Below are 288,358 nucleotides of genomic sequence, written 5' to 3' on the forward strand. Positions count from 1 at the left end.
AGCAACTCCAGCTCGAATGTCGGGATCCAAACCAAATTGAAATCTTCTACACTTAGCATCCTCTGTACGAATTAAGTCTGGTGCAAACCGAGATAATTTGATGAACTTAGCATCATATTCAGCAACAGACATACTTCCTTGCCTCAAACTAGAAAACTCGTGCTCCATATCATATCGATACAACAGAGGAAAGTATTGCTCATTGAAGGCTGCGATAAATTCTTTCCACGTAACCTTTTTCGGCACTGGAGGCTCCGATTCCCCAATTGCTGGTGTAGTCAGCAATCCTTTAGTAGCTTCCCACCAAAATCGAGCTTGGTCTTTTAACATAAAAGGGGCTAGAGTAACTTTTTGATCATCAGAAACACTCATGACATCAAAAATAGACTCCATCCTCTTTAGCCATTCCTCTGCTTCCAATGGTTCCACACCACCAGAGAATGTTGGAGGTTGAAGTTTCATAAACTGTTCATGAACGGTACTACGTGGCTGATTTGATGAGCTTGCTTGTGCACCCGTTTGAAACTCAATAAACCGTGCAAGAGCCTGCAAAATATCTGATTGACTTTGAGCACTAGGTTCACCTTGACCCGCTTGACCCCCTGAATCTTTCTCCTGACCATCCATAACTTTATCTGCCATTGAACTCAAGATAAGCAATAAATATCATTGCAGTTCAATATTTATCATGCCAGCAAAAATAAGCTAACCACTAACTCAACTGACTCCCTATGGTCCACTGCAAGTTCTAGACTCAAAAATGTCTACAGAACCTAATAACCATAGGCTCTGATACCAAAAATTGTCACACCCCATCCCGAAAAATACCACACTAAATTTATTTTCCGAATGGGATGGACCCACGTCTTGGCCCTGCTCAAAAAGTAAATAAAAGCACCGGCTAGGTGTCCAGCTCATAAAAAAAAACTTAACTTGCATATATACGGAAATAACTGTCATACAAGACGTGCCCACATATATTTACAACATATACAACCACCAAAAATAGGCACATAATCAAAAGAGTCAAAAAGCTAGACTTCTATATACACAACTCCTGTCTAGACTCTGCAGTGGACCCACGTGCCGTCACGCACCTGAAAAGAAAATACTGTGGGGGTGTGAGCTATCAACTTGCTCAGTGAATGTACTTATCCATAATAAGAGAAGCAATAAAGACAAGGGCTATCCAACAATTTAAGCAAGAATATTTAGCCCACAATAACGTTCCATTACGTAATATTCATAACGCCACTAAGGCAATTTCATATCAACACCACTAAGGCAATTTCATATCAACGCCACTAAGGCAATACTCTTTACGCCACTAAGGCAATAGTCGTCACGCCACTAAGGCAATATTTATTCACGCCACTAAGGCAATATTCAATAACGCCACTAAGGCCATATTATAACGCCACTAAGGCTACGATTATATTCTCGCTTAGGAGCTCAAGCCAAATATTAACCATTTCAATACGAAAAATAACTTTACACCGTGTCTCATCTTCCGCTATTAAAAATAAGAACACCCACCTCGAGGTCCAGTCAAAAAGGTACCAACACGAGCTCACTCCCTACGTGGAGCCACGGTACTCGTTGCCGCTTCCGAACCTGGCGTGGAACACACAAATCCACACATGTGAATATGGAGTTCAAATCGAAAGGAAATAACAAACAATAACTCAAATACTCCTTCCCATAGTCAAGTGTCGCACATGATTTCAAGCTATAACAACCATAAATGAATATTTCAACACTTATAAGCTGTTTCAGCACTTTTACATTTAATTTTAGCATTCCGTCTCAAAGCTTGACAGTTTAACAGGAAATTCAGCAAGTATCAATTATCTACAGCAGTTACAGAGGTAATTTCCAGCGTCAAGCACACAATTCCTGCTCCTAAATAGCCGTTTTCAGCATTCTAACACAGTTTCAGCAATCTAAAATTCATTTTTCAGCACAGGACATGAATTTCCAGCAACTAATACAAAATTCCAACACCCAATTCTCACAGTTTTAGCACCCAAAACCATTCCCAGCCCTAATAACATGATAGGTACAATTTTTAACAAGAAAATTCATACATAGGATAACAGATTCAGTCAATTTCCTAAGCTAATCAACCTGTAACAAGGAATTCAGCCCTAATTACAACAAGCTTTATGACCTAAGGCCTAATTTTGTGCTTCCAGTCACCAATTCGAGCCATACATGGAGAAAATACTGAAATACAACTCCAATTTTGTTTCAAGGGTACCAACTTTAATCGAAATCCCAAGAACCACGAGATACCTTAACTGAACAACAAACAAAAGAGACGAAGAGTTACCCATCAAGATTAGAACTTCCGTTAACGCTAATCCTCCCTTCGTCGTTTCCCTTCCTCTGCGCCTTATTTCTTCCTCCTGATCTTTTTTTTTTTTTTTTTTTCCGTTTAGTTCTTCTTTCTTTTCTTTTTTTTTTTCTCTGCTCTCTCTATCTATAAGTTACATGCACCCTAGCAGCTCCATTATCAAACACGTGCACACCAGCACACCCATTTTGTTTTTTTTTTACAACTTAAACCCAATAGTTCTAGGAAATCACATTGGAAACCCACATAAATAAAATAAAACTCACTTTTAATAAGCCTACTTCATTTCTTTTCTTTCCTTTTCTTTTTAAAAAAAAATAATAATAAAATAAAATAAGAGTCGGATCTCACAACATCCATCCAAAAACTCATGAAGATTTGAATCCTATTATGTGAAAATAATACAATATGTAACCGAGCTAAAGTCCCAATTAATTGGGTCACTCAAACTCATAAGTTAACCCCATTAAAATAATGTTTGTACAGTTACATCACTACATCTAACTGATCTAAGTGGACGTCTAGATAACACCAACGAAGAACAAATCGTCCTTTTTGTTTCGAAGTGAATTTCTTTTAATTGGAAGAATTCCACGTGCAAAGCACGTGCACATCTACTAGTCTTTTATAAAAACATGAAGAGAAAGATTAAGTTTAAAGTCAGACTCTATCTTGCTTTATGTTTTGCTTTAAAAAAAATGATTGATTCAATTTTTTTATTAGATTTGTCCCACATCGCTCATCTAAGTCACTCGAGCTTGGTTAATAAAATCTAGAGGCTACTCCACCTATTGCCAATTGGTTTTAGGTTGAAACCCTCGAACATGGTATCAGAGCTCGGTCTTGGGTGGCCTCACCTTTCGTGGGAAAGTCTCTGTCATCTCCGTCGCCCGAGTCAATTGCTCAGCTCTTGGTCTATCACCTCCATGTGCATCCGGGCTGCACGTAAGGGGGGGTGTTAGACTTGTCCCACATCACTCATCTAAAGCCACTCGAGCTTGGTTAATAAAATCTAGAAGTTGCTCCACTTATTGCCAATTGATTTTAGGTTGGAATACTCTAACACTTTTAGTCTTCCAATAAAATCCATTCTGATAATGTTTTTATGCTCCGAATCATTCATCTTTTAAATTACTACTGCCTTTTCAGCATTTGTGTGAAAAAATCAAGTTGTTGAGAATCTTGAGATGCCAGTAAGTGCCTAATTTATTAGTGTAAAAATAAAACTTTTTCTGAAACTGAAGGTGACATGTGCAACTCCCCCCTCCATAAAGCTTCGCCCTCGTGTTTACCCCGCATATTCAAGAAAGTCTGAGCAATACTTGAGAGAGGGCATGATGGAGAGATAAATAATAAAGTTATCCGTCTCCCTAATGTTTCACCACAAGGGTTTTGTCAATGTGTGGTTGCTACCATGGATCCTCCTATTAAAAACCTCTGCAAACACAAGGTCAACATCCTTCACAAAAGATATAGTTTCCTTTAAATGTCAACTATAGTATCTTTCATGTGCAGAGAACCAGATGATGGATATGTTTAACCTGTTGCGTCAGATCTCTTTCTACTATGTAACTGCAATAGCAAGTCATCATAAGATACAGAGAGCCAGGGAAATGTAATCCTTAGATAGAGGAGTTTTTTCGACCAACATCATCATTCCATATATATCGAAACAAGAACGTACAAATACAATCAAACAAAAACAAAAGGAAAAACAAAAGGAAAGACTACAATACACATCTTTATTTGGGCGTGTATTATATACACCTTTAAAATGTTATAAATTGCGGAGAAAATGTTACTAACCGTATTGCTAAAAAGTTATGAATCGTATAAAGGTTACGAGATACACCAAAATTTTATGAATCATAATGAAAATGTTACGAATCGTACTGCTGAAATGTTATAAATTCTAGAACAAAAGTTACGAAACATACTACAATGTTATGAATGAACCATAAAATAGGTGCATATGGTACATCCTTTTAAGAGGTGTATTTTAAACTTTCCCAAAACAAAATACACAGAAACAACAAAAACAAAAGGAAAAGCAGCTCAGCTTTGATGTCAATTCCAACTCTCTGCTCGTGGAGGTGGATGGAGGATCACCACCGGATATAGTTCCCGCCACAGTATCTTCACTAGATCTGCATCTTAATGCCTTCACCGATAGAGAAGTTGTCCACGAGAGATTATTCACTAACTCACATGGCGGCCTAAATTCCTCCACCACCACACATTAATGGTGTGGAAGCTATACATTTAGTCTTGTGCCATATAAAAATGTCTAATGGAGGAGGAGCTTAGGGCACCATGTGCCGGTGCTCTAGTTCCCTCCACCATCATACATTGTTCTAGGACTCATACACTGATCTTCGGCCCCATAGGAATGTGTGGTGGCCAATACAGTGATACAGGGCACCCCGTAATGCCAAAGGGACACTGAATAATTTTTCGCCCCACCTAATGAGCACCCCAAAGTTGCTAAATGAAAATAATGGCACAGTGGTTGTCTGGTTGAAGCCATCATATGCGATTTTCCCACTAATGCTTTTTACATTGACCTAGAGGAGCCCAAGATGTTACCATTTCAACTCACTTCTAACTTCCACTTATTCTTTTGCCTAAAAAGGTTATTAACCAAACAGGCCATACATGACTTTAGCTTCACTCCTACTCAAAACCCACAAACAAAATAAGTTCTTCATGCATCAATTCTGTTGCCAAAATTCCCTCGACTTCTCCCTTTAATTTCTCTCAGCTGTGTTAAGCTTCTCCTCACTTGCCTTCCCATGGGCAGTTTAATGAAATCTCCCAGGGTTAGGCTACCTCTCTCCATTGTTACCGTTTTAATCTGCGTTTTTGCCCTCGTTGCTCTCTTGTACACTGAGAGAATCAGCTCCTCATCTTCCAGCTCCATATTCAGGTTCAAATCCTGCTCCAAACAGGGCACTACAAGAGGTACATATATTAGCTATGCCAAATTGCCAATGCATTTTCTGCTTTTTTCCTAGCCATTGATAAAGATATATAAACCAAACCAAACCAAACTGAGCCTTATGTCCTAATCATTTGGGGTCGGCTACATAAATCCTTTTCATCTATTGAGCTATGTCAAGGAGCCACTGATAAAGATATATATTTAAAAAAAATCATTACAACATGAAAAGAAATGCTTTGAGAGAGCTTCGAAGAGTACTTGACATACTCCTCACCTCTCATTTTTTTTTGTTTGAAACGAAAAACGAAGTAAGCAAAACATAACATTGTTTGAGAACTCTATAGACTATAAACCCAAAAGATTTTACATAATAAAATTTGAGGAAAATGTGCTGATAGCACCGAATTCTTTCCGATTAAGGGCTCACAGTACTATACTGTATTCTGGACACTTCAATACTGTAAAGTTTCTAGGTATATAGTAACACCGTTGACATTGATGATCCTGATTTTATGTCTTTATTAGATGAGGAAACTATGGTGGATGCTCCAGTTAAAACCGAAGTGGATGACAGGTTCGAGTTTGACCCAAATGAGTGTAGTGTTGCCCATGGGAAGTGGGTGTTTAATAGTTCACTTAAGCCTCTGTACACAGACAGGACATGCCCGTACATTGACAGGCAATTTGCCTGTGCCAAAAACGGACGGCCTGATTCTGACTACCGGCACTGGGAGTGGCAGCCCGATGACTGTATGCTGCCCAAGTTCAATCCTAGAGTTGCGCTTCAGAAGCTTCGCGGAAAGAGGCTGATGTTTGTTGGCGATTCCTTGCACAGGAATCAATGGGAATCGTTCGTGTGTCTTGTGGAATTCGTCGTACCAAAAGATCAGAAGTCCATGAGACCTGGCAAATCTCATTCAGTCTTCCAACTGAAGGTACTACCTTGATATTGAAGCATACTCCAATATAAGCTAGGAGTTTAACCCATGTCTATTGTGATTATACATAGTAGCACAACTCTGCCTCTCCAAATCCATTCTACTTCAAAAGTTGCCTCTTTTCTCACCATTATATCCCAAAGTTGCAAAGTTTTTTTCCTCACGGGATTCGCTTAAAGGCTAGTTGGCTCTCGAATTATTGATGAATTTGCCGGGGGAACAGAAAGATAACGGATTCAACTTCACCTCATTGGAAAAGATGATACGGTCAACTGCACACGTACCCTTTGTTTTGTTTTTTTTTTGGGCGTCCCTTTACAAATCCCTTCAACTCGTTCGAGATACAAACAGTCTAAAAAGTCCCAAGGTATTTACCACTTCTAAGGTAGCTTCTTCTTTTTTTTTCCATGTATTTTCCAGGAATACAATGCTACAATTGAGTTCTACTGGGCTCCATTTCTAGTCGAGTCAAATTCGGATAATCCTATCATAGGAGATCCAAGGAAAAGGATACTTAGAGTGGATTCAGTTTCAAAGCATGCCAAATACTGGGAAGGTGTGGATATATTAGCATTCAACACTTACGTTTGGTGGATGAGTGGTCCGAAGATGAAGTCACTGTGAGTTCCATCTTTCTTGACTCCAACTAGTACTTCATTAGCACACACATTTTTCCTTGCGATCTATCAGTACCGGCCCTGAACTCAGGCAAACAAGATCCCGAGTATTTCCTAAAAAGTGGGTTCCAAAATTTTTTTGAAAATTTGAAAATTTATTATGTTGCCTCATTTTCTAGATATGTTCTGGCCCCGAAAAGTCAGGACCGGAACTGTAATGTATAGACATGAATTATATAGCATTAGTTTTTCTAATTTGATTGAGCACAGATGGGGTTCATTTGCAAATGGTGAAGAAGGATTAGAAGAGTTGGAGACACCAGTTGCTTACAGATTAGGATTGAAGACCTGGGCTAATTGGATTGACTCAACTATTGATCCAAACAAAACCAGGGTGTTTTTCACTACTATGTCCCCTACCCACACAAGGTCTCTCTCTCTCTCTCTCTCTCTCTCTCTCTCTCTCTCTCTCTCTCTCTCTCTCTCTCTCTCTCACTCTCTCTCTCTCTCTCTCTCTCTCTCTCTCTCTCTCTCTCTCTCTGTGTCTGTTTTAAATATCACCGCCACGTAGCGGTATTTTGATCCTCCGATGCCACTACATCTCAATATACTGCTGCGACAAAAAATTCATGCCCGTATTTGCCTGATTCCTGATACTAATGGCTTTGTATCTGCTTTCTTGCCTGCTTCACGGCTGCTTCAGGTGCTTTGGCACCAAGAATAATTTTAAAAACTTCATGATTGCTATACCCGATTCCCACCATGTATCATCCGATATTCCCCTGCACTGCTACCGCTATGCAATCCACTAACGCTATTTAAAACCCTGCTCGTAGATTTAGCATTGGATTAGTCTTACAAGCCATCTCGTACTAAATGAGACGACTTTCACTTTCCATGACCAAAATGAAAGAAAGTCAATCTATTCCTGCAATTGCGGTCAGTGCTAACTCTTTCATTCGCAATTACTACCACAAGAAAGTAGCCCCTCTCTCGTCAGGGGACTTTTCTCTGATATAAAGGGCTCTGCCCTTTGCTGCTACTACATGAGCTTGTGCAAAAACTGATGAATTACACCTCTTCATGTTCAGAAGCGAAGATTGGAACCGCAAGGACGGAATCAGATGCTACAACGAAACGAAGCCGGTGATGAAGAAAGGCCACTGGGGAACCGGTTCGAACAAGCGGATGATGAGCGTGGTGGCGAGCGTTGTGGAGAAGATGAAAGTCCCGGTCACCGTCATCAACATCACGCAGATATCAGAGTACAGGATAGACGGACACGCTTCGGTTTACAGCGAGTTGGGTGGCAAGTTGCTGACCGAAGAGCAAAGGGCTGATCCCTCACACTATGCAGATTGTATACATTGGTGTTTGCCTGGCATTCCTGATACTTGGAATCAAATATTTTTAGCTCACTTGTAGCCAACGAATGCACACAAATCTGTGATTTTAGGCACTGGGATTGCTCTAGTGGTTCAGACGGATGCCCAAAGAGTACTCATCAAGGTTTGGGGTTTGATTTACCACCGTGTGAGTACACTGAATTAGGTGGGGGCCTATGATTGGTGTGGCCATGCTAGCTCTCTCGGAGGTTTGGGTTGACAGTTAATGGACCAGCTGTAAGGCTGTGCCTCCATTTAAAAGAAAGAAAAAAGAAGTCAATTGGCAATTTGTATGTTGTGTCTATTTTTTTTTTCTAAATTCAACTGAGGCAAGTATTTTTTTTCATGTGTATTTTCTTGCAATTTGGCAATTTTTTGGATAAGCTGGTGCTATTCAATAGTACATCAAACTTTGATAGTTGAAGTATCCATGTAAGGAAAAGAGAAGCTTAATTTGCTCTCTCCTTGTTAGCTAGCTAGCTAACACGTTTGCTCATGTCCTAATGGACTAGCTAAAAATAATTCAATAACTCTTGTCGGGCTCATTCAAATGGACCAACAAATTTAAGTTGATGGAATACCTAAAATTACTTCATGTGAAAAAAAAATTCCAGTAAAAACAAGTCAATTGTCTTGTATTGGAGTATTTTATACCACATGTATTCAAGTTCTTTGCCACACACACAAAAAAAAAAGTATTCAGGCCTAAAATTAAGAGTGTCGTTTAACTTAGGAGTATTAAAAATAGCTCATTTGGATATAGGAAAATTTCAAATCAATTTATTCAGTTTTTTTTCCATTTAAATTAAGCGATAAAAATCGATCAAACTCTTACGAATATCCGACCGAGCTAATATTTTACCTGTGCATCTTTTTTGGGTTGTTCTCCCAATAATTCCTTAGGAAGTCCAATAAGCTGGGTAATTAGTTCAGGGTGCAAAGTGTCACCAAGCGTAAAACGCAGGGGTGTAAAGTGCACTTTAAACATGTATAAGCTGAGGGTTCATTTTCGGCTCGAAATTCGATCAGCAAGTCAGCAACAAAATCCTAGGGTTTCTCCACCATCGTTTCTCATCGCCTCAGGTAACACTTCTCGAACTAGAATCTGTCCTATTGTTTTCGTCGTCGAAAATCCTCGTAATGTTCCCATAATCATTGGGGAATCTGAGGATCATTAATTTCATCTTATCTAGTGTCCCGGGGGGCACTTGTTAGCTGGACCCTTCAATAATTTCTGCAAGTCAAAAATCGTGAAATTTATTTGTCTTGTTTTGGATTGTTCTTTTTTCCGTTTAGCCCGGAGAAGAAGGAGTGCGCTTGGGTGCGATCATGGCGGGAGGGAATTTCATGCACAGAGTTATGTCGTACGTCGTTAATGAGCTCGTCGTTAACGGTCTCGCAAACAGGTTCTTATTTTGCTCATCTCCCTCCCTCTGTGCACAAGTTTTCTTCTTTTTTTCATTTTCAGCTTCTGGATGTGATAATTTTCTTGTTCGATTGAAGTTTTTGTTTGTTTATTTGCTTGTTGCTGTTGGACTCGGCTGCTTAGCTTGCTCCTTGCGACTGGCCAGTGGCGTAGCCAGGACTTTAGCTCGGTGGGGGCACCATTAGTTAACATGGTCTTAGAATTTTCTATCTTTTACGATAAACAACCGTAATATAAAGAAATGAACTTAGAAGAAAAATTTGCTACAATACACAAATGGATAACAGGTCTTTATGGAAAACAAATACGTAAACGAAATTTTTTTTGGGAACTTGACAAAGATACTAGGGGATGTAAGTGCCACAACAGGGAAAATGTGAACAACTTTTAGATAGAAATTGTTATGGCCTTTATGATTTTGCGGGTAAAACTGATATTATTAGAAATTGCAGTGGGGCCTGTGCCCCCACCGGTCTCTATATGGCTCCACCACGGGCAACTGCTTGGATATCATAGGTGTGTTGGAAGTCTGACAAATGTCCCTTTACATGCTATTCATGTTAGAACATTGGATATTTAAGCAAAACAGATATTTTCCTTCGTATCAGAATATCAGTTGGTTTAAATATCTGTCCACCAGTGAAGATGAGTGCAACACTTGAGCACGTAGGGTTATGAGGTGAACCTTGAAAGTTGAAACTTTCACGCTTGAACTTAGAAAGACGGACACTTAAGAAATTGTTGTGTTGTGTCGAACGCTGACCGGAACTGACACTCATAGGCCACTTCTTCACCCATGTGCGACATGTGTCTGAGCACATCCTACACTGTTACAAAAGTCTCTAAACTCGGATATGCGTTGGGCACTTGGTAAATGTTTGTCTATCTCTTCCACATGCATGAAACACATTATAAGTTCCAATAAAATAAGTTCGAGTTCGACTTTAATTGAGAATAGTTAATTTGTACGTGTTCCCCACTTCAGAACTTAGTGTTACATTATGATGTGTTACTATCTATGAGTACATATTCATATATTTTTATACGTGACGTATAGTAGTCGTTTATCCTTATAAATGATGTAGAAAGAAGGTAGAGAATTTTATCTTTTGCATTGTGCCGTTTCCTATGTTTTTGTAGATTTATTTTATCCATGCTACTTAGTGCATGAATGTGTAAGGTGAAGCATCTTCTACAGTTCTCTGTAGATCTGGTTCCATAGATGACAACCACCTATTTCCCTCCTAGTGCAGATGTTGTGTCATTGATGTGAAATTTTTATGATATTGGCTCAGCATAATGACCACAAAATCTGAGGGTGTGAAGAGTTTACTCTCTCTCTCTCTCTCTCTCTCTCTCTCTCTCTCTCTCTCTCTCTCTCTCTCTCTCTACATATATATATACACACACACACACACACACACGTTTCTTGTTTGGATTATTATGTATGAGGTTGATTCTAAAGGAGTAATGCTTGATGGTTGTAATCTATAGAGTCTAGACATTATGACCTCATTGATTGGTTCAAGAATAGTCATGCTGTTATAAGTGAGGCAAAAGCAATGGCCCCCTCGCTACCTACAAATTTGATAATTTGCCCCTAACCCAACACCCTGGATAGGAATATTGGTAACAAGTGAATTTCATTTGGTAATTGAAGAGAAAAAGGTTATTGACAAGAGACTGATACCATTATTGCATCTTGGCAAGTCCGTTATGCTCTGATGCTCTCGTCATAGGTTGAAAGGCTATGCATGGTCTGTACGATTTCCTTTTTTTGTGTCTTTTCCTCTCTCTAATGAAGCTACAGGGGACAGAGAACTCTTTCACAGAATTTAGCGATCACGGAAAACAACTAAACAGCAGTTCGCTAATTTTATCGTGTTATATTTCTTCCTTAGCCCTGCTTTCCAGAGATTCGCGGTGAGGACGTCAAAGAGGCTCGAGGATATCTCGAATAAGGGTATCTAGTTTGTATTTTGTTTATCATTTCTGTTCAATAATGGGCTATAGTTCTCTGTTGTATTCTACACATTTGACGGTTTGCCGGGCTAATGTTCGTGTTGGTAATTTTGTTGCAGCTGCCCAAACGAGGGAGGAACTTGCTAAACAGCTGAAGGAAGCATCAAAAAATTTCGAGGTAAATGCTAGCAGTGGCTTCGGAGTATTTAAGTCCCATCATTTGTCATTTAGTATATCTTTACTGTATTTCTTGCATTGCTGCAGGATTTCAAAAATCAGCAATGACTGTCGGAAGTAGCAACCATGTCCTGCCCCTCTGATGATGACGATTTGATCTACTGATGAGTGCCGGTATTGTAATATTGGGAGGTGGGTGTGATTTGGTGTTAGTGGGTTAATTATAGTTTTGAAGATTATGACTCTTTGGTTAATGTTCTGTTGTGCGTAAATGTTCATATGAAGTTGCCTCGGGTGCATCCTTGTTTATCTGGTAGTAGTAAAAAGCCTGTTAAAACTCTGGTTTAACAGGATGATCATTGTTTGAATAGTGTGGCCAATGTTAGCTATAGAGTTGGTCCGAAAAACACTCTGCATACTGTGCAGAGCTGTTTTCCAATTTCATTTCATGGATTGGATTGCAATAAATCGAATAAAAAACACTGTGCATCATGTAATTTTTTTATGATTTTTTTTCTTTTTTATCAGAGTTTTGTTCATCGGTTTCTTACGTTCGTTTGCCCCTTATCGTGTTTTGCGGTCAGACAAGGATAATCTTTGAACCTTCGCTGACATCTCACCTTCTCAATTATTTCATAGACGTCTTCGATTGGAGTTATAACCAGACTAGGAAAATCTGTGAACCTTCGCTGACATCTCACCTTCTCAATTATTTCATAGACGTCTTCGATTGGAGTTATAAGCATAGGAATCAGATTAGACAGTAGTGGGAAAAATAGTGCTCCTTGGTGTCGTACTTTTAGTTTAAAATAGAGGGGCTCTAATCGAAGGCAAGCGCGACTATCTATTTCTTATTCTTCCTGTCAGGTCCGCGACAAAGCCTACCGGCCAGAAGATCCTCAAGAAAGAGAAAGCCGACCGAAAGACCATTCAATAATCTACTGTTGTTGATGATTTAAGGGGTGGGAAGGAACTGTTAAATATATCCTACCATTGTTACATCCTCTCATTGTCTCTGTAGCAGAGCACATACCACAGTCGATTTGGAAGAGGGGATATGAGGAGGGAATTTCAGATGAGGAAAGCACCGCAGGGTTTAGACAACCAAAGAATGTTGATACTCTTGCTGATGTCTTAAATTGCAATTAGGAAAATGGATGGGTTAAATTGCAATTAGGAAAATGTAAACTCCTGGAACCTGGGGATGGTGAACCATCCGAACCGTTAATCTCGGCAATCAACAGTCGGGATTGCATGATACTATGCGTAATCTCAACTGTCCTTCCGTGTTAAAAAACTGTTCGTAACTCCTGACCTGAAAAAAAAATTACCATCATGCCGATCGAGGAATCGTTCTATTTTGTTTTTGGAAGAACCATAATGGTGCTTCTGCTGATGGCACTATTACAGTTGCGATGAAGCCTACTTATTCCCCCTCTTACTATGGAAAAGAGTTCACCAACACAGCCAAAACAACTGCAAACCACTTGCTCTCAACACAAAACGCCTACCACAGATTACTACAATAGACAGCTACTGCACAGCGACTCTAAGATGCAAGAACATGATGGTCTGCTGCTACCGATTCCTGGTCCGAAACTTGGACTCGTCAATCTCGATCCCTTCCTCTTCCGCCCGCTCTCCTCCGGACTTGTCCGTTGTGCTGAGCCCGCCTTTTCGGCCCATTTCCTTGTACCTTTCTGTTCCAATCTGCTCTCTTCTGGTCTCTCCCCCGTGGTGGCCCATCTCCTGATACCCTTCTGTCCCCAGTTGGTCCCTTCTGGTTTGCCCTCCTCTGCTTCTCCCTTCATTAAACATCATCAAATCCAAGTTTTGACCACAAAAAGATAAAAAAGAAAGCCCCAAGTCTGCAACTCAATAGATGTGAAATCCAAGTCTGCTTGGATTTTGCTCCTTGTTGAGTTTTTAGGTGTGAAATCTCTCGAGTGTTATCAAATCTTCCTTCGGAGCCAGTCAAAACAAAGCTTTGTACTGATTTTAATTGAACCTCCTTAAGTGGGTGGTGGAATAGGTCACAGGATTAGCCGAGATTAGTTGAGGTGTGCGAAAGCTGGCCCTGGCCCAGCCAAAATGAACAAGCCCCTTGGGCAATATCGACTAATCCTATATGGCCATATATTGAGCAATATCAGACTATCGACCGATTCAGTGATAAATGACACTATCAGAGGTTTAAAGTTTTGGTGCATACGTAACGATTGGCACTATACGTAATGACCTATATTTAAAACCGCGAGAGAGATGTGTGTAGGACCTTCAGCAAGATGCTCCTGAGCTTCAAGGCTCTTGCCACCACTGCCATCTGGGAAAACAGTTTCTCCTTGCCTTGCCCTGGCGTCAAGTTCTTCTCTGTTCTGTCCAGATGCCATTTACTACTATTACTCCTCTCTATGGCGCCTACCGCCCTCTTGTTTTCTCTCACAACAAAACTAGACTCTATTGAGAGAAAGCTAAACGCAAAGATAAAAAGCAGCTTCTGAATTCTCTCAAAGTACCAATTGTAACACTTGGCTAATGTCAAATGAAGGAATATCTATACATATATGTAGTGTACGGAGCCGCATAATTGGCGTTGCGAGTGGAGGCGCGAGCGTGAAAGCGTCTTTGAACTCATCCTAAACAATGCTAAAATTCACAAGCGAGATTGAAAGCGCGAGCGCAGTGCGAGAATTGATAGCGGGACGCAGGGCATTTGAAGGATTATGTGTCTTACAGAAGATGCGCATCACGAGCACACGACATGTGGGGGGTAGACGGGGCAGGTAGGGAGCAAAGGAAGAATTAGTTTGATGATAGAGAGGTGCTTAATCCAGTTAGGAACACAGTGCTCTTGAGGCAGGAAGTATGCCTTTACTTTGCATGTATGGTTCCTTGAACAACTATTCAGTGGTTTTAGGACACAGTCCACCAATGGTCGCTATCGTCCTACATTCATAGGGAACTCATATATTTAGCTGTCAAGGGGTTGGCACTTTCGGGTTATCTTGGCTTGGGACTTAGGGTTTGTTCTCTCATAAGGTCTTAAATTTGATTTTCTTTGCCGGTAACTTTTGAGGCCACCTCACCACAATATGTAATCGTGTGAAACGACAGTGGATGAGATTGTAGGAATTAGTCCGAAAGTTTTGCAAGCTAATCTGGGACAACCTGCATTATATGTATATATCCCTGAATAAATGTAACATTAAAGGGAATTAAAACTTCAGCAAGATGCACCTAAGCTTCAAGGCTTGCCACCAGTGCCACCTGGGAAAACAGGCTCACCTTGCCTTGGCGTAGCGTCAATTTCTTCTCTGTTCTGCCCTCCTGTTGCCATTTTACTATTGTGGAAATTTTATATCTTTACAAAAATCAATGCGGTGAGTGGAGAGATCTCTATGTTTTTAGCGATCTCCCATTTCATTCTCAAATAATGTGAGACTGTTGTCTGATGCCCCTGCTCACATGCAGTCATATTTAGATGTCACACTAGTCACTTTTCTGAATTTATTTTCGTGCAACCTTTTTTGGGGTCTGTAATTGTGGAGTGTCGACTTTCTCAATTTTTGATTTAAGATGAAATGACTTTGTTCTAACATTATGTGAAAACTTTATATCTAGGCCAACCCAAAATGGATCGGTTAAAAGTTTTTTTTTGTTGGAAATTTTACGAAATTTCAGATGAATGAAATCGGAGCTACCGGAGGGTCTTACGAGGCAACCGAGCATGTACCGGGTTCGTTGTATCTGGACGCCCCATAATCAATAGACGTATTGATTAGTGGGATTTCGTAACCCCTGCCCATGATGGTTATTCATTCCCGTAACCTCCCTCCTTGATGGCAGAAATCAAATTCTGAATTCATTGTGCAGAATTCAATTGTGTGGAGTTATTCAGCCCTCATCTCCCTATAAATTGAAGCATCACGTTTTGGAGAAAGCAAGCAATTCCACAATCCTCCTACATATTCTGAAATTCGTTTATTGAGAGAGAAAGGCAGACGGTAGTCAGTTCGCTAAGGCGGTCGACGGCGGTGTTCCGACGGCTTGCGGTTTAGCCGAGCCAACCCTGGGAGGAAGACGCCGAACACGAACCTACAACACCGACGGTAGGCGGCGAATCTTTCTTAAGGAGACTGTGGTATCACACAGGACTCGGTTTGTTTTTCCTGGAAAATCGTTTCGTATATCTACTGTTCCATTCTGTTTAGTAATTGTATTATGCCTCGATTATGTAATTCTTATAGTATCAATGAAATTGTTCTCTGGAATTTCTGTTATTGCCGAAATCTTCCCAACATTTTTTTCCCAAGTCAAACTTCTCACATATAAATAATATTTCGTTGAACTTGATAAAATACAATATCCTGGTGCAAGTCTTTTATTAATAGCCTAAGGCCCCGTTCCAGAACGCGTTTTAAGTCCTTATTTTTTAAGAAGGCAATTTCAAGCTCAAAAATTATAGACTTATTAAAATCTAAAAATATGCAATATGGATCTTGTTTGATAGATCTCATTGAGATCTTTAATACAATGCAAAAATAATTGAAAAATTATTTTTCATTTACATTATTTTTTAGTTTGAAAATGTGAAATAAGTACTTATTTTTTAAGAAGGTGTTCTGGAACGGGGCCTAAGTCTTTTTGGGTAAGTTTAGCTTCTGACAATTACGTTTTTTTTTCCCGATAACTCACTTTGAAATAAGAAAAAAAAGAATAACCAAATATAAAGCCTACAAGGACATACCCTAAGAGAAAAAGAAAAGAAAATCTACGCTATAGAGCTAGAAGGTAGAATTAGTGCCGAAACTAACAATTACGTTTTGTTGTTGACTCTTTTGACTGCGTCACCGTATATCCTTCCCTCAATGGAAACAAACAAGGGTGAAATCTTTGTTGATCGGAAAAGATAGGAATTGTGCTTATGCTAAACGACCGAAACATTTCAAAATGAAAGGAAAGCATTTGTATTTTTGTGGGCATCAAATGGGTATATAGAAGCCACAATAAACTTCTTCCTAAATGTTAGATGATGGATCTATTTGTATCTAGTGTAATTATATGTCTTATCATGTAATTAGTTTAAGTATCTAGGACCGTAGTGCAATTATTATACAGCTTGTATATATATTTTTTACGTTGAATGAAATTAACTCTAATGGGTTTTCTCCCTATTATGATTACCCTAAAACTGAACATGGTATCAAAGCGATAGAACCTGGCGACCTACGACGTTCTTCTCGTCGCTGCGTGAACAGTACTTTCGGGTGAACAGTGATCGTGAACAGTGCCGCGTGAACAGTGCGTGAACAGTGATCGTGAACAGTTACGCGTGAACAGTGGTCGCGTGAACAGTGCTTTGTGAACAGTTCTTCGATCAGTCGGGGTTTGCCGTCCCCGTCGATCAGATCTGTTCTCGCCGATCAAATCTATTTTTTTTTTCTTTTTCAATACTGTTTCAGTCAGATCCGAAGGTATTCAGTTGATTTTTTTTTGAGGTTCTAGGGTTTTTGGAACCTTTATTTATTATTTTTGGAGTTCTAAAGTTGCTGGGAACATTGTTTATTGTTTATTTGGCATTATTGTTCTGCTTTCAAGATGTCAGAAGAGAAAAAACAGGCTTCCGCTAGTGGCAAGGATGAGTTGAGTCGTGTAGGGACTCTGGATAACTCTCCACTAGATATTTGTCCCATCAAACTGGATGGCACAAATTATTTACTTTGGTCTCGTACTTTTATATTAGCCATTGAAGCTAAAGGGATGTCTGAGTTCATTGAAGGCCATGTTACTGAGCCTACTACTGATGTTGAACTCAAGACGTTTAAGTCTCGTCGATCTTTAGCCATGACTTGGTTGTTTAATTCTATGAAGGCTGATATTCGTAGTCCTTTCTTGCTTCTTAACACTCCATATCAGATTTGGACTATTGCCACACAGACTTATTCTCAGCAGGGCAATGATGCTCAGTGTTTTGAGTTGCGAAAGCGACTTCGTACTATGGATCAACACAATCGATCTGTTGCTGTTTACTTTGCTGATCTTAGTGGGGCCTGGCAAGAATTTGATTATTATCAGGGGTTTCAAGCAGTCTGTTCCGTTGATGCTGGTGCTTGGTTAAAAAGAATAGAGAAAGAGCATGTGTATGACTTTCTTGCTGGTCTTGATGTGGAGTATGATCCAATTAGAGTGCAGGTGTTGGGTCGTGTTCCGTTTCCATCTTTGGGCGAGGCCTATGCCATTGTTCAACAGGAGGAGAGCAGAAGGGGTGCTATGTTACAAGCTCCTACTTCTGATCGTTCTTCATTGGTTGCTATTCCGCAGGGACAGTTTGGGTCTGGCAGTGGAAAGTCTCAGTCTGGTACTACCAGTGGGATCATAGACCGTATGTCACTCCAGTGTGATTATTGCCACAACACTGGACATACCAAGGATTTCTGTTGGAAGTTACATGGTCGTCCTTCTCGTGGGCGAGGCAGTGGACGTGGAGGTCGAGGTCGTGGTCCTGGGCGTTCTCAGGCTCAGGCACATGTTTCAGAGTTTGCTACCTTGTCTGATTCTGGGTTCAGTACAGGAGTTCAGTCACCTTCTGATTCTGTTGGCGGTTTCTCTCAGAGGGAGATGCAAGCTCTCAGGCGTCTTATGGCTCAGGCTGATTCTTCCTCTACTATAGCTCCTACTTCCACAGCAGCTCCTACTGCATCCTATTTTGCTCATTCAGGTATTCCAGCTAGTGCATTTACTGCCTCCTCTGGTATTCCTTGGATTATCGATTCTGGTGCTTCAGATCATATGACAGGTTGTTCTTCTGTTTTTGATTCTTATTCCACTTGTTCTGGTAAGCATAAGGTTCGAATTGCCGATGGATCGTTCTCTGCTATTTCAGGGAAAGGTTCCGTTCGCTATTCTCCCTCTATCTCTCTCTCTTCAGTCCGCCATATTCCAAACTTTGCCACTAACCTTCTTTCAGTTAGTAGTTTTACACATTCTGCAAACTGTTCTGTGACATTTTTTCCTACTCATTGTATCTTTCAGGAACTGGAAACGGGGAAGGTGATTGGCAGTGGTAAAGCACATGGTGGTATCTATTATCTGGAGCATGCACCTCATCCATCTCAGCCATCTTTATCATGTGGACAAGCTCTACGGGCAGATATGAGTTCCACTCTTTCTTTGTTACATCGGTGGCACCGTAGATTGGGTCATCCCTCTTTTGGGATATTAGAGAAACTTTTTCCTACTTTAGTTAAACATTGTCCTAGGGATCAGTTTTTTTGTAAAGCCTGTGAGTTTGGAAAACATAAACGCTCTTTTTATGCACCTATTAATAAACGAAGTGATTCTCCATTTATGGTTATCCATTCTGATGTTTGGGGTCCTTCTCCTGTTACTTCTTTAAAGGGCTATCGATGATTTGTTACTTTTATTGATTGTTATTCTCGTGCCACATGGGTGTACTTACTCCAGTCAAAAAATGAAGTATTTTCCTGCTTCAAATCTTTTCATAAGATGGTGTGCACTCAATTTGATACACATATTAAAATTCTTCGGAGTGATAATGGGACTGAGTATATTGATAAGATTTTTCGGACATATCTAGATGATAATGGTATTATTTTTCAGACGACTTGCGTTGACACTCCACAACAAAATGGAGTCGCTGAGCGTAAAAATCGTCATCTTGCTGAGGTCGCTCGATCTCTTTTGTTCACTATGAATGTTCCCAAATATTTATGGGGAGAAGCTATTTTAACTGCTACATATCTTATCAACCGTATGCCATCAAGTGTCCTTAATTTTAAAACACCTATTGAGTGCCTGCCAAGCAGTTGTCGAGTTACGACTCTTCCACCTAGGGTGTTTGGTTGTGTGTGTTTTGTTCATACCCCAAAACCTTCTGGGGGCAAGCTAGGACATAAAGCCCATAAGTGTATTTTTGTTGGGTACTCTCCTACCCAAAAAGGCTATAAGTGTTACGATCCTTATTCAAGGAAGATGTTTGTCTCTATGGATGTTACCTTTTGGGAAACAGAGGTTTTTTATTCTCCCTCTAAACCATCTCTTCAGGGGGAGTATCAATAGGAGGAAGAGATGTTTACCTTTTATAATCATAGTGAGGGGGAGAAATTTTTCTATGATCATAGTGAAGGGGAGAAGGAAAACACTGGAGAGGAACCAGTATTTGTTGAAAGGGAAACACATGATATTGGTGGTGACATTGAGGAACAACTACCTGCACGACAACGACTGCAGGGAGCTGGCTTATAGAGGTATGCTAGACGGAAAAATGGAAAGTCTTCATGTACGTTACCACTTTGTCAATCACAATCACCCAATCCAGTTCCAAATTCCTCAACTGACTCTTCTGGTAATGATTCTTCTCTTATTGAACCTCCTCCTATGGATCCTGACAATCTTCCTATTGCTATTCGAAAAGGTGTTAGATCTTGTACTCAACATCCTATTTCACAGTTTGTTTCTTATGACCGTTTGTCTCCTTCGTACCATGCATTTGTCTCTTCTCTTTCTTCTATATCTATTCCACAGAATTGGCAGGATGCATTCAAGATACCTAAGTGGAAATGAGCTATGGTAGAAGAGATGACGGCTTTGAAAAAGAATGGCACCTGGGATCTAGTGTCACTTCCAGGAGGGAAGAAACCAGTGGGCTGCAAGTGGGTGTTCACTATTAAGAAAAGGCTGATGGTACAGTTGAGAGATACAAGGCAAGGCTTGTTGCCCGAGGTTTTACTCAAACTTATGGTATTGACTATGAGGAGACGTTTGCTCCGGTAGCGAAGATGAATTCTGTGCGAGCTCTTCTCTCGTGTGCTGCCCATTTGAATTGGCCTCTTCAACAGTTTGATGTGAAAAATGCATTTCTCCATGGTGATTTAGAGGAGGAAGTTTATATGGATATTCCACCAGGTTTCTCTTTTCTTGCAAGTGAAGGAAAGGTGTGTAGATTAAAGAAGGCACTTTATGGGCTGAAGCAGTCACCTAGAGCCTGGTTTGGCAGATTTTCTAAGGCTATGCTGAGTTTTGGTTACAAGCAGAGCCATGCAGATCATACGATGTTTATTCGGCGAAGTAATGGTAAGATTGATGTCCTTATTGTTTATGTTGATGACATAATAATGACAGGCAACGATGTGAGTGAGATTCATAACCTTAAGTCTCGTCTAGCTCAAGAGTTCGAGATTAAGGACTTGGGATCATTGAGATACTTCCTTGGAATGGAAGTAGCGAGGTCTGATAGAGGTATCTTTATTTCCCAACGCAAGTATATACTTGATTTTTTGGAAGAGACAGGCATGTTGGGCTGTAGACCTGCAGATTCTCCTATTGAGGCGAATCATCATCTTAGTGGAGATGTGGGGGAGCGTACTGATAAAGAGAGGTATCAGCGACTTGTGGGTCGACTAATATACTTGGCCCACACTCGACCAGATATTACTTATGCAGTAGGTGTTTTTAGTCAGTTTATGCATGATCCTCGTACTTCACATCTAGATGCAGTTTATCGTATTTTGAGGTATCTAAAATCAGCTCCAGGAAAAGGAATTTTGTTCTCTAATCATGGCCATTTGCGATTGGAGGCATTCACTGATGCTGACTGGGCTGGTTCTGTGGATGATAGGCGCTCTACTTCTGGTTATTGCACTTTCCTTGGGGGTAATCTGATTACCTGGCGAAGTAAGAAGCAATCGGTAGTCGCTAGGTCTAGCGCAGAAGCTGAATATAGAGCTATGGCTAATGGTGTTTGTGAGCTCTTGTGGCTCCAAACTTTGTTACTTGATTTGGGATTTGCTGATAGTGTTCCGATGAAACTTTATTGCGACAATAAAGCTGCCATTAACATTTCTCATAATCCCGTTCAGCATGACAGAACGAAGCACATAGAGATTGATCGACACTTCATCAAGGAAAAATTGAACGAGGGTTTGATATGTATGCCGTTTGTGAGATCTGAAGATCAGTTAGCTGATATATTCACAAAAGGGCTGGGTAGCAAGAGTTTTCATCATATTGTGTTCAAGTTGGGCTTGATTGATATGTTCGCACCAACTTGAGGGGGAGTGTTAGATGATGGATCTATTTGTATCTAGTGTAATTATATGGATCTTATCATGTAATTAGTTTAAGTATCTAGGACCGTAGTGCAATTATTATACAGCTTGTATATATATTTTTTACGTTGAATGAAATTAACTCTAATGGGTTTTCTCCCTATTATGATTACCCTAAAACTGAACACTAAACTATTGTGGCCGGTCTTGATCCGTCAGTCTAGTGATACTTCTTCGTCAAGTCTCCAACGGAAATTCGACAGAAAAATCGGTGACAGACAGATATCTTCAACGACATACCTTTATTGCAGAAAAAATCTAACCATTTTAATTCGTGGTATGATTTTTGCACTTTCATAATGCGCCGGTCATTATATGTTGATATTGTTTGGCTTTCCTTTTTGGTTTTTGTATTCTGATCTCATGCAATTGTCTGCGCATTGGTTTTCTTAGGTGTATGAACTGTATAGTCCAGGACACAAAACTTGATCCAGACACTTGACTTATACTTCCACCTGCCAAATACTTCTAGCTTCAGTTTCATCACCAACAACAATAATTGAGAATCATTGAGGTCAATAAAACCCTAATCAAGCGCAAGCTGTTGGAGTGGACCTTTCCAAACAACTAAGAAAATTGGGTGGTAATCATACACTAATTATATGCCGAAGACCTCCTCAAAAGACATTTTTATGAGAGGTCAGACCCCTAAAGTCATTTTATACTGTTACAATTGGTTGGTGACTGGGCAAAAATATAAATTTTCGGAAAATAAATACGGAGTAAATAATTTCACCACTGGCGTGCCTCTCTTTCCGCATGTTCCTAACTAGGGGTGGGAATTTCGGACACTACACGAACTCAACCCGAAATTAGCAGATTTGGGTCAGTTATTTTTAACACGGAACACGAATATGACACAACACGATAACACAAAAAGCTAAACAGGTCGGGTTAAGATTGAGAGAATTTTGACACGAACACGAGATGACATGACACGGCACGACGCAGGGTGAGAATTTACGAAAGGACACAATAACACAACATGAAGTTAGCGGATTAATGTCGGCTATTTCTGACACACAACACGAATACGACACGGCATGCTAACACGAAAAATTAAACAGATTGGGAGAGAATTCTGTCACGAATACGAAATGACAAGACACGAACACGACAAAACACGGCATCGCGATGCCCACCCCTATTCCTAACAAAGTCTTTTGAATTGCATTAAGAGAACTGCAAAAGTCTGCATTATTTTGTACAATAAGATGTTCCGAAGTTTCGCTTGTATAGCATCACCGGCCTCTTTCCTAACATGGAAGAAATGCAGCACCTGGTACACGAGTAAACCTGTGGCGATTGATTGGCGAGAGTCGATGATGGCTGTTTGTATGTGTGTGCGCGCGCCAAGTATCCAGCCATTGTCATTTTTTGCCTCTCTTTTTTTTTTTTCCCCTGGGTTAGCGGTGGAGTGGAGTTTTAAGGGGGTGTTCACTTCACGCTAATATTTTTGGTGAATAAATTGTGTCAATTTTGGTTTGTTGTTCATGCTAATGAATAACTTATTCACTAGTGTAAATAGCTTGTGATCGATTATGGATGAATAAGTTGTGTTTGTGGTGTTTTCAATAATGTTTTTGGTTCACAAATTGAGCCAATTTTGCATGTAATTCATGCTAATGAATAACTTGTGTTGCAGAAGTGAACCACTAACGTAAATGGGGCTCAGTGAATTTGTCCACGGAATTTCAGAAGTAGCCCAGAACCCCAAACACCTTGGCCGAGGCTCATGGGTCTCTACTGAGGCTCGAACCACGGTCTTCCTTGTTAGAGGACCAGGAGGTAACTCCTCAGCTACAAGCCCTTCGATAGTTATTTTTTGGCTTGAACATCGAAATAATCTCCACCAATAGATCTGGAAATTTAAGCTCATTCATCCAAGTTTTTGCTGGTTTTTGTTTTTGGTTTTTTTTTTTTGTGTGTGTCAAATCTCTATGTAATGATTTAATTGATCCAAGTTTTTGTTTTTTAATTGATCCAAGTTGATCAAAAAGAGAAAAAAAAAGATTTACTTTGTTGAGCAACGTCACAACGGCTACTTTATGGATTAGCCACCTTATGGTTTATACTTTATATCGATAGAAGATAGGGAAAAAAATGTGGCTATTTTTCCTATTAAGTTGTTTTCACAAGATAGGAAAAAAATTGTGGCATCCTCCGGGGGACCTCCTCCTAATCCTAAAATCAAATACACATCATATCGATGAAAGTTTGATCTAAAAGTTTTATTTCACTTTCTAAAATTATTGACTCCATAATTGGATTTTTACACTTAGTTCTTGCCGAGATCCGATCGAGTAGAATTTCCGTACATTCTCTTAATGGATATATTTTGATACAGTACTATATATTCAATCGAGACTCAAATGAACCAGCAAGGGCAAGGACGAACCCATCCTAATTCCTACAGTGTTTTCGCTAATAATATAGTTTATCTATTAGACTATTGGCACCTCCCATACAAGACCCACACGAAATTTAATTTTTAATTAAAACTTATATAGGGCTTTGATTTGAGTCTCTAACCAATAAGTTGTGTTTTTCTTTGAATTCTGACCAAATTAATTTGGACTTTTCATTTCATTAAGGTTCCGTTACGCTAAGGGAAACAAGTACTCATTTTTCAAACAAGTACTTATTTTTTAAATTAAAAGTGATATATTGTTAGAGAATAATCTATCTTGTAAAATAAAAAATAAATACTTAAAAATAATAACTTTAGTAGAATGGGACCAAATTTGTACAATAAGATGAAAATCGTCTCGAATTTCAGCGCAAACGCAACAATATAATATGAATTTCGTGGCTTGAAAAACACCCATTTGTATTTCTATTGTGGTTGTTGAATTGTCGGAGTATATTACTAGAAATTTCTACTTTGTCGTCAACCTTTTTTGAAAATTTCCAATGATTTGAGTATTAAATTTAGCAACCCGACTGCTTGCACAGAGATTGTGAACAGATCGCGTTATGAGATTGACTCTAGTCCTACACAAGCGATTCAAGTCATTCGTTAGACGTAAAATATTTTTTCAAAGGCTCCTCCAAAAAAATCAGCACAATTCGATATTTACAAGTGTTAGATTTAATCATCTAACTTTTCATATAGTTTTCAAGATCTTGAAAAGTTAAATGTTCGGATTGAGTACCTATACGTATTGGATTGAGTTGATTGTTCACGAGAGCCTTAAAAAAACATTTTACAACGGATAAATGGCTCGAATTATTCACACGCCAAAAGTACTACAGGAACATCACTTAGAGCCACACCTCAACCACATTAGCTGAGGTGGCAGCTCATTTAAAAAGAAAAGAAAGAAGAGAAATCAAATTCAAAATCGACTTCCTCTTCATCTTCTTCCGCGCCCAAAACATAACGAAGAGAGCAAGAGAGAGGACGGTGACCTGAGCCCAGACCAACCAGCCAACACCACGACCATCGGTGACCTCCGCCTCCATCGCCACCATCGGCGACCTCCGCTACCATTGCGCCTCCCCAGCACCGACGTTGGCCACCACTAGCGGCAATTTTCATCAAAGAAAGGGTCCACTGACGCGACCACGCACCACCAGTGTCTCCATACACGAGAGAGAGAGAGAGAGAGAGAGAGAGAGAGAGAGAGAGAGAGACGCTAGTGGTGCGTGGTCGGACACTAGGGACGGAATCAAACTTTTGTAAGCGGGTGCCAAACTATAACAATAAGGTTTTGAAATTTCAAAAATTGTTTGGTTTAGATTATGAGGGAGGTTATTTTGGGGTAGGAGAGATAGAAAGAGAAACAAGATTAATAATTGAAAAAAAAACTTATGGGAGACCATGAGCAAAGTGCGGAATTGGGTTTTGAGACCCAAAACAAACACATTCTTAAAGCATTTAAATCTTTTAAATAACACTCAATATAAAATATAATTCTTAACAAAAAAAAAAGACTAAAAATAATATTAAAATTTTAAAAAAAAACCCAAAACAACACGGGGCCGTAGCCCCCATAAACCCTTATGGTGGCTCCGTCTTTATCGGACACTAGACCCTTTCTCCAGCAAAAATTGCCACTGGTGGTGGTCAATGTCGGTGCTGGGAGGCGCGATGGTTGCGGAGGTTGCCGGTGGTGGTGGTGTTGGCCGGTTGGTCTGGGTTGAGGTCGCCGTCGTCTCTCTTGCTCTCTCTTCGTTATGTTATGGGTGCGGAAGAAAATGAAGACGAAGAGAAGTCGATTTTGATTTCTCTTTCTCTTTCTTTTTTTTTCTTTTTATAAATAGGCTGCCACCTCAGCTGATGTGGTTAAGTTGTGGTTCTAAGTAGGGCTGCATGCGAGCCGAGTTTTACTGTGTTCAAACTTGTTTATTAACTTTTTACCGAACACGAGCTTGAGCTCGAGTTCAGTGAAAACTTAATGAGTCGAGTTCGAGCCGAGCGGGCCTTGGCTTGACTCGAGCTCGAGATTGTTCACGAATCTCAACGGACCAACGAAAAATGTATATATATCCTTGCATAGGCCTAATACAACCAAAAATATTTTGAAGGTATATATCTTTCATTTTCCTATGGAGCGGGGGTGTACATGTGTGCGTGTGCTCTCGCCTCTCTTGGTTGACTGAAAATTGAAAACGAAAAGAACAAATTATGAAATAACAATAAAAATCCTAAACTTACGTGTATATACCTTGGCTCGCGAGCCGACTCGAGCCGAACTTATCGTAGCTTGAGCTCGGCTCGTTTACAAAACAAGCCGAAAAAATCGGCTTGAGCTTATTCGTTTAACTTCTGAATTAAGCTTGAACGAGCCACTAATGAATCGAACTGCGAACTGCTCGCGAGCGGCTTGTTTCGTTTGCGGCCCTCGCTCTAAGTGATGTGCCTATAGTATTTTCGCGCGGAAGAAGACGAAGACGAAGACGAAGATGAAGAGGAAGTCGATTTTGATTTTAATTTTGATTTCGCACTTTCGATTGGCGTAGAATCCGTAGTAGACCCCACACTACAGTCAATGTGTGCACGATTCTGTGTGCAAGTAGACTTTCTATAAAATACCAAGAAAATCGCTGTTCTGCTGCTGGCTGGCTCCATTTCTGAGATCCAGAGCGCCATCTCCGTAGAAATGTACTCATAGAAAAATCCCAACTGAGCAGGAGGAGGAGAGAACAAGAACCCACTTTCTCCTTCTTCTTCTTCATCCCAACAAAACCCTAAATTCCTCTCAATTGGGCCCCTCAATGGCCGACCAAAAAGACCAGAAGAAACCCAACCAGTCCATCCCTCCCTACATGAAGGCTATATCGGGCTCGATCGGAGGAACCGTGGAGGCCTGCTGCCTGCAGCCCATCGACGTCATCAAGACCCGGCTGCAGCTGGACCGGTCCGGCGCGTACAAGGGGATCGTCCACTGCGGCACCACCGTGGCCCGCACGGAGGGCGTGCGGGCGCTGTGGAAGGGGCTGACACCGTTCGCGACGCACCTGACGCTGAAGTACGCGCTGAGGATGGGGTCCAATGCGATGTTTCAGACGGCGTTGAAGGATTCGGAAACGGGGAAGCTCAGTAACGCGGGGAGGGTTTTTTCTGGGTTTGGCGCTGGCGTGCTTGAAGCTCTCGTGATTGTTACGCCATTTGAGGTTAGTCATTTGGCATTTGCGTTAGGGCTACAAACGAACCGAGCTGCTCGCGTTGCTCGTGGCTCGGCTCCTTAAGGCTCGGCCTGCTCGGTTCGTTTCGTTTGGTCATTGAGCTCGAGCTCGAGTTTTAGACTCGTTTACTAAGCCAAGCTCAATACTCAAAATCTCGGTCGGATCCCAAAGTCTCGGCTCGCTTTATAGGGTCGTTTCGTTTAAAGAGGCTGGGGTCGGTTCATTTAGGGCTCGGCTCATTTAAAAACGAGCCGAGCTTGAGCTCGAATTTTTTGCTCCTTTAGTAAATGAGCCAAGCTCGAAGAATAGTGGACGGTGGGTTTATGGCGTTGAGGAGCGCATAAAAGCTGGCCCGGACACTTGGTTATAAAATGAAAAATTGTTCAAATTATGTGGTTGGATTAGTTTGGTTCCCAATATCTGAAAATTGCATGTGTTTGGTTAGGCACTGTTGTAGGATTTGGTGCTGCTATGGGCACAAAGCTTTCCCCGCGTGTCCCTTTGCTATCTGATATCTTGTTTTCATAGGTCCAGATGATACATGAGCCGAATTAATTGTCCAAAGTGTGGTTTACGAAGTTCAAAAATACTTCTTGTTTGTGAGGGAGTCAATCTCAAACGGGTTTTAATCGAACCGATGTCAAGTAGAATTGTTAAAGCTTATAAACTGGACAAGTTTGTTGAGTATTAGCTTGTACAAGTAAAAAGCCACTCTTGAACGGGCTTTAAACAAACGAACAAGAGCTCGAGTTCATCAGCCCTAGGTCCTGGTGTGGAATCTGCAGAAGAAATAAGCGTGATCTGACAACTATAGCAACATGACTGAATAGCATTTTTCTAGAAAAAATTGAGTTAAATCATTTGGCTAGGAAGGTACGTGTTCAAGCTGATTTTTATTCAAATTCTCAATTTCACACAATGCAGTGATGAATTGCAAAGTTTTGTGACTCAATTGGATTGGGTTCTGAAATGCGGCGATGATTGTGTTTGGTTTTAGAATGTAGAACTGCCTGTTATTGCTGTAAAAGATGACCATTCATCTTAGAATAATTAAGATTTGGATGAATCAGATTCTAAGTTGGGCTATGTTACTATGTCAACTTGGCCTTGTGCTAACTGCTTTGTTTATAAGGTAAATAAAAAAGACGTTCTTTTGAATAATCAAGTAGGCATGTCCAGCGCTATCATGTTTTATGTTGGGCAGGGGATGGGTGTCATAAAAACACCGCGTTGTGTGTCGAAACATTGTCATTTTGATGCACAACATGTGTTTTAATGCATGGAAACTGCATCAAGACGATGTCGTTTTGATGTACCCCACAATGCTGTCAGAGCGCCAATCTCAAACTGTCATTCGGTCCTTTAGTTGGCACTGGTTGATGGTTATTTGTGATAATTATGTCCAAGTTCTTCAATGCCGACCTAGTGAGGTTGTTCTATTTATTTGACAAATTCGTAGAAGCTGACCTAGTGTGGGTTTTCTACTTATTTGTCTAATCACTGGAAGCTTACGATAGTTGTGTTTTACTTGAGTTGTTAGAACTGGTTCTTATTGCTATGATAGTTGTGAATAATTCATACCTGAACCATTACTACAGATTATTGTACCCCACTGAGGTTTCAGAAAAAACATTGTCTATTTTTAGTATTTAATCTGTTCTAATTTATTAATCTCTTTGGTTTTGGTTAAATTTGTAGCTTATCGAGTTAGTTTTGTATCTTTGGCCAGATATATAGTGTTTCTTTCGGTTTCTCGCAAATCTGATGAAATGAACGATTTTGTCTGTAGAAACAGTCGGTTTCTGGTTCTCCTTTTTCTTATTTCAGATTTGCATCCAAAAGATGCTATGAGACTGAAAACATTAACCAAAGAGCAGGAATGCATGCCTTTGTTGTTTTACTTTAAAAAATGAAACCGCCTATTTATATACATTTGCCCATTGACTTTCTGGTGGACCTAAGCAAAACGACCTATCATAAGAATGAGATACTGAGCTCCCGTCTTTCCAAGTAACGGAAGCACAAAAGCCCTGCCCAACCTAACCAAGAGGGTAGGTAAGAGAAAGTCATAAGAGAAGCAAGGTCCACACAAGGTTTGGAAGTTGGCCTTTCTTATACTGTTCCACTTTCTAAAATGTAGAGCAGCAAATCGAGGGTATCTATGGTACATCTTAACACTTCGAACTTTCTCAATATGGAACTGCTTAACTTTCATGACAACCTAGAACATCTATCCTTCTCAATATAAGACGGCGTAAATTTTGATCAATTTCAATGTGTCCAGGTGGTTAAAATAAGATTGCAGCAACAGAAAGGATTGAGCCCTGAGCTGCTAAAGTATAAGGGCCCTATACACTGCGCTCGTATGATCATTCGTGAAGAAGGCCTCCTTGGTCTCTGGGCGGGGGCTGCTCCAACCGTCATGCGCAATGGGACTAACCAAGCTGCCATGTTTACAGCTAAGAATGCCTTTGATGGGCTCTTATGGAAGAAACAAGAAGGTGATGGGAAAGTCCTCCAACCGTGGCAGTCTATGATATCAGGATTCCTTGCTGGTACTGCTGGTCCGGTGTGCACTGGCCCTTTCGATGTTGTCAAAACAAGATTGATGGCCCAGAGCCGATCACCCAGTGGTGAATTGAAGTACAAAGGCATGATCCATGCTATCAGGACTATATACAGCGAGGAAGGGTTGCGTGCCTTGTGGAAGGGACTTCTGCCTCGGCTTATGCGGATCCCACCAGGCCAGGCCATCATGTGGGCTGTGTCCGACCAAATAACTGGATTTTATGAGAGGAGATATATGCGTAATACACCGTTATAGGTACCATCCATGGACTTCTGCTTTTGGTAGATTTCAGTTCAATTCAACGTAACTCTTATAGGTTGGAAGAGGTAAACCAAATCAAACTAAGATAAATGTGGGTTTACTCCAAGAATCATCTTCTCCATTCTTCTCCTTCAAGGGCAGAGGAGGTGACAGGACAAAATTCCCTCAATCTAGCTTATTCCATTTTTCGTGTTAAGTAATTCGTGGACCCGACTGAGGTTGTGGGAGGTGGAGATCGAGCTTTGTTAAACGAAATTATCATTTGCTATGCGCACGAGGATCAAGGACGGAAATCTTGAGCTGGCATCCGTGGATTACTACTCCGAAGCCATTCCTCTAAAGGGGAGGTTGATCCATTCTTACCAGTCAGTCGGTCCTTTTTTTTTTGACCGGCAATTGTACCAGTCAGTCTTGCCCATTGTAGTTTTGGTAAAGATTTCACTTCTCAGTTGCTGTTTTGTATTTTGATTGTTTCGGTATTTGCGATAGCCTAAACCTTCCCATTGATTGATTTTATAACTGCAAATACCTCCTTGTTGGAGCATTCTTACTTTCAAGTGGGTAGAACCAAACTGCGATTCCTGGTGGTCTTCTGTGTCTTACATAGTAGCCAATTCTGCAACTGCCTTGGATCGTAACTTTCGCAATTTGAGTTGTTGGTATGTACAAATTATGTACGGCATATGGTCTCCTGCTTCTGTATTGCAGTCTCTCACTTTGTGAGATGGGAGGGTAACAATTTTGATCACCCACATGGGTTGACCTTAGAGGTGTCAAACAGGCCGGGCTGACACAAGCACAAACACGAAAGTGGGCCTTCCGGGCATGGCACAGGCATGGCGCACCAAATACTAATTTTAATACCAAAAAAAAATTAATTTCTTTTTTTATATTGTAACATAATATTTTACACTTTTTGTGTTGATAAATATTTTACACTTTTCGGAATTTTTTTCTTTCGGACGAAACTTGGTTGGAGATGTGCCGACATGGGCACGGCACGATACAATTAAAAAAACGCCACGATTAAGTAAATAGCACAGCATGGCACAAAGAACGGTTGTTTGACACCTCTAGTTGACGTTAGCCGCTTGACTTGGGGTTCGCACTAAACCTCACCCGAAACTCGTTTATTTTCTGCGATTTGAATTTTTAGCAAATCTCTGTGTTTGCATCCATGTTCGTGTTAGTGCCGTCGCTTCTGCATGCCGCAAAATGACAACCCAATCCAGTTTGCTTAGTGAAAGGTGGAATTGGTTCCAAGGTTAGTCGAGGTGCCGGCACCTAAAAATGGAATATTAATCCCCACAGTAAAACACCCCAAATACGGTTTTATTTTATTTATTTTATTAAGGTAATCTCACAAGTGCCACAAATTTACTCCAGTTTATTAAGAATCTGAGAGATACAGTAACGTGTCTTCTGATAATAGTAATCTCTTGGGTGCTCGCATTTTGTTACTCTAATCTCATGGGTCGACGTTAGTTCACCTTTAGGCCCATTTTGATGTTGATGAAATGGTCACACACTAAAATACTAATATTCACACACGAAAATAATTTTAATCAAACATGAGTAATTAACTAATTATGGTTCTTTTACATTTTTCTTATTGAAGTAGACGATTTATATGACATTAAAAACACACCATAAAAATACGCGATCGATTGTTATGAATGAATGAGTCATCATGATGTACTTACATATGTCGATAAATATTTTTTTTATAAATAGATTAATACAAAACAATTTCCGATCACTGGAATTCACATTCACCTTTGCGAAAAAGCTCAGAAGAAGACGTGCACAGTTTATCGGACATTGATAACTTTGCATTGGTTTTACTAAACAAACGAATAACATGACAAAACAAATAAATCATTCATGTTTTTTTTTTGAACAAATGAGTCATCATAGATTCGTGATATTACTATAAAACCGATCATGTTATCAACATCTACAATCTTGTACACAAATTCTATAAAAATGAATGACTTCGATCACTAAAATGGGTTCAAATTTTGTTCGCATCTTTTTTTTTTTTGCTTCAATCGGAATTTCATTAAGTTCACGTCTAACCTTCATTCAAAACTGAACAAATGAGTCATCATGGATTCATGATATGACTATAAACCGATTACGTTATTGACATCTACGATCTCCTGCACAAATTCTACGAATTGAACGACTCTGATCGCTGAAATGGGTTCAAATTAAGGTCACGTCTACCCCTAGTTCAAAACCCTAGCTAAAATGCTTTATATAAAAATACTAAAATAAACCAAAACCCTAAAACAGACGCTCTGTAACGCGAAGCCTCCGTCTATAAATACAAAACACAGCGTAACCCTCAAACCCTTACTCACACTGGAGCGAGTCGAGCAACCACTCATCCGCCGCTTCCCAACACCACTATTCGAGAAAACCCTAAAACTGTTGTAACCCTAGCTCGCCGATTTCGAACCACTGGTGAGGGTTTTTTTCGATTTCGTCGAATCAATTATATATATCGCGTGAGCTAAGTGTTCTCTTGATTTTTCCATTTCGTTGATGGATTTGTCAGATTGTATCGCGTATTCGTGTGTGGGGAACGGTTTGAGCTGATGGGTATTTCTTTTTGTTTTTCTGTTATTTCTTGATTTTTATTTTCGTTTTCGTTTAGATTATCGCAGTTGTGTGAATTTATCCTGAAACGATGTCGGACGAGGAAAGGGAGGAGAAGGAGTTGGATCTCTCGTCTCCTGAAGTCGTCACCAAATACAAGAGCGCTGCTGAGATCGTTAACAGTTAGCTCTCTCTCTCTCTCTCTCTCTCTCTCTCTCTCTGTAGATGTTTATGATTATATATGTATTTGTGTATATATTCATGTGTACATGAAAGAAATTGTGTGTGCATGTTGGTATTCATGTAGGTTATAACTAACATCAGCAGTTCTCCGAAAGAAAGAGGACAAATGAAAATGTAATGCCTAGATATTACTCCATCGGTCCCAAAAAGACTGTCCAGTCTGCAAAAAGAAGGCATTTTTTGAAAAAGATATTCAAACATTTTCCCATATAAGTAAAAAACTCAATATCTTGTAACTTGCGGGAAAAAGTTTGTATTTTTTTTTGACAGAAAATACTTCATTTTGAGTTCTCGTTTTATATACCTCAGTGTCCTAAGGGAATAATGGAATGAGATTGGATTGGATGGAAAGGTAGATAGCTAGATATTCACAGAATGGTGTTTAGATTCTTGTGGTAGGTCTGTTTGTTTCATTGTCCTTGATGGTAAATGGAAATCTGTTGTTTTTATGTGGGGTAGCATAATATATATGTTGTATATTGTTGCATATGTATCTGCAAGTGTATTTTTTTTCCGCTGCTAATATTTACAAGTGTATATGAATGCATATAATAAGTATAGATGCAGCTTAAAACTAACCTCACGACAAATATGAATTGATACGTCTATAGATGATGAATTGATGATAGCCAGTATGGGTCATGTTGATTTTGTGGTTGTATGTGCTTTTTTCGTTCTGAATGTAAGTGTTTTTATGGGGGTAGGCAGCTTGTTTTTGATGACCAAGTTGAGCAAATTTGTGAAACTTTTATACATGCAGAGGCTTTGCAATTGGTACTGTCAGAATGTAAACCAAAGGCTAAGATTGTTGACATCTGCGAAAAAAGCGATTCCTTTATCCGAGAGTATGTTCTGCCTTTATATGATGAGTAGAGGAAGTTTATATTTTACAACAGTTGGTCCTTTTTTTTTTATTATCTTAAATAATGTTGCATATCTGATGAATACAGGCAATCTGGCAATATGTATAAAAACGTCAAGAAGAAGATTGAAAGAGGGGTTGCATTCCCCACATGTATTTCTGTAAACAACACTGTTTGCCATTTCTCTCCGCTTGCCAGTGACGAGACAGTGTTGGAAGAAGGTGATATGTTGAAGATGTAAGTTCCCTTGAAAGTATCATATGTATTATGTGTGTGTATTGTGAGTGGAGAGATGGTGCTACTGCAAGAGGATAATGATGTACTTTCATTTGACTGCAGTGATATGGGGTGTCACATAGATGGTTTCATTGCTGTTGTTGCGCATACTCATGTCCTTAAGGACGGACCAGTGACTGGTAGGCAAGCTGATGTTATTGCTGCGGCAAATACTGCAGCTGAAGTTGCATTGAGGCTTGTCAGGCCGGGAAGAAAGGTAAATATTCTTCAGACGAGGAATTTTATGTTGTGCTGACCTGATATGCCCTTATTTGATACGAGTACTCTCAAATGGATTAATTTCATTCCACTGTTTAATTGCATACAAGGATAATTCTGCTGAAGCATGTACATAATCAATTATAGTTTAGGAAATTGTTTGTCTGAAATTTGATAATAATCAAGTAAGATGTATGTGCAATGATTTGTGTTGTACGCCGCTAATTGTCAAATAAAAGTGCATTAAAGTTTACTTGCGTCTTATGAAGACTCTGGTTAAATCTCAGAGTTATGTGCATTTGGGTAACTTTACTGACAACAACGCGCTCTCCACAATGCACTATTGGTTTATGCTTTGAAAGCTCATTTCAAATGGGCTTTTGACTTACCAAACACGAGTTGAGTTTGAGTAGATTGGTTCATTTTGTAAGCTACAGGGATGTACGGATCAGTTGCATTCTGTAGGTTTGATTAGATAGTTTTTGTGGGTTTCCTTCTTTTCATGCTGCAAGACTTGCTTTCTTCAATACGAGAAGTACCCAACATCTGTTATTGATCTTTAAATGAAACTTCGGCTGTAGCTAGATCAATGGGGTACCAACTAGTACTGAAATTTTGTTGATTGTCTTTGTGTGTCTTATTATGCTCTTGTAAGTCCTTTCAGCTTCCCCTATATGATGAATATTGCCAATTAGCTATGGATTATCTTCCATATGATGCTGTTGTCATAGTTACTCTGATAGGGGAACACCATTTGCATGAGAATGAATGGAAATGGGTAACATGTCGTGTACAATAGTCTAAATAATAAAACGGCACATGCAATTTGCATGGAGGCAACTTTGCCGAGGTGATCAATTACTTCTTGATTTCCTCTTTTTCCCTGTTGCCTATATTGTACTTGGCCATACTTGGGATGATTTGGGTTGATGTTGTTCTTTAATACTGATACCAACATTCCCACATGTGCCGAAATCCTTTTAGTAAACGAAAGAAAACTTTGTTGAGTGGTTGAAGCTTTATCCTTCCCACTTCAGTGCACAATTATTGATCAGATTTATGTACTAGGCATTTGTCACACGTGAAGCATTTTTTTCCTATTCTTACTACCACTTATGTCGAAGCTGACATGTCCTAAGCTCTTCAAATGATTTGGTTGCCTCAGTGTTGGGAAATCTAATCATATGACCATGAGTGAGGTGGATGTCACTGAGAATTTCATGAAGCTTCTGCTCACGCGTCTACATGGGAGTGGAAATTATAGTGCCTCTATATGATGAATACTTGTCAGAAGCTATGGAAGGACATTCCAAATGAGGCTTTTTGTCATAGTTACTCTGATAGGGCAATAATTTCTTTATTGATGTTACCTGACTAACATCTAAATACAGACACTGGGAATGGAACACTATTCTTACCTAGTTAGGAGCTTCATTTGTTTTCTGAACTTTATCAACTGCAAGCTTGTTCTACTGTTGCCCATTTTGATTATTGTTGGTGTTAATTTAGATGATGGGTAGATTTTTTACGTACCCTTTAATTCAGTCGCCTAATCTCTTTGTTCATTGCACAGAATAAAGATGTAACAGATGCAATTCAGAAGGTTGCTGCTGCCTATGACTGCAAAATTGTCGAAGGTGTCCTCAGTCACCAGTTAAAACAGTTTGTGATTGATGGAAACAAGGTTGTTCTGAGTATTTCAAATCCTGAGACCAGAGTTGATGATGCAGAGTTTGAGGAGAATGAAGTTTACGCGATTGACATAGTCACGAGCACAGGTGAAGGCAAGGTAATCATGCCTTTTATATGTAGGCAACAAGATCAGTCTTATCTTCTCTTGTTTTGCTCCTCATCTTTTGGTATCGAATCTGCAGCCCAAGCTATTAGATGAGAAACAGACAACTATATACAAAAGAGCTGTTGACAAGAACTATCACTTGAAGATGAAAGCATCTAGGTTCATATTCAGTGAGATCAGCCAGAAATTTCCTATCATGCCGTTTACAGCAAGGTTTGTTTGATGTTCACATGTTGCCTATCAGTTCACATGTTGCCTTCATGTCCTTTATCTTTTGCCCTAACTGCACTGGAATATCGAAAAATGACAGGGCTTTGGAAGAGAAACGTGCTCGGTTGGGATTGTTAGAATGTGTCAACCATGATTTGTTGCAACCATATCCTGTTCTTCACGAGAAGCCTGGTAAGAAATTTCTGGCTGGTTCAAACTCTGGAAGTGAACTTCTGGATGCTACTGCTATGCCAGTTGGATTATGTCTGTTGATTACAACATTTTGGTTATATTCAAAAAAAAAAAAAAAAATTGGTTTAATAGTTTAAAATTTGTTTTTGTTTTGCAGGTGATTGTGTTGCCCATATCAAATTCACTGTTTTGCTAATGCCAAATGGATCGGATCGCATTACGTCCCATCCTCTACAGGATCTCCAACCTAGTAAAACAATAGATGACCCAGAAATCAAAGCTTGGTTAGCATTGGGAACAAAAACAAAGAAAAAAGGCGGAGGGAAGAAGAAGAAAGGTATGCTGGGATTCTGGAACAACCCATTTAAGCATGCATTCAAAATCTTGTCTACAGTTTTACAAGTCTTGGTCGTTTATGTTGCCAGGTAAGAAGGGTGATAAAGCTGAGGAGTCAACGGAAGCTGAACCTATGGATGAGTCGAGAGAATGATAATCCAAGTTTTCGACATGTAGTTCCTTTTTATGTTAATCAATTTTGATGACTTCTTTGTACCTGTTTACTCATGAGTTCATTTTGTTGGTCGTTAGATGTTGATCAGGTTCCCCACTATTTATCAGTTGCATGTACACAAGGTTGAGCCTTTTTGTATCTTTGTGTTTTTCAAATAGAAGATTGTTTTGAAAGGCAGTCAAAAACTAGAAGCCCTTGATCGATATGTGGGATTAATCTATGTATGTTCAGATGGCATTACTCTTTGTTAAGATCAACACAAGTGGTACCGTTTGGTATGTAATCAATTATCTAGTTGTCCAATTTCTGTTTGACTGAAAAAAAATTATCCAGTCATTTCCCTAGAGGTTTGGTGAAATGCGAAATGGTTGGGTTCTATAGAATCTATTATTTCATCCATATGTGAGATTAAGGTATACTGCCACATTAAGGTAGTGGTGTATGAAGCGCTCAACTTCCACAAAAGCCTGTTTATTATGTTACTACCAAATTGTCTGTATCTATCTATCAATATTATAGAAATGTGTGAGTTCCGCAAGCTTTTAAAGTCTCATTTTTAATTTCATGGATTTTTCAATATATATACGGAGAGAGAGAGAGAGAGAGAGAGAGAGAGAGAGAGAATTATTCTATGCCACTGGACACCGTTATGGAGTATTTCAAATTTATTTTTCATCATACGTCTTTTATTGTATAGAATGAGTGAGACCAATGCGAGTGTACATCGAACATGAGACTGGATAAAATATTAAATTATCTTTTTAATCAATTATGCGTTTTTGTCCATTTGATGCACGAGACTAAAAACAAACCAATAGAAATTTTTTTATCCCGTGTATTGAACGAGTACAAACGCTAGTAGTAAATGAAGATTTAAGGGGTGAATTTCAAGCTACACATCCTAAACTCACAGGAGTATGCTACTATCGAAAACAGCACTAATACTGTACGTATAGTTTCAAACCACAGTTAAAAGGCCACGGCCGCTACTTCGTAACCCCATTATAGATCTTCATGAATATGTGTAGGGATGGGAATTTCGAACATAACCTGTTAGCACAACACGAACCCAACATGAAATTAGATTAGAGTTTGGGTCGCCACTTTTTGACATGAATCCGACAGGACTTGCCTACACAAAAATTAAACAGGACAAACACAGATTGTACTTGTGTAACTCGATAATGACACGGATAAATGTACTCTTTAACTTGAAATGAATGGACTCAAAACGCTACATGAAATGAAAGGACTCGAACACTACATGACATGAATGTACTCTTTAACCTGAAATGAAAGAACTCGTACACTATATGACATGAGGCGCCACTGCGGCTTGTGGCGATGCAAGCATAACCCATACTTGTGTTTTCATAAAAGGCATTTTGTTTTTTTTTTTTTTTTGATCCGCAAGGCATTTTGTTGAGGATATGTTAAAATGTTTACACAATGCTTTTATTGTGAGGTCCAGGTATTTGTGACAAACAGCGACAGACTTCAAACCACGTTCCAAACACTAAACATATGCTTTTTTGCCATAGTTCGCAAACACCAACACCTTTAACAATAGCCATTATACTTTTTCTTAGGCCATCGACAATGATATAATAAAAAATCAATTGCTTTTAAAGTTAACAATATTGGTGCAAAAGATGACTCACAATGGTATAATCAAACTTAGCAACATCTTTAGAAATAATCAAATTTTGGACTTTGGATAACCAAAACTAGCAATCTTTTTGAATAATCAAAATTTGTAGACTCCACATCACATAAGTTAACAAGTTCCAAAATTTGTATACACGCTTTTTTCAATTGGTATTTTTTTCTTCTCTTCTTCGCCTACTCTATATCTTCTTTACTTCACCCACAAACTATTTCTTTTTCTTTCCATCAAAAAGTGAAGCTTATATCTCTCGTTCATCTACAATTCAACCAATCATCGCCGGATTAAGGTATTTCACTCTTTTTCCCCCCAAAAAAGTTCATACTAGGAGAAAAGAAAGTCACCGATTTTTTTTCAAAATTAAGAGAAGGAATCGATATATTTTTGCAAAAAAAAAAAATGTAAATTGAGAGAAGCGAATGACAGAAAACAAAGGGGGAGAGAGTAAAATTATAATAGACCCTTATTTTAGTTATGGACTAAAAGTGACCATTATAAAACTCAATATGATTAAGCTTAACAACCTCTTAAGTGAATAATCAAAAGCTGATGTATCAACTTTTAGTTATCCTTTTTTGATTATACCACTATGGATGGCCATATCGAATGCCCTTTTTTGTTTCTTAATCTATGCTTTAACTTTGACTTATTTGTAACATGACGTTCATATCGTTAAAAAAAGAAAACCCGCGTTAAGGGGTCACAAACAAGAACACAAGCACAAGCAAAATCTTTTCCATTGAGAAGGCCAGTTCTTGCACATTCTCTCTCTCTCTCTCTCTCTCTCTCTCTCTCTCTACAAATTTAATATATCCATCTCAGGAACAATCAAACCTGTGCTATCTACAGTCCAGGGGCGCTGAGGAAGCATTTACAACAGCCTAAAATTGGTGGAATGCAAAAACAAAAAAAAAAAGAGGAAAAGAAAAGAAAGAGGAAGAAGGCAGCCAACAAAATCAGGCCCAATATGTGAAGAAAATCAAAGAATGCAGATACCACCGGAGCACGGTCAAAAAACTTCAACATCACCTGAAAAAACAAATGTTCCAGGTTAGATATATCAAGCATGTGCAGCCAGAATAGCATGAGAGAGAGAGAGAGGTGATAATGGTTATGTGCAAGAGAGACGGTTAATTTTGATCAAGAAGTCGGGAAAAAAGCGCTACACTTTTGCCAAAAGAATATGTCTGCAATAGCCGGATTTGGTCCCCTGAACCGATCAGTGAACAGTGATAAAACTATCATGTCTCCAATGAAAAAAACAAACAAAAGAAGCAACTTTAAGGCTGTGTTTGGATCTTGAATTAGTGGACAAAATGAAGGGAAAGAAAAAGTTGTATGAAAGGTATAAAACACATCCACTTTTCTCTTTGCCCAAGGCTTTTCCCTCCACAAATACTTTTACAGATCACAATTTCCAAACACAACCTTTGTATATCTTTTTAGGCCGACGAAGTGCACAACTGCTGGACTGCAAACAACCTAATATCTACATGCCTCATATACTTCAAAACAACAAGATAAAGCTTAAAACCATAAAAGAAGTCATAAGGTTAAAAGAACTTACCCTATATCTTCTCTTTCTACCAAATAATGGAAAAAATGGAGCAGGAAGGGGCTGAGAATGCCATAACCACAAGATTCATACACCCCATCCAGCCTATGACATTTTCAATGCCTGCTTTAATTGGGCAAATGCTGCCGGATGCATTCTACCAATTGCCGAATTAAAAGATTCCCCATGAAGAGCTGCACAAGTTTGAAGATTGTCTCTCACCGAGTTCTCTAAAGACAACTGGTTTATAGGGTCTGAGAACTTGATCTAGACATAAGAGGAACAAATCCATCAGACTAAATTCAATACATCCATCAGAACATATTACAAGGCCATCCCATGTTGGTAAATCGATGTGGTGATTTGTGTTGTATGACCAAAAGTGCGACCAAGTTGTGTGTTAATGTACGGAGTTAGTGGTGCTCCAATTGTGGTTTAAGAGTGTTTTAACTTTTAAGTTTATAATCCGTCACCAAACTCCCATTGGCAGTTAAAGTATGTAAGCCTCCTGGCCCTCCTCAAATCAGTCAAGTCTTGAACTAAAAAAGGTTACCTAGCCATTGGAGAGTGGCCTAATAGCATGAATTCTTAAATTCCAAAAAATTTAACGGTATTTACCTGTCTTTTCCTGAACTCTTTACTTGGAACATGAGGCCTGCTGGGGCTCATATTAATGCTACTGTTAAATTATAAAGGGAAGATAAGAATCATCAGTTCTTTAGTAACAACTAGAGAACGCATAAAAAATGTAGTATTATGATTTGATCAGATTGGATCAAACCTGGACTCTTCCTCTGCGAAATCTTCACTTCCCCCTATTATTACACTGGTACAAACGCTGTGGCAAATCAAAATCTGTCAGCCATAGAGGTCATCTGGCAAATAGAATGACTTGGGTGTCAAATTTAAGTGGAAGGTGTACTTACCTTAGGATCTGATCAAGCTTATCAAGGACTTGAGGCAATCTTAATGTCAAAATTACAGAAAGGGCTAAACCAAATGCCTTTCTTTGGATAGAGGTTACATTATCAACCTGTGACCAAGCCGGAAAGAGAGATTTTAATACCAAGACAAGAACAGAAAACAAGAAGATTGAAGGGGATAATGCAACTACAAATTAAATTCAAATTGCATTATTTATCGTTCGTGTCACTATTACAACACAGCAACTAATAGGCCTGAGCACAGAATAATACTGCATTTTCTTCTTTTCTGAAGAATAATATTGCCATTTGTTTCTAAATATAGATCACATCCAATCTACTGGTCCCTGTGCAAAGGGAAAAGGATTTCATGCTCTTCTTCTCAGGAGAAGTTCATCAGGATTACATAAATCACAGTAATATAGCGTGGATATACCAGGTCCTTCATATGTAAGACCCCAAAGAAGAGAAACATTCTCCATATCAATACATGATAAACTTAATAACCACGGAATTTAAATAGACATCCTACACGTGCAACGAAAATCTAATCACGTTTAACACAGGCAAGAACTTTCAAATTGAACACTAAAGCAAACAGATAGGGCACAGCACTAAATTTAAGCATCAAAAGTATTCTTTTCACAGATTCATATTCCAATGACCTTATCGAGCCATGTGTCAATCAGACAAAGAAGTATATTCTCATCATTTGGGAATCCCGCCTTCTGGAGAAGTAGTAAAAGCGATTGTTCTGATGTTATTTGGGCAAGGTAATTGGTATTCATGACCAGAATCCTTGCCAGGATTGCTGCTGTTGATGCTTTCACAGCCGTCTTTGATGGATCACGGTCGTCTCCTCCAGTCAAGCATATAACAATCAATTTCTAGCAATATCAGCAAACAAACAAATTAAATTGCCTCTGATATTCCAGACAATGAGCACCTATAATGACTACTTCTAACAAACCAACACGAAAGAAGCAAAGAAGCCCAGTCACCTCAAGAGTGCTGCTAATCAATTGGGGAACCTCCACAGGAAAACACTGTAAAAGGCAAACACAAATGCATATTAGGTTTGTTTACTAGGGTCTGAGGCCCACTGCTACAACATCCATTCTTATAATCCCAAAAATCATTAAAAGCTCATTCGAATGTTTGAAAAACTACGAGTTCATTTCAGAATGAAGAAGCAAAGTGCAATCATGTTTCAGTTTTATTACAAGAAAAAATGGTCCTCTTGTTCAAGCTTCCACTGGCTGTTCAAATGTGCTGATGTGAAATTTCAGAAGTGTTTATCACAAATATAAAGATAATTACCTGAATTAGGATTTCGATGACTGGAAGAATTGAAAGCAACCCTCTATCATTGACATTTCCAACCACCAGATCAAGAAGTTTAGCAACACTAGAAGCATGCAAACTGAGAAAATCAGATCCGCCCAGAATAATGTAGCCTTCACTGATATTTGCTGCAACCTGTACTTCAAATCTAGTACCATTCAGGTACAGCAAAATGCAATGACAAAAATGCATAACTAAGTAGTATAATCTCAAAGACCTTCAAGTGATCAAAACTTCTTTCCAGGATTTCCAGAAGACAAGGGAAAAATCCTAATAGTTGAGGCGCCATTGAGGGGGCATGAGAAAGTGTGGCTTCCCATAACTGCATAAATATGTCACTATAATTAGGATTGAATTGTACAGCTATGGTAGTGACATTCCATAATACTCGAGGGGAAAAATGAACCAGGAAAAAGGATAAACGAAGACTGAATTACTGACCAACAAACTGTCTTCCAGAAGTTCGTCCGGGCTATTCACATCAATTCCACTTCTTAAGATAGGCAGAAGCATGTTGTAACAAATGGGAGACTGATAACCAAGTGCAATCACAAAGTTCTTCAGTGCTGCTAGTAGCTGAATCTGCAGAAGGCTTTCTCCAGAGGACTCCTCCCAGGCCTAGGACAAAAGTTAATTTTATTGAGTGCAAAGCAAGACCAATTGGTAAACTAATCACTGTCATTAAACTAATTCAAAGTTTCAAACTATATGATGTGTCCCAGTTGATGAAAATGCTTCTACACCCAGTTATAGCATTCAACACCTCTGCTAAGCAAGTTGGAAATCAAGTTGACTATCTTGAAACTGAGATACCAGAATTCTTATTTCCAAATCATTCTACTAAATGAATAAGTCATTGTCCATGTTTATCCAAAGACCAAGCTATGTTTATGACCATTTCATATAACTTGTTATATTGTATATTGTCATCTAGCCAGGATGTGTTATGCCTGATGACACGGTTTTTAACCTACATAGTTCTTGCTAACGAAGACATTCAAGGAAAGTATACAGAAAACAAGCTGAATTAACACAGCATGGTCTCCATGTCAGATAGTACCCAGCTCCCAATAGTTTGCAAACTTAGTGGCACCGTTCAATTGCATTGATTGGATAATGAAACTTGTATATCAAATCTTTGTTAAAAGGGAGAAAATGTAACTCATTCTCAGCGTACAGACATCAGAACATACAATAGTAACACAGAACATCTCGTTGTTTAGTCAACAAGCAAGGTTTAAAAAGTCTCCTGCTGTATTGTTTTGGCCACCAAAATTTGGTCCAGGCTTGGTACTAGTTGTGTAAAACAGGCACTAAGTCCAAGGTAATCCGAACCCATTACCATACATGCTCAGTCAAGGCCAATCCATGTGCGAAGTCAAACTGATTCTAATCTTCTTGAGGGAGCGACGCTGGTCCTTGAACACTACCCGTGTTTACCTCTAGATTACAATTTCGTTTGCATCAAGATGCACAAAACCGTTCAGGAATTCAGACAATACCTTCTGAAAGAATTGTACCAACTTGCTTGCATATGGAATGATTTCACCGCCATGTGTGAGAAGAACAGAAATTGAATTTAAAACTTGAACCTGTAAAGTAGAAGTGATAATAATGATTCATCAAAATTATCAAGTAATAGGATACATTTGGATCTTTGTCCTGTCCAACATGTAGGACACAATATTCTAGTTGGAAGAACTATATAGTCACTACTCGACATTAAGCCACCATTGTTCAGTCACTGACATCAGGATTTGCATCTCAGCAATAGAAAGTGCAAGTTACGAGAAAAAAGAGAGACAAATGTCTGCCTTCGTAGGATATTCTTTTAACCATTCATGAACATTTGCCCCTTTAAATAGTTTGGTATTGCATAGCGAAAAGACTAATCATACAGGATGCAACATCTCTTCAGCATTTCATCTTATAGTTTTGCCTTCAAATCACAATAGTACACCATAGATTTCTTAGTGAGAAATATTTGAGAAACATCACCAAATTTGCCACACAAACATTCTCTAAGATTGAGATAGCACATTTTTCCTTACTTTTTCTAATTGGATATACAAGAAGAGCAATTTGTAACCCAGCGACCAGCACAATCTGAAAGACTTACAGATAGATGGCTGATACAATATGCAACTTGCTCAAGTGGAAAATTAAAATTATAGTTTAAATTATGCAGTAGGCCTGGGAACCTTTCGCCAAGTTACCAAGAACACAAGTAATTATCTGGAGAACTGGGTTATTAAATACTCCCTCCGTCCCACTTTGTTGTGCCCTTATTACTTTTTGGGATGTCCCAAAATGGTGTGCCTGTTTCAAAACTTTCCAATTTTGGATGTCCATATTACCATTTTACCCCTAATTTCTCCCTCCCAAATTCAAATTTTGAAAGGAAAGTGGAGCAAATTAATGACATGAAAAGAAAGTTGACAAAAAGTCATAAGTTACAAAGGGGTAAAATGGTAAAATTGACACAAAGTCGATGTAATTATGATCTTTCCTTAAATTACGTGAAGGTCAAAATAGGCGCAACAAATTGGGACAGGGAGTATTAATTAACACGGCATACTAATAACATCGCAGAAGGGAAGAGACAGTAGGCACAGTACTAACATGTACTCATTCTATTAACTAATACACTGGAAAGGAAATATCAGCAATAAAAAACCTTTGAGTCAAACTCCTGGACTTCCTCCACCAACTTGAAACATAAATCCCAGCATATTGGAAGAAGATCAGAAAAATCTTTCTCCGAGAAGTTTGCATCTTCAATAAGAAAGCACAAAGAACGAGAAGCTGCCAGCTGCAACAGCAGCAACAAAACTTTAGTCATAAACAGGATTAGTCCAATGAAAATGTACATTGACAAAAGCTATATAAAATGCAAAGCAGGAATGGTAATCCATAAAATGACTGTACCCTGACGCACAGGTCCGGGTCCTGAAGCAGCTGGATCAAGGCACAGTATACTGGTCTTCTGGTGTCATCTTTAATCTGCAAAAAGTGTTTGTTAAACAAAGGAAATAAAGCCCGTGTACAGTAGAAAGTAAAACATGTGGGTTCATGGGTTGTTCAATTTAATTCCCACTATAGACGACAGTTCAATTTTTAGGAGTTCTCCAACTTTAGAGATCATTATCCTCATTTTAATGTCGGTGACAGTCTTGATTTTGGGGATTTTAGATACCATCACACACTTAGCATCTTTTATGTTGCATCTAGGGCTGCAAACAAAAGGAGACGATAAGACTTACAAGTGGAGTTTTAGCATGCTCGGGCTTGTTTATTAAATTTTTAGTGAGCTCACTAGAAGCCGAGCTAGATGAAAATTCACCGAGTTGAGCTTGAGCCGAGTTGGTCTAACATGGAGTCGAGCTCGAGCTTGTTCACAAACTGAGCCTTAACAAACTAAAAATTACATACATTTCTGCTAGTGTATGGGTCTAGGGCTGGAAATAAAAGCTTCATTACATAGACATAAATCTGTTGAGGTTTCTCAACTTAACACTACATCACTCTAATTTCAATTCTGGGTGACAAGGTAATCTGGGAGTTTTACATCTAAACTCGAAATCGTCCTCAATTCCAACAAGGTACGTGTTCCCTCTTCTGGCTTTTCTCAAACTTCATAGAGCATGACCATTATTCCAAGATTGGTAATAATTCCTCTGCATTCTTCTACACCATTACCCTTATATCCAATGGTCGGCGATAATTTGTTTTATGGGTTTTGTTTTATCTCAACGCTCCACCCTTATTTTCATTTTGTTTCCACACGAGGCGGCGGTATAGTTTTGGCAGGCTGGTTCTTTGGAGAGTTTTTAAAACTTTTAGGTCATCACTCTTATTTAAATTTCAACGTGCATGGTATATTGTCCGTATTGGGGTTTTGTTATATTAACACTCATTCCATTGGGAGTTTCCAACTTTCTAGAGCATTTCCATTTTATTTTTTCCCTAAACAATCATTTCATGTCCAGTTTGAGATCACCACCAGCATTGACAAGCGGAAAATACAGTCTTGCAGTCTTATTAAAACATGCATGGCACACAAAGAACACACGCACAAATAGTGCACGAGATACCAGCATGAAATTCAATTGCAAATGCAAACCCACAATGTACGTACCTCAGAAACCCATTGTCCAAGAATGAGTGCAACTTTCCGACGGATGATGCGCATATTCGGATGATCATTTGTTACTTCTAGTGATAACGCACCATTGAACCTACATGAGAGATTGAAACGCAATCAGCAGATCAATTATAGTACCAAGAGAAAGCAAACTACAAAGAAAAGGTGAGATTCATTGAGATTTGTAAGGAATTGAAATGCTATCACTGCCAACGCTGAGACACAAACCTCTGCAACAAATTCGTCATTTGCAACCACAAATATTATTGAGGTTTTATGAAAAGTAATGTACAGCATGTAAAGGTAGGATCAAATGGCCGATGTCAGCCCAAAGCAAGCACACTATATGTAGCCCATTGCCAACCCAATCTGGTCTGCCTTTGGGATCCTGTCCCAAACTCTATATGCAGATAGACTATCTCAAAGACTCAAACAAGATCACTACATTCATTTCTGCTTGAAAGGTACCTCTAGATCGAGGATTCACTTTACCCACAGCTTTCTTATTTTAAAGGGACACGAATGGTTTCCAGTCCTTAATTGCTTAATCAAGAAAGATAAACAAAAGTTCAAGCAAGTAAAGAGGGTCAATGGTACAGAACTGTTAAACCTTGTCTCATAGGGAGATGACAACTAGTGCAGTCAAAAATTTGAACCAAGCTAACTCCACAAGAAGAGCCTAGCAGATAGAGATACGGCTCAAATTCGCACAAGCTCAGAGGAATCATTGCTTAAACTTGATGAAGCTCAGCTGGTATTGCAACTAAGACAACCAAGATCAGCATGGTGTGCCTCAATTAACTCATAATCTGAATGCTAATGACTATTTATTCCGTTGCATGTAAAGTATGGACATAGCACAAAGGCCATTTTTTTGCCTCTGCACAGAAGAAGCTTGAGCAGTCACATCACATGAGAAATTCTCTTCACGCATGTGCATGATCCAATAGTCTTTTAACAAGTACATGTTTCTATAACAAAGTTAAGTTAGACATCAAGGTACTTGAAAATGGCCTAGACCTCGGAGTATGGCCACAAGGGAAATTGTTGCACGTATCCCCCCTACTTTGATCCCAAACATTGCTATTCCTGATTCGGTTAGGTGGAACTTCACTAAGGATGGCAAGTTTTCTGCCAATTCTGCTTGGCAGGCTTTGAGGGCTGCTCTTCCTAAGGTTCCATGGGCGAAAAGTGTTTGGTTTCCCCACCATGTTCCTCGTTGGGCCTTCATAGGGTGGATTGCTTTTATGGGTTGTCTTTCTACAAAGGACAGGTTACTTAGCTGGGGAATGGGGATTGATGCTAATTGTGTCCTCTGCCTTGGTGCCATGGAGTCCCATGAACACCTATTTTTTGAGTGTCCATTTTCTAAGGAGGTTTGGAAAATGGTATTACCCAAGAATCAAATTGCAAGAACTGTTTTGGGGCTGGCTGAGGAAATTGATTGGGTGTGTTCTTGGATGATTGGTGCCTTCATCCTAGCAGAATCTACAAACTCTCGTTGGCAGCTTCTATCTACTGGATTTGGCGCGAAAGGAATACCAGAATATACCAAGGTAAAGCTCTTCCTGCTCCTCTCTTGGGCTCTCACATTATTAATGAAGTTCGGGCATGCCTATGCTCTTGGAGAGGCCTCAAGCGGACTGATGGGACCATTTGCTGGCTGATATCTGGGGCTTAAATTCTAGGATTTTTAGTTCCTAGCTGGTTGTCGTTTTGTCTAGTTCTGTTGTTTTCTGTTAGCCGGTGTTTAGGCTTTGGTTCTCATTTATTTCCTTGTTAAGGCTCCTTGTTGGTAGCCATTTCAGAGTCTATATTGGAAAACTCTGTATATTCTGTTTGTTTGCTCTATAAAGTGGTTAATTTACCCAAAAAAAAGAAGTTAAGTTAGAGGTCTTGACCCAATTGACTCATTATACACCCTATTTACAACTTTACCACCAAATAGGTTAGTATGCATTTCAGATCTGCCAGACACCAATGCAAGTTAAACAGGCAAATTGATCCCACCCAATTCACTATCCAGCGGATAAAGCAAGGGCCAATCGTTTGACCAAGAAAATGGAAAATTCTGAATCAAGACCTAGGTAACTCGAACGCAGATTTGTTGGCACTCAACCATTGAACCTAATCATCAGATACAATCCAAGAAGATTAGACGGGATCTCATGTTCTCAACAAATAATAGGCTAAAACAATCTTGTATGCCAAGCATATGAAAATTCACTCAACACATATTGGGTCACCCCATCAGTTATTGATCAAAACATTAGTAACATTATCACGTTAATTGATAAATGGCCACTAGCAGAATCAGTATTGCCACCAGATTATACTCTGATCCAGATCAGAATCCTATCAGTAGACAGCCCTTCTTATCTCTGGGCATTTACCAAAAATGTTAAATGTTCAGCTCATTGAAGAGAAAAAAGAGCTATGTGATTCCTTGATGGGTTATTTTATTACCCACTTGATGTTTGTTTCATGTAAGTTAAGAAAACCCTGGCTCCATATGAACCTAACTGCATTTTAATGACCACACAAATTCGAGGGACTACAAACATGGTAATTGCATTCCGAAATGATGCAAGCGATGGCATTAATCTACGCTCAATTGAAAAGTAAGAGCAAGGTAGTATCTCTAATTTCAAGATGCTTGAGAGTTGTGGAAAAAAATGCAGCACAAAAACCCAAAGAAAAAAAAAGTTTACAAGTTCCCACATGTCAGCCATTTAAATACCCAAAAGCAAAATGTAATTGCAGAGGAGGGACATGAGACAAACCAAATGAGTAAATACTGCATATGGAAGCATAAAAAAGAACAAACCATTCTTTGAAGCTCAAATAATTTGAAAGCTCATAATAAACATATGCAGCAGCACCGTAAGCAGCATCCTTGAGAAGTAATCCTGAAGTGATTTCAGTGACTGAAGTTGGGCAACCATTCATTGCCTCTTGAAGAATGGAAACCACAACAGGACCTAGCAGCTGAAGAGCAAAATAAAAATCATGTTGGCATATTATGCTCCATCCTAAAAACTCCCTTCTATACGTCAACTTAATATGTCAGGGAAAAGTGCAAAGTGCAAAAGAGTTAATGGTAAGGCAGGGTTAAGTACCAGCACGCCTACCTGACTATGATTTTCGAACAAAACAATGTAGAGAGCTTCAGCGCAAGGCCTCAGTTTTTCTGACCATAGAACTGAGTCCTGCTCATGGTGAAAAGACTCGGGGTTCTGGTACCACGCGTCCAAATCAGTTGCTGTTAAAACAAAATACCTGTTTCAGCATAAATAATGCAGGCTTAGCAATTTGATGATACCACAAACTGAAAATAGGACTCCTCAACTATTGTTGAAATGATGACACCACACACATGCTGTCATAATTTTACATTCCAGTGAAAATTGAAGAGATTGCTTCGCCAAATTAGACATGAACTGGACAACGTGTGACATGCATTCTAGTTTCAGGTCCCCATGATTCAATTGTTACTTTGTTTGGATCGAATAGTGCAGGAAATTGTTTCTTTATCACCTTGTCAGATTACAATAACTTTCCAAACCAAGCAGGAATCCAATCCTCACACCCACAGTAATCTCAGACTCTAGCACATTACCTAAAAGCTATGTTACATGGACTCTTCTTAATGTATAAAGTACCCATGGCAAACCTCGACGCATAGGTTAAGATACAGGATATATGTTTGCATTTTTACATTACAGTATCCATTTTTGACACTAGAAAATAGAAGTATAACACTAACTATACATATTTTGTCGTGTCCGCACATCCAGGGGCTAGGATTAGATGAATCAGACCCACTGGGACTCGACACCTGAACCTGAGTCTAGGTGGAGTTGGGTTTTGTTCACCTTCCACTTAAGAGGGTGAACATTACCCTCCTCCTTATTGGTTGAAATGATGTGGACCTCACCACAAAGTGATGTCATGCTTATAAAAGTGTATTGCATGGTAAGCATGACATCACTTTGTGGTGGGATCCACACCATTTCAACCAATAAGAGAGGGTAAAGGAGGGTGAACAAAATTGCACTCGCCTAGGTGGCACATCATAAAAGAAAGAAGAGGTGGACCCGAACGAATTTCTTAATAATTGGTTTACGGATATAAGATATCTGAAATATCCAAACTCATAGATGGGATTAACTCAAGTATTAGATTACTAGATATTGTTTTCCTCATAATGAGATTCCGATTTCCCTTTTCTACCAAAACATAACCTAAATTCAGGTCAAATATCAGCATTGTTGGAACTCATGAATAAATGTGAAACTACTAAAAGCCTCATGGCAGTTCGGAATAATTTGATTCGCAAAACTACGGGTTAGTCTTAGTTGGAAGAAAGAAACACTGGACAAATCAGATTAGATGGAACATGCGCACCATCAGAAAATTACAACGGATAAATTAAGATCAATATAAAGCACTTCTAGAAGCCCAATCATTTTGCTCAACCATTAATTGACATTTTTATCACTACACAATGAACATTATTGGTACAGCAGTAGAGCAGCAGCAAACGCAAGGACAAAACATGCTCATAGTGAAACAAGAGTAAATGCCCATGCAGTACACACAAGGAAATGAGTTACAAAAGGTCGTCTAAAGACAAAGATATAAGTCACAATGGGCTGTTGCTTGGTGCAACAAAAAGAGCACGTCACCTGGGGCAAATAATCCAGAGATTTAAATCTAGGCCCAATCTAAACCTCCGAGGCTACCACCGCCCCGTCGAGGCAAGAGCAACACTGGGGATAAAGGCAGAACCATGTTTTGTTGCCCTACCTCACATGCATTTGGCATGCTTAATGCAGTTGATGATGCATCTTACTCATGCCTAAACTGATAAATGCAACAAGACAGGCCTTGAGCAAACAAATGAATTAAGAAAAGTGGGTTACCATTACCTTCTTATCAACACGTTACATAAGAGGACTACCCTGTCACTGGGCAAAAGAGAAGTGACAACACCAGCAACAACACTAGAAACATTCTTCTTCATCAACTCAAGGGTAACTCCACTTTCATCCATCACACGACCAGTCAAACTTGGCTTGTAATCTTTACATTCCAATACTGATTTCACCAACTTCATACATTGAATGAGGAATTGCTCGAATGAAATGATATCCGGTTTAGGATCTGTGATCTTATTCAGGCAGAAGTCCATAACAAGTGGAAGGACACTTTTATCGCCAAAGGAATAAGGATGTCTGCTCTGAACTGCAACCAATACCTTCATCAATTTAGTGCATGCCCTCTTTAAGAACTCCCATAATTTAGCATGATGTTCCTGGAAAGGTAAATCTGCAATAATTAAGATACAAGCAATTAGAATATTACAAACTTTAGCAAGACATTAAGTAGCAGATGTCGGGTTTTTTGGTCTTAAACAAGGTCTGGTCACTTTCAAATTACAGATGATCTGTAGCAAAGCCTTGTACCAACTATAATTGGCAATTGCATCAAGAATTCCTGACTATAGAATGGGAACCAATTTATGAAAATACCAAGTTTGTCACCGCAGATTGAATGACTGGAGACAAATCTAATCTTGCGATTACTCACGCAAGATAGTTGTCTCATACTCTAACCCACCTTATCCACAGAATAGAAAGGGTTTGTCACAGGAATTATGAGCCACCTCAGTAAGGTAAGGAATATGAAGGTGATTAATAAGGTTCAATCAGGTAAATTGTCTGGAATGACATTGCTAGTTGATTGCCAGGAATGTAATGGAAGGAAATCTAGCAAGTCCAGGGGCATAAAATGCTCTCTTGTCTCAGGAAAACCGACTAAGCATCTCTCCTGAGGTAGCTACTCTGTATTAATGCTTCTTAGATCAACGGCATTAAACGTACAAGTTATACCCAAAACCAAAAGTCTTAACAAGAATGCAAATGCCACAACCATCTCAAACACAGCACCATTCACTTCAAGCAACATTCGACAAAATTGTCAGATGTGGTCAGTGCCTTACTTTGATGGATGACCCCGGTACGACCACCCACTGGAAAATAGGAGAAAAGTTAAGGGGATGTAGCCATACAGTATAAGAAATACTTCAGCAAAAAAAGTGTTCCCTGTTTGTCGAATTACACAAATTAATAGAAATCCTGGCCCTACATAGTCGAGTAGCAATAATGTGCGCTGGGTGGTCATTTAAACAATGAGAAAGAGTATGCATGAAAGAAATCCAGAATCTAAAACAAAACAAGAAAGAAATCTCACAGTATGGAAGAATTGAGTGAATGGCATTCAAAAGAACAGGAGAGACCTCCTTAACAGGCCGTACCTCCTACAAACAAAACAAGTTACATCAAGAAGAGATTCGTCAAGCTCTAGGGGTACAAGAAACTCTACTCCCAAAAACACAGAAGACATAAATAATCCAAAGTACCTGAATTGATTTTGTATCACTCGGAAATCCAGAAATTATCAGTTGGCGTATTATCTTCGCACAGAGAAGCCATCTTTCACATGTAAGGTAGAGATCATCATGACACAGCTCTGAAGCATTTGGACTCGAGTTTTGAGTGAGCAGGGAGAAACCATGCAGTATGGTTTGCAGATCACTTTGCCAAAGGTGCCAACTATAATCGAAGAAATGAGATGATATCTGCCAAAAGAACATTAGTTAAAGACTTCCAGAAAGGATAATTATTAGATAGATGAGCATCTCTTGTTGGATAATCTGGCTCCAAAACACGTTGGGACACTACAAACCTCTTTAAGTAAGGATGTGGGGATGAAGTGTCCATAGCACCTGGGTTTGATACTTGAAGTAGCACAATAATCTAAAGGAGAAAGTTCCATGCATGAATAGCGTGTCAGGCATAATACTTCTCGGGCATCCATTATGATCCTCCTGAACATGATATGCTTATGTGACCATAACTTTAAGCTAAAAATTTTAGGATCGAACACGGTCAAAAAGAAGTTCTACCACCCTATAGATGCACCAAAGGAGCAAATCTTGAACCAGTAATAAAATTAGTCAGATGAAGTTCTAACCCTCCATACAGAATTCTAGGTCAGGACTAGCAGATGTTTTTGGAGAAAATCTCTATAGCTAACATATCAAAACATGTAAATGAAGAGAAATGAGCATAGAAAAACAAGTTAAGAAAATATGTCTAAGTAGCCTATACCTCTGCGAAACTCTTTTGGTCTGAAGTAAGACGTTTAGTAGACAGCTCCTTCAAGGTTCGAAAAAGAATCATAAAAATCCTGTGTGAAGTAAGAATATCTGCTGACTGAAGCTGTTGTGCTAAAACTGAAAAGAGTTCTGGCCTGGCAAGTGATCAAGCAGGCGGATCAATATGCATAGCCAGGAATAGGATAACTTCAGGAAAACTAAGCTCAGGAAATTACAAGTGTAAGAAACCAAAGAAAAAGTAGAACAACAAATATCCATATATCAAAAGAGGGACAAGACCCAAACAATCTTACGGAAGTAAAAGTTAAGTGTAAGTTCTCAAGCTGAATGCAAAGTTAGAAAATACAAGACAAACATCAGGCTGAATGGATTGTGAAAGCAGGTTATCAATTGTGCTTCTCTAAATGCTGTGGCCATAGTACCTTCTTAGGTGTCTTCTCGCTTTGAATAGTAACTTCCTCCATTTGGACAATAAGGTTTTTCTATTAAGAGCTGAAGTCTTTTTCATTGTCTCAGATCTTACGCTCCTTATTACTTCCTCACAATTTGAGCCGCATCAGAAACATTCTACTCTTAACAAATTAAAAACCCACAAGATCGTATCTAATCAATATCCGCTCAAATCTAATCCACTACATCCAAAGTTGGTTAATGATCCAAAATGCAGATATTTGTTTAACATAATAGGGAATGAGATCTTTTATTGGCCTTCTACAGGCAAGCGTGTCTCCTTTGCCCAATACATATGTCCCCACCTTGACTAGTCTTAGACAGCGAGAATTTAACACAAAAATGGGAAAAAAACCAGAAGCACAATGTATCATGTCATATTTATTGTTGAGCTATATAGGTATCACAAGGCTTAATGTATCAAGCACAACCACCCCCTATGATACACCTTCCTCACAACGAGCACCATGAAAAGTTGGGAAAACCTTTGGCTTGTCGAACCACCAAGGTAGTTATGCCACCTGTCCACGGCTGAGCTGACCCCGCATCTATCTCTCTCTCTCTCTCTCTCCAGCTGTCACTTTCCAGCTTTGTGCCTACCATCTCCCTTCACCTTGTCTTAGCTATGGGGCTTTCTCTCTACACAATCTTCAGTAGCATCTGAATTTAAACTCTTCCATGTGAACTATGTTGCTCCCTTTTACAAATGTGATTGCTAATACCAGCATCATGGTAATAAATCTTGCCCTGTCAAGTTCAACTAAACGGCTAATACCAAAAACGGCAGGGATGTTGATGATACGGGACCTTCAAACTCAAGCTTTCCTCGCAACAGAAGCATACCTCAGTAATTTGCAGCACATAACAACAATAAGTAAGGAGTGAAAAGTATACCAGTCTTTCGGATAATCAATTCGAGCAATTTTTGAGATGAGCACAGCCAAGGTAAGGGCAATCTGTATTTAAAGAGAAGAAAACAAACAGGAAATTAAATAATCTCCGCTAAAATCTTGTTGATGGATAACTTGTCCACCTTGAGTAAGAAAGAACAAATAAACAAACTAAAGATAGGCACCACCTGATAATTCTCCTCTCTCAAGTGTGACAACAGCTTTTGTCTCAAGTGTATTTTTTCCTCATTGCTAATTCCCCTGCACAGATGTTTTAACAGTAGAATGTGGCTCAGTAGCGTGGTGATGTATGGATGGCACAAATATAATCTAATACTCAAGGAGGAAGGACGTACAGAATAATATGGGGAATACCACAAGTAAAAGGGAAAAAAAGACCTCGTGCAACAAATTCCCAATGCAGTGAAAACGTTAGAAAGAAAAGCAATCACAAGCCAACTTTACGGAGTCTGAACTCTGAAGGGATCTATAAATATCAATTTGCAATGTGATTAAGGTGAAACTGAAAGCATACACACTGAGTAAGTTCACACAGGTGTTTTGATTTCATGTCATCATTTTCTTCTTTTTAACATCATCTTAATAGCATACTTGTAGACCATCTATTTGCTAAAAGAATAATTACGCATAAGAGTACCAGTTTCTTAGCCAATATTTTACTAACTTCCTGAAGTACATATTATGCGTTTTATTTCTATTTGTAATTCTACAATCAAAAGGTTGGTCATGCAGATGTGAACCTTGTGCAAACCTAACTTCCTGAAGGCTTCTTCGGTATATTTGAATTTATGTCAATTCAAGAGAAGACAAGTTATATCCAACTAGTGACCGAGTTGAGGCCAGTTACGTAATAGATAAGCATCGACACTTGGATACTTCTTCTTGAATAGTGCACCCAAATGCGAACCACGAATAATAGTTTTTGTTCGCAATTCAAATTGTTGGAAACTCAATGGTAATATATTTTTTCCACCAAACACTGACCCCCACTTCATTTCAATTCTTCCTAGTCTGCTAATACTGTGAGTGCAGTATGCAACAAAACCTAGGGGTTATAAGTAAACACATACCATAATAATAGCCATTGAACAATGTCCGTTTCCAATCAAATTATTCAATCCAATTTCATGTCATTCCTCTTAAGTCAACATCTCCTATGACCAGTTTGCACAAAAAGGAATACTCAAAACACGAAGGCCACGCCTTCCCCAGCCCTCGAGTTTATTCAACCATTCCTTAATTAAGCTTAAAGTCCATATGCAAAAAAAGGAAAGAAACAAACAATAGCATCTTCCCAGTCTCCGCAACGTGCCTGTCCTGAAGATAATTATAGAACATGCACGGAGTAAGTTTATTAACTCAACCTCACACTTCAAAAGGGTATCCTGTTCCCCGACATTAGCACTATGTCCTACACAACGCACACCCAAACTGAAATAAGTCTACATTCACAAAATGCTATATGCTTCAGCTATATTCATACGCACTGAAACTATAATCAGCAATAACAAATAGCTTAATCTGAAAGAACATCTTACGATGAATCGCGCCGGTTCCTCCAATACCGATTAATGGTGTTTTTGAAATAAACCGAAGCCAGTAGACGAACATCGACCTGTGCCGCCAAATCCCTCGAACTTATCACTTCCTGCATCATAAAAAATCCTTCATTACACAAACAAATTCATATTCGCATTTTCTTTAATAACTCAGGTGTATAGGCCAACCTAAGCACACCTCTACTCGACTAATCCCTGGGGACCCAATTCCACCGTCCACTACCGGAGAGTCCAATCAAAGCCAGACAAAACCATGCAGGGACTGGCCCCATAAGAGTTGATAGCACCCAGGACTTGTAAGGGAGCAAACCCTAAGACTTGAGGTTATATTCATCTCATCAAAAACCCTTCATTACATAAACATATTCATATTCACAGTTCCTTTTATATCTCATGGTGTCTGGGCCAGCTTGCGCACATCTTGACTAATCACTGTGACCCAGTCCCACAGTTCGCTAGTGGACGGTGGACAAAGCCCCGTATGGACTGGCCTGTAAGAGGTGATAGAACCTGGGAGTTACAAGGGAGTAAACCCTAAGCCTTGGGGTTATATCCACATCCACAGCTGAATACAACTGCACCCAGCATTGTACGCTAAAACCCTAGAAACGAAAAGGAGTCCGAAAAATATTACCATGAGGCAAGAGCAGAACCCCGGTCGGCTCTCCGACTGAGCGAGGGCGGACTCGGCCGGTTTGCGCACGCTCTGGTCGCCGCTCAGCGAGTTGGCGAGCAACGAGTACATCGTCGGTATATCAGAGGCCGAAAGCGCCATCGGAAGCAAAAACCAATCAAGCAAGCAATCAATCAATCAAACGAGGGATAGGTCAGCCGATGTATATGCAGCAGGAAGAGAGAGAGAGAGAGAGAATCGGAGGTAGATCGGGGAGTTGCGACGAGCGATTGAGTGTTTTTCTCTCTCCGGCGAAGCTTTTCAGTGGCGGTTGCTTGATGCTGCTACGTACACTGTTTGATGGAGGTGTGAAGGGGAAATGTACCATTGGGAGAGCTTGTGTTTTTGCTTTGAGGTTTTTATATATGCTTGTGTCAAGCAGAACTCAGCACCAGGCCATTTCATGTTTTTCAATTTTGTTTTGTTTATATTCCCTTTCTAAAAACCAGATTGGATCATTCTCAAAAGAGAAATGCTAAGTAAAAAAAAAATGAGCAAAGAAAATATTCTTAAAGTATACATGAACGGTCCAGATGCACTGTACAGTGAATTTGAGCCGTTTATGTACACTTTAAGGGTATTTTCTTTGTCTATTTTCTTTGTCCCTAGCACTCCTCTTCTCAAAAACAAGAAAAAAAACATTACCCTCCTCTCTGTTAGGAGCAATGCTATGGAACTGTGTATAAAATTGTTTGATGTAGCTGGGTCCTCCTCCATGAGTTGAGTTTTGTTCACCCTCCACTTAAGAGGGTGAATATTATCCTATTCTTTATTAGTTGAAATATGAATCACACCATAAAGTGATGTCATGCTTACCAAAAAGTGTATTGCATGGTAAGCATGATATTACTTTGTGGTGAGATCCACACCATTTTAACCAATAGGAAGGAGGGTAACGTTCACCCTTTTTTAAGGAGGGTGAAGGTAATTTTAAGCTTAAAATTCATGTGTTTAAGCAAATAATTTTTTTACCAATATGGATCTTGTTTGATAAATCTCATTGAGATCTTTTAAACGGTGCAAAAAAATTGAAAAATTATTTTTCATTTTCATTATATTTGAGTTTGAAATTACATTCTTTTTAAAAAAAAAGATTTAAAAAGAGTCTTTTCTGTGTACATAACATTTTTGTTTTATTCTCGCATGGAGGAATATAGTTATTCAGTGATCACACTAGATTGGCACCCATATATTTTGTAGATAAATATATTATGAAATTATATGAATTGGTATCCAATCAATTTAAGTTGTGATGTGGTCAATTTTTTTGACAAAGTCTGAAAGGTAAACGGGTTGGATAAGTCCGAAAAGAACCCAAATATAGACAACTTGAGCTATCCAGTTACTTGATTGTGAGGTTTATAGGCCGATCCAGAAAGGAAGTATTAATTCTCACAAACTCCATCACGATTTCAAACTGTACGAATAAGGATCATCCATATTTTATACCTGATGTACCCCTTGCTCAGTTACACCTCTCCTCCATTTATCTCGATTTCTCTCTATGGACACCTCAATTTGGCTAAATAAATTGACTCCGCCCCAGCTCATGCATTGTTGCAGTGGAAAGAAGTTAAGAACCCTCTGGATCTTAATTTACAAAGCCATGGCATCTATGTTTCCTGGCAACGACCTCATTCCAGGGAATGCGTCTTCTTGTGCGCATACCACATATTCATCGGGGATTCGATAACGTTATCTTTCTAGGCTTTTCTTCTGCCAAATATGGTGGTGTTACCATTCCAACTCGATCTAAAATCCCATTTTGATATATTTCCTTACGCTTTGACACCCAAACCTCTATTTGAATGTGAGAGGTATTTGTAGAGTTTGGGGTTGGGAGGACTTTTGATACGAAATTTCAAAGTTCCATTAAAAAACTTGAGCAACAATGCTACCGCCATATAAAAAACACAAACACTTTTTTTTTTGTTAACATTGTATACATTAGCGGGAGTTAGTGAGAGGCTTAGAGTTAGCGCAGGAGGATCCAGAGGCTATCCATAGCCCTGACCCCCATAGCCTTGACCCCCAAAGCTCCGCCCCCCTGTGGGGCTCGCACCTTGGTCACCACTGGGGCGAGAGAGATGAACAACCAACTTACACACGCTCAATCACAATAGGATATATTTCCTACTGAATGAGGCTCCATCACTCATCTCCCAACTGCAGTTAGTTTACCCCCTTGTCTCCCTAGTGGCCTATTGTTGTTTCTATAAAATGAAGTCTTAAATGACATTGGATTGACTTGAAGGAGAGAAAAAAAGGCAAAGCGAAAAGTACTCCCTTCTTTCTTAATTGTTAGTCCATTATTCTATTTTGGGCTATTATAAAATGTTAGTTCTTTTCCGAAAAGGGAAGTAGAAATTTGATGATTTTTCAAAAGTATCCCTAATAAATAAATATAAGTGTTGCAGTAAGAAGAACAAGAAGACTACCTAGTCTTTATGGGAAAATGGAAAAAAGACAGAGATGCCATTCCACCACCTTCATGAATCATGGCTTTTGGGCCCCGGAGTGTCCCTATGGATTTGGTTACACAATGTCACTCCCTGCAACCGCTTTAAAAACAGATTTGAGGGTGCAATGTCGAATGCCATAAAAGACTTAATTGAAACTCTTCCTACCATCAATTGATTTTAGGAGAGATGGTGGAAAAGCGATCCGACAAGTGGTATCAGAGCCAGGAAGTCATGGGTTCGAGTCGTGGGAGAGTTATCGTGAGGGAGGGATTATTGGTCCCGGAGTGCCCCGATGATTGAATGCCATAAAAGACTTAATTGAAACTCTTCCTATCACCATGCCAATTGGTTTTAGGAGAGATGGTGGAAAAGCAGTCCGACAATGGCAACTAAACCATCCACAATAAACCATATATATGGCTACATATTGATCTGAACTTCAATATGCATGAGCTAAGGTACCCCATCAAAACCTAAAGTTCGAAAAGATATAGTTACCATGCCTAGCAACCGAAATCATTCAAATCAATCTCATTGGCTAGTCCAAGATAGGTAATAGGTTAATCATAGAACAACACATATTTTGTTGTACATATAGGTAGCTAAACAGAGTTTTGAATCGGTACGCATGCAAACAGTAAACAGCTTACGTTGGATAGTGTAAACCCAACTCATTGCAGATGAAAACACAAATGAACAAGGGAAATTTATTTTGTTATTTACAGTCTAAAGAGAGACAGCATCACTACCACATGTTTCTTTTCGATGTCGGAGGCAATCCAGTGTACTAATCGAGACTCCAGCAACTTCAACTCAAATCACAACTGGGGAGCAAATTATTGTTGGTGTAAGTAAAACGAAAAAAACAACATTTCCACTCAAAATGCCAGAGGAATATTGAAGATCCATTGTGATCCACATGCAGAGAGTATCTTGAATTTAATCATTTAACAGAGCATTAATCAAGATGTCCATACTAAAGAATTTGTAGAGCGAAAATTAATTCACCTTGATGGATGGAAAAATCAAACTATGTTCAGGTCAAATATTTACGAGAAAATATCCCCAAAAAAGTCCGAAAAAAATGTTGATACTAAAGACTTTATAGAGCCAGAAATAACCTTGATGGATGGAAAAATCATAGCCATCTTCATTCTAGTAGTAGAAAATGTATGAGAAAATGTAAACATTAAAAGAAGAAGAAAATTCTAGGAAGTTGTATTAATATATATTTTTTTTGTGGTCTTCAAGAGAGTATTAGAGCATCTCCTTTTTGTAAGGACCTTAAGCGAGGTCCTTAAGTGCAAACCTCCCTTTCTTGATCAAATTTCGATGATCCGAACTGTTTAATGTGTTCCGAACGTGATTTTAAAGAGTCCTCGTGAGAAGTCAGCAAAAAATATGACCGAAAAGTGCTTGATCTGTGCAGTTTTTTATTGAACTACCGTTCAATGAAAAAACTTAAATACAATAAAGCAAATCTTAAATAAAATTATTCATAGCATGGATGACACTTGTACCTGGGTCCTTGTGACATAGCATAAAACGTGTCATATTTCAGGGTTGGAGCTGCATACCGCTACTACTTGCATCCGTTGTTGCACATTCCTAATGAAAGCAGAATATGAAAATCAGAGAAACAGAAAATATATAAGAAGCATGAGTTCAGTAGTTTGTTTTCAAAGATAAGAGTTTGGCCAAAAAACCCTAACATGGCTGAGAAATTTAGTACCTTTTTTTTAGATGTTGCTTCTCTTAAGATCTTCCTTGTATGCTCGTCAAGGTAAAAATCTAGAATAATCAACTTTGGAAATACAACCTGCAAAAATTCATTTTGTGATTTCATTTAGAGACTGATGATTAAAGAATCAAATTGTTTAAATATGGCATATTTTGAATGTTCTGTGCATTTAACGCACACAACAGAAAAGTATTTGTGACACGTCATGGGCGTGCAAAAAAATACTTCCCTCAAGAAAAAATATGCGGGAGTTTTTGTTCTGAATGGAATAGGAAAGGATGAGGAACCTCTAGGCTAGTTTTGAAACGCTCTTCCTTTTCTTAAACTAGTTTTCCTTTTGTATTTGTCAGTGGGACAGAAGAAAGTAAGTTGCCCATGGCCATCTGTATGCTTTTCAGGCTAGGATAGCTAGTCGAATTAGAAAATGAAGCAGCGGGCTAAGCTCGAAACAACGGTGACGTTGGAAGGGATTGAGTTGTTAGTGAAGTCTTGTACGGTATTTTTCTCGGACGATTTTTTAATTGGTCCTTGTTTTTTCCTGATTTTATTGCCCATTTGGCTGTTGTTTCTGAATCCATATATCAGATGAGTATGAAGCATCTATATGGTTTCATATATGGTTTTCTAAGACGTTTTATATTGTACAACTTCGAAATTTATATGCGTACGTTATCTTCTTTTTAATTAATGCAACCCAAAGGCCATGATCTACTAAATTAAAAAGGTAAGAAAATAAGTACCTGGACGTTGAAGCAGAGCCGGTCTTCAGATTTGTAGGCGCAAACACCTTTAAGGTTTTCCAATTCTTGAAGCATCAAATAACTTAGTTCAGGGAACACAATGATAGTATCATTATTGGCGGCTTCTTGTGTTTCTTCTTTCCTTTTCTCCAACACTACGATCACTTCCATCTCTGGACAGTTGAAAACATGGAGGATTTCTATATTCTTTAACAATGGGTGCATGTGTGACGGGACCACATTCATCAATTTGTTACAATTCCCGACTATCAAGGACCTTAGTTTCTCATAACCCCGGGCTCCCGAGGATCTCAGTAGACAGAAAGACTCAGGCTGAAGTAAGTTCTTGTCCCATATCTCTGTTATGTTTGGCATTTCACAAATGCATAATGCCTCCAAAGAAGGGAATGCAACCTGCAATGCTCGTAACACAAGTTATTAATTTTCAAAAGCATTTGACTACTCAGAAAATCTGTCTTTGAGAAAAAAAAATCAATTAATAACAAGGAAAATAGAATCAATCTAATTTAGAAAATCTAATATTCGAGGCAATTTATGCTAAATTTAAAAAAAGGTTCCCAATTAAGAAAACCTAATATTGGACAAATTGAAAATTAATAGAAGATTACATGGCCGGGCTCACTCATGTTTTAAATTAGAATTTCCATTTTCTTTTCTTTTTTCGATTTGGACGACGATCAACTTAGAGAGTTTCCATGGGAATGAGATCGAGCACTAGACTCACAACCATTTCTCCTCACATGATATACAGTTATTCGATTGCTAAAGTGCACTTCACTGTATACAAAACTTTTTACCTCAATCTGGACACTACAGGTGCTAATTATGAGGCATTTTAAAGCATGCCATATTAGTCACGATCGAGTCAAGGTGCTTTGAAAACACTATTGGCATTGAGTTTGAGACTAATTCTAATTGTAATATCAGGGTTTCAAATTTTTTTTATTTTGGCTATGATCGATCTACTAAATTAAAAAGGTAATTAAGAAAATAAGTACTTGGACATTGAAGCAGAGTCGGTCTTCGGATTTGTAGGCGCAAACACCTTTAAGGTTTTCCAATTTTCCAAGCTCCATTTTCCTTAGTTGAGGGAACACGATGATCATATCTTTATTGGCAGCTTCTTGTGTTTCTTCTTCCCTTTTCTCCAACACTACGATCACTTCCATCTCCGGACAATTCTTAACTTCGAGGACTTCTATTTTCTTTAACAGTGGGAGCATGTGTGACGGGACCACATTCATCAATTTCTTACAATCCATGACTTTTAAGGACCTCAGTTTCTCATAACCCCGGACTCCCAAGCATCTCAGTAGACAAAAAGACTCAGGCTGAAGTAAGTTCTTGTCCCATATCTCTGTTATGTTATGCATTGAATCAATGGATAATTCCTCCAAAGCAGGGAATGCAACCTGCAACACTCGTAACACAAGTTATTTTCAAAAACATTTGACTACTTAGAAAATCTCTGTCTTTGATGAGAACAAAAAACAATTAATAACAAGGAAAATAGAATCAATCTAATTCAAAAAATATAATATTCGAGGCAATTTATGCTAAATTTTAAAAAAGGTTCCTAATTAAGAAAATCTAATATTGGACAAATTGAAAATTAATAGAAGATTACATGGGCGGGCTCACTCATGTTTTAAATTAGACTTTCCATTTTCTTTTCTTTTTTCGATTTGGACGACGATCAACTTAGCAAGTTTCCATGAGGATGAGATCGAGCACTAAACTCACAACCATTTCTCCTCACATGATATACAGTTCTTCGATTGCTAAAGTGCACTTCACTGTAAACAAAACTTTTTACCTCAATCTGGACACTACAGGAAAAAAGGGGTTTACCGGTGCTAATTACGCGGCATTTTAAAGCATGCCATATTAGTCACGATCGAGTCAAGGCGCTTTGAAAACATTGTTGGCATTGAGTTTGAGAGTAATTGTAATTGTAATATCATCGATCAGGGATTAAGGTGGGTCATGCTTGGAAGACATTTGAATTTTTTGATCTGACGTTGTGTTTTGTTGCTAACATTGTAATTGGCATTTGGGAAGTGAAAAAGGAAAACGCATCATTTGGGTTGAAGAAGTTTGGTTTAAAATTTTTTTTTTTTTTGGTTCGAACATTTAGTTGAAGCTTTTAGAATGGGAATTGATGGTTAAATAATAATAATGGAGTTGTAATTTCAAATATTTAGAATTGGAATTGCTTGGGTAATAATTTACTGGGCTAATAATGGAGTTCTAACATTATTTGGGAGCATTTGGGGCTGTTTTATTGAAGTAGACAACAATACACTGAAGGAAGTGTCCTATGCTAAAGGCAGAGTGTTAATCGCTACGGAGACTTCCAACAAAATTGAGGGGGAGGTTCAATTAATTGTTAATGGAAGAAAGTATTGTGTTCAAGTGGTAGAGGAGGAAACTTTCAGAACAGTAAGCTCGACAGAACATTTTTCAAATCCTGAAGCAGAGGAAGAAGATGATGAGGTGGATAACACAAATGATGACAGGGATGCCAGCAATAAAAAGGAAGAAAATTTAGTGGATGACATGGAAAAACAAAAGAATGAGTTTTCGGGTGACAAGGTAGAGGAAGCTGAAAAGGGTGAGAATAGTGATAATGGCAGCCACCAATCTCGTTTGGGGAAGGAACCAATTTTTGAAGGGTAAATTTCACTTACCTCCCCTGAGGTTCTCGTTTATAAAATTGCACTTACCTCCTCTCTGGTTTAGTTGTTGGTTGCAAATTGCCCCATTCCGTTAGGAGATCGTTACCAATTAACGAAAATTGTTGACATCACCAACTAAACCTATTTCCCTCCCCATTTTACCCTTATAATGATGGTATGACATGAATGCCTTTTCCAACTCAATTTAAAAGATGTTAATGTCCCTAATCACAACTTCTTAAAAGAGACATATCCATATATACATTTGTATTTTAAATTAAACACATATCGACATTTCGTTTTAAACATGCATGTATAAATATTTTACTCTTTTTAAAGCTTAAAAAAATTCTGAATTTTTATTAAGCCACATACATACGAGGCATAAACACAAAGAAATTAGAGTCCCTTTCCTTTTTTATGATACTTCACATTTTTTTGGCAATGAATACAAAAATCTCAAATATATAGCTTCATATTAAAATAATTTTATTTTGCAGCCCTATACCGCCTTTTATTTTCTTGAACTTTTGAAATTTCTAAGCCACATATTCATTGAATAATGAACCTTCAAACACTTTACATTAACAATGATAAAAATAAACTTTATTACGAAAATGAACTAAAAAAAACTATGCTAAATTTTTTTTCTTTTGCATATTGGCTAAAAAATCTATGCTTTATAGATGAATGACTTTAACTATCAAGTTTTTGAAATCACACTTATCAATTAGGTTATGTATATTAGTTCAACGTATTTTTTAAAATTCAGAGTGTTTTGGGTTACTTTACGCACATCATGATTAATTTGTGGATGATTAATATTTCACGTTGATCAAATGTCATCACAATGTTTGATTAAGGCGACAATATTATGCACATGAAAAACCATCACTGAGCATAATTTTTCTTGGCCAAAAGGCCACTAAATCACATGCCAAAAGGCCACTAATTACATGGACACTAGCCAATGCATGCATTTTTAAACTTAAACTTCCTTTCCCTTGAATTTTCCAATCACATAATACAACCTACCCTAATAATTGCATCATACCACCCAGCAACCCACATCATGTCCCCCCTCAATATTATACTAAATTTCTATGTCTCACAGTCATTCTAAAATATTGTTATCTATTGCGCAAAATAAAAACAATTTTTCGGCTGAACTTATATAAGTTCTATGGAAAATATGGGGTGTTACAACATGTTAGTTCAATATTCAATCAACTTTCTTTGGCTTGTACTAGAAAGGAAAAAATAGAAGTCATAGCAATTACAAAAAAAAAAAACTATTTTTTTCGGGGGAGGTATCTAATATTATTATAAACCTTAGGGGAGGTAAATAATGGGGTAGAAATGGAAATTCACACTTTCTGTTAACAGAAGTAGCCGACAAGACTGACAGGGGAGGTGAGTACAATTTCACAAATGTGAGGGGTGGTGTTTGTCATTGTAAAAAACCTCAGGGTAGGTAATTGAAATTTACCCATTTCAAGAAAAGACAGTTGGGGATAAGTAATGATTCAGAAGGGAGGAATAATGAAGAGAGCATTAACTCAGTTCACAGGTTGGATTCTATTGTTCCGGACTCTCAAACCCCATTGAATGAAGATTGTCTAGAATCTGTCAATAACAGTAGCCAAGTCCAAAACATAAAAACCCAAGAAGGTATTGAGCAAGAGCAAGAGCAAGATAGGGAGAGAGTAAATGAAGAGGAAAATATTCCAGTTGTGTATGACGCTAATGCTAGTATAAGGACCTCTCAGGTGCAGAGCATAAACCTCCATGTGGATTTAAATCCAAGTGCCGTTAGAAAAAGCATCAGAAGCCAACAGTTTGAAACATCTTTGAGCACTGAAGGGGACGAAATTAACCATTACATTATTGCTTCGCAGGAGCAGGAACATAATTCAGTGGATAAGGATGGAGCTACAGAACACTAATAGCAGGTAACAATCTTGGTATTAAATTTGGGGATGTTGGGATACTAAGAATGAAAAAGATGATAGAAAATGAGGCAAAAGCTTTGAAAGCATCTCTGAATAATAAGAATTCTTTTGCCCCTCTTATGAGGAACCAATAATTATACAATAGTGTGAAACAAGTCAGAGGCTTCAATGAAGATCATTTCATGGAGTATAAGGGATATAGGTATTCCATTTTAAAAGAGGTTTGTCTCTAAAATTATCAGAGAAAGAAACCCTGGTGTTTTATTTTTGCAAGAAGCAAAAGTGAGAGTTTTGAAAGGCCTATTGTTCAAAGAATATGGGGTTCTTCTGAATTTGTATATGCTGAGTTTGGGGTTGTTGGTCTGTTTGGGGGAGTATTAACGATATGGAATCCATAAAATTTCAAACCAAGAGAAGTCACAATTCATAGGCATTTTGTTATGTTGACTGGATTTTGGTAGGGCTGGAATGTGTCATTGTCAATGATTAGAATAAGATCTTTGCACCGGTTCAAATGTAAAAAAAATTGGAGCACTTCATTTTTTACACTGTTTATATATATTAAAAAACATGATTAAAAAATTAAGAGCTCCAATTTTTAATCCGTTTGCACCATTGCGAAAATCTTATTTTTCTGATAATTTTATTTAAATGATCATAATAAATTTTTGGTTTTAGGGCTTTCAACAAGCGCCCTAAAAGAGCCCTATAACCAAAAATTAGAGGGCATAACTGGAAAAAAAATCTTTCTGGACCGAAAATGGGAAACAAGGCAAAAACTGAAAAAGCACCTCTGGATCTGATTCTCGGTTTTTGCTTGGATTGTCAAAATCAGGGAATGAGGTTTGGGAGAATGAGGTTTGAAAATGAAGAACCAAACACCCAAAATGGAAAAATGGAAATGTGAAAATACAAAGATTACCTTGCCAAACACCCCTGTAATCTTCTTTTCTATTTTGTTTTCCCTCAGGCCTATATAGTACCTCTTTCTCAGTGGTCTATATTTGGTCTCTTCTCGATGTACCCTTTGTCGAGTTTATAATAAAATTTTGTTGCCTATCAAAAAAAATAATTTGTTTTTGAGCATGACGTTGGGCCTAGATTTTGTGAGCTTTAAAAAATTAGATTCCGGCATTTTGTGAGAAAACTTTAGCAGAACATGTTATAATAACGTCATCGTAACAGGATGGACAGCAAAGATAAACAACTGAACCTTTAAATGGCGTTTTTAAAAGTGTCGGCAGAAGTTCTACCCTGACGTTTTTTAAGCGCCGAAAACATACGGCGACAGCCGCATCCCCGAAGCTTGGTATAAAATGCCGCAGAATATTTGGCAGCGTTTAACGGGCCTTTAACGCCATTGTTCAAGTGCTGGCAAACCTATTATTCCTTGTAGTGGGAGATGAGTTGAAATTGGAGCATTCGATGTTATAATGAAACTCAGAGTCTAATTTGCTAGCATTGAAGACAACAAATTAAGTTAGGTATTCAAACCGTTGGGAAAATTAATTGGTTGAATTGGAGTCGAATCTGGAAAATTCCACTTGCTTATGGGAAATGACATCACAACACTCTACTTTTAGCGTTTTTTTTTTTTGGGGCACAAAGTGCAAGTGTAGGTATGGTACCTTGTTGCCTCTACTGGCAAGGAAGTATTATTCCATCACGTAACTATCTATAAACTCCTTATCGTACTTACATCGGGGCCGAAGCTAATGTCCCACCACGCGTCGATAATGTTAGATATGGTACTTTTAGCCTTTTATGCCCCCTTGTGAGGAGCTAATTAAAGTCGTTAATTGGAGCGTGAATATTTTCTTATTTTACATCTCCAATAGCAAATTTTCCCACTCCAATTTTTTATTGTTCTTCCAATTGGTTTTAAAGCATGAATGCACGGATAAATATGCGTTGGGAGCACTTTTCAAATGCACCCCAAAGGCCACCATCTACTAAAATTAAAAGGTATTTAAGAAAATAAGTACCTGGACATTGAAGCAGAGTCGGTCTTCGGATTTGTAGGCGCAAACACCTTTAAGGTTTTCCAATTTTCGAAGCGTCAAACTCGTTAGTTCAGGGAACACGATGATATCTTTGTTGGTGGCTTCTTGTGTTTTTTCTTCCCTTTTCTCCATGACTACGGTCACTTCCATCTGTGGACAGTTGGAAACTTCGAGGATTTGTATGGTCTTTAACAGTTGGATCATATGTGACGGGATTACATTCATCAGTTTCTCACATTCCTTGACTTTCAAGGACCTTAGTTTCTCACAACCCCGTAATCTCAAGGACATCGGTAGACAAAAAGACTCCGGCTGACGTAAGTTTTTTTCCCATATCTCTGTTATGTTTGGCATTGAACCAATGTATAGTTCCTCCAAAACAAGGAATGCAACCTGCAACACTCGTAACATAATTTATTTTCTAAAACATTTGACTACTCGAAGGTCGTTAATCTCAAACAACATTAACCAAAAGAAAATGAAAATTTAGACCCCAAAATGTTAGAATGCGTGGTTTCCAAAAGTAAGCTTCAAGTTAACAATTCATGGTTGCCTCTGGCTTGATACTAATTTTCATCAGATGGCTATGTGGATGCAGATAAGCATGTTAAAAAAGAAGAACAGTACAAGGACAATCACAAACAAGACAATTATGAGAAAACTTTCAATTTTTCATTAATAAAAAACAATCCCACTTACCCTAGGACTTACAACTCAATTTATAAAAATCTAAAAATACTAAAAAGGTAACTAAACTAATGGAAAACTAAATCTATGTATCGGAGACCAAAAAAAAACAATGAGAAGAAAAATAGAACCAACCTAATTCAGAAAATCTAATATTCGAGGCAATTTTGCTAAAACAAAAAGGTTCCTAATTAAGAAAACCTCACTTTGTACAAAAAGGAAATTAAACTCTAGTGGTTACATGTTTTCTTTAGTTTCACAAGAAGATTACATGGGCATCACTCATCATGTTTTAAATTAGAATTTCCTTTTGTCTTTTCTTTTTTCTATTTGGATGACGATCAATTAAGAAAGTCTCCTCACATGATACTTATTCGATTGCTCAAGTGTACTTAACTGTAAAATACTAACTTTTTACCTCTAATCTGGAATGGAGTTGAAATTGGAGTGAGTATTCGACATTATAGTGAAAGTGAAACTCAGAGTCTAATTCGCTAGCATTGACGACAACATAGTTGGGTATTCAAACAGTAAGTAATTAATTAAATTGGAATCGACTCTCCTGGAAAAAACGGAAATTTAGGTAGGGACTTCACCGCATCTACGTTGGGGCCAAAACTAATTAAGGTCCCATCACGCGTGGGTGGTGTTATGAGTATGTTAGGCCCAACGAGGGGCTACAGGGACTTGAACGTGCAGTGGTACCACGCCCACCACTCTGTTTTACCGCTCAACATTCACCTCTCAATATCTCAACGTTCGTCTCAACGATCAATGTTCTGGGTTTAAAAAAAAAACCTCAGTAGTGACGTTTGAAGTGATTGAATTGTTAGTGAAGTCTTATAGGGTATTTTTGTCGGACGATTTTTTTGTCTTGATGTTATTGCCCATTTGGCTGTTGTTTCTGAATTCATATATTAGATGAATATGAATCATCTATATGGTTTTCTAAGACGTTTTATATTGTACAAATTCGAAATTAATATGCGTTCGTAGGTATCTTCTTTTTAAATGCACCCGGCCCAAAGGCCACAATGGATCTACTAAATTAAAAAGGTAAAAAAATAAGTACCTGGACGTTGAAGCAGAGTCGGTCTTCGGATTTGTAGGCGCAAACACCTTTAAGGTTTTCCAATTTTTGAAGCTCCAAACTCCTTAGTCCAGGGAACACAATGCTCGTATCTTTATTGGCAGCTTCATGTGTTTCTTCTTCCCTTTTCTCCAAGAGTACGATCACTTCCATCTCCGGACAACTCTCAACTTTGAGGATTTCTATATTCTTTAACAGTGGGAGCATGTATGACGGGACCACATTCATTAGTTTCTCACAATTCTTGACTGTCAACGATCTCAGTTTCTCAAAACCTCGGACTCCCAACGACCTCAATAGACAAAAAGACTCAGACTGAAGTAAGTTCTTGTCCCATATCTCTGTTATGTTCGACATTGAAATAATGGATAGTTCCTCCAAAGAAGGAAATTCAACCTGCAACGCTCATAACACAAGTTATTTTTTCTAAAACATTTTACCTTAATCTGGACACTACGGGAAAAAAGGGGGTTTACCGGTGCTAATTACGAGGCACGTGTCAAGGTGCTTTGAAAACATTGTTGGCATTGAGTTTGAGAGTAATTGTCATGCTTGGAAGACATTTGAGTTTTTCGATCTGACGTTGTGTTTTGTTGCTAACATTGTAATTGGTATTTGGGAAGTGAAAAGGAAAACACATCATTTCAGTTGAACAAGTTTGGTTTTTAAATTTTTATTTTGTTCGAACATTTAGTTGAAGCTTTTATAATGGGATTTGATGGTTAAATATAATGGAATTTCAAAATATTTAAAATTGGAATTGCTGGGTAATAATTTACTGGGCTAATAATGGAGTTCTAACATTGTGTGGGAGCATGACGTTAGGCCTAGATTTTGTGGGCTTTAAAAAACTAGATTCCGGCGTTTTGTCAGAAAAAGTTGGCAGAACATGTCATAATGACGTCATCGTAACGGGACGGACGGCAAAAAGAAACGGTTGAACCTTTAAATGGCATTTTTAAAAGCGCCGACAAAAGTACTACCCGGACCTTTTTTAAAAGCTTGGTATAAATTGTAGCTGAACATTTGACGGTGCTTAACGGCGTTTTTCAATTGCCGACAAACCTATTAATCCTTTTAGTGGGAGATGAGTTGAAATTGGAGCATTCGACATTATAATGAAACTCAGAGTCTAATTTGCTAGCATTGAAGACAACAAATTAAGTTAGGTATTCAAACAGTTGGGGAAATTAATTGATTGAATTGGAGTCGAATATGGAAAATTCCACTTGCTTGTGGGAAATGATATCACAACACTCTACTATTAGCATCTTTTTTTTTTCCCGGTTCAAAAAGTGGAAGTGCAAGTATAGTAGCCCGTCACCTCCGCCAGGAAGTATTACCCCATCACGCCACAAAGCTAATGTCCTACCACGTGTCGGTAGTATTAGATATGGTACTTTTAGCCTTTTATGCTCATTTGTCAGGAGCTAATTAAAGTTGTTGAAGCGTGAATATTTTCTTATTTTACATCTCCAATAGTTCCCACTCCAATTTTCTATTGTTTCTTCCATTGGTTTTAAAGCATGAATGCACGGATAAATATGCGTTGGGAGTACTAAAATTAAAAGGTAATTAAGAAAATAAGTACCTGGACATTGAAGCAGAGTTGGTCGTCTTTGGATTTGTAGGTGAAAACACCTTTAAGGTTTTCCAATCCACCAAGCGTCATTTTCCTAAGTTGAGGGAACACGATGATCATATTTTTATTGGTGGCTTCTTGTGTTTCTTCTTCCCTTTTCTCCAAGACTACTATCACTTCCATCTCCGGACACCCAGAAACTTCAAGGGTTTCTATACTCTTTAACTGTGGGAGCATGTGTGACGGGACCACATTCATCAGTTTCTCACAATTCTTGACATTCAAGGACCTTAGTAGACAAAAGGACTCAGCTGAAAGTAAGTTCTTGTCCCATATCTCTGTTATGTTTGGCATTCCATAAATGGATAATTCCTCCAAAGTAGGAAATGCAACCTGTATGCTCGTAAACTCCAAGGTCGGTAATATCAAACAACATTAACGAAAAGAAAATGAAAATTTAAACCCCTAGAATATATATTAGAATGAGTGGCTTCCAAGTGTTAGCTTCAAGTTAACAAATCATGATTGCTTGTATCTTGACACTAATTTTCATTAGATGTCCATGTGATATGCAAGTTAATCACACTGAGTAAAATATTGGTAATCAGAAGAGAAGAAGATCTAAGAGAAGAAAAAAAAGAGAAGATAAGAGTAGAGGATAAAGAAATAGGTTTTGGTAACATAATCTATTTTCTCTACAAAACATCGAAAACATCTTCCCTAGCTTTCAGGATGACCCGGGCCGAAAAAGTGGAGGTTGTTTGGCCAACAACAACCAAACGTTGGTCACCATCTTGCAACCGAACATTTTCCAAACATTCATTTCGGTTGCGAAAGATTGAAATTGTCAGACCGTTTTTCCATAATTTCTCCTAAGACCAATTTATTTTAGCGAGAGCTTCAATTAAGTCTTTTACAACATTCGACATCGCACCTGCAAGTCTGTTTTTAAAGCGGTCGCAGGGAGTAACATTGGGTAACTAAATCCATATTGGCGCTCCGAACCCAATAAAAATGAACATGGATGTGGGTTTCAAAATAGCGCAAAGGCGAGTTTCAGATGTTAATTTGTTGTTATTTCTGCTGTGGGTGAAGGCAAAAGGGAGTAGGGGTGGGTACTGAGAAATTAAGAGATACTTTTGGAATTCATAAAATTTAAATGTGTTTTCATACAGATTAATTATAAATTTCTCTCTTCACATCTTTATGTATTCACATTAAATCTAGCTACTGCTACAATAATACCCTTGGCAAGTTAGCATAGATATTAAACAGATGGATCAATAACATACAAAAACATGCTACAATATCGATCGAAAGGAAAATTGCTAAATCTGTTGTGAAGTGGTAAACAAATTGGATGATAAGCTTGATAAATGAGTGGGCCTTGGTGTTAGTTGGAGGGACAAGAGGTAGTGGAATTGATCAAAATGGATGGGGTCAAACCCAGTAGGCTGCCCTGCTGCATTTTGATGGGAGTAAGTGAGAGGAAGAGAGAGAGAGAGCGCCAATTATACATCTATGTATCTAGTGAATGTAATTTCTCTGGGAAATTGAGAGAGAGAGAGAGAGAGAGAGAGAGAGAGAGAGAGAGAGATTCCCACCAGTGAGTTGTGCATGTGGCATTTTTGGTTTTGGTTGTGCATGTGAGATTATGAGTCAGCGAGTTGTAATTTGTTGCTATAACGAGGGAGAGACAGAGTTGTAATTTTTTATGATTGATTCAATAAAAATATGGTTAGGCAAATATTAATGTTCGCTATTGGAAAATATAATAAAATACATTCCGACTAAGATTTAAACACAAATAATTGTCAGTATAAGGTTGTAATTTCCTTAAATACCGTTAACACATCCAGACAAAAATATTTGCATTCGATACAACTCTTATTAACGAATTTAGTTGAAGTGTAATATTCCTAATCTTCTTTTTCTTGTGTGCTCCATATATGGCCATAGTTAATTCACAGAATTGAAACATCCATACCTGGTGGTTGAACAAGGGTCGTGTTTCGGTTATTATAGAAGTGTCGTTGAAACTTGAAAGTCTTTCCAAACTCTCGAGTCTCAGTTTCCGTAGTTGAGGGAACTGGAGGACATAATTACGGTCGACAAAGTTAGGTATCCAAACATTAAGAATTACGAAAGTGAATTGGAATGATATCAAAAGCAACTCTCTACTTTTAGCCTTTCATGCTCCCTCTTGTGAAAGGCTAACAGTCGGATTGTGAGAAGCAAAAGTTGAAGCGTGAATATTTATTTATTTTATATCTCCATTAGCAAATTTTCCAACTCCATCGGTTTTAAAGCATGAATACACACTTTTTAAATGCACCCCAAAGGCCACTCCACGATCTACTAAAAAAAGTAGTTAAGAAAATAAGTACCTGCACGTTGAATTTGAGTTGGTCTTCGGATTTGTAGGTGCAAACACATTTAAGGTATTTCAAATCTCGAAGCGTCATTTCCCTTAGTTGAGGGAACATGATGATCATATCTTTATTGGTGGTGGCTTCTTGTGTTTCTTCTTCCATTTTCTCCAACACTACGATCACTTCCATCTCTAGACACTCGGAAACTTCAAGGGTTTTTATACTCTTTAACTGTGGGAGCATGTGTGACGGGACCACATTCATTAGTTCCTCACAATTCTTGACTTCCAAGGACCTCAGTAGACAAAAGGACTCAGTTGAAATTAAGTTTTTGTCCCATATCTCTGTTATGTTTGGTATTGAATTAATGTATAATTCCTCCAAAGCAGGGAATGCAACCTGCAACGCTCGTAACACAAGTTATTTTCCAAAACATTTGACTACTCTAAGGTCAGTAATATATATCAGACAACATTAACCAAAAGAAAATGAAAATTTATATGAGCGGCTTCCAAAAGTTAGCTTCAAGTTAACAAATCATGGTTGTGTGTGGCTTGACACTAGTTTTCATTAGATGTCCATGTGATGAGAAAAATTATTTCACGGAGCTTTTTGTGAATAGTGATTTACGGAGATAAATCGTGTTAGTCCAAAATGTATTCGACGGTTCAGATTTTAAAAAAACTGTTCGCACGAAGAGTTAAACTTTTCTAGTGAATAGTTTTTTTAGAATCCTGGATTGTCCAATACTGAAACGGACGGCTTAGAAAGTGCAGCTCCAGAAATTGCTTATTCACGGCTAAGCATACTTGCATAAATCGATGACGAATGGCAAACACACACATGCACATGCATAGAGAATAAAATTATATTGGTAACTAGAAGAGAAGAGACGAGTACAGGAGATACAAAGAAATAGGTTGTGGGAACATAATCTATTTCTTTACAGAACATCCAAACAACTCACCTAGCTATTCAGACAACCTGCAGGGCCGAAAAAGTGGAGGTTGTTTGGCCACCAACAACCAAACGTTGGTCACGAAAGATCGAACATTCTCCAAACGTTAAGTTCGGTCGTGAAAGATCGTAATGAAATATTGGAAGTTCACCTGTTCCTTCCTTGAGTAAACTTGAAAATAATTTAACCCCTCAGCCAAGGCTCTTAGCTTATCCCACCCCCCAATCTAGGTTTAGCTTATCCGGGTGGGGGAAATGACCTATTAACCCCTCAGACATTTTTTTTTATTCTCAATACACTGATTTAATAACGGTGATAAAGTAATTTTCACATTATTCACTTTTATACACCCACTCTTATCCACACATATCAACTACTACTCAAACCAAGTATAAGCTAATCCACCTCCTTAACCAATTCCCCTCATAACATATTTACATCTTATCTACCATTCTTCCGTACGTATCTACCCAAAATCTTATCCGTCCGACAAACGTGCCGTATGTTGCATACTATTTGCTTATTTTGCCTGCAACTTTAAATGCATGGGATTTTGTAGAAGGACAAAGGGTCAATAGAAGCAAGTATGTAGCCAAACAAACTTGCTTATTTATGTATTTGCTTACTACTGCTTTTATTTAAGCAACCATTTCGTTGAAGACACAATTCCCAGCAAAGGTCTAAATTCATTGTTTAAGCTCTTGTTTGCTTGCCTCTTGAACTTGTGAATTTCATTCTTTCTTAATTTGCTTAAAATCAGAAAATCGAAACTCGGGCAGCGAGGATACGCTAGAAATTACAGTAAAATAAAAATATCCAACATTGGACAGAAAATTTTAGCTGATTTCACTAATTTTGGACGAATACATATATATATATGATAAATAAATTTTATCTGCATATGAATTTCCAAATATTTTTGAGTTACTTATGATGCCACGGTTTGATACCTGTTGAACCAGTGACCCATCTACCTGGTCTCTTTTTCGGTTTGCTCAATTTTCAAAACATTGCCCCCAAGTCATCGTTTGTCAACCATTATACCAACCGGATCGCCAAGGTGAATTAATGCATGCTAGGAAACTAAAAGTCAAAAGCTACGTCTACGTTAATCTACCACACTCCAAGCCTCGAACTTGAAGCTTGGGAATCACCGGACAATATGAATTCATAATAGCATTGACTAACATAATACTATAATTTACTCAAAATGTCACTACTACAATAAACCATAAAGATCACAGCTATTGACTGTGATTGTAAGTTTTCCATCACGCTTTTGCTACCGTGATGGATTTGAGTGTGATTGTAAGTCATTATCTTTTATCACGGTTATAAACCATGATTGAAAGAGAGAAACAATCACGGCCAAAATGCGTGATCATTTCTCTTTTATCACGGTTATAAGCCGTGATTGTTTCTCTTTTTTGGGTGTGATTGTATGTCACTTTAGATCACGGTCTATAACTGTGATTGATTGAAAATTCAAAATTATCACACCATAAACTGATATGGAAAACCATTGCGCGTGATCTTTTCTTTGTATCTATTAGACCATCTTTTCTTGTCATTGCCAAGTTTCGAACCCACACACCCTAAGTTGATTTTCTAAGCCCTTACCACTAAGCTAGCTAAGAACTTCTGTTATGTTAGGAAAATAAAAATATTTATATTTACTTTCTAAAGTGTGAAAACTTTTTTTTCCTTAAAATTTGCTGAATTTTTTGAAATGCAATTAACATGATATTAAAATGTATAAATATATATATATATATCTAAGCATTGTTTAAAAAATTTTAAAAATATAACAACAAATCTTTTGCCAATCAAAATTAGTTGTTGGTCACCAAAGGATTTTCTTGGGGCAAAAAATTTAGTTTTACCTAGTAAATTTAGTAGACAATTGTGTTTTTTGTTGTAGTGTGCGCTTTATATTTTTATGAAAATTATCATAGCCTGCAAATTGTCACATTATTGACAAACTTTAGATTTTTTTTTTATAAACTAACAATTTCACATGGATTTTGTGTTTATATTGAAATTTCAATTTCAATGTTGGCTTTCCAATTGGATTTAAATCATTTTCAGACAAGGCTAAGCCATAATAATATAATTTTTTTTTATCTAATACGTCAAATGTATACTTGGAAGGCATCCGAAATAACTAAATTTCACTACTACAATGAACCATAAAGATCACAACTCGCCCACATAAAAATTCAGACTGCGAGTCTAAATGTGTAGGCTTTTTATCTCGTCGTAAGAGTGAGATCATTTATCTCACTTTTTTCTGTGCTAAAGTTTTTCATCACACTACAAAGGTGAGATCTTTTTTCTTTTATCTCGCCACAAGAGCGAGATCTTTTATCTCATTTTTTTCACCCTAAAATCTTTTATCACGCCACAAGGGTGAGATCTTTTCTTTTTTTTATCACTCCACAAAAGTGAGGTTTTTTCTCTTTTATCTCGCCATAAGAGCGAGATCTTTTATCTCATTTTTTTCCGCCCTAAAATCTTTTATCACGCCGCAAGGATGAGGTTGTTTTTCTTTTATCTCGCCACAAAAGCGAGATCTTTTATTTCGCGCTAAAACCCACTTTTTATCTCAGCTTTGGACTTAAACTGAGATAAAAAATTTTAAGCACAATTTTTTATCACGCTTTACTGAAAACCGTGATCTTTGTGAATCTCCTTAGTGTGACGCATATCTATTATTGTAGTAGTGTGTAGAATATAATTGTATCAAATTGCAATAATTTCCAAGCGGTGGTTTTAAGAGCCAAGGATATTCTCGATAATTAATTACATGATTAAGGCAAAAAAAAAGAGAGTGAAGAATATGATCTCTTTTTTCCTATTTACCAAAAAGAAACAAAGAATTTTTCTACCAATGCAATTATGACACATCACATAGTACCTAATTGTGGTTTTACCGTAACATTGCTTATAAATGTAATGTTGACGAAGCTTACCTTTGCATTAAAGAGAGACTGTGTAGGTGGAAAATAATGACTCTCGATTATTGTTGCCTTCTTTATCCGAGGATAGAAGCTTATGAGGCGTGGTAGTCCATGCAACTTCAAAGATTTCAATTTACTGAAGTTTATAACATTTGCGATTATTTCTTCATCCTTTTCTCCTTCATTTCCAATTACCGCTTCCATGATCTCACTTTCCCATATTTGTAGACTTTGGAGTTGCAGAAGTTCTCTTGCGCAGGAGGGGGAGAAGAGATATTTCAACCTGCAATCGTCAAGGTATAGTTGAGTTAAGTTATTGAAGGATCTTGATGGGTATAGTCCACCTCTTCCAGGTTTGCCAAGTAGGCGTTCCAAGATGTTGAAATCATCATCAATGTCAATGCCCCTAAGCACCACCTCTGAATAATCTTCGCTATCGTAGTATCGTGTGGCACCCACTGTAATATTAAATCTGATCAAATTCTGAAATTCAAGGTCTCTAGGCAACATCCTGGGATGTGGTATGTGAATATCTAATGTCGATAACAGAGTCAATGGCATTAGCTCGTCAAGGCTCACTTTGCTTATTTCCTCATTGCCTGTTGTGCCCTCCCAATTCTCGAAGCCACGTGGGAAACGTAGTACTTCAAGCCGGTATAATTTGGATATGACACCATTTGGAATCACATTGAGCTCTTTACAATGCCCCAGATCTAACAACCGAAGACGAGTTAACTCTCCTACCTCAGGTGGCAACGCCTTTATATCAGAACCTCGGAGTCGAAGTACTTCAAGCTTATTCTTGAGACACTTGAGTATAGCTATATCTCCCAACTTGCATTCATTTAGGCAAAACATTCGAAGTTCCGTCAATTGTCGAAGTGAAGATGGTAGTGGCAACATGCTTACATTGTCCAACTCCAAAACCATAAGTTTCTCTGTCCCTCTAAAAAACCTGTCCGGAATTTTAGTATCGCGCTCAAATTTATTGCTGCTACATCCCAGCATTAAAGTGTGGAGTTCCGGACATACCAACTCATCAGGAAGCTCGCTAATAGTTTCGGACCTTAATGAGATTGCCAAGTATTTCTTGCAAGTCCCCGTCTCTGGCCACTCTTCGACACCATGTTTGACTAGAAATGCTTTCTCTTCTTTTGCTATTAAAATAGCAACGTCTCGCACGATATCATGCATTTTCACAAAATCATCGTTTTTGCCATCTAAAAGCAAACAACTAGTTTTGAGGGTATTAACCACTGAACATACAATAACTCTTGCTTTTTCCAATGTGGTCGGTTCTTGACAAAGCAACCTCCTCGCCAAGCAGTGACTTGCCAACTCCTCAATTGGAACCTGGGCATCTTCTGGGAACAAACAGCAGAGCAAGAAGCACGATTTTGCATCCTTCGATTTTAAGTAATCATAGCTCAACTTTAAAGACTTAAACAAATTCGGGTCAATATCCTCTATGTCATTTAGCATGGACTTTTGAAGTTTATCTAGTGAACTTTTCCAGTCATCCATACTCTTGTCTTTCAATGCAGTTGCAACTGCAAGTATAGCAACTGGCAAGCCTTGACACTCTTTACAAACTGCATTTGCTATGTCATGAAGTTGATCATTGGACTCGCCACTATTTCCCATCTTCTTCTTAAATAGGTTCCACGCCTCTTCCTCCGACAACACTTCGATTGGAAAATCTTTATGAACGTCCATATCTTTGAAGACACGTTGGTTTCGTGATGTTAGAACAACTTTGCAACTTTCGTTTCCATCTGTGATAGGAAGACCTATTTCCTTCAAGTTCAATTTTTTCCAAGTATCATCCAATATTACAAGATTTCTCTTCCCATTGTTCAATCTATTCCAGAGTTCATATGCTTTCCCCACTTCAGTTTTCGCTTCCAGTTTTAGACCCAAACGGTCAGCGAGTACCTCTTGGATTTTGGTCACATTTACATCCTGAGAGACAACTGCCATCACGACTTCATCAAAAAGTCCATCTTTTTTCACTTGTTCGCCAACCCTTTCGACCATTGTCGTCTTACCCACCCCTCCTGTTCCATATACCCCAATCACATTAACCTTGGAATCTGTTAATGCCTCCATGATCCTCTTGAAAACCAATTCTCTTGAATCAAAACTGATGTATGCCCCGCTGGATGGAAATTGTAGTTCTGGAGGAGGTGGTGCACGGCGTGCGATATTTGTACCAAAGTTTCCTTCCTCATAGAGACTTCTCACATCGCCCATCTTCTTTTCGGCTTCTTTGCTTAGCTTGTACCATGAGATGAAGTTAGGACATGAAAATTTAAAGCACTGAACGTTTTCCTTGACAGTTTTTTCCTCCATAAACGTGTCAACTCCTTGTCTCAGCCTTTCTGCTCCATTTAGCCACTCTGAAACATTATCAAGAATAACATCACCGCTAGTCTTGGCTTCATCAATTTGTCCTTTAATGGTTGTTCTCCGCTTTTGAAGCTTATTCATCTCAACTTCAAGATCCTTCATATTCTGCTTGTAATGAAAAAGATAACTGAGACGACGCCCCACTGGTTCGAATACTTTGTCAACAATTTTCTCTACAATTTTATCCAGTACAATTGTTGGGCTACACATTTTCAATCCACTCTTTCTTCGTTTTCTCTGCACTGAGTCCCAACGCCAGTTGTCAAGGATTAGATTTAATTTAAAAGGTTAAAGCTATCAATTTAAAGCACGAAAGGACCTAAAAACAGTAACTAAGGAGAATATTAAAGGACATACAAAAAAGAGCAATGTAAGTACTGCATGATTCATATATACCAACTTTTAACATTCTAAAGAAAAAAGTTAGATGCGCAACCTAGAAACTAGTGTATGAGCGTCAATGGCCTCTTCTTCGGTCATTGCCAATTGTTTTCGTATTGGGTGCTGTAACATGGTATCAAAACTAGATTTTTTTGAGGCATTTGACAAGATTCTATTTTGTTATTGGCCGGTTAATTCCCATTCTTTTTATTATTAATGGTTCATTTGTGTTGTTGGTTTATGGGATTGTTGTGTCCCATGCTTTTGACTTAACCTTTTTGGATGGAGTTGTTTTGAATAAAAGGATTCTTGATTGCAGTAATTCAAAGCTTTGGTTTTAATTTTTTTTTTTTTGGTTGGGTGTCCTACAAATTTGGGCATTGTTGTTCATGGCCGGTCACTACCTTTTTAGGGTGTGACATTCATGGTGATCCATGTGTATTATGAATTTTGTATTTATTTCTTCACGTGCGAAGTAGAGGTTGAACGTGCAGGGAGTGACCAACCATAAATCAAAAGACCCAATTTTGTAGGACACGCAACCAAAAAAAACAATAAAAGGAGATTCAACTTAAGAAAGGAAAAAACCAAAAAAAGGAACAAAAGGAGATTCAACTTATGAAAAAAATAAAAAGTAACCTGGTTACTACCTTCAGTGAGTCCTTTTGGAGATGCTTCAACCCTTCAATCACGCTGCCGAACTCGTTTGACCAGAGTAACTCTGGAAATATCAAGGAAAACAAGTTTTGGTAACGTCGTTCATAATGACTTGATGATAGGTTATAATGATGATGTGCCACAGGAGAGCGGTCGAAACAAGAGAAAGCTATTTACTTTTCTAATTCCTATTATCGAGATGAATCAACGATCCACCAAAATTTGATGCAAAACTAATAAATACAAAAATAAAATTCAATGAAGTCAAAAAATAAGCTACATAGCCAAAATAGGCCTTATAGTTTGCAATATAGAGGGATCACAAAAGACTAATACTCCGTATCATTCTATATGAAAGTATTATACAAATAGATTTTGGTCATATATAATCATGAGATTGGCTTATTCATGGGAAGCCGTGAATAAGCAATTTGCGGAGCTGCACGATCTCAGCCATCCGTTTCAGTATTGGACTTTTCAGATTGTAAAAAAACTCTTAGCTGGAAGAGTTTAACTCTTCGAGCGAAGAGTTTTTTTAAATCCAAACCGTCCAATACATTTTGGACGGGCACAATTCAACTCCATAAACCACTATTCACGAAAAGCTCCATAAAATAGTTTTTCTCTATAATGACACCAGATACAGTTCTTCACAGATTGGATTATTTCATCGGCCGTTCATTCTTTAACCGTGTGATTTAATTACACGTTTCATGGAATCACACGATTTGCTCACGCTAATTAGTCATGGTTCACAATTGAAACACAAGTTTGATTGATTCTGAAGGAAATCCTTAATTATATAGCTACCAAAGCATTGGGAAGACAAACGCTACATCGATTAGTTTATCAGAAAAACTTTTTTACGGGGCAACTCGTAAATAAAGTTTACGGCGCTCAATCGCGCGCGTTCAAAAGTGTTATAGACGGTCCGAATTAAACTATTCTCGTGAATAATTTTTTAAAATCCGGACTATTAATTAGGGCAAAGTCCACTTTCATCCCTTGTGATTATCGTCATGTGCGGATACCCCCCTCATGATTCAAAACTGACCACATAACCTACATGTGGTTTTGAAAATGTGCAAATAGACCCCCCTGCCGTCATATTTTCCATCCATATTAACGGAGATGTATCTAATACGCCTCTAGAATGTAATCTGAGTCGTTCATAATGTAATAAATAAAGAATAGAGTATCTCTGTAAAAAAATCATCTCGATCAGGCATCAATAACCCAGTGATCTAATTTTTAGTAAATTTAAATTTGAAATTTTAATTTCATAACAAAATCGATTCGACCATAAGCTTTTCATTTTTTGATTGACTTGAATTTTGGCATAGATATAGTACTAGTCAAAATTTACAATATCAACGGTTTGGATTCAATTTTTGGTATAGGAGATGGTGTGGTTAGATTTAAAAAAGAAGAAGAATCAAGGGATATGATGAGGGTATATCGGTCTTTTAATGTTGTATCGGTTAATATAGATGGAAAACATGACGACAAGGGGTCTATCTGCACATTTTCAAAACCACGGGTAGGTTATGTGGTCAATTTTAAACCATAAGGGAGATATCCGCACATGGTGATAACCACAGGGGGTCAAAGTGGACTTTGCCCTATTAACTACTGTAACGGATGGTTGAGATTGCGCGGAGCGGTAATAAACATATTCACGGGGCAAAGTACAATTTTCATGCTTTCACCACCTTTTCCAACTTTATCCCAAGATTGCCAAATGGCTTTTTTTTCATTATTCTAATTTTTTTCGCATTTATTAATTTTTCGTCAATTTTTTGTAGATTATTGCTTCTTATGATTGAGAGGAATTTAAAAAGTAAAAAATTACAATCAAAACCTAAATTTTTTAAATAAAGACAAAAATAAGCTAATTTTTTAAATAAAGACAAAAATAAGCTAATTAGCCAATTTTTTTGTCTTTATTAAAAAAATTGGGTTTTGATCATAATTTTTTACAGCGGATGAAAAAAAAAATCTATTTTTTGGGTTCCTCTTGTCATAAAAAAGCAATAAACAACAAAAAGTTGACGAAAAATTAACAAATGCGAAATAAGAACAAAAAAATAAGTAATTTGACTTATTAGGCCGAACAACCCGACAAATACTTGGACATCGAATTTGTCAAGAAAAAACAAAAGCAACAAAAATACATACAAGTACACAACTTAAAAATGAAACGAATGAAATCGTTTAAGCCGCACATAATTCTTGACATTGACTTCACATGTGTGTTTGTGTTTGTGAGAGGTAAGGTTGATTTACACGCGAGAAACATGTTCAAGGATTTGGTAAAAATTTGGATCAGACCGAGAGATTTGTCAAAGATCGAATAGATATATTTGGTCTTGAAAGTCAAAATTGGAAATTGCAAGGCTGATTTCATGGGATTTGTCGTTCGATTTAGAGCTTGTATCACATATATATGTGTACGTGTACAAGTAAAAGTGTGGGAGGTAAGAAAAAGGGTAGAGCAGAAAGAGAGGAGAGAAACATGGATTCTATTGGGATTTGTCCCACATTGGTTAATTATCTCCTCCAATACTAGTATATGAGCGTGGGCGGCCTCTCCACTCTTTGCCGATTGGTTTGGAGTTGGATGCTTTAACATGGTATCAAAGCTAGACTTTCGGAGGCTTTTCCCCTTTGTCTGTGCCATAGTTGCACTTTCTTTCATTGTGATCCGTGTGTTCCGGATCCTTTGTTTACCTCTCCACGTGCGAGTCAGGGGTCGCACGTGCGGGGGAGTATTGGGATTTGTCCCACATTGGTTAATTATCTCCTCCAATACTAGTATATGAGCGTGGGCGGCCTCTCCACTCTTTGCCGATTGGTTTGGAGTTGGATGCTTTAACAGATTCCCCTTGGGGGATATCCCCCACCAGATTACTCGTGTGTTTGAAATTATGTTTGATTAATAAAAGTGAGTTTTTAATTTGTTTAGTGTATGGATTTATGCCGCTTCCGCTTTCTAACAGTGGTATCAGAGCATCGAAAGCGATTCTAGGCAAACCAGACGAGACGAATATAGATTTACCTTGACGAGACGAATTCAGCGATGAAATTCCGATGACGAGACAACCCCGACGACGTTGCCCACATGTGCCGGCCAAACAATCGGAGTTGAAGAGGAGAAGCTGCGGAAGAGAAAAGAGAGAAGACGAAGACGAAGAAGAAGAAAGTGAAGCAGAGGCTAAATGGAGTAATTTGCTCCACTATCAATTGTTGGTCTGCTGAGCAGACTTTGCAGTCAACAAAGGAATACAGCTGGCATCAATTATTATTACCACTCAGAGAGAAATTATCCAGTGTCTGTGGTAGCTAGCGTTGAACGTATGGTGCACTGTACATATGAACAGTGCTATGCGGAAGAATAGTACTGCCGTACAGGTAAAGAGTGCCAGATGATGAGTTGACGAGAACATCATTCTCCAACTGAGTTGTAGACGAAGTTTTGGCTACCAAGGGTCAAAAGTGACGAGAATTAGACGATCAAAAGACGTGATGGAGCAAAATAGACGCGACGGACCAAAATAGACGCGATTTTGCCAATACTTGATGAGAGGTTTCGGACATTCTACGCCTGAAATCAAAGAGGACCGACGAGACGTGACGCAAGTTTTGTTTTGGCCAAACAAAATGTGATGAGAAGACAAGATGTGATCGATCAGACAAGAAGCACCAAACCAAACGGCTTTATGTGCCATTTTACTTATTAAAGTTCCATCTAGCACTAGCATCCCTAATTCAAACATACTCCTTCATAACTCAAGAGGTTCACACTTTATCAAAGCATACGGAAAACATTTCATCATCGAGATTTACCTTAGGTGGAATCTATACATTTCTTAAGCCAAATTGAATGTCCACACAACCAACATTATCACTTGAATACTACAACTACCACACCACCACTATCAGTATTACCATTAAAAATGCATTTTATGAAAAACTGCTTAAATTAAGTACTTTTAGTCATATATTTTGTCGATTTTTTGCGAGTATTCACAAAAACACGTTTTAAACACATTGAACAATTCGGATCATTGAAATTCAATCGGAAACAATGAGATCCGAAATATAAAAAAAATCAGAAATCCTTGATTTGAAATTTTTTTCTATATATATTAATGCAACTTTTCTTTTCTTTTTTTCTTTTTTCATTACTTTTTATTTGCTTTCCCCTGCCAGCTCAAAAGCCACCGAAACCAATCAATGTCACTTTTTCATTTTTTCAATAATTTCTTCTTTTTCTTTTTCATTTCCTTTTTCTTTGCTTTTGCTTTTTCTTTTTTATTGGGTTTCACACATGGGCAAAGACCCAAGCAAAGCGTTGTTAAAAAAAAAAAAAAAGTACTCCGACGGAGGCATTCAAGGTTTTGCGAAGTTTTTGCGGATTAAAAAAAGAAGAAGAAGGTTTTGCGAAACAATCATTTTACAACTAAAAATATTTACAAAAACTCACTTATATTCATATTAGGCCCCCACATACTACATCTTAAGTGTGTGTAAAACCTACCAAAAGATGTAAATATGTGTGTAAAGTATTTGTGGTTCAATAACTATTGTTTGCAGAGTTACAATAAGAGGAAACGATGCATGTGCTTGTACAACAAAAATAGGTATAATATATGAAAACTCATACTTCCTCTGTCTGTGTTTGTTAGTTCATTTTTGAAATTCATATCATTATTTAAACTATCAATTATCTTTCAATTTATGACGGGTTCAAGATTTTCAAAATTTTGTATAATAGAATAAATTGATATCTACCAAATAAAATCTATATTGCATATTATAGATTTGTATTGAAAGATGCGTACAATTTTTTAGTGTGTGTGGAATAGTGAAAGTGAACAAATAAACACAGACAGAGATAGTACATAAGTAATAACTATGCACGGAATTTTCTTTTTTTTAAATTCAATTACAACTATCAGTAAAATATTTTCTATACAAACTCGTAACAAAATCAAATTACCTTGATCAATTATACAACACATAAAAGGCGAGTCACTAACCTAGGCATCTTTAATTGCACGATCAAAATATTAATTAATTACTAAAAATTGGGAACGAACGTCTGTAAAAAAAATAATAACTATTTTGAAGTCTTGTATACAACTATTTTGATATATCACTAAAAACTTCATTGTACACAATATTTTTGTAACATCGTATGGCATCGCCTTGCTTGTAACCAATCAAGATCTTTAAGCCCGATGGAGGAGGTAACACGCGGAACTAACTACACGTTAATTGTCCATAAGAGAAGACTGGATTTGGAAGATAAAGGACCGCATTCTTCAAAGTTTGGCCTTTGCTCTTATTTAATAAAATGTCTTTGCAAATGCTAGATTCACTGGAAATTGTCATCTTTTCATCGTAAATGGAGAATGGTTTCTATAAGGCGATAAAATAGTGTGGATTGTCATCTTTCCAAAAAATTTTGTTTGGATTGGAATTTGAAAAGTTTTTTGAAAAATAGTAGGGGTAATAAGTGGAGAGAGATAGAGAGAGAAATGTTGAAAGTAGGAAGAATCTAGGGGGAATTTTTTGAAAAATTCTTTTTAAGTTGCAAAGAGAACAAAGCAGCATCTTGAATGATGTTACGGTTGTGTTTGGATGATAACTTTGGAAAATTTGAAAAGAATTTTTGGGGTAATGATGAAGAGAGAAAGTAAGGTAATAATTGGAGATAAGGGTAATGAGTGGAGAGATATAAAGAGAGAAATAAAATTAATGATTGGAGATAATGAGAGTAATTATTAGAGTATGGGTAATGAGTATTTTTTGAATTGAATTTTTTTTTTCAAGTTATAATTCAAATAAGGACGGAATGATGTTTCCCAGAAACATTACTGGTAAATTTAGAGAATGCAACAGTTCAGGAGGATTCATGTCTTGAACATTACTGTCATGATCGGTTTGGCACAATGTATCAACATTGTTATAACTCCTCATGTCCTCCAGAAGCATATAGCAAGATAGAATTGATATCATCAACATCATTATTTTTAGGTGTTTACACTAGTAATTAACTTAAGTAGCATCATTTTTTGTTTTATCTTTATTCAACTTTTCTTTTTGCGTTTGTTAGTTTTACGACAAACTTTTTTATGTGATATAGATTCGTTTGGACGAGATGAATAGGAAAAGTAAAAAATAATGACTTTTACACAAGTATTTTGGAAATATCCAAAGAAAAGCTGAAAAAGTCAGTTTTTGGACTTTATTTTTTTTGGATATTTTTCAAAATACTTGTATAAAAGTCATAATTTTTTACTTTTTCGGTTCCTCTTGTCAAGACGAATCTATATCACATAAAGGAAGAGCATAAAACTAACACATAAAAGTTTAGCGTAAAACTATCAAACGCGAAAAAAAATTGAATAAGGACAAAATTAAAAAATTATAATGCATAAATTAATCACTAATGTGAACGGAATGTTGCGCTCTTTTTAGTGTAACAAATCCTGATACTTCGAATGAAAATCATGATATGTAGCTTCAGTAATATGCGTAATCCTCTTTTTCCCCTTTCTAATGAAATAACTTTTTGGAATCTTTATCCAATCGGACTCTTGGCCTTCCCCAAAGGAGGTCACCACAATTGTTCCTAGAGCCAACCACAAATGCTCCTCGGACCGTACTCCAATTAATACTTGCTTCATTCGCTCCGATATAAGGAATAACGCTCTAAGCATAGGGCTTAATATGTCAGTTGAAGAATAATAATCCGGAAGATCGGGATCGTACCCACGGGAATAATTAATACGGCTTTGCTTGATTGTAGATATAAGCACGGGTTTTCGGCTTTTAAGCAGCCAACTTTGTTTTACGTTTGCGGTGAAAAGTAAAAAAGGCTAAATTAAAAAACGAATAAACTAGGATAAAAGCAGGTTAGATTTAGAAATTACTAACACCCACGACTCGAGTTGAACTACATTTTTCATCCAATTACACGGTTTAAGATACTCAATTAAGGTTTCAAAACCGGAAAATAAGATGGTTCGATTATCAAGCTAACTCTAGAATTTATTTAGCAAATGCCTCGTGCGACAGAGCTCCAAGCATCATGTGTGGTAAGTAAGCGATGCTCTTACCTACACATGATCAAGGAAGTTAACACCTTAGTAATTTGACAAATAAATCCGAACCTCACATCGATTTTCGAACCAAAGATTCAAACTTTATTGGTGAAAAATGCAATTTTTACTCGAGTCATGAGGTGCTAATCACCCCATAACCTAACATTGAAAAACTACTCACATATATCTATGAAGATAAAAGCAAGCAAAAATCTACTTAGCATAATTGAAATAACAACACTAGAAGAAAATTAGATTAAACGATATAACGGAGTGGCGGCTACAACTTTAATGAAGATGAAAGAAGCAAAAACTAATTAACTAAGGCAGAAAATTAAATTTTAAAGTACTGAAAATGAAGAACAATTCAAAAATCTAGATCTAGGTCTAAAAAAATGATGCAATCAAATCTATTCTACTTGTTTGTACAATGACATCACGGGCTTTTATACTACAAGGTACGCGCACGAAATATTCTCCAAGATGCTCCAAAGACGCCCTCCTAAAGCCCTCGGCATCGATGGAGAAAGGCTTCAGGCTGCCGCTAAAGGTCTCGGTATCAATGTAACATTAAACTTTCCATCGATGCCGAGATAGGTAGGGAATTGGTGTGGTAAAGGGCTCGGCATCAATGTAACTTGTTTTCTTCCATCGATGCCGAGGTGCTTAACTCCAGCAATTGGTCTTGCTCGTTGCTTTGCCTTGCCTTCGGGTCACTTTGAACCTTTGTGCTTGAATCCGATGATACGTTCTTTGTCATCTTTAAACCTTGAACGTCTTAACGCGCTTTGGCTTTCAAAACCCCTTCTTTGAACGATTTCCTACAAAACGAAACTAGAATACCGTACGAGCAAAAGCAATTAAAAACCACTAAATTAACGAAAGAAATAACTAAAACTAGGCAACTAGCGCACACTTAATTGTATTATCGGGTGCTTATCAATACTCTATTTTGGGATATTGCAAAATGTTACTCCCTCCGTTCTAATTCACTTGTCCTTTTTGGAGAAACGAGTTTTTATAAGTACAATGATGGAGAATTTAATTGGTATTGACTTTTCTAATTTGCACCGCCTTTATGCTTTACTCCACAAAGAAATGATGAAAGAGTAATGTTGCACAATTTTTTAATGTTGACTATTCAAAATGGACAGTCATTTGGAATGGATGGAGTAGTTCTCTTCTAAAAGTGGGAGTAGAAATTTGGGGATTTTTCAAAAGTATTCCTCATAAGTGAATATAAGTGTGGAAAGTAGGTACACAAATTAGCCATAAGGACGGTAAAATAGTTTTCATTTAGAAGAAGGACGCAAGCAAAATAGATTTTAGTGGATATCCAACAACTTTTTGAGTTTTTCGCCATAAGACAAAAACATGTTTAAGCACTTTCATAAGGTTTTAGGAGGCATTTTCATAGGGTACCCTACAATTTTAAATACTTTCATTGGACACATTTAGAAATGAAACTAGATAGATCTCCAGAGGCGAAGCTACTCAAGTAAAGCGAAAAGTGGCTTTAGCTAAAAGATAAAATGTCCGTGTCTCGGCAAGAGAATGGAAGCTTGCCGTCCGTTTGTATGAAGATAGAACTAGGATACCGTTTTCTTGATAGGTGCATGCACTGAATTTCATAATAGGCCTCCGGTTCTTTCTTTTCTTCCAAGGTTACTTTTTGTTTTTATATTTGATTATAAAATGTGATTGTGCTCGAGTTCAAAAAAAATAAATATGAGAAATTTTTTGCTAAGTCTCCCTAGAATATAAGGGCAACAGTGGAAATGATTGTTTAGCCCGGAGTGCCCCTATAAATTAAGCTACATAATGCCACTCCCTGTGACCGCTCTAAAAAACAGACTTGCGAATGCGATGTCGAATGCCATAAAGGTCTTAATGGAAACCTTGCCTACCACCGATTGGTTTTAGGAGAGATGGTGAAAAAACGGTCCAATAAGTGATATCAGAGCCAAAAAGTCATGGGTTCGAGTCGCGGGAGCGTCATCGTGAGGGAAGGATTGTTGGGACCGGAGTACCCGCATGAATTTCGTTACACAATGCTAGTCCCTGCGATCGCTCTAAAAACAGACTTGCGGGTACGATGTCGCATGCCATAAAAAACTTAATTAAAACCTTTCTAGAAAATTAGAAGCCAGTCCTGGTTTTTAGGCTCGGTTTGATCCCCACCCTGAATATTATTTACAAGCCTGCATAGGCTTGGATATGTTATCTCATGACTTTTTTGCTCTTTTTAATCTGCATCATCAACTCCATCTCGTCATTCCTCCTCCTCCTCTCTCTCTCTCCAGACAATAAAATGAAAGTCCAATGAGTTTGGGGACATGGATACGGGCTCGACGACCCGGTGGACGAGGAGGTAGGCGATGGAGGAGCAGAAGGCCATGTGCATCATGGTGTGGGAGATCAGGAAGGGCCAGTTGAACATCTTGCGGTCGAGGATGTACTTGTTGAACATGATCACGGTGAAGCTGAGGAAGATCCATATGGCCACGTACGTGTAGGACACCACGATCTTTCTCGATACACTCGTTTTCATCTATTTTGGCGGCGGCGGCCGGAAGACAGCCTGTGCAGATTCTCATTTTTTGGTCGCGAGCCCATGACGGTGATTCGGCGAAAGTGGTGCTGTCGTCGCCGTCGCTGAACGTACATGCAGAGAAAGCTAATGAGGACAGAGCGAACGAAGCTGCCGCGCGTGGACGCTGAGGCCGTGGTTCTTGTTGGAGCATGAACACATGAAGAAGACGTACGAGACAGAGGCCCACTGGTATTTCTCCGATCTAATTCCAAAACATTTTTGTTTTGCGATTCAGATTTCAGAACATAAATTTTTTGAGATCCAGAGACCAATTGGTGTTCAAATTTGTGGCCGGATTCAAAACATCGCGGGTCGTCGTTGGTTTTCTTGTATGAAATACGAAAAATTGGGTGAACTTTTGTGCAAATGGGGACAAAAAAAGCAGAGGGCTGTTTGGTTGCTCATTTCAATGCTTCATTTGGTTAGTCTTTTGTTTTAGGAATTTTCAATTGACTAATGACTTTCTTCTTAATTGATTGAGGAATTTAGAATCATTTTTTATGCAAACTATACAAGTAAAATGTATATGGGATTATGTGAGCGGTGTGTTGGGGTTATATGAACTTTTTATTTATTTATGAGAATTGTGTATTTTTCTATGAGAACTGTGTATTTTTCTATGAGAACTGTGTATTGTTCATGAGAACTGTGTATTTTTCTATGAGAAATGTTTATAAGAACTGTATATTTTCTATGAGAACTGTGTATTGTCCATGAGAACGGTGTATTTTTCTATGAGAATTGTTTATGAGAACTATGTATTGAACTATTTCACTTTGTTTTTTCTATGAGAATTGTGTATTTCTCTATGAGAACAATCTCTTCTCATAGCCAATTCACATAGAACTGACTATGAGAACTTTCAAGTCTCATAGTCAGTTCTCTATGAGAACAGTCACTTCTTATAGTCAATTCTCATAGAACTGGCTATGAGAAGTGATTGTTCTCATAGAACTGACTGATTGATGAGCTGAGTGATGTCGGAGTGAAGTTTTTGCCCACCGCCAATTCCCTTCACCATTTCTCTCTTTCTAGAATTTTGCAAAAAAATAAAAAGTTAATGAGAAGAAGAAGAAGACGATGACGGCATAGGGAAAGAGAGAGTAATGATGTTTGGGTCCAAAGAAAACAATCAAAGAAAAAAAATAATAGTTCACATAGGAAATAAATTGATTTAGAATTGAATTTTTAACTGCCAAGTCTCAGTTAATTTTATGAGAACTGCTCAATTCTCATAGAGAACTGGCTATGTGAACTGCCAATTCTCATAATCAGTTCTATGAGAACTATCAGTTTTCATAGTCAATTATATGAAAATTGACTATGAGAACTGGACTATGTGAACTGACTATATGAAATAGTTCTCATAGACAATTCTCATAGAAAATACACAATTCTCATAGAAAATACACAATTCTCATAGAAAAAATCATAGTTCGGGTAGAAAATATATAGTTCGGGTAGAAAAAATAGAAAATATACAGTTCTTATAGTAAAAAATACACAAAAATATAGTCAGTTCACATAACTCCAATACACACTGTTCACATATGCCACCACACAATTCACATGGCCCAACACAGACTAAAAATGCATAGTTCACCTAAATTCACCTAAATTTACATTACTCCAATACTAAAATTGTGTATTTTTCTATGAGAATTGTGTGTTATTCATGAGAATTGTCTATGAGAATTGAGTATTTTTCTATGAGAACTGTGTATTTTTCTATAAGAACTGTGTATTATCTATGAGAACTGTCTATTAGAACCATATATTTTCTATGAGAACTATATATATTTTATGAAAACTGTATATTTTAGTGTGTGGTAAGACTATGTGAACTGTGTATTTTTCAGTTCACATAGTCCAATTCTCATAGCCAGTTCATAAAACTAGTTCTCTATGAGAACAGTCACTTCTCATAGCCAGTTCTCATAGAAGTGACTATGAAAACTGACAGTTCTCATAGAACTGATTATGAGAATTGACAGTTCTCATAGCCAGTTCATATAACTAAGGGTATTTTTGTCCGAAACAGTTTTCATAGGGACAGTTCTCATAGAAATAGTTCTCATAGACAATTCTCATAGAAACAGTTCTCATAGAATTTTCTCATAGCAAATGGTATTTTTTTAATCTTTCATAATTTCATATTCAATATGGATCTTGTTTAGTAGATATCGTCGAGTAGGTTCTAAAAATATAATTTTTAAAAAAAATGAATATCTACAACGAAAGATATGACTTTTTGAAATTTAAACAATGTTTTAATGGTGCACCAGTGCTCATGGAGCATTGGATAATTTTTTTATACTAGATGCTCTGTAGTTCTGTGCGCTGATGCGCGTGAAGGGACAAGGTTGGAATAAAAAATACTCCGTACAAATAACTGTACAGGACTAAATGAAGACCGAGCCTAAGTTTTTGGGCCGGCCTAAAAATTCCCCAAACCTTTTCTATTTTCAATTGATTTAAGGAGAAATGATGGACAAACGGTCAAATAATGACGTAGGGACCAACAATAACAGCGGGATTAAAACTCTTCCAAAAAGTCTCCCAAGGGAGATGACGAGTGGACAGTCCAAGAAGAACAAGAAGACTACCTAGCAAGTCTTTCTGGGAAAATGACAGAGATGCCATTCCACCACCTTCATCGCCAACGAAACTATCCACAATAAAACATATATATGGCTACAGATTTACCCAAAGTTTGAAAAGAGCGGATTATAAGAAAGGAATTCGTGATGGAAATGTAAAATGGGGCTAAAATAGTGGCTGCCGAAGGAAACGGAAAACAGGGGAGAAATGAAGGGCTGCTCTGTTTTGCTTCTTTTCTTTCCTTCTACATAAAAATAACATTAGCCCAAATACAAAACATGAACATTGGTCCAATTACAACATATGAAGTTCAAGGTATTAATTTCAACAATATACAGCTTTACGTTGGAAGCTGTAAACCTAACCCATTGTAGATGAAAACACAGATGAATTAAACGAAATTTTGAAACATTGTTTTGTTATTTACAGTCTGAAAAGAGACAACATTATGACCAAATGTCCGTTTTCGACTTATTAGAATGGCTGAATGCAAAGTTAGAAAATGCAAGACAAAAAGAAAAAAAAGAAATACTGTGATCTTTATGGTTTATTGTAGTAGTGAATGGTCATTCTGTACAGGACAACGAGAAATGAAATAGAATTCCAGATTCACTCTCTCTTTCTCTCTCTCTCTCTCTCTCTCTTCCTTGAATCATGTACTGTATCAACTAAGGTTTTCTCTTTACTCTCCTCCATTTATCTTGATTGCTCGTTATAGACACTCCAATCTGGCTAAATAAGTTCACTAGGCCCCACTTTGGGTGAGCCCGATGACGAACCTAGTCACTCTTTGCAAGACGATATTTTTGATAGAACTTAGGTATGACGAGAATGATCCTAGGTGTTAAGAAGTGAACCCAGAACCTTAGAAATCTTCGTAGGATATTGAAAATAGAGAGAACAAGCAACCACGCCTTCATTCCCATGTCCGCTTCTCATTTTTTAGCTCATGCACGGTTGCGGTGGAAAGAAGTTGAGAACTGCTCTGGATCTTTACAAAGCCATGGCCTTGACTATGTTTGCACGGCGACGACATCATTCCAGCAAACACGTCTTCTTGTGCACATACCAGATATTCATCAGATTCAATAACGTTGCCTTTCTAGGCTTTTCCATGGCCAAAAATGGTTGTGCGACCATTCCAACTCGATCTACTATCCCATTTTGATATATTTCCTCACTCTCTGATACCCAAACCTCTCTTTTAAATGTGAGAGGTATTTATAGACTTCGGGGTAGGGAGGACTTTTGGTACAAAATTCCATATTTGAGAGCAATTTATGACTACCGGGGTATCATGATAGCGAGATTCATAACTCGAGGAAACAAAGAGTGAAAGCAAGTATACCAGTCCCTTGTCTCCCTAATGGCCTATTGTTGTTTCTATAAAATGAAGTTGTTAGGACCATATGCTACGGTCTATATGTGTTGGCAAATTCCACGATAAAACACATATTTATTTATATCACCATTTATCGAGTTGTATTTTATTTTTGTTTATAGAGTGTTTGTTTAGGAAGTAGAAGGAAATCAATATTGTGTAATTGAGAGTGAGTGTTTCGTATAGGTAGAAAAGGAAAGATTTATTCTCGGGAGGAAAGGTTTTGCTGCACATGGAAAAGATCATTCAGTAATTGCAAGGCTTGACTTAACCGACCAATCGGAATTTAATCTAAGCAATCTGTTTAAGGCACGAGATTTACATTGCCTAAAAGGTGTAATTTATTTGAGGACGTGTGGTCTCCTAAGACTACAAAGAGGAATAGAGCAGCCAAAATATATTGCCTTGGGTTTGAAAAAAAAAACCGATAGAAAGCGGCAGCAACATGTATGCGAGGGTTTAAACCTCGATCAACCAAGTGGTTAATTTCTTTATCTTTGAATCTTGGAGTTCCTCTTCAATTGTTCATGCTACAATGAAACTCCAAGAGGTAATCACAATTCTATTTAAACAATCTTAGAGTTGTTCTTCGGTAGATTTTCGAAGGTTTGTGGAAGGCTTGTAGATTTAAGGCAGCGGCAGTCAAGTACTGGGTGTGGTGAACGACCGATTCGGCAAGTAGGTCTTAGGGCGATTGTGAGGATTCAAATTGTAGGTAAGATTACTTGTAACTACACATTGAATATAGTGGTTTGATTCCAATTCCCGTGGTTTTTACCCGTTTGGGGTTTTCCACTTATATCTTGGCGTTTTCTGTTTATTGCTTTCATTCATACGATTGATTTATTTATCGATTGGTGGATTGATTAATAAAAATAGCAAATATTTATATACCTAATTAAGCAAGCTAGGATTTTTTAGAAGTCTTAAATGACATTGGATTGATTTGAAGGAGAGGAAAAGGCAAAGCGAAATATACTCACTCCGTTCTTAATTGTTAGTCCATTATTCTATTTTGGGCTATTGCAAAATATACTTTTTTCGAAAGTGGAAGTAGAAATTTGATGATTTTTCAAAAGTATTCCTCATATAATTAAGTGAATATAAGTGTTGCTAAGTAAGAAGAACAAGAAGACTACCTAGTCTTTCAGGGAAGATGGAAAAAGACAGAGATGCCATTCCACCACCTTCGTGGCCAACTAAACCATCCACAGTAAAACATCTGGCTACAGATTGATCTAAATTTCAATATAGATGAGCTATTCCATCAAAACGTTTAAGTTTGAAAAGAGCAGATTATAAAGTGAAATGTACGTAAAGGAAATATATGATTTTTTTTCCTTTTCCAATCGATAACGATTATTATTATTGATTACTGCAACGTAGAAACATCTAAGAGAGCTTCTCTATGCCCATCATCAGAAAGCAAGTATACATTCCTTCCAGAATTATCATCGCAAAATACAGCAACAATTTCTTTCTAACAAAGTCACTTAAAATTACATCCGACAGGATCGTCAAATTATAGTTATTGGGTACTCCATTTAACATCAACCGCTGGAGATAATCCTCACAGAAAGCAAAACATTTCTCCATCAACCTTTCCATATCCATATAGCCGTTAGCATCAGAACCATAGTGCAGATATTCCAACATATTTTGACAATTTCATTGAACGAAGAATCAAATATTTGGTTCTGTGTTCACTTTGTGTCTAACACTATGAGTTTGTCATGGGTCTTATTTATTTATTTCTTTTGATTATCAAAACTTTACCCTGAAGGGTTACAGAGGAAAGGAAACATATCTAGCTAAAATTGAAAACATACAAGAAGAGCTTCTGACGCCACTGCATGAGCAAGCCCAGTTGCATCCCTATTGATCCAAGCACAACTGATCCCTTCCTCCTGACAGAGCTGCCTGATGTCCCAAACCACTGCCATTACTTCCCCAGGGGGAACAAGCTCAGAAACACTCAATTTGATGGCCGTTTGGTTGTCTGATTCAACGTGAACGCCACAAAGACCCATCATGGCCGTTTGGTTGTCTGATTCAACATGAACGCCACAAAGACCCATCGCTGTGACCATCCCACAAGCAAGACGGACAGCTAATAGTTCCCCGTGAAGCGTTGAAGCAATCTCTGCACCAGTGGCGTAGCCAAGAATATATATCAGTGGAGGCATTATATAAACAAAATCTCTAACGATAGCCAACTCCCGACGACATCCCACCGACCCATGACTTGATGGTTGTTGGTGATGCGGCGTAATTTTTCGTGTTGGTTGTTACATCATGTTACAAAGGAGAGTTTTTAAGTTTTGGAGTACTATTTTGTTCACTCCTGCACCTAAACACTAGGTGAACATGTGCATATTACTCATTAATCATACTGTGTGAAAATTACTCACTCTTCAATAAATTCACCGAATCTTTGCTTTGATATGATTGTAGACATTGATTTTGTGGATCTTATTTGTGTAACAATTCAAACAAGTCATTCATATTTTAACAAGTATTTAATCTAATAACATGTGCTTGCTTTAAATATTTGGTTAACTCAAACTACCAATTTCAAAAAAAAAAAAAAAAAAAAAAAGGTGCAATGGGGGCGGATGCCCCCAGTGGGAATAGAGTGGCTCCGCCACTGCTCTGCACTAACCACCCTGCCATCCTCTATCAACCCTCTTCTATCAGAAGCGCACTTCTCATCTCTACCATCCCTCTTAATAGCCACATCACAATTAATCTTGAAACCACCATGATCCGGAGCCCTCCAGTGGGAAGAAACGTCCACAGCTGTTGGGTTGTCCGCGTGGATTATTAACGGGATCCGAAGATCCGAGAATTCACGAACAGCCTCATGGGCTCTCCACATAGTCATCTCAGGATCTACAGGATTACTATTGAAAACGAAGTCATTTCTCGACTTCCAAATCTGCCACCCAATCATCGCTACTCTCCCCAAGAAGCCCATCAACTGGTCTCCCTTTAAAGCTTCTACTACCTGTGAGGTCGATCTAAGCACTGAAACAGGGTGTCATGGGTCTTATTCAGTACGTCAAATTGAACTTTTAAACTTCAGGTTTTACAACAGTTATTTCCCTAAACTGCATATGTACAAATTAAACGAGTATATTTGCTAAGGGTGGATGATTAGAGACGTATCAACGATTAAGAGATATAATTACCATATATGCCTAGCAACCGAAATCATTCACATCTATCTTATTGGCTAGTCCAAGATAGGTTAATTATAGAACACATTTTGTTGTACATAGGTAACACAGAGTTTTGAATCTGTACATATACAATATACAGCCCACGTTGGAAGTGTAAACCTCACTTATCGTAGATGAAAGCACAAATGAATAAGGGAAATTTGTTTTGTTATTTACAGTCTAAAGAGAGACAGCATCCACTACCAAATGTTCCTTTTCGATGTAGGAGGCAACCAGTGTAATTAGACTCCAGCAACTTCAACTCAAATCACCACTGTGGAGCAGATTATTCAGTGGCGGCTCCAGGAATTTTTCCAAGGGTGTTCAGAAATTGCACTATACTATCTCGAGAAACCACAACTATATATATAAACAAAAAGTCATACATAACATCTAAAATGCGACCCAAAAATAGCAAAGTATATATAAGCTATTACAATTGTCCTCCACGAGTTTTCATATTTTGAAATCGTTGCATGATATCCTCATTATCAACGGTATCAAATACATCACTCTCTATATAAGTAATTAAGCAATCATTCATCCATTCATCTCCCATTCGATTGCGCATATTGCTCTTTATGTACTTCATTGCTGAAAAACTTCTTTCAATTGTTGCAGTGGCGACAGGAAGAGTCAACACCAATCTCACAAGCAAATAGACCAATCTATATATGACATGCTTATCTGTCTCCACCAATTTTACAGCAAGATCATCAATCCCTTTAAGCTCTGAAAAATTTTCATCGGATTTAACATCAACAATGTAATTTTGAAGTTGAATATCCAATGCCATTAGGTCCACCTTAGAAAAATCACACGGATAAAGTTCCGCAAGACGAATCAACTTTTTCCTATCAAAAGTAGAAAATGAATTTCTAGGATGTAAGCAACTCATACAAAGTAGCAATTCCGTATTCGCCTCTGTGAAACGATTGTTTAGCTCCATAAGTTGCAAATCTATGATTGTATGAAACAACTCATTTCGATAATGATGGGAAATTGTAATTTGTGGGGCTTTCCGTTGTGGTCGATCACTAGATACAAACATTTCACTCATGTTTGGGAAAGGAATATTATGGTTGCTGCAAAACGAAGACACTTCAGCCAATAAGGAATCCCAACCATCATCTCTCATCATTTGCAATCTTTGCTTAGACATTTCAACAAGTGCCATAGCATTTACGATATCTTGTGTCTTCTTTTGCAATGCTATTGACAACTCATTTGTGATTCCCTTGACATTTTTGACCAAGTGTAAGCCAAAGGCAAATTCGAAAGATAGCATTGATTTCTTAATAGAACGAGCTTGAGCTTTGTGATCTGTTGATGGGTCATCCACTGCAATCATACCAAGTACCTCAATTGCGGACTTAAACATCACAATCAAGTTAAGAAGTGTGTTATAATAAGTACCCCAGCGTGCATCACCAGCGCGTTTAAGAGTAGTCACTTGATTGAGACCTCTTCCACTTTTAAGATCACCATTATCTAATGCTTTTTGGAGGTTAGCAACTTGTGCATTTTGAAGAGCATCATGTCTTTTGCAAGAGCCTCCAACAACAGTCACTATATTAGCAACTACTAAGAAAAAATCAGCAACATCTTCATGCTTCTTAGCAACAGCAACAAGAGTCAACTGAAGTTGATGAGTAAAGCAATGGACATAAAATGCAGATTCATTCTCCCTTAAAATTAAAGCTTTGAGACCATTGAACTCACCTCGCATATTACTTGCTCCGTCATACCCTTGCCCACGTACTCTTGATAAACTCAATCCATGTCGAGCAAATAAAGATTCAATTGCCTCTTTGAGTGATAAAGAAGTTGTACTGGAAACGTGTGCAATTGCAATGAATCGCTCTATAACAATGCCCTTCATGTTAACATAGCGCAAAACAAGGGCCATTTGTTCTTTGTTGGAGATGTCATGAGACTCATCAACTAAAATTGAAAAAAATGCTTCGCCCATTTCCTTGATGATAGCATTACTAGTCTCACACGCCGCCGCATTCACTACATCCTTTTGGATATCATGGTGGGTTAGTTTGTGATTTTTTGGAGTATTCTCCAACACAACTTTATTGATATCCTCATTATGATTGGCCAAAAATTGCAGAAGCTCAAGAAAATTCCCTCTATCACTCGAATCTTCGGATTCATCGTGACCACGAAAAGCTTGACCTCGTCGCAAAAGGAATCTTGCGACAACAACAGTTGCATATAAGCGAGTTCGATAGTCACGTTTTTCTTGAGTTGAGTGCTTTTCAAAAACACTTTGAATATGTTGGGGTTGCTTCATGAGATCTTCACAACACTTCACAGCTCGATTATGAGTACTATTAATGCCTCCTACATGCTCTCGCAACTTTTCTTTCCTATTCCAAAGTCTAAACCCCTCTACAACAAAAGCATTGTCTCCCTTGTGATTACCGCCATCAAGACCAAAAAGGTAACAACATAGACAAAATGCTGCATCCTTCTCTATACTGTATTCTAACCATTTTTGTACTCTTCGAACCAAGCAGGATTAAAACGACGCAACAATCCACTAATATCTCTTTGCGGAAAATTGTGTTGAATAGATTGACATGGGCCCTTTTGGAGATATGCTCTTCTTATATCATCTCTATCTTTAGGATGATATGACAAGATTTTTTGTCATAACCCAGGATCCGAGGGGAGATTATTCAAGTCAACACGGCTTCTTTTCAAAGAGTTTTGAGGGTTGCTATCATTAAAAGATTCAATAGGAGTTGACTCTTGCATCGTTCTTGGCTTCTTTATAAGAAATTTGTCCATGATTTCAACTAACCAAACAATATTTAAAAAGTGTCAGTATATATTACATAATAAATCCGTTCACTACCCTACCAATGTTGTAACCAATAAACAAATATGTAATCATCAATGTTAAATATTCTAATGGACCTAATCGGCTAATCCACTTCCTGATTTCCACCTTTTCAAATTAGCTTATAAAATAATAATCAATCTTTCACCAAATTTGATAAAGTGTACTTAGTAACTTATACAAACTTAGTAATCTATAATCTAATTGCACAAAACAATTGCAAAGATATTAGGAGAGATAGCGGTGGTCTTACTTTTTAGGGCAAAACTCGATGAATGTCAGAATGTGGAGAGACAAAGAAACACCCAATATTCAATCTTTATCCATATTCTTGAAGGTTGAAACTCAAAACCCTGAACAATTGGAAGAAAAATCAATTAAACCCAAATATAAATCAGAAATATACAACTTAGGGTTTACCTAATGCCCAAATCCAAAACCTATGAGTAATTCTGTAATTGAGGGAGAGAGATGAAAGAGAGAGAGAGAGAGAGAGAGAGAGAGAGAGAGGAATCACAACCTGTGTGATTGTGTGTACCGAAGTTCAAACAGAGAGCCAGAGAGGTAGGAAGTCGGAACAAGAGCCAGAGGAAGGTCTGACTTCTGCGTGTGTTTTTTTCTTCTATTTGTTCATTAATTTTTTTATTTCCTTTTTTCATTTTATTATTGCTGAAATTGGGTTAGTGGGCTGAAATTTGGGCTTTCAATTTCAAGTGGATTAATTTGTGGGCTATTTTTGGGGTGGGTGTTCAATAATATTTGGGTTGGGTGTTCAAACAATTTGATTGGGTGTTCATTGACAATTAGATTGGGTGTTCAAAGTAAGGCTAGTCCAAAATTTTTACATGTATTCTAAGCAAAAAAAAAAATTTTGGGTGGTCAGTTGACCATGGTTTCATGTGAGTGGAGCCGCCTCTGAGATTATTGCTGGTGTAAGTAAAACAAAAAACAACATTTCCGCTCAAAATGCCAGAGGAATGAAGATGCATTGTGATCCATATGCACAGAGTATCTTGAATTTAATCATTTAACAGAGCATTAATCAAGATGTCCATATATACAAAGAATTTGTAGAGCAAAAATTAATTCATCTTGATGGATGGAAAAATCAAACTATGTTCAGGTCAAATATTTACGAGAAAATGTCCCCAAAAAAGTCGGAAAATAATGTTGGTACTAAAGACTTTATAGAGCCAAAAATAACCTTGACGGATAGAAAAATCATAACCAACTTCATTCTAGTAAAAAATTTACGAGAAACTGTAAACATAAAAAGAAGAAAATTCTAGGAAGTTGTATTATACTTTCCATGGTTTTGAAGAGTTAGAGCATCTCCACTCATCATTTTTTCCCCCGAACCCTTTTTTTTTCTTTCCAGATAAAAACCTACAATATCCACCTCCTATTAAAGTACCCTTTACCCTACCCATTTTCGGTTTCACCGTTTTGCAAGCGAGCCCAAACTCTTTTCCTTTTTTGAACAAGCTAATACAGTCATTATTTATTCACTATTTTTCCTATTAAACAAGCCCTTAACATTTTTAACAAGGAATTATGAGACATTTATTCACTGGCATCTGGTTCTATCGATATTGGTTGTGGTTCCCCATTGTTATTGGAGATTGGTTTGTGATCACCATTGAGATTTATTGGTAAATGATTTATGGCCAAATTTGCTGGTTTGATGCACACCTTCGTATGCCAAAATATGTTATCGTGAAAATCTAATTTTAGCCATGTTTTAGAACTGTATCATTATACATGCTTTACTACTCACTGAGCTCGTCAGCTGACGGATTTATTCCAACTTCTTTTTCAGGCAAGTTGGGGAATTAGGCAAGGACTCTGGCGGTACCTTGGGGTGTTCTGTTGTTTGACCTCCTTAGGGTGTCTCATCATAATTTAGTATTTTATTTATCGCTTCCGCAATTGAAATATTTTGTCAGATGTTTGGATCTTTTTGAGATTGTTTGGTTCATGGGATGTTTGTGCCCCATGCTTATGATTGGGATTTATTTAATAACAAAAAATATTTATTGATCGACGACTTATTTTATTTTAGGCTGCGTGTTCCATGAGTTGACCTTGTGGTTCTCGGCCGGTCACTTCTCATTTTGGGGTGTGACACATAACAAGCTTGAATTTCTTCACCCACTTCATGGATTTGTAGAAAACACAGTAGTTTGAACCCTTCAAAGCCTCCGATGAAATCTAATTTGGAATTGGGAAAAAATATTTCAGTCAAGGCAAAGAGTAGTGGCCTTTTGGAGCTTGTTTAGAGACATATTCCCGGGTTCCGGTGGCGCCAATGTGGCGATCATCAATAGAGGAGCATCGGTATCACTTTAGGGGCAGCACCACGGGCAGGTTCCCCGGTTCCAGCGGTAGTTTTCATGTTGTTTCCTATTGGGTGGTGATTTTGATTTGGGGGGTTTTATTAGGTTTTTGTTGGTATTTGGCCAACGTTTGGGTCTCCAATAGCTTTAGAAATTAAGTTTCTTTAATTTTCAATTGCCCATGTGCATCTTTGTAATTAATTTTCGGATTCAAAGATTAATAAAATTCTTTTACTTAGAAATTATTTTTTCATTGGAAATGCACCAACCCACATTACAACTATATTTGACATCGAGATAAGCATGTTAGATACTTCTTCCTCTTAAATCCACATTACATGGACTCTTCCAAATATATAAAGAAAATCTTATCTAAAATTATTCACAATATATATGGATGACACTTAATTGTACCTCGGTCCTTGTGACAGCATAAAACGTACGTACGTATCGTGTTTCACGGTTGTAACTGCATACCACTACCACTTTCCTCCATTGTCGCGCATTCCTAATGAAAGCAGAATGAAAAAACAGAGGAAGAGAGAATATACTATAAGCATCAGTTCAGCATTTTGTTTTCAAAGATAAGAGTTCGGCCAACGAACCCTAACGTGGTTGAGAAAGAAAGCCCACACAAGTTAAAATTCACAACACCTCTAGCTCATTGATACCTTTTTGTTAGATGTTGCTTCTGCGAAGATCTCTCTTGAACTCCAGTCAAAAATTCTATATTTACGATTCGTCAACTTTGGGAATACAACCTGTAAAAAATCATTTTGTATTGAAGAATGAAATTGTTGAAAGATGGCATATTTTGGATGACGTTTTGTGCACTTAATACAACATATTAAGGAAATATACAACAAAAAGGTACTTGTGGCACTGCATGGGAATGGGAAAAAAAAAAATTGCTTCACTCTAGAAAAATACGCAAATGAGTTTTTGTTCTGAATGGAATTGGGAAGGATGATGAGGAACCGGCCTCTAGCCTAGTTTTGAATCTTTTGATACGCTCTTCCATTTCTCTTGAAATGATTTTTCATTTTTTTCTTTCCAGTGGGACAGAAGAAAGCAAGCTGCCCATGGCAATATGTATGCTAGTCGAAGTAGCAAATTAATGAAGCAGCGGGCTGAGCTGAAACAACGGTGACGTTGGATTGGAAGGGATTGAATTGTTATAAGTGAAGTCTTGTAGGGTATTTTTCTCGGACAATTTTCTCGGCAGTTGTTTCTGAATTCATATATTTCAGAAGTATGAAGCATCTATATGGTTTCATGGTTTTCTAAGACGTTTTAGTTATTCAACCTTGCTACTAACACAGACAATCTGTGCATAGATTGTGCACAGATTGTGTTGTGGGGCATATTTTATCGGTCACACATAAATGATTCAAACCGTTCATTATGTTTAAAAGATTTTTTCAAAGGCCGCTGCAAAAAAATCAGCTCAATCCGATACCTATAAGTACTTGATTTAATTGTCTAATTTTTCATTCAGGTTTTTGGATTATGAAAAGTTAGACAATTAGATCAAGTTCTTATAGGTATCGGATGGAGCCGATTTTTGCAAAGGGCCTTTGAAAAATTGTTTTAAACATAATGAACGGTTTGGATTATTTATGTGGGACCCGTAATGGGTCCCACAACATTTATAGATCCCACAACACAATATGTGCACAGATTTGTTGTGTCCATAGACTTTCCGTTAGTTTTTTTTTTTTTTCCCTTTTTGTCATTCATTAAATCTAATCTACTCTATCCTAAGGGACTTAGAGATGGAGAGGGGGAGGGGAGCTTACGGAAATTGAACTCTGCCCATATGCATAGGAGTATAAGGGAGGCACCAACTGCACTCCCTACACCTGTTCCTCTTAGTATTTTGGTTTTTTTTCCCCTTACTTTGTCCATATTCAAATTTTTTTCCATGTTTGTTAATGTTATGTCAAACTTTTATGGATTATTATTGATTCATCTCGACGACGAGATGAATCGGAAAAGTAATTTTTTAACCAAATATTTTTGTGAAAATATCCAAGATAAAACCCCAAAAGTTGGACTTTTTGGTATTTTTGAGTTTTATCTTGGATATTTTAAATAAAAATTGGGAAAAAAATCATACTCCCTCCGTCCCTTTTTAAGTGTCTAGCTTCGTGACTCCAACTTATTACTAATACATCATCATTACACCTTTCACATTAATTTTTACATCCACTTTTTCTATTTGCCCTCTATAAAGACATCATCATTATATTTTTATTTATTAACTTTTCAAAATATATAGAATCAACTTTTAGGGACAGAAAAAAAAATGTACCAACTTTTACTTTCTAACTTTACAAAATAGACACTTATTAAAGGACAGACCAAAATCAAATACTAGAATCTAATTTACTTTCTAACTTTACAAAATGGACACTTATTAAGGGACAAACCAAAATGGACACTTATTAAGGGACAACCCCAAATGAAATACTAGAATCTAATTTACTTTCTAACTTTACATAATGGACACTTATTAAGGGACAGTCCAAAATGAAATACTGAAATCTAAAAAAGAAAAATTTGACACAAAACTAACAAAGATAAAAAAGAGTTGAATAAAGACAAAATTTAAAAGCCCAAAGAGCTTCCAAAAAAGCTAAAGAGAACAACACGTACTTGATAACAAAGTTAGGTACTTTTCATGTAACGACCCTGATTTTCGGTAAATAAAAATTTCGTTAAATACTTGAATTTTATTTTTAATTATTTGGATTACTTTTAAAATTTCTTTTTAATTTCTATAATCCGTCATAATTAGATTTAAGCCCTTTAAAATTATATTTCTTGACTAGTTATTTCCAACCTTATTCAATATTATTATCCTTCTACCCATTGGATAATAAATGTTAGGAGAACTTTTATCCCTTGAACAAACCTAGACTTGTAGCCCTAAATCTAGATTTTTTCACCAAAGTCAATTCCTAGATTTTTGCAAGTACACATATATGATTATATATAGATAGATGTACCTTACTAGATTTTCTAGGTACACAAATAACCTTATATATAAGTACATGTACCTAATAAAGTTATTTTCCTAGATTTGCTAAGTACACCTATATATTTATATATAGGTATATGTACCTCAAAGCTATTATTATATTTCTAAGGAATCCTAGACCATACTCATAATCTTTACCCAATATTGGGTAATAAATGTTAGGAAATTTTTTACCCCATGGATAATAGAAAATCTAGACTTGCCATTGACCTCCAAAGATATTGTCCTAAGATTTTTAGGTACACATATATGTTTATATATAGATATAGGTACTTCTTAGCCTATTTGTTTATTCTAAGGGAATCTTGACTATATCTTCCTTAGTTGACACTTGAAAGCCTTACTAGATCTCATAGTACTTAAATATACTTATATATGCATAGTTATATATAGGTACCTTGTACTAGTGGAAGATGGAGAGCTATGGGAAAGATTTGAAGAGTATTTGGATATGATTTTCTTACATCCTTACAAACAAATCTTTGAACCATCCTTTCCTTCTCCATCAAATCTTTCAAAAATCTACCCAAAATACAAAATCTAGTCTTCCATTGATGGTTACTTGTACACTACTTTTCAACCTACCCACCAAGCCATGCTTTGACATGACAAAAGGGAGAAAAAAATCAAAGATAGGAGAGAGAGAGAGAGAGAGAGAGATTCGGGTGAGAGGGAGAGGGAGAGGGAGAGAACCCTTGGCCTATAAATAGCAAGCTCACTTCAAGCTATTCTCACACCTTCACACTTTGCTCTCACTCCTCTCTAGTATTTCTAAGTTTTTTTAGTTCCAAAGTTCAAGTTTCTTTAAGTTTCTTGAAGTTCTTGAGAGCTACCACCAAACCACCTCTAAAACCACCCCTAGATCTTTAAAGTAGTCTAGTTTTAGTACCAAAGTTGTTTCTAGGAAGAGAAAATCTATCTCTCTTCCTTTCGAAGCACTTCGGAGCCATTACGTCACCGATTCGCAAAACTGACAATTGATTCTCAAAACCGACCAACCGCCAAGAAGTAAGGTAGAATCTCTAGTCCACTAATTTAATTTGACGTATAGCGTAGAACTGTATGTTGAAAAGTAGAATGTCCTTAGTTCAAAGTGTAACTATCCTTAACCGTTTTCTCTAAGTAGATAAGGTTATCTATCGTTTGTAATGGTTGGAATGCATGATTGTCAACAAAGTTTATCCTTGCTAATGGAAGTATGAGCATGTTGAATAAACGACTTTTACTCTAATAAACATGTGTTGTTTTGAACTTCTCACAAAGTAAGAAAGAACGGATTTTGAAATATAAGAATTTAACGCTTGATTAGAAGTATTCGTATTTTGATCTTTATGATGGTTATGAGCATGTATGCATAAATTGTTTGTATTACTTGTTGTGTAATAAAGCATAAATGATTTTCACTCCAAAGGCGTCCGTACATGTGGCGTTATGCTTTAAGTAGTAATTGAGCATGATTAATAATATTGAGTGAGATGATCTTGTTAGTTTAGTTCCAAGATTACAATGAATGATTTATGATTACGTATGTGACAAATCCTGCCGCGAAGTCTTTGCATGAAAACGAGACACAGATATCAAGAATGTTAGAAACAAAACACCTAGGGTGTGGATAATAAAGAAATGTGTTTTGAAACTGCAATATGGCCGAACTTGGTAGCTCATTGTGTGTATAGAAACTTGTGATGAGGCCGGACTTGGTAGCCCATCGTGTGGATTGTGAAAACCGCAACGTGGCCGGACTTGGTAGCCCATTGTGTGAATGAAAACTCGTAATGTGGCCGGACTTGGTAGCCCATTGCGTGGATTGTGAAAACCACAATGTGACCGGACTTGGTAGTCTATTGTGAAGATTGCCAATGCGGCCGGATGTTGTAGCCTCATTGGTAATATGGCTTGGTTATCCGTAGAGAGGAACCAATGCAGATTTTGTGTGCCAATGGGAACCCTGCGCGGCGGAATCATTGTGAGGATACTTGGGAGACCGGCGCGGTAGAACCGAGGTTGGATGTGTTAAAAATATATTTTGAAAATGATTATTTGGTTTATGAAATGTGAAAAATGGAGACACAGATTACGAGATGTCGCGTAGGAGAAACTCAGAAATCTTGGACACCAACGTCAGTTTGGATAATGAATGCAGATGTGTCATTGTTAACTGTTTTGTCGAAATATATGAATTATGTGGAAATCATTGAATATATGATCTATTGTTTGCAAGTTAAGGGTTAGTGAGTACGGGTTATTCTATTGAGCTTTTGTAGCTCACGGTGTTACCATTTGGTGACCCTGACATATTATATTGGTGGCGACGCTGGTATAATGTGTCAGATCTTATAGATGAACATGGTGAACTTTACACCTTGGAAGTTTTTGGAGCTGAAGAGCTGGCTAGAATAGAGGAGCAGGCGGAGCTGTAGTTAGGAACTCTAGTTTCCCTCCCTTTTGTAATGAAAGTACTCTTATGGAGGTTGAGATGTAATAACGAGTCAGACTCTATTTTTAAGTTTTCAATAAAATTGTCTATTTAACGTACCCAAAATTCGGGACGTTACGGTTCAAACAGTAATAATTAATTGAATTGGAATGGAATCTTGAAAATTCCACTTGCTTATATACGTGGAAATGATATCAAAACACTCTACTTTTAGCCTTTCGATCATGCTCCCTTGTGAGAGGCAAAAGATGGACTGTGAGGAGCTAAAGCGAAAATGCTGGGGACACGCTTCTCTACCACTCCCCAAATTACACTTCTCTCTTACAAATAGTGAACTCCACACATCTGTGGGCTCCACTGTTTGTGAGAGATAAGTGTTTGGTGAGTGGCCAAGAGACGTGTCTGTAGCATTATCGTAAAGGCGCTAAAGTTGAAGCACGAATATTTACTTATTTTACTTCTCTGATAGCAAATTTTCCAACTCCAATTTTCTATTGCTTCTGGAAGTGAATACGCGGATACATCTGCCTAAGTATCTACTTTATGAACGCACCCAAGAGGCCACGATCTACTAATTAAAAAAGGTAGTAAGAAAATAAGTACCTGGATGTTGAAGCATAGTCGGTCTTCGGATTTAAAGGCGCAAATACCTTTAAGGTTATACAAATCTAGAAGCCTCAATAGGCTTAGTTCAGGGAACATGATGATATCCTTATTGGTGGCTTCTGGTGTTTGTTCTTCCCTTTTCTCCAAGACTACGATCACTTCCATCTTCGGACAGTGGCAAACTGTGAGGGCTTCTATGTTTCGTAATAGTGGTTGCATGTTTGACGGAACCACATTCATTAGTTTCTTACAATACCGGACTTCCAAGGATCTCAGTCGACAAAAGGACTGAGTTGGAAGTAAGTTCTTGTCCCATATCTCTGTTAGGTTTGACACGTCATAAATGCATAAAGACTCCAAAGTAGGGAATGCAACCTGCAACGCTCATAGCACAAGTTATTTTCTAAAACATTTGACTACTCCAAGGTCGGTAATATCAAACAACGTTAACCAAAAGAAAAAGAAAATTTAAACCCGGCACCCAGAATATTAGAATGAGTGGCCTCCAAAAGTAAGCTTCAAGTTAACAAATCATGCATGGTTGCATGTGGCTGTGGCTTGACACTGATTTAATTCATCAGATGTCCATGTGATATGAAAGTTAAGCAAACTTGCATACCAACGGTAAACACACAAATGCACAGAGAATAAAATCAGACATTGTTTAGAAATGGACATGAAAGATTTTTTTAGGATTTCGGAACATTACCTATTTCTTTACAGGGAACAACATCGAAAACATCTTCCTAGCAATTCGAACAACCCGGGCCAAAAAAGTGGAGGTTATTGGGCCACCAACCACCAAACGTTGGTCGTGGTCACCATTAATATATTAGCAACCGAACATTCGGCAGTTGGGTCATGAAATATTGAAATGAACATGGATTCGGGTTTCGAGACAGCGCAAAGGTGAGTATCTGATGTTAATTTGTTTTTATTCTTCTGTGGGTACAGGCAAAAGGGAGGTGGGTGGATGCTGAGAAATTTAGATATACTTTAGGTACTGAGAAATTACTGATTTCTCTCTTCATATCTTTATGTATGTATGTACATTAAATCAAGGTATTGTTACAAGAATACCCTTAGCATAGATATTGAACAGAATAACATACAAAAACAAAAGCAGGCACAATCGCGTATTAAGGAATGTCTTCTTGGTTGGGAATCTGAATACGCTACAATTACAATATCGGAAAGCAAATTGCTATATAACTACTTTTTTAAGCTGAAATTGCAAACGATTGGTATACCCAATTTTTAGGCTTAGAATCGACTCCAGATCAAGTTAGGCAAATATAAACGTTCGAGATTATTCAAAGAAAATACACTCAGAATAAGATTCATACCCAAATAGAAAAAGTATAGTGACATTGTATTTTTTACTCCATAAACGAGTGAGGTAGTTAATTTCCACACAGTTGTATATGTGGAACCCATTACATTTTGTCTATGGAGTAAAACATGTGGTGTCAAAATGCGGTGTTAGTAGCATTGCCCACTCAAATAACAAGTGGTAATTTTTAGTTTAAATTTGGTAAAAAAAATTAGGGTGGTAGTTTCATTAAATACCATCAACACATCCACATACCAATATTCGCATTCGATAAAACTCTTATTAAAAAAATTTAATTGAAGTGTAATATTCCTAATCTTTTTTCTCGTGTGCACTATGGCCACACACTGTCAATTCACACAATTGGAATATCCATACCTCGTGGTTGAACAAGGGTCGTGTTTCGGTTGTTATAGAAGTGTTGTTGAAACTTGAAAGTCTTTCCAAACAAATTAGTGTCAAACGCTGCAGTTGAGGGAACTGGAGGACATAATTATGGTTGACTTGTTTTTCTTTTTTTTCTTCCATGCCTCTCACTTCCATATTCGGAAAACCTTGTACCACATTCACCAGATTGGAACAATAGAGGACTCTCATGATCCTCAATTGGGAGAATGATGAATCTGCTGCTTTTTCACGGGCTGCGAATGTTTGCATGTCCCAAATCGTAGTTATTGTAGGCACACCTTTAATATCCAATTCCTGCAAGGCTGGGAAAGCAACCTGAAAATTGTGTACATGACACCTCGTAAATGGCACTTCCAAATAAAGAATAGTATACCCTGAAGCATTGTCTTAAAATCCAGACCTAAATGTTAATCATAAGTTGGTTCGACCGGCATTTTCCGGTTGGGTGTAACTCGAAAACAATTTTGATAAACGAACACCGGCCTAAATGTTATACACGGCCAGTTGAACCCGCGTACTTGGCAAACCGGCGGTGGGTACAATTGAACCACCAGGGCTGGCTATTACGCACGATGAAAAATCATGTTAATCATAATTATGTTTAGTTTGGTAACCTTGCTTGTTTGCTTAAACATATAACACTACAAGAAATTTGTTCTTTTGGAGACGAATGAAAATTGTCGCAAATTACATATTTTTTTGTTACAAATAGTATATGTGACGAAAAATTAGTATGGGTGACAAATTTTTTTTGTTGACTAAACATTGTCAAGGATTCCCACCTTCCTATAGTGCCTTTTGATGACCAAATATTTCATCGCTAAAAATGAATAATCCGTGACAAATTTTTTTTCCTCGCCTATTGTGCCTTTTGACGACCAAAAATTTCTTCACAAATTATTCCTGTTGATGATGAAAAAAGGTGACCCATCGGTGACAAATTTTTTTGCCAAAAAAGACATGGAAAAAAATACCACTTTCTAGCACCTGTTGGGTTTTGAAACTAGGACTCTTGGGTTTTGAGCGCAAGTTTCAACCAACTACACCACACACACTTTTTTGTAAATAGTTGAAATATCTAATATATAACATATACATTTAACATTAAAATATATTTCGAATGTCCTTTTGAACTTTTAAATATTAAAATTAGTGATTTTGGTAAACATGAAAGTTGTAGCCCTTTGTGTTCTTGTTCAAATCCAATTTGAATTATCTAAATCAGAGTTCTGAGCAAAGAGTTATGTCTGAAATAGATTTAGTGATGAAGCACAACTTTCATAAATTTCGTCACCAAAGCGTAAAAAAGTAGACGAAATTATTTTTCATCGCCGAAAACAACCATTTGGCGATGGGAAAAATATTTCGTCGCCATTTGGCAACAAAATATTTTTCCATCACCAAATGATTATCTTTGGCAATGAAAAATAATTGGAAAAGTGGAGGTTGTTCGGCCACCAACAACAAAACATTGATCACCATCTAGCAACCAAACATTCTCCAAACGTTCATTTCGGTCGTGAAAGATTGAAATGAACATGGATCTGGGTTTCAAGATACTGCAAAGGTGAGTATCAGATGTTAATTTGTTGTTATATATTCTGCTGTGGGTACGAAAAGGCAAAAGGGAGGAGGGTGGGTACTGAGAAATTAAGAGATACTTTTGGAATTCATAAAATTTACGAAAATCCTATGTGTACCGACCATTTTTGGACCGAAACCGTACCGACGGCCGCGCGCGGCCGTCTCCGGCCACCGGACGGCCGATCCGAGCCGTCCAAAAATTTAAAAAAAAAAAACCGAGGGGCCCAGCGCGGGAATCAACGTCATCCGATGTGTGTAGGGTGCTTGATCTAAACACCCTATTTTTCGTGTATATATGTATACACGAAAAATAGGGTGTTTAGATCAGGCACCCTACACACATCGGATGACGTTGATTCCCGCGTTGGGCCCCTCGGTTTTTTTTTTAAAAATTTTTGGACGGCTCGGATCGGCCGTCCGGTGGCCGGAGACGGCCGCGCGCGGCCGTCGGTACGGTTTCGGTCCAAAATGGTCGGTGTATATAGCAGTACTCTAAAATTTAATTGTGTTTTCGTACTAAGTAAGTACAAATTTCTCTCTTCACATCTTTATGCATGCACATTAAATCAAGGTACGTACTGCTACAATAATACCCTTAGCAAGTTAACATAGGTATTAAACAGAATAACATACAATAACATGCACTAACACCTATCATCATCGCTGTTCTTGGATGAAAACAAAAGCAACAATCGCGTCCCAAGGAATTTCTTCTTGGTTGTGGAATAGATGCTACAATATGGATCGAATTAAAGCAAATTGCTAACTATTAGTATACCCAATTTATAGGCTTAGAATCGAATATATCCAAATCTGTTGTGAATTTGCAAACATGATTGGGTGAGCTTGATAAACGAGTGCGCCTTGGTGTTAGTTGGAGAGACAAGAGGTAATGGAATTGATCAAAATGGGTGGGGACGTCAAAGGCAGTAGGATGCCTAGCTGCATTTCGGTGGGAGTAATTAGGTTGGGTGAGAGTAACCTTGTTAGGCTTATTTGTGTGGCTGAGCTTTGAGTGAGCCAATGTATCGTGATGCAGAGAACGTCGGAACCCCTTTGGGGGGTTTTCCCCCACCAGTGATGAGTTGTGTGTGTGAGATTATGAGTGAGAGAGTGTTGTAATTTTGTATGATTGATTCAATAAAAATATTGTGAGTTTGTGTGATAAATCTCTCTATTTCCCATCAAGGTTAGGCGAATATAAATGTTTGCAATAATTCAAGGAAGATAGTAAAATACATCCAGGTTAAGATTCAAACCCAAATAAGAAGTGGTAGTTTTAATTTAAATTCGGTGTAAAAATTGTCAGTATAAGGTTGTAATTTCTTTAAATACCATCAACATATCCACATAACAATTTTTGCATTCAATAAAACTCTTATTAACGAATTTAACTGAAGTGTAATATTCCTAATCTTCTTTTTCTCGTGTGTAGGGTTAATTCTCAGAATTGGAACATCCATACCTGGTGGTTGAACAAGGGTCGTGTTTCCGTTATTATAGAAGTGTTGTTGAAACTTGAAAGTCTTCCCGAATCACTGAGTGTTAGAATCCGCGGTTCAGGGAACTAGAGGACATAATTATGGTCGAAAAAGTTAGGTATTCAAACATTAATAATTAATTAAATTGGAATGGAATCTGAAATATTCCACTTGCTTATATGTGGAAATGATATAAAACTCTCTACTTTTAGCCTTTCATGCTCCCATGTGAAAGGCTAAAAGTTGGATAGTGAGGAGCTAAAGTATTATTATTATTATTTTTTTGATATGGTGAGGAGCTAAAGTTGAAGCATCAATATTTACTAATTTTACATCTCCAATTGCAAATTTTCCAACTCCAATTTTCTATTGTTTCTTCCATTGGTTTTAAAGCATGAATATCACGGATAAATATGCGTATATAGGTATCTAGCTACTTTTTTAAATGCACCCCAAAGACCACGATCTACCCAAAACGCCAGAGAATAAGTACCTGCACATTGAAGTTGAGTTGGTCTTCGGATTTATAGGCGCAAGCACCTTTAAGGTTTTTCAATCCGTCAAGCGTCATTCTCCTAAGTTCGGGGAACAGGATGATATCTTTATTGGTGGCATGTTGTGTTTCTTCTTTCCTTTTCTCCAAGACTACTATCACTTCCATCTCCGGACATATATAAACTTCGAGGGTTTCTATCCTCTTTAACACTGGGAGCATGTGTGACGGGACTAAATTCAATAGTTTCTCGCAACCCCGAACTTCCAAGGACCGCAGTAGACAAAAAGACTCAGTTGGAGGTAAGTTCTTGTCCCATATCGCTGTTACGTTTGGCCCTGCAATGTATAAATTCTCCAAAGCGGGAAATGCAACCTGAAACGCTCGTAGCACAAAGTTATTTTCTAGAACATTTGACAACTCCAAGGTTGGTAATATCAAACGACATTAGCCAAAAGAAATTAAATACTTATACCCAGAGAATATTAGAATGAGTGGCCTCCAAAAGTAAGCTTCAAGGTTGTAACAATCATTGGTTTTTTTTTTTATCCCCAGTAAAATTTATTAAGGAAAACTTGACAAAGGATTCTTCAAGTTGGGGGAGAGCGGAAAGGATCCAACCAATGGTTGGACCGAAAAAGAAAAACCCCCCGATGGGACAAAGCTCAAAAAATACCAAAGGGTCTTGTCCAAAAACACCTAAAAAAGCCAAGCCCATACAAAATAAGGGGCAAACCTAACCCAAGTGTCCCAAAACCTAACCCTATTGCTAAACATCTACCAACCCTTCAATCACTGCTGACCAGCAAGCAAAAAGCCAAGCCCATACAAAATATGGACCAAGCCCAACCCAAGTGTCCCAAAACCTAACCCTAATGGTAAACATCTACCAACCCTTCAATCACTGCCAACCAGCAAGCAAACCACCATACCACCACTGCCAACACGAGCTCCACCACCATCAGAAGTGATGAAGTTGCAAAAGAAGAAAAAACAGACGACGCCCCTCGCTGCCGCAAACTCCACAAGAGGTCGAACTCCAATAGAGACCGCTGACGAACCGCCATTTCCACTACTACACGAATAGCCTATTGCGAGGAAAAAATGTGAGGAAATTCCTTTTCCTCGCAAATAGTGCACATTAAACGAGGGGAAATAATTTCGTCGCCTTTAATAACAAAACTGGTGCTTCAACAAGGAAATATTTTCCTCGCAATAAGCTGTTTGTGTTGTAGCGTTCGGACCTCATAAATGGCCTGAGAAACTGACATTAAAGATTCCAAGACGTTGACGCAAGTCACCATTGTCACCCATCGAAACCGCACCAACGTCGCATCTGGTCACCCACGCCAAATGCCTCCACAAGGACTCTATCTTACTGTTAAGTTAGATCTGATTACACCGAAGAGAAGAAATCGATGGGAGACCTTGCAAAACACACCATTATCACCTGCCGCGTGGACTGTCCTTGCCATTAAGCCAACCGGTTAATAGAGAAGAGGTGAAGCCAAAACGACGACAGAGATGAAAAACCACCATAAAGGCACAAGGGGGGGGGGGGGGGGGGGGGGGGGGGAGAGAGGAGAAGAAAGAAGCGCCTCCCCCAAGCAAAAAACCCTAATTGGTTGGTTTTCTAGAGAGAAGGAGGAGGAGAAGTTCTAGAGAGAGAAGGGAATATCATGGTTGCTTGTGGCTTTGACACTAGTTTTCATTAGATGTCGATGTGTGCTATGCTGCCTATGCAAGTGTAGGATAGGTCCGAAATTTGATTGGACAAATATCCCTTAGGAATAGATGTGCCGAAGAGGTTAGAATAGTCAATGGAAAGGAATGAGAGAAATGATCTAGAAGGGTGAATAAGAGAGTAGGGGTGAACAGAGAGGGAATAAGCAGTGGAGACCTTTACTCAAGATAACAAGGAGGAAAGACAACAGAGCCCTGAAAGGAGGACAAGACCCCCTTTGGAATCAGTGCTCACTAACTTTCTCCCTCTAGGGAATGTTCATAATGAGCTTTATATCTGATTTGATGAAGAAACGTTTCATATTTATAAACCGTACGAGCTAATGCTCTGGCGCCAAGTGGCATGCTAATAAAATGACACGTGTCACTTCCGTACCCCTTTGACTGCCGAGGTGTCACTACCCTCACGATGACTGCAAGCATGACCGCGAGCGTATCCTCTTATTCGCGGAGATCCTCTTCTTCTTTTATAGCCACCAAGCCACTAGATCCTTTTCATTCCCGTTAGGGGAAGGTCATGACCTGTTTGGTTGCGCTAGTACTGCTGCCAAGCCTCAAGGGGCCCCTCTGGCCCTGCCTAAAGGCCAGAGCAGACATTAGAGTCTGGGCAAGCTGTTAGTGTATCTTGGTTAAACTACGTTATCATCTCTATTACATTGGGACTACGCCAAGTACTCACCTGTATAAATACAATTCTCTCATTAAAGGAGGAATATAGGATCGCGAACCTCATATGGTCGTAGCGTAGCGATGGGTAGCGCGTGGCTCCCATGCGCGGGGCCACGTGTTCGCGCGACTAAGGCGCCACATGGCGATTTAGGGTCTGTCGGTCAAACCGTCAGCCCTGTGAAGGATGAGTATACGTGTCGCATGCCCATTGGCTAGTCAAATGGTCAACAGTTGCATCCATTGACCCATCCTACAATTGCCCCCACGCGCAGGTGGCTCACTCGCTGTCACGCGCGTGTGTAACGGATGAGATGGTTCAAATCTGCTTAATCATCACACCCATTTATTACGTCCCTTTCTCAAGATACTGTACCCCTTTTGGATATAAATTGCCACAGATGGGTGGGAAACTTTTCACTTTCCAAAAGATCCCATCTTTCTCTGTTTTCTTTACCATAAAAGCTCTCAATTTTCTCCTTCTTCTCTTCTTTTCCAACTGCAACTCTCTTCCTTTTCTCTTCACAAACCCCTTTTTCGGTCAAGATGGTCAGAGACGACTTAGAGCCGGGTAGCAAGGCCATCATGAATACTTCCATTCGGGTGATCCTTGCCCATGAATGGCGTAGAGCGATGTACTTGGGTGGTTCAAACGACTCCTTTTTGTGAAACGTAGAGGCTTTTGTCCCGAAGGCAGAAACTTTGGCGGAACCTCTTTCTCTGGTCCCTGAGGTGCTCCTGGAAGAGGCCGATCTAATCCCTCCCTTCTCTATTCTGCGCTTCTAAGTGGAGAGAGGGGACGTTCCCTCTTGTTTCATCAACTATGAGGCCACTTCTCAGGCGCCCGTCCATTGGCGCAATTGGGTTGGGGCAGTTTTGGGCAATCCAGCCTCTGTGCAGATTGTCACGGCCTCCCATACCCTCGAACCTATTCGTTTGTCTTCAGAGCCAAGCATTTGAAAGAACAACACTAACATTGACCTTATGGTTTCTCGCTGGAGCAAGGACACACACACCTTTGTGTTCCCTTGGGGGAAAGGAGGACCCACTCTTTAGGACGCAGCTGTGCTAATGAGGTTGAGCATGAGAGGGGCCATGGCCTTCGATCCTTCAACCTCTTTACGACATACATGAGGTTGGTGGAGCGATTGAGGAGGGGTTACAGAGGCGCGGGCAAGTGCGGTTCCCATATCGACAGAGAAGGATAGGTTCAAGCCTTTTCGAAGTCAGGCAAAACATCCTGGGGTTACCGGTTGAGGTACTTCTTCAAGGACTTGCCCCTTCCGGGTACTGTGCCTCCGAAGGGACAACCGACAGAGTTCAATGGGAGGATGCTTCATTCTAATCTTCACCTTGCAGGTTTTCTTGTTTACTAGCTATCTTTCTTCATGATTCTGAATTTTCCTAATGAAGGGCCAAACCACACTGTCTTTCCCTTTGCGGTGAGTATTGCGAAGGGGAATTCGTACCGCTTGGACCCCTATTCTTGGGATCTCTGTTTTATCGTCTGGATCAGGTCCATGTTGACATGGAGAGTTCCATGGGTCGCTATGATATGGTATCAGTGGTGCACATGCAGTTCCTAATGGCCTTTTTTGAGCACTTTTTGAGCCTCGCGCCTTACCCCGTGGCTCTTAGCGGGGATGATGAGCCACGGCCCCGTATCATGCGATGGAGTGGAGTTAGTTTGACCAAGCCGTAGGGGAAACACATTGACGACATCGAAGGATAAACGTGTTATGGACTTCCGAATTGAGGGAGATGAAATCCCAACGACTGCCTTGTCTACCCTCGTTGCCGTTTGTCTGTGTTCCCTTATAGCATTATATGCGGAGGGGGCACATTCTGTGTTGTATCTCCCTGATAGAGTGGTGTGGCAATTTTGTTATGACTAAGGGCGTCGGGTCGGGCACCACCGCTGAAGGATTTTTTTGAAAATATCCACCATTTTATAAAGACTTGTGTGGAAGAGCTATCGGCGGTTCGCGAGGTCGTGACATTGCCAGAGAATAGGAGAGAGACTTTCTTTACTGCCGATAACCATTTACTCTGGCATCGAAACTTGGACTCATTTTGTCAACTTTGTGCGATGTAATCCCGTAATTCCCTCTATCTCTATCATTTACCATCGCAACGTTTCTTTGAGATTTCCAAAGGCATGAAAACCTGGGTGGTGCGGTAAAAGAAGTTACTGGGCTCTAATGGACCCCACCCCTGCGGCCACTCGGGGTATCACCGTCGCGAAACCGATTTCGACCATACTCCTCTCGAGGGTTACCAGTGCTAAAGCCAAACAGCAGGTTTCTTCGCAACAGGAAGGCCCTCAGCTGAAGCGATTGCGGAAGGTATGCTATTTACTAGATATTTCTTTGTTCATTTCTCTCACAGCTCTGGTCATTTTCGCTTATGTAACTGAGCCCACTTATTCCTTCAGGTGCCCCTACTAGAGCAGCGATGACTCCTCATTCCGAGGAGGCTCCTCTAAGCGTCACATCGACTGGTGAGATCCATTCCTTGTCTTCGCCTTTTACCTACCTTGCACCCTTGCTTTGTTGTCATGAGCTCTTTACATGCGTTCCTCTACTCTGTAGACACCTCGTTCAAGTACGAAAGAGGTGACCATACCCCCTTAAGCAAGCTTAAAAGGAAGAGGATGGCTGAGGAATCTCGCGTGCATGAGGAGAATTCTGATAGCAGTGTTGATGACAGTGTCCCAATAATTCAATCCCTCAAGCTGCCCTGGGCTGCTCAGCCTAGTCCCAATGGCAAGTCCATTGCCAAAGATAAAATGTCATCGAGTTAGATGAGGGCTGCTCTGAGGGGACTGGTAGCAATGCCAATGACAGTGATGACCATGGCGGTGAAAAGAGTAAAGATAGTGGTGTTAATGTTGGCAGCGAGAATTGCAACGGGGATGACAGTGATAATCTTGATGACAATAGCGAGGGTGGGAGCGATGACCTTGAACGCGGCAATAGTAGTGATGGTGATGATGACGGCGACAATGGTGGTGATGATCATGATGGTGATGGTGGTGGTGGCCACGAGTATTTGAGCGATGTTATGGAGGTGCAACAAGAGGTTGAGGAGGATGAGGAAAACAACGATGTCCCAAAATTAATGCACCGTCGTAGGGCTTTGATGGAGGAATTCCTTACAGTCCCTGATATCAACAAATCGGCGCTAGAGGTAGCTATTCAAGAGCAGACCCAGCGGGTGGCAGCGGTTAACACGAGCACATTGAACGGGTGCATCAACATGCTGCCTGCTGGGGACCTTTCTGCACACTTTCAAGCTCATGATGCGACAGTGGCACTTGCGAATTTGATCTCCACGGAGGTCTGTGCGAACATCCAAAATGACTCTCTGATATCTCTCGAGACCCCGCAGATGGATTATATTACAGGTGATTTTGGTGAAGCAAGTTTTTTTTTGGCTGAAGAGGCTGTCTTACAACACCCAGCCGATGTTGGCACAAGCCATGGGCCGAGAACGATCGGGGATGACTTTAAGGTGCCAAAGGTGGAGTCGCTTATCATCATCGGGGAAGTGGAACTTTCAAACGAGGCTTTCTTCGAGTACTTTCGCATCTCTCGTGAGGCAACCTCTTTCCTGTCATTCGTTCGGGACTGCGTTCCTCATACATTTTTCAAGGTTTGTAAGCTTTACGGCCAGACCATGGGGCGCCTGCAACTCCATTGTCTCTACACTTTCTTACAAAGCATCAAGGATATAAAGGTGGGTGATTAGGGTATCGACCGGATAGATGACATTGGCCTTACTGTGCAGAACTTTGACAAATTGGGCTTTGAGATATGGTGGGTATGTAAGGAGCTTGAGGCAGCCCTCGAGGAGGCTCGCGCGACCCTGGCCAAAGCGAGGAGCGTAGTGGTCACGGTCGAGGAGGTGGTGAAAGAACGTAGGCAAACGTACGAGCGCATGGCTGAAGCGGCTAGTCTCTGTGAGAGGCTTATTGACATGCCTCTTTGTGATACAGGCCTTTTTATGAAGGGTATATATCTTTGGCGCTTAGGCTTGTTCTCTTTGTTTTCGGTTACTCTTTAGGACATCAGCAGTAGTTGTTGTGTGATATGCCTATGTTTTAAGAACACAGTTGGATGATATTACAACTACTACTTCATTTTTCGCTGATTGCTCATTACATAGTTTGTCTGCCACCCTTTTACATGAAAACTATTCACAAATGAACTAAGGATAATAGAAAAAGATGCTATAAAAATTACTTTTACATCATGGGTAATACATCTTATTAAACTTAACATTGATGGAACTAGTTTTAAAAACATCACTGACCCTTGCTAACTCATAATGGCCACTACTACTGGCCTTGATTAATTCATACGGGCCTTCCCACCTTGGAGTGAACTTCGGCTGGTTTAGGTCCCTCATGACTGCGGTTATGGACTTCCATACCAAGTCTCCAACTTTGAATGCTCGCGGCACCACCCCTTTGTTGTAATACTTGGACGCCACTAATTCGCAGTACTTTTCCTAATTCCTCACAGCAGTGCGTCTTCTTTCTTCCATGGCCTCTAGATCTGCCCTTCTTTCTTCTTGTGTCACTTCGGCCTGGCCCTCGTAGAAGGCACGCTTAGTTTTGCGGGAAGTACAGTTTCTGTGTCACGCCCTCGATTTTCAACATAATTAAGTAATACATTTCAATAAAAGAGAAACCTCGCATATCATATACGTTACCCAAATGAGTTTCCCACCTGTTTAATTTACAAACAAGTCCTTAAGTTTAGATAATTACAACTTTAGTCAAAAGAAAATTCAGTAATAATTAGTTACAAAACCACCTTTAACAAAATGAGATCTTCACAAAGATGACGAAATAACCAGTGATGTCAGCTTCCAAAAGTCTTTTACTGTCAAGCACATAATGCATGCAATCTATTGCCCGGCATCAGAACCTGAAAAGAAAGATTTGGTTGAGCTACACTAGCCCAGTAGAAAATTCTAAACTCAAGCTATATGCAATTTGAATGAACCATGCACCGAGAATGAATGAGTACTGACAGATACGCCTATACCACAAATGACTACCAACAAGCTGCGAATTATCGCCTAAGAGTCCTAGACTTCACATCAATGTCACTAGCCGTTTACTTCTTTAACTAGTTACATTATTAAACTCACGTCATCTCACACTTGTCTATAATCAAATCAAAACATCTTATTATTCTCCGTATGATAGTACAATCTTTCTCGTGTCCACATTGATCTTCATTAAATCCCTTAATTGCAAAACCTTTCTTTTCCTTTAATCCGGTATTTCCCATCAAATAATCACTAGGGTCACCTCGGGTCTAGTTCCCTCGAGCGCAGGGTCACCCCGAGTCTTTTCCCTCAATAACAATAATCAGGTGGGGTCACCTTGGGTCTAGTTCCCTCGAGCGCAGGGTCACCCCAAGTCTTTTCCTCCAATAATATGAATCAGTTGGGTCACCTCGGGTCTAGTTCCCTCGAGCGCAGGGTCACCCCGAGTCTTTTCCCTCAATAACGACCACTTGGGTCACCTTTCACACTTTTCACAATCGACATCATTTCATAATCAATTTCATCATCCCTTTGACGGTTATACCACTGAAATTTAATTAATCATTACGTGATTCCACAATTGGACACATTTATGCCTCCTCTTTGTTTACATACCCGCATCTTACATGACGTACTAGGCCCATACATAAAATCCTACAATACTCTGTCCATTAGTTATTCACTTTCATTCTGCTTCCCATTTTCACAAACATCCATTCATTCAATTGAATCCAAAGACCATTTAATCAATCACATGGTAATATAAGACCAACAATCTACCATATCGCATATACTCAAATACACACGTCCTCACCGTACCCCTATGTACATTTCCCGTACCTTCGCACACCACATGTCAACCCACGACTAGACTCTACGATGCCCGATTATCTAGTTTCTATACTCGGAGTCCGTAAAAGAACGTACTAAAGGAATCTAAGAATTTTATGAGTCGAGAGAGAGAACGGATTGCACTACTACTCGTCGAATCCCTAGACATGTTCGCTCTAGTCCATTGAATGCCACTCTAAGTCAGAAACGAGTAATACTCGCCAAAACACTTGGAAGGATGCGTAAACAATCCCATTAAAGTCAATGAAAAGCTTCGACATGCGAGTTGAAAGATATATGGAAGCAGCTGAAAGATACTGCAGCAGCTCAAGAAAGCAGCTGAAAGCAGCTCAAACTCCTAATCTCCTACCGGTAGGCAGGCAAGTCCTACCGGTAGAACTTGAAAACAAAAGGGCCAACATCTGAACAAAGCCGCTTGACCTACCGGTAGGTAAAAAGTTCCTACCGGTAGAAGCACTTGACCTACCGGTAGGTGAGAAGTTCCTACCGGTAGAAATTGGGAACAGAAAGGTCAACAGTTGAACGAAATAATTTTTGTACTTGACCTACCGGTAGGTAATGAATTCCTACCGGTAGGAATCGAATTCGTTGAGCAGCTTTTGAGCTGCTGCTGTACGTTTGAGCTGGTTACGAAGGAATTTCTCAATCGTTCTACCGGTAGGTGAAGAGTTCCTACCGGTAGGGAATCGATTTTCTGGTAAATTAACAACGTTCTACCGGTAGAAAGGACGGGCCTACCGGTAGGAATCCAGGAAAAATAGACAATTCTGACAGCGACTACGAATTTTCAATCCAAACTTAAACACGACATTACAAGCACGATTCATGCACCAAATCACTCATAAAACATATAAAGAGAGGTAGAATTCCCTACCTCAAGTCGGGAAGCGAAACCCACGCAATTTGAGTAAGCCCTAGCTTCCGGAACCTCAAAATCAGTTGAATACTCCTCTCCGAGCTAGACCCAACTGAATACACGCTCAAGACCACGTACGGAGGGTGGAATGGAGGTCAATCTTCATGAGTTTTGAGAGTGGAGGTTGATTGGAGTTGATTTTGAGTGGGAGTGGAGGAGAGCCGAGAGAGAGATATGTGAGAGTTAGAGAGAGAGCCGAGAGATAGAAATGAGAAAGAGGAAAGCATTCCTCTGGGAATAATAGAGGTGGGGGAAATAATCCCATGCCCTCACACCACACACTCACACATGCACCTCTCATCTATTTACCTTTATATCCTTCCACAAATGCGTCAATCCATATATCCATACCGTTTATCTCGACAAGCCGTACAGTTATATAAAAAAAAAATATAGGCCTAAAATACGGGTCTCTACACCCTACCCTCCTTAAAAAAAATTTCGTCCTCGAAATTAGATAAGGCAAGCCTAATCATGCCAAGCATCACATCAACATACTCCAACTGTAACACTATCCATTATACAACAATTCAATTACCATCAAAGTCTATGTCTAGATTCACATCAAGCAAACCACAACAAACACGCGTATATCTTTCGAACTTCGTACCCCCATTTCCACGTAACCATGCACTAACAACATCGGCTTACCTTTCAACAATGGATTACACGAGTCTACGGTACGCATCGGTTTCTCATCATAGGGCACTTAAGCTCCTAATTCAATTTCGGACCTTTCTAACACATGCAAAGGATTTATTTCATACCTCCTCAATCTCCGTATACATAATGCGTCATATATTTTGAAAAAGTTAGGCGGCAACGTCAAACGGTTCACAGTTTCTAAACTTTTCTTTATTATACAAATCCCATACACAATCATCTATCTCACCATTGAGATCTTACCTCCTAAGTATAACCAGATAATCCAATTGACTTCCCGAGACTTCCATCTAGAATGGGCGGTGATCAAGCGCCTCTTCCAAGTGGATTTCACCGGTTGTCGCCTGGGTATCCCAAAACACGCACATAGTGTCCGACACTTAAACTATCTTTCTTACGGTGAACGCTTCTTTTCTGCCCAGAACGAGACAAACCCCAACGCAACTATGCTTTACGAAATTCATGACTTCCCTTCTTCAAATAACATTGGGTGACGTCGACGGTCAACATAATCCTTTGGTCAGCCCTCCGCAGTTAGCAATCTTTGACGATCTTTACCTTTCTCTTTTCGGTCATTCTCCCTCGAGCTTCCAACTATCGTTGGCGAATCGAATTAATTGTTTTAGCGGGTCCATAACACAAGCCAATCCTTCTAAAGGCCGCACCAAATTTTCACTCTAGGTTGGGTCATTCTATATTACGAGAAGGATTCGATTCGTCATCTCAAATGAAACGAATAAGCTACAAAACTCAAGCAGCATTAATCAAGAATTTGAAGAACAGCAATAGGGCATCTGAAATTTAGAGAGCACTTGGAATCTTTACGGCGGTTCGGCAACAAACTCGAAGTACCTATTTATGCCAACTCACGAAATTTGAAGTGACAGGTCATAACTCTCTTATTGCTTTACAAGTCAGAGGAGTCAACGGATAACATTTTTCAAACGAAAGATTTCGATATTATGAATAAGTTCCAGGTAATGAGACTGATCTCGCGCAAACCAATTGATCCAAAATAGGAAATTTTCCATACTAGAAATGAGTAGAACTTTCAACAATTTGAGACTAAGCATCACAAGATGAATCATGTGCCTCCAGAATCGAGGAACCACGACAGAGTAAAATACCATTGAAAGTAATTTCCACAATTGAATTTGTATTGAACGGTGTCAATGAATAGACATCAATAGATATGTCACCACAAGATTTGACTCCAACAATGGAAATTCGAACCAACCAAATAGGCAAGGGCAAACAAATAGATACAAAGAGGATATGAGTTCAAATCATATGACTTCTTAGTCATGGGACCACAATGAATGATGGCCCAAGCAGGCAATGATGGGTACAAGGTCTAAATTTTGATAGTGTTAACGAATTTGTATTTCATACGGTACATAGCTAAAGGTTGGGTTCAACAGATTGATGTTGCAAATTAAATACTCATATGGAATAACGGTTATAAGCAAACGACGAAAATGATAATCGCATCAAGGAAATCTAAACTGACCAATGAAAACTTATCTCAAGCAGGATGATGTCAAATAAGACCTCGAATAGGGAACGAGAAACACTTGTCAAATTTGATAGCAACAGTGTCATAAGATACTTCGCTATAAGAATTTAAATATGCCCAAGAAAAGTTAGGAAGGGATCGCATGACAATTGACTCAAATACTGAGAATTATAACGGGTCATCCACCCACTGGATTTCATGGAAGAATAAATTACGATACAATTCTGGCAATATTCAGCTCGGCCAATGAAAGATGGTAATAAAAGAAACAACTCTTCTAAACTCACATTTGAGATGTCACCAATCATCATGGATACAAACAATCCCTGTCCAAATCAGACCAAATCTCGATATAAGCAATTTAAAGAGGTCAAAGACAACACTTCAATACGGAATGATTAACCTCTAATCTCGGCAAATATGATCTATCGATATTTCTCAACACGCGTGGACTAAGATTTCTTATTTTCTATTCCAAACATGGACAAGAATAGGATTCTCAATGAGTGAAATGCTTCCAAATCAAAGGTATTGTAGAGAATGAGTAGCACAACTAGGAATAAATGATACCTCAAACAAGTGACGCTTCTAAGAGCTAGAGAATAAGGGGGGGTGGTAGTTTAGCGGCGGAACTGCATCTGTTGCTGTTTCGACGTATGTGTTTCCTGCTGCATCGAGCTCGACTCACCATGTACTCCCAATCCCCGAGGACAATTCCTTGCCATGTGGCCACGTTCACCGCAAGTATAACAAGATCCCCCACGCCGTGGACATTGAGAACGAATATGGCCAAACTGACGACATCGATAACACATAGTCTGACACTTGAGAAGAGCTCTTGGAGTCCCGATATAAAGAGGTGGCTTAAAGCCCTGCTGGTCCTGAGTAAAGTGATTTAATACTCTAGGTTTCTGCCTTCCTGAACTCTCAACACTCTTAGAAGATGATTTTGTGCTAACGACTCGATGCCTAATTTCTCCCACATTCACACCACCTTGCGCACCTTCCAGTGTCTCGACACCTTTTCCGCACTCAGCAATCTCAGGAAACATCGCTTCATCCCTGGTACATTGACTCACTTCATTCTCCCCGTTTGCACTACAGCCCTGGTGCTCACGATCCCCAGTCTCACCACACCTATCTCCACGTCTCGAAGACATCCTACTATGGAAGCATAAGAAATGAAATCATCAACATTAGCCACCTAATTATGTGCTACAGGTCTCCAACCTTTCCAACCGAAGTCAACAACTTTGTGCCACTCTATGTGATATATATATGCAATGTCACATCGACATACTGACTCTTCATGCAAGCACACATGTGATTTTTGTAAAAAGATGCATCGATTTTTTTTGAACCCATGAGACCAAAAGTCTCCCCACGGTCTCGAGGTGTTCTAAACTTATGCTCTGATACCAAGTTGTCACGCCCTCGATTTTCAACATAATTAAGTAATACATTTCAATAAAAGAGAAACCTCGCATATCATATACGTTACCCAAATGAGTTTCCCACCTGTTTAATTTACAAACAAGTCCTTAAGTTTAGATAATTACAACTTTAGTCAAAAGAAAATTCAGTAATAATTAGTTACAAAACCACCTTTAACAAAATGAGATCTTCACAAAGATGACGAAATAACCAGTGATGTCAGCTTCCAAAAGTCTTTTACTGTCAAGCACATAATGCATGCAATCTATTGCCCGGCATCAGAACCTGAAAAGAAAGATTTGGTTGAGCTACACTAGCCCAGTAGAAAATTCTAAACTCAAGCTATATGCAATTTGAATGAACCATGCACCGAGAATGAATGAGTACTGACAGATACGCCTATACCACAAATGACTACCAACAAGCTGCGAATTATCGCCTAAGAGTCCTAGACTTCACATCAATGTCACTAGCCGTTTACTTCTTTAACTAGTTACATTATTAAACTCACGTCATCTCACACTTGTCTATAATCAAATCAAAACATCTTATTATTCTCCGTATGATAGTACAATCTTTCTCGTGTCCACATTGATCTTCATTAAATCCCTTAATTGCAAAACCTTTCTTTTCCTTTAATCCGGTATTTCCCATCAAATAATCACTAGGGTCACCTCGGGTCTAGTTCCCTCGAGCGCAGGGTCACCCCGAGTCTTTTCCCTCAATAACAATAATCAGGTGGGGTCACCTTGGGTCTAGTTCCCTCGAGCGCAGGGTCACCCCAAGTCTTTTCCTCCAATAATATGAATCAGTTGGGTCACCTCGGGTCTAGTTCCCTCGAGCGCAGGGTCACCCCGAGTCTTTTCCCTCAATAACGACCACTTGGGTCACCTTTCACACTTTTCACAATCGACATCATTTCATAATCAATTTCATCATCCCTTTGACGGTTATACCACTGAAATTTAATTAATCATTACGTGATTCCACAATTGGACACATTTATGCCTCCTCTTTGTTTACATACCCGCATCTTACATGACGTACTAGGCCCATACATAAAATCCTACAATACTCTGTCCATTAGTTATTCACTTTCATTCTGCTTCCCATTTTCACAAACATCCATTCATTCAATTGAATCCAAAGACCATTTAATCAATCACATGGTAATATAAGACCAACAATCTACCATATCGCATATACTCAAATACACACGTCCTCACCGTACCCCTATGTACATTTCCCGTACCTTCGCACACCACATGTCAACCCACGACTAGACTCTACGATGCCCGATTATCTAGTTTCTATACTCGGAGTCCGTAAAAGAACGTACTAAAGGAATCTAAGAATTTTATGAGTCGAGAGAGAGAACGGATTGCACTACTACTCGTCGAATCCCTAGACATGTTCGCTCTAGTCCATTGAATGCCACTCTAAGTCAGAAACGAGTAATACTCGCCAAAACACTTGGAAGGATGCGTAAACAATCCCATTAAAGTCAATGAAAAGCTTCGACATGCGAGTTGAAAGATATATGGAAGCAGCTGAAAGATACTGCAGCAGCTCAAGAAAGCAGCTGAAAGCAGCTCAAACTCCTAATCTCCTACCGGTAGGCAGGCAAGTCCTACCGGTAGAACTTGAAAACAAAAGGGCCAACATCTGAACAAAGCCGCTTGACCTACCGGTAGGTAAAAAGTTCCTACCGGTAGAAGCACTTGACCTACCGGTAGGTGAGAAGTTCCTACCGGTAGAAATTGGGAACAGAAAGGTCAACAGTTGAACGAAATAATTTTTGTACTTGACCTACCGGTAGGTAATGAATTCCTACCGGTAGGAATCGAATTCGTTGAGCAGCTTTTGAGCTGCTGCTGTACGTTTGAGCTGGTTACGAAGGAATTTCTCAATCGTTCTACCGGTAGGTGAAGAGTTCCTACCGGTAGGGAATCGATTTTCTGGTAAATTAACAACGTTCTACCGGTAGAAAGGACGGGCCTACCGGTAGGAATCCAGGAAAAATAGACAATTCTGACAGCGACTACGAATTTTCAATCCAAACTTAAACACGACATTACAAGCACGATTCATGCACCAAATCACTCATAAAACATATAAAGAGAGGTAGAATTCCCTACCTCAAGTCGGGAAGCGAAACCCACGCAATTTGAGTAAGCCCTAGCTTCCGGAACCTCAAAATCAGTTGAATACTCCTCTCCGAGCTAGACCCAACTGAATACACGCTCAAGACCACGTACGGAGGGTGGAATGGAGGTCAATCTTCATGAGTTTTGAGAGTGGAGGTTGATTGGAGTTGATTTTGAGTGGGAGTGGAGGAGAGCCGAGAGAGAGATATGTGAGAGTTAGAGAGAGAGCCGAGAGATAGAAATGAGAAAGAGGAAAGCATTCCTCTGGGAATAATAGAGGTGGGGGAAATAATCCCATGCCCTCACACCACACACTCACACATGCACCTCTCATCTATTTACCTTTATATCCTTCCACAAATGCGTCAATCCATATATCTATACCGTTTATCTCGACAAGCCGTACAGTTATATAAAAAAAAAATATAGGCCTAAAATACGGGTCTCTACATTCTGCCCCGTAAACTAAAAGGGCTAGCGTGTGTGGCTTTACAATAGGAGGTCCTATATGCCCACAGAGGCACCGTAAGGTGATCTGCCCATGTTCCTCCTTTTTCGTCTAGCAGCTTACTGATGATGCGGATGAGGGTCTTGTTGGTCGCCTCGGTTTGGCAGTTACCTTGGGGATAGTACGGAGTTGATGTGAGGTGACTCACTGAGTAGGACTTTAAGTGCTTCTTCACGTTCTTATTGGTGAAGGGAGTGCCATTATTCGGAAGGATGACTTTGGGTATACCAAAGCGACAAATGATGTTTTCTGTAATGAAATTTGCAACCACTGCGCAAGTTGCTCTGCCCAAGCTAACAGCCTCTACCCACTTTGTGCTTATCTCAGTAGCGACCAAGATCCACTAGTTTCCCTGGATGCTGGGTGTATGGGCCCAATCAGATCCATTTGCACAAGTACGAAACGGATAAGGGGCGCGAATGGAGTGTAGCTCCATGGATGGCGCGTGAACCAAGTTCCCAAACTTTTGATAGGCCGCACACCTACGCACATGTCGCTTTGAATATGCTTCCATTGTAGGCCAAAAATACCCAAGATGGATCAACTGCTCATACAGTTTCCTCTAACCCTGATGCTCCACCTCGTGGACCTTCTGTAAATTTTCCTCAGCTTTCTCCCGAGACAAACGGCGGAAGGGAATCCCGTCTAAGGCGGTCGATATAGCTGCCCCCTTTCCAAGAAGTAGCATTGAGAGCAGCGCTGAACCCTTCGAGCATCTTTTGGGTCCAAAGGCAGCGCTCCTTCATGAAGGAAATCAATATACTCCTGCCTCCAGTCCAGCTCCTCCATAAGGCAACACTCCACTTTTACTGCGTACAACACGCAATTTTGACAAGAGTGGAAGACCTTTGCGACATCTTCCTTCATGCTGGGCCAATAATAGCCTTGTCTCTGGACTCTGCGGTATAGAGAGATCTCGTTATCGCTGCAAGTTTTGTCATGGATTTGACGCAATTTACTCTTCGCCTCGCCGGGGCATAGGCATCTCGCTAGACACCCCTGAGGCCCGCAATAGTACAGATCATCATGAAGGACGGTAAACTGGGCCACCTCTGTGATGGGCAAGGCTCCTTTTCTTTAAACCAGCTGCTTCAAGTTGGGGTCGCACTAGTCCTCCTCGCTGCGTGCCCCGAGCTTGTCTATGATCGATGGCTCTGTCCATTTTCTGATCTCGATCATCACATTTTCCTCATCGAATTTCGTCTTTGCCCCCAGCTTCGAGAGGGCACCGGGAATCTATTATTTGACCTTGGCCTATGGATTATGTCCATCGCCTCAAATCTTCCCATTAGCCTTTGGACTGTCGCAAGGGCTTCACAATCGTCCCCTGGCAACATCTCTTCCATTGGCTCGCACTGCCCACTTGGAAATTGTGCGATGAGATCTGCTAAGGCTTGGCATTTTATAGCTCGTGACGTGACGCATGTGATCTCAAACTCTGCCAAGGCTAAGAGCCATCTCACGATCCTCCCGGACAGGGGCAATCGCGATAGTAAGTACCACTTCTGGTAACAAGTTATATGGGAAATGACAGGAAGTAGTGCCTCAGTTTATGTGCTGTAAAGACAAGGGCCAAGCAATGTCGCTCTACTGGGGTGTACCTCTCTTCCGCTCTTCGAATTTTTTGGCTTATGTAGTACACTAGTCGCTCTACTCCCGCTATCTCTTGAATGAGGAGTGCCCCGATAGACTTTGATGTCGACGTTAAGTACAGGATAAGAAGTTTCCCTACTTACGGCGCAATCATAGTCTGAGGGGAGGCCAACACAGCCTTAACGTTGTTGAAGGCTTCCTGATACTCTTCATTCTAGTTGAACACCGCCTTCCCTTTCAGTAGATCTCTGAATGGTGCGGTTATCTCTGCTAGCGCTAGTATGAATCTCCATAAGTAAGAGACCTTTCAGAGAAAGCGTTTCAAGGCCCGCTACGAGTGCGGTGCAGGCATCTCTATGATGGACTTTATCTTTGTCTCATTCGCATCAATACCGTGCTTATGCACCAAGAATTTCCCTGCCGCGACACCAAAGGCGCACTTTAGCAGGTTCATTTTCATGTTAAACTTCCTGCACCACTTGAATACTTCGTCCAGGTGTTTCTAATGATCGTAGCTCTCCTTTGACTTGACCACCAAATCATCCACATTGTCCTTCACTATGTGATGCATTAGGTTGTGGAAAATTGTGGTCATGACGCAGTAGTAAGTGGCGCCTGCTTTTTTCAGACCAAAAGGCATCACCACATAGTAGAAATTTCCGAGCAGCGTGTGAAAAGCTGTCTTTTTCTGCATCCTCGGGGGCCATTTTTATCTGGCTGTACCCACTGAAACCATCCATAAACAAGAACATTTGGTGACCCAAGGCGACATCGACCAATGTGTCTATGTGCGGTAGCGGGAACTCATCTTTTGGACACACCTTGTTAAGGTCGCGAAAGTCCATGCAAACCCTAATCTGCCCATTTTTCTTCTTTACTGGTACTATGTTGGCCAGCCATGAGGGATACTGAATCTGTCGTATAAAACTGGCCTTCCTCAACTTCTTCCTTTATCTTTTCCTATAACTCGGGGTTGTACTTCCGCTGCCCTTGTTTCATAGCCTTGGAGTTGGGGAACACATCCAAGTGGTGCGAAACCAAGCCTTCATCCAGCCTAGGCATCTTCTCATAGTGCCACACGAAGACATCCACTTGTTTCCACAATAGCTCATTTAGCTTCTCTTGGGTTCCCCCCCCACCCCACCCCACCCCACCCCACCCCAAGGGCTTTATGAACATAGGCCACAGGGCTCCTTCGCCTTTTCTCAAATTTATCTCCTCCAAGGCATTTTGCTGGGGTCTAGGACCGTCTTGCATGCATTCTGGCGCTGACTCCGACTTCGACTTATCCACTAAGTCTAGCTCAACTTCTACTACTACCACGGTGTGGGGGCTGGCAACGCCGCGAGGGATCGTTTCCCCTGTGCACGGTCATAAGTAGTACACTGTTTTGCCACCCTCTAGGACTTTGGTAATCTTTTGTGGGGTTGCTGACGCTATCCTCGCGGCGGGTCGCTTGCTTGAGACCCCCTCTTTCCTATTCATTATGTTCTCCCACCTCAGGACCTTGATGCCTATGGGCTTAGCCGACACCACTTCCACTTCTTCCATCTTAGAGAAGTAGACCGCGTCGGGCAAGTGTGCCTCATCCGTATCGAAAGGCTTTTTCGACGAGACCACAGTGACCTTCTTTCCTGCCCAGATCCCCTTCATGCATTGATCATAGCTCGACGGAACTACAACATATTTGTGCATCCAGCTCTTTCTTAGGATGATACGGTAGTTCGTCTGTGCGTCGATGATGTGGAACTTCGTTGCGGCGCGAATGGTGCCCACTGCGAGGTCCACCACTATATAGCCCAAGGACCCTTCTTGTCACCTTAAAATCTCGTGATCACGATTGAGGATTTTATGATTCGATTTTCTGGTATTCCGAGCTTTTTGAAGGTAACGAGTGGCATGATGTTGATGGATGCCCCTCCATCTAAGAAAGCCTATTTCAACTTAACCTTATTGATATGGGCTGTCACATAGAGTGGCCTATTGTGGGAGAATGTGATGCTACGATTCACGTCAGAGAAGGTGATAGCGTTAGCTCCCTCTCGGATGGCTCAACTCGCGGTACTGAACCATCCGCAGCCATGCATGCTTGCTGGTGCGCCTTCGCAATGTTCACGATGGACTTGGTGATTTCTGTTATAGCCGCGGCTGTGAAGCCTAATGCGTCGTAGAACGCCTTAAACTTAGTACTTCCTTGAAACACCTTGACTGCAACGTCAGGGTCAGGGGTAACCCTTGGCTGCTCGTGAGAGGCAATTTCATTCAAGTGATCATAATAGGAAGTCATATAGACCTCTTCATCTGTGTACTTATTCTCTTCCGTGAAGAAGTTATAATAGGCAGCCATATGGACGGCACACTCATGCTCAGGGTAAGGATGCTCACGCTCATCATTAGGGTGGCCGGTCCCAACCCTCAACTAATTGGAGGATCGCTTTCTCTTGAAGATTCTCCTTAGAGTCCAACAATCGCTTGTTGGATGCTTCGTGTACCTGTGATAGATGCAGTACCTCAGACTCTCGCGATCCTGCCGCGATGGCTTGCGATCAACATCAGGCAACCTGAGTACACCGTCGGTGACCCATTCTTCCACCAATGCTTTCACTTCATCTATACTGCATGGATACTCTGGGACCTCAGTTGGCTCTTTATCTTTTTGCTTGTTGGAACCACCGCCGTCGCTACCACCCCTTGCCTCTTATGCTACTGAGGAGCGAAAGAGGCAGTAACGACTATGAAAAGAGCGGTTAGAGTTCCAGTTGTTCTTGGAAGGGGGCTTCACAGTATGCTGCAGGTTGTAAGTTGCCTCGAGAAGGGCTGAGGAGGTTGGGATTTTGATGTTTACCAGGAATATGCGACACTCACGCAGAATTTCATCAATGCATATTTCGACTAAGAGTGACTCGCCACTGGCTCGTGGCAGCCCACAGGTTTGTCCTTAAAGCGTTTGATGTAATTAATGATATCCTCGCTGTTTCGCTGGGTTTCCTTTACGAGGGACAAAGTCAGACCTTCTTACGGACTTGGAAGAACTTAGTGTAAAACTTGTTTACCATTATTCCCAAGTGGCGATCGAGTAATGTTTAAGATTCACATACCAAGTGTTTGCTCATGACGTGAGGGATTTTGAGAACTCGCGGAGGCAAAGGTTTTGGTCACCAGAGTAGGCGCCAAGTGTTTTGATGAAACGCACCACCTGTTCTTGTGGGCGACCCTCCTTATTGTCGAATTTGATGAACTTTGGTGGGAGATATCCTTCTGGGTAGGGTAAAAAGAGGATGGTTATGGGGTATAGGGATTGTATATCGGGGTTGGGTAGGGAGGGAAGTGTAGCTTTGGTTTTTTCTTCGAGTAAGAGGGCTTGCACATCAACTGCAGTGAGGAAGTGATTCTGAGATTGGCCAATGTTTTCGGCCAAGAGAGGCTGTTGGTGGGCTAAGCCAGTACCCGTGACAGGAGCCGATCCGGCCACTGGGGGATTTTGAACAGGGTTTGCTGTTGTTGCGTTTGCTACCCCCCCGGCGGGAGGCTGCTGGGCTATTACTAGTGGTATTGTTGGTGGAACCACCGGCTCTCTTGGCAGAGTTGCAGTGATAACCTCTGTGAGGGCCGTCATAGTGGTAATCATCTGATTCTGGCCATCTCGAATGGCCTTAAAGACCTCCATGGTGGCGTTTCCCCCCCTAAGTGGAGGAGTCGTCACCCTCGCCTAAGATGGACCCTGTATTGACCAGATTTTTTGCCATGGCTTGTACACGAGTTGGAGGCTGGAGAACAGCTGGGGTTTCTAGACCGCTTCTTAGACTAACCATAAACTAAGCAACCTCCCCAGCAGAGTCTCCAATGTAGGATAGGTCTGAAATTTGATTAGACAAATATCCCTAAGAAATAGATATGCCGGAGAGATTGGAATAGTCAATGGAAATGAATGAGAGAAGTGATCTAGAAGGGTGAAGAAGAGAGCAAGAGTGAACAGAGAAGGAATAGGCAGTGGAGACCTTAACCCAAGATCCCAAAGAGGAAAGACAATAGAGCTCTGAAAGGAGGATAAGACCCAATTGGAATTAGTGCTCACCAACTTTCTCTCTCTAGGGAATGTTCACAATGAGCTCTATATCTGATTTGATGAAGAGACATTTCATATTTATAGATCACACGAGCTAATGCTCGAGCGCACTAATAAAATGACACGTGTCCCTTTCGTACCCTATGACCGCCGAGGTGTCGCTACCCTAGCAATGACGGCAAGTGTATCCTCTAATTCGCAGAGATCCTCTTCTTCTTTTATAGCCACCAAGCCGCTAGATCTCCTTCATTCCTGTTAGGGCATGGTCGTGACCTGTTCGGTCACGCCAGTACTACTCCCAAGCCTCAAGGGGCCCCTCGGGTCCTACCTAAAGGCCGAAGCAGACATGAGAGTTTGGACAAGCTGTTAGTGTATCTTGGTTAAACTGCGTTATCGTCTCCATTACATTGGGACCGCGCCAAGTACTCACTTGTATAAATACAGTTCTCTCTTTAAGGAGGACTATGGGCTCGCGACCCTCATATGGGCGCAGCAGAGCGATGGGTAGCGTGTGGCTCCCACGCGCGGGGCCACGTGTTCAAGTGACTGAGGCGCCACGTGGCGAACTAGGGTTTGTTGGTCAAACTGTCAGCCTCGCGAAGGATGAGTCACTACAAGAAAAATGAAAATTGGTGACGAAAAAGTGGCGATGAAATTTAATTTTGTCACTAAATGAATATATTTGGCGACGGAAAAATAAATTCGTCACTGTTTTAACAACTTTCGTGACAAAATAATTTTGTCACCAATTATACTTGTTTAGCGAAGAAAAAAATATTTCCGTCACCAAAGGGTACCCATTTGGTGACGAATACATTTTTTGTCACCGAAAGCTTAAAAAAGGTGACGAAATTATTTTTTGTCACCAAAGATAATCATTTGGTGACAAAATATATATTTTGTCGCCAAATGAGACCAATTTAGTAACAAAATATTTTTTTCGTCACCAAATGCTTAACTTTGGTGACGAAAAATAATTTCGTCACCATTTTAATGCTTTCAGTGACGAAAAATATATTTCGTCGTTAAATGGGTACCTTTTGTGACGAAATTTATGAATTACGCTTTGTCACTAAATATATTTTGGACATAACTCTTTACTAAAAACCCCGATTGAGATAATTCAAATTGGGTTTGAACAATAACTTAATTGCCTACAACTTTCATGTTTATCAAAATTGCTAATTTTAATGTTTAAAGGTTCAAAATTACATTCGAAATATATTTTCATGTTAAACATATATGTTATATATTAAATATTTCAAATATTTAGTGAAAAGTGTGTGTGGTGCAGTTGGTCGGGGCTTATGCAAAAAACTCAAGGGACTCGGGTTCGAAACACAGTAGAAGCAAGAAAGAAGGATTTTTTCCCTATATCAAAACGTCTTTTGCAACGAAAAATTTCGTCACAGATTTCTTACATTGGTGACGAAATTTTTTGTCACCGATGTGACCTATTGGTGACGAATTTTTCGTCGTCAAATAGCACAATAAGCAAGGAAAAAAAATTCGTCACCAATTATTCACTTTTTGGTAACGAAATATTTCGTCATCAAAAGGCACTATAGGTGACGAAAAATAGATTTCGTCACCAGGTAGGAATCCTCGACAACCTTTAGTCGACAAATTTTTTTTCGTCACCAATATTATTTGTGACGAAAAACATGCAATTTGCGACGATTTTCATTCGTCACCCAATGTAATTTTTCTTGTAGTGAGTATACGTGTCGCATGCTCAATGGCTAGTCAAACATTTAACAATCGCGTCCATTGACCCTTTCTATAGCAAGAAAATTAAACTTGCATAAATCGATGATGAACAGAAAAATATTGGTAATCAGAAGAGAAATAAGTAAGAGTAGAGAAGAGAAGAGAATAGAGAAGAGAAGAGTAAAGGAGATATAAAGAAATAGGTTTTAGGTGGATAACCTATTTCTTTACACAACATTGATAACTTCTTCCCTACCTATTCGGACACCAACCACAAAACGTTGGTCCCATTTAGCAACCGAACATCCGCTAGTTCGGTCGTGAAAGATTGAAATAAACATGGATGTGGGTTTTGACTTTTGAGATAGCGCAAAGGTGAGTATCTTATATTAATTTGCAATTGTTTTTATTCCCAACTACATTCACAAAATAACATGCACTAACACCTATCAGCAATGTTCCTGCATGCATGAAAACAAAAGCAATTACAATCGTGTCCTACGGAATTTCTTCTTGGTTGTGAAACAGAATTCTACCAATGTCGATCGAAAGCACATTGCTAACTATTGTACCCAATTTATCGGCTTAGAATTAATCAACTACAAATCAAGGTTCGCTACTATTTAAGGAAAATAAATTCAGATTAAGATTCAAACCCAAATAACAAGTGGTAATTTTTAATTTAAAACGGTGAAAAAAATTGTCAGTATAAGGTTGTAATTTCCTTGAATACCATCAACATATCCACCTTCAATACTTGCATTCGATGAAACTCTTAACTAAAAAATTCAATTGAAGTGTAATATTCAGCTAATCTTGTGCACTATGTTCACAGTTAATTCAAAGAATTGGAACATCCATACCTGGTGGTTGAACAAGGATCCCGTTTTAGTTATTATAGAAGTGTTGTTGAAACTTGAAAGTCCTCCCAAATACCCGAGACTCAGAATCCTTAGTTGAGGGAACTGAACGACATAATCATGGTAGACTTGTTTTTCTTTTATTTCTTCTGTGCCTCTCACTTCCATCATCGGAAAATCTTTTACCACATTCACCAGATTGATACAACGGCCGACTTTCAAGATCCTCAATTGGGAGAATGATGAATCTGATGCTTTTTGAGGGACTGGGAATGTTTCCATGTCCCAAATCGCCGTTATTCTTGGCACATCTTCAATATACAATTCCTGCAAGGCTGGGAAAGCAACCTGAAAATTTGTACATGACGCTCCGTAAATAACTCTTCCAAAAGAGTATACACTGAAGCATTGTCTTAAAATCTGGACCGGATCGGCTGGTTCGACCGATCGAACCATCGATCGTTCATGTTCTGATCTAGTGTGTACGTAACTCGAAAACAATGATGCATGATAAACAAAAAAACGGCCTAAATATTAAATATGGCCAGTTGAACCGGCAAATTAACCGGTGGTGGGTTAATTGAACCACCAGGATTGGCAATTATGCACGCTGAAGAATCACGTCAATCATGCATTTTTAGGTTTAGTTCGGTAACCTTGATTAGTTGCTTCAAATAACAAGCAACCAATAAGCAAATAAATAATTAAGCAAGTAGAAAGGGTGATCAATACAATGAGCAAATAGGTAGCCAAACAAACTTGCTTATATAGTTATGTATATTTGCTTATTGCTTATATTAATTTAAGCAAATAAGCAAGCGAACCAAACATAGTCTCAGCATACATATATAGGCGGAATATTTGACTATATATATCGGAGCGATTTTGGGGACAACTAATTAAACACCTAAAAAAACACCTCATAGTTTCCGATCAATTTTAATGATCCGAGCCGCTTAATGTTATCAGAATGTGATTTTAAGAGTATTTGCAAGAAATCAGCAAAAAAAAAAGGATTGGAAAAGGCTTGATCTAATCAGGTTTTAGCTTAGATTTGATGAACGGTTTAATTAAAAACTGCTCAAAACAAGTACTTCTTGGTCATATTTTTTGCTAATTTCTCGCGGGCACCCTTAAAATCACATTCTGCACAGATTGAACGGTTCGAATCATAAAAATTTGATAAGGAACTATGATATTGAGATTTGGGGTATTTTTTTAGGTGTTTAATTGGTTGTCCATGGAACCGCCCATGTATATACATACATATATATATATATATATATATATATATATATATATATATAGAGAGAGAGAGAGAGAGAGAGAGAGAGAGAGAGAGAGAGAGAGAGAGCTTCTAATGCGGACCTCCGCATCCAAGCAAAGTGCGGACCTCCCTATTTCTCCCCTTTTCCGATTGAATTTTTATGATTCGAGCCGTTCAATGTGTTCAAAACGTGATTTTAAGGGCACATGCGAGAAATCGGCAAAAAAATGACCCAACGAAAATCACGTTCAAATCAAGGCTTTGTTTTGCTCGGATGAAAACCTTCCCGATTTTTTTTTTGTTGATTTCTCGCAGGTACCCTTAAAATCATGTTCTGAACACATTGAGCAGCTCGGATCATCGAAATTCGATCAGAAAAGGGGAGGCCCGCACTTTGCTTGGATGCGGAGGTCCGCATTAGAAGATTACTATATTATATATATATATATATATATATATATATATATAGATATATATATATATATATATATATATATATATAAACATAGTCTCATTGACTAATATACCCATACATATATCAATGAGACTATGTTTGATGCTTGCAAGTTGCAACCAATTCATAGATAACACAAGATATTTTAAGACGTACACTCTTGTCATTGAGTTTCAGAACTCAGGTAAGACACAATTCCCACACACCAACAAACAAATCTCTAATTGACTTGATTTGATTCCACTCTTTAGCACTATAATCAATAGGTCTAAGTTCATGGGGTGTTAGTCATTTTTGAGCTGGAATAGTTCATATAATTTGGTCCCAACGAAAACCCAAAATTCACACCCAAAAAAACAAAACAAAATTGATCATAAAGGCTTTGTTTTGCTTACCTCATGAACTTGTTAATTTCATTCTTTCTTAATTTGCTCAAAATAAAAAATTTGAAATTTCCATATATAGCGAGGATAATTTAGAAATTAAAATAAACAAATATCCAACATGGGATAGAAAAGTTTATCTCATTTCACTAATCTTTGCATTATATAATAAACCCATTACTTTTATCTGCATATGAATTTTAGAAGTATGAGTTTATTATGATGTTGCGGTTCGATACCGATTGAACTGGTAATCCGTCCACCCGGTGTCTTTTTCAGTTTGCTCACCGATCTGGCCGGTTTTCAAAACATTGCCCCCAAGTCAATATTTGTAAAACAACAATTATACCAACCAGGTTGAAAAGGTGAATAAACTCACACTCCAAGCATATAATTAACTTGAGCTTGGGATCACTGGACAATATGATTTCTTAATAGCATTGACTAACATAATACTCAAAATTAATGTAGGACAATTATATCAAATTGCGATAATTTATAAAAGGTGGTTTTAAGAGACAAGGATATTCTCGATAATTACATGATTAAGGCCAAAAAATAAGTGAAGAATATGCGCGCTCTCTCTCTCACTCATCTATTTACCAAAAAGAAATAAAGAATACAGTCATTATGCCACTAGATTCCTCATATAGAATTAAAGCATTTGCAAAAAATAACTTTTCTATTAATACAATGGTGACACATCATGTAATACCCAAATGTAATCACCAAAACATTGCTCATAAATGATAAATATAATATTGACGAAGCGTACCTTTTCATTAAAGAGAGATTGTGCAGGTGCAAAAGACTGACTCTCAGTGGTAGCCTTATTTATCCGAGGATAGAAGCTTACGAGGCATTGTAGCCTATCCAAACGCAAAGTTTTCAACTGACTGAAGTTTATAACGTTTTCGATTGTTTCTTCATCCTTCTCTCCTTCATTTCCAATTACTGCTTCCATGATCTCACTTCTGTTTATTTTAAGATGTTGGAGTTGCAGAAGTCCTCTTGCGCAGGAGGGGGAAAAGAGATATTTCAACCTCCACCCTTCAAGTACTAGTTGAGATAAGTTATTGAAGGATCTTGATGGGTATAGTCCACCTCTTTCAGTTGACCATTTTGGTTTGCCAAGTAGGCGTTCCAAGATGTTGAAATATTCACCTTTAATGTAAATGGGGCCAAGCACCATGACCGCCGTTGCTGGTTGAACGTCTCTGTGTCCGGATGGTGGGCTACCCACTGTAATATTAAATCTGATCAAATTCAGAAAGCCAAGGTCTACAGCCAACCACTCGTCAATGTGAACACTAGGTATGGTAATATCTAAAGTCGATAATCGAGGCAATGACATTAGCTCCTCAATGCTCACTCTGCTTATTTCCTTATTGGTTGTTTGGAGCTTCCATTTCTTGAAGGGGCCACGTGGGAAATATAATTCTTCAAGCCGGTGTAATTTGGATATGACACCATTTGGAATCACTTCGAGCTCGTTACAACCCCCCAAATCTAACAACCGAAGACGTGTTAACTCTCCTACCTCAAGTGGCAAGGCTTTTATATCAGAACCTCGAAGTCTAAGTACTTCAAGCTTATACTTGAGATCCTTGAGTATAGTGATATCTCCCAACTTGCATCGATTCAGGCATAACATTCGAAGTTCCGTCAATTTTCCAAGTGAAGATGGTAGTGGCAACAAAGTTACTCTGTTCAACTCTAGAACCATAAGTTTCTTTGTCCCTTTAAAAAACCCATCCGGAATTCCCTTATTGAGTCCGGGCTGAAATTTACTGCTGCTACATTCCAGCATTAAAGTGTGGAGTTCCGGACATACCAACTCATCGGGAAGCTCGTGAATAGTTTCGAACCTTAATGAGATTGCAGAGCATTTCTCGTAAGTCTCGGTCTCTGGCCACTCTTTGACACCATGTTTGACCAGAAATGCTTCCCCTTCTTTTGCTATTGAAATAGCAACGTCTCGCACGATATCATGCATTTTCACAAAATCATCATTTTTGCCGTCTAAAAGCAAACAACTAGTTTTGAGGGTATTGACAACTGAAAATACAATGTCTCTTGCTTCTTCCAATGTGTCCGGGTTTTGACCAAGCAACCTCCTCGCCATGCAGTGTCTCGCCAAATCCTCAACTGGAACCTGGTAATCTTCTGGGAACAAACAGCAGAGCAAGAAACACGATTTTGCATCCTTGGATTCTAAGTGATCATAACTCAACCTTAAAGAGGAAAACAACCGTGGGTTAATATCCTCTATGTTGTTCAGCATGGACTTTCTAAGTTTATCTAGTGAACTTTTCCAGGCATACATACCCTTGCCTTTCAATGCAGCTCCAACTGCACGTATAGCCACTGGCAAGCCCCCACATTCTCTACAAACCGCATATGCTATGTCATAGAGTTGAGAGTCAACATTATTTCCCATCTTCTTCTTAAAAAGGTTCCACGCCTCTCCCTCTGACAACACTTGGATTGGGAAATTTATATCAACTTCCATATTTTCCAAGACGCGTTTATTTCGTGATGTTAGAACAACTTTGCAACCTTTGTTTCCATCTGTGATAGGAATACCTATATCCTTCAATTTCAATTCTTTCCAAATATCATCCAATATTACAAGATTTCTCTTCTCATTGTTCAATCTATTCCAGAGTTCAAATGCTCTCCCAACTTCAGTTTCCCCTTTCAGTTTTAGATTCAAACGGTCAGCAAGTACACCTTGGATTTTGACCACCTCTGCATCCTGAGAGACAACTGTCGTCACGACTTCATCAAAAAGTCCAACTTTTTTCACTTGTTCGCCAACCTTTTCGACCATTGTCGTCTTACCCACCCCTCCTGTTCCATATACCCCAATCACATTAACCTTCGAATCTGTTAATGCTTCCATGATCCTATTGAAAACCAATGCTCTTGAATCAAAACTTACGTACTCCCCGCTGGATGGAAATTGGAGTTCCGGAGGAGGTGGCGCACGGCGTGAAATTGTATCAAAGTTGGCTTTCTCAATGAGACTTTTCACATCACCCATCTTCTTTTCGGCTTCCTTGCTCAGCCTGTACCGCAAAATGAAGTCAGGACATGAGAATTTAAAGCACTGAACATTTTCCTTAACATTTTTTTCGTCCATAAACGTCTCAACTCCTTGTCTCAGCCCGTCACCTTCATTTAGCCAATCTGAAACATTTTGAACAATAACCTGACCATTAGTCTTGGCTTCATCAATTTGTCCTTGAATGGTTCTTCTCCGCTCCTGAAGCTTATTCATCTCAACTTCAAGATCCTTCATGTTCTGCTTGTAATGAAAAAGATAACCGAGATGACGCCCCACTGATTCGAATGATATGCCAACAATTTTCTCTACAATTTTGTCCAGTACAATTGTTGGGTTACACATTTTCAATTCACTCTTTCTTCGTTTTCCCTGCATCGAGTCCCAACGTCAGTTGTCAAAGGATGAGATTTGATTTAAAAGCTAAAAGCTATCAATTCAAAGAACGAAAGAACCTAAAAAAAGTAAATAAAGAGAATATAAAAGGACCTACAATAAGAGCAATGTAAGTACTGCATTATTCATATATACAACCTTTTAACATGCTAAAGAAGAAAGTTAGATGTTCAACCTGGCATCTTTCCACTCTTCTCTTTACTTTATGTTAGAAGAGCTTGTCCCATATTGGTTAACTATCACCTCCAAAACTATTTTGTTATCGGTTAATTCCTGTTGTTTACGCTATATGTGCACTTAGTTTCATGGCGATCCATGTATTATGAATTCATTATTTCTTTTTTCACATGCGAGTCAGAGGTTGAATGTACGGGGAGTGTTAAAAGAGCTTGTGCCATGCACTGTGTTTAAAATTTCACCTCCATAACTATTTTGTCATTAGCTTGGTAAGTCTAGCCTCTCCACTCATTGCTAATTAGTTTTTGTGTCGGATGCTTTAATACTTTTCATTTAGTACAATTTTTTTTAACGGTGCATAGCACAAATGATGTTCTACTTCTGTATTCTTTTATCCGTTGCCAATTGGTTTTTTTACAAGCAAACAATGCAGGATATAGAGTTACATAACTATTAAAAATTTCTTTATGGGGGTATCTGCTGGAACCTGTCACCAATTTGTATGCTTTAATGGTTCCAGTATACCGTCAATAGGCTTCTACATCCAAGTCTGCGAGCTCCAACCTCTGCACAAATAAAGCAAGTTCCAAGCTTTCCAACTCCGAATGAGCGAGCCTGCCGATGAGTGCCTCGCCTCCGAATGATGCTCATCCCCAGAAAGAGCAAGCTCATTTGTGGATTCCATCTCATGTTAAGTTGAGGCTTGGGTGATTCCATCCCCGAAGGAAAAGCTTGGGCATAACCTTCATTTGTAACCGTTTCACCTCCAGCTCTCGTTCACCCCTTGTGAGTCCGTCATGTGCCTCAGAGGTGATACCTCCATAGGGATCGTACTCTCTCTCTCTCTCTCTCTCTCTCTCTCTCTCAAGGTATAACCTTTGCCTTCCAGCCTCAGAACTTTGCAAGGGCTTAATGCCTCCTCGACCTTGGACTAGGTAAAGAAGCATATCCGGATTCTCTTCATGTCGGAGCAACCACAACTCCTCTTTGCTCCTGATCTGGGTAGATTGCCTCCATACACAATGGATATTGCATGTGCGCTGTATCCTAAGGGATCCGTTACCTAAAACTCAGGCTTCGAGCCATACTCTGCCTACCTCAGAGGAATTACTACCCAGGAGGCTCTGACTCAATAAGTAACATCCACTCCTCACAATCAGAACTCCATGAGGGCCCCATGCCTCTACTCACAGTGAGTGGAGGCACAAAACAAACTAGCCAAACTCTTAGGGTGCGTTGGGTTAGATGGAATAGAATTAAGAATGGAATAGAATTGGAGGAATTGAGAATAGAATAATTATTCCCATTCTCATGTTTGGTTGTGCTTAGGAATAGTCATTCTCATTTCCAATGGAATAGTGTAGCAATAGCAATTTTTGGAGTGACAATATTAATTTTTGAGGTGGCAATAGTATTTTTTGGAGTGGCAATAGTATTTTTTAGAGTGACAATAGTAATATTTGGTATGGCAATAGTGAATGTTGGAGTGACACTAGTAATTTTGGTGTGACAAAGAAATGGAATAACAATTCCTTAGTTTTTTGGATGGAATGACAATTCCTTTACTAAGGTGAATAGTGATTCCTTTTGGAATCATCATTCCATTATTTAATGGTGAACCAAACATTGGAATAAGTAAGTCATTGGAATGACTATTCCATTCCAACATTGATTCCATCCAACAAATATACCCTTAGAGATTTATGTAAGAAATGAAGGGTACTTATACTCAATATGCCCGAGCAATTAATAGACCACGCATAATGTTATTAAGCTGCAAAGGAGCTAAGCGAAACCATTGCAGTCTCTCTAACCAGTAAATAGGTGAAGGAGGTGATGCCTCATATAGCACTAGAAATGTTATTATGACCTCATGTAACCTTTGCTAGCCCCTCTCGTCTTTGAAATCTTGAATTGGCTCCATTCGCCTCAATTTAACATTGCTACTCATAGTGGCTTTCTGGTTTTCCATGCATTAATTGGTACTTTCAAGTCATCATGTGTCAGCCTTGGAAGTCCTATTCGGTGAGTCACCATATATAGCTCCACAACTTCTCCAAGGATTGGTTTATAGGAGTACGCCATCTTGGCTCTGCTTGCCCAAGCCTTGACTTACAAGTATGGAAGAGATTATCGAAAGGGTATTTAAGAAAAGGGATCAAGAGCATCCACATTTGACTCTTTGAATAATGTTTGTTATAGGACAAAAACTGTTAAAATTGGGGCCCAAAAATTATGTGTTAGAAGATTGTTACATAGTGAATGAAAAAATGGCACATTTGACATTTTTAGGAGGCTTTCTAGGAGTAGTTAAAGTTTAAAAAAGAAAAACGGGACCCATGCTCTCTTTTCTCTCCTCTATTCTCCCCCCTCTCCCTTCTCTCTCTCTCTCTCTAACAAGCCGCAGTTACAAAGGGTGCTAAAGTCGAGATGAGATTTGTTACCTAATTAATGCACTCCCGAAAGTGTTCAAATGGAGCAACAAAATGTTCATTAACTGACATGTAATGTGGCTGTCCCCCTTCCAATTTCGTCCAGATCGCATGGCTACAATTTAGTTTGGTGAGATATGAGGGTCTAGTGTTGGGTTGGTGAACCGTGGAGAAGGAAATTGGAAATTGGTGGGTCTCTTTGCAACTATTTGTTAGCACGTATGGACAGCTCGAAATGCATGGGTTTTTCAAAGGTGAGTGGAAATGCGAAACTGTGATTGTGGCTACCGTGTTAAATGATTTCCATGAGTTTCTGTCTATTACCCGCAAGTGAAACCATGAGAATGAGGCAGGTCCCTATTCCTAGTGTAACCCGTTGGGAGCCTCCAAGTCGGGGATGTTTCAAGATTAACCTGGACGGGGCTTTGTATGTGGCTAGGTGTAAAGGGGGTGTGGGTCTTGTCACTAGCTACAAGAAAGTCACGATACGCCAGCGCTCAAAAGCGTTGGTAAAGGTTCATGATGCTATAGCCCTTCGTGGTCTATACCAGGGCTTGGACAATGCGCTGGAGGATCCTTGCTGCAATAGCATTGTACCAACGCTTTTTGTGGGCGCTGGTATAGATTTGTGTTTACGAGCGCTTTTTTTACCGACGTTTGCAAGCGCTGGGATCAGACGGGTCGAATTATAAGGATGGAAGCCATTCTGGTTCCAAATGTAACCATAGTTGAAATAGTTGAAGCCTTGGGAGTTTTTTCATATATATATATATATATAAAACATGCTACAGGGAGTTCTTTTCACAAACGTCTATGCCCACTTCTCCACTAGTGGCCTCGACCACGTGTAGCGCCGCGGATGGGAAAGGCCGCTGCTCCACCCCTAATAACTCCTAATTGCCCACCAATCCTTTCCCTCTCCCTTAAGACAACACACATACCACTGTTAGATTGTTTGATATGCATTTTTGGGTCGATTTTATAACAACCTAAGCCGTAGGAACAACTGGCCACTTAATATGGTATTAGAGCCAGGTTCAAATGATAGGTAGGGTGCGTGTTCATATGTTATCGAGTGTGCACGTTGCGCGTGAGGGAGGGTATGAAGTGAAATCTCACATCGCCTGAGTACCAAAATAATGCAAAGTGTATAAGCTCGAGGGCACCCTCACTTTCAATATCTAGTTTTGAGGGTTGAATTCTACCCAAGCCCATGTAACATGATTAGTGAGGAGAAATATCATTCCCCCAAACCTTGGCATCGGTCATCTATGCTCTACATCTTCAGAGACACGTTCTCGATCATTTGCTTCTTCATTGCAGCTTTGCTTAGAATATCTGGTCTGCTATTCTCTTTTGGTGGAATATTTCTTGGATTTGCCCTATAACTCTCTCTAGCCCGATTGAATTTTGGTTCTCCAATTCTTTTCACAACTTGGAAGAAATATGTTGGAATACCACTCTCTATGCTGTTCTTTGGTTTATTTGGAAAGCAAGAAATGATCTTGTATTCAAGAATTCAATTCCTGATGTTGATGAAGTGGTTGACCGTATCAAACTAATAGTGGCTTTGTGTGTTAAAAGGAGATGCAATCTTACAGCCTATTCTGTTGAAGATTTCAGGAGCTATTTGGATAGTATTAGAAAGCATAAAATCTGAGTTATCCTATTTCTTTTTGATGTAATATTTTTTTTCCAACTTTTCGTTGGTCTCTTTTTTCTCTTTTTGGGATTGTTGGCTTGCATATGATTAGATTGGTTTTCTCCTCTCAATGATGCTTGTCCTTACTTTTTCGATGTATCCATTATCGAGTTTCTAATAAAAAAAAATTTGCCTATGAAAAAGAACATGATTGTGAAATGGGTTTCAAGAAGTCTTGGGTCCACGTCTCTCTATATGCATTTGTTCTCCGTTTGTATTATGTTTTTTCTCTTTGCATTATGTTTGTATCTCTACATGCAAGACGTGGGTTAAAAGTGAGAGAGGGCATTGGATAACCTGATATACATTGCTTGACCAATTTCTTTTGACCAATTTCTTAACAGCTTAAGCTTTTAGGATAATTGGAAACATAACAACAATGACTAAATAAAGATTGGTCTCTGAATCAACACCAAACTATGAACCATGCATGAGTATTTCAAGAACCATGTCATACCTGCCCTATCCACTATATATATCTCAAACGTACCCGAATAGTGTCTTCTCTAGTTAAACAAACGAGTCATCTTGATGAGACCTTTATTTATGATCAGTATCCATTTACACCCTGGTTTGTACCTTACTCATGGCATTAAGGCATTTAACTACGGTTTGGATATTGGATCTTAATCAACAAAGTCGTTTAACTAATTCTTTCATTTGGTTTGCAGTTATTAGAAATACTAATACATTCCTCTTAAATATAAAGATATATTTCAATTTTCAGGACGTACCCTAAATTTACCCACACTCGTACCCAAGTTTGGCCATACCCCTCTGCCCGTACCATACCAGTACCGGTATTCCTACCCATACCCGTGCTTCATAGATACCAAACCATATGAAGTAAGGCTAAGTTGCTTACAAGATTAAGCCCTGATTATGATTGACTATTCTATTTAATTAGAGGTCATCTGAAGAAGCTCCCTGCACTGCTTTCAATGGCTAAGGGATGAGAAGGGGGTCCGAAGTTGTGGAAATTAAGAGAGGAACGGGGAAACAAAACATAGTGGTTAAGGGGACATGGATAAACCAACTGGGGCTAGCTCAGTTGGTCATGATTCGTACATCTCACTATAAGGTCAGGATTTCGAGTCTCCCTACCTACGTATGGGTGTTCTTCCTTTAGAAGGCTTTTCATTTCTTTATTTGTTTCTATCTCATAATGGGCTTATTTCTTGTATCGGTTGAATTGTTGAGCTTGGTTGTCTTATAAACTCTTACAATTGATGTAGTATCCCAGATTTATACTATATACTTCATATCTCAAGCAAAAATGATATCTTCTATCGATTGACAAAAAAAAAAAAAAAGGGTACGTGGACAGGAATGGTAATATTTTGGGAGGAGAAACCATTTAGTTAGGTGGCAACATTCAGCATTTAAACTGTGAATGGTAATATTTTGTGAGGAGTGGTAAGTGTCATATTTGCCTTCTTTTATGGACATTCATGATCCGTGGGAACAATATCTGAAATAAAATTCCTTTTACATGATGCGTATACGATCCACGTACATTCTAATAATTTAAATCATTTGGGGATAAAGGAAAACAAGAGCTACGCAACAAGACAGAATTCCTTTTAAGCGTTTCTCAAAATAATTAATGGGTTTTGGTTTGGGATTCTTTGAAAAGATATTGAGAGGTTTTTGTAGAAGGTTACAACAGCTTGTCATAAGAGTTACTAAAGCTAGCAATTAATGTTTGCTTTAAAATGTTTTCAAATTGGGACAACCAAATTTAGTAACCTCTTACCAATAACCAAATCTTAATTGGCCTTTGGATAATCAAAATTAGGAATTTCTTCATAATAACCAACTTTAATGGACCCAACATATCCACAATCAAGTACACCTATCATTACACAAAAATCTTCTCTCTCTCTCTCTCTCTCTCTCTCTCTCTCTCTCTCTCTCACACACACACACACAACAATGTTTTAAAAAAATTAATTTAACATTTTCAAAATCTTGTTTTCTATTTTTTCAAAATCTGTTTTTCTATTTTCAAAAATAATTTTCTGAAAACTTTTTTTCTATTTTGAAATTTTAGTTTTTTTTTAAGTTTGAAAGTCGACGTGACAAGTTTGACTATCCAATTTTGGTTATGCCTTTGTAGACCTCCACATTTTTAATTTAGCAATTTCATAAAAGAATAACCAAAAGGTGATCATGACAACTTTTGGTTGTCCAATTTTAGTTAGACCTTATATTGTGGATACTCTTAGAAAGGATTGTGAAACATTAGAGTGCCTACAAGAAAGCACAATCCTTCCTAATTAAATTAACGTCTACTACAGGAATGAGGCTTCACAAAAGGGTGCCTACAAAGAGGCCTGATGCTTCTTAATTAATTGTCTTTAAAAGAGATGACCATTCCTAACGAATGTTAAAAGACATGATCATTCCTAATATGTGCCTACTAAATACATAACCTGTCATACAAGGGTGTCTACGTCAATAAATAAGCTATTTGTAAAGGTATTTCTTTCACCGAGAATTTCAAATTGGATTGCTCTCTATACACACTCTCTTTCTGGCATTTTTTACGCATAATGATATTCTGTTGTTCTGTCTGTCTTTATTCGTGCAAACACAAACAAAAAAGAATTTGAGTTCGTGTTTCGTTGTATCTTGAAGGCGGATTTGCTATAACCCGATGCACATCATCTAGTGGGAAAAATACTATCTTTAGGGAAGTGACTCAGTCATATGCCTCAAATACGTGTTTTCTGCATTCCAATTTTTGAAGGAGAGACGGTGCCATTTTCCAATTCAAGAAGACCGATTTCCAGCCTAATCCAACAAGGGAAAAAATGCTAAGGTTGATTGAAAATGAAGCTAAAGAATATGAGGCTCTTCTTCAGAGGAACACATCTGCTCCTCTTAGACGGAAAACCTCAGTTTGCTGATATGCCTATTTCTTGTGTTGTGAGGTTTTCGTTAGGTGAGGGTGTTGTGGGTGTGTTTTTCTAAGAGGGCTTTGATTCTGGTTTGGATAGGCTTTTGTGGCTGGGTGAGAGGATCGAGTGTATTTTTTGGCTTTCCTTGTTTCCTGTGGCTGCTAGTTGAGGGTTTTTGGTCTAAGTTTTAGTTCAGTTTTGCTGTTTGGAGGGTTGCTGCTATTTTGCTGTCTTTGTGCTGTTGCTCTTGGTATTTTGATAGTTTTTGGGCTGCTCGTGTTTTCTGCGGATGTTCTTAGCTTTCTGGAATGATTGGTATTTTTTTCCGTGGGTGTTTATTGGGTGAAGTGTGGAGTTCTGATGCAATTGGTCTGCAGTCTTTTGGGATCTCGTGGTTTAAGGTAATTTGGATTCTGCATCTGGATGCTTCGGTTAGGCCTCAGGGTATTGGGTGCTTGCAATTTGCGTGTTGCGGTTGAGCAGTTTCAGACTTTCTGGGTCACACTTAACTTATTGTTGGATGTTTTTTTCGTTGTTTTATTTTGGGCCTTTCACTCTTCTTCATGTATCAAACATCATGATGCGGGTATCTTATCCTTTTTTGCTTTCTCGATGTACTCTTTGTTGAGTTTCTAATAAAATCTTTTTGCCGTTTCCAAAAAAACAAGGGAAAAAAAGAGGAAAAAATGAGATTTAACTTGGGAAATAAAAAGTAACCTGGTCACTGCCTTAGGTCAGTCCTTTTGGAGATGCTTTAATTACGCTGCCGACCTCGTTAGACCAGATCGAGTAACTCTGGAAATGTCAAGGAAAAAAAGTATTGATAACATCGTTGATAATGAATTGATGATAGGTTGATGATGTGCCACAGGAGAGAGGTCGAAACAAAAGAAAGCTATTTACAGTTCTGATCCCGGCTGACATTAATCAATAAAACCTGCAGGAAAGTGTTCAGGCATACCTCTTTGTTGTTCTCAAACCGAGCTTGTTGCAAACAAAATAAGAAGATATGGCCGGCTTGAAGGCTTTTAAACTTCTGTTGGCAACAATGACAGTCAAGTTTCCAATTTCTTCCGATCCGAAGTACAATTCCTATTACCAAAATGATGCTTTAAGTACCAAGGAAGCAGTCAAGTTTTTGCAGATACTTACAATAAGAGCAAAATGACGTGCTTGTACAAATAAAATCGATGTACTGAAAACTCATACACAATTATGGGGGGCAGTGACATTTTATAAACTATGAATCAATCACATTCATATTTATGCCTCTTCCAAATGTCTTCAAAAGACATGATCATTCTTAATGAGTGTGTTGAATAGACATGATCATTCCTAACGTGTGTCTACTAAAGACATGATATGTCACACAATGGTGCCTATATGTCAAATAAACCATTTGTAAAGGCATTTCTTATACCGAAAATTTCATAATGGATTGCTCTTTCTGCACACGCTCCCTTCCGAGAATTTTTTAGGCATATTGATATTCTGTTGTTCTGTCCATCTTGATTTGTGCAAACACAGACAAAAAAAAAACTTTGAATTTGGGTTTCGTTGTATCTTGAAGGGGGATTTGTTGTAATCCAATGCCCACCATCTAGTGGGAAAAATCCAATTTTTAGGAAAGTGATTGACTCAGTAACATGCCTCGAAGTGTTTTTTTGTGTTCCAATTATCGAAGGAGAGATGGCGCCATTTTGCAATTCAAGAGACCAATTTCCAACATTCCAATCCAACAACGGGAAAGAAAAAAAAAAAGAAAGGAACAAAGGAGATTCAACTTAGGGAAAAAAAAGAGAAGTAACCTCAGTCCTTTTGGAGATGCTTGAACTACGTTGCCGATCTCGTCGGACCAGAGTAACTCTGAAAATATCAAGGAAAACAAGTTTTGGTTACGTCGTTATTAATGAATTGATGATAGATTAAAGACGTGCCACAGGAGAGTGGTTGAAACAAAAGAAAGCTATTTATAATTCTGATTCCGGCCGATATTAATCAATAAAACCAGGAAAGCGTCAAGGCATACCTCTTTGTTGTTTGCAAACCGAGCAAATTGAGATGTCCCGGGTCCTCCAAACACCCTTTGGTCTTCAATTTAAGTAAAGAAAGAAGAAGTCGGGAGCAGGAGACAAATAGCTAGGAAAGAAACTCGAGCATGTTTAGCAGAGAATGCGAGGCAAAACAGAATGAGAAGATCGCTTGATCAGAAACTCGAGCTTGTTTAGCAGAGAATGCGAGGCAAAACAGAATGAGAAGATGGCTTGATCAGAAACTCGAGCTTGTTTAAACTAACTTATGTTGGCAACCATGACAGTCAAGTTTCCAACTCCCTCCAAAGTAGAATTCCTGTTACCAAAGTGATGCAGAAGTTTGATTGATTCGGAAGGAAGTCCTTATCTTGCTAGCAAAGCATTGGAAAGAACAAAGCTGCCTCGGTTAATTTATTCCTCTCCTACAGAAAAAAGAAAAGGCAAAGTACAATTCTTTACTCTCTCACCACTTTTTCTTTTTCCAAATTTATCCAAGATGTTGCATATAGTTTCTCGTTTCCATGCAACTTAGAATCACCTAGGCAGTATTTGGACATTGCCCACAAAATGTTATGCCTAGATAAAGAACATCCAAGCATCCATGAATTATTATGAATGCATTACGAATTCATTCGTTTACAAACAGGATCGATGGAAAACATTCAACCCTGTCCACACATCCGATGAATGTTTGAATTTCATGCTACGGTTTTGTGTGAATTTTTTGTATGATATATAAATTTTTGTTCTGTCTTCCATTTTTCGTCTCTGAAATATAAGGTTGGGGCAAACAAGCGCCGAAAGGGAAGAAGCAGAGAAGTCAGCTCTCAAGTATTGTACATTTTGACGAAAACACCTGCAAACACAAATAATGATTCCCTTAGCATTCTGTGTAGACCTTGATTTCAGAAGGGCTAGAACTGTAGCTGCTGCAATTAGATCAGTGCAGGAACAAGTCTGGCAAACTCAAATAATAACCGATCGAATAAAGCAAAAGTAGCCAATTAGGGTTAAGCTGCAAGTTGTTGATTTTGACCATGCTTTCTGCGCGAAGAAAGAAAAAAATTCCAAGCATAATAATTGTTATATGAAGTAGCAAGAAAAGAACAAGCGCGCAGGCCAATAAACTGTAACAACTGTTATCCAAATCACGTCAACATTGAAGTATAGTAGTACTACTTTCTCATGCAACTAATGTATAGATTCTTCGATAACAGAGAATCGAACACGAGGAATCACCAAACCATGTCAATTATTTGTTGGCATGACAAAAACGTGAGATTAATAAGAAAAAGCAGCAGCTAGCTATCGTGGTGAAACCGTCATATAATGATGCACAAGATTGTGCGAGAGCACATTACCACCGAATACTTTTCCGATCTGTTCAGCCCAGCCAAGATATGTACTACTCCCGTCCCAATTTAATTGTCACTTTTGAGAGTTCATGTCACTTTTCAATTGATTATATCTTGTAATTTATAATATTTTAGGTGATTTTGAAAATATTGTATTATAGAACAAATCGAGATCTATCAAACAAGATCTATTTTGGATATAAAATTCATTACCAATTTAAAGATACAACTAGTTTTTTTATCCGGTTAGAATAGAACTGGGACAAGTAAATTGGGACGGAAGGAGTATTTTTTTTTTTTTTTTTACGGGAAATGTCTGGCCGGTCCTATTTTTTGTGGGCGTTCCATGCGGACCCCCTTTTGTATAGTCTATCCCCTTCAGTCCTTTTTTAAAGACGCATTTACAATTTTGCCAATTTGTACAATTTTTATTTTGTCATTTTCCAGAATTTTTTGAGGTGCAAATTCTGGGTGAATTGTTGATGTGAATTATCTGTGAATTTTTGGTGTGAATTCTTAAAAGAGATGTGAATTCACACCCATAAATATATAATTCACATCCAAATGCAAACAATATTAAATAAAACATCAATTTATATGAGATTTGTTTTCAAAATTCACCCCAATACAATTCACACCCCAAAATTCAGAATTCACATCACATCTGCATAATTCACACCCCCAAATTATACAATTCACACCTCATCTGGCATCTGGAAAATTCACATCCCCAAATTAAGAATTCACACATTCGAAAAAGACACAATGCACACTCAAATAAAGAATTCACACCTTAGAAAAAGACAGAATTCACATCCCTAAATAAAGAATTCACACCTATTCTAAAATACAAATTTCAGAGAAAACTTGTAGGAATCTCGGGTGCAACTCTTCTTCCACTCTTTGCTTCAACCGCTACAGTATTTTAAACTTTTTTTTAGCACCAATTATATGAAGAATTTATCGATTACAACCAGTAAAGCCTTTCATTGTCTCTTCAAGAACTTTAACTCAACTTATGTTGCAACAATCTTCGCCATTTGAAAATTTTGTGATTAGATCAATCGAATGGCATCAACTTCAGTAACTTTACCTTTCTCTCTCGCATTTCTAGTGTCCAATTTCCCCTCGCCGGTGACAATCAAATTGGATGCTTCAAACTATCTGCTATGGCGTATTTAAGTAGAGAACGTAATGAGAGCAAACCAAACGGATATTATGGCTACCTAGATGGATCGGTACAGACAGCACAGATGAATAAGGGAAATTTTGAAACATTTATTTTGTTATTTACAGTCTAATTAAAGAGAGACAACATTAGTACTAAATGTCCCTTTTCCACTTATTAGAATGAAGAACATGTTTCTTCATTTGATGTAGGAGGCAATCCAGTGTAATCGAGACTCCAGCAACTTCAACTCAAATCACAACTGTGGAGCAAATTATTGTTGATGTAAATAAAAAAAAATACATTTCCACTCAAAATTCAAGAGGGATGAAGATGCATTTTTTATTTTTGATCGGCGAAGAGAAATTTTGTGATTCATATTCAGAGAGTATCTTGAATTTAATCATTTTTTTTTTCAATAGAGATACACCAACCCAATTTCAGTTATGCTATCAAACAACTTGGCACGAAAAGTGGAAGTCACGGTAAGACAAAACAAAGGGTCATGGTATCTTCGAGATGGCATGGTTCCACCATATATATTAGCCTATTTCCATAGGAGAGGTATTAGAACTACTTTATTTGGTTAGTAAGGATATAATCATAGAATCTCATACTTCAACATTTACAACTATATTTGAAATCGAGATAAGCAGGTTAGATACTTATGCCTCTTAAACCCTTATTACATGGACTCTTCTAAGTATATAAAGCAAATCTTAACTAAAATTATTCATAGTATGGATGACACTTGTACCTGGTTCCTACTTCCTTGTGACATATTAGCATAAAATTAACGTATCATATATATTTCACGGTTGGAGCTGCATACTACTACAACTTTCATCCATTGTTGCAAATTCCTGATGAAAGCAGAATGGAAAAACAGAGAAATAGAAAATGTATAAGAAGCATCAGAATTATTTATTTATTTTTTTCAAATATAAGAGCTCGACCAACGAACCCTATCATAGTTGAGAAAGAAAGCCCACACAAGTTAAAAGGGAAAATTTCAAAATGCCCCCCAACATTTACTCTAAATTTCAATTAGACTTCCAACCTTTTAAAAAAATAAATTTTACTCCTAACATTATTTTCCAATAATCAAAATGCCTCATTCCGTCCGAATGACTAATGAATTTCGTTAGAGGCTCCATTAAATAGCGTTCCTGTCGAATTTTATTGATCTGAGTCGCTCAATGTGTTCAAAACGTGATTTTAAGGGTACTCACAAGAAATCAGGAAAAAAAAATGACCGGAAAGGGCTTGATCCGAATAATTTTTTATTGAATAGTTCTATAAAAAACTGCTCAAATCAAGCCATTCCCGGTCTTTTTTTTCTAAATTCACGCGTGTAGCCTTAAAATCATGTTTTGGTCACATTGAGCGTTTTGGATCATCGAAATTCGATCGGAAAAGGGGAGGTGCGGACCAAAGCAAAATCAATATATGTGTCACACCTCAACCATACCTCTCTCACATACATGTGTGGAAGTTTAACAATACATGTTAAGGACCCGCTAGAGACCCACAAGTATGTGAGAAGAGTGTAGTTGAAGTATAATAAATTGATGTACGCTAGTATCTCCCAGTTTCAACATGGTCTTGCATTTCTAGCATTGATGACAACATAGTTAGGTATTCAAACAGTAAGTAATTAATTGAATTGAAATCGAATCTGGAAAACTCCAAAACACTCAAACTTATAGCCTCAATTTTTCCGGTGCAAAAAATTGCAAAAACACTCAAACACTCAAACTTATTATTGTCCCATTACACCATACCACTATCTGTGGCAAAGTTATCAATCCCGTGCGTACTACCGTTTTTTTTACTGGGACGGTTTGTACTGGTATCGATGTACATCTCGGTACCGTTCTGGATCGACCGTAACATATGTTTTATATATTTTAATATATGTGCAAAAACCAAAAAAAAAAAATTCAAAGTAGAGGTATAAAATAAAGAGTCATGCTATGAGTACCGACAAGGGGGAAGGATATCGTACCGATCGGCCGCGCCGGACCGTCTCCGGCCACCGGACGGTCGATCCAAGCTGTCCAAAAATTCTATAAAAAAAAATCGATGGGGCTCATGTTGGAATCAATGGCATCCGATGTGTGTAGGGTGCTTGATCTAAACACTATTTTTTTCATGTATATCCGAAATTTTTATTTTACGGTATTTGGTTGGCACTTGAATTTTTTTTTCAAAAATTGACAAAATAGTGTATATAAGGCATGGTGATAAGGTGGAGGTGTGGTGGTTCAGTGACGCTGTGTTAGCGGTGGTATGATGAGAATGATCCTAGGTGTTACGAAGTGAACCCGGAACCTTAGAAACAGTGGCGGAGCCAATGTAGGCCCGGGGGAGCACGGGCCCCACTGCATTAATTTTTATTTTTTTTATAGTTTTAGTTTTTCTTGAATCGAAACAGTAATCTAAAATTTAAAAAATTCGCATTCGTTTTTCGTGATGTAACATATAAACCTCCGTCGTATTGCCAAAAAGCCTCAAGTTTTGAGTCGGTGGGATGGGATGTTTGAGATTCGCTGTCATTGAAATTTTTAAATTTCATAGTGCCCCCATTGATGCATTTTTTCTAGCTATGCCACTGCTTAGAAATCTTCATAGGATATTGAAAACAGAGAGAACAAGCAATCACGCCTTCGTTACCATCTCCGCTTCTCATTTTTTAGCTCATGCACCGTTGTGGTGGAAAGAAGTTAAGAACCCTTCGGATCTTTACAAAGCCGTGGCCTTGTCTAGGTTCCCACGGCAATCATGACAACATTCCAGCAAACGCTTCTTCTTGTGCGCATACCAGATATTCATCAGATTCAATAACGTTACCTTTCTAGGCTTTTCCACGGCCAAAATATGTTTGTGCGACCATTCCAACTCTATCTACAATCCCATTTTGGTATATTTCCTCACTCTCTGATACCCAAACCTCTCTTTTAAATGTGAGAGGTATTTATAGAGTTCGGGGTAGGGAGGACTTTTGGTACGAAATTCCATATTTGAGAGCAATTTATGACCACCGGGGTATCACGATAACGAGATTCATAACTCGAGGAAACAAAGAGTGAAAGCAAGTACCAGTCTTGTTTAATCTTGTATCCCGATCTAATTCCAAGATTCTTGATACCTGATGTAAAGATTTCGGGCCACATTTTTCCTACTGAATGCAGCTACATCGCTCATCTCCTAACTGTAGTTTACTCCCTTGTCTCTCTAATTGCCTAGCTATTGTTGTTTCTATAAAATGAAGTCTTAAATGACATTGGATTGACTTGAAGGAGAGAAAAAGGCAAAGCAAAAAATACTCCCTCCGTTCTTACTTGTTAGTCCATTATCCTAATTGCCTAGCTATATATTGTTGTGAAAGTGTTGCTAAGTAAGAAGAACAAGATCTACCTAGTCTTTCTCGGAAAATGGAAAAAGACAGACATGTCATTCCATCACCTTCATGGCCAACTAAACCATCCACAATAAAACATATATATGGCTACATATTGATCTGAACTTCAATAAAGTTGAGCTAAGCTACCCCATCAAAACCTAAAGTTCGAAAAGATCGAGCGGATTATAAGTGGAAATGTACGTAAAGGAAATATGTGAAATTTTTTTTTCCAGTTGCCCATCATCTGAAAGCAAGTATTACATTCCTTCCAGAATTATCATCGCCAAATACAACAACAATTTCTTTCTAATATGGTCACTTAAAACATCCATAAGCCTTTTAATGCACATTTACACACTTGTTATTATCAGCCTTTTGGACTTATTTTGAGATAATCCAAAGAAAGCAAAACATTACAGATCCATCAACCTTTCCATATCCATATATGCCGTTAGTATTACTATAGTGCAGAGATTCCAACAAATTTTGACAATGGATGAAGAATCAAATTTTGTAGTGTGTTGTTAGGATAGGATTTATAGGTTCTATATATGTCAACTTTGTGTCTAATACTATGAGTTCGTCATGGGTCTTATTCGATCTGTACGTCAAATTGAACTTTTTAAACTTCTGGTTATACAACAATTAATTAGTTCCCTAAACTGCATAAGTACAAATTAAATGAGTACAAAACAGTGAATACACGTATAATTTTTAAGGGTGGGTGACACGTATCAACGATTAAGAGATATAGTTACCATGCCTAGCAACCAAAATCATTCAAATCAATCTCATTGGCTAGTCCAAGATAGGTAATAGGTTAATTATAGAACAACACTTATTTGTTGTACATATGTAGGTAGCTAAACAGAGTTGTGAATTGGTACACAAATAATATACAGCTTACGTTGGATAGTGTAAACCCAACTCAATGTAGATGAAAACACAAATGAATAAGGGAAATTTATTTTGTTATTTATTTATAGTCTAAACAGAGACAGCATCACTACCACATGTTCCTTCTCGATGTAGGAGGCAATCCAGTGTAATCGAGACTCCAACAACTTCAACTCAAATCACAACTGCGGAGCAAATTATCGTTGGTGTAAGTAAAACAAAAAAAAACCAACATTTCCACTCAAAATGCCAGAGGAATATTGAAAATCCATATGCAGAGAGTATCTTGAATTTAGTCATTTAACAGAGCATTAATCAAGATGTCCATACTAAAGACTTTGTAGAGCGAAAATTAATTCACCTTGATGGATGGAAAAATCAAACTATGTTCAGGTCAAATATTTACAAGAAAATATCCCCAAAAAAGTCGGAAAAAAATGTTGATACTAAAGACTTTATAGAGCCAGAAATACCTTGATGGATGGAAAAATCATAACAATCTTCATTCTAGTAAAAAAATGTACATGAAAATGTAAACATTAAAAGAAGAAACTTCTAGGAAGTTGTATTTTATTTTATTTTTGTGGTCTTCAAGAGAGTATTAGAGCATCTCCTTTTCGTAAGGACCTTAAGCGAGGTCCGTAAGTGTGGACCTCCTTTTCCGGAACAAATTTCAATAATCCAAACCATTCAATGTGTTCAGAGCGTGATTTTAAAGAGTCCTCGTGAGAAATCAGCAAAAAATATGATCAAAAAGTGCTTGATTTGAGCAGTTTTTTATTGAACTACCATTCAATGGAAAAACTTAAATAAAATAAAGCAAATCTCAAATAAAATTATTCATAGCATGGATGACACTTGTACTTGGATCCTTGTGACATAACATGAAACATATCATATTTCACAGTTGGAGCTGCATACCACTACTACTTGCATCCGTTGTTGCGCATTCCTAATGAAAGCAGAATATGAAAAAACAGAGAAACAGAAAATATATAAGAAGCATGAGTTCAGTAGTTTGTTTTCAAAGATAAGAGTTTGGCCAAAGAACCCTAAGCATGAGTTCAGTAGTACCTTTCTTCTAGATGTTGCTTCTGTGACGATCTTCTTTGAATGCTCGTCAGAGTATTGATCTAGAAATGTAGTAATCAACTTTGGGAATACAACCTGCAGAAATTCATTTTGTGATGTCATTTAGAGACTGATGATTAAAAAATGAAATTGTTTAAAGATTGCATATTTTGAATGTTCTGTGCATTTAACGCACACAACTAGAAAAGTATTTGTGACACGGCATGGGTGTGCAAAAAATACTTCACTCAAGAAAAAATTGCGTGAGTTCAGAACGTGAGTTCAGAGCATCTCCTTTTTGTAAGGACCATAAGCGAGGTCCTTAAGTGCAAACCTCCCTTTCTTGATCAAATTTTGATGATTCAAACTGTTTAATGTGTTCAGAACGTGATTTTAAAGGATCCTCATGAGAAGTTAGCAAAAAATATGATTGAAAAGTGCTTGATCTGAGCAATTTTTTTACCTTTCAATGAAAAAACTTAAATAAAATAAAGCAAATCTTAAATAAAATTATTCATAGCATGGATGACACTTGTACCTGAGTCCTTGTGACATAGCATAAAATGTATCATATTTCACGGTTGTAGCTGCATACCACTACTACTTGCATCCGTTGTTGCACATTCCTAATGAAAGCAGAATATGAAAAAACAGAGAAACAGAAAATATATAAGAAGCATGAGTTCAGTAGTTTGTTTTTAAAGATAAGAGTTTGGCTAAAGAACCCTAACATGGCTGAGAAATGTAGTACCTTTCTTCTAGATGTTGCTTCTGTGACGATCTTCACTGAATGCTCGTCAAGAATTGAATCAATCAACTTTGGGAATACAACCTGCAAAAATTCATTTTGTGATGTCATTTAGAGACTAATGATTAAAGAATGAAATTGTTTAAAGATTGCATATTTTGAATGTTCTGTGCATTTAACGCACACAACAGAAAAGTATTTGTGATATGGCATGGGCGTGCAAAAAAATACTTCCCTCAAGAAAAAATATGCGCGAGTTTTTGTTCTGAATGGAATAGGAAAGGATGAGGAACCTCTAGGCTAGTTTTGAAACGCTCTTCCTTTTCTTAAACTAGTTTTCCTTTTTTATTTGTCAGTGGGACAGAAGAAAGTAAGTTGCCCATGGCCATCTGTATGCTTTTCAGGCTAGGATAGCTAGTCGAATTAGAAAATGAAGCAGCGGGCTAAGCTCGAAACAACGGTGACGTTGGAAGGGATTGAGTTGTTAGTGAAGTCTTGTAGGGTATTTTTTCTCGGACGATTTTTTTATTTGTCCTTGTTTTTTCCTGATTTTATTGCCCATTTGGCTGTTGTTTCTGAATCCATATATCAGATGAGTATGAAGCATCTATATGGTTTCATATATGGTTTTCTAAGACGTTTTATATTGTACAAATTCGAAATTTATATGCGTACGTGGTTATCTTCTTTTTAATTAATGCAACCCAAAGGCCACGATCTACTAAATTAAAAAGGTAAGAAAATAAGTACCTGGACGTTGAAGCAGAGCCGGTCTTCGGATTTGTAGGCGCAAACACCTTTAAGGTTTTCCAATTCTTCAAGTATCAAATACCTTAGTTCAGGGAACGCATTGATTGTATCATTATTGGTGGTGGCTTCTTGTGTTTCTTCTTCCCTTTTCTCCAATACTACGATCACTTCCATCTCCGGACAGTTGGAAACTTGGAGGATTTCTATATTCTTTAACAGTGGGAGCATGTGCGACGGGACCACATTCATCAATTTCTTACAATCCATGACTTTTAAGGACCTCAGTTTCTCATAACCCCGGACTCCCGAGCATCTCAGTAGACAAAAAGACTCAGGCTGAAGTAAGTTCTTGTCCCATATCTCTGTTATGTTATGCATTGAATCAATGGATAATTCCTCCAAAGCAGGGAATGCAACCTGCAACGCTCGTAACACAAATTATTTTCTAAAACATTTGACTACTCAGAAAATCTGTCTTTGAGAACAAAAAATCAATTAATAACAAGGAAAATAGAATCAATCTAATTCAGAAAATATAATATTCGAGGCAATTTATGCTAAATTTTAAAAAAGGTTCCTAATTAAGAAAACCTAATATTGGACAAATTGAAAATTAATAGAAGATTACATGGCCGGGCTCACTCATGTTTTAAATTAGAATTTCCATTTTCTTTTCTTTTTTCGATTTGGACGACGATCAACTTAGAAAGTTTCCATGGGGATGAGATCGAGCACTAAACTCACAACCATTTCTCCTCACATGATATACAGTTATTCGATTGCTAAAGTGCACTTCACTGTATACAAAACTTTTTACCTCAATCTGGACACTACAGGAAAAAAGGGGTTTTTTTGGCTCGGCAGGAAAAAAGGGGTTTACCGGTGCTAATTACGCGGCATTTTAAAGCATGCCATATTAGTCACGATCGAGTCAAGGCGCTTTGAAAACATTGTTGGCATTGAGTTTGAGAGTAATTGTAATTGTAATATCATCGATCAGGGATTAAGGTGGGTCATGCTTGGAAGACATTTGAGTTTTTCGATCTGACGTTGTATTTTGTTGCTAACATTGTAATTGGCATTTTGGAAGTGAAAAAGGAAAACGCATCATTTCGGTTGAAGAAGTTTGGTTCAAAAATTTTTTTTTTGGTTCGAACATTTAGTTGAAGCTTTTAGAATGGGAGTTGATGGTTAAATAATAATAATGGAGTTCTAATTTCAAATATTTAGAATTGGAATTGCTGGGTAATAATTTATTGGGCTAATAATGGAGTTCTAACATTGTTTGGGAGCATTTGGGGCTGCTACGGAGACTTCCAACAAAATTGAGGGGGAGGTTCAATTAATTGTTAATGGAAGAAAGTATTGTGTTCAAGTGGTGGAGGAGGAAACTTTCAGAACAGTAAGCTCGGCAGAACATTTTTCAAATACTGAAGCAGAGGAAGAAGATGATGAGGTGGATAACACAGATGATGACAGGGATGCCAGCAGTAAAAAGGAAGAAAATTTAGTGGATGACATGGAAAAACAAAGGAATGAGTTTTCGGATGACAAGGTAGAGGAAGCTGAAAAGGGTGAGAATAGTGATAATGGCAGCCACCAATCTGCTTTGGGGAAGGAACCAATTTTTGAAGGGTAAATTTCACTTACCGCCCCTGAGGTTTCTGACAATGATAGAGACCTTCCCTCACGTTTTTAAAATTGCACTTATCTTCCATCTGCTTTAGTTGTTGGTTGTAGATTGCCCCATTCCGTTAGGAGATCGTTACCAATAAACGAAAATTGCTAACATCACCAACTATACCTATTTCCCTACCCATTTTACCCTTATAATGATGGTATGACATGAATGCCCTTTCCAACTCAATTTAAAAGACGTTAATGTCTCTAATCACAACTTCTTAAAAGAGACATATCCATATATACATTTGTATGTTAAATTAAAAACATATTGACATTTGATTTTAAACATGCATGTATAAATATTTTATTCTTTTTAAAGCTTCAAAAAAATTCTAAATTTTTATTAAGCCACATACATACGAGGCATAAACACAAAGAAATTAGAGTCCCTTTCCTTTTTTATGATACTTCACATTCTTTTGGCAATGAATAAAAAAATCTCAAATATATAGCTTCACGTTAAAATAATTTTTTTTTGCAACCCTATGCCGCCGTTTTTTACACCCCAAAAAAGACATGTTAATATTTTTAGCCAAAAATTCCTTTTTCTTCCATCGAATTTTTTTTCTTGAACTTTTAAAATTTCTAAGCCACATATTCATTGAATAATGAACCTTCAAACACTTTACATTAACATTGATAAAAAAAAACTTTATTACGAAAATGAACTAAAAAAAACTATGCTAAATTTTTTTTTCTTTTGCATATTGGCTAAAAAAACTATGCTTTATAGATGAATGACTTTAACTATCAAGTTTTTGAAATCACACTTATCAATTAGGTTATGTATATTAGTTCAACGTATTTTTTAAAATTCAGGGTGTTTTGGGTTACTTTACGCACATCATGATTAATTTGTGGAAGATTAATATTTCACGTTGATCAAATGTCATCACAATGCTTGATTAAGGCGACAATATTATGCACATGAAAAATCATCACCAAGCATAATCTTTTTTGGCCAAAAGGCCACTAATTACATGCCAAAAGGCCACTAATTACATGGACACAAGCCAATGCATGCATTTTTAAACTTAAACTTCCTTTCCCTTGAATTTTCCAATCACATAACACAACCTACCCTAATAATTGCATCATACCACCTAGCAACCCACATCATGTCCCCCCTCAACATTCTACTAAATTTCTATGTCTCACAGTCATTCTAAAATATTGTTATCTATTATGCAAAATAAAAACAAATTTTCGGCTGAATTGATATAAGTTCTACAGAAAATATGGGGTGTTACAACATGTTAGTTCAATATTCAATCAACTTTCTTTGGCTTGTACTAGAAAGGAAAACATAGAAGTCAAAGTAATTACTAAAAAAAAAAAACTATTTTTTTCGGGGGAGGTATCTAATATTATTATAAACCTCAGGGGAGGTAAATAAAGGGGTAGAAATGGAAATTCACACTTTCTGTTAACAGAAGTAGCCGATAAGATTGACAGTGGAGGTAAGTGCAATTTCAAAAACGTGAGGGGAGGTGTTTGTCGTTGTTAGAAACCTCAGGGGAGGTAATTGAAATTTACCCATTTTTGAAAAGCCACCATTTCAAGAAAAGACAGTTGGGGATAAATAATGATTCAGAAGGGAGGAATAATGAAGAGAGCATTAACTCAGTTCACAGGTTGGATTCTATTGTTCCGGGCTCTCCAACCCCATTGAATGAAGATTGTTTAGAATCTGTCAATAACAGTAGCCAAGTCCAAAACACAGAAACCCAAGAAGGTATTGAGCAGGAGCAAGAAAGGGAGAGAGTAAATGAAGAGGAAAATATTCCAGTCGTGTATATGACTCTAATGCTAGTATAAGGGCCTCTCAGGTGCAGAGCATAAACATCCATGTGGATTTAAATCCAAGTGCCGTTATAAAAAGCATTAGAAGCCAACAGTTTGAAACAACTTTGAGTACTGAAGGGGACGAAATTGACCGTTACATTATCGCTTCGCAGGAGCAGGAACAGAATTCAGTGGACAAGGAGCTGCAGAACACTAATAGCAGGTAACAATCTTGGTATTAAATTTGGGGATGCTGGGATACTAAGATGATAGAAAATGAGGCAAAAGCTTTGAAAGCATCTCTGAATAATAAGAATTCTTTTGCCCCTCTTATAAGGAACCAATAATTATACAATAGTGTGAAACAAGTCAGAGGCTTCAATGAAGATCATTTCATGGAGTATAAAGGATATAGGTATTCCACTTAAAAAGAGGTTTGTCTCTAAAATTATCAGAGAAAGAAACCCTAGTGTTTTTTTTTTTGCAAGAAGCAAAAGTGAGAGTTTTGAAAGGCCTATTGTTCAAAGAATATGGGGTTCTTCTGAATTTGTATATGCTGAGTCTGGGGTTGTTGGTCTGTCTGGGGGCGTATTAGCGATATAGAATCCAAAAAATTTCAAACCAAGAGAAGTCACAATTCATACACATTTTGTTATGTTGACTAGATTTTGGTACGTAGGGCTGGAATGTGTCATTGTCATTGTGTATGCCCCAAATGAAGCAGTAAGTTGACAAGAATTGTGGAGTGTATTATATCAGTTGAAGTCAGTATGTGCATTGGTGGAGACTCTAATAAGATTAAGGCTTTGTGTGAGAGATCAGGTCTGGATGGTGGGAGTTGGGGGTGTTATGATTGGTTTCTCTTTTGTTCTTGCTAGGTGTAGTGCAGGTTGGTGTCTATCCCTCTTGTGTGTTTGGAGTCTTTTTTCTTTTCGTGGGATTATTGAGTCTGTAATGTCAAGCTGCATTTTATTGGGAGACCCTTGGCAATTGGCCTATTTGTCAACTCCCATGTTGGGAGGGCTAGGAGGTTCTCTCTCCTCTCCTGTGCTCTGATTATTTCTCTTCTTAACTCCTAATCTATATAGAGGGCTAAGAGAATTTAGAGAGCTAGAGATTAGTGATATGAAGTCATGGAGATGATGAAGGTTATTCTACCACTCTTTCAACTCTAAAGATTTGGAGGGCTAAGAGTCCTACATCAGGCTTGGCCTGATTTTCTCTGAAATTGGGTGCAATATAAAGAGAGCTTAAGGTGTAGAATGAGAAAGGGATTTTGCTGATATATTGCTGAATTTTCTCGTGGTGAAGCCTGAGATGTGATGGGGCTGTTGTTCGTGGTGTACACCATTATCTTTTTTCAGCTTCCAACTATGAGGAGGGCTAAGAGATATATAGCTGAGTCTTTGCCATTCTGAACATGTTTTTTGGTCCAACTGTTGATGCTCATATTGCTTTAGGTCATGGCTGAATAAGGAGCTGATATACTTCTACGGGATTTGATGATGTATGCTGTAAACTAGTTTGCTGGGATTTCAGGATATAATGGGATTGCTTTTGCGGCATATGGTGCTGTTGGAAATGTGCGGGATGAGATGATTTTTGCCAAACTCTTATGGAAGATCCTTCTGCTGAGTTCATTCTAATGAGATTGATGTTTTAGTCTATCTGTTGGAAAACATTCAATGGAAACTGATGTTTTAGTCTGTCTGTTGGAAAACATTCAATTTCCATTGAATGTAATCTTCTTTTCTATTTTGTTTTTCCTCAGGCCTATACAGTACCTCTTTCTTAGTGGTCTATATTTGGTCTCTTCTCGATATACCATTTGTCGAGTTTTTAATAAAATTTTGTTGCCAATAAAAAAAAAATTTTTGTTTGGGAGCATGACGTTGGGCCTAGATTTTGTGGGCTTTAAAAAATTAGATTCTGACGTTTTGTGAGAAAACGTTAGTAGAACATGTTATAATAACGTCATCATAGCGGAACGGACGGCAAAGATAGACAGTTGAACCTTTAAATGACATTTTTAAAAGCGTTGGCAGAAGTTCTACCCCGATGTTTTTTAAGTGCTGAAAACATACGGTGAAGGCCGCGTCCCCAAAGCTTGGTATAAAATGCTGTGGAACATTTGGCGGCGTTTAACGGGCCTTTAACGGCGTTTTTCAAGTGCCAGCAAACTTATTATTCCTTGTAGTGGGAGATGAGTTGAAATTGGAGCATTCGACGTTATAATGAAACTCAGAGCCTAATTTGCTAGCATTGAAGACATAATTCATTTTAGATTATGGCCAGAATGTATTTTAAGTATGGTAGGAGTATTTGGGAGATGTGTATAGAATATATTTTAAAACTGTAGAGTGTTTGATAGATGAATGTTGAAAATGAATTATGGGTTGATTTTTTACCAAGTTGCCCTTGGCCTTTATTATTGTGTTAAAAATGTGTAAATAGTTATTAATTTCTCCCTTTTATTAAGATTTTCAGGTGGTTCATATTCTTATCGATTACTAGCATAAGTATATACAGTTTATATATCTCCTCCTTATTTGGTTATAGGGCTCTCTTAGGGCACTCGTTGAAAGCCCAAGAGCCAAAAATTTATTATAACCATTTAGAATAAAATGAATAGAAAAATAAGATCTTCGCACTGGTTCAAACGTATTAAAAATTGGAGCACTTCATTTTTTACTCTGTTTATATATATTAAAAAACATGATTAAAAAATTAAGAGCTCCAATTTTTAATCCGTTTGAACCAATGCGAAAATCTTATTTTTCTGATAATTTTATTCTAAATGGTCATAATAAAATTTTCGTTCTAGGGCTTTCAACGAGCGCCCTAAAAGAGTCCTATAACCAAAAATTAGAGGGCATAACTGGAAAAAAAATCTTTCTGGACCGAAAATGGGAAACAAGGCAAAAACTGGAAAAGGACCTCCGGATCTGATTCTCGATTTTTGCTTGGATTGTCAAAATTAGGGAATGAGGTTTGGGAGAATGAGGTTTGAAAATGAAGAACCAAACACCCAAAATGGAAAAATGGAAATGTGAAAATACAAAAATTACCTTGCCAAACACCCCTGTAATCTTCTTTTCTATTTTGTTTTCCCTCAGGCCTATATAGTACCTCTTTCTCAGTGGTTTATATTTGGTCTCTTCTCGATGTACCCTTTGTCGAGTTTATAATAAAATTTTGTTGCCTATCAAAAAAAAAAAATGTTTCGGAGCATGACATTGGGCCTAGAATTTGTGGGCTTTAAAAAATTAGATTCCGGCATTTTGTGAAAAAACTTTAGCAGAACATGTTATAATAACGTCATCGTAACAGGATGGACAGCAAGATAAACAACTGAACCTTTAAATGGCGTTTTTAAAAGCGTCAGCAGAAGTTCTACCCTGACGTTTTTTAAGCGCCGAAAACATACGACGATGGCCGCATCCCCGAAGCTTGGAATAAAATGCCGCAGAACATTTGGCAGCGTTTAAACGAGCCTTTAACGCCGTTTTTCAAGTGCTGGCAAATCTATTATTCTTTGTAGTGGGAGATGAGTTGAAATTGGAGCGTTCGTTATAATGAAACTCAGAGTCTAATTTGCTAGCATTGAAGACAACAAATTAAGTTAGGTATTCAAACAGTTGGGAAAATTAATTGATTGAATTGGAGTCGAATCTGAAAAATTCCACTTGCTTATGGGAAATGATATCGCAACACTCTACTTTTAGCGTCTTTTTTTTCCGGTGCAAAAAGTGCAAGTGTAGGTATGGTACCTTGTTGCCTCTGCTGGTCAGGAAGTATTATCCCATCATGCCACTATCTGTAAACTCTCTACCGCACTTACATTAGGGCCGAAATTAATGTCCCACCATGCGTCGGTAATGTTAGGTATGGTACTTTTAGCCTTTTATGCTCCCTTGTGAGGAGCTAATTAAAGTCGTTAATTGAAGCGTGAATCTTTTCTTATTTTACATCTCCAATCGCAAATTTTCCCACTCCAATTTTCTATTGTTTCTTCCAATTGGTTTTAAAGCATGAATGCACAGATAAATATGCGTTGGGAGTACTTTTTAAATCTAGCCCAAAGGCCACCATCTACTAAAAAATGGTAATTAAGAAAATAAGTACCTGGACGTTGAAGCAGAGTCGATCTTCGGATTTGTAGGCGCAAACACCTTTGAGGTTTTCCAAATTTAGAAGCTGCAAACTCCTAAGTTCAGGGAACACGATGATCATATCTTTATTGGTGGCTTCTTGTGTTTCTTCTTCCCTTGTTTCCAAGACTACGATCACTACCATCTCCGGACACTCGGAAACTTCAAGGGTTTTTATACTCTTTAATTGTGGGAGCATGTGTGACGGGACCACATTCATCAGTTTCTCACAACCCCTGACTTTCAAGGACCTCAGTTTCTCACAGCCTTGGATTCCCAAGGACCTCGGTAGACAAAAAGACTCAGGCTGAAGCAAGTTCTTGTCCCATATCTCTGTTACGTTCGGCACTGAACTTATGATTAATTCCTCCAAAGCAGGGAATGCAACCTACAACACTCATAACACAAGTTATTTTCTAAAACATTTTACTATTCCAAGGCTGGCAATATCAAATAACATTAACCAAAAGAAAATAAAAATTTAAACCCCCAAAATGTTAGAATGAGTGGCTTCCAAAAGTAAGTTTCAAGTTAACAATTCGTGGTTGCCTCTGGCTTGACACTAATTTTCATCAGATGGCTACGAGGATGCAGAGAAGCGTGTTAAAAAAGAACAATACAAGGACAATCACGAACAAGACAATTATGAGAGTTCACCATGAAAAATCGTGTCATTTTTTTTAAATAAAAAAATCAACCACTTCCGTGTATAATTTTTTGAATTTTTTTGTACCAAATTAAAGTACTAATCGAGATCTTTAATACGGTGCAAAAAAATTTCAAAAATTATGCACGCAAGTAGTTAATTTTTTGATTTGAAAAGAGGTAAGAGAGAGAAAATGAGACTGTCATTATGGAACGGAGGTAGTTGATAGGCGCGTAAATATTCACATAAACGCCTTCTAATTTATCTTTGCTAAGTCTATTTATTTTATTACTTAGTATTTTTAATGCTTAATTTTTAATTTGTGTTGTAGGTTTTTGAAGGTTTTGATATTTTAATGTGCTCTGCTTAGCTGCTTACCGAATTAAAAGGATCATGGATGGCGCTCACTATTTTTCTCCTACGGTGCTGCTGTCTTGTGATATTGGAAGTGAATGGGTAGCAATAATTGGATGTGCACTTGATCTTGTAGCTGGACCTAATAATGATTATTTATAATCTGGACTTAAGGTTGGGGCCCAAGGTTTCAACAATTGCAGTACATGGCTAAGCCAGTTCTCGGCCCCCGGGTATTATAAAAGGGCAGCAACAGGGTTTATATATATGTATATATTTGAAAAATGGGATTGACTGAAAAAAGGAAAAAAAAAAACGGAAGAACTGATACGCACGACTTTATTCACGTACCTTTTGACAGAAAAGGCGGAACGGGGCGACGACAGAAGTCTCCAAAGTAATTATTCTACAGTATTAGACTTGCATTCATTCAGAGTCTTTTTTTCCTTTCAATTTTATTTGAAGTTTAGTTCAATTATTTGCATCTTGATAACTTGTTTTAATTTCTGTTCTTTATAAAAGTTGTTCGTTGATTCTTGTTTAATTTAGATTTTTTATTTATTTTTTATTTCGCGTATTAGAAGCATGATTCAAATTAGAGTTTTTTATTTTTTTATGCATAATGATTAGTAAGTAGTCATATAGGTAGGGTCGCGGAGTGATTAGCACACCGTGACTAGTTCGGATACTGCTCCAATTTTTAAATAATAAAAAAAAACGATTTTAGATTGAAAAAAATACTTCCTGTAGATGAACCTGGGCATTGTCAGAATCTATGTAAACGCGGGAATGGGGGTCCCAAACTCATTCTCTGTTGCGCATGGGTAAACGGCGACCCTAAGGTTTCGCATCTTGCAGGGTATCTTTTTCAATCTAAAATTGAATGTTTTTAAAAACACCGAATGGAACAAGTTAATCCGGACTGGTTATGAGAGTTATGAACCCTACGACCGTACCTCATTTTAATTATTTGAAAAGAATAGTTGTTTCCTTAAGTTTTAGTTAATCTCAATCAGATCGACAAGGGGTGGCTATCTAAGAGCCCATTAAATTAGTAAAACCAGAATTTTTAGTCAGCATACATCATCGCCTCTGTGGATTCGACTCCAGACTTACTGGATATTGTGCTGCGTCGGTTTCCGTCCTACGCTTGGGGCAACCCATTAATTTAGGACTAGGAAATCGTCAAGCAATAGTACAACTCAATTTATAAAAAATCTAAAAATACTAAAAAGGCAACTAAACTGATGAAAAACTAAATCTATGTCTTGGAGACAAAAAAACAATGAGAAGAAAAAAAGAACCAACCTTATTCAGAAAATCTAATATTCGAGGCAATTTTGCTAAAAACAAACACTACAAGAAAACCGTTCTATAGCAACGGTCGAAAGCGTTGCCAAAAAATCCAAAAACCGTTGGTAGAGACCCGTTTAGGCTATACCAACGGTTCGGCCAAACCGTTGCAATATATCCGTTGCTATAGAGGTATAGCAACGGTTTTGATGAGCGTTGGTACAAATTTTTTTTTACCAACGGTTTCATTAGCAACGGTTATAACCGTTGCTAAAGGCAATTTTCATTTTTTTTAAAACCAACCACTGTGTGACGTAAGCCTCCACGTGGCGCTAACGTGGCAGCCACATGTCGCCCACGTGGCACTGACGTGGCAGCCGTGTGGCAGCCTACATGGCGCTGACGTGGCGGCCTACGTGGCGGGCGAAATATTCTTGCTCTCTTGAGAATCGAACCTCCGACCTCGTGTGTGCGCGCGCGTGCGCGAACCAACTGTGCTAGCCTATAACTTGTAAAAAATCATACACCTTTTAATATTTATACTATACTAACCGGTTTTTTTTAATTCTTTTTTTTAAAATCCGGTTTCTACTAACGGTTAATAAAAACCGATGCTATAGACTAGTTTATAGTAACGGTTATTGAAAACCGTTGCTAAAGGTCAGTTTTTAGCAACGGTTAATGAAAACCGTTGCTATAGTCCAGTTTTTAGCAACGGGTAATGAAAACCGTTGCTATAGTGTTGTAATCTACTAACGGTCACATGAAAACCGTTGCCATAGTCCTGTTTCTAGTAACGTTTTGTAAACCGTTACTATACACCATCTATACCAACGGTTTTTTTAACCGTTGCTAAAAAACCGTTGGGAGATCCTAAATTTCTTGTAGTGAAAAAGGTTCCTAATTAAGAAAACCTAACTCTGTACAAATAGGAAATTAAACTCTAGTGGTTACGTGTTTTCTTCAGTTTCACTAGAAGATTTCATGGGCATCACTCATCGTGTTTTATTCGTTGTGTTTTGTTGCTAACATTGTAAAGGCATTTGGTTTAAAAAAAAGAAATTTTGGTTCGAACATTTAGTTGAAGTTTTTGGAATGGGAATTGATGGTTAAATATAAGGGAGTTCTAATTTCAAATATTTAGAATTGGAATTGCAGGGTAATAATTTACTGGGCTAATAATGGAGTTCAAACATTGTTTGGGAGCATGACGTTGGGCCTAGATTTTGTGGGCTTTTAAAAAATTAGATTCCAGCATTTTGTGAGAAAACGTTAGCAGAACATGTTATCATAATGTCATCGTAACGGGATGAACGGCAAAGATAAACAGTTGAACCTTTAAATAACGTTTTTAAAAGTGTCGGTAGAAATTCTACCCCAACGTTTTTCAAAGATTAAGCCATGCATGTGTAAGTATGAACTAATTCAGACTGTGAAACTGCGAATGGCTCATTAAATCAGTTATAGTTTGTTTGATGGTATCTTCTACTCAGATAACCATAGTAATTCTAAAGCTAATACGTGTAACAAACTAACTACTCATGCTGACGTGTCAAGAGCTTGAGCTGATTGAGCTGATTGGGTTTGAGCTAACTTGAGCTGGTAGAACCTGAGCCCAAACTTGAATCCTTTACAAGCGCCGAAAACATATGGCGACGGTCGCGTCCCTGATGCTTGGTATAAAATGCCGCGGAATATTTGACAGTGTTTAATGGGCCTTTAACGGCAAACCTATTATTCCTTGTAGAGGGAGATGAGTTGATATTGGAGCATTCAACGTTATAATGAAACTCGGAGTCTAATTTGCTAGGATTGAAGAAAACAGAGTTAGGTATTCAAACAATTGGGAAAATTAATTAATTGAATTGGAGTCGAATATGGAAAATTCCACTTGCTTATGGGAAATGATATCACAAGTTTTTTTTTTTTCTTTCTGGTGCAAAAAGTGGAAGTGCAGGTATGGTACCTTATCACCTCCGTCAGGAAATATTACCCATCATGCCACTATCTGTAACTCTCCACCGCACTTACAATAGAGCCAAAGCTAATGTCCCACCACGCGTCGGTAATGTTAGGTATGGTACTTTTAGCCTTTTATGCTCACTTGTGAGAAGCTAATTAAAGTCGTTAATTAAAGCGTGAATCTTTTCTTATTTTACATCTCCAAAAGCAAATTTTCCCACTCCAATATTCTATTGTTTCTTCCAATTGGTTTTAAAGCATGAATGCACGGATAAATATGCGTTGGGAGTACTTTTTGAATCCAGCCCAAAGGCCACCATCTACTAAAATAAAAAGGTAATTAAGAAAATAAGTACCTGGACGTTGAAGCAGAGTCGGTCTTCGGATTTGTAGGCGCAAACACCTTTGAGGTTTTCCAAATTTAGAAGCTGCAAATTCCTAAGTACAGGGAACATGATGTTCATATCTTTATTGGTGACTTCTTGTGTTTCTTCTTCCCTTTTCTCCATGATTACGATCACTTCTATCTGCGGACAGTTGGAAACTTTGAGGATTTCTATGTTCTTTAACAGTGGGAACCTATGTGACGGGACTACATTCATCAGTTTCTCACAATCCTCGACTTTCAAGGACCTCAGTTTCTCACAACCCCGGATTCCCAAGGACCTCGGTAGACAAAAAGACTCAGGCTGAAGTAAGTTCTTGTTCCATATCTCTGTTATGTTCGGCACTGAACTTATGATTAATTCCTCCAAAGCAGGAAATGCAACCTGCAACGCTCGTGACACAAGTTATTTTCTAAAACATTTTACTATTCCAATGTTGGCAATATCAAATAACATGAACCAAAAGAAAATGAAAATTTAAACCCCCAAAATGTTAGAATGAGTGGCTTCCAAACGTATGTTTCAAGTTAACAATTCGCGGTCGCCTCTGGCTTGACACTAATTTTCATTAGGTGGCTATGTGGATGCATAGAAGTGCGTTAAAAAAGAAGAACAGTACAAGGACAATCACGAATAAGACAATTAATTATGAGAGTCCACCATAAAAAGTAGTGTCATATTTTATATCAAAAAATCGACCACTTCCGTGTACAAATTTTTGAATTTTTTCGTACCAAATTAATGTACTAATCGAGATCTTTAATGCGGTGCGAAAAAATTTGAAAAATTATGCACGGAAGTAGTTAATTTTTTGATTTGAAAAGGGGTAAGAGGGAGAAAGTGGGATTGTCATTGTGGAACGGAGGTAGTACAGCTCAATTTATGAAAAATCTAAAAATACTAAAAAGGTAACTAAACTAATGGAAATCTAAATCTATGTCTTGGAGACCAAAAAAAAAATAATGAGAAGAAAAAGAGAACCAACCTAATTCAGAAAATCTAATATTCGAGCAATTTTGCTAAAACAAAAAGGTTCCTAATTAAGCAAAACCTAACTTTTTACCTCTAATCTGGACATGAGTTGAAATTGGAGTGAGTATTCGACATTATAGTGAAAGTGAAACTCAGAGTCTAATTCGCTAGCATTGACGACAACATAGTTAGGTATTCATACAGTAAGTAATTAATTAAATTGGAATCGACTCTCGTGAAAAAAACGGAAATTTAGGTAGGGATCCCACTGCACCTACATGGGGGCCGAAACTAATTAAGGTCTCATCACACGTGGGTTATGTTAGGAGTATGTTAGCCTGAATGAGGGGCTATAAGGACTTGAACGTGCAGTGATGCTACGCCCACCACTTTGTTTTACCGCTCAACATTCACCTCTCAATATCTCAACGTCCGTCTCGGCAATCAATGTTTTGGATTTATAAAAAAGACTCAGAGGTGACGTTGGAAGGGATTGAATTGTTAGTGAAGTCTTATAGGGTATTTTTGTCGGACGATTTATTTGTACTGATTTTATTGCCCATTTGGCTGTTGTTTCTGAATCCATATATCAGATGAGTACCTCCAAAGAAGGGAATGCAACCTGCAATGCTTGTAACACAAGTTTTCTAAAACATTTGACTACTCCAAGGTCGGTAATATGATCAAACAAAATTAACCAAACAAAATGGAAATTTAAACCCCCAAAATGTAAGACTGAGTGGCTTCCAAAAGTAAGCTTCAAGTTAATAAATCATAGTTGCCTGTGGCTTGACACTGATTTTCATCAGATGGCCATGTGATGCAGGGAAGCGTATTGAAAAAGAAGAACGAGCGACGAAGAGAATCACGAACAAGTATGAACTAGAGGTACTCCCTATTCGAACACACAATTATGAAAAAATTCTTAATTCTTCATTACTAAAAAACAATCGCACTTACCCAGACTTTTACAACTCAATTTTCTAATAACCTAAAAATACTAAATTGGTAACTAAAATAATGGAAAACTGAATCTATGTCTTTAAGAACAAAAAAAACAATAACAAGGAAAATAGAATCAACCTAGCTAATTTAGAAAATCTAATATTAATCGATGCAATTCACGCTAAGTTAAACAAAAAGGTTCCTAATTAAGAAAACCTAATATTGTACAAATTGAAAATTAATACTCTAGTGGTTGCATGTTTTCTTTAGTTTCACTAGAAGTTTACATAGGCCTCACTCATGTTTTAAATTTGAATTTCCTTTTTCTTTTCTTTTTTCTATTTGGAAGTCGATATGGGGATGAGACGTACAAAATTTTGGGAGCACTAAACTCACAACCATTTCTCCTCACATGATAGTTATAATTCGATTGCTACAGTGTACTCCACTGTAAAATACTCCTTTTTAAAGCGCACCATATTTAGTCACGTCACTACTTCAAAATGATATAAAGATCACGGTCCAAAAATTAAAAAGATCATGATTTAAACAACCACGGTTTTATAATAAAACTGAAATGTTAAGCTATTAAAGGTTACGATTTTGTCATTTTAATCACAGTTTTTATGTTTTTAGTCACGGTTTTAATGAGTTTTAATCACGGTTTTTATCATGTGGTTAAAAGATAGGGACTTTTAGTCACACCTTGATAGACCACGGTTTTAAATGCGAGATTAAAAGTGAAAGATCACACCAGATGATCGAGGTCTTCATCTATTTTTGTAGCAGTGCGTGTCAAGGCGATTTCAAAACGGACCTGGAGACCCTGCCAAGCAGGGGTGCTTGGCAAGGGCGCCAAGCACATCTCGGCCGTCCAAAAGTGTTTTGGACGGCCCAGATGCCAAGGTATCGAACGGATTTAAAAAAAAAAAAAAGGAAAAGGAAAAAGATGTTTCGTTTCGGACCGTTGATTCTGAGATGAACGGTCGGATTGACCGCTCGGCACCCGCTTGGCAGGGGTGCCGCTCGGCAGGGTCTCCGGGTTGGCATTGAGTTTGAGAGTAATTGTAATTGTAATATCATCAGGGATAAAGGGGGGTCATGCTTGGAAGACATTTGAGTTTTTCGATCTGACGTTGTGTTTTGTTGCTAACATTGTAATTGGCATCTGGGAAGTGAAAAGGAGAACACATCATTTCAGTTGAACAAGTTTGGTTTTTAAATTTTTTATTTTGTTCGAATATTTAGTTGAAGCTTTTAGAATGGGAATTGATGGTTAAATATAATGGACTTCTAATTTCAAATATTTAGAATTGGAATTGCTGGGTAATAATTTACTGGGCTAATAATGGAGTTCTAACATTGTTTGGGAGCATGACGTTGGGCCTAGATTTTGTGGGCTTTAAAAAAAAATTAGATTTTGGCGTTTTGTGAGAAAACGTTAGCAGAACATGTTATATAACGTCATCGTAACGGGACGGACAACTAAGATAAACAGCTGAACCTTTAAATGGCATTTTTAAATGGCATTTTTTAATTAGGCTTCGTGTCCCATGATTGCTTCATGGTACACGGCCGGTCATGCTCCCGGATTTGGGGCGTGACAAGTTCTACCCCGACGTTTTTTAAGCGCTCGTCTCCGCCAGAAAGTATTACCCCATCATGCCACTAAGCTAATGTCCCACCACGCATCGGTAATGTTAGGTATGGTACTTTTAGCTTTTATGCTCATTTGTGAGGAGCTAATTAAAGTCGTTGAAACGTGAATATTTTCTTATTTTACATCTCTAATAGCAAATTTTCCCACTCCATTTTTCTATTGTTTCTTCCATTGGTTTTAAAGCATAAATACACGGATAAATATGCGTTGGGAGTACTTTTTAAATGCACCCCAAAGGCCACCATCTACTAAAATTAAAAGGTAATTAAGAAAATAAGTACCTGGACATTGAAGCAAACACCTTTAAGGTTTTCCAATTCTTGAAGCTCCATTTTCCTTAGTTTAGGGAACACGATGATCATATATTTATTGGTGGCTTCTTGTGTTTCTTCTTCCCTTTTCTCCAAGACTACGATCACTTCCATCTCCGGACACTCGGAAACTTCAAGGATTTCTATACTCTTTAACAGTGGGAGCATGTATGACGGGACCACATTCATCAGTTTCTCACAATACTGGACTTTCAAAGACCTCAATAGACAAAAGGACTCCGCTGGAAGTAAGTTCTTGTCCCATATCTCTGTTATGTTTGGCATTCCATAAATGGATAATTCCTCCAAAGTAGGAAATGTAACCTGCAACGCTCATAAACCCCAAGGTCGGTAATATCAAACAACATTGACCAAAAGAAAATGAAATTTTAAACCCCTAGAATATATATTAGAATGAGTGGCTTCCAAAAGTTAGCTTCAAGTTAACAAATCAGGGTTGCATGTGTCTTGACGCTAGTTTTCATTAGATGTCCATGTGATATGCAAGTTAATCAACACTGAGTAAAATATTGGTAATCAGAAGAGAAGATGATCTAAGAGAAGAAAAGAAAAGAGAAGGGAAGATAAGAGTAGAGGATAAAGAAATTGGCCAGGTTTTGATAACATAATCTATTTTCTCTAGCCTTTCAAAAAAAAAAGAAAATTCTATTTTCTTTACAAAACATCGAAAACATCTTCCCTAGCTTTCAGGATGACCCGGGCCGAAAGAGTGGAGGTTGTTCGGCCACCAACAACCAAACGTTGGTCACCATCTTGCAACCGAACATTCTCCAAACGTTCATTTGGGTCATGAAAGATTAAAATTGTCAGACCGCTTTTCCACCATCTTTCCTAAAACCAATTGGTTTTAGCGAGGGCTTCAATTAAGTCTTTTATGGCATTCGACATCGTACCCGCAAATTTGTTTTTAGAGCGATCGCAGTGAGTGACATTGGATAACTAAATCCATAGGCCTCACTCATGTTTCAATACTCTAGTGGTTGCATGTTTTCTTTAGTTTCACTAGAAGTTTACATAGGCCTCACTCATGTTTTAAATTTGAATTTCCTTTTTCTTTTCTTTTTTCTATTTGGAAGACGATATGGGGATGAGACGTACAAAATTTTGGGAGCACTAAACTCACAACCATTTCTCCTCACATGATAGTTATAATTCGATTGCTAATCTGTACTTCACTGTAAAATACTCCTTTTTACCTCAATCTGGACACCACATGAAAAAATTAAGGGGTTTACCGGTGCTAGTTACGAGGCATTTTAAAGCACGCCATATTTAGTCATGTGTCAAGGTGCTTTGAAAACATTGTTGGCATTGAGTTTGAGAGTAATTGTAATTGTAATATCATCAGGGATTAATTAAGGTGGGTCATGCTTGGGAGACATTTGAGTTTTTCGATCTGACGTTGTGTTTTGTTGCTAACATTATAATTGGCATTTGGGAAGTAAAAAGGAAAACACATTGATAGACGCGTTAATGTTTACATTAGCAACCCTTAATTTATCTTTATTAAATCTATTTATATTGTTAATCAGAGCTTAATGCTTAGTTTGTATATTGTAGGTGTTTGAAGGTTTAATACGTTAGAGTCGTAAATTATTTACGTTGGCAGATCATGAATTGGGTGATAAGACTTGCGGAGCAATTAAATGTTACATGAAGCTAATTGAGAATTATTTCATGTGATGGGCCCACCTAAAAGGAAATTCATTACCGAAAGGTGTTCACTTACTTTATAATTATTCTAATTGTTGGAAATTCATTATGGGCCAATGATGTTGGGCTGATTTTGGAGAATTGGAATATGGCTTGTGGACACAAAGGAAACGTGGAGGCCAAGAGGTAATCTGATTTAAGATTAATTATCAATGGGCCAACGCTAGGACTTCTTTTCTAAAAAGGTTTTACACGGCAAAGAAGGATATATAAATAGGAGGCGAGGGTTTTTGCTGGGATATAATATTTTTGGCACGCAAAATAGGAGAAAGGGATGAGCTTTAATTAAGTCTTTTATGACATTTAATATCGCATTCACAAGTCTGTTTTTAAAGTGGTCGCAGGGAATGATATTGGATAACTAAATCCATAGAGACGCTCTGAACCCAACATAAATGAACATGGATGTGGCTTTCGAAATAGCGCAAATGTGAGTTTCAGATGTTAATTTGTTGTTATTCTGCTGTGGGTGAAGGCAAAAGGGAGGAGGGTGGGTACTGAGAAATTAAGAGATACTTTTGGAATTCATAAAATTTAAATGTGTTTTCATACAGAGTAATTATAAATTTATCTCTTCACATCTTTATGTATGAACATTAAATCAAGGTATTGCTACAATAATACCCTTAGCAAGTTCGCATATATATTAAACAGATCGAATAACATACAAAACATGCTACAATATTGATCGAAAGGAAATTGCTAACTATGCTACAATATGGGCTTAGAATCGACCCCAAATCTGCTGTGAAGTGGTAAACAAAATTGGATGATAAGCTTGATAAATGAGTGGGCCTTGGTGTTAGTTGGAGAGATAAGAGGTTGTGGAATTGATCAAAATGGATGGGGTCAAACCCAGCAGGCTGCCCTGCTGCATTTCGATGGGAGTAAGTGAGAGTAAGAGAGAGAGAGAGAGCGCGCCAATTATACATCTATGTATCTAGTGAATGTAATTTCTCTGGGAAATTAAGAGAGAGAGAGAGAGAGAGAGAGAGAGAGAGAGAGAGAGAGCCCGTATGTGAGATTATGAGTGAGAGAGTAGTAATTTGTTGCTAAAAAGAGGGAAAGACAGTTGTAATTTTGTATGTTTGATTCAATAAAATGGGCGCCGCTATTCGCAGCCCTCTATTTACTCCCGTAGCCCACTAAATTTCGGTAAATGATTGTTGAAAATCATAAACAACATTTCGGTAAATTGCTGTTGAAAACAATATTATATTTCGGTAACTACATGTCGAAAATATGTTCAACTTTCGGTAAACAACTGCCGAACATGCATTTTCGGTAAACATCTGTTGAAAAAAATATTATATTTCGGTAATTGGACGCTGAAAATATATCTCAATTTCGATAACTAACTGTCGAGTATAATTGAAAATTTTTAACGGGCTATGGGAGTAAATAGAGGGCTGCGAATAGCAGCGCCCAATAAAATTATGGATAGGCAAATATTAATGTTCGCTATAGGAAAATATAATAAAATACATTCAGAATAAGATTTAAACACAAATAAGAAGTCGTATTTTAATTTAATTTCAGTAAATAATTGTCAGTGTAAGGTTGTAATTTCCTTAAATACCGTCAACACATCCACATAACAATATTTGCATTCGATACAACTCTTATTAACGAATTTAGTTGAAGTGTAATATTCCTAATCTTCTTTTTTCGTGTGTGCTCTATCTATGGCCACAGTTAATTCACAGAATTGAAACATCCATACCTGGTGGTTGAACAAGGGTCGTGTTTCGGTTATTGTACAAGTGTCGTTGTTGAAACTTGAAAGTCTTTCCAAATTCTCGAGTCTCAGTTTCCGCAGTTGAGGGAACTGGAGGACATAATTACGGTCGACAAAGTTAGGTATCCAAACATTAAGAATTACGTAAATGAATTGGAATGGAATCTGGAATTAATATTCCACTTAATTGCGCTCTTATATGTGAAAATGATATCAAAAGTAACCCTCTACTTTTAGCCTTTCATGATCCCTTGTGAAAGGCTAACAGTTGGATTGTGAGGAGCTAAATAAAGTTGAAGGGTGAATATTTACATATGCAATATTTTTCCAACTCCATTGGTTTTAAAGCATGAATACACGTATACATATGCATAAGTATCTAATTTTTAAACACACCCATAAGAAATTAAAATAAGTACTATACCTGCACGATGATGATATCTTTATTAGTGGCTTCTTGTGTTTCTTTTTCCTTTTTCTCCAAGACTACAATCACTTCTATCTCTGGACACTCAGAAACTTCAAGAGTTTCTATACTCTTTAACAGTGGTAGCATGTATGATGGGACCACATTCATCAGTTTCTCACAATTGCGGACTTCCAAGAACCTCAGTAGACAAATGGACTCCGCTGGAGGTAAATTCTTGTCCCATATCTCTGTTATGTTTGGCACTGAATTAATGTATAATTCTTCCAAAACAGGGAATGCAACCTGCAACGCTCATAAACCCCAAGGTCGGTAATATCAAACAACATTAACCAAAAGAAAATGAAAATTTAAACCCCTAGAATATATATTAGAATGAGTGGCTTCCAAATGTTAGCTTCAAGTTAACAAATCATTGTTGCCTGTATCTTGACACTAGTTTCATTAGAAGAGAAGAAGATCTAAGAGAAGAAAAGAGAAGAGAAGAGAAGATAAGATAAGAGTAGAGGATAAAGAAATAGGTTTTGGTAACATAACCTATTTTCTTTACAAAACATCGAAAACATCTTCCCTAGCCTTCAGGACAACCCGGGCTGAAAAAGTGGAGGTTGTTCGGCCACCAACAACCAAACGTTGGTCACCATCTTGCAACCGAACATTCTCCAAACTTTCATTTTGGTTGTCAAAGATTGAAATTGTCCGACAGTTTTTCCACCATCTCTCCTAAAACCAATTGGTTTTAGCGAGGGCTTCAATTAAGTTTTTTACGGCATTCGACATTGCACCCGCAAGTCTGTTTTTAGAGCGGTCGCAGAGAGTGACATTATGTAACTAAATCCATAAGGGCGCTCCGGGCCCAACAAAAATGAACATGAATATGGGTTTTGAAATAGCACAATGGTGAGCATCAGATGTTAATTTGTTGTTATTCTGCTGTGGGTGAAGGCAAAAGGGAGGAGGGTGGGTACTGAGAAATTAAGAGATACTTTTGGAATTCATAAAATTTAAATGTGTTTTCATACAGAGTAATTATAAATTAATTTCTCTCTTCACGTATTTATGTATGCACATTAAATCAAGGTACTGCTACAATAATACCCTTAGAAAGTTAGCATAGATATTAAACAGATTGAATAACATACAAAAAAACATGCTACAATATCGATCGAAAGGAAAATTGCTAAATCTGTTGTGAAGTGGTAAACAAAATTGGATGATAAGCTTGATAAATGAGTGGGCCTTGGTGTTAGTTGGAGAGACAAGAGGTAGACAAATGAGTGGGCCTTGGTGGTAGTTGGAAGGACAAGAGGTAGTGGAATTGATCAAAATGGATGAGGTCAAACCCAGTAGGCTGCCCTGCTGCATTTCGATGGGAGTAAGTGAGAGTGAGAGAGAGAGAGAGCGCCAATTATACATCTATGTATCTAGTGAATGTAATTTCTCTGGGAAATTAAGAGAGAGATCGAGAGAGAGCGCCCCCCACCGGTGAGAGTTGTAATTTGTTGCTAAAAAGAGGGAGAGAAAGAGTCGTAATTTTGTATGATTGATTCAATAAAAACAGGGTTAGGCAAATATTAATGTTCGTTATAGGAAAATATAATAAAATACATTCAGATTAAGATTTAAACCCAAATAAGAAGTAGTATTTTTAATTTAAATTCAGTAAATAATTGTCAGTATAAGGTTGTAATTTCCTTAAATACCGTCAACACATCCATTCGATACAACTCTTATTAACCAATTTAGTTGAAGTGTAATATACCTAATCTTCTTTTTCTTGTGTGCTCTATCTATGGCCACATTTAATTCACAGAATTGGAACATCCATACCTGGTGGTTGAACAAGGGCCGTGTTTCTGTTATTGTAGAAGTGTCGTTGAAACTTGAAAGTCTTCCCAAGTTATAGAGATTCAAAATCCGCAGTTGAGGGAACTGAAAGACATAATTATGGTCGACAAAGTTAGGTATCGAAATATTAAAAATTACGTAAAGGAATTGAATTGGTCGACAATGTTTGCTATCCAAACATTAAGAATTAAGAAAATGAATTGGAATGATATCAAAAGTAACTCTCTACTCTTAGCCTTTGATGCTCCCTCTTGTGAAAGGCTAACAGTCGGATTGTGAGAAGCAAAAGTTGAAGCGTGAATATTTGCTTATTTTACATCTCCATTAGAAAATTTTCCAACTCCAACGGTTTTAAAGCATGAATACACGCTTTTTAAATGCACCCCAAAGGCCACTCCACGATCTACTAAAAAAGGTAGTTAAGAAAATAAGTACCTGCACGTTGAATTTGAGTTGGTCTTCGAATTTGTAGGTGCAAACACATTTAAGGTTTTCCAAAATTTGAAGCGTCATTGCCCTTAGTTGAGGGAACATGATGATCATATCTTTATTGGTGGCTTCTTGTGTTTCTTCTTCCCTTCTCTCCAAGACTACGATCACTTCCATCTCCCAACAATAGGTAACTTCAAGGGTTTCTATACTCTTTAACTGTGGGAGAATATGTGACGGGACCACTTTCTTCAGCTTCCCACAATACAAGACTTTCAAGGACCTCAGTCGACAAAAGGACTCAGTTGGAGGTAAGTTCTTATCCCATATCTCTGTTATGTTTGGCACTGATTCAATGTGTAATCCCTCCAAAACAGGGAATGCAACCTGCAACGCTTGTAACACAAGTTATTTTCTAAAACATTTAACCAAAAGAAAATGAAAATTTATATGAGCGGCTTCCAAAAGTTAGCTTCAAGTTAACAAATCATGGTTGCATGTGGCTTGACACTAGTTTTCATTAGATATCCATGTGATGTGAAAAATTATTTCACGAACCTTTTCGTGAATAGTGGTTTACGGAGATAAATTGTGTCAATTCAAAATGTTTTGGACGGTTCAGATTTTAAAAAAACTGTTCGCGCGAAGAGTTAAACTTTTCTAGTGAATACTAGTTTTTTTAAAATTTTGAACTATCCAATGCTGAAACAAACAGCTTAGAAAGTGCAGCTCCAGAAATTTGCTTATTCACGGCTAAGCAAACTTGGATAAATCGATGACGAATGGCAAACACACACATGCACGTGCATAGAGAATAAAATTATATTGGTAACCAGAAGGGAAGAAGAAGAGAAGAAACGAGTAAAGGAGATACAAAGAAATAGGTTGTGGGAACATAATCTATTTCTTTGCAGAACATCCAAAACATCTCACCTAGCTATTCAGACAATCTGGGCCGAAAAAGTGGAGGTTGTTCGGTCACGATCGATCTAGCTACCGATCGAACATTCTCCAAACGTTAAGTTCGGTCGTGAAAGATCGTAAATTCGTAATGAAATTTTGGAAGTTCACCCCTCAGCCAAGGCTCTTAGGTTACCCCACCCCCAATCTAGAATTAGCTTATCCAGGTGGGGGAAAAGACCTATTAACCCCTCAGACATTTTTTTTAATTCTCAATACAATGATTTAATAACGGTAATAAAGTAATTTTCACATTATCCACTTTTATACACCCACTTTTATCCACATATATCAACTACTACTCAAACCAAGTATAAGCTATTTCACCTCCTTAACCAATTCCCCTCATAATATATTCACATCTTATCTATCATTCTTCCATACGTATCTATGTACCCAAAACCTTATCCGTCCGACAAACGTGCCGTATGTTGCATACTATTTGCTTATTTTGCCTGCATCTTTAAATGCATGGGATTTTGTAGAAGGACAAAGGGTTAATAGAAGCAAATATGTAGCCAAACAAACTTGTTTATTTATGTATTTGCTTACTACTGCTTTTATTTAAGCAACCATTTCGTTGGATCCCGATGTGGGATGACACTAGATATTTGAAGACACTTTTGTCATTGAGTTTCAGAACTCAGGTAAGACACAATTCCCACTCTTTTATTGTTTTAGCCCTTGTTGAGCTGGAGTATCATTAAGGCTTCGTTTGCTTGCCTCATGAACTTGTGAATTTCATTCTTTCTTAATTTGCTTAAAATCAGAAAATCGAAACTCGGGCATCGAGGATACGTTAGAAATTACAGTAAAATAAAATATCCAACATTGGATAGAAAATTTTAGCTCATTTCACTAATTTTGGATGACCAGTCCGGATTTGGTCAGGACGTCCGGATTTTGTGTTAGGTCCGGGCCACGATCTCAGCTGTTGGATTGTGTTTTCAATGGTCCGGATGAACGGATAGTTTGTTTGGGCGAACAAACTATCCGTGCATCTGGACCATCGAAAACACAATCCGATGGCTGTGGGAGAAGTCTGGACCTAAGCTCCTGTCAGGACGTCCTAACCAGATCCGGACTGTTTAGATGAATACATATATATGATAAATAAATTTTATCTGCATATGAATTTCAAAATATTTTTGAGTTACTTATGATGTCACGGTTTGATACCGGTTGATCCGGTGACCCATCTACCTGGTCACTTTTTCGTTTTGCTCAGTTTTCAAATCATTGTGCCCAAGTCATCGTTTGTCAACCATTGTACTAACCGGGTCTCTAAGGTGAATTAACTCGCGCTAGAAAACTAAAAGTCGAAAGCTACGTGTACGTTAATCTACCGCACTCCAAGGCTCGAACTTGAAGCTTGGGAATCACTGGACAATATGAATTCATAATAGCATTGACTAACACAATACTATCATTTACTCAAAATGTAGAATAATTGTATCAAATTGCAATAATTTTCAAGCGGTGGTTTTAAGAGCCAAGGATATTTTCGATAATTAATTACATGATTAAGGCAATAAAAAAAAAGTGAAGAATATGATCTCTTTTTTCCTATTTACCAAAAAGAAACAAAGAGTTTTTCTACCAATGCAATTATGACACATCACATAGTATCTAATTATGGTTATACCGTAACAATGCTCATAAATGTAATGTTGTCGAAACTTACCTTTTCATTAAAGAGAGACTGTGCAGGTGAAAAAGAATGACTCTCAATTGTTGTTGCCTTCTTTATCCGAGGATAGAAGCTTATGAGGCATGGTAGACTTTCCAAATGCAAACTTTGCAATTGACTGAACTTTATAGCATTTGCGATTATTTCTTCATCCTTTTCTCCTTCATTTCCAATTACCGCTTCCATGATCTCACTTCTCCATATTCGTAGACTTTGGAGTTGCAGAAGTCCTCTTGCGCAGGAGGGGGAGAAGAGATATTTCAATCTGCAATCTTCAAGTAATAGTTGAGTTAAGTTATTGAAGGATCTTGATGGGTATAGTCCACCTCTTCCAGGTTTGCCAAGTAGGCGTTCCAAGATGTTGAAATCATCATAAATGTCCCTAAGCACCACCACTGAATAATCTTTGCTATCGACATAATATGCGGCACCCACTGTAATATTAAATCTGATCAAATTCTGAAAGCCAAGGTCTGCAGGCAACAACTCGTCAATGTGATCACGAGGTATGCCAATATTTAATGTCGATAATCGAGGCAATGACATTAGCTCGTCAATGCTCACTTTGCTTGTTTCCTCATTGCCTGTTGTGCCCTCCCAATTCTCAAAGTTAAGTGGAAAATGTAGTTCTTCAAGCCGGTGCAATTTGGATATGACACCACTTGGAATCACTTTGAGCTTGTAGCAATCCCCCAAATCTAACAACCAAAGACGAGTTAGCTCTCCTACCTCATGTGGCAACGCCTTTATATCAGAACCTCGGATTCTAAGTACTTCAAGCTTATTCTTAAGATCCTTGAGTATTGCTATATCTCCCAACTCGCAGTTAATTAGGCATAACATCCGAAGTTCCATCAATTTTCCTAGTGAAGATGGTAGTGGCAACATGCTTACGCCGTCCAACTCCAAAACCACAAGTTTCTCTGCCCCTCTAAAAAACCTGTCCGGAATTTTAATACTGAGTTCGCGCTGAAATTTACTGCGGCTACATTCAAGCATTAAAGTGTGAAGATCCGGACATACCAACTCTTCGGGAAGCTCGCTAATATTTTCAGACCTTAATGAGATTGCCGAGTATTTCTCATAAGTCCCCGTCTCCGGCCACTCTTCGACACCATGTTTGACTAGAAATGCTTTCTCTTCTTTTGCTATTAAAATAGCAATGTCTCGCACGATATCATGCATTTTCACAAAATCATCGTTTATGCCATCTAAAAGCAAACAACTAGTTTTTAGGGTATTGACCACTGAACATACAATATCTCTTGCTTCTTCCAATGTGTTCGGGTTTTGATCAAGCAACCTCCTCGCCATGCAGTGTCTTGCCAACTCCTCAATTGGAACCTGGGCATCTTCTGGGAACAAACAGCAGAGCAAGTAGCACGATTTTGCATCCACGGAATCTAAGTAATCATAGCTCAACCGTAAAGAGGTAAACAACTTTGGGTCAATATCCTCTATCTTGTTTAGCATGGACTTTTGAAGTTTATCTAGCGAACTTTTCCAGGCAGACATACTCTTGCCTTTCAATGCAGCTCCAACTGCAAGTATAGCAACTGGCAAGCCCCGACATTCTCTACAAACCGCTTTTGCTATGTCGTGAAGTTGATCATGAGAGTCGACATTATTTCCCATCTTGTTCTTAAATAGGTTCCACGCCTCTTCCTCTGACAACACTTGTATAGGGAAATCTTTATGAACGTCCATATCTATCAAGACGTGTTGGTTTCGTGATGTTAGAACAACTTTGCAACCTTTGTTTCCATCTCTGATAGGAATACCTATTTCCTTCAAGTTCAATTTTTTCCAAATATCATCCAGTATTACAAGATTTCTCTTCCCATTGCTCAATCTATTCCAGAGTTGATCTGCTTTCCCCACTTCAGTTTCCGCTTCCAGTTTTAGATGCAAACGGTCAGCGAGTTCCCCTTGGATTTTGGCCACCTTTGCATCCCGAGAGACAACTGCCATCACGACCTCATCGAAAAGTCCATTTTTTTTCACTTGTTCGCCAACCTTTTCGACCATTGTCGTCTTACCCACCCCTCCTGTTCCATACACCCCAATCACATTAACCTTGGAATCTGTTAATGCCTCCATGATCCTATCGAAAACCAATGCTCTTGAATCAAAACTCACGTACTCCCCGCTGGATGGAAATTGGAGTTCTAGAGGAGGTGGCGCACGGCGTGAAATTGTACCAAAGTTGGCTTTCTCAGCGAGAGTTTTCACATCACCCATCTTCTTTTCGGCTTCCTTGCTCAGCCTATACCGCGAATTGAAGTCAGGACATGAGAATTTAAAGCACCGAACGTTTTCCTTAACAGTTTTGTCTCTCGTAAAGGACTCAACTCCTTGTCTCAGTATGTCCACTTCCTTTAGCCAATCTGAAACATCATCCACAATAACCTCACCGCCAGTCTTGGCTTCATCAATTTGTCGTTCAATGGCTCCTCTCCGCTCCTGAAGCTTATTCATCTGTACTTCAAGATTCTTCATGTTCTTCTTGTAATGAAAAAGATAACCCAGATGACGCCCCACTGATTCGAATGCTATGTCAACGAGTTTCTCTACAATTTTGTCCAGTACAATTGTTGGGCTACCCATTTTCAATTCACTCTTTGTTTGTTTTCTCTGCATCGAGTCCCAACGTTAGGTGTCTAAGGATGAGATTTGATTTAAAAGGTAAAAGCTATCCACTCAAAGAACGAAAGAACCTAAAAAAAAGTAGATAAAGATAAAATAAACGGACCTACAATAAGACCAATTTAAATACTGCATTATACATATAGACAACCTTTTAACATGCCAAAGAACCTAAAAATAACCTTTTATACTGCATTATACATATGTGCAACCCAGTATTTTTCACTCTTTCGCTTTAATTTACTTTATGTTAGAAGAGCTTGTCCCACATTGGTTAGGTATCACTTCCAAAACTAATATATGAGCCTCAATAATCTCTCCGGTCATTGACAATTATTTTTGTGTTGGATACTGTAACATGATATCAAAACTAGGGTTTTTAGGCATTTGACAAAGATTCTATTCCGTTATTGGTTAATTCTTGTTGTTTCTGCTAAAAGTGTACTTAGTTTGTTTGTGCTAAATGTTATGAATTTTTTATTTCTTTCTTCACACGTGAGTCAGTTGAATTAGCGGAGAGTGTTAAAGAGCTCGTGCCAAGCAACAGTGGCTAAAATTTTACCTCCAAAACTATTTTGTCATGAGTTTGGCCGGCTCTCCACTCATTGCTAATTTATTTTTGTGTTGGATGCTTTAATACTTTGCATTTAGTACTTTTTTTTACCGGTGCAGCACGGATGATGTTTTACTTCTTTATTCTTTATCCATTGCCAATTGATTTTTGTACAAACAAACAATGCACGTTACAAAACTACAAACGATTTCCTTATGGGGTTATCTAGATAGAATTAATCTACTGCCACTTTGCATGCTTTAATGGTTGCACTCTACCATTAATAGGCTTTACATTCAAGTTAATTAGCGAGCTCCAACCTCTCCACAAATAGGGCAAGCTCCAAGTACTCCACCTCTGAATAAGGGAGACCGACTAAGAATGCCCCGCCTCTGATTGATGCTCATCCCCGGAAAGAGCAAGCTTAATTTGATCCTTCCCCATATTAAGTAACCTTTGCCTTCATAGGGATCGTTCATAGGGATCGTTCTCTCTCTCCCAAGGTGCATGTAACCTTTGCCTTCCAACCTCAAAACTTTGCAAGGGCCTAACGCCTCCTCGACTTACCTTGGACTAGGTAAAGGAGCATGTGCGGATTCTCTTCAGCTTCCCAGATTCCTAATCCAGGAAGATTGCCTCCATACATAATAGATATTGCATGTGCGCTATATCCTAGGTATTGATCCGTTACCTTAAACTCACGCTTCAAGGCATACTCTGCCTACGTCGGTGGAATTACTACCCAGAGGGCTATTACTCAATAAGTAAATCTTTTGTAGGTTTATTATAGTAGTGAAATTTAGTTATTGCAAATGTTTTCCAAGTATATGCTAGACATATTAGGTAAAAAAGCAATTATATTATTATGGCTTAGCCTTATCTGAAAATGATTAAAACCCAATTGAGAAGCCACTATTGAAATTGAAATTCAATATAAACATAAAATCCATGTGAAATGGTTAGTTTATAAAAAAAAAAAAAACTAAAGTTTGTGTATAATGTTACAATCTGCAGGTTGTGATAATTTTCATAAAAATACAAAGCGCACACTACAACAAAAAACACCATTGTCTACCAAATTTACTAGCTAAAACTAAATTTTTCGCCCCAAGAAAATCTTTTGGTGACCAACAACTAATTTTGATTGAAAAAAGATCACTTATCATATTTTTAAAATTTTTTAAATAATGTTTATATATGTATTTTTATATATTTTAATATCATGTTAATTGCATTTCAAAAAATTCAGCAAATTTTAAGAAAAAAAAAAGTTTTCTCACTTTAGGAAATATGTTTAAATATTTTTGTTTTCTTAATGTAACAGAAGTTCTTGGGTAGCTTAGTGGTAAGGGTTTGAAAAATCAACTAAGGGTGTGTGGGTTTGAAACTTGACAATGACAAGAAAAGATGGTCTAGTAGATACAAAGAAAAGATCACGCGCAATGGTTTTTCATCTCAGTTTTTGGTGGTGTGATCATTTTGAACTTTCAATCATGGTTATAGACCGTGATCTAAAGTGACAAACAATCACACTCAGAAAAGAAAAATGATCACGCCAAAGAGAACCAATCATGGCTTATAACCGTGATAAAAGAGAAACGATCATGCCTTTTGGCTGTGATTGTTTCTTTTTTTCAATCACAGTTTATAACCGTGATAAAAGAGAGAAACTTACAATCACACCCAGATCCATTATGGTAGCAAGAGCGTGATAGAAAGCTTACAATCACAGCCAATAACTGTGATCTTTATGGTTTATTGTAGTAGTAAGAGTTTTAATTTGTAAAGCATTTGTTACCTCAAACTCACCCTGGTTTGTACCTTACTCATGGCATGCACTAAGGCATTTAACTGCGGTTTGTATATTGAATCTCAATCAACAAAGTCATTTAACCAATTCTTTCATCAATAATTCTAGAGACACACCCACTCACACACCCAAACACACATCCACACTCACATGAGTGCTGAGCCCCATACACACATTAAAGTGTGTAGTGTGTGTGGGACCCACCACTCATGTGAGTGTGGGTGTGTGTTTGGGTGTGTGAGTGGGTGTGTCCCTAGCACCACTCTTCTTTCATTTGGTTTGTAATTATTACAAATACAAATACATTTTTCTTAAATACAAAGACATTTCAATTTTCTGGGTGTACCCTAACTTTACCTGCATCGTACCCTAGTTTTCTCAATTTTCTGGGCATACCCTAACTTTGTCCACAATGACGATTAGAATATCATCCATTCAATCCATCAATGGCGACTAGAATGACGTTCGTTCAATCCATCAACGGCGATCAGAATATCGTCCGATCAATCCACAACGGCGATCAGAATATCGTCTGTTTAATCCATCAACGGCTGTTAGAATATTGTCCATTCAATCCATCAACGGCGATCAGAATATCGTTCGATCAATCCACAACGACGATCAGAATATCGTCCGATCAATCCATCAACGGCGATTAGAATATCGTTCGATCGATCTATCAACAACGATCAGAATATTGTCCATTCAATCCATCAACGGCGATTAGAATATCGTCCATTCAATCCATCAATAGCTATCAGAATATCGTCCGATCAATCCACAACGACGATCAGAATATCGTCCATTTGATCCATCAACGGCAACCAGAATATTGTTCATTCAATCCATCAACGGCGATCAGATTATCATCCGTTCAATCCATCAACAGCGATTAGAATATCATCCATTCAATCCATCAACGGCAATCAGAATATGTTCCTTTCAATCATCCGTTCAATCCATCAACAGTCAGAATATCGTCCGATCAATCCACAATGACGATCAGAATACCGTCTGTTCAATCTATCAACGGCGATAAGAATATCGTCCGTTCAATCCGTAAACGGCAATCAGAATATCGTCCGATCAATCCGCAATGGCGATCAGAATATCGTCCAATTTGATCCATCAACAATGATCAGAATATCGTTCTATCAATCCACAACGACGATCAGAATATCGTCCGATTGATCTATCAACGACGATCAAAATATTGTCCATTCAATCGATCAACGGCGATCAGAATATCGTCCTTTCAATCCATCAACGATGATCAGAATATTGTCCGTTCAATCCATCAACGCCGACCAGAATATTGTCTGATTAATCCACAACGACGATCAGAATATCGTCCATTCAATCGATCAACCAACGACGATCAGAATATCGTCCATTCAATCTATCAATGACGATCAGAATATTGTCTGATTCGATCCATCAATGGCGATTAGAATATCATCCGATAAATCCACAACGACAATCAAAATATTGTCCAATCAATCTGCAATGACGGTCCGTCTCATCCCTGTCTGCGATGGTCTAGCCTTTAGTGCATCTTCCAGCAGCCTTATTGCTCTGTCTCCAATGGTCTTTGATAAGTAGATTGGCTCTGATTCCCAACAGATGGAATTTAACCTACCTGACACGACCTACCCGTGATTGAATGAAACTATTGGTGCCATGGCTAGTCTTTATCCCTAACATACGATGGTCCGCCCGTCTCAATCTACTCAATCCACAACGACAGTCCATTCATCCTCTTTGATCCATTTGCGAGGTATTCTACTTTGCTTTCGAACTCTGGATGACCTTTGTGGGGTATCTAGAATCTTTGACGTTACTTGTACCTACTCGATGGTGCTCCAAGTTCTGTCAAAGAGGGGCTACTGTAGATATCCCAATTTGGGTTTTCAGATTGCTTTTCTTTATTTTCAGTTTTTGTTTCCCCAATGATGAAACGAATTGAGAACAACTTGGGAATGTCGAGTGTTTGAACTTTGAGTGTTTGAAGACCTTATGATAAACCTACCAAAACCCTACTAGCATGCGTTGGTTGAGACCCAGGGCGCGCGGTTCAAAGTGCCAAGTATTGGTTAAATGGTCAGGTTTGACCATGGACCAGCTCAGTGTGGCTTGGACTCGAGCGTGCAAGTTTTAGACTTGCGCGCGTTGGTTAGCGTCTGGTCAAACTTGCTTTATTCAGCATGCAAAAGTCATGATCAGTGGAGTACAACACATTAGAAGCTTCCATTTTGCCTGAAAAGCAGTATCCGGACAAACGGTATCCACATCCCCACATAAACACCTTTTTCTTTCTCATTCAATGAGAGAAAAGGCTTAAGGGCTAAGACACCAGCCTTCCTTTGGCTGGTATCTCTCTGTCATCCTCTATAAATACCATACCCCTCTGACCATCCTTTAAAAGAGGATTAGCAATTTGGTTCCCAAATTTGCTCACACACTTTGATTATCCAAAGCCCTCCAAGCAAGCCTAAAGTCAAGGTAACCAAGTTACCTTGTTCTTCATCTGTCAAACCACTCTTCATCCATTCCTCAAAATTCAAGCTCAATCACTTTTCAAACTCAAAAACAAAAGATATAACACCTTTGTATTGTTTTTTGTTCTTATCTCTGAGGGAGGCTGGTAGGGTCAAGACTGGTAATCAATACCAGTCATAGCCCTAAGGCTAGCTGGTTACAAAAATCGTGTGGACAAGAGACCTGCGCGCGTTGATCCATAGCTCATGCGCGCCACTCCGTGGCTGCGTGCGCAGATCTGCGTGGGGACAGGGGTCTTGTTCTTTTATTCTGTTTTCTTTATAGATCATCACTGTGAGCATGAAAATAACCAGTTGCTGTTTTCCATGCTAAAACTGCTAGTTATCTTTCAATATTCATTTCTGTTACATTGGAATACCCCTGGGAGCTTTCTGGATATGTCCCAGAACCCAGATCATGTAAAACCAAGCACTGGTTAGATGGCTTTAACCCGCGTGCGACAGTGGATGACCCGCGTGCACAGGTTCATCTTTGACCAGTGGCTGGCCTTTGCACGGGTAACTGGCTTTGAGCCCTATTTCCTTCCCTACACTATTTATGGGGTGTCTTATTCATTTGATGGCCTCTGAGTCCATTCAAAGTGCCTATCAACTGTTATATGAACTGTTTGGTTTGTCCTAGGTGTACACTGGTCTTTCCAGAGCCCAGAGGGTTGAAAATAAGAACTGTGGGTTTGAACCTACTGGTGCGCACAGGTTGGATCAACATGCAGTGACTTGATCACTGCATACTAGTTTCTTCATGCGCACGACACTCCAAAACGGGGGCCTTTCAATCTGTTTAAACTCCCACAGGAGTCTGTTTTCATCCTATACTAACCGTTTCAATAAGCGAGCATGCCATCTATCACATCCTGCAAATTTGTTATAGTTTTAATCCCCTTAAACTGTTTCCCCGCCCTAACTAGTTAAAAATTAATTAATGAGAGAGAATTGCAAATGTTTTACAGATGTCCGAGTAGAGACCGTGCGATCTCCGGATTGGGTGAGAGGGGGTGCCTTAAAACCATTCCCCTCTGATAACCTAGCTCCCAAACCTACGATGTCAAAGGTGATGATAGACACCTTTTTCAAATCAAACAACATAGTAAGCGTTTTAAGTTCAGTTCGTTGGGTGTCAGACTTTTAAACAAATGGCAACTCTGAATTGAACGTTTCGCCGCGCTCTAAAAAAAGGGACACACCCGATGCGATTTTCGGTGCGTGTTCCCACACCCTTACACTTAGCAAGGGCCTAACGCCTCCTCAACTTACCTTGGATTAGGTAAAGAAGAATGTGCGGATTCTCTTCAGCATCCTTAATTGCTCCTGATATGGGAAGATTGCCTCCAGACACAATAGATACTGCATGTGCACTATATCCTAGGCACCCGTTACCTCAAACTCACGCTTCAAGCCATATTCTGCCTACCTCGGTGGAATTACTACTCAGTGAGCTAGTACTCAAAAAGTAAATCTTTTGTACAGGGTTTTTGTAAAGCATCAGTTACCTCAAACTCACCCTAATTTGTACCTTACTCATGGCGCGCATTTAACTACGGTTTGTAATATTGGATCTTAATCAACAAAGTCATTTAACTAATTCTTTCATTTGGTTTGTAATTATTACAGATAAAGCATTTTTCTTAAATATGAAGACATTTCAATTTTCTTGACCTACCCTAACTTTACCCACACCCGTACCTATTTTTCTTAGTTTTGCCATACCATCGTACCAGTACCGGTATGCATACCCGTACCCGTGCTTCATAGATACCAAACCTTTTGAAGCAAGGCTAAGTCGCTAACAAGCTAATTAAGGCCAGATTATGATAGAAATTAAGAGAGGAACAGGGAAACAAAACATGATGGTTAAGGGTACATGGATAGGAATGGTAATATTTTGGGAGGACAAACCCATTACTAAGATGGCAGCATTAATTCACCATAAATTAAAACTGTGAATGATAATAATGATAATTCAGCATTAAAAAATTTCAAATTTTTTTTGTTGCAAAAACTGTTTTTCTATTTTCAAAAAGATTTTTTATTTTGAAAATCTATTTTTTTTTTTGTTTGAAAAGATGACGTGACAAGTTTTGGATATCCAATTTTTAGTATGCCATTGTAGACCGACTTCCATTTTTTTAACTTTAGTAACTCCTTAAAAGAATATCCGAAAGGTGATCATGACAATTTTTGACAATCCAATTTTGGTTATAGCATTGAGGATACTCTAAGAAAGGAATGTGAAACATGAGAGTGTCTACAAGAGGCATGATCCATCCTAATTGAATTAATGTCTACTAGAGGAATGATTCTTCATATGTAGGTGCCTAGCTACAAAGAGGCATGATGCTTCTTAATTAACCGTCTTCAAAAACATGACCATTCCTAATGAGTGTGTTTAATAGACATGATCATTCCTAACATGTGTCTTTTGTAAGACATAACCTGTCACACAAGGGTGCCACATGTCAATAAATAAATCCATTTCATATTGGGTGCCACAAGGCATTTCATATTGGATTGCTCTCTCTCTACACACTATATTCCTAATTTTTTTTGGACATATTGGATGCTTTAACAAAAAAGGAACAAAAGATTGAGATTCAACTTAGGGGAAACAAAAAAAAAACAAGTAACTAACCTGGTCGCTGCCTTAAGTCAGTCCTTTTGGAGATGCTTCAACCACGCTGCCGACCTCATCAGACCAGAGTAATTCTGGAAATTTCAAGGAAAACAATTATTGGTAACGTCGTTGATAATGACCTGATGATTGGTTAATGATGTACCACAGGAGAGCAGTAGAAACAAAAGAAAAAGCTATTTACAGTTTGGATCCCGGCCGACAGTAATCAATAAATCCTGCAGGAAAGTACTGTTCAGTCATACCTCTTTGTTGTTCTCAAACCGAGCAAACTGAGATCGATGTCCCAGGTCCTCCAAACACCCTTTGGTCTTTACGTTGAGTAATGAAAGAGGAAGTCGGGAGGAGGAGACGAATAGGAAAGAAAACTCGAGCTTGTTTAGCAGAGAATGCAAGGGAAACAGGAACGAGAAGATATGGGTTGAGGGCTTTTAAGCTTATGTTGGCAACAATGACAGTCAAGTTTCCAATTCCGATCACCAAAGTGATGCTTTAAGTCGTACCAAGGAAGTTTTAGTCATGGTTCACAATGGAAGCACAAGTTTGATTAATGATTCGGAAGGAAATCCTTATCTTGCTACCAAAGCTAAATCGATTAGTTTATTCCTCTCATACAGAAGAAAGGAAAAGGCAAAGTACAATTCTTTACCCTTTCACCACTTTTTCTTTTCCAACTTTATCAAAGAGATGTTGCGCATAGTTTCTCGCTTCCATATGCAATCACTTGGGCGCGCAGTATTTGGACATTGAATATATTTATCAAGAAAAAGCAAAAGGGAAAAGTAAATAAATACAAGTAGACAACTTAAAAACTGAAAAAAAAAAAATTCGTTTTAGCCGCACATTAATCCTTGACATTGACTAGACTCAGTTGCTAGTCGCTAGATACGTTGGTTTGGTTTCTTTTCAAAGGCAACAAATTCTTTACAAATTGTTATGCCCAATAAAGAAAATCCAAGCATCCATCATGAATTGTTATGATTACATTACAAATTCATTCATTTACAAATTAACAGGATCGATGGAAAACATTCAATCCTGTCCAGACATCTGATTAATGTTCAAATTCCATACCACAGTTTTGTATGAATTTTATGTGCGATTTATATAAGATTTTGTTTTTAAGTATTTTTCATCTCTCGAATGTTTCCAGTGACCACATAATCTTAAAAGATTGATAAGGCATGGTGATAAGGTGGAGGTGTGGTGGTTCAATGACAGTGTGTCAGTGGTGGTAGCAGCGGTGAAGAAATGGTGGTGGTGGTGGTAGAGTGAGATGTGGTCGTGAAATGATGCTATGTAGGTGGTGGACCTGGTGGTGGTGGTGAGAGTGGCGATGAAGTTTTGTTGTTGGAGCCGGTGCTGATAGTGTGATGGTACCAGTAGCTAGACGGTGGTTGTGACACGTCAATGGTTTGGTGGCGGTGTTGACAATCATGGTGCAGTGAAGTGGTGGTGGTCATGAAATGTTGGCTTTGAGGTGGTGGTAGTGGTGGAGGTGTGGCGAAGCAATGGCTGGCGGTGGTGGTGAAACAATGGCGCTGAGGTGGTGATAGTATTGGTAAAAACTTGGCGGTGGTCATTGTTTGTACCATATTTCACCGCCTATCGATCGACCGAAAGATGGCGTTTATGGGAATGCTTCCTATTTTATTATTTCGTATTAATAATATAACTAGTTTTATTTGTTTGTATTTTAATAAAGTGCAGGACACTTGTCATCGTCCTACACACTTTGAAGTTGAAGAGAAGTTATTTGGACAAGTGGCATGCTCCTACACACTTTGGAGTTTGTGGGAAGTTATTTGGACACTTGGAAGATGATGAAAAGTAGTGAGAAGTTAGGAAGTTATTTCCTACACATTGTATTTTCTATAAATAGCCTCTTTTGGCTTCATTGTAAACTCCTTCAAACAAATCAAAGTCTTCACTTTGTTCTTATTTTTGTCTTCCTAGGAGTAGGATTAAATTAACTCCCTTACTTTCAATAGGGATCCGTCCTTTTTGATTGTAAATCTACCTTGGAAAAATAACAAAGTCCATTTGTTATTTTTCTTCCGCTCCACCCCACTTCACTAAACCATCAATTCATTCCGCCCAATCGATGGGTCGATTCCGTTCTTGAAGATTGGCGGGTGACGGTCTTCTTTTACAAGTCAATTCATCACCACCAAAAATAGCATTTGATTCATTCGCCATTTCTTTTCCGGTGAAGTCCTGAAATACGGCAAGGAACCTCAAATTCGTTTGTGGAGATAAGCCGCATTCGCCTTTATTTTGTTGTTGGCTTTGTTTCCCGAAATCTCCGTCGATTTCGATCGAGGGAAAAATTGGTAAACAGTCATGTATTGATAATGATTGTAAAACACAAAAAAATAAAAAATTGCGGGATTGGATTTCGGTCTGGGTCATGGGTAAGGTAGTGATGGTAGTGAGGGAGAAGAAAGGGAGTATAAGAGAAGACGAGGCGTGATTGGGAAGGAGAAAGGGAGAGAGAGAGGAAGAAATGGTAAGTGTTGTGATGTTAATTTACACGCGCCCGGGCGCATTCAAATGCTCTGTAATGCGCCTCACCATGCGCTCTGGGCGCAACCTCAAAGCTGCACAACACGTCAAATTTTGCAAGCTTGTCACGGATACTTTCGAACTCCGATTTGCGCGTGGTTTGAACTGTTGAAAATTCTAATGAGTCTACTTTCTAATCCAAGCATTGTGGATCCAAGAATATTTTTCAATTAAATGATTTGACGATTTTAATCTCAACACGCTAGCTGAAGTGCAAATTATTTTGGCAAAATCCTCTCATCCTCCTCTTTTTAATTCGGATCAAAACCTATTTTATTATATTTATAAAGAGGGCATGCAAAGTTGTAGAAGATGGTGGAATTGTACTTTTAAACTAAACTAATTAAGTATTGTATATGAAAAGTGGGTCGAAATTAAGAAGAGAAATTTGAAGATCGTCATAGCCACTAAGGATAAAAAGAGGTTTTTGCGCCATTTTATTCATTCTAAGTTCCATCTAGCACTCGCATCCGCAATTCGTACATATTCCTTCATAACTCAAGAGTTTCACACAGTTCATAAGGCTTACTTTATCAAAACATACGGAAAGCTTTTCGTCATCATGATTCGCCTTAGGTGGGATCCATACCATTTTTTTTCTAGGCAAAAAGAATTTATTTATTTATTTTTGATCGTCAAAATAAAATTTTATTAGAGACTCGATAAATGTTACATCGAGAAGGAGAGGGCGAGCATCATAGAGCAATCATGTGCAAGCCACAATCCTTGGGGGAGATGAGAAGACCAACCAAGAGTTGGTACATCAACATTAGGTTGTTTGTCTTTGAAAACTAGATCATTTCTAGTATTCCAGATTGTCCAAAGTACAACATATAGGGTGGTGTTCCAACAGATTTCCTCAAGATTATGGAAAGAATTGGAGAACCAAAAATCAATCAAACCATGAAACGTAGAAGGGTAAACTCAAGTTACTTGCCACCAAGAGAGAATGGCAAATCAAATATCCAAGGCAAGTGAACACTGGAGAAAGAGGTGAAAAGTGGTCTCAAAAGATAGAGTACAAATTGGGCAGGAACTAGCATTCAAAGGTATAATGTTTCTTCTTACCAAAACAGATCTAGTAGCAATCCTTTCCTAAATAGGTAGCCAAACGAAAGCATCAATCCTGGCAGGTCCAAGGTTTTTCCAAACACAATTGAGGCAGTCATTAACTTGGAAAACTTGTTTCTCCCAAGTTGAGTAAGTCAAACATACAGAGTAGAGGCCAGAAGAGCTCCATTTCCAGCGAGGGCAATCTTCTCCAGAGGGATCATTGGGAAACCTATTCAACTTTAATTGCAAAGAATCAAGCTGGTTTTCTTCCCAAGGATGGAGCCTTCTTGTAAATGTAAGAGGCCACTTATCAGAGGCAGAAGATGGGGAGCATTCTAAGACCAGAGCTTCCTTTTGGATGGGATAAAGAGATTTGAGAGAGTTTTCCTCAAGCCAAATATCATTCCAGAAGCTTGTAGCATTACCAGCATGCACTGATATTTTAATGCCCTCATGGATGACCTTGCCAATAGATGAATTTTCATTACAAATGGAACAAATGTCAACCAAACCTTGGAATTAAGCTCTAGAAGCAGCAGGCAGTGAAGGCCACCATTGTGATTCTCTCTACTAGCATTCAAACCGTTCTATGCACGGGCAAAACTAATCCATTCTAGCGTTGTGCCCGTTCGATGCACGGGACAATTAATAAAAGTAGGTTCGAACGGGCACAACGCTAGAACGGATTAGTTTTGCCCTTATATAGAACGGGTTGGACGCTAGTTTATGAAAAAATATAATGGTAACATGTGAACATTAAACACAATTACTGATAGCAATCATGCTGATTTCGTATGCTATGCTTGCTATAATCACATGGTCTTTTTTTTCACATGATTTGTTTGGAAAGCAAGAAATCAGCTAATTTTTTAGGGGGTGGATACCAATTGGGAGGAGCTTGCTAGTGCCATCAAACTAAAGTTGGATACCAATTGCAAGTCCATAATGAGCGTAGAGAAATTCACCAACAATCAAATGGCAATAAACAACAACAAAAATATACAACTCGAAGAAGGCAAACATGGTTTGAATTTTTCCTTCCCCGATTAAATAACAATAAAGTCAAACTACTATGTCATGCTACACAATAGTTTTAGACATTTTTCATCCTACCCTCCAGCTCTAAGACAACCCGATTCTATTCATCGAATGGTGGTTCCTTTGGATCTTCGTCCTCCGAATCTGAAGATATGTCAATGTAGACCGGGGGTGGTGCTGATGGTCCGGAGTAATGAGATCTCACGCTCTCGTGTGAAGCTTGGCGGTAGGAAACATATGGTTGAGCCAAAACCTCGATCTGCTCTCAATTTATTGTACTTCACATCATCCTTCAAAATCCGATATGCTTCTTGGTACTTCCGGATATGATTCATTATGCGGTGACACACCAGTTGCTTTTGTTTTCCTTCCTCGACAACCGCAGAGTCCTCATCACCTTCTTCATGTCGAGCTTGATGCATTTTTTAGCTTGCCATTTGAGTCTCCCTTGGTTCATCACTCGTACCAAATGATCCTCACGAAGAAGAGCTCGACATCCTACATTTTAAAATTTAATTTTTAAATGGTATAATCTTCATACTAAAAATAATAATGACAATAATAATTTGGCGCATGTGAGGGCTGTATATTTACAATATGATTAAATACCTGTAATTTGGCACTTGAATGCTCACAATGTTATCATGCAAACATTGCTCAAACTCAAAAAAATAATTAAGAGAATGACCTATACAAAGTAGTGATTCGTTCTCAGCATTTGGCAAAGCTACTCTTGCTCCCTTGTGGATTGATAGCCAAAAATAATGGAATGGATTAATTATACACAGTGGATAGAGATAGTGGAAAAGAAACGTGGGGGAAAGGCGGTTTTGGATTAGTGGAAGAGAAACATGGTCTGTCAGCTTTTCATATTGAAAGGAGTCGAACTTGACACTCGCAATGAAAACTTTCAGGAGGAAAAAATAATATAAATAACATTAAAAGAAGGAATGCGATCAATCCAATTGATCAAAAATTGAAAGTTCTGCAGTTGTGAGTAGGTAATTATAAAATGTTGACAGAGGGCTCATGGTTTAGTATTTTTTTGGGAATAAAAAATCTAGTAGTAGTGCACATTTCAGTTGATATAGGAGTTTGTTTTCTGCTTTAAAAAAAGTGGAAGTAAACATGTGGCATGGAAGTTGGGACTGGGGGTATGGATGTGGGAGTTTTTTTTTTTTTTCTTGCTTTTTTTTCTTTCCGTTTGAGAATTGAGAGGACTATGGATGGATTCAGTTATTGATATGTTGGGTGGAATAGGAGAACGTGGAGTTTTTTTATTGGTAAAAAAATTCAAAATTTTAAGAAATTAGGATTGGGAGATTAGAGGTTTTTTGGGCTCAACTCAAATATATTTGCATAGGATATTTAATGATGATTAACATTGTGTCTCGTTCCATACATTGTTTCATATATCGAATGGGACACGAATATATCATTGACCAATTAAAAAAGAAAATACAACAAAAAGTCATAGAACATACAGTAAAAAAAAAAAAAAACAGTAATAAATGTGATCTCCATTTACTCCACCCCACGTCCATCCCCACCCCTCTTCTCCCCTAAAAACAGGTAACTGCCCAGTATTATTTAGGTTTTAAAAATTCTAAATTCTGAAAATTTATGATTTGAGATTTGAAGGTTGGAGAGCCTCCACTACAATTGTATAGGATATTGATAGATAATAGGATATTGATAGATAGATAGATGGATATTAAAGAAAGAGGCAATGAAAGTGCATGAATACGGAAAAAAAAGTTTAACCTTTGAGAGTTGATGAGAACTTAAACAAAACGTAGCCTCTAGCTTTCAAAATCTGCAGAACAAAAAAATAGAAATAATTCCGTTATTTAGGAGAGGGACCGGGGGGAAGTGAAGATACATGACAAAGATAGAGAGTGTTTGACTTACTATGTATGGATTGATGTGTAAACTTCCCCTTTTGGCTACAATACGGAAATGGTGAAGATTAAAGAAAAGGAAAAGTGAGGAGTTGCATCGGTGATGATTAATAGAATGAGAAAAATGGTGAGGAGTTGCATGAGAAGAGTTTTAATTAGTAGAAGAAGAGAAAAAGAGGAAATAGTAGACATGGGGATCGACTAGGGGGGATGTGGGGGTTGAAGTGGCATGCTGGAAAGGAGGAAAGGAGAGGGAGGGCGTGGGAGTTATTAGGAGACAGGTGAGGTGAATGTGGGGTTTGTTTGTTTTTTTTTTTAAAGAGAATGAAAAATTTGGGAATACAGGTGAACGTGGGGTTCGTTATTTTTAAAGAAAATGGAAAATCTAGGAATTTAGAATTGAAAGTTTGGAGGTTTTAGGGGTTCACATACATTCCTATAGGATATTAATAGATAGATAGATTTGTATTTTTTAGTGACCAATTTAACCCATAAAGATTGCTTTTCAGAGCTGAATCTCCATCACCATTTTGCTAAGAGATCGAGCAATGTTGTGTTCAAGAAGTCTTTTAATTCCCAAACCTTCAAGGCAAAAAGAATTTATTAATCTTTATAAAGGATTATAAAGATTAAAAGGATCATGAATACACTGGCAAAAAGCCACCCGAGACCTAAGGGAAGGCAAGACGCTAGCCGCACACCAAAAAGGAACCACAAAAACCAAAATAGCCCAAAAACAACCAGCCGAAAGAAAAAAAACTCGAAGACACCGGAAAAAAAAACCCCCCTAACCCGCCACAACTCGATATTAAAAAACCATAGATAGAGATACACGTACCATCCACACAATCATCTTCCGAGACAAACTCCTCCAGAGCGTCATCTAGAGCTTGGGACCTTTCCTTTAATTCTTTCTCTTGCATTTCGACAAGTTTCTTCAAATTATACTTTCTCCCTCCTCTAAATTCAATACCCAAAGCGTGGCCTACATCTAACACCTTACGAACTTTCTTAAAGAACAATGAGGAATAAAGACCCTTTTTTTTTAGGATTCACTTTAAGATTTTCTAGGTTTTACGAAGCCAAATTGAATGTCCACAATAAACAAGCATTATCACTTGATTACTAGGACTACCGCACCACTACTACCATTATCACCATTATTTGACCAGCCTTTGACCTCACCAATACTGTTTTTTTTTTTTGGCAACAACAAAAAGATTATATTAATCTTTGGCCGCTGATTTTGCAACTCTCTTTTTGTTAACGTCACTTCCCTGCAAGTATATTTTTGGTACAAAAATACACTTGCAGGGAAGTGGCGTTAACAAAAAAGTAAGTGACAAAATCATTCCCCTAATCTTTATAAACGATTACAAAGATTAAACAGAACAAGGCACACCAACAAAAGCCACCTAAGACATGCGCCGAAATGTCTTGTTAGTGGTTATAGATTTTTATAACTTTACAAAAAATTCTACGATCAGATTTTGAGATTTAGCTTTTAAAAAGCAATGCAAATATTTATAAAAAAATTCTTGTCTATAGATTTTGAGATTCTAGATATTCTTCTAAAAATAGACATTCTTCGAAGCTGAAAAATAATTTAACATCTGATTATAGAGAAGTTAGGTTTCAAATGCTTTTTTTTAACATAAATCAAAATACGAATTAGCTCTTTGTGATTTGACACTTTGGTAGATGACCTCTTTGAGTTTTACTAATGGCCAATTCGCCTCCTTATGATTTAGGAGTAATGTGCAATCGTTACATATTCCGTCATAAGTAATGTTGTGCGTGTCTCACGCGCTCTTAGTGCATCTATGGCATGAAAAACTGTATTTACCTCCAAAAGAAGCATGATAAAATGACAATTACACCCTTCGTTCATCTTCTTCTCCAAGTCAATACAAAACCCTAAATTAACCACCAACCACCATATACCACAGGCCCAATCTTAATACGTGTGTGCATACCCAGCAATTGAGGCCTCCACTTATCACTGGCCAAGTTGACCCATCTAATTGATTTATAATCAACAGTAAATTAACCTCGAACAACCCAAATTTTATTATGAATGTGATATCCTACCCCATCTTTGAAGTTGCTGTGTTCCATTTCAAGAAGAGACCAGACCAGAAATTTGGGTAGAATTCTGTTGCACCCATTTGGTCCGACTCTTTCTTAGAATCGGAGAGGAAAAAAAAATTAAAGACAGGGCCAACAAATCATAAACCCAGCACAGCAACCAAATCCTCTTTCTTATTTATAGAGAATTGGTAATAAACCCCTGTTTTTTTGTTTTGATAGGCATAAGAAACCCCTATCGTTGATCTTGAAGAAAGAATATTGAGAAATTAGAATCGAAAAAACAAATGCAACAATCTTTGACTTTGCTTGATAGTTCATTATTAAAACTCAGAGAGCTCAACTGCCAAGAGCCAAACCACATATACTTTACCCGTTTTTTTATTCCAAGCATTCTAAGAGCTGATTTTCAGCTCATCCTTTTCTGCACAGATTAATTACGTCGTGATCCTAGTTAACGGTACTACGTAAATTTTTAACCCCGTTGCGTAATTGGGTTATATTTTCATCCTTTTCCAGGTGATTTAGCTCCGTTCCGGTTTTTAAAAAAATAAACTTTTAAAAAAGGAAAATAATTTTAAGCTTAAAAATTATTTGTTTACGCAAATAATTTTTCTACCAATTAATATAGATCTTATTTGATAGATCTCATTGAGATCTTTTAAACGGAGCAAAAAAAATTAAAAAATTATTTTTCATTTTCATTATATAAATTTCAAATTACTTTCTTTTTGAAAAAAAAATTGAAAAGGAAGCGCAAGGACACCTTACCAGATTTGGTAGAGGAGAAATATATAACTTTCAAAAATATTGGGTCGGGTACCCATCTCTTACCAGTACCACTGGAGCCTTACGAAGCAAGCACGTGACGTGGGCCAAAAAGTCGTCACCAAATCGAGAATCACGAAATTCTATTGGCCAGACCTCGTGGAGCTGTCGTCACCCGCCACGTGTACCCAACGTCCGAAGCCTCTGGATTCTTCTCCACCCCGCCAAATATAACCCCCTCTCCGAGTCTTCTCTCTCCTCCATTAACAATTCTCTCTCTCATCAATTCTCCAAACGCACGCGACGTCTCAGAAAAATTGTCCAGGGATTTCACTCTCTCTCACAGCGAATCAACGACCGAATATCCTCGACTCTTGTGATTCTGGTTCGAATATGAAGATTGGTTCAGCTTTTTTGGTAATCCTGGGCGCGTCGCTCCTGGTATTTGCCCTAGAAGCGAAAACCCTCGACCCGTACAAGGTACGACCTTGTATGCCTCTACCGCTCTACGTTTATATCTGTGTATATATGCATGCACGTTCAGATAGAGGTCCATGTGTGTATAGAACTTGTGACTATGTGCGCAAGTTCAGTGTTTTTCGTTTCCCGTTTTAATCTATAAGGTTTGAAACGAGTTGAAAAGTTGGAGTTACAGTTGGGCAATTGTTGGATTGAGGCTTTTTTTTTGGCCGAGGAGTTGGGTCGGTTTCGGTTCCATTGGACGCGGGATGATTAGCTTTTTCGTAGAATTTATTCTTGTTTGTTAGTTTTATGCCTGTACGTATATGGGCATGTTCAGACAAAGGTTTATGCATACAGCATGTGTGTGTGTATGCGCAATTCTCCCGTTTTAATTTAGGTGACTAATGTTTGTAGTGTGTTGTAAGTGTTATAGAGGTGGAGCGTTAGATGGGAATTGTTGGATTGTGTCTGTATTACTTACCAAAGAATTGGGTCAGTTTTGGTTTTGTTGACACGGGATGGTTAGATTTTTAGTAGAACTGATTCCCCGTGGTCAGGGACTTATTGTTTAAGAAAGAATGTTGTTCGAAATTATTTTTGTCATGGCAATTTGACGAGCTCTTCACATGAAGTTTGAGCATTCCATTGACACTATGATTCACAAGGGGATTCTAGCTGTTTGGGCTACTTGCTAAGAATGGTCAAGTTTGATTTGGCTTTACGATTGAAATATTTATCAGGGAATATCACATTATGGTTAATCAGTCCCTCTCTTTACCAAACCAAACCGCCACTGCGGAGTTCTAATGGGATCCAGTGCATTAGTCCCTCTCTTTCTTAATGCATTTTTTCGGCTGAGTGAGATTTCATAGAAAGCAAACAAACAAAGTAAAAGAATCACATGGCCTTCAACAGTTAGAAGAACAAAGGAGAATAAACCCTCCAAACCCAACAAAACAAGGAAAGCAATGCCAAGCAGGCAAACAAAACAAGGAAAGCAATGCCTTGTAGGCCCAAAAATAATGTGGGGACGTGGCTGATTCCTACATTGTAGTAGATTCAGCTTCGCAGTCTTGACTGATCTGATCAACCAAGAAATTGTTAGAGGTTGAAGTGGGTTAATTATTTGAAGTGTCTCTATATTGGAGTAATTTTGACTGAATGGTTAGAGAATAGATCGAGTACATAGGTATTGTAGATTGTGGAGTAAGATGGATGTCAAAGGATGCACTGTTGATTTGATTCGAATTCTCAGTTGCCTTCACTATAATTCGTGTCATGGGCTGTGGTTGATGAATGCATGTTCAGTCATTTAGTTTTTCTGTTGCCTTTTTAATTGCATATTCTCTAGTTCTAATCTTTTTGCAACCTGTATGTTGTTTCAGGTGCTCGGGGTTGAGCGAAGTGCAAGTCAACGAGAAATACAGAAAGCTTTTCACAAGTATGTGTTTCATGAGTCTCTTCTCGTCTTGTTCTCAGCCTCATTCCAATACATCTGCAGTTTTTCTATTGACTGTTGTTCCATTTTAAGTATTGTTAACTTTGATTTGTAGATACTGATTGAACCACGCCTGCTTTCTTGCTTATAGGTTATCTTATAGACTAATTCTTTGCTCAATTTACTTTGCAGGCTATCTCTCCAATATCATCCTGACAAGAATAAAAATAAGGGTGCTCAAGAGAAGTTTGCCGAGATTAATAACGGTAAATTGTATAATCCTCTTGTTGCATTCCTTGATGGCTTTCTGTTAGTGGCAGGATTTGTGGATATGGAGAAAGACTTAGGCTCCGTTTGGAACTTATGGAAAAAAAAGTAGAAACAAAGAGAAAATTTCAAAAAAATCCCTCCCTTGTTCTGTTCTTAAAAAAAGAGAAGGAAAGGGTTCAAAGAAAAATCCAACTTTTCCCCAAATTTCTGTTTAACTTTCCCTCTCATTTCCTTCGTAATCATTTTCCTCTCTTTCATCCTGTTCCAAACAGAGTATTATGGTGGTTGTACTTTGTAGAGTCCCTTGTTCCCCATGCACTGTTTTACTATATGTTTTCTGATTGTTAAGATGTTTAATTGCCGTGGTTCTTTTATTGGCACCCTAGGACGCTAAGATAATACGTTGACAACTAGTGGGATGGAGAATAGGTCATTGAGACTCTGGTCACTGGACAAGATCCTCTGTGTTTTGGTTCCATTTCTTGCTCTAAGTGCTAATTTTGCATTTAATTTGCCTCTTTCCAGCATATGAGATTTTGTCAGATGAAGAGAAGAGAAAGAATTATGATCTACATGGCGATGAGAAGGGTAATCCTGGATTCAATGCTGGAAATGCTGGGGACCAAGGGGGATATACCTACTTCACGAGTGGAGGACCTGGGCAAAGTGGGTTTAGCTTCAGGCCGGATGAATGGCAGAATATGGGTGGAAGTGGAGGTTCTCAGTCATTCTCGTTTTCTTTTGGCGGACCAAGTGGCCAACAATCTTCTGGTTTTGGTTTAGATGATATTTTTTTGAGCTTCTTTGGAGGCGGTATGGGTAGTGGTATGGGAGGTGGGGGTAAATCTGCGGGTTTCAGTAGTTCCAGCAGGTCTCAATTTGGGTCCAGGAGTGCCCCTAAGAGCATCCGTGCTGTAAATTCGCAAGTGTACAAGAAAGAAATATCTGATAAAGGAATGACTTGGCTTATATTATCTTATACACCTACAATGAAGGGGACTCAACAGTTTGAATCTCTTATAGAAGAGGTTGCTAACTCATTGCAAGGAGCTTTACAGGTATGCCATATCTTTTACGTGTCTTTCCTTGTATATCTTCCGATTAAAAGCATTTATTGTTATTATTCCTTGTATATTTCAGGTTGGAAGCATCAACTGTGAAACTGAGTCATCTTTTTGCAAGGAGCTGGGTATACATCCTCACAGAGAACACAAGATTTTTGTTTATTCCTACGTTGCAAGTAACAGTGGCTCCTTGGTAGAGTTTAGGGGAGATCTGGCTGTGAAAAGTTTGAAAACATTTTGCCAAGAACATCTCCCAAGGTTCTCAAAACGTATCGACTTGAGCCAGTTCGAGTTTGCTTCTGGCACTGGAGAAACGTTATCTAAAGTGATGTTGCTCTCAACAAAGAAAGATACCCCTGTTATTTGGCGTGTGCTTAGTGGCTTGTATCACAAACGTGTTGCTTTCTATGATGCGCAGGTAAGCTAAGGATTCTCAACGTCCTATTGTTTCCATTTTGCTTCATTCTTGTTAGATATGACGTGCCTTGGTGGTATGAGCATGATAGTTTGCCCAATGGTGGGGCCTCCAAAATGTAGCTGATAGGTTTGAGGTTCCACACTCTCCCCCTAGCCTAGTACCTACCTGTGCGTTCTTACGAAAATTGTAAAAGAAGAAAAACTGAACTTTAGTGGGATTTTAAGGTGCTTAGTATCATTATCTAATTGTCCTATTTTTCCCGTTGAATGTCGTACAATTTGAAGTATATAAGTTTTCATACTCAGAAGCTGTCATTCTATCACTATGCGCTAGTGAAAATCTTTGTTCATATTTGTTGGAATAGTTGATTCTTGCTAAGGTCATGATGTTTATTGACTTCTATATTTCCACATTTATGTAGGTTCATGATGTTTCATATCCAATGGTGAGAAGACTGGGAGTTGACGCGCTTCCCGCTATTGTTGGTTGGCTATCAAATGGGGAGAAGCAAATTTTGAAAGCAGGGATTTCCGTGAAAGATATGAACTCTGCAGTTCAAGAGCTTAGTGCTTTACTTGATAGTTTTGAAAAGAAGAATAAGAAGGCAGCTTCAAGTCAGGCTAAAAAGACACAAGGTGAATCTGGCAATAAACAGATACCCCTACTTGGAGCGTCTAATTTTGATGCTCTTTGTGGAGAGACCACTCCTGTTTGTATCATTGGTGCTTTTATGTCGTCCAGAGGGAAAGACAAGCTGCAAAAGATTTTATCAGAGGTTAGTCGAATAATTCAAATTTAAATAATTTGTTACTCCTATTTTGAAGACGCTCCGTTCTAGCTATTATGTTTTGATTGATTCTTCTGATTATGATATAGTCGTCATCAAGTATTTTGCAAATTGGGTAACTCCATCCATTCAGTTTAATGTTGTAATAAAGTAAAATGGTCTAGCCTCTTTCAATTGATGCCGCCTGGTGGTAACTATAACCATCCTATTTCTTCCTTTAGCATTGTCTCCCCCTTTGTGTCCTATTTCATCAATGCCTAGGCCGTCTCCTCTTCTTAGTACGCTTCTCTCTCTCACTACTAAAATTTGAACAACACTCCTTCGGGTTTATCACCATCTTCCTTCATTTAGGCGCTGTTTGAGTAAACTTCAAATGAAATATTAGATGTTCTTGCTTCCTTGGTTGCAGATAAAAGAAATACTAGGAGTTTTAGCCGTTGCCTGTCTAGAGCTGCAGTATTGAGAATGATAGAATTTTAAGATAGCCATGTTATCCTTGATAATGAAAACGAGTACTGTTTGAGAAGCACATCTGTATAAAACTTTCAAGGTGCTGAAATTTACACTGATAAGACTCAAGGTTAGCTTTGGTATACATAAATGCGTGTAAATGTTAGTGCGATGAACAGATTCAACTTGGGTGAGTTACTGTTTCTTTCTTACAGAAGATATTCCTCTGAGGGTTTAGAAATTGTGATAAAAAGAATAATTTCTTTATTTGCTGCATGATTTGTGCTTGTAGGTTTCTCAGAAACCACTATCAAGGCGTCGGAGTTTGGCCTCCAGTTCCGGAGACTCTATTTCCCATGTTCTTTTGGATGCATCCAAACATCCGTCATTTCTAAACGCACTTGAGAAATCAGGATTCAAATCATCAGACAATGTCTTGATTGCCTACAAACCTCGAAAGGGGAAGTATGCGGCATTTGATGGTGAGATGAATGCAGAGGAAGTCGAAAGGTTTGTCGGTTCGGTCCTTAATGGGGACGTAAAGTTCACCAAGACGCGGCAGAAACCCACAATCAAGTGAGAAATTTAGCGGCATCAAAATCAGAGTTCCCTTTTTATTGGAATTGGATGTAGATAGTTGAAAAGCCAGTGCTACTTGCTTGATCATCAGTTTCCAGACTTAGTGAAATTGGCCTGGCTTCAGACTCATGAGTATACATTTTGTTTTGGTTTTTTGGTGGTTGATATAACTGTACAAAATAGGAGGGCCATTCTGAGGTATCTAGAGAATTGAGGGTGGGAAAATGCTTGACCTAGGAAGAAATTTCTGTTTAAGAACGTTTCTACCAGTTTTATACCCTTAAACCAGTCAATGGTCTCTGTAAGTCTAAAGACCTGTAGACTTTTTGATGGCTCTTTATACCTTTTTGCTCTAGTTGATTGTAGGTAATAAAAAGATTAGCGTATTTGACGGAATTATTGAGATATTTCAATGCATTACTTGAATTAATTTCCTGTGTCTCTAATACCATAGCAGTGTTCGCCCAATCAATATCGGCAATGGTGACGCCACCTCCGAAATTATTGCATCACTTGACCCTGTCAAATTCCAAAAATTAGCAACTATTGTCGTATTTTATAGTATCACTTTCGGATATAAGATCAGCCCTCTCACGGTGGGGGGTAGGCCGTCGCCACACCCCCTCCACCGCCTGCAAAACCACCCCCCTTTTCCACGAATAAGCATCCCTTTAACTTCCTTTGTCCTTTGCGCGGCTGCTCCGAGCGTGTTTCATCTTCTGTTGCTGCCTTGTCCTTCAGCCGCCGCCGCTTCCGCCGCCTCTCTGCCTCCGTTCTCCTGCTGTTCCGGTGTCGGATGTCCACCATCCCAGCTAGGCCTGTCAATGGACCGGATTCGATCCGAATCTGACAAATCCGATCCGAACTCGATAAGACTTGGATCCAATAGTGATAATCCAAATCCGAAAAAAATCCGATCCGATTTGAATATTTTTTTTTTTAAATTCTAGAATTTTTAAAAGATGGGAAAAAAATACAATTTTTTTCTCCAAAAAATGGGAGGAGAAAGGAGAGTGGGGAAGATCCATACTATACCATTACCAAAATACATCAGTCATACAATAACTAGCCCTCCCTTGCACTGAGACTTTACTAAAATTTACAATCGATATGGAGTTCAACCTATTACATAAGCCCCAAATATCTGAAATAACAGAGCCTAACCACTCATCCGGTTTAATATCGTTTCGCAAAAACTAATAAGAAGCAAACTGTCCATGAGGATGGTAGCATTCGCAATTCATTGTCTCTGCCAAGCTACATCTATTCGAATGCAAACTCTGTCATCATGATCTGTAGAACCAAGAGAAACACCAAAACAAAAGGAGACCCCTCCTCCACCACCCCCTGCTACTAGCCTCATCAAACAATATCAAAGTCATCTTTAGACCTTGCAACACCTGAGTAAACAAAACCTTATCAGAAAACATAACATCATGTTTAGGTATTCACATTCATCCTTAGACTGCACAAGAGAAACAGAATGAAGATTCACAAGGCATTTAACGAAACTTCGATCAGGAACGAAATAGAGCAAAATATAACGATATCAAAATCAAAACCCCAACATTCTTTTAGCACCAGCAGATATATGTAAGACAACCCTACAATTGTACATTCATAGCCAATCTGTGTAATTATCACGTGAAATGTAGTATTTCTCCAAATAATTGTACCAAAAGACATTCAACATTCAAATACATACCAAGATGGCAAGATGCTAGATATTCTGAGCCCGAGCTCAAAAGATTCCCAATTAATATAAATCTGTTGAATTCTTATCCGAGCAATCAGTCTGCTCTTCTGGATACCTACACCAAAAATGTGTTTACCAAATGATACGACTAAAGAAAGTCCCGACTTATAACTTATGAAGTATCAAGATACAGTATTTTCACAAGGTTTCACCGCAATCCAGGATCTCAAATCATGCAAAATCGACGGAGCTCTATAACTCCGTTTTGTGTATTAAGCGAGAAGAAAAGAAATGATATCCAGTTTACGCAGTACACAGAATTCTTATAATTTCCCCCACATCAATCACATAAAAATTTGTGCATTAGGTATCGACTGAAAGTAGTTAATTGGAGACAAGAAACAATGGATTACCTTTGCCTCTATTGACATCGTTGTTCGGCAACATTTGCTTCATCAACTGAAAGTATGCAAGTAACAAAATATGAGAATATTTTTATAGAATTACAATAAAGAACATTCATATATCTAAAAAGAATCAACATACACTTACTTATTTTCTTAGGGGATTCAATACAATCATTGGCGGTCATCAAAGTCTCTACGATATCCGGAAGTAAAGAAACACGACTTTCATCGATTACCCTACCTCTCACACTAAATGCTGCCTCCGAAGAAACTGTAGTAGCCGGAACAGCCAAAATATGACGTGTCATCCTTGCCAAAGTAGGATATTTCTGTTGGAAAAATTGGCTGCAATTCTGAACTGTTGGCGAAATCTCCACCGAATCTGATAACACGCTTCGAGTCACGACTATGTCGCTTTCCTAAAGACAGTATTTGCCCCCACCAATACCGGTATGCAAAGGATTACAGCAAACCTGCCTTCAAGATAAATCGAAGCCCGAACTTGAAGTTCTTTCCGTTTTCGTTTGCACTAACGAAACGGACAGAATATCTGCTTGAACGAATATAAGAATCGAGAACCACTGTGTTCTATTTTCTGCAGCAAAACAGAACGCAGAATGAATGCTAGAAAATATAGAGAGAGATGTGGGAGAGATTCGGATTATGTGTGTATTTTATGAGCACTGGATTCTGTAAAGTAGTGGTCTGTTTATAGGCCACTACGCACCCATTGAGAATGGGTAAAGTGCGCCGCTAAAGCGCCACAATGCACCACTGCCCACGCCACACTGCCCACGCCGCGCGCGCGGATGCGCGTGCGCGTGCGTGTGTGAGTGTGTACCGGCTCTGCCGGTATGGTGCGAAGCACCAAAGGGCTGCACCACACTAGATCATTAGTTATTTACATTAGGAAAGTTTCCTAATATATACCACTCCAACATCTCTCAGCTTACCAATGTGGGACAAAGCTCACAAAGAGGAAAATAAGCATTCTAAGGAAACAAAGGAATTTTACAAAACCAAAAAACGTCGACTCTTTTATTTTGAAAATCTCTAACAATCCCCCACCATTTTCGAAATACAGATGAAATATTCTCGGTTCTTATTACAAGGTTTATGCATACATAAATAGTGTCTTGCGACTTCAACTATTCACTGAGTGAAAACATATCAAAGCTGGTCAGGGCAGCATAGTAGACGTGTCTTTCAATTAGTTGTCCTCTGTCGACCAACCGGACGTGTCTCACACATAATCCTCCAAATAATGCAGATATCCCAATCGGTTGACCCGTGAACTGGCCTTGGGTCTTTTATCTTGATTTCATGAACGCTCTAAGGTCTAGCCCCTGTGACCTATAGGAAGCGGCACCCCCTCCACATTCACATAGGTAGATTGCTATCCGTGCTCCTATAACATTAGCACAAAACAATCTATTAAGAACTAAGTAGTTCAACCTCCTTTGTATTCACATTATAGGTACAAAACACTTTACCTTAGAATGTGTAAAATAGCTTTAAAATGTTTTCAATCACGACATATGGTGTAGTTTCTCATTGAACTCAAGAGATTGAGAGTATTAACCGGTTGAGTTGAGTTTCCACTAGGAGTGATTAAACTAATTGGGCAAAAGTCCCATTCCCTTTGATGTTTTCAACACCAAATCCCTTGCAAGACCTTTCGTAAAAGGATCCGCCAAGTTTTGACTTGACTTAACAAAATCAATGGTTATCACCCCATCAACAAGCAATTGTCTCACATAGCTATGCCTTAGTCCAATATGCCTGGACTTTCCATTATACACTTGGTTATACGCTCGCGATAACGTAGCTTGACTATCACAATGCAGCGATACAGGTGGCATAGGCTTAGGCCACACTGGAATTTCCAGCAACAGATTTCTCAGCCATTCTGCCTCTTTACTACCAGAAGATAATGCTACAAACTCGGCTGCCATGGTCGAGTCTGTTATCAACGTTTGCTTCTTTGATCCCCAGGAGATTGACCCTCCACCAAGTGTAAACACCCAACCACTCGTTGACGAGTGATCATTCCGCTCAGTAATCCAACTAGCATCGGTGTATCCTTCTAGAATCGAAGGATATCCACTATAGACTATTCCATAATCTATAGTCCCTTTGAGGTACCGCAGTACTCTATATACTGCATGCCAATGCACATGCCCAGGATTATTAGTATACCTACTAAGTCTCCCCACCGCATATGCAATGTTCGGTCTTGTACATGTCATGGCATACATCAAGCTGCCAATCACTCTAGAATACTCTAGTTGTGACACCGCTCTCCCCTCATTAAGATCTAATGGCGATTGAGAGTCATACGGAGTAGACACCGGTTTGTTTTCAAAGTGATTAAACTTCTTTAAAATCTTCTCAATGTAATGTTCCTGGGATAGAATCAAGTGACCACCACTTCTTTTAATTCTTATACCCAATATTACATCAGCAACACCCATATCTTTCATACTAAAGTTAGCAGAAAGAAAATCTTTTGTACTCTGAATGCTCTCTTGGTCTGTTCCAAAAATGAGCATATCATCTACGTACAAACAGATTATGACTCCTCGTTTGCCATTAAATTTACTATACACGCACTTGTCAGATTGGTGTATTGTAAAACCATTTGACACAATCACTTTGTCAAACTTCTCATGCCATTGCTTAGGCGCTTGCTTAAGTCCGTAAAGAGACTTTATAAGCTTGCAAACTTTGTGCTCATAACCTTGCACAACAAACCCCTCTGGTTGTTTCATATAGATTTCTTCATCTAACTCACCATTAAGGAATGCAGTCTTGACATCCATTTGGTGTATCTCAAACTTGTATATAGAAGCAAGAGCAATTAAAACTCTAATTGTTGAGATTCTAGCAACCGGGGCATAGGTATCAAAGTAATCAATACCTTCTTTCTGGGTAAAGCCTTTGGCTACAAGTTTGGCCTTGAACTTATCAATAGTTCCATCAATTTTCATTTTCTTCTTGAAAATCCATTTACAAGCAATTGGCTTAGAACCAGGTGGTAAATCCGCCAGAACCCATGTATTATTACCCATGATAGAGTCCATCTCATCTTGGATAGCCTCTTTCCAGAAAGCCACGTCTTGCGATTTTATTGCTTCCTCAAATGTCAAAGGATCATTTTCAACGTGAAGTGAAAATACATTGTGTGCACATGAAGTCTCTCTAGTGCCTTCAACTAGATAAACTATGAAATCAGGACCAAACATTTTCTCTATCCGAACTCGTTTGCTCCTTCTCAATTCAACTTGTTCCTCAGGTTCATTTCCTTCAACTGGAACCTCTAAAGGCTCGATATCCTCTTCGGACATCAAAGGAAACTCTTCCGAATCTTTATTAGATTCCAAATCTTTACTAGATTTTAACCTTGGAATTCTGTCAAATCTGTTTTCATAGAACACTGCATCTCGAGATTCAATGATGGTGTTGATGGACACAACATCATTAGGTTCAGTGACTAGAAACCTATATGCTTTACTGTGCAAAGCATATCCAAGGAATACACATTCGATTCCTTTTGGACCCAGTTTCTTCCTTTTAGGTCCTGGCAATCTCACAATCGCCCTACATTTCCAAGTCTTAAAATAACTCAAGTTTGGTTTCCTTTTGACCAGAGTTCATATGGAGTAATGTTAGACTTTTTGAGAGGTACTCTATTCAGGATATAAGCAGCGGTAAGTATGGCTTCGCCCCACAAACCTTTACTTAATCCTGCATTGCTTAGCATAGCAACCACCATCTCAGATAAAGTTCTATTCTTCCTTTCGGCCACTCCATTATGTTGAGGTGTATAAGGTGCAGTTACTTCATGAATTATCCCTACTGATTCACAATAATCAGGAAAGTGATATTCACCACCCCTATCAGACCTAAGACGTTTTATCTTCAAACCGCATTGATTTTCAACTTCAGTCTTATATGCAACAAATTTATCAAGTACTTCATCTTTGGAATGAAGCAAATAGACATAGCAAAATTTCGAATAATCATCTATGAATGTTGCCATATAAAATTTTCCGCCTCTAGTAGGAGTGCTATGAAAATCACATACATCACTATGAATCAATTCAAGTAACGAAGAAATCCGCTCAATTTTAGAAAATGGTAATCTAGTTATCTTTGATTCCAAACAAATCTTACATTTATCATCCATATCATTATCAGATTTATGAATTAGTCCAGATTTTATCATGCAATCCATTTTCCTTGTACTGATATGTCCTAAGCGAGTATGCCATAAAGAAAAAGAATCAAGCATATAAGCAGAAACAACTGTGTTATTAATATTAAGCATAAATATCCCCTCGGTTACATAGCCTTTGCCAACAAACACACCACCCTTGGACATAACAATTTTGCCCGACTCAAACACTACTTTAAAACCATACTTATTAAGTAGACTTGCAGACACGAGATTCTTCCTAACTTTCAGTACATGATACACATCAGTAAGAGTCAGCGTCTTGCCAGAAGTGAACTCCAAATCCACTTTGCCTTTTCTCTTAACTGATGCAGTTGACGCATTTCCCATGAACAGAACGGTACCATCTGCAACTGGACTATACTCAGTAAAGAGCCTCTTGTCATTGCAGACATGCTTTGTCGCACCAGAATCAACCCACCAACTTCCAGCATCATCGAGGATATTCGCCTCGGAAACAACAGCAGTGAATTTAGAATTCTTTGCCCCAGATGCTCCTGGATTTCCACCAGAGTTCATCCTTTTCAGGATTTTGCAATCTTTCTTAAGATGCCCAGGTTTGCCGCAATGCCAGCAACCTGTGTCGGTAGGATCCCGCTTCTGCTTCTTCCACTTACCAGAAGACTTATCACCGTCCCTGTTCTTGCGTTTCTTGTTGGAACTTTCTTCCACCACATGTACTTTGGAAGTAGAATTATCCTTACCCTCCTGACGCCTTGTCTCTTCCTCCACCCGAAGGTGTTGGGCCAACTGATCAAGGGTAAGTTCCTCGGTCTTATGTTTGAGTTCTTTTTTGTAATCTTTCCAAGCTGCAGGCAGTTTGTCAATAACAGAGGAGACAACTATAGATTCATCCATATGCATATTCTTAACCTTAAACTGACTGAGGATATACTGAATCTCATGCAACTGATCAATGACCGGCTTTGTATCAACCATGCGATAATTCATAAACTGACTAACAAGAAATTTCTTACTTGTAGCGTCATCAGAAAGATACTTATCGTTAAGTGCATCCCAAAGTTCCTTTGCTGTCATTGAATTCTAATAGACGTCGAATAGTGAATCCAACAGTGCATTGAGGATGTGTCCTCTACAGATGTAGTCATCATTCTCCCACTTGCCCCTTTCACGGGCCTGCTCCATAGTTTCATCATCTGGATTTTCCGGTATCTCCGGACACGAAGTAGTCAGAACATACACCACTTTCAGGGTCGTTAGCAAGAAGTGCATCTTCTTCTGCCAACGCCTGAAATTCCCTCCTTCAAACCGCTCCAATTTCAGAAAGTCTTGTGTCATCTTCTGTAGAGACATCGCCATTGCAAAATACTGTCTTTAGATTGTTGAAAAAATTGGCTGCAATTCTGAACTGTTGGCGAAATCTCCACCGAATCTGATAACACGCTTCGAGTCACGACTATGTCGCTTTCCTAAAGACAGTATTTGCCCCCACCAATACCGGTATGCAAAGGATTACAGCAAACCTGCCTTCAAGATAAATCGAAGCCCGAACTTGAAGTTCTTTCCGTTTTCGTTTGCACTAACGAAACGGACAGAATATCTGCTTGAACGAATATAAGAACCGAGAACCACTGTGTTCTATTTTCTGCAGCAAAACAGAATGCAGAATGAATGCTAGAAAATATAGAGAGAGATGTGGGAGAGATTCGGATTATGTGTGTATTTTATGAGCACTGGATTCTGTAAAGTATTGGTCTATTTATAGGCCACTACGCACCCATTGAGAATGAGTATGCATCCGATCTAATCTGACCGTTGGATCAGATCCTACGGTCTAGATCGATCAGTCACACCCAGTCACACCGAACTGGTGTGCTGTTTCACTCACACCCAATCGGAATTGATCCAATCCGTTGGATCGAGCCTATTCGCGGCCGACAGCTGCGATCGCAACTCTACGAACCAACGCACCCGTAGGCTCGGGTTGCACCCGATCGGAACCGCTCCGTGTGACTCACTTGCCACGCGTGTGACACGCGGCATCCACGTCAGCTTCACCTTACTGCCAACTCGCAATAAGAAATGGCGCCAATAAGGCGCCTAGCGCTGACGTGCAGCGTGCGCCGCTAAATCGCCACAGCCCATGCCGCGCGCGCGTGCGCGTGCGTGTGTGAGTATGTACCGGCTCTGCCGGTATGGTGCTTCACCAAAGGGCTGCATCACACTAGATCATTAGTTATTTACATTAGGAAAGTTTCCTAATATATACCACTCCAACATCTCTCAGCTTACCAATGTGGGACAAAGCTCACAAAGAGGAAAACAAGCATTCTAAGGAAACAAAAGAATTTTACAAAACCAAAAAACGTCGACTCTTTTATTTTGAAAATCTCTAACAATCCACTTCTTACCTTCCACCAATGTAAAATACTATTAAAGTACTGGTCCATCTCTGATTTCAGGAACATATTCTTGCTAGAAGCATGTGCCTTTGCTTGTAATAAAACTCCACCACAGCCATTTTGCATCTTGGGTCAAGAACTACAGAAACTGTGAGTGCCAAGGAAGACTCGTCGCAATATTTTGCAAACTTCTGACTCATAGGCTTAGCCATCAAACGAAGAAAGTCTCCCACATGTTAAGTTGCATTTGTATCTTGCATATCTCAGGAAAAAAGACATTAGAAGTGGAAATCCACGCATGCTTATTCTAAATCACCCAGCCGATCGCCCTTTCCCTTTTCCGTTCGGCTGGTTTTTTCATAAAACCTGATCTCCCCCCCCCCCCCCCCCCCCCCCCCCCCCCCTCCGAACGGTCTTCTCCTTTTTTCTTTTTCTCTTCCTACTGGACCCGACTTCACCTCTCGTCACTCACCTTCCCCGTCGGATTCGATCGGCCCTATCCCGTGCGTGGCTGATGGGTGCTTTAGCTATGTTATTGCAGGTATGCCAGGAGCTTCTTAAGGAACAGGAGATTCGCACGGAGGTTTGTTCTATTTTATAGCCAACTGATCTGTGTCGGCTGCCATAAAAAATGGGAGCGATCCGACCAGCGGTTTGGTTGGTTTGGTTGATTTCGATTGAGGGGGTCTTGCGGTCGGAACAAGAATTTCGCGATGAGGTTTGTTCTGCTTTAAAGGCCAACTAATTTGCGTTGGCCGTCGTTCATTCTGGGCGCGATCCAGCCAGCAGTTTGGCCACCTTCGGTTGACAAGATCTGGTTGTGGTTATCTGGTGATGCATTAATTTAGTCTTGGTAATAAGTTCAGTTGTTGTTTGTTGTGCACTAGGGTCGGTCGGTTAGTTTTTGCGGTGGTGGTTTTTGTGTTGTAGTTGCTATCGTTTCATTTGTACTTGTTTTTGTTAGGTTGTACTAGTTTTGTGCCGCACACACATATTCCACACACTCAATACTATGTTCCGTTCATTAAGCTCTTGTTGGCCTTCGCTGGTCGTTGACTCGTCGGCGTCCCTAGGCCTCATGTTGGCCTTTATCTTCTGGCGATAGCATAGATCCTGTGGTTTTTGTGTTTTGCAGATTAGTACACTGTGTTCTGCTACTTAGGCCTAATTTGGTTTTCGTTCATTGTTGGCGTGTCTTCCTTATTGTAACAACGATAACACAGTTGTACCTTTCCCTCTTTTATTATTAATGCATTTCAAATAATTCAAGATACTAAAGTAGTTTTTTTTGTTCGTTTTGAGTTGAGAACCTCATAAAGCGAGAAATAATTACTTTTTTGGTACACAAAAGGAAAGTCCATGTATGGTATATCTCATCACCTATACCAAAGAGTATTTTTATTTTCGTATTACACCGCACCACTATCTGTAGAGGACCAAACACCAACATTATGCGAGGATTGAAAAGATAAAGAGCGACCTCCATTGGGAAGGTATAAAAGACGAGGTTTTCCGGCCTGTAAAGCACTTAAAAGAAATGTATGCAGAGCATAATGAGTTTACTTTTCGGTGAATGACTTGGTGTGATCGCATCGGACACAACTCCTGCATTTGCCACTGAGCATCCATGTTCCTGTAAGCTATATAATTTAAAATTACCATTTGTCTTGCTAACTTAAAAAAAAAGGTCGATCACGGCACCATGTGTCATACGACTCCTAGCTCGCGACACCGAATAATTAAGTTGGTGAATTGATGGTGTCCAGAGGTGATGGTATGGTGATAGTGGTGGAGGTGAAGTAATGGTTGTATTGGTGGTGGTGGCAATATGGTGAAGCGATAGTGGTGGAGGTGAAACAATGGCGATGAGGTGGTGGTAGTTGTGGAGATGTGGTTGTAGTTGTTGAGAAAAAATGGTGGTGAAACACACAAAAAGACAAAACACTAAGATTGCGGGATTTGGTCTTGGTCTAGGTGGTGAGATAGCGGTAGTGGTGAAGAAAGAGGAGGGAAGAAGAAGAGACGGAGCGTGGTTGGGCAGGAGGGGAAGAGATGACATATCTATGATTTGTGCAGTGCGCCTCAGGCGCAATTACATGCACCCCAGGCGCACTCCGGGTGCACCTTAAAGCAGCAAAAATGCCTAATTTTGCGAGCTTGTCACAGACACTTCCGAACTCCGATTTATGCTTGATTTGAACCATTGAAATTTTTTTGAGTTTAATTTCTAACACAAGGAGTTTGGATCCAAAATTATTTTGAATTAAAAGATTTGAAAATTTTATCCTTACTGGGTCAAAAAACAAATTATTTTGGAAAAATTCTCTCATCAATCACCATTCTTTTAAATTGAGTCAAAACCTATTTGGTGATTACAGAGAGAGATGGTGGAATTAAACAATTAAAGTTGTGGTGGTGATAATGCCTTGAAGTATTGCTGGTGGAGCTAGTACCAAAATGATAGCGATAGTAAGATGGGGGGTTGTGTGGCGCCGATGGTTTAGTGGAAGGGTGACAATTATATATGGTGGCAAAGTGATGGAGGTGCTGGTAGTGGTAGTGGCGGTACGGTGAAGTGATAGTGATGGTGAAACAATGGCTATGAGGTGGTTGTAGTTGATGGAAAAAAATGGTGGTGAAACACACTCACAAAAGAAGCAGCTAAGATTGCTGGATTTGATCTTGGTCTAGGTGTGGTGAGGTAGTGGTGGTAGTACTGAAGGAAGAGGAAGGAAGAAGAAGAGACGGGGACGGGGCGTGGTTGGGCAAGAGGAGAAGAGATGACATATCTATGACTTGTGCGTCCCAGGCGCACTCCTATGCGCCCCGCGCACACCTTAAAGCGGCAAGAAATGCCTTCATGGGCTTGCTACGATTATTTCCGAACTCCGATTTACACGTGATTTGAATTGTTGAATAGCTTGTTTAGTTTGATTTCGGACGCAAGTAGTTTGGATCCAAAGTTATTTTGAAATTAAAAGATTTCAAAATTTTATCCTTAACAGGTCAGAAAACAAATTTTTCTTGCAAAATTCTTTCATCACCCTTCTTTTAAATCGAATCAAAACCTATTTGGTATTTGATATATACGAAATGAAAATTACTAAGAGATGGTGGAATCAAACAATTAAGGTTAATAGAGCTTTGACTAGGAAAAGTGGGTTGAAGAAAAACTATTGATAGATCGTCAGAGCCAGTAAATCTAAAAGACGTTTTTGCGCCCTTCTGCTTTTTCAAAATTACATTTGGTACTCACTCCCTTGTTCAAACATATTTGTTTATTAATTAAGAGCTTCATAGAGTCAATTGGGCTTTACACACTGCATCAAAGCCTACCGAAAAAGTTTCATCATGGAGATTCGCCAAAATCGGACTTGTACTTTTACAAATTAAGCTATATATGGATGTCCACACTACAAACACTATGACTAGATCACTTCTTCCAACTACCACATCACCGCTACTACCGCTAGCTACCAACATTTGACCACCTTCGACCTCACAATTACTGTTATGATTGGCCACCTCACCACGTTGACCACCATCACTTTACTTCCGCACCTTCAGCACCACCTCATCATTTCACATATTATCACCACCAGTCCACCACAACTAGCTCTCTACCACCCCGCCGCTTGGTGGTGAGTACAAAAGGAAACCATCCTTCCTTTTCCATGGCAGCAGAAGGAATTGAGTATAACACACACACTAGCTAGAATGTACTCCAATTTATTCTAGTCAAATTGAAACAAAGCCATGGCAGCAGCAGGTTCTAACGCAGAAAAACTAAACAGAAAGGAAAACAGAATGCATCGCCAAGAAATATAACACGCAACAAAGTAGCGTCAACTTTTTTCTCGGCGAACCACAAATGTTGGGCCACTTTGGTGCAATATATACTTGGATTCGAATAATAATATTTGCAAGTAACAAATAGACAATATTATTGAGTAAGGTCCATTATATACCACATTCAGTAATCTCATGAGTTAAAGACTAAAGGAAGCAATTGTGATACGGTTAACATAATTCAAGCTCTTCTATTCTAGTTCTGTTCCTTCCCAATACAAAACCTCGATGGATTCCTCGTAGGGAAAACCGATGACTGACACGATGCATCGAATTTCAATGTGTAACATACGACTAAAATAAAGTCATAATCAGTGAGGTAGTGGTGGTGGTGAAGCAAGAGGAGGGAAGAAGAGGAGAAGGGGAAGAGTTGACATATCTATGTTTAGTGCAGTGCGACTCAGGCGCCCCCAGGCGCATTCTAATGCGCCCCGGGCGCACCTCAAAGCTGCAAAAAAGGGCCTAATTTCGCTCGCTTGTTACGGACGCTCCCGAACTTCTATTTGAGCGTGATTTGAACCGTTGAAAAATTTGTTGAATCTAATTTCTAACCAAAGTACTTTGGATCTAAAATTATTTTGAAATTAAAATTTTTAAAATTTTATCCTTAGTGGGTAAAAAAAAAAGATTATTTCTGCAAAATCCTTCTTTTAAATCGAATCAAATCCTATTTAGTATTGGCATAAAGGGTATGAAAATTACTAAGAGATGGTGGAATAAAATAATTAAGGTAATTGAGCTATGACTACGAAAAGTGGGTTGAAAAGATCGTTGGAGCCACTAAGGCTAAAAAAACGTTTTTGCGCCATTGTATTCATTCCAAATTTCATTCGGTACTCACTTCCTAGTTCAAACATATTACCTTATTAAGAGTTTCAAATAGTTAATTGGACTTTACAAACTTCATCAAAGCCAAAAAAGTTTTCATCATGGAGATTAGCCAAAAATCGGACTTCTACGTTTAGGAAGCAAAATATGGATGTCCACAAACACTATAATTTTTTTTTTTTCAAAATTATAACAGCCATATATTGATACCAAATTAAACAAAACATCAAAAAAGATGATCATCTTGCCCTGAAGAGCGCAATAACCACGAAGGAGGTCGAGCTTCCCAAGTCTTGAAACCAGAACCTCGCACACCATGACTTGCTAATGTATCAGCCACCACATTAGCTGATCTTCTCACAAACACTTGCGACTACTATAACTTGACCAATACTTGCGACTACCACACCACCGCTACCACGACTACCATCATTAATTGACCACCCTTCGACCTCACCATTTCTGTTACGACCACCTCACCACGTCGACCACTATCACTTCACTACCCCACCTTCATTTCAAAGATTATCACCACCACAACCAGCTCTCTACCACTCCACTCCCATCACTTCACCACTAGTTGAACACCATTATTTCACCTCCGCCATTAAACATATACCCCTACTTGCAACTTCTAATTTTGATGCTCTTTGTGGATAAGATTCTATCAGAGCTTAGTCAAATAACTCAAATCTGAAGAGTTTGTTATTTTGATGAAGCTAGCTCCTTTGTAGCTATTAACTCAATTGAATGCCGCTTTGTGGTGACTATAAAGGAAACTATCCTTCCTTTTCCTTCTTCTCCTATTTCTTCCTTTAGTATGATCTCCCCCTTCGTGTTCTGTTTCATGAATGCCCTGGCCGTCTCCCTTTGGGGACATCAGATAAAATTGGAACGATGCTTCTCTCTCAGACTACTAAAATTTCACTAATTAACACTTTAGCTTCATATAAGTACAAGTCAGGCGCTGAACTTTTGGCGATTTCCCATGATGAAACTTTTTTTGTATGCTTTGATAAAATATATAAAGGCCAATTAACTCAATGAAACTCTTAATTAATGAAGGAATATGTTAGAAGTAGGGAGTGATCAGTACCGAATGGAATTTAGAATGGGTAGAAGGGAACAAAAACGTCTTTCTTTTAACGGTTTGCCTTTGACCCACCTTTCATAGGCAAATCTCTATTACCTTAATTGTTTGATTCCACTAACTCTTAGAAAATTTCATACCCTTTGTATCGACACCCAATAGGTTTAGATTCTATATAATTTGTTTTTTGACCAGCTCGTTAAGGATAAAAAAAATTCAAATCATTTAGTTTCCAAATAATTTTGGATCCAAATTTATTGGGTTAGAAATCAGACGCAAGAAGTTTTTCAACGATTCAAATCATGCACAAATTGGAGTTCGAAAGCGTCTGAGAAAAGCCTGCGAAATTAAGCTTTTTTTTTTTTGCAGCTTTGAAGTGCGCCCAAGGTAGATAGGAGTGCACCTGCTGCACACTGCACTAAACATAGATATGTTGACTCTTTCCCTCCTGCCCAACCACGCCCCGTCCGTTCTTCCTCCCTCCTCTTGCTTCACCACCACCACTACCTCATCACCTAGACCAAGAACAAATCCCGCAATCTTAGTTAGTTTTTTGTGTATGTGTATGTTTCAACACCATTTATATTTCACGACAACTACCCCCACATCTCCATAGCCACCAGAAGGAAAAAAAGAAAACTTGGATGGCGCGATTGGATCTTGGTCTAGATGGTGAGGTTGTGGTTGTGTGGTGAAGGAAGAGGAGGGAAGAAGAAGAGACGGGGCGGGGTTCGGCAGGAGGGGAAGAGTCAGACATATCTATGTTTAGTGCAGTGCGTCTCAGGCGCAAGTACATGCACCCCAGGCGCACTCGTATGCGCCCTGGGCGCACATCTAAGGTGCAAAAAAAGCTTAACTTCGCAGGCTTATCACGGGCACACCCAAACTCCTATTTGCGCGTGATTTAAACTGTTGAAAAGCTTGTTGAATATGATTTCTAACCAAAGTACTTTGAATCTAAAATTATTTTGAAATTAAAATATTTTAAAATTTTATACTTAGTGGGTTAAAAAATAGATTATTTTGGCAAATTCCTTGCATCACCCTTCTTTTAAATCGAATCCAAACCTATCTTATATTGAAATAGAGGGTATGAAAATTACTAAGAGATGGTGGAATCTAACAATTAAGGTAATTGATCGAGCTTTGACTAGGAAAAGTGGGTCGAAAAGATCGTTGGAGCCACTAAGGCTAAAAAACGTTTTTGCGCCGCCCTTCTACTCATTCCAAATTTCAATCGGAATTGACTTCCTAGTTCAAACATATTACTTTATTAATTAAGAGTTTCATAGAGTTAATTGGGCTTTACACACTTCATCAAAGCATACGGAAAAAGTTTTCATTATGGAGATTCGCCAAAAGTCGGACTTGTAAATTTACGAAGCGAAATATGGATGTCCACAGACACTATAACTTGACTGATACTTACGACTACCACACCACCGCCATCATTACCATCATTAATTGACCACCCTTTAACCTCACCATTTCTGTTTCGACCACCTCATGACCACGTCCAGAGCGAAAGGCAAGAGCTAGATAATATTCTATCAGAGGTTAGTCAAATAACTCAAATCTGAATAGTTGTTATTTTGATGAAGCTAGCTCCATTGTAGCTATTAACTTAATTGATGCCGCTCTGTGGTGACTATAAAGGAAACTATCCTTCCTTTTCCTTCGTCTCCTATTTCTTCCTTTAGTATGTCTCCCTCTTCGTGTCCTGTATAAAGAGCCATCAAAATTGCAGAATATTCGAAAATTTGAAGAAGACATTTTCAAACAGGGAAATTTGGTAAACTAGATCCAAAGGCTGTCAATCAAAGGTAGATTTTCCAAACGAGATCCAAAGGCTGTCATATGCCCATCTCACGTTTGAAAAGATGAGAGAAAAGCCACCCCGCCCCGCGTCTCTCTTGTTAATGATATGTAGTCCCACATTACTTGGGAGCATAGTTTTAAATATCGGCCGATACGGTACGTATCGGCCGGTTCGTACCGGAATTTTCGACTCCCGGTTCGGATATAGGCCGATATATCGGTGAGATTGAAATTCACAGGCGTATCGGCCGGTTCCCGATACGTATCGGTCTGTAACCGATTTTTGGACCGGTACGGCCGATACAGCAGTTACGGCCGGTACGTATCGGTTCTGGAAAAAAAAAAAAAACTAGAAAAAACCAAAAAACAGAGCTAAAAAAAAAAACAGAAAAAATCAAAAAACAGAGCTCCTTCCACACATATGTATATATTTGCTTCCACGTCATTCATGTACGTATCGGTACCTCCACGTCATTCATTCTGGCATTGAAGTTGTATTAGCAAAATTATGTTTGACTTAAAAGCTATGAGCTTGAAACTAGTTGTGGCTAGCGATTATGTAATGTAAAACCTCTATGGTGTGTTTATTTTAATGTCTTCATCTTATTTTTGCTATTTATGTCAATTATATCGAAACTTATAATGTTGCATTTTTCTCATATTTGTAAAATCTTATTGACTTGCGAGTTTTGATAAATTATCGGATATTTCACATGAAGAGAATGGGCTATTACATGTCTTAAACTAATTAAAATGTGATAATTTAAGCCAATGTTTGGGGCAACAATATATTTTTCAAGTTTTATACATGTTGCTGATGATTTTTAAAAATTCACGACCGCGACACCCGATTCCCGCGACGTATCACCGATATGTCCCGATACCGATATATCACGACCGATACCGCGACGGCGACCATACCGCAATTTAAAACTATGCTTGGGAGTGGAATTGGCGATCACTTAATAACATGGGATAACTCCACTCATTGATGAGGAACACGGTTTAATAGAGTTATACTGATTACTGGGTCTAGACACGTCAAAGAGGGCTTATCAAGGAAAACCAAAGTAGTACTCAGAAGTGAGTCAGAACCAATCAACTAAATGAGATTAGCTTGCACTAGAACAAGAGAGAATCAGGAGAGGAAGACACCAAACAAAACAATGGGCTCTGATACCATGTAAATTGCAGAATATCAATCTTTTTTTTTTTTTTTATGAATAATTTTCTTTTATAAATACAATAACAATCACTTACTTGTATTGAACTCTATGATCCAATTTCTAGTCCAAGGAACGTGATCCTTTAGGATCTTCTAATAGCTAAGGCAATAAATCTAGACTAGACTACATGAGCACACTTGAGTAACAAAGTCAAGACATGTACACAAGTATATCAAAATACGATATATAGGCATATAGCTAAATACCTGAATGTCAAAGAAAGCAATAGAAGCTGCAGAATTTAACATTCACATGCTTCTGTACATACAAATATCAGTAATGTTCAACTATCTTCCTAACAAAATTTGAAGTACTTATGTCTCCTTCACCCAATAGCAGCTATGAGCTATCCTTCTTTTTAGTCTCACATTCAAACTATGAACTTGCGAAGCAACGCAAGTGGTTGCATGCTTGTTCCAAATTCATCTAGTTTTGGGTTCAACTTTTCAAACTCCCACTAACAAATAAACATTTTTTGCCTTTCCTCCAGAAGGAAAAAAACCCCATGATCTAGCATTATCCAAGGCACTGGAAACTTTCAAATTTACCGAATTGTGAGTATTGACTCTGTGCTAGATATTGAGGGAGCAGAAGACTTTACAATGGATGACGGAAATGACATGACAAATTCAGATGATGCTTCATTACCAAGACCTATTGTACCAATACTTGTGCTATGACGAATTATCTCCGGCAACAGGACATCTCCATCAAGGTATTGCATCACTTGCTGCATGCTAGGTCTTGTTGCTGCATCGGACTTTCAGCAAAGCAAGCCTAGTTTCAAAACCAACTCCATTTCCTCCTCCAAATAATCTCCTCCCAATCTAGGATCACTTGTCTCGAGAATCGCTCCCTCTTGCCATTTCTCGAAAACCCAATCAACCAAAACTACCGCGTCAGGCGACTGTTGTAGTTGTATGGGCCTCCTTTCGCAAGCTAGTTCGAGTAAGAATGCACCAAAAGCAAACACATCAACGCTTGTGGTTGCCTTTCCGGTTCTAGAAAGCTTAGGAACAAGGTACCCAATTGTCCCCATCACATGGGTAGTTTCGAGGTTTGCTCCATGATCGTATAATCTAGGAAGACCGAAATCACCTAGCCATACATTTAGTTCAGAGTCCAATAGAACATTACTAGCCTTCACGTCTCTGTGAAGAACAACTTGGTCCATTCTTCATGTAGATACAGAAGGGCATATGCTACTCCTCTGATGATACGATAACATTGTGCCCAGCCAAGGATTGATCTTTCATTGCTAAACAGGAACTCGTCAAGGCTTCCGTTAGGCATATAATCATAGACCAAGAGAAGCTCTCCCTTCTGCCGGCTATAGCCGAGGAGCTGCACCAAGTTTCTATGCCTTAGCCTTCCAATGCTAACAATTTCGGCCACAAACTCTCTCATCCCTTGTTTTGAATCATGGGAGACTTTCTTGACTGCAACTTGTTCCTTTGAAGATTGAAGTACTCCTCTATAAACCTTTCCGAAACCTCCTGCTCCAAGAAGCTCTTCGTCTATAAACCTCTGGTAGCTTTAAAGAGATCCTTATAGGAAAACCTATGCGGGCCATATTCCCTCTCCCAATCTTCATGTATTTCTTCGTACATTTTCCTCCTCAACACGTAAAATGTCCCTGCAATTGTGATAGTCAGCTCAATGACTACTATTGTCACTGACACTGTAATTTCTAGACCGTGTTTTCTTTGATGAGGAAGTGAAAGAAGCTTTGAAATTTCAAGGCCCTGTGCTTTCCCACTTTTATTGAAACTCCAACCAAGAACATAGTGGTTCCCTGTAAGCAATGCCGTAGAAGCAGAGAAACCAACATACATGGAATCCAACAGAATTGAAGAAAGATTGAAGTGTGTTGATAGAAAGACACATCTATCTCAAGAAAGATGAAATAGATTGACTATATTGTTTATTGAGAAGGAATTGGTGAAGCAGCTTGACTATGGAGACTTAATTAGTATGTTTGGAACAAAAAGTGCAAGAAAAATAATTTTCAAATGATGGATTTTGGAATATTGTAATGGTTGCATTTTTGGGGGAATTACTATATGCTTATATTTTGTAGTGATAAATTTTGTAAACTATGACGGGTTTTGACAGCATGGGCTCTAGTAATTGGTGAGGCAAAACCACAGGATAGACACTTCGCTTTTGCGTAGTATACAAACTGTACTCTCTTTTAAATTCGCTATATAGTACTCCCTTCGTCCCAAAATAATTGTCCGGTTCGCAAAACGATAACTTAAAAATAATATGTTTTTTACAAGAAAAAATTCTAACTTTTTTTATCAATTAAAAGAACTCATGAATATCTAGCAAATTGTTGAAAAAAAATTGAGCTTTTCTTGAAAAATTCGTATTATTTTTAAGTTCTTGTTTTGCAAATCGGATAATTATTTTGGGACGGAGGGAGTAGTAAAAAGCTTGTATGAATCGTGGATGTAACCCAATTAGGTAACTCCTTAAGTTTGTATGCCGTGCTTTCTTCGCGTATTTTGATTGATTATTCTTCGTGTGGTTGTGTGTACTTTTTGGGTCGTCGAATTTCTAAAATAACCAGAGTATCAGAGCTCAAAATAAATGGTCTGTTGCTGTCATGTAAATCATGTGCTTGCGATTTTTTGTTGCATCAGCACGTTATGTATTTTCTTGGACTCAATTGTGATTCTGAAAGAGTAAGCAAGTTTTGTTCAGGAATGGCTAACTAGCTAGATCATTTTAACATTTCAGTGTGCTTTTAAAAATGTTTCAACATGGTAATTTTGGGAAAAAGCTTATTGAAACAAAAAATAAAAGTTGCACCTGATTGTTTCACTTTACTTGACTGAGAGAGAGGCACGTGGGAGAAAAAAGAGGAAGGTGTGTCCACGACATTAAATACTTGACAAAGGCACTGCAACTTGCCAACTACCCTGATTCGGCTAAGTAATGACTTCGGGGATTTTCGACTTTTTTTTTGGTTTTGTTTTTATTCAAATTTTTTTTGTGAACTATTGAAACAATAGTCCACAAAAATTTGATGCAAAATGAACAAACACGCAAGGACAAAACAAAAAAAACCCAAAAAAAAAAAAAAAAAAACCCTAGCGAAACTTAGCATTTACTTAGAAAAGAAAAGATCTACTTGAAGACTTTTCCAAGAGAAAGGTCATGTACCAAGAATATACAGAATTGTGATGGAGATATCTTAACAGGACATGAAGATTTTTCCAGGACAGTTGTAATGGGACCTTCTTCTTTTTTTTAGTACACTGGAAAATATGTAATTGGACCTTATGGTACTGAAAGATAGTTAATATTAAGGTGTGATGGGACCTTGATTTTCCCGTTCTGCTAAAGTTCTTATTTTTTCTTTACGAGAAATGTCATTCTCTCACAATACATCACCTTTAATTCAAAAAATAAGTACTAGAGTACTACTTATTTTCCTTAGCGGAACTAGCCCAAGTCGCTTTTTGTTCTCATTGTAAAACTCCTTGGATCAGGCGTTGAAGACTTGATTGGTATAGTAAAGTGAAAACTGAGATTTGTGAAGTACAGTAACAGTTGGGGTAAAATCAATTTTAATCATTAACTTGTGGGCGAAATAGTAATGAAAACAATGAACATTAAACTGATTTATTAATCAAATGCAGAACCGAATGAAACGCTGGGAAAATTAAACAACTAAAATCAATAAATTTACAGAAACTAAATTGAACAAAAATATAGACTGTAAATGGATCAACATATGCAAACCGAAGTCTGTGGCGTCTGTCTCAGTGGTTTCATAGTAGCAGTCACACCACACTGTACTCCAACCAGGTTGGAAGCAAGCCGAAGCCCAAACCATCAAGCTTCTGGGTAGTAGTAGAATAAAGATAATGGACATTTCAGAGTAAAAATCAAAGACAGATTGTCCTTTCGTTTGTTTAAGATCTCGAATATCCATCTCAAGCTTGTATTTTCTTGCAAAGTAGTAAATTTGAACACAACGCTAAATCCCGAACTTGTTTTGCAGTCTCAATTTTACCTAGTTGCATTTTAATAGAGACACTAACAGAGTTTGCAATCCAGGTAATGATTTTAGTGTTATCCCTAGCCCATTCATCCAGTTTTCAAAGGCATCATCCCTTTGATCATTCGATTTTATGGGATTCGTTTTCTTACCAATGATTGTAATTGAGACCAGCGAATTTGACGGAGATGTTTTAAATAATATCGGATGAGGCCATATTCGTAGGAAAAGACTAATGAAAACAGATATCAGAGCAAGGATGCAAGAGTTATACTGATTACCGGGTCTAGACACGCGCGTCAAAGAGGTCTTATCAAGGAAAACCTATGTAGTACTCAGAAGTGAGTCAGAACCAATCAACTAACTGAGATTGGCTTGCACTAGAACAAGAGACAATCAGGAGAGGAAGACAGCGAACAAAACAATGGGCTCTGATACCATGTAAATTGCAAATGATCGATATATTTTTATGAATAATTTTTTTCTTATAAGTGCAATATCAATATCGATTACTTATTGAACTCTATAATCCAATCTAGAGTACAATGATAGGATAGGAACGTGATCCTTGAGGATCTTCTAATAGCTAAGGCAATAAATCTAGACTAGACTACATGAGCACACTTGAGCAACAAAGTCCAAGACATGTGCACAGATATATCAAAATATGATATATAGCTAAATACCTCAAAGTCAATAGAAGCTATCCTTCTTTTTAGTCTCACACATTCAAACTACTCCCTCCGTCCCATTTCGTTATGCCTGTTCCTTTTTTGGACGTCTCGAAAGGTCAATAGCTCTTAATTTATAATATTTTATATATTCAATATGGATCTTGTTGATAAATTTTAATTAATTTTTTTTAAACAAAGTTTTTTAAATGATAAAAAATATTATAGATTAGGAGATATAAACAATTTTTTCTGAAGTGCCAAAAAGGAAACAGGCACAACAACAAAGTGGAACGGAGAGAGTATGAAGTGGCGAGCTAGCCAAGTAGTTGTATGCTTGTTCCAAATTCATCTAGTCTTAGGTTCAACTCTTAAAAGTTCTAACTCCCACTAACAACCTAGCATTTCTTGCCTTTCTTCCAAAAAAAAACTAGCATTATCCATTTCCAAAGAAAAAAACACCAAGATCTAGCTGATGTAGGCCGAGACCCGCGAGGTTAGGATAGTCCAGGGATGCCACTCAATCGGGGGTGGCGGTTGTCACTCGACGCTATTAATCGCGGATGTCACTCAATGAGACCATGCCACCCACTTAATTGTTGAAGGAATCACTCACTCCAAGCAAGACGCACTTGCACAATAATTCAATAATCAACTCAAACTCCTTTTCATTCATGGTTAAAGCCTTCAATAGATATCTTGAACATCCCTCCAAGAATAGGAATAAAAGCAATTACATTTTCAAGACTCTAAATAAACGATAAACAATACTTTGACTCCAAACTACTAGGAAAACTCGTAGAAAAAAAGAAAAGACAATCAGACTCAAGAAAAATGATAGAAAGATTCATAAAAGAAATACAAAAAATAACTAGACTCTTTGACCAGATGCTAAAAAGTTTTCTCAGCATAATAATTATACATTATTTCCCATAAGCATTAATACGCACCTGCATCATTAGCATTATCCAAGGCACTTGAAACTTTCAAATTTACTGACCGCTAGTGAGTATTGACTCTGTGCTAGCTACAGAGGGAGCAGAAGACTTCACAATGGTTGATGGAAATGACATAACAGAATCAGAAAATGCTTCATTACCTAGACCTGTTGTGCCGATACTTGTGCTCTCGTGAATTATCTCCGGCAATAGGGCATCTCCATCAAGGTATTGCATCACTTGCCGCATGCTAGGTCTTGTCACTGCATTAGACTTTGAGCAAAGCAGTCCTAGTTTCAAAACCAACTCCATTTCCTCCTCCAAATACTCTCCTCCCAATCTAGGATCACTTGTTTCAAGAATCGCTCCCTCCTTCCACTTCTCGAAAACCCAATCAACCAAAATCACCTCGTCAGGCAACTGTTGTACTTGTACGGGCCTCCTTCCGCAAGCTACTTCGAGAATGAATGCACCGAAAGCAAACACATCAGTGCTTGTCGTAGCCTTTCCGGTTCTAGTAAGCTCTGGTGCAAGGTACCCAACTGTCCCCACCACATGGGTTGTTTCTGGGTTTGCTCCATGATCATATAATCTAGCAAGACCAAAATCCCCTAGCCTTCCGTTTAGATCAGCATCCAATAGAACATTACTAGCCTTCACGTCTCTGTGAAGAACAACTTGGTCCCATTCTTCGTGCAGATATAGAAGGGCGGATGCTACTCCTCTGATGATATGATACCGTCGTGCCCAGTTGAGGACCGGCTTTTCATTGCTAAATAGGAACTTGTCAAGGCTTCCGTTTGGCATATAATCGTAGACCAAGAGCAGCTCTCCCTTCCGCCGGCTATAGCCAAGGAGCTGCACCAAGTTCCTGTGTCTTAGCCTTCCCATGCTAGCGATTTCGGCCACAAACTCCTTGATCCCTTGTTTTGAATCACGGGAGACTTTCTTGACTGCCACTTGTTCCTTCGAAGATTGAAGTACTCCTCTATAAACCTTTCCGAAACCTCCTGCTCCAAGAAGCTCTTCGTCTATGAAACCTCTGGTAGCTTTGAAGAGATCCTTATAGGAAAACCTATGAGGGCCATATTCCCTCTCCCAATCTTCACGTATTTCTTCATACTTTTTCCTCCTCAACACGTAAAATGTCCCTGCAATTGTGATAGTCAGCCCAATGAATATCGTTGTCACTAAAACTGTAATTCCTCGACCTGTAATTCCTTGACCGGGTTTTCTTTGATGAGGAAGTGAAGGAAGCTTTGAAATTTCTAGGCCCTGTGCTTTCCCACTTTTATTAAAGCTCCAACCAAGAACGTAGTGGTTCCCTGAAACTGCTCCTGTAGTAGCGGTGAAACCAATATACATAGAATCCAATAGAATTGAAGAAAGGTTGATGTGTGTTGACAGGAGAGACTGATCTGGTTTCGGGCTCTTAATATGTGCAAGTGTTACATTGAGTACATTCTCAAACCCATCATACTCAATCCAAACGTGCATTGGACTCCCGCTTGCAAGTTCCAAGCTTCGATTTATCCGTTCTCCGTTGGAGTAATACGTGACGGCTGCAGATACATTTGATTCTAAGCTATTAACATCAATTCCAACATGGTTATCGTTTATGTCATTGTATTCAGAATTCTCAATGGTATCGAGCTCAATTGCCAACAGATGGTTGGAAGGGAGCCCAATGTCAGAAGAATTGAGGAGCCCAAAATACTGGCTACCTACAGATTTGTTGAAATCCATAGATGGTGAGATGAAGAAGGCCATTCCATGACCACTCAGATTTGTTACCACAGGAACAATGGCAAACACAAAATGGGTGAAAAATGAAAGATCTTGGTTTAACGTGGACGAAGATGTATGAAATCTAACCGGAAACTGGTAGAAAGCATGACCAATCCCATGCTTTGAACTGTTGGTTAGCTGCAAAAGACCATTGGAATGGATTTTTGCAACCCCATCAAGGTGAATAGGGGCTCCATTGAAGCCATTATACACGAACTGGTTTTCATCTACAGCCATGGCTAGGGGATTCAAGCAAAAAAATAAAAGTATCAGAAAATAAACTAATACCGGTGTGGAAGTCATTTTAACAATTTCGAGAAGAGCTTCTTGCTGTAGCAGTGGATGGTTAGTTTTGTTAGGAGATAGATTCTTCTTTGTTTATAACGGGGATTTGAGGATTCAACACCGTTGCATAGAAGGCATCAAGTCAACTAAAGAAACCAAAGTTTGTGAGTCAATGACAATAACTTCACTGTGATTCCAATGTACTAGTCACCATGTCATTCTCCTCATGTGAGTCATGTCCCTTGCAAATTTTATTTTTTCTTGTATCACATGATGTATTTTCTTGGACTCCAATGTTATTCTAAAAGACAGCTTTTTGTGGCCATGGATAGTATATAAGCACTTGACAACTGACAAGGCACTACAAACACAGCAGTGAATAGACAGACCAAATGAATGTGAGATATCTTAATAAGACATGAATATTTTTCCCAAACAATTGTTATGGTACTGAAAACAGCTTTGCTAGAGGTACATACATAGGTACGTACATCGCTTATATACGCATTTTTGACCCATCTCGGGTCTCAAAAAATTAATCCGAGCCGCTTATTTTGTTCTAAATGGGTTGTTTAGAGTCCCTGTAGAAAATAAACTCTATCTGAAATCAGTAAAGGCATATACGAATATATACTTTTCTTCACAAACGAAGCTGGCCTGAATTATGAAGCAAGTTTAGATGTTTTGTAAACATTTTTACCGACATTGGATTGAGTTTATTTTTTTCAAGAACCCTAGACAATCCATTTTGAATAAAATGAGAGGCTCGGATCAGTTTTTTGGGACCCGATATTGGTCCAAAACGCGTTTGTACGCGATGTATGTACCTATGTGCATGTACTCAATAGACTTTTCCATAGTGAAAATGAGAGAGAGCTTAATTAGGTCTTGAAGACTTTTCCCAGTGAAAGGTCATGTACAAAGAATATACAGAATTGTGATGTATATATCTTAACAGGACATGAAGATTTTTCCAAGACAACTGTAATGGGACCCTTTTTTTTTTTTTGGTACGCTAGAAAATATGTAATATGTAATGGGACCTTATGGTACTGAAAGACAGTTGTAAATTGTAATGAGACCTAATGGTACTGAAAATATGAGACAGCTTTAATTAGTCTTGAAGACATTTCCAAGAGAAAGGTCGCATACCAAAAATATAGTACCAAACTTCGCCCATCATTATCAAAAAAAAAAAATTGCTGAATACTATAGACTTTTTGATGGCTTTTTATACCTTTTTGCTCTAGTTGATTGTAGATTAGAGTATTTCAATGTATTACTTGAATTAATTGCCTGTATCTCTAATCCTATAGCAGAGTTCGCCCGATCAATATCGGCAATGGTGACGCCACCTCCGAAATTATTGTATCACTTGACCCTGTCAAATTCCAAAAATTAGCAACTAATGTGGAGGTATTTTATCGTATCACTTTCGGATATAAGCTAAGCCCTCTCACGGTGCGGGGGAGGCTGCCGCCTCCTCCCCCGCCACACCCCCTCCACCGCCTGCAAAAGCACCCCTCTTTTCCACGAATAAGCATCCTTTTAACCTCCTCTGTCCTTTGCGCTGCTGCTCCGAGCGTGTTTGATGTCCTGTTGCTGCCTTGTCTTTCAGCCGCTTCCGCTGCCTCTTTGCCTCTCTCTGCTCTCTTGCTGGTTGGGCGTCGCGATGTCCATCATCCTAGTTAGGCCTGTCAATAGTCCGGATTCAATTCGAATTCAACAAATCCGATCCGAACTCAATAAGACTTGGATCCGATAGTGGTAATCCAAATCCGAATCCAAAAAAATCGGATCCGAATTGATTTGATTTGATTTTTTTTTAATTCCAGAATTTTTTAAGAAAGGGAAACAAATAAAAAAAAATTTCTCCAAAAAATGGGAGGAGAGAGGAGAGAGGAGGAGATCCAAACTATACCATTACCAAAATGTAGCAGTCAAACAATAACTAGCCCTCCTTGCACTGAGACTTTACTAAAATTTACAATCGATATAGAGTTCAACCTATTACATAAACCCCAAATATCTGAAATAATATAGCCTATCCACTCATCCTGTTTAATATCTTTTCGCCAAAACTTACTAAGAAGCAAACTGTCCATGAGGATGGTAGCATTCGCAATTCCTTGTTTCTACCAAGCTCCATCTATTCGAATGTAAACTCTATCATCAAGATCTGCAAAACCAACAGAAACACCAAAACAAAAGGAGACCCCTCCTCCACCACCCCTCCTGCTACTAGCCTCATCAACAATATTAAAGTCATCTTTAGGCTTTGCAACACCTGACTAAACAAAGCCTTATAAGAAAACATAACATCATGTTTAGGTATTCACATTCATCCTTAGACTGCACAAGAGAAACAGAATGAAGATTCACAAGGCATTTAACGAAACTTCAATCAGGAACGAAATAGAGCAAAACATAACGATATCAAAATCAAAACCCCAACATTCTTTTAGCGCCAGCAGATATATGTAAGACAACCCTACAATTGTACGTTCATAGCCAATCTGTGTAATTATCATGTGAATTGTAGTATTTCTCCAAATAATTGTACCAAAAGACATTCAAATACATACAAAGATGGCAAGATACTAGACATTCTGAGCCCTTAAAATATCTTCAAATACATACCAAGATGGCAAGTCATATCTCGGGAAAAAAGACATAGGCTTAGCCATCAAACGAAGAAAGTCATATTCACTTGTCTCCCACTTGTTAAGTTGCATTTGTATCTTGCATATCTCGGGAAAAAAGACATTCGGAAGAGGGAATCCACGCATGCTTCTTCTAAATCATCCAGCCGATCGCCCTTTCCCTTTTCCGTTCGGCTTCTCCTCTTTTCTTTTTCTTTTCCGATTGGACCCAACTTCACCTCTCGTCACTCCCCTTCCCCGTTGGATTCGATCAGCCCTATCCCCTGCGTGGCTGAGGGGTGCTTTAGTTGTGTTATTGCAAGTATGACGGGAGCTTCTTAGGGAACAGGAGATTCGCGCGGAGGTTTGTTCTGTTTCATGGCCAACTGATCTGTGTCGCTGTTACCAAAATTCTTGTTTTCTTTCCAATCGACGGAGAATCGATGGGAAATTGTATTCGAGGTTTGCTGGAATGTGGGTGTGAAAAGTGGAGTTTGGTTCCTTGCCGTATTTCAGGACTTTTTTGGAAACAAATAATGAAGTGGATGAAGTATGGAAGAAAATTAACAAAATGAACTTTATTAACCCTCAAAGTAGAAGAACATCCAATCGAGATGATTGAGTGAACAATTACAAGTTAATTCTACTCATAGAAAAGAAAAGATAAAGGCCTGATTGGCGTTGTTTGTGTGTCCTTGAAACTGCTACTGACTTGTTCTTAAATAAGCCCTCCTTACATTTGAATTCAAATCTTCCCCCCAAAGTGGCAGTTGAAAGACTCCCTTGATTTCTAATTAAGAACTTCCTCCAACTGCCGATCATGCCCACGTTCAGAAAATTGTCTCGTTAATTGCGGTTATCGTCCTCTTCAATCGTGGGATCATGGGATCCAATTCCTTTTGCCATCTGTCCCCTGATCGACGGATCAAAGGGCCCTTGGAACACGCCACGTGTAGGTCAATCGACGGACAAGACTTTCTGTAGTTTCACCATCGATTCTAAATTATTAAGTTAAGTCCATTCTATCCTCTTACTTGCCCATATCTACCCTTGCCACGTGTCGCCAGATCGACGGGTGGAAATGGAAATCTTAATTGTGGTACAAACAGTCGCCTACCGTAAAAAATGGGCACAATCTGGCCAGCGGTGTGGTCAATTTTGGTTGAGGGGGTCTTGCGGTCGGAACAGGAATTTTGCGCTGAGGTTTGTTCAGTTTTAATGGCAAACTGATTTGCGTTGGCCGCCGTTCATTCTGGGCGCGATCCGGCCAGCAGTTTGGCCACCTTCGGTTAACAAGATCTGGTTGTGGTTATCTGGTGATGCATTTGTTGAGTCTTGGTAATAAGTTCAGTTGTAGTTTGTTGTGCACTGGGGTCGGTCGGTTAGTTTTTGCGTTGGTGGTTTTTGTGTTGTAGTTGCTATCGTTTCATTTGTACTTGTTTTTGTTAGGTTGTACTAGTTTCGTGCCACACACACATATTCCACGCACTCAATACTATGTTCCGTTCATTAGGCCCCTGTTGGTCTTCGCTGGTTGTCGACTTGTCAGCGTCCCTAGGCTTCATGTTGGCTTTTATCTTCTGGTGATAGCATAGATGCTGTTGTTTTTGTGTATTAGTACACTGTGTTCTGCTACTTAGGCCTAGTTTGGTTTTCGCGCGTCATTGGTATGTCTTCCTTATTGTAATAGTGATAGCACAGTTGTACCTTTCTCTCTTTTATTATTAATGCATTTCTTGCTCTTCCTCCAAAAAAAAAAAAAATTTCACTTTCGGATTTGAATTTTCATTTGACCACATTAAGTTCAGAAAATACATATCTAAAAACAGAGCACTGGGTTAAACTAAAATTTCATTTGTCATTTGGGTTGCAACTATGTATCATTTTAATTTAAAAGGCAATTCAAATAATTCAAGATAATAAAGTAGTTTTTTTTGGTTCGTTTTGAGTTGAGAACCTCATAAAGCGATAAATAATTACTTTTTTGGTACACAAAATGAAAATCCATGTATGGTATATCTCATCACCTATACCAAAGAATATTTTTATTTTCGTGTCACACCACACCACTATATGTAAAGAACCACATACCAACATTATGCGAGGATTGAAAAGATAAAGCTCGACCTCCTTTGGGAAGGTATAAAAGACGAGGTTTTCCGGCCTGTAAAGCACCTGAATTGAGCACTTAAAGAAATGTATGTAGAGCATATTGAGTTTACTTTTCGGCGTATGACTTGGTGTGATCGCATTGGACACAACTCCTGCTTTTGCCATTGAGCATCCATGTTCCTGTAAGCTATATAATTTAAAATTACCACTTGTCTTGCTAACATTAAAAAAAAAAAAAGGGGTTGATCACGGCACCACTTGTCATACGACTCCTAGCTCGCGACACCGAATAATTAAGTTGGTGAATTGATGGTGTCCAGGGGTGATGGTATGGTGATAGTGGTACTGGTGGAGGTGAAGTAATGGTAGTGGTTGTATCGGTGGTGGTGGCGGTATGGTGAAGCGATAATGGTGGAGGTGAAACAATGGCGATGAGGTGGTGGTAGTTGTGGAGATGTGGTTATAGTTGTTGAGAAAAAATGGTGGTGAAACACACAAAAAAGACAAAACACTAAGATTGCAGAATTTGATCTTGGTCTAGGTGGTGAGATAGTGGTGGTGGTGAAGAAAGAGGGAAGAAGAAGAGATGGGGCGTGGTTGAGCAGGAGGGGAAGAGATGACATATCTATGTGCTGTGCAGTGCGCCTAAGGCGCAATCACATGCGCCCCAGGCGCACTCCTATGCGCTCCGGGCGCACCTTAAAGCAGCAAAAATGCCTAACTTCGCGAGTTTGCCACAGACACTTCCAAACTCCGATTTGTGCATGATTTGAACCATTGAAAAACTTGTTGAGTTTAATTTCTAACACAAGGGCCGGAGTTTGGATCCAAAATTATTTTGAAATTAAAAGATTTGAAAATTTTATCCTTACCGGTCAAAAAACAAATTATTTTGGCAAAATTCTCTCATCGATCACCATTCTTTTCAATTGAATCAAAACCTATTTGGTAATTACAGAAAGAGATGGTGGAATTAAACAATTAAGGTGGTTGTGGTGATAATGCCTTGAAGTATTGCTGGTGGAGCTAGTACCGCAATGATGGCGGTAGTAAGATGTGGGGTTGTGAGGCGGCGATGGGTTAGTGGAAGGGTGACAATTATATATGGGGGCAAAGTGACGGAGGTGGTGATAGTGGTAGTGGCGGTACGGTGAAGTGAGAGGTGGTGAAACAATGGTTATGAGGTGGTTGTAGTTGTTGGAAAAAAATGGTGGTGAAACACACTCACAAAAAAAAAGAACCTAAGAATGCGGGATTTGATCTTGGTCTAGGTGGTGAGGTAGTGGTTGTAGCACTGAAGGAAGAAGAGGGAAGAAGAAGAGACGGGGCATGGTTGGGCAGGAGGGGAAGAGATGACATATCTATGATTTGTGTTGTGCGCCTCAGGCGCAATTACATGCGCTCCAGGCGCACTCCAATGCGCCCCGGGCGCACCATAAAGCAGCAAGAAATGCCTTACTTCGCGGGCTTGTTACGATTTTTCCCGAACTCCAATTTACACGTGATTTAAACTGTTGAAGAGTGATAGGTGCTGAAAAGCACCCGTTTATTCCCATTAACTTAGGTTTTGTCGGTCTTAACTAATGTTATTTAACGAGATTTAATTGGTTTGTAGTGTTTTAGGGCTTACGGAGCATTCAGACATGTTTTGGAGTAATAATCGTGAATTAAGGATGTTCCGGTGGAGGCCACAGCGAGAAGAGGAGCGAAACGGCAGAGGCTGACAATCTGGTCCGGACCAAAGACTTGCTGGCCCGGACAACCAAGTCTTGAATAGAAATTGAACAATCTGATATTCTGGTCCGGACAATGAAGCTGCTGGTCCGGACCAGCGGGCAGCGGGGCATTAATTCTTTGTTTCGTTTGTGGGCCAACTATAAAAGGGGACTTAGTTTATTACTTAGGTTACCTTGACTTTTCCCAGCAGCTGTCCAGAAACGAGAGAAAAAAGAGGCGTGATAGGGAGATTTTCTCCATGTTCTTCGTTCGTTCTTCAATCTCGATCACATCTTTCTTCTCCATGGTCGGCTAAACCCCTTGTCTAGGGGGAAGATGAAACTTCACACCAAGTAACTCTATTTTATGTATGGATTTTAGGTTTATTATTCGGATCGATTGTGAGACTAAGAATCCTTTCCGTTTCAATTGAATGGAATGATTTTACTTTTTCTTATCTATTGAGTATTTGTATTCCGGATTTCAAATACCTAGTTTTGCAATGGTTTTCATCGATTGTGGTTAGAGTTCTGAGATAGATTATGCTCGTAAGACGGATCGTGCCGCTAGGTGGCCAAATCGTGTTCCTGAGAGACGGTCCGTGCTATGAGATAGTTTATGCCTTTTAATAACATGATTATTTTCTTGACGATTATTGTTAGGATTTGCAAGTCCTAGCGATAATCCCTTTTGATTCGAATAAATAAACCTAACCTATGCATATTGTTGTTATGCGGTCGGAGTGGATTCCAAATCCTAGATATTTTCCTCCATCGTTTTCAAACCTTTTAATTCATTGTTTTAATTTAATTAGGTTATTCCGAACAAACCAAATCAATCAATTCTTTTCTTTCTGAACTAATCTGCAAACTAATCGAATTTGTCATAACTTAGCCATTCAGTCCCCGTTGGAACGATACTCGGTCTTAACCATTATTCTACGGAGTAGTAGTTAATTCGTGATTTTTATAAATTTATTTTTGACACGGAATGACGCGGTCAAATTTTGGCGCCGTTGCCGGGGACAATTTGCACGGTTGCGATAATTTAATTAGTTTTTTTAGATTAGTTCATTGTTTTTTATTTTTATTTTGTTTGTTAGTTTTGGTACTCTTAGCTACAAGTTACGAGGCGACAAAACGAGCAAAGATCACTGTGGAGAAGCGGTGCCGTGATATAAAGCGATTTCGTTGATCCACTGTGAGTTTGTTCTTCTTTTTGGCAAATTAGTGTCTGTGTCTGGAGTACCCGGTTTTAACACCTCTGGGGTATTGAACTTGCATGCTTGGTCGTCGGTCTTTGGAAACCGAACTCTTACCTCTTAATTTGGATTTAGATAGGAGATGTAGGGTTAACAAACAGACCAACTTAGTCACAATGGCAGATGATACTGATGGAGCACTTGTGGTACCTAACCCCCTCCCTCTCAACTCACACTTTGCCCCCATAGCGTACACTACACCATCATGTGTACGACTACCTGCCATCACGGCTAACAACTATGAGATTAAGCCTAGTACTCTCCAAATGCTCCCTAAGTTTCAATGGCAATCTCAAGAGGATCCATATCAACACATCACTAAATTTGAAGCCCTCAGTTCCATGCTTTTAATTCATAATTTTCCGATGGATGCATTGAGATTGATTTTGTTTCAATTCACTTTAATAGGGAACACCAAACATTGGCTTAGTACTTTGCCAGCTTATTCTATAACATCTTGGGCGCAAATGAGTGCGGCATTCCTTAAGAAATTCTTCCCCATAGGAAAAACACTCAGACTTCGGCAAGAGATTACCACTTTTCAACAAGCTGAGAATGAACAGTTCTATGAGGCTTGGGAGAGATATGGTGATCTCATTCGTAAGTGTCCGCACCATGACATACCTAAGTGGCAATTAGTACAGAGTTTTTATTCCGAGCTGCATCCGCAGCATCGTGTGATGGTTGATGCCTCATGTGGAGGCTCTGTGATGGTTAAGAATGAAGAGGATGCCTGGCAGTTATTTGAAACTATGAGCGAAGGGTCCCTGCAAAATGTTTCTTTTGAGAGGAGAACTAAGTCAGTCATTACTGGTTCTGATAAGCCACGAGGTATGTATGAGATTAAACCATCTCATGACCTCCAATCTAAAGTAGATGCACTGACTGAGAAAGTTGAACAGCTTCTCACCAAGGAATTGGCCACCTCACAGCCTCCACCTTATCAGGAGGCATGTTCTTTATGTGCTAGTCTGGCCCATTATATTGTTGACTGTCCTGCAGCACCACAATTCCCTTTGTTTGTGCAAGAACAGGTTAATGCTGCACAAGGGTATGCCAATGCGCAAGGTTTCTCCAAACCGGGTAATGATCCTTTTTCCACTACTTATAACCAGGGATGGAGCAAATATCCCAATTTCTCATGGAAGACGGAACACCAGGGTAATAGTTTCGCCCAGCAGCCTAGGCCATTCAACACACAGTTTAACCCTGGGCCTATCTCTCACAGAATCAGCAGCAAGCACATCCCCAATCCTCGCGGGATCCATCCTTTGAGGAAAAGGTGCTACAAGCGCTTGGTAGACTAAATGACACCCAACAGCAGGTGCGCACCAACACACAGTCCATCGCAAGGTTAGAGACCCAAGTGGGTCAAATAGCCAATGCACTCAATCGTAGAGAAGAAGGTAGGTTGCCCAGTCAGCTTGTCCAACCCCATGGAAGACAGTTTTTGGTTCATGACTCGCCTCCTGCTGATGCTAAGGTAATTATGACTTTGCGCAATAAGAGAGAGGTCGAAACCCGACCAGAGAAAGTGAAGCCGAAAGAGCATTTGGCTCCCTCCGACCCCGATGACTTTGGGAAGGAGAGTTCACAGAGTAAAGATGGAACCCCTCTAGTCACACCTGCATCACCCACTTCCGTGTCAGCGGCCCCAAGGTGCCACCCTATGTGCCTAAAGCCCCATTCCCATCATGTTTGAATGCACCATCTCCCTTTCCTAAGAGGGGAGCATCTATGGAGGATATCCTTGAGGTTTTTAAGCAAGTCAAAGTAAACATTCCTCTCCTAGATGCGATCAAACAAGTCCCCACTTATGCTAAGTTTTTGAAGGACCTCTGTACTCAAAAGAGGAAATGTAAAACCAATGTATCGAAAAAGGTCCTTTTCACTGAGCAAGTGAGCTCAGTGTTCCAATCAATTGCTCCCCCTAAGTTACAAGATCCAGGCACCCCTACTATTTCCATAGGAATGGGGAACCATGTCATTGAGCGAGCATTGCTAGACTTAGGGGCTAGTGTCAATTTGATACCTTACTCGGTGTACGAACAATTGGGACTTGGGGAGTTGAAGCCCACGTCGATTACCTTACAATTAGCTGATAGATCCATTAAGGTGCCACGTGGAGTAGTTGAGGACGTTCTTGTTAAGGTTAATGATTTTTACTTTCCGGCTGATTTTATAGTCCTTGACAGAGAACCAGTGCAAACCTCTAAACAAACTCCAGTTATTCTTGGTCGTCCCTTCTTGGCGACGGCTAATGCAAACATTCATGTGAGGAGTGGGGAGATGGAGGTGACCTTTGGAAACATGACCCTTAAGCTTAATGTTTACAAGGCTGCAAGACCTTCTCCAGTGGAGGAAGACTGCTTTGCAGTCGATGTCTTAGAGGACTTAATGGAGGAGGTGTTGCCTTCTATTTTGACCGATGACCCATTGGCCGCTTGTTTGGCTCATTTTGACTTTGAGAATTTTGATATTGATCAGTCTATTGAGGAGGTTAATACTTTACTTGGTTCCACACACCTAATGGTCGCCCCTCCTCGACAAATCGAAATTGAACCGCCCACTCCTTTTGTAGGGTCCCCATTAGAGCTTGGGTTACAGCATGTGCTGCCTGAATTTATGGCTCCATGTGTTAATTTAGTAGAGGCTATCCCAATAGATTGCGGACATACGGAGTGTATTCAAAGTTCGGGGATAGGTGGTTCTTGCACAAATATTCATGGTTCAGAGGGAGAGATGGAGAGTAATGTGTCTTGTCCGGTCTTAATTTTTAGGGTGAGTTTCGAGACCTTGCCATTTAAACATATTTTTCCTTGGTATGATGATTTTATTCGTATGGTGACTAGAGGAGCAATTCTGACTTGGTTATGTGACCCACTGTCTTTCATTTTTATAGTCTGGTCAAATGATATCTTTTGGAATGATTCATCTTGATTAAATTTTAAGAGGAGGATAAAACTGTTCTTAGAGCATTGAGTGTGAGGTGGATCGTGACAGGTCTAGGAGACTTTAAATCCATGGAGGGTGAGATACCTCTACTGTTTGTCGTGCTCGAACGGCTTCCAACGGTTTAGTATAGCCACCTTGTCAAAGCTATGTATGTAGTACTTAGGAGGTTGGGTCTGGCGGCAGGCGCGTAGTTAGCAACGAGAAATCTGTCTGAACCATCCGACTTTAGTGTCCAGCTTGGCAGAGATTGCTTCATAAGCCGAGTGGTGGGTAAGGAATCTGGCAGCCCCAGAGGGAGTGACAGCCTATTAGATGATGGCACTACTTCTCAAGATATCGTTGAATCCTACGCATATTGCTCTTCCAACAAGTAGGGAACCATAGTCTTTGGCAAGGGAACCACAGTTTATTTCTTAATTGTTAGCATTCGGAACTAAGTTTGCCTTGCTATATCTTTGTGGTAGCTTTGTGTCCTTTGCTTGATATGTGTAGACACCCTATTCTGGACTGTCCAGATAGCGTTATTTGTCGATCTTTTATTTCCCCAATGATGATTATAGTCGAAAACAGATCAAGGACAAGGGTGTGCTTAAGCCTTGAGCGTCCAAAACCCATTTCAAACCCTTCAAACCAGAGCCAAACGGCCCCAGCAAAACCCAACTGGCATACGCCAGTGTCTTGGTGACGTACGCCAGTAAGCAGCCACGTGTCAGTCATCGACCAGTGGTCCAGCTTATACTGGCGCACGCCAGTAAGAATTGGCGCACGCCAGTCAAACCCAGTCAAATCAACTTTATGCAGCAACTTGGGCGGGACTTTTTTGGCCACCCTGACGTCGGCCACAGTGTCCCTGATGATCGCTTTCGGCAGACCCGTTCCCCCTCTCTCCTACACCCCCCATCAAGCCAAGTCCCATGCATTTAATGCATGGAAGGCTCCCTTCCTCTTCCAACCAGCCAAACAAGGCCTTGGTCCCAGACTGATCTCAGCCTCTCTCCCCTATAAATACCCCCCTTGCATTCATTTGCAAGGGGTTAGCATCATTAAGAAGAAAAGAGCTCCCCTCTCCTCTCTTCTTGCTTCTCTTCTTATTCTTCCATTGAAAGAGAAAGAAAGGAAGCTCACTTCCATATACCTCCACTGATATCCAGTCACCATACAACATTCATCTTCAACCTCTAGGTTCTAAACCACCTTCAAACTTCAACACTCAAAAAGGTATACCACCTTTGCATCCCTTTCTGTTTTCGGCCCCTGAGGGGAACCAGCAAGGCCCAGGCTAGTAAACAATACTAGTCCTGGCCTTGAACTGGTAAAAATATAACAATCGTATCAGATCGAACATGGCGCACGCCAGTAATTCTATGCCGTACGCCAGTCATGGCAGTACGAGCACAACTGGTGTGGGGATCATGGATCGTCATTCCTGTTGTTTCATCTTTCTGTCAATCACCCCTGCATGCTAAATAACCAGTTTATTGCTTTCTGTATGTTTAGAACTGTTTAGATATAAAGGTTATTGCTTATTCTTTATCTGTTTGGAAGGCCTCTGGGATCCTTCTGGTCATGTTCCAGAGCCCAGATGATGTAAAACCAAGCACTGGATTAGGGTCAAACGTGCGTACGGCAGTCCATGACTGGCGTACGGCAGTTATAGCTAAGATCCAGTGGCTGGCCTTTGCATCTTAGTTTAGTCTTGGCCTCTTTCCTGTCCTCACTCTGTTTAAGGGGGTTTTCTGTCTTTTTTTTCTTCTTTTTGCTGGCTTCAAGCCATTCCATCTGTCTGTAAATGTATATATCCTGCTTATTTTACTGCATGGTTTGTCCTGGGTGTGCGCTGGTCCTTTCCAGAGCCCAGAGGATTGCAAACAAGGACTGTGAAACTAGATGAGTGGAGTGCGCCAGTTTCCATGTGGCGTGCGCAGGTCGTATCAACATGCAGTGGCTCAGCCAGTGCATGCTGGTAGAACCTGCTCACGCCCCTGCGGGGCAGCGTGCTGCATTTTGTCCAGTTTGCTCAGTACTTGTTCTCAATCTATATTTTAGCATTGCAATCAAGCCATTCATAAGCATTTTTGTCATAAATCACAACTTGTTGAAGTTTTAACCCCCATTAACTGTTCCCCCGCCCTAACTGGCTAAAAAATGATCAAATGAGAGAAAAATGCAAACGCTTTTACAAAATGCCCGAGTAGAGACCGATCTCCGGATTGGGCGAGAGGGGTGCCATAAAACCCTTCCCCTCTCGTAACCTGGCTCCCGAACCTCAGATATCGAAGGTGACGACGGTCCAGTCTACAAGCCTTTTCAAAATCAAACAAACGTGGCAAACGTTCTCGAGTTCGGTTCCTTGGGTGTTTTCACCGCTAAAACCCGAGTGGCGACTCTGAATCAAGGCGTTTCGCCGCGCTTTTCCAAACACCAAAAGGGCCGCACCCAATTTCACAATTAGAAATTTTCGGGACGCGTGCCCACAGTGGCGACTCCGCTGGGGACCTATTGCGTTGATTGATATTTGGCGATTAATACATAATTGAACAATTCTCAAAAAGCTTGTCAAAACAGTACGCTCCGCGCTACTGAAGAACGGAATGGTAACGTAACAGGATCTCAGCATCCGACCAATCCGAACTGGGGCTTTTACTATTGTTCTCTTGTGTAGTTTTCTACAAGTATCAATTAACAAAAGTGAGCCAAGCTTCAAAAGGCATTTGTTTTCAAAAGCGTTACATCTCTCTCTCATTTAATCATTCTTCGGCGTTCTCCGTTCGTATCGATGGTTGGTCAGCCCCGTTGAGGTGTTTTGGGTAACCGGCACAGTTTACTGGAGCCCGGGGTCCTCGAACGCCCAACAACCTTGGACGATGATGAGTCGTACTACCGTTCGACCTTTGCTTTGCTCCACGCGTTGCAATGGGAGGTATATCGCGGCTCTAGTCAGAGGAACCCCTTTAAGCCAAAACCGGCCTCTACAGCGCGTACAATGCATTAGAACCTTTCAACATAAGACAGGAACCCGCAGGGTAGGATTACTTGTTTCTAACCCCATATGTGTTACTGCTTTCCCTATCGCATGCTTGTACATACATTCATGATCGTTTTGCGTAGGAGCATGCTAGGGCGGCTTTTAGGATGTCTTTTGTCGAGTCTGTCTTGCGCCCACTCGGCGTTTGCCTTGGACCGATGACGAGTCGTGCATCTCGATGTTGCACGTTACCAGAATTTTCAAATCCTTAGTCAATGGAACTTCGGGAAGTCGATACTTCCTAAGTCCTTGTCTCAAACCCCATCGAGGTTTCAAACCGAAAACTAGGAACAACGGAGAGAATGGCATGATGCTTACACCACTCGGGTTAAAAGTGCTAATCACTTACACCAGGCTCCGGCACAGTGCTGCTTACGCCATTTCGGTTACGGTATCATGACATCTACACCGAGTTGTTCCAAAATCAAACTTTGAAACTTCGAGAAGGGAGAAAGTCAAAGACTTAGGCTGTTTTGGCATCCCTTAGTAAACATTCGATTCAATCAAGGATACACCGTCGAAAAGAAAATCCGAGGATTCCATGGCAACTGTCCGAGTGGCGTGAAGCAGACTCCCCCTAGTTGTAGAGTCTAGGAGGACACCGACGACGTTGGCATGATCATTTTTCAATTCCCGTCTATTCTTTCAAATAAAATGACTGCAGGCCGTCACTGAGCTCTTATACTTTGCCGTCTAGTCATGCCGATGTCAAAGCAGAATTCCGAAATCAAGAGCCAAACCTACTTGGGACCGTCCGTCGAGTCTGTTTGAGGGTCTGATTTGGGGTTCGTCTTTCAGTCGACCGCAACGGAAGCTCTGGCCTGCACTGTGTCACGAGAGGACTCGCCACCGACTACTCCGCACGAGTCCCCTTCGTCTACTCCATCTCCGCCAGCATCTCCCAAGCTCGTTAAAAAAGAAGTACTAGTCATGGCGGATATCCCACCTCCGAATCTTGCAACCGTCCTAGCCGACCTGCAGCGCAACCTGGCCATCATGCAACAGAGGGCCGACCAGGCCGACGCCTCTATGGCCAATCTTCAAACCCTAATCGAGGAGCGACTTCCCCTGGTGACAGGAGGGGAAGGAGGTGAAAGGCGTGAACAGGGAGCCGCTGGCCAAGAGGAACCACTGATTGAGAATCCCACTCCAAGCCCGGAAATGGCCGCGTTGGTCGCCAAAATGGCCAAGTTGGAAGAAACCGTAGCCAAATCCGAGAGAAAAGGGTCGGGAGTACTAGACATGGACCGCCTCTGCCCATTTCCGAATGCCCGGCTGCCCGATCGGTTCAAAATGCCCGACTTTGCAAAGTTCGATGGTACTGGGGACCCGAAAACTCACTTGTTGGCCTATCATGGAGCCATGAAGCTGCATGGAGTCGAGGAGGATGCCATGGCTCAGCTATTTCCGCAAACTCTTGCCGGTCCCGCCTTCCAGTGGTTCTTGTCGCTCGACATCTCCAAGAGGCGGACATGGGAGGACATTGGCACGGCCTTCAATGCTCAGTATAGCTACAACGCCCAACTCAAAATGACCACTCGGGAGTTGGAATCCACCAAGATGACTGCAAAGGAGTCCTTTGCAGACTTTATCCAAAGATGGAGAGCCAAGGCCGCTCTCATGCCCGATCGCCCAAGCGAGAAGGATCAGATCCGCATCATCTCCCGTAATCTGCAGCCTGACTTCGCCAAAAACCTCGTGTTGGTTCAGGGTGCAAATTTCGAAACCTTCTATGACTCCGGGCTGGCCATCGAAGAAGCCCTTCAGACCGGCGTTCTGCCTAGGAGTGACAATTCCTCCTCCACCTCAGCCTCAAAATCAAAGCCTCGTGCATACACCGGGAACAGCACTGCTTTGTTCGGTGGCAACAGCTACGCCAATGCGAACTCTGCTAACAACCCCTCTGCCCAAAGCTCTAACCACATTGCCGACATTAACCAAGTTCAAACCCCTCAAAGACCCCGAAACCGCAACCAACCTCGTAACTTCGCCAACTTCGAGGCGCCTCTCTCCTCGGTGTTGGAAAAGCTAATCAAAACCGGGCACCTCAGGCCTCTAGCCCCAACTCCACTTCCTCAAAATCCACCCCCTAGCCATAACCCCAACGCTTTCTGTGCGTACCATCAAATGCCCGGCCATTACACCGATTCCTGCTACCGCCTCCGTCATGCGATACAGGATTTGGTGGACAATGGCACCCTTCCAACTCCACCCACAAAGCCCAATGTCATTTCCAACTCCTTACCCAAACATGACCCTAGCCCTCAAGTGAACCAGATAAACCTTAGCTCCACCATATTCAACCCTACCGACCATATTACCTCAACCTTCAACCCGAGACCAATTGTACCCTTTCCCTCCGAACCAAGCATTAACATGATGGCGACCGGTTGGGCCATGGAGGACAGAGCCAAGGAATGGGAAGAGCTTTGCAGTGACTGGACTGAACAGTATAACATGGGGTTCCCCGCGCACCCTCAGGTCAATCAAATATGGCTAGACCAGTGGCAGGTAGAATGGAACGCGGTGCAGGCTGACCCTCTGGATGGTCTCTCTTTGTTCGCGCTCTTTTACCAGCCCGAATTAAACCCCGTCGAAGTGGAAGCCGAGGAATACGTGTGGGATCCACAGCCTGGTGGATGGCAATTGGGTCAAGGTCTCGAGGCTGATGTGGGCCAAAACGACTTCGATGAGAAGTACTGGGACCAGTTCCAAGAGGGGGAGGTTGTACCCGATGTTCGTCGCCCACTAGGCGCCATGTTACCCTTGGTAAATGTTATTGCTGACACGCTCGACCGTCGCATCCATGAATTCGATCCTACTCTCGACATCGTCTCTGTGGAACAGCCTTGCCCTATTATTTCGGCTCCCGGGGACGACTGCTCAATCATGGTTCTAGATGCGCTTCCGGCCGACCTCTGGGATGCGGAAGAAGCTGTCAAGGCCTCACCGCCAGCTGATATTTGGGACGTCGACAACATTGTCGACCTAAACATGGGGAACGAAGTGTGGACCGTCAATGCTGCTCTCGTTGATGGAGGATTTTGGGACGTTCCATTCGTCACTAACCCGGGAGCGCCATTTGAAGAAGAGGCTGCACAGGATCCCGCCTTTTGGGAAGGTCTAGTGATGGAGGATTTGGAATGGGATACCGCTCTGGGGACAGACTCGGCTGCAACGGTGGCATCAACGGACAAAGGGAAGCGCAAGCTGGAAGAAGTACCGGCCGATCTGTGGGATTCTATTGACTCATCATCTTGGTGGGACGTGGCCAATGTCACTAGGAGCGGCCGAGTGTTTCAGCCCTCCAACCTCCAGGCTGGAAGCTCGTCCAATCCGCCCGGTCAGAAAGCCACTGCTCCCGCTGCTCAGAGAACCGATCCGCTCTTTCCGAATGGGGTTCCAGAAGAAGATGCCATTTTGAAACAGCTCGAACGGATTCCTGCCGCCGTCTCTACTTGGGGTCTGATATCGTCGTCAAAGGAGCATCATGAGAAGCTCTCCTCCGCGTTGGCCCGGCTCACTGTACCGATCGACATCACCCCCGAGGCCATGATTGCTCTCGTGCTGCCACTTCTCTCTAAACACTCCGTCACTTTCACCGAGAGGGATCTGCCCGTTGAAGGAACTGCTCACAACCGCCCGCTGCACATCACCGTCAAGTGCCGGGGACATTGGGTGCCAACCGTGCTAATTGACAACGGCTCGGCTATCAACGTTTGCCCGATGAGGGTTGCCTACCGTTTGGGATTCTCAAAGAGTGACCTAACGCCCTCCAATCTGGCCGTCAAGGCATACGACAGCACTCGCCGCATGGTGGAAGGAACTCTGATGCTGAAACTGAATGCTGAGGGTTTCGAAATGGATGTAGAGTTCCACGTGGTCGACGTCCCCGCCACCTTTAACCTGCTGCTGGGCAGGCCTTGGCTTCATAGGGCCGACATTATGGCTGTACCTTCAACCCTGCACCAGAAAGTCATGCTGGGGCTGCCCACCGGAACCTTAACAATCTGCGCGGACTCTGGGATCCGCCCGCTCACGGATGACGGCACACCTGTTTTGGGCATTATGCACGGGGAGGAAGACTCGGACTTCGGGGGTTTCTCTTTCGACACATCTGGCTCCGTCCTCGCCATTGCCATGGATGACGACTTCACCATAAGCTCAACTGTCCTCGAAATGATGAGGAAGATGTCGTTCATGCCGGGCCTAGGACTCGGGGTCAACCAACAAGGGATCGCTGAGTTCCCTGTCTTTCCTTCCAACAACGGTCGCTTTGGTCTTGGCTACACTCCACCGGCCAAAGACGCCGAAAGGAGGAAAGACACGGGAAAACCTCGAACCCTTTTTGGTAACCCCGACAGCTACTTTGTGCGAGAGGGAGGAGGTTCTGCTTATTCGGGACAGATAGAGCCGTTTTGGGATCCGGAAACTTCCACTTGGCTGCCGGGATTTGAAATATTTGCTACGGACACCTGGTCCAATGAGGAGACGGCCGAAGACAAACTGGCCAAGAAGGAGTTCGAGAAGCAGCTGGGTCAGACCAAGGGGGAGTTTGACTGGCTGAAGGCTTTTGATCAAGGGGATCTGGAGATGCTGTTCTCCCAAGTAGGTTTGGTTGGCAAGGGCGAAGAAGCTGAAGTGCTGATGCTCGGGCCCGACTCCTCAGATGCTCTCGAGGATCCTACTTCTCTCATCGTGAAGGCACAGGGAAGTCTCAATAACTGCATTTTCACTCCGCGTCTAACATGCATTGACGATGAGTCTGAGTCTGACACAGAGTCTGTCAAGTCTAAGTCTAGCTCAGAGTCGGAGCTTGTGCCTCTTGGCCCTCCGCGTCGTAGCTTTTACTTCGAGTTCGAGTCTGTTGTACTTGGCAACCCTGTGGGGTTTTATGAAATGCATGATCCTACTTCTGACTACTTCGCTAGCTTCTATATAAACTGTGTCAACCCTGACGATGAAGGAACAGACTTCGACGGGGACATCCCGGCTGAGTTGCGTTCCCTCATCGAAAAGGAAGACGAAAGGCGTGCTCAGCCTCTAAAAGAAGAAGTAATTTTTGTAAATTTGAAAGACGAGGGTGACCCCCGCATGATGCAAATCGGTGCAAATCTGTCCCCGAAAAATCACGCCGGAACGATCGAGCTCCTCAAGGAATTTTTCGAGGTTTTCGCGTGGTCTCACAGGGATATGCCCGGCATCGATCCCGAAATAGTGCAGCATCGGATCCCGTTGGAGCCTGGGGCTGTCCCCGTCAAACAAAAGCTCCGCAGGATGAGGCCGGATTGGGTTCAGAAGATCAAGGAAGAGGTCACGAAGCAGATTGATGCAGGGTTCATAAGGGTTGCAGAATACCCCAAATGGGTGGCCAATATCGTGCCCGTTCCTAAGAAGGATGGAAAGATCCGAGTCTGCGTCGACTTCCGGGACTTAAACAAGGCAAGCCCCAAAGACAGTTTTCCCTTGCCACACATTGACGTGCTTGTGGACAACACGGCGGGGCATGCCTTGCTCTCTTTTGTCGACGGATTCTCCGGATACAACCAGATCTCTGTGGCACCCGAGGACCAAGAGAAAACGACATTTGTCACGGAATGGGGGACTTACTGCTATGTAAAGATGCCGTTCGGGCTGAAGAACGCCGGGTGCACTTTCCAACGGGCTCAAACGACCTTGTTTCACGATTTTATCCATAAGACCGTCGAGATCTACGTCGATGACATGATTGTGAAGGCAAAGGAGGAAAAAGACTATCTTCCGACACTCAGGCAATTTCTCGAAAGGCTCCGCAAATACAATGTGCGCCTGAACCCGCAAAAGTGCACGTTTGGGGTCACGTCAGGCAAAATGTTGGGGTTTCTGATCACCGCGAGGGGAATTGAAGTGGATCCTTCCAAAATCAAAGCAATTCTTGAGATGGAGCCGCCCAAGTCTGAAAAAGGTGTGCGAAGTTTTCTAGGGAAGGTCCAATTCATCAGCAGGTTCATCTCCAAGTTAACTCTAACCTGCGGGCCGTTATTCCATTTGCTCAAAAAGGGGGTCCCGTTCGAATGGACAGAAAAATGCCAGGTCGCTTTCGAGTCTATTCAGAGGTATTTGCAGAACCCACCGGTACTGATGCCGCCAACACCGAGTCGACCTTTGATTCTCTATCTGTCCGTTTCTTCAACAGCCATGGGATGTCTGCTAGCGCAGGAAGGAAGCAATGGGGTCGAGAAGGCTGTGTACTATCTGAGCAAGAAGATGGTCGGATCTGAGGAGCGCTATACCCCTCTCGAAAAGACGTGTTGGGCGTTAGTTTGGGCTACAAGAAAGCTTAGACACTACATGCTAGCCTATTCGGTGAGACTGATTTCTCGGATGGATCCTATCAAGTATCTGTTCGAGAAGCCTGCGCTCACCCATAAGCTAGCACGTTGGTTGCTTCTGCTGGCTGAGTTCGAGCTCCAACATGTCACGAGGAAATCTGTAAAGGGGCGCGCTGTGGCCGAATTTCTAGCTGATCACCCGATCGACGGCCCGGAAGACGTGGATTTCACATTCCCCGACGAAGAGGTTCTAACAGTGGTCGAGGAAGTGTGGACGCTCTATTTCGATGGGGCTGCTAACCAGAGGGGGTTTGGGATTGGAGTGTTGTTGATCACGCCCGCCGGTGCTCACATTCCGCTCGCCTTCAAACTGAATTTCGATGTCACCAACAATCAAGCCGAGTATGAGGCCTGCATCGTCGGAATGGAAGCTGCTATCGCTTTAGGGGTCGAGAAGTTGGAAGTAATTGGCGATTCGAACTTGGTGGTTTCCCAAGCCAATGGAGATTGGAAGGTTCGCGAAGAAAAGCTGAAGCCTTATCACCAAGAGTTGGAAGAACTGATTCCTCGCTTCAATAAGGTGACTTTCACCCATGTCCCACGCTTGAAGAATCAGTTCGCCGATGCCTTGGCGACTTTGGCTTCAATGATCGAACTTCCAATAGGGGTTAAGTTGCGGCCGATCGTGATTGAACAGAGGGACCTGCCTGCTTACGAGTATATCAACGCCATTGATGATGTCGATGATGGCCTACCATGGTACCATGACATTTGGAACTTTGTGGAGCGTGGGGAGTTTCCTGTTGAGGCCACGAAAAAGGATCGGATTGCTTTGCAGAGGCTGGCTTCTCAGTACATCATCTGTGGGGGAAAGCTGTATCGAAGGTCGCACTGCGGGATGCACAAGCTCTGTGTCAACAACGCCGAGGCAACAAGGATAATGGAGGAGGTTCATGAAGGAGTCTGCGGGCCTCACATGAGCGGCGTCATGCTCGCTAGGAAAATCCTCAGGCAGGGTTATTACTGGTCTACAATGGAGACGCAGTGCATCGACTATGTCCGGCGCTGTTACAAATGTCAAATCCACGCGAACTTGCAGCATGTCCCTCCGTCTAAGCTGTATGGCATGACTTCGCCGTGGCCGTTCTCTGTTTGGGGCATCGATGTTATCGGGATGATCAGACCGTCTGCTTCGAACGGCCACAAGTTTATACTAGTGGCGATAGACTATTTCACCAAATGGGTCGAGGCTGAGTCTTACAAGACACTGACAACGGTTCAGGTTGCTCAGTTCATTCGAAAGAACATCATTTACCGGTACGGGGTTCCTCAGGCATTCGTATCCGATAACGGAAGTCATTTCAAGGGGAGGGTTCTGGAGCTCTTCGAGGAATTTGGTATCGAGATCCACCATTCAACGACCTATCGCCCGCAAACAAATGGGGCGGTCGAAGCTGCAAACAAGAATGTCGAGATGATCATCAAGAAGACTGCCGAGTCTGCAAGGGATTGGCACGAGCAGCTGCCTCTCGCCCTCTAGGGGTACCGGACGTCTATCCGCACTTCAACTGGTGCAACTCCTTTCTCTTTAGTCTATGGGATGGAGGCTGTACTTCCCGTCGAGCTTGAGGTACCGTCGCTGAGAATCATGGTCGAAAGCGGTCTTGAGGAATCTGACTGGTTAAGCGGAAGGTTTATCGAGTTGATGTTGTTTGATGAGAGAAGACTCCGGGCTTTGTATCATGTTCAGGGTTATCAACGTCGAATTGCCCGTGCGTTCAACAAAAAGGTGAAGTCCAGGGGCTTGGTCGAAGGAGACACGGTCACAAAGGAGATCCGGGCTCCAGTGTTTGATCCCCGCGGGAAATTCAGGCCGAAGCGATCCGGGCCGTACATCATCAAGACCATCCTATCCGGGGGTGCTGCTAAGCTCATCGACCTCGACGGCAATGAATTCAACACCCTGGTCAACCTGGATCAGCTCAAGCGTTATTTTCCCTGAGAGATGCTCGTTGGATCGAAAACCACAAGGGTGGGCGATTCCAAGCAAAAGTTAGAGCAGCCTGCTAGACCGGAAACCTAAGGAGGCGGTTCTAGGCAAAAATAAATAGGCAAAAGTCGAAAGCTCGCTAGACCAAAAACCTGAAAAGGCGGTGCTAGGCAAAAGTTAGAGCGTAAAAGGAGAGGTAAAATACACGAGTGAACCTTAGCCTGAACTACGTTCTGACCTGATTCCCTGAAAAGGGATACGTAGGCAATCTCACCTTGAGATTCGGTCACATTCCATCAAAATTTCGATCCAGGTTCGACATTTTTGGGTCCACATCGCAGCTTGAGGAGGTCGAGCACAAGTCAAAGGCTGCACTGAAGCGAATCAGAAAGGGGAAACCCGTTGTCTTTCAACTTTATTGCAAATTACTACTTCTAATACATAAGCTGAGCACAAAAGCCTTGAAAACAGTTGAGGCATGAAAAACAGAACAAAATGCTTAAGAAGCCTAACGGCTCGCAGTTTATTCTAAGCATAGCAGAGTGGCCCGGAGTCAGTCAATATTTTCTCTTGCATTCACTTCTGCTCTCAGCCACTGTCTGTAGCGGCTCCTCAACCCTGTTGAAAAATTCGGCGTCTCAGCCTGGAGGGCTCTGAGGCCCCAGCGCCTCTGATAACCGTTGAGCGTTTGAGCGTTGAAATTCGGGACCCGGAAATCCCCAATGCTGACGCGGTGGTTTTCTTGAGAGGCACCCAACTGTCGAAGAACACGGCCGGGAATGTAGAAGGTAAAGCTCGACAGTCCCGCGATCACCACCCTGTCGAACCCATCGGAGCAGATGACCATGTCCGGGAGATCCAACCAGGGGCACCTCCAGGCAACCTCGTCAGGCTGCATTTGCCGAATGAACTCGTACCAGCCTTCTGTGTCCATGTCAGGGTAGCGCATCTCCCTCTGATGAATCCTCTTCGGAAAGAGATTCCAACCCGCCATCAGAGGGTGCAGTAGATTCAACTTGTCCGACAGCCACAACTGCATGAGAGGAAAAGACAAGTAAGAAGCCAGATAAAACCTGAGCGAAAAGACAAGTAAGGAGCTAGGGAGCAGCCTAAGCCGAGTGTCGAGGTAAAAAGAGAACGTGTGAAAAACTGAAAAAAGGTGAGCTGAGTGAGATTACCTGAAGCAAAAGCGGGCTGCCGCTGAAAACGGCGGACTGGCCCGTATACACCGAATCCAAACCCAAGAGAGTTTCGGCCAGGACCAAAGGGACCACATTCCTTCGCGCCCCCATCTGTGCAGCAACGCTCACTAGGGAAGGGCTGACCTGCCCGTCGGCCGGCACGAGCAAATAGGCGGCCAGCAAGCAAATTACCAAGGCAAAGCGGCGGCGCGCCTGGGCGTCATCACTATCCAAGTCGCCCTCCGGGCTGTACGTTTCAATCAACCGCAGGATATTCATTTGGCCACCCTCGAGGATAGTATTCTCCAGGCCCCGGGAAATATTGAGTGAACTGGCCAACAGTTTAGGCATGCTCGCTTGGTAAGGCGGGACAACAAGTGTAGGGGACGAGAAGGTCCGAAGGTACGCCTGAAATTCCTCGACAGTTGGGCACATCTCTTCGTCGCCAAAGCGAAAGACATGGACGTCCGGGTCCCAGAATCTGAGAGCAACCTGCAAGAGCGCTGGGCGGAGTGGCACATGTCGAAGAAAGCGGAACGAGGCGAGGCCGTGGTGTTGAAAATTGAGCCAATCAACGCTTAGAAACTGCGCTAACCAGGGCCTAAGTAAAGTCGGGAGGGGGTTATCCATGGCAAATGTTGAAGTATACTGGAGAAAAGGGGAAGCAGTGCAGTCCTGAAGACTACAAAACTTATGCCTCTGCTTTATAGGCCTTGGCCTTGGCCTTTCATCACCAATAAGCTACAAAGCTTCATGCTAGCTTCCAAACCTCCCCTCTGCAAAGGACACTGCCCCCTGAGAACCCAGAAACCGTGTGCAAACCGTGTGGGAGTAAAAACAAAGTAGCCCCTGAAAAAGGACAGTTGGTCAGTCAAGTGGATCTGGCGTCCAAGAACCTGGCGTACGCCAGTTTATAACTGGCGTGTCCGTGTCCCCCACTTACTAGCGTACGGCCCTCAACTTCTGGCGTACGCCAGTAGATTTCACCAGAAACCAGTTTGCAGCAGCTACTGCCTCCGCATGTTCATTTTCAGTTCCGAGGCTGGTTTTTGCTATTTGTCGACTCATACAAGCCATAAACACCATTTGAGACCGTGGGAAGGCATCGGATTCTAAAAGCCATGCCCGATGAAGATTTTGGACCCCCGGTGGCCCGTGTCAAGCTAAAATCAAGGATACGGATGGTCAAAACTCGTTTCCGGGGCTCTTGCCAAGTTTGTCATACCAAACATGTTACATAGGCCTTGTGTGACTGTGTGGGGGTGTCGGTTTCAGTCCGGGACCATATCGAGTCATCTTTGGCGTCTTATGTCCATTTTTGCGACATTTTAGCTTTTTCTTAGTATTTCTCTTGCACCAGGGCAATTTTACCGGTTTTAATGGCTCGTACAAGTCATTGTACATCTATGCTACCTTTCAAAACGGTCAGTTTCTTTCCCCGGGGAGAACCTTGGAGTTTGGCCTACCGGCGCCCAAAACTCCCGTATCCCCCGCGTGTCTGGGATACGTGTCGTATCCTAGGACTTTTCTATCCATCTCCTCTTCGAGCAAAGTCAATTATGTGCGTATGCAAGTGTCTGTTGTCGACTCAGAGTATTCATCAATGCATGTTAGATATTAGCGGATGTTTTGTTCTTTTCCTTTACCAAGTCTCACCAAAGTAATGGGAAAGCGATAAAACGGAAAATGCATATGTTATACACTACTGTGTCAGAGCTAACGGTAGAAATGTATCAAGTATCAAACAGCACAGCGGCCCGGGCAGAGCTAAATGTATCAGGGCACACTCGCCCACAAAATCAAGGGGCACGCAGGCCCCATCCAAAATGTCGAGTATCGAAGTATCTATCCAAAAGTGGCAAGTACCGGCAAAATAGGCTAAGGCTCGGTGATAGCCCTCAGTCATCAAAAAGGTCTTCCTCGTCGTCGTCGTCCTCGCTGTCCTCTACCTCTCTAGGATCTATCCGGAACCTCGGATCGCTCGCTGAGTCAGAGCCGCTGCTAAGGGACGTCTCCTCTGCCTCTTCTTCCTCTGCCTCTTCTTCTTCTCTCCTTTTCTTCTGCGAGGGTCCCTCGGCAGGCTTCTTCTCCGCAGGCCTCTTCCTCAGCTCTCGGCGGAACTGGAGCTCCTCGCTGGCCGGAGTAATTTGCACTCCCCGTTCCACCCTTGCCACTGGCCGGGAGGAGCTCGAAGCTGCTTTCTTCGCTGGGGGAGGCCGCACGCTCTTTCTCCTAGGAGCCGCCCTAGCGTGTCCCTGCATATTAGTTCAATTCAGTTAACATACATTGTGCATATTGTATATATTGAAATGCTGAGTGCAGGAAACGTCAAAAGCAATCCTGATCAAAAGTAAAAGGAAAAGTTATACCTGAGGCTGCTCAACGGGAGCTGGAACTGGTGGTGGGTACTCCAATTGCAAAGAGGCGCCGCCAGCTATCCTGTGGAACTCCTTCTCCATGGCCTTCATCAGGCGAGCTGCCTCCCGTACCCATTCTATCGGAGCCTGAGACAGATTTCGGGACAGAATCAGAGTGCAAGCCAAGTGTACATACTGAAAGCGAAATACGGGAACTACAAAAGGATAAAGGAATGTCTTACCGGCCCTGTGATCTCTGCTGGGTCTGTCCTGGCGGGCTCAAACCGAACTACAGCCTCCTCTCCTGCCATGTCCCGCACAGCTAGGGTCCAAGAAAGCCGAGGCAGCCCCGTCGCTGTAGCGTAGCCGCTCCTCTCTCTCGGCTGGGCTGTCCTGCTCTTCCGGCTCCGCCTCTCCTCGCCAGCCTCGAGCGCCTCGCTCTGCACGGCAACATGCTCCAGCACTCCAAGCGGCCTAGCCAGGCGCTGCCTCCGATAGACAGCATAGTCACGCCCAGGCCTCAGAAAGGCAGCGAGCCCGGCCGGAACAGTGAAACGCCTCAGCTCGGCCAGCGTGTACTTGTCTGTGTGAGAAGCGTGAGGAGGCAGTGGCCCGGGCACCTGGTACTCAAGAGAGCCCAGTGACTGCCGTGTCACCCGGTCACCCAGGTACCACCGCCACCCAAAAGCAGACTCCAACAACACCCGGCTCGCTGTCACCACCCTGCTCTGTGCTAGGTACTCAGGCTCAGGCTCGGCGCTACCCCAAGGGTTCCAATCCACCTGTAGGACAATGGCACAAGATTTCAAAACATCAGCGACAGCATTAAAGCAATTCCAAAGGGCAGGATAATCAGTTTGGCATGTTATGTACCTGAGTACCCGACAGCTCGTCCAGGTACGACCGGAAGGCTAGGAGGCTCCCTCTCGACTTCTTCTTGCCGCTGTACATGGGACCCCAGATCATGGCACGAGGGAGCATCCTCAGATTCGGGCACTTGTTCTCCGGTGGGTACATCTTCAGCACTTCATAGGCCCACAGCTGCAAATGGTCAGACAATCAAAGCATCATAATACAGTTCATATGCAAATCAAATACGAGTGCAAGAAACAGAAAAGCGGGAAGTAAATGACGGGCTTTGTTTCTTACCTCCCACACTCTCCAGTAGCCGGCTGTCGCCTTCTTCCCACGAGAGAACGCCCCCATAAAGCCATAGCAGGTGCCCAGGGCTGCTCCTCCCCAGTCAAACCTCGAGGCTGTGCTCAGGTCATTGAGAGCCGGCAGGTAGGATAGGTGCACCGTGGATCGCTTGTTCGGGTACAAAGTGGCCCCGAACAAGTACAGTAAGTAGGCCCTCGCCATCTGTTCCGCCTCCAAGTCTGACTCCGGCTCCCTCCCATGCAAATACCGCTTAAACTGGTCATAATGGACGGTCTCCGCCTCACCCGCCGGCGCCTGCCCCAAAAACCACGTCAGAGCCTCGGGATCCCTGTAAATCTCTGAGTCAAACGGGATAGGCTCTCCACCTACCCTCAAGCCTGTGAGCGCTGCAAAGTCAGACGGGGTCACTGTCATCTCCCCAATCGGCAAGTGGAAGGTATTTGAGGAATCCCACCACCTTTCGGCCAGCGCTGTCAACAAAGCGTGGTCGCTCTTCACGGCCGTCAACGTGAGGATAAACGGCCGGAACCCTGCAGCGTCAACCAAGGCCCTGACACGCTCGGGCAAGCTCCTGTACAACTCAAGCGAACTCGCCGGACCTCCGTGGCCCCGAGTGCTGGCCGCCCCCCTCTGCACAACAAAGACAGACAGCAGAAAGAATTTCATCAATAAATTGCAAACCACACGGTTAGTCGAATTCGGAATTTCAAAAGTAACTCTACAGGCGAGACAGGTATCATCAAGGTCGAACAAAACTACCGGACAATTGTATTCGCCTGTCCAGTTCTGCTATCAGTCGAATCAGTTCCAAGGTATCTCTTAGTCAGATTCTGAGCTACGGGGCCTCTCTTTTCTCAAGGTACATCTCTTAGTCGATTGCACGAGTCTTCAATATGGTCGATTCAAGCTATTGGGCACGCCATCTGGGCGTCCGTCATGTCATGGCAATCTACTTGGTCAAATTCAAGTTCAAAGGACAGTCTTATTGATCAAAGCCACTTATGGTCGATTCTAGTTTGGCATTAACCATTTCCTCAAAGTTATTGGGCACCCCACAAGTCGATTCAACTACTTCAAGCATTCTATCATTCAAGTTAAGTTTTTAAAAAAGTCGAGGTACGCTATTCGAGGTTCTACTTTCTCCGTCAAGATACAGTTCAGGGTTATAGGCAACATGCATTACGAACTAAGCTACGACAGTTCAAAACTACCTTTGGATTCAAATGACAAGACATGCAAAAGTTCAAAGGAATACCTGCGCCCAGTTCACGGACAGGTGTCTCTGAGGGTCTCTCAGAACAAGCTCTGCGTCGTAGCTCTCCCTCAAAGGTGCGAGGCTCTCGACCCCGGACGGGATAAACACGTGTGGCTCGGGCAGAACGAACGTGGCCGCGTCAAACCTAGCGCGGGGTGCCAGCCGTGCGGACTCTGCGAGCGTCACTGCTCGCTCAAAGGACCACACCTCCCCCTGAGCCTCCTCTGCTGCCCCGGTCTCGCTCGCAAAGGCCTCCTCTTCGGCCCTGGCCCTCTCGGCCTCCTCCCTCAGGCGCTCCTCCTCCCGCGCTCTCTCCACTTGCCGGGCCCTGTCCTCTCGTGCTGCCAGCACTGCAGCCACTACCCCCGGGTTCTCACGGAGCAACCGGCCGAGTTCTTCCTCAGACACAAACTCGGCAAAGTCCCCCCGAGTGATGGGTACGTGCACTGAGGACCCTGCTGCAGGCCTGAACTCCACCTCCCCCATGGGTACCTCTCCGGACGCTCCCTCCTCAACCACGGGACCCTTGCCCCTCGCCGGATCCCTCGGTGGCGTCCCCGGTCGACCACCATCATCACCACTGCCCCTACCGCTGCCACCGGCTCCAGCCGAGCCCAAACCGGTAATCACCACGCCCTCTACCCCACTGCTTGGATCCAACCGACGAACCTGTGGACCCACTATCATAACAGAGCCTGGCGTACGCCGTATCCCTCCTGGCGTACGCCCCTCATCGCCACCAGCCACCGCCGCTGCATGGCCACCACTGTCGCCGCCGCCGCCTGCGACCGCTACACTGACACTCGATGAAGGTTCGGCAGTCGCTTGATCGTCGATTCGAGACTCCGGAGTCTCGACACTACCCCGTGGCCGATTCCCCTCCTCGCCGGCATTGCCATTGCCGCCACCACCATTGGGTTCCGCCATAGATGGGTGAAGAGGTGTGGATTTTTGCGAAAAATGGGAGAGTGAGGAAGAGATTGAAGGATTTTGAGAAGGTTTGACAGTTTCCAGAGTTCAAAACCAGAGAAGAGCGGTTTTTTTTTGCACCGCCTCAGAAGTTTATACGATGTATGGGACGTTTGGGCCGGGTCTGGACTCGGGTTTGGGCTCGGATCTCTGTGATATATGGCGTACGCCAGTTGGGTGTACCGTACGCCAGTAATTTGTGGGCCTCAGGCCCAATCCATATCCAATACTGAAAATTCGTCCTCAAGTGAAAGCCCGACCTGTTCTGGGAAGCTCTGGACCCATCCCCAGGCAGAGGCTCGTCCAATTTTAAATCAACGACGATCTATCCGTCCAATTTCAAATCAACGACGATCCACTCGACGACGATCTATCCGTCCAATTTCAAATCAACGACGATCTATCCGTCCAACTTCAAATCAACGACGATCCACTCGTCCAATTTCAAATCAACGACGATCCACTCGTCCAATTTCAAATCAACGACGATCCACTCGTCCAATTTCAAATCAACGACGATCTACTCGTCCAATTTCTAATCAACGACGATCCACTCGTCCAATTTCAAATCAACGACGATCCACTCGTCCAATCTCAAATCAACGACGATCCACTCGTCCAATTTCAAGTCAACGACGATCCTCTTGTCCAATTTCAAGTCAAAGACGATCTATCCGCCCTACCATCTGCTTTCCCGAGCAGACTCGATGCTTTTGGCAAAAGGATCATTCCCCAGGAGAGCCCGCATTCTGTGATCTATCAAAAGACAGCAAAGCAGCGGTCTATCCGTCCCGACGTCGAATCAAACAGGTTATTCAAAGTTCTTGCATTCTGGATAGCTTTGAAAGAGGGTGTCTAGAAAACCTTTGACGTTACTTGTCTTCAGTCAATGGTGCATCAAGTGCCGTCAAAGGGGGGCTTCTGTAGACACCCCATTCTGGACTGTCCAGATAGCGTTATTTGTCGATCTTTTATTTCCCCAATGATGATTATAGTCGAAAACAGATCAAGGACAAGGGTGTGCTTAAGCCTTGAGCGTCCAAAACCCATTTCAAACCCTTCAAACCAGAGCCAAACGGCCCCAGCAAAACCCAACTGGCATACGACAGTGTCTTGGTGACGTACGCCAGTAAGCAGCCACGTGTCAGTCATCGACCAGTGGTCCAGCTTATACTGGCGCACGCCAGTAAGAATTGGCGCACGCCAGTCAAACCCAGTCAAATCAACTTTATGCAGCAACTTGGGCGGGACTTTTTTGGCCACCCTGACGTCGGCCACAGTGTCCCTGATGATCGCTTTCGGCAGACCCGTTCCCCCTCTCTCCTACACCCCCCATCAAGCCAAGTCCCATGCATTTAATGCATGGAAGGCTCCCTTCCTCTTCCAACCAGCCAAACAAGGCCTTGGTCCCAGACTGATCTCAGCCTCTCTCCCCTATAAATACCCCCCTTGCATTCATTTGCAAGGGGTTAGCATCATTAAGAAGAAAAGAGCTCCCCTCTCCTCTCTTCTTGCTTCTCTTCTTATTCTTCCATTGAAAGAGAAAGAAAGGAAGCTCACTTCCATATACCTCCACTGATATCCAGTCACCATACAACATTCATCTTCAACCTCTAGGTTCTAAACCACCTTCAAACTTCAACACTCAAAAAGGTATACCACCTTTGCATCCCTTTCTGTTTTCGGCCCCTGAGGGGAACCAGCAAGGCCCAGGCTAGTAAACAATACTAGTCCTGGCCTTGAACTGGTAAAAATATAACAATCGTATCAGATCGAACATGGCGCACGCCAGTAATTCTATGCCGTACGCCAGTCATGGCAGTACGAGCACAACTGGTGTGGGGATCATGGATCGTCATTCCTGTTGTTTCATCTTTTTGTCAATCACCCCTGCATGCTAAATAACCAGTTTATTGCTTTCTGTATGTTTAGAACTGTTTAGATATAAAGGTTATTGCTTATTCTTTATCTGTTTGGAAGGCCTCTGGGATCCTTCTGGTCATGTTCCAGAGCCCAGATGATGTAAAACCAAGCACTGGATTAGGGTCAAACGTGCGTACGGCAGTCCATGACTGGCGTACGGCAGTTATAGCTAAGATCCAGTGGCTGGCCTTTGCATCTTAGTTTAGTCTTGGCCTCTTTCCTGTCCTCACTCTGTTTAAGGGGGTTTTCTGTCTTTTTTTTCTTCTTTTTGCTGGCTTCAAGCCATTCCATCTGTCTGTAAATGTATATATCCTGCTTATTTTACTGCATGGTTTGTCCTGGGTGTGCGCTGGTCCTTTCCAGAGCCCAGAGGATTGCAAACAAGGACTGTGAAACTAGATGAGTGGAGTACGCCAGTTTCCATGTGGCGTGCGCAGGTCGTATCAACATGCAGTGGCTCAGCCAGTGCATGCTGGTAGAACCTGCTCACGCCCCTGCGGGGCAGCGTGCTGCATTTTGTCCAGTTTGCTCAGTACTTGTTCTCAATCTATATTTTAGCATTGCAATCAAGCCATTCATAAGCATTTTTGTCATAAATCACAACTTGTTGAAAAACTCCCATTAACTGTTCCCCCGCCCTAACTGGCTAAAAAATGATCAAATGAGAGAAAAATGCAAACGCTTTTACAAAATGCCCGAGTAGAGACCGATCTCCGGATTGGGCGAGAGGGGTGCCATAAAACCCTTCCCCTCTCGTAACCTGGCTCCCGAACCTCAGATATCGAAGGTGACGACGGTCCAGTCTACAAGCCTTTTCAAAATCAAACAAACGTGGCAAACGTTCTCGAGTTCGGTTCCTTGGGTGTTTTCACCGCTAAAACCCGAGTGGCGACTCTGAATCAAGGCGTTTCGCCGCGCTTTTCCAAACACCAAAAGGGCCGCACCCAATTTCACAATTAGAAATTTTCGGGACGCGTGCCCACAATATGTCAATGAGTTGCATGACAGGTTGTGTTTTTTGTGTTGAAAGGTATTCCCTGTGTTTGTCGGTGTTCACTGCTGATAACCCTCACAGTTTTACGAGACTAAACTCGTCCTACCGGAGCACCCGGGGGTTCAAATGTCCTATCTTTCATTGCTTTCATTAGTTGTTTAGTTCTTTTCTTTGCTAGGGACTAACAAAGTGTAAGTTGGGGGGCGTGATAGGTGCTGAAAAGCACCCGTTTATTCCCATTAGCTTAGGTTTTGTCGGTCTTATCTAATGTTATTTAACGAGATTTAATTGGTTTGTAGTGTTTTAGGGCTTACGGAGCATTCAGCCATGTTTTGGAGTAATAATCGTGAATTAAGGATGTTCCGGTGGAGGCCACGGCGAGAAGAGGAGCGAAACGGCAGAGGCTGACAATCTGGTCCGGACCAAAGACTTGCTGGCCCGGACAACCAAGTCTGGAATAGAAATTGAACAATCTAATATTCTGGTCCGGACAATGGAGCTGCTGGTCCGGACCAGCGGGCAGCGGGGCATTAATTCTTTGTTTCGTTTGTGGGCCAACTATAAAAGGGGACTTAGTTTATTACTTAGGTTACCTTGACTTTTCCCAGCAGCTGTCCAGAAACGAGAGAAAAAAGAGGCGTGATAGGGAGATTTTCTCCATGTTCTTCGTTCGTTCTTCAATCCCGATCACATCTTTCTTTTCCATGGCCGGCTAAACCCCTTGTCTAGGGGGAAGATGAAACTTCACACCAAGTAACTCTATTTTATGTATGGGTTTTAGGTTTATTATTCGGATCGATTGTGAGACTAAGAATCCTTTCCGTTTCAATTGAATGGAATGATTTTACTTTTTCTTATCTATTGAGTATTTGTTGTCCGGATTTCAAATACCTAGTTTTGCAATGGTTTTCATCGATTGTGGTTAGAGTTCTGAGATAGATTATGCTCATAAGACGGATCGTGCCGTTAGGGGGCCAAATCGTGTTACTGAGAGACAGTCCGTGCTATGAGATAGTTTATGCCTTTTAATAACATGATTATTTTCTTGACGATTATTGTTAGGATTTGCAAGTCCTAGCGATAATCCCTTTTGATTCGAATAAATAAACCTAACCTATGCATATTGTTGTTATGCGGTCGGAGTGGATTCCAAACCCTAGATATTTTCCTCCATCGTTTTCAAACCTTTTAATTCATTGTTTTAATTTAATTAGGTTATTCCGAACAAACCAAATCAATCAATTCTTTTCTTTCTGAACTAATCTGCAAACTAATCGAATTTGTCGTAACTTAGCCATTCAGTGCCCGTTGGAACGATACTCGGTCTTAACCATTATTCTACGGAGTAGTAGTTAATTCTTGATTTTTATAAATTTATTTTTGACACGGAACGACGCGGTCAAAGAGCTTGTTGAGTTCGATTTCTAACGCAAGTAGTTTGGATCCAAAGTTAGTTTGAAATTAGAAGATTTCAAAATTTTATCCTTAACGGGTCAAAAAACAAATTTTTTTTTGCAAAATTCTTGCATCACCCTTCTTTTAAATCGAATCAAAACCTATTTGGTATTTGATATATACGATATGAAAATTACTAAGAGATGGTGGAATCAAACAATTAAGGTAATAGAGCTTTAACTATGAAAAGTGGGTCGAAGGAAAAACTATTGATAGGTTGTCGGAGCCATTAAATCTAAAAGACGTTTTTGGGCCCTTCTGCTTTTTCAAAATTCCATTTGGTACTCACTCCCTTGTTCAAACATATTCGTTTATTAATTAAGAGCTTCATAGAGTCAATTGGGCTTTGCACACTGCATCAAAGCCTACTGAAAAAGTTTTATCATGGAGATTCGCCAACATCGGACTTGTACTTTTACAAATTAAGCTATATATGGATGTCCACACTACAAACAGTACTACAACTAGATCACTTCTTCCGACAACCACATCACCGCTACTACCATTTGACCAACATATGACCTCGCCATTACTGTTACGATTGGCCACCTCACCATGTCGACCACCATCACTTTACTTCCTCACCTTCAGCACCACCTCCTCATTTCACATATTATCACCACCGGTCCACCACAACTAGCTCTCTACCACCCCGCCGCTTGGGGGTGAGTACAAAAGGAAACCATCCTTCCTTTTCCATGGCAGCAGAAGGAATTGAGTATAAACACACACAAACTAGAATGTACTTCAAGTTATTCTAGTCAAATTGAAACAAAGCCATGGCAGCAGCAGGTTCTAACGCAGAAAAACTAAACAGAAAGGAAAACAGAATGCGTCGCCAAGAAATATAACACGCAACAAAGTAACACTAAACAGAAAGGAAAACAGAATGCGTCGCCAAGAAATATAACACACAACAAATTAACGTCAACTTTTTTCTTTGTGAACCACAAATGTTGGGCCACTTTGGTGCAATATATACTTGGATTCGAATAATAATGTTTGCAAGTAACAAATAGACAATATTATTGAGAAAGGTCCATTATATACCACATTCAGTAATCATGAGTTAAATACACAAGGAAGCAATTGTGATACGGTTAACATAATTCAAGCTCTTCTATTCTAGTTCTGTTCCATCCCAATACAAAACCTCAATGGAGTGCACGCAACTAAGGAAAACCGATGAATTACACGATGCTTCAAATTTCAATGTGTTACATACGACTACAATAAAGTCATAATCAGTGAGGTAGTGGTGGTGGTGAAGCAAGAGGAGGGAAGAAGAAGAGACGGGGAAGACTCGACATATCTATGTTTAGTGCAGTGCGCCTCAGGCCCAAGTACATGCGCCCCAAGCGCAATCTAATGCGCCCCGGGCGCACCACAAAGCTGCAAAAAAGGCCTAATTTCGCGGGCATGTCACAGATGCTCCAGAACTCCGATTTGCGCGTTGAACCGTTGAAAAGTTTGTTGAATCTAATTTCTAACCAAAGTACTTTGGATCTAAAATTATTTTGAAATTAAAATTTTTAAAATTTTATCCTTAGTGGGTCAAAAAAATAAATTATTTTGGCAAAATCCTTCTTTTAAATCGAATCAAAACCTATTTAGTATTGGCATAGAGGGTATGAAAATTACCAAGAGCCGGTGGAATCAAAAAATTATGGTAATTGAGCTATGACTACGAAAAGTGGGTTGAAAAGATCATTAGAGCCACTAAGGCTAAAAAAATATTTTTGCGCCCTTCTACTCATTCCAAATTTAATTCAGTACTCACTTCCTAGTTGAAACATATTACTTTATTAATTAAGAGTTTCATATAGTTAATTGGGCTTTACACATTTCATCAAAGCATACAAAAAAAGTTTTCATCATGGAGGTTCGCTCGAAAGTCGGACTTCTACGTTTACGAAGCAAACTATGGATGTCCACAAACACTATAACTTGACCAATACTTATGACTACCACACCACCGCTACCATGACTACCATCATTAATTGACAACCCTTCAACCTCACCATTTCTGTTACGACCACCTCACCACGTCGACCACTATCACTTCACTACCGCACCTTCATTTCAAACATTATCACCGGCCACCACAACCAGCTCTCTACCACTCCGCCACCATCACTTCACCACTAGTTGGACACCATTATTTCACCTCCGCCATTAAATAGATACCCCTACTTGCAACTTCTAATTTTGATGCTCTTTGTGGAGAGACCACTCCTGTTTGCATCATTGGTGTTTTTAGGTCATCCAGAGTGAAAGGCAAGCTGGATAAGATTCTATCAGATGTTACGTAAAATAACTCAAATCGATCTGAATAGTTTGTTATTTTGGTTAAGCTAGCTCCATTGTAGCTATTAACTCAATTGATGCCGCTTTGTGGTGACTATAAAGGAAACTATCCTTCCTTTTCCTTCCTCTCCTATTTCTTCCTTTAGTATGATCTCCCCCTTCGTGTCCTGTTCCATCAATGACCTGGCCGTCTCCTTTGGGGACATCAGATAAAATTGGAACGATGCATCTCTCTCACACTACTAAAATTTCACTAATTAACACAATGAAACTCTTAATTAATGAAGGAATATGTTAGAAGTGGGGAGTACCGAATGGAATTTAGAATGGGTAGAAAGGAACAGAAACGTCTTTCTTTCAATCGGTCTGTCTTCGACCCACTTTTCATAGGCAAATCTCTATTACTTTAATTGTTTGATTCCACCAACTCTTACAAAATTTCATACCCTCTGTATCGATACCCAATAGGTTTAGATTCGATAAAAAAGAAGGGTGGTGCAAGGAGGTTTTACCGAAATAATTTGTTTTTTGACGCGCGCATTAATGATAAAAATATTCAAATCATTTAGTTTCCAAATAATTTTGTATCCAAAATGTATTGGGTTAGAAATCAGACACAAGAAGTTTTTCAACGATTCAAATCATGCGCAAATTGGAGTTCGAGAGCGTCTGGGATAAGCCTGCGAAGTAAAGCTTTTTTTTTAGCATTGAGGTGCGCCTAGGGTGGATACAAGTGCGCCTAAGGCGCACACTACACTAAACATAGATATGTTGATCGACTCTTCCACTCCTGCCCGACCACACCCCGTCTCTTCTTCTTCCCTCCTCTTGCTTCACCACCACCACTACCTCACCACCCAGACCCAGATAAAATCCCGCAATCTTAGTTAGTTTTTTTTTTTTTTGTGTGTGTGTATGTTTCACCACCATTATTTCACGACAACTACCACCACATCTCCATAGCCACCAGAAGGACAAAAAGAAAACTTAGATGGCGGGATTGGAGCTTGGTATAGGTGGTGAGGTAGTGGTTGTGTGGTGAAGGAAGAGGAGAGAAGAAGAAGAGATGGGGCGTGGTTGGGCAGGAGGGGAAGAGTCAGACATATCTATGTTTAGTGCAGTGCGCCTCAGGCACAAGTACATGAGCCCTAGGTGCACTCCTATGCGCCTTGGGCGCAACTCTAAGGTGCAAAAAAAAGCTTAACTTCGCAGGCTTGTTACGGGCACTCCCGAACTCCGATTTGCACGTGATTTGAACTGTTGAAAAGCTTGTTGAATCTAATTTCTAACCAAAGTACTTTGGATCTAAAATTATTTTGAAATTAAAATATTTTGAAATTTTATCCTTAGTGGTGTGGGCATGCGTGCCCGTTTTCGGAATTTCCGGATTCCGAGACGCAAGGCAAGGGGCCCGGGTCGAGGGAGCGCGAGCGGGGAAGCAAGCGCTCGCAAAATACAGAGTCGCCACTCGGGTTTGAAGGTCCGACACCCAAGGAACCGTATTTCGAAGCACTTGCCGCGCTGTTTGATTTGAAAGAGTTAAGGAACTAGTCCGTCATAACCATATCTGGGTTCGGGAGCCAGGTTACGAGAGGGGAAGGGTTTTATGGCACCCCTCTCGCCCAATCCGGAGATCGGTCTCTACTTAGGCATTTGCGAAAAATGTTTGTTTGCGATTCTGTTTCATTAATCAATTTTTAGCCAATTAGGGCGGGGGAACAGTTAATCGGGGATTAAAACTGTAACAGTTTGCAGGATGTGATGAATAGCATGCATGAGCGAGATGACGAGTAATAAATAGAACGAAGTTCAAAACATTGATCATACATCAAGACAGCGCTGTGTATGATTTTGGCACGAAGAAACAGCCAGCTTGCATGCGTGAGTTCATCCGCATGCAAGCAAATCGTCGCGCGACATTCCCATACACTCGCGCGAGTATTCATGTTTCACCAATGGTTTGAATTTCATTCCCTTCTGGGCTCTGGAAGGACCAGTGCTCACCCAGGTGCAAACCAAGCAGTTTATGGGTACTTGAAAGTAAACAATATTACAGCCAACAGATAGAAATATTATGAAAATGCAACCCCTAAACAGTGGGGGTGTCTAAACAAAGGCCAAGGCCAGGCTGCTCATGCAAGGGCAGTCCCTGGGAGAGAGAGAACCATCGCGCGACAGAATGAGACAGACGCGCGATTGTTCTGACTGGATTTCCAGGAATTGCTTTGCATACTTAGGGCTCTGAGACATGTTCAGGAGCATCCCAAAAGCATTCCAAACCAAGTGGTGTTATAAACTAAGCCTAACAATGATTTTCAACATGCAAAACAGCAAAGCAGGGGGCTAAATCTCCTTTAAAGACTTTTAAAAGAGCTATATGCACAATAATAAACTTAAAGACCAAGGTCCCTTCCCCACGTGGTCCATTCTCACGCAGACAGAATCGTCGCGCGAGGATACGGGACCATCGCGCGAGGGTTTCCCAGCCAACAGCCCTTGAAACTCTGCCGGCTTTAGGGCCAGAACTGGTATCGATTACCAGCCTTGACCCTGCCAGCCCCCCTCAGGGGGATCGAATAGTGAGCAGAAAGATATTATACCTTTGCTTTGAGTGCCTTGGAGATGGCTTGAATGATGAGATGGTGAGATTTGGAGGGTGATTATGTGGGAATGAATGGTGTGAAGTGTTTGTGCTTGAGTTTTTCTTCTTCTTTCTTGGTGAGAGCTTTTTTTGTAACCCTTTGCAAGGGAGCATGGGGGGTGTATTTATAGGAGAAGGGGGTTAGTGGATGGCTAACCAAGCCCTTGTAACCAGCCAACAATGCTGGTTACAAATGCTTGGTGGAGGAGTGGGTGGCAAAGGTGATGGGAGAATGGGGGGTGAGGTGGTGCAAGGGGAGCCCCCCCAGAACGCTGTTCAGCCGAGAAAACGGGGTCACATGGGTCTGTAGCCCCCTGACCAACACGCAATCTGTGTGAAAATGACAGGTGTTGACCATCGCGCGATGAAGTGAGACCATCGCGCGAGGGTCCAGCCAACCCCGCGAGGGTCAATGGTCAAAGCTTTGACTTTGACCACCACCTGGCAAATGAACCATCGCGCGAGGGTTCCAGTATGTCGCGCGACATTAAAACCCAAGGTTCAGGTTCTGATTTAAGGTTTTAAGGCTAAGGATGGGTTCCTCACATGCCAAACTCAAGCCATTCCAAGTTCTCGGGACTGTTTCGACCTGACTCATCATCGGGGAATCAAGAAACCGAAGAACAAAGTAAAACGATCGGGAAGTCAGATTGGGGTGTCTACAGTAGTCCCTCTTTGACGGCACACGGAGCACCATTGGCTGGTACGGGTAACGTCAAAGATTTCTAGACACCCATCTAATCCACCCAAAAGCCGATTTAAACGAAAAGTGCTAGCAAGTATATGTACAAATACCGTGCACCAATGGATTGGGGAGCAGATTGATTGCTGATCCGAATTTGGACGGATAGATCGTCGCTGATTGATAATTGGACGGATAGATCGTCGCTGATTGAAAGTCGGACGGATGGATCGTCGCTGATTGATAATTGGACGGATGGATCGTCGCTGATTGAAAGTCGGACGGATGGATCGTCGCTGATTGAAAGTCGGACGGATGGATCGTCGCTGATCGATAATTGGACGGATGGATCGTCGCTGATTGAAAGTCGGACGGATGGATCGTCGCTGATCAATAATTGGACGGATGGATCGTCGCTGATTGAAAGTCGGACGGATGGATCGTCGCTGATTGAAAGTCGGACGGATGGATCGTCGCTGATTGAAAGTCGGACGGATGGATCGTCGTTGATTGAAAGTCGGACGGATGGATCGTCGCTGATTGATAATTGGACGGATGGATCGTCGCTGATTGAAAGTCGGACGGATAGATCGTCGCTAGGGATATATAAATGTGTTTCGGGCTTTAAAAGACATCAACTCACAATAAACTTCAAAATTGTTGCAGCGCCTAAGTGAGAACCTATGGGCCCTTAAGGGTGAATAAGCATGATTGGGCCTATCCAGAAGTTGCATTGGGCCGGGAGGCCCAACCAAACCATCACGCGACATATTCATACCATCGCGCGAGGGTTCCTTGTTCAGGCCCGGATTTGTTAAGAGCCCAGACCCGGCCCGGACCTGCTTTCTTCCATACAACCGACGGGGACGTTCGAAAACCGCTCACAGCAGTTTCGAACTCCCTCCAACACTATTCTCTCCCAAACTCCTCCTCTCCAACCCTTGATTTCGTCCCAAAACCAAGCAAACCCACGTGCGTATCATCATCCATGGTTGATCACGACGTTACTCGGGGCAGTGGGGAAGTAGTTGATCGTCCGAAGAACGAGGGAAGACCAATGGTGGTCGAAACAGAGGATCGGCCGGCGACGGGGGTTGTTGTAGACACCAGTGCAGAGGTAGCGGGCGGCGGTGATGGCGAACGGGGTCACGAGCAGGAGGCGGTTGGCGGCGAGAATCGTCGCGCGACGCAGTCAGACCGTCGCGCGACGGTTGAGATCGGGGCCGTGAGGGCTGGGGTCGTGCAATTGGACCCGAGCGAGGCCGTGAGTGGTTCGGTGGTGGTTGGTAGCAGTTCCGAGGGTGTAGGCAGTGGAGGTGCCGAGGATGGTGGTGCCGAGCCAAGCGAGACTCCGCCAAGGGATCCGGAGAAGGGTAAGGGCGTAGCGAGCGAGGAAGAGGAAGCCACGGAGGTTCCACTGGAGGAGGTACTGTTTCGGCTGAGGACCACGTCATCGGGCCACAGGCCGATCACAAGACAGGATCTTGCGGAGTTCCTGAGTGACGAGAGGCTAGCCCGGCTGCTTGAGGAGGATCCCATGATTGGGGCCGCCGTTTTGGAGGCTCGAGAGGAGCGAGAGCGGGAGATAGCCGCTTCAGAGGCTACGGCGATGGCCGAGAGGGCGAGAGCCGGTGAGGAGGAGGTTTTGAGGGACGCGGAGGCCGAGGAGCGGGTTGGAGCGAGGGGGGAGGGACCCAGAGTGACCGCAGTGTCAGAGGCGGAGAGCTTGACTCGTGCTCCGTTTTCAGCAGAGGGGTACAGGTCACCAGTTCCACACCTGTTTGTACCGTCAGGATTTGCGGCATACAAGCCACGGCAAGCAGAGTACGACCCCGAGCTCGTTCTGAGAGACCCCGACACCCACATTTCTAGCAGCTGGGCTGAGGTAAATTTCTGAAAATTCCTCATTTACTTTTGTGATAGTCATTTCAATACAATGCATGTGCTTGAAAACTGAGGAAGATAGCGCAACCCTTTGAAGTAGATACGAATAGTGATACTATAGTTTCACGTTGAACGCCATGCATGAAACATAATAACTTGAACCAACCATCTACTGCCAAGTTGTATTGATTACCTAGAACTTGAGAATGAAAGCCTCACATGCTGATATATTTCATGTTGCTTGTTTCCGTGTCTAATGCAGGAGAGAGCGAGACAGAGGGACATCCGGGGTTTTGGGGGCGCCTGCAGCTCCTTGGCGTTGTACCAGGGTTTGCCGGAGAGGGTGAGGCAGTTGGTGGATATGGCAGGTTTTGGGGAGTTCATACAGACCCTGACTCGGGCCAGGAATGACCACGCGGTCTTGGTTGCGCTTGCAGAGAGATGGAAAGATACCACCAATACTTTTCACCTACCGCTCGGGGAGATGACAGTGACGCCTACTGACTTCGCGGCGCTTACCGGTTTGAGGGTTGGAGGTGACCCTATCCCGTTTGACTCGGGCATTCAGGAGGACGAGGCGGCCCTGGAGTGGTTCTTGGGGGAGGTGCCCAAGGTTGAGGAGGGGATGGCGAGATATGGCCAGTTCACGAGATACCTTGCAAAGGAGGTGGCGACGGAGCAGGAGGCGGAGCAAATGGCCCGGGCGTACCTGTTGTACCTTTTTGGTGCCACCCTGTATCCGAACAGGCGCAGCAAGGTCCACCTATCGTACTTGCCTGCACTGAGGGATCTGAGGACGGCCTCACGTTTTGACTGGGGAGGAGCTGCGCTTGGTGCGGCCTATGGTTTCATGGGGGACTCGTCGAGGACCGAGATGAGCACAGCTGGATACTGGCGGATTTGGGAGGTATGATCATAATTGAGTAAAGCACATTTCCAATATGCACTTATCTTTTTGAATACGTAAACTGCTTAAATATACTCCTGCATTGTACTAATGATTTGAACCTTGATAACTGTGCAGCTCTGGGCCTACGAAGTTCTGAACATGTGCCGTCCAGTGACAAAGAGCCTGGACCTGGGGATCCTCCCACGTGCTCATATCTGGAGCAAGAAGAATATGGGAGAGAAAAGAGGGCGAGGCGACCTGAACGGCTTCAGGGTATACCTAGACGAGCTCCGACCCTCACAGGTACGTCACGACTTCATCAATTTTAAATATGCGTCCCTTTTATTGCTTTAATGCTGTTGCTGACCGACGTTTGCGTTGCTTGCTTGCGCAGGTAGAGTGGGATCCTTGGAAAGTGGCAGAGTCAGAGCCCGAGTACTTGGCCAGGAGCAGGGTCGTGACGGCGAGCAGAGTGCTGCTGGAGTCAGCTTTTGGTTGGCAGTGGTACTTGGGTGACCGAGTGACACGCCAGTCGCTTGGCCATGCAGGGTTCCAGGTGCCGGGACCGCTTCCACCACGGGCCTCACACACAGGGGAGTACACATTGGCCGAGCTAGAGGTCTTCACACGGCCCGACACTGACTTGACACGCTATCTGCGTCCCGGCATGGACTATGCGGTTTACCAGAGAGAGCGCTTGGCGGGGCCGTTGAGAGTACGAGAGTTCAGGGAGGTCCGGAGTCAGGCCCGGGGAGCTGCTGAGGAGAGGAGGGCCGTCGCTGCGAGGTAGAGCAGTGGAGAGAGTCGCGCGAGGCGGGGTCCGAGTGGACCTGTGAGAGGTGGGCCACCAGAGTTGACATGGCGTATAGCCGTGGTGGATTCTCAGGGCAATCCGGCCGAGCTACACCTAGTTCCTGCCAGAGTTGAGCCAGCGCCCGTCACTGTGTCGGTAAGGCATTGTACCCTTCATTATTGTACTTTCAATAAAGCCTTGAGATATTGCTCCATTACTTATGCTCAAGTTATTCTTGCAGGTGCCCAATGAGTGGGCGAACGAGGCCGTTCGGCGTATGCTTGCACTGGAGAACGTGATAAGGCGGGCGGCAAGTGGCCTGCCTTTGGACTTGCGATACCCACCACCGGCAGCTCAGAGATCTCAGGTATATCCCTTAGAGAAACGATACATTCCTGCATTCGATACTTGACATATGCATGCTTTGCTCGATACATAGTGCACTTTAATTGCCGTCAACTTTGAAATAGATTGTACCTGCTTGCAAACATACAACATATAGAATGTATACTAAATGTGCAAAAATTTTTACAATGCAGACACAGGGACAGGCGGCTCCTAGGAGGAAGAGCGCGAGAGAGCCTCCACAGAAGAAGCTAGCAAGCAGGACTCCCGCTCCTCCACCTACTACTAGACCACAGACGCGGGGCGTACAGCCACCCGTTGCGAGTGAGGAGGCGGCCCGAGAGGCCGTGGCGCGCGCAGAGGAGAGGTATCAATTGAAGATGCGCCAGAGGCCCTCGCAAGATGAGCCGGTCCGCAAGAAGCGGCTGATCCTGCCCGAGGATTCTGAGGAAGAAGAGGAAGAGGAGGGAGAAGAAGAAGAGGAGGGCGAGGAGGTGCCTGACAGCAGTGGTTCAGACGACTCAGCCGATGACCCTGGTTTTAGACAGGATCCTAGAGAGGGAGACGACGACGACGACGACGGGGATGGTGACTGGTTCGGGGAGGACTGAGGGTTACTAAGAAGCCTCACTTGTCTCTCCGCATCTTTGATTTTTGCTTTTGGGCCTGCGTGCCCGCGTAGATAGATGGAAGGCCAGAGTGCCTTAGTTGATACTTGATACATGTTTTTGGGGCCTGTGCGCCTTTTTGATTTGATGGGCGAGTGTGCCCGAGCTGACATGATGACTTTTGACCGGCCGAAGCGCCGCACGCACAGTAGTATTCCTTGTTTCGATATGGATAGATATGGATTAGCTATAAAATTTGCATTTTCCGTTCATTTTACTCTTGCAATGATCTTAGAATAAATAAACGCTTGCCACTAATACCATGCTTGCATTGATAATGTACCGAGACTGTTCACAAACGCACACACACGCACACACGTGATTGACTCGGAGAAAAAACAAAAATGTACCCCAGGATACGGTTAGGATACGAGGATACGAAATATTGGACATTTAAAAGCCAAAACCCAGAATATTCTAACTTGGACAAAAAGAACACCTTCGTGAGGTCGTGAATACACAAAATGACTCAAGAGAACCGACGGATTCGAGGAATACCTCCCGAAACGCAAAATTGCCCAAAAATTCTTACGAAGGACACAAAAGGGACACGAGATGGGAAAACATGACTCTATTATGTCCCGGACTGAAACCGACACCTCCGTACAGTCACAATAGGTCACCATGACCTGTACGGCCTGAGAGAAAAGGACACGACCCTCCGGAACGAGTTTCGACCTTCCGAAACACACATTTGGCCTTGAAACGAGCCACCGAGGGTTCAAAAACCTCGTAAAACATGATATCTCGAATCCGATGCTTGGACATGGTTGCATATGCTCATATTGACTTGCCGGAACCACAAAAGTTGCAAAAGTACCCTTGGAATAGGACGTGACCAAAATTGGACAGTAGCTGGTGAAATCTGTCAAAATGCAGACTGAACCATCGCGCGAGGGTTTGAGAATGTCGCGCGATGGAGTGGATGGTGCTCTGTCGCGCGATGGACTGAGACCATCGCGCGATGGTTGGGCCGTGCCAGGCCACCTTTATTTGACCATCTTAGATATTTAGACGTCCAAGCCTTGTCATCAACCTTTAACTGCTCAGAGTACTTCAGGAGGGGGGGGCAGTGCAGAGATGCCCTCACTTTGGAGAAGAAAACGCCACATGGCATGGATGTTTGTACTGGGAAGGGGCAAAACCCTATGCATTCTGCCTACAAAGAGGCCAATATCCTGCAAATGAAAGGCATTTCTCCCACAGTTGGAAAGTCCCACGAGGAAGCAGAATGGCAAATAATCTTCCGGCCTTGATTAGCCCTTGGCTTACGGCCTTTGTTGCTGGAGATCGGCTGTCATTCCGGTTTCACGGGCTGGCCGCATTCCGTTTCCTTCGCAATGTGAGGGTCCGTCCAGAGTTTCTGAGGGCAGCCCTACAATTCTGGGACCCTGAGGTTCACGTGTTCAGGTTTGGGATTAACGAGCTGTGCCCGACCGTGGAGGAATTCCAAGCATACCTCCAAGGAGTCACCTCGAGCGTAATTGTCGTGCCGCCTTATAGGAAGAGCATGCCAAAGCTATTACAGTCAAGTCTTGATATTACTAGAGGGGCGGCCGAAAGTTTGCTAACTGGAGGGCAAATCAACATCATGCGCCTAATGGAGTGGTATGGGCCAGAAGGGGACGTAGAGAATATAGCCGCGCAGGCTCGACGTCGATTTGCCCTGGCAATCGGCGTGCTGGCTGCTTATTTACTGGTATCTCCAAATGGGCAAGTCAACCCCATGTTGGTGAGCGTCGCCGCTCAAATGGGTGCTCGGAGAAATGTGGTACCACTAGTTTTGGCAGAGACACTCATAGGTTTGGATTTGGTTTCTTCAGGCCAAACAGACGTGTTCGGCGGTAGTCCACTACTACTGCAGGTTAGCTTAATTCTCACTCAACTCTCTTTTTTCCGGCTTTCACATGTTCTGTTTTTAGCTCATCTCTCAGCTAAGGCTATATCGAAGCCCTTACTTGTCTTTTCTCTCAAGCTTTATGTGACTTCTCACTTGTTTTTCCACTCATGCAGCTCTGGTTATCTGACAAATTGGGATTGCTCACAGCACCGGAAGCAAATTGGCCTCATCTGCCCGGCCGAATGCACCAGCGGGGTATGATCTATCCGGAAATGTCTGTGAATCAATGGTGCGCATTTATGAGAGAAATGCGGCCGAACGAGATCATATGGCGGCATGAAGCTTTAAATATTCCAGACATAGCGCTGAGTTCTGCAGGATTCGAGAGAGTAGTGATAGCTGGGCTGACCGCTTTCACGTTCTACATCCCCGGGCGCATCCTTCGTCAGCTAGGAATGAGCCAAGGACTCCACCGAGCTGGGACTGAAGATTTCCAAGTCCCCGCTTTCACTGCCCAGAATCTGAGAGGGTATGAGCACGACTGGGGCCTGCGGCAACTCGGAGGAGCTGACCCAGACTTCAGCATAGAACTTACGCACCGATATCAAACATGGCTAAGAAAGGAAATCACAAGCAGGCAAAACAACAATTGACCTCTGACGAATCCTGATGATCTAGAATAAACCGTGAGCCTGTTAAGGCCTCGAGCACTTTGTTCTGTTTTTATGCTTTAATCTTTTTAAGACTGCTCAGCCTGTGTAATAGAAGTTATAATTTGAATAAAAATGAAAGTTCGAGAGTTTTCCCCTTTTGATCCAAGCGTTGAACCGCCGTGTGACCCAAGTATCGCGCCAACCCCTGGTAATGGGAAACCGTGGATCAAGTTGATGGATTGTGACCGAATCTCACAGAGAGATTGCCTACGTATCCCCTTTCAGGGAATCAGGTCAGCACGTAGTTCAGGCCAAGGTTCACTCGAGTATTTTAACTCTCCTTTTGCGCTCTAAATTTTGCCTAGTGCTGCCACTTCGGGTTTTCAGCCTAGCGAGCTTTGATTGATGCCTATTTATTTTTGCCTAAACCGCCTTCTCAGGTTTTCGGTCTAGCAGGCTTGCTCTAATTTTTGCTTGGAACCGCCCACCCTTGTGGTTTTCGGCCCAACGAGCTTCTCTCAGGGATAGTATCGTTTGAGTTGATCCAGGTTAACCAGAGAGCTGAATTCGTTGCCGTCAAGATCAATGAGCTGAGCTGCTCCCCCAGAAAGGATGGTCTTGATGATGTAAGGTCCGGAACGCTTGGGTCGAAATTTGCCACGGGGGTCAAAAACTGGTGCCCGAATCTCTTTCGTAACCATGTCCCCTTCGACCAAGTCTCTAGACTTCACTTTTTTGTTGAATGCCCGGGCGATTCTCCGCTGATACCCCTGAACATGATACAGGGCCCGAAGCCTCCTTTCATCGAAAAGCATGAGTTCAACAAATCTCCCACTGAGCCATTCAGATTCCGAGAGTTCCGATTCTACCATGATCCTCAAAGACGGCACCTCAAGCTCTATAGGGAGAACTGCTTCCATCCCGTAGACCAAGGAATAGGGGGTTGCCCCCGTTGATGTTCGAATTGACGTTCGGTAACCCCAAAGAGCTAAAGGCAGTTGCTCGTGCCAGTCCCTGGCGGACTCTGCAGACTTCTTGATGATTGTCTCGACATTTTTGTTGGCCGTTTCAACCGCACCGTTTGTTTGGGGACGATAGACCGTTGAGTGATGGACTTGAATCTTGAATTCTTCAAAGAGCTCTAGAACCCTGCCTTTGAAATGACTCCCGTTGTCTGATACGAACGCTTGCGGAACCCCATATCGGTAGATGATGTTTTTCCTGATGAAGTGAGCGACTTGAACCGCGGTTAGGGTCTTATAAGATTCGGCCTCCACCCATTTGGTAAAATAATCTATCGCCACGAGGATGAATCTATGGCCATTTGATGCAGACGGTCTAACCATGCCGATGACGTCGATACCCCACACAGAGAAAGGCCAAGGCGAAGCCATGCCAAATAGGTTAGAGGGTGGAACATGCATTAGATTAGCATGAATTTGGCATTTGTGACATCGCCGCACATAATCTACACACTGAGATTCCATAGTAGACCAGAAATAGCCTTGGCGCAAGATTTTCCTAGCCAGCATGACGCCGCTCATGTGAGGGCCACAGACCCCCTCGTGGATCTCTTCCATGATTCTAACAGCCTCGGCCTTGTTGACACAGAGCTTGTGCATTCCGCAATGAGACCTCCTATATAACTTTCCCCCACAAATGACGTACTGGGCGGCTATTCTTCGCAATGCAGTCTGATCCTTCTTGGAGGCCTCAGCCGGATAGGTGCCATTCTCAACGAAATTCCATATGTCATGGTACCAGGGTAGGCCATCATCGACATCATCGATGGCGTTGACATATTGATAAGCGGGGCGGTCCCGTTGTTCAATTAAGACTGGGCGGAGTTTGACTCCGAAGGGTAGTTCGACCATGGAAGCCAAGGTTGCGAGGGCATCGGCAAACTGGTTCTTCAAACGGGTGATGTGGGTGAAAGTCACTTTGTTAAAGCGAGGAATTAGCCCCTCCAAATCCTGATGATAAGGTTTCAACCCCTCTTCACGCACCTTCCAGTCCCCATTGGCTTGAGATACAACGAGATTGGAGTCCCCGATGACTTCGAGTCGTTCAACGCCGAGCGTGAGTGCAGCCTCCATACCCACGATACAGGCCTCGTATTCAGCTTGGTTGTTTGTAACATCGAAGTTAAGTTTGAATGCAAGCGGAATATGAGAACCATCGGGGGCGATTAGCAAGACCCCGATCCCAAATCCTTTCTGATTGGCTGCCCCACGAAGTACAGAGTCCAGACGTCCTCGACAACTGCTAGCACCTCCTCATCCGGGAACACGAAATCCGCATCTTCCGGTCCATCCACGGGGTGATCAGCCAAAAACTCAGCAATGGCTCGCCCCTTTACCGACTTCCTCGTGACGTATTCGAGGTCGAATTCTGCCAGAAGGAGCAACCAGCGTGCTAACTTACCAGTGAGAGCCGGTTTCTCAAACAGATACTTGAGTGGATCCATCCGAGAAATCAATTTCACTGGGTAAGCCAGCATGTAGTGTCTCAACTTCTTAGAAGCCCAAACCAAAGCCCAACACGTTTTCTCCAAGGCGGTGTAGCGCTCTTCAGACCCAACCATTTTCTTACTCAAGTAATAAATGGCCTTCTCAACTCCCTGGTCACCCTCTTGAGCTAGCAAGCATCCCATGGATGTAGAACTCACAGATAAGTATAGAATCAAGGGCTTTCCAGGCACCGGTGGCATTAAGACAGGCGGGTTTTGCAGATAGTTCTGAATGGACATGAAGGCTGCCTGACATCTGTCCGACCATACGAACGGGGTGTCCTTCTTGAGTAGACGAAACATCGGCTCGCAAGTCAAAGTTAACTTGGCGATGAATCTGCTGATGAACTGAACCTTCCCCAAAAAGCTCCGCACTCCCTTTTCAGTCTCTGGTGGCTTCATTTCAAGCACCGCTTTGATCTTGGATGGATCGACCTCAATCCCACACGAAGTGATCATGAAACCGAGCATCTTACCTGCCGTGACCCCGAAGGTGCATTTCTGTGGATTGAGACGCATGCGGAACTTTCGGAGCCTCTCGAAAAACTTTCTCAGTACAGGAACATGCCCTTCCCGAGTTTTTGACTTAGCAATCATGTCGTCCACATAGACCTCAACTTCTTTATGCATCATGTCATGCAGAATGGTTGTAGCGGCTCTCTGGTAGGTGGGACCAGCATTTTTCAAACCAAACGGCATGACCAAGTAACAATAAGTCCCCCATTCGGTGATGAAAGTCGTCTTCTC

At 40.1% G+C, this 288,358-nt stretch overlaps 12 protein-coding genes, 4 long non-coding RNA genes, 1 other non-coding gene and 1 pseudogene across 67 annotated transcripts; 9 read left to right on the forward strand and 9 right to left on the reverse strand.

Annotated features, from left to right (window-relative positions):
* The first annotated feature begins 4,485 nt into the window (after positions 1 to 4,485).
* LOC131326027 (protein trichome birefringence-like 3) lies at positions 4,486 to 8,661 on the forward strand. The gene is made up of 5 exons (XM_058358573.1): positions 4,486 to 5,317; positions 5,823 to 6,232; positions 6,656 to 6,855; positions 7,123 to 7,281; positions 7,944 to 8,661. The coding sequence occupies exons 1-5, from the start codon at positions 5,149 to 5,151 to the stop codon at positions 8,275 to 8,277; spliced, it is 1,272 nt and encodes a 423-aa protein (XP_058214556.1). The 5' UTR covers positions 4,486 to 5,148; the 3' UTR covers positions 8,278 to 8,661.
* A 576-nt stretch (positions 8,662 to 9,237) lies between these two features.
* Positions 9,238 to 12,307, forward strand: LOC131326034 (uncharacterized). Its single transcript, XM_058358581.1, has 5 exons — positions 9,238 to 9,320; positions 9,534 to 9,643; positions 11,565 to 11,626; positions 11,745 to 11,803; positions 11,890 to 12,307. Exons 2-5 carry the CDS (start codon positions 9,567 to 9,569, stop codon positions 11,908 to 11,910), a joined length of 219 nt encoding a protein of 72 aa, XP_058214564.1. The 5' UTR covers positions 9,238 to 9,320; positions 9,534 to 9,566; the 3' UTR covers positions 11,911 to 12,307.
* Positions 12,308 to 13,239: 932 nt separating this feature from the next.
* LOC131326033 (protein SLE1) lies at positions 13,240 to 14,689 on the reverse strand. The gene is made up of 2 exons (XM_058358580.1): positions 14,078 to 14,689; positions 13,240 to 13,607 (listed from the first exon to the last, which is right to left on the reverse strand). The coding sequence occupies exons 1-2, from the start codon at positions 14,190 to 14,192 to the stop codon at positions 13,381 to 13,383; spliced, it is 342 nt and encodes a 113-aa protein (XP_058214563.1). The 5' UTR covers positions 14,193 to 14,689; the 3' UTR covers positions 13,240 to 13,380.
* A 3,383-nt stretch (positions 14,690 to 18,072) lies between these two features.
* On the forward strand, positions 18,073 to 20,475 carry LOC131327947 (uncharacterized). Its single transcript, XM_058361066.1, has 2 exons — positions 18,073 to 18,598; positions 18,835 to 20,475. The coding sequence occupies exons 1-2, from the start codon at positions 18,073 to 18,075 to the stop codon at positions 18,867 to 18,869; spliced, it is 561 nt and encodes a 186-aa protein (XP_058217049.1). The 3' UTR covers positions 18,870 to 20,475.
* Positions 20,476 to 26,923: 6,448 nt separating this feature from the next.
* On the forward strand, positions 26,924 to 30,947 carry LOC131326030 (mitochondrial succinate-fumarate transporter 1). The gene is made up of 2 exons (XM_058358576.1): positions 26,924 to 27,548; positions 29,845 to 30,947. Exons 1-2 carry the CDS (start codon positions 27,150 to 27,152, stop codon positions 30,382 to 30,384), a joined length of 939 nt encoding a protein of 312 aa, XP_058214559.1. The 5' UTR covers positions 26,924 to 27,149; the 3' UTR covers positions 30,385 to 30,947.
* Positions 30,948 to 32,686: 1,739 nt separating this feature from the next.
* Positions 32,687 to 37,609, forward strand: LOC131326028 (ERBB-3 BINDING PROTEIN 1). 2 transcript variants are annotated; one of them, XM_058358575.1, is made up of 10 exons: positions 32,687 to 32,859; positions 33,053 to 33,176; positions 33,998 to 34,082; positions 34,188 to 34,337; positions 34,440 to 34,593; positions 36,169 to 36,384; positions 36,470 to 36,606; positions 36,704 to 36,795; positions 36,953 to 37,132; positions 37,221 to 37,609. In XM_058358575.1, exons 2-10 carry the CDS (start codon positions 33,086 to 33,088, stop codon positions 37,283 to 37,285), a joined length of 1,170 nt encoding a protein of 389 aa, XP_058214558.1. In that variant the 5' UTR covers positions 32,687 to 32,859; positions 33,053 to 33,085; the 3' UTR covers positions 37,286 to 37,609. The 2 variants fall into 2 exon arrangements, with proteins under 2 accessions (XP_058214558.1, XP_058214557.1); XM_058358574.1 differs by having other exon boundaries at positions 32,711 to 32,859; positions 33,063 to 33,176.
* Positions 37,610 to 39,689: 2,080 nt separating this feature from the next.
* LOC131326040 (uncharacterized) lies at positions 39,690 to 58,043 on the reverse strand. 7 transcript variants are annotated; one of them, XM_058358627.1, is made up of 25 exons: positions 57,676 to 58,043; positions 57,021 to 57,130; positions 55,650 to 55,722; positions 55,466 to 55,527; positions 55,347 to 55,391; positions 54,114 to 54,255; positions 53,363 to 53,581; positions 53,194 to 53,260; positions 51,870 to 52,269; positions 50,070 to 50,217; positions 49,766 to 49,926; positions 46,933 to 47,032; positions 45,723 to 45,797; positions 45,472 to 45,606; positions 44,297 to 44,386; positions 43,236 to 43,412; positions 43,012 to 43,116; positions 42,771 to 42,929; positions 42,452 to 42,496; positions 42,116 to 42,337; positions 41,454 to 41,560; positions 41,309 to 41,365; positions 41,146 to 41,206; positions 40,540 to 40,794; positions 39,690 to 40,001 (listed from the first exon to the last, which is right to left on the reverse strand). In XM_058358627.1, the coding sequence occupies exons 1-24, from the start codon at positions 57,814 to 57,816 to the stop codon at positions 40,633 to 40,635; spliced, it is 3,063 nt and encodes a 1,020-aa protein (XP_058214610.1). In that variant the 5' UTR covers positions 57,817 to 58,043; the 3' UTR covers positions 39,690 to 40,001; positions 40,540 to 40,632. The 7 variants fall into 7 exon arrangements, with proteins under 7 accessions (XP_058214610.1, XP_058214611.1, XP_058214617.1 ...); XM_058358628.1 differs by lacking the exon at positions 55,347 to 55,391; XM_058358634.1 differs by lacking the exon at positions 57,021 to 57,130 and having other exon boundaries at positions 57,676 to 57,746.
* LOC131326045 (uncharacterized) lies at positions 50,230 to 51,939 on the forward strand. The gene is made up of 2 exons (XR_009199907.1): positions 50,230 to 50,792; positions 51,004 to 51,939. It is a non-coding gene; the product is annotated as an uncharacterized LOC131326045 (long non-coding RNA).
* A 2,682-nt stretch (positions 58,044 to 60,725) lies between the features above and the next one.
* On the reverse strand, positions 60,726 to 199,471 carry LOC131326035 (uncharacterized). 44 transcript variants are annotated; one of them, XM_058358583.1, is made up of 22 exons: positions 199,250 to 199,461; positions 199,005 to 199,078; positions 188,803 to 191,442; positions 186,165 to 186,545; positions 185,712 to 185,813; positions 183,879 to 184,166; positions 183,440 to 183,544; positions 179,973 to 180,306; positions 176,065 to 176,111; positions 171,428 to 171,841; positions 163,835 to 164,251; positions 115,382 to 115,483; positions 75,058 to 75,441; positions 74,658 to 74,759; positions 72,680 to 73,063; positions 71,071 to 71,484; positions 69,294 to 69,704; positions 63,677 to 64,090; positions 62,658 to 63,071; positions 61,909 to 61,995; positions 61,697 to 61,784; positions 60,726 to 61,000 (listed from the first exon to the last, which is right to left on the reverse strand). In XM_058358583.1, exons 3-21 carry the CDS (start codon positions 191,413 to 191,415, stop codon positions 61,734 to 61,736), a joined length of 7,464 nt encoding a protein of 2,487 aa, XP_058214566.1. In that variant the 5' UTR covers positions 191,416 to 191,442; positions 199,005 to 199,078; positions 199,250 to 199,461; the 3' UTR covers positions 60,726 to 61,000; positions 61,697 to 61,733. The 44 variants fall into 44 exon arrangements, with proteins under 44 accessions (XP_058214566.1, XP_058214576.1, XP_058214581.1 ...); XM_058358593.1 differs by lacking the exon at positions 179,973 to 180,306 and having other exon boundaries at positions 71,071 to 71,117; positions 72,730 to 73,063; positions 176,065 to 176,478; positions 199,250 to 199,464; XM_058358598.1 differs by lacking the exons at positions 163,835 to 164,251; positions 179,973 to 180,306 and adding an exon at positions 139,702 to 139,733 and having other exon boundaries at positions 115,382 to 115,454; positions 171,524 to 171,841; positions 176,065 to 176,478; positions 199,250 to 199,463.
* On the reverse strand, positions 78,506 to 85,972 carry LOC131326042 (disease resistance protein At4g27190-like). The gene is made up of 3 exons (XM_058358635.1): positions 85,466 to 85,972; positions 82,401 to 82,471; positions 78,506 to 81,606 (listed from the first exon to the last, which is right to left on the reverse strand). Exon 3 carries the CDS (start codon positions 81,577 to 81,579, stop codon positions 78,907 to 78,909), a length of 2,673 nt encoding a protein of 890 aa, XP_058214618.1. The 5' UTR covers positions 81,580 to 81,606; positions 82,401 to 82,471; positions 85,466 to 85,972; the 3' UTR covers positions 78,506 to 78,906.
* Positions 153,375 to 155,835, reverse strand: LOC131326044 (uncharacterized). The gene is made up of 3 exons (XR_009199906.1): positions 154,436 to 155,835; positions 154,215 to 154,272; positions 153,375 to 153,498 (listed from the first exon to the last, which is right to left on the reverse strand). It is a non-coding gene; the product is annotated as an uncharacterized LOC131326044 (long non-coding RNA).
* On the forward strand, positions 180,279 to 185,372 carry LOC131326043 (uncharacterized). The gene is made up of 3 exons (XR_009199905.1): positions 180,279 to 180,504; positions 184,363 to 185,146; positions 185,191 to 185,372. It is a non-coding gene; the product is annotated as an uncharacterized LOC131326043 (long non-coding RNA).
* A 4,647-nt stretch (positions 199,472 to 204,118) lies between the features above and the next one.
* LOC131326046 (uncharacterized) lies at positions 204,119 to 206,817 on the reverse strand. The gene is made up of 3 exons (XR_009199908.1): positions 205,572 to 206,817; positions 205,425 to 205,476; positions 204,119 to 204,158 (listed from the first exon to the last, which is right to left on the reverse strand). It is a non-coding gene; the product is annotated as an uncharacterized LOC131326046 (long non-coding RNA).
* A 1,854-nt stretch (positions 206,818 to 208,671) lies between these two features.
* On the forward strand, positions 208,672 to 214,315 carry LOC131326047 (dnaJ protein ERDJ3A). The gene is made up of 7 exons (XM_058358636.1): positions 208,672 to 208,897; positions 210,265 to 210,320; positions 210,510 to 210,583; positions 211,113 to 211,645; positions 211,728 to 212,069; positions 212,491 to 212,844; positions 213,599 to 214,315. Exons 1-7 carry the CDS (start codon positions 208,811 to 208,813, stop codon positions 213,884 to 213,886), a joined length of 1,734 nt encoding a protein of 577 aa, XP_058214619.1. The 5' UTR covers positions 208,672 to 208,810; the 3' UTR covers positions 213,887 to 214,315.
* Positions 214,316 to 231,749: 17,434 nt separating this feature from the next.
* LOC131327948 (receptor like protein kinase S.3-like) lies at positions 231,750 to 237,038 on the reverse strand (annotated as a pseudogene).
* LOC131326048 (L-type lectin-domain containing receptor kinase SIT2-like) lies at positions 236,726 to 239,312 on the reverse strand. Its single transcript, XM_058358637.1, has one exon. It carries the CDS (start codon positions 239,109 to 239,111, stop codon positions 237,075 to 237,077), a length of 2,037 nt encoding a protein of 678 aa, XP_058214620.1. The 5' UTR covers positions 239,112 to 239,312; the 3' UTR covers positions 236,726 to 237,074.
* A 7,979-nt stretch (positions 239,313 to 247,291) lies between these two features.
* Positions 247,292 to 248,526, forward strand: LOC131327950 (uncharacterized). Its single transcript, XM_058361067.1, has 3 exons — positions 247,292 to 247,774; positions 247,827 to 247,907; positions 248,053 to 248,526. The coding sequence occupies exons 1-3, from the start codon at positions 247,292 to 247,294 to the stop codon at positions 248,524 to 248,526; spliced, it is 1,038 nt and encodes a 345-aa protein (XP_058217050.1).
* Positions 247,340 to 247,446, reverse strand: LOC131328098 (small nucleolar RNA R71). Its single transcript, XR_009200380.1, has one exon. It is a non-coding gene; the product is annotated as a small nucleolar RNA R71 (small nucleolar RNA).
* Positions 248,527 to 288,358: the final 39,832 nt, after the last annotated feature.

Source organism: Rhododendron vialii, chromosome 5a (assembly GCF_030253575.1).
Source record: "Rhododendron vialii isolate Sample 1 chromosome 5a, ASM3025357v1".
Classification (NCBI taxonomy): Eukaryota; Viridiplantae; Streptophyta; class Magnoliopsida; order Ericales; family Ericaceae; genus Rhododendron; species Rhododendron vialii.

What these genes read in the sequence shown, in the direction of transcription:
- LOC131327947 (XM_058361066.1), top strand. Translation starts at nt 18,073, where the DNA reads ATGTTACAAGCTCCTACTTCTGATCGTTCTTCATTGGTTGCTATTCCG. An exon ending in TGCTTCAGATCATATGACAG is followed by an intron (nt 18,599 to 18,834) that starts GTTGTTCTTCTG and finishes TGTATCTTTCAG; the next exon opens with GAACTGGAAACGGGGAAGGT.
- LOC131326042 (XM_058358635.1), bottom strand. Translation starts at nt 81,579, where the DNA reads ATGTGTAGCCCAACAATTGTACTGGATAAAATTGTAGAGAAAATTGTT.
- LOC131326048 (XM_058358637.1), bottom strand. Translation starts at nt 239,111, where the DNA reads ATGACTTCCACACCGGTATTAGTTTATTTTCTGATACTTTTATTTTTT.
- LOC131326034 (XM_058358581.1), top strand. Translation starts at nt 9,567, where the DNA reads ATGGCGGGAGGGAATTTCATGCACAGAGTTATGTCGTACGTCGTTAAT. An exon ending in CGAGGATATCTCGAATAAGG is followed by an intron (nt 11,627 to 11,744) that starts GTATCTAGTTTG and finishes ATTTTGTTGCAG; the next exon opens with CTGCCCAAACGAGGGAGGAA. An exon ending in AAGCATCAAAAAATTTCGAG is followed by an intron (nt 11,804 to 11,889) that starts GTAAATGCTAGC and finishes GCATTGCTGCAG; the next exon opens with GATTTCAAAAATCAGCAATG.
- LOC131326035 (XM_058358582.1), bottom strand. Translation starts at nt 191,415, where the DNA reads ATGGGTAGCCCAACAATTGTACTGGACAAAATTGTAGAGAAACTCGTT. An exon ending in GGCTCTGCTTCAACGTCCAG is followed by an intron (nt 115,484 to 163,834) that starts GTACTTATTTTC and finishes TATGTCCTCTAG; the next exon opens with TTCCCTGAACCGCGGATTCT. An exon ending in GACTCTGCTTCAACGTCCAG is followed by an intron (nt 69,705 to 71,070) that starts GTACTTATTTTT and finishes CGAGTGTTGCAG; the next exon opens with GTTGCATTCCTTGTTTTGGA.
- LOC131326030 (XM_058358576.1), top strand. Translation starts at nt 27,150, where the DNA reads ATGGCCGACCAAAAAGACCAGAAGAAACCCAACCAGTCCATCCCTCCC. An exon ending in TGATTGTTACGCCATTTGAG is followed by an intron (nt 27,549 to 29,844) that starts GTTAGTCATTTG and finishes CAATGTGTCCAG; the next exon opens with GTGGTTAAAATAAGATTGCA.
- LOC131327950 (XM_058361067.1), top strand. Translation starts at nt 247,292, where the DNA reads ATGAGTGCGGCATTCCTTAAGAAATTCTTCCCCATAGGAAAAACACTC. An exon ending in AGCCTCCACCTTATCAGGAG is followed by an intron (nt 247,775 to 247,826) that starts GCATGTTCTTTA and finishes ACTGTCCTGCAG; the next exon opens with CACCACAATTCCCTTTGTTT. An exon ending in GCAAGGTTTCTCCAAACCGG is followed by an intron (nt 247,908 to 248,052) that starts GTAATGATCCTT and finishes TATCTCTCACAG; the next exon opens with AATCAGCAGCAAGCACATCC.
- LOC131326033 (XM_058358580.1), bottom strand. Translation starts at nt 14,192, where the DNA reads ATGGCATCTGGACAGAACAGAGAAGAACTTGACGCCAGGGCAAGGCAA. An exon ending in TCAGGAGCATCTTGCTGAAG is followed by an intron (nt 13,608 to 14,077) that starts GTCCTACACACA and finishes TGTTTAATGAAG; the next exon opens with GGAGAAGCAGAGGAGGGCAA.
- LOC131326028 (XM_058358575.1), top strand. Translation starts at nt 33,086, where the DNA reads ATGTCGGACGAGGAAAGGGAGGAGAAGGAGTTGGATCTCTCGTCTCCT. An exon ending in AGCGATTCCTTTATCCGAGA is followed by an intron (nt 34,083 to 34,187) that starts GTATGTTCTGCC and finishes TGATGAATACAG; the next exon opens with GCAATCTGGCAATATGTATA. An exon ending in TGTTCTTCACGAGAAGCCTG is followed by an intron (nt 36,796 to 36,952) that starts GTAAGAAATTTC and finishes TTTGTTTTGCAG; the next exon opens with GTGATTGTGTTGCCCATATC.
- LOC131326047 (XM_058358636.1), top strand. Translation starts at nt 208,811, where the DNA reads ATGAAGATTGGTTCAGCTTTTTTGGTAATCCTGGGCGCGTCGCTCCTG. An exon ending in AAACCCTCGACCCGTACAAG is followed by an intron (nt 208,898 to 210,264) that starts GTACGACCTTGT and finishes ATGTTGTTTCAG; the next exon opens with GTGCTCGGGGTTGAGCGAAG. An exon ending in TGCAAAAGATTTTATCAGAG is followed by an intron (nt 212,845 to 213,598) that starts GTTAGTCGAATA and finishes TTGTGCTTGTAG; the next exon opens with GTTTCTCAGAAACCACTATC.
- LOC131326040 (XM_058358627.1), bottom strand. Translation starts at nt 57,816, where the DNA reads ATGGCGCTTTCGGCCTCTGATATACCGACGATGTACTCGTTGCTCGCC. An exon ending in ATTGATTATCCGAAAGACTG is followed by an intron (nt 55,392 to 55,465) that starts GTATACTTTTCA and finishes TTGCGAGGAAAG; the next exon opens with CTTGAGTTTGAAGGTCCCGT. An exon ending in TTCGCAGAGGAAGAGTCCAG is followed by an intron (nt 41,207 to 41,308) that starts GTTTGATCCAAT and finishes ATAATTTAACAG; the next exon opens with TAGCATTAATATGAGCCCCA.
- LOC131326027 (XM_058358573.1), top strand. Translation starts at nt 5,149, where the DNA reads ATGGGCAGTTTAATGAAATCTCCCAGGGTTAGGCTACCTCTCTCCATT. An exon ending in ATTCAGTCTTCCAACTGAAG is followed by an intron (nt 6,233 to 6,655) that starts GTACTACCTTGA and finishes TGTATTTTCCAG; the next exon opens with GAATACAATGCTACAATTGA. An exon ending in GGTCCGAAGATGAAGTCACT is followed by an intron (nt 6,856 to 7,122) that starts GTGAGTTCCATC and finishes GATTGAGCACAG; the next exon opens with ATGGGGTTCATTTGCAAATG.